Below are 288,358 nucleotides of genomic sequence, written 5' to 3' on the forward strand. Positions count from 1 at the left end.
TAGAAAGGAGTCATAGAACAATTGTAGAATATCTCAGACACTTTGTAACAGGAGATCAAAGTTCATGGGACAAATGGTTGCCGTATGCAATTTTTGTGTTCAACACTACACCACACAGCAGCACAGGTTATACGCCATTCGAGTTAATTTACGGAAGAAAGGTTAACATACCAGGAGTACTGCAGCAAGAAACACCGCAGGTAAGTTACGATTATGATTCGTATGTCAATAAGTTAAGAGCAAGAATGCAGGAAGCCCACAGAGTGGCTAGGGATTCTATTATAAGGAGTAAGGTGATCAGTAAAGGACAGTATGATCTGAAGCAAAACCCAAAAGAATTCAATGTAGGGGACAAGGTGTTATTACACGACGAATCAGTGAGACGTGGTAGATCTCGGAAACTAGATTCGCAATGGAGAGGTCCATTTGAAGTGTTAAAAGTGGAAGGTCCTAACGTAGTTATAAGAGTTAAGAGAAATAAGGAAACAAAAGTACATGCCAACAGGCTGAAGCAGTTCTTTTAAATGTCAGGTATGGCACTCAAGTGGCAAGTTGTGCAACTCACCATAGTGATAACAACATACAGCTTTGTTGCATCAGGATACGAAACGAACGATTTCAAAGTGACCCCAATACCAAGTTCATCAAGACTTTATTACGATAACGTAGGACAAGTAGAAATATACAGTACCACATGGAGAATAGTCACATATGTTAACTTAAATGTAATAACAGAAAGATTTCAGAAAGCAGAGAGGTACGGTAAGGCAGCGGTACAGAGGTGCCGTGACACATTGAAACAATTAAATGTAGGATTAATAGAATGTAGAGTACTAGATCAACAAGTTACACATCACGTGGAAAAGACTACAGGTCTGCAGCAACTCGTACAGCAACTCACAAAACACGAAAACAGAAGAAAGAGGGGAGTATTCAACTTCGTCGGACAGGTAAGTAAGATACTGTTCGGGACGTTGGACGAAGCGGACACAGCGTACTATAAAGAAAGAATAGACGCTATTGAGAGGAACTCTGAAGGGTTGCTGAGGTTAACTAAGGAACAGGTGGCAGTGGTAAGGGCCACATTAGTGGGAGTAAACAGAACAGTATATACACTAGAATCAAATGAACACATTCTAAGGACAGGCATGTAGAGACTTGAAAGGTTCATGAAATAATACGTGAAGGAAACATATATGGGTTTCAAACGAGTAGCATCTTTTGCCACTGTAACGGAACAAGTATTACAATTAGCGGCAGTGTTTGGCCAAATCGAAGAGGAATACGAGCAGATGATAAATGCCATTGTAAATGCTCAAAAGGGAATACTGCAGCCTCACATCATTAATCCAGTGCAAATTGTGAAGTATCTAAGTCTAATACGAGACGAATTAAAGGACGTGAAGTTTCCTGTTCCTCTCGCGGAGTCATCAGGCTACCTCTTGTTAAGAATAATTGATTTAGATGTTTTCATTTCCGGTAGCATACTAGGGTACGTAATTAATATTCCTTTAATAGATAATAATAATTATAATCTGTACAGAGTTCTCCCATTACCAAAGGAGATCCCAGATATGAAAGGAAGGTACGTATACATAGAGCCAGAGAAAGAATTTCTACTGATAGATGAATCCAAAAGGCAGTACGCGAAACTTTCTGCGGATGATCTAAAATGTAAAGAACTGAGTAAGAACAGAAGACTGTGCAGACAGTCATTCGCATTGCTATCGACATTCGACCATGAGGAATGCGAAGCCAAATTATTACAACCAGTAGGAGAAATTCCGGAAGATTGTGTGCGAAAAATAGTCGCACTGGATTAGAGCCTTTGGACCCATCTAAACAGTAACGAATGGCTATATGTAGCTCCTAAGGAAGAAGGACTGACAGTATTATGTGGAAAGGAACCCCCGAAGGACTTATTAATGAAAGGGGTAGGAAAGATAAGTTTTTATAGTAAATGTGAAGGATATGGAACGAGAGTGTTCATACAAACAGATAGAGTAATTCGTAGTAACGTAACAAAGAAAGATATAATACATCAAATTAATTTAGAATTTGACTGTTGTGTTGTAAACGAAGAAAAGAAAAATGTCTCAATGCTAACGTTAGATTTACCCTTGGAGCACGTAGTAACACAATTAGACGACTTGAAAGTCGCGGGGAAAAGACTGGATGATGTCCAGCGAATGGCAGAAAGGCAGGAGGAAGAACTAAAACATTCCAGATATTTTACACATTACTCAATAACTATATACGTAGCTATAGCGATAGTCACTTTTATTGTAATAATATGTTGTTGTAAACATTGTAGATGCTGTACAGAATGCTTCAAAAGTTTATGGAAGTACTTTGACGATAATAACTGTTGTGGTAAAGTACATATGTATAAGAAACACCATAGTAAATCAATACCTAGAGACTAGCTTAAGCAGAAGGCAAGCTAATAAAGAAACTGAAGATGTGGGAATAACCAAGAAGAGTCAGTTCTGTTCAGAAACAGGCGTTAAGTAAAATCAAAAGATAAAAACATATTAAAAGTGTCTTATAAAAAGGTGTAATCAATTTTAGTGTTTCGTCCATGTTTTATGAAACTGTACGTACTTGTAATTACCAAAGTTGAATGAAAATGGTATTTTGTAGCAATGCTTTTAAAAATGTACCTTGATAAACGTATGTTTGTTAATTGTAACTGTATCAATGATTTGAAAAAAAAAATGTGTACCTTGATAAATGTATTTTGCCTAACAAAGAAGTTAATGGAATTAAGTGCACCGAATGTATATGAAAGAAAAAGAAAACATATGAAGTGTTGATGTAACAAAAGAAAATGTAAGCAAATAAAATGAATCACAATTGACGCTACTCTGAGGAGTAACGCCAATTTCCGTGGCGGGGGAGGTGTTGTAACCGCAGGAACAAGCCAAGTCTAATTGCAGTACCTTGAGAATAGTACGTAGGAAGAAGTTAAAGTTGTAGCGCTGGACGGCAGGCGTGGCCGAGGGGTCAGCCGAGGCGAGAGTCAAACTGCTGGGCAGCGGCGCTTGATAAGAAAGCAAACAGCCAGCAGATACAAACGAAGGTCTGTGTAGGGACTCATGATAAGCAATCAATTAAGAAGTATCAACAGTAAGCATTCCTGGCTAGAGAGAGAGGTCTGGGAGTGGAGAGAGAAAGAAAGAGGGCCCTTGATGGGGACAGCGCTACGTCATAAGCAGCCAATGAAGGGCTCAGGACGCAGTGCGTGACCATATGGGAGAGGCGCCTCTATCCCTCCACTCAGCCTCTGAAGAACAATAGCAACAACAATGTTTTAACTATACCAAATAAGGACAAGTTGCCTTCGACGCTACGTCATGCCAAGCGCTGGCGGGGTCGAAGGGGAAACGCTAACAAAACCCGAGAGCACGCGGCTCTGGGGTCTTGTCGGGTCTTGTCTGGTCGGGTCGAGTAGTTAGAGCGCGATAGCAGCAGCCGACTTGGGCTGAGGGACGGGCTGTAGGCAGCCGGAGATGGTCGCTGGAGGGCGTTAGGGCGTAGCCGCGGGACTCTAACGTAGGGTGCTAGAAATATTGCACAACTTCTAGTAGGCAGTCGGAACGGTGGAGTCAGTCACCGTCTCTGTGTTAGACTTGGCCTTCCTGTGAATGCAACCACCGCGCAGTTAGGATGAGCTGTATTCATTCAGAATAAACTGCAATTTGTTAAAGTTATCAAGACTTTAATTCTACCCGCTTCCTAGCCTTGTACCTTCACACCAGGGATTTCTACATCTTAGCCAGATCAAAAAGTCTCCCTCTCACTAAGGTCAACCGGCTAAATCCCATCCACGAACCGTGTCGCTCAATCCCTCGCAATACCCACGCTTGGGACGCGACAACCCCATGTGGATTGATCTGGTGAAACAAGCGATTTATGGTTACGAATTTTGCCATATGCCATTATAGGAAATGTATTACGCCTTTAAAAACTATCCTTTCCTCCATTCTCCACCTAATTTACAATAGACTTCAGACGTGAAATCCTGAACATCACAGTTATGTGCATTGTCAGAAGACACTACTACATGTCGAGACCACAGATCCAGCATGACAAAAATATAGGATATCAACGGTAGGTCAGGAGAACGAAAGCATAGATAAGTTGAATTATATACTACTTCTGTATCACAAATGACTTAACTTCATTACCAAACAATGATACCTGAAAGGCATTAAAGACACAGAAGGTGTCAAATGTAGTTTCACAGCAATGGTTTGTGAAAGGTAATGTGTAATTATGCCCCATTCTATATGAAGTTAAGAGACAAACAATTTTCAAACAACAGTAGCATCATGACTGTCATATGGACAAATAAGAATTACATACGGTTCTGCAAAGAAGGGTATATGCATTGATTGTTGTAATTAAATTGCGATGAACTAGCTACTCTTGTCACTGTGACAGTTACTCCAAAAACAGGCATGCCATTCAAAATGTTTCAAATGGCTCTGAGCACTATGGGAGCATCTGAGGTCATCAGTCCCCTAGAACTGCTGTGGACATCAGTCCTCTAGAACTTAGAACTACTTAAACCTAACTAACATAAGGACATCACACACAACCCTGCCCGAGGCAAGATTCGAGCCTGCGACCATAGCAGTCGCGCGGTTCCATACTGAAGCGCCTAGAACCGCTCGGTCACATCGGCCAGCTGTTCTACATTACTCGTCGCCATTGTGCAAAAGCGGACCTCAGATATTATCTACATCCTCCATTGAATAAAATGTGGCATTCATCAGTACAAAATCACATTTATCAAGCAGTTCCTGGCTGATGCACCTGGCACCACACCAATTTCAGCCTTGCTCACTCCTTCAAGAAAAAATATGAATAATGAAGTCTTTTCCCAATGTGGCTGCCACCAATGTTATCAGTTACAATCATTAATTAAATACTCACTAAGCCACAATTTTGTGCATCTGTCCCTCTAGTGATGTGTTTTACCTGCCAGTTAGGCTGTGTTATTTTGATGACGTGAATGCGAACGCATCTGATGCCTACCATTCCGTTTATGGGAAGATTTAGAATGCTTCATGCAATCTGTTCAGATTCTCTGTGCTTCCCCATCTCTCACTAACCAAGAGAGCAGTGGATATGCATACATTACTGATACAGGTTTCTTTTGCGACCCTTTCATATCCACTGATACGTACCACATTGTGCACTCACATGTAGTACACTATAAGTAACTATACAATTGGATACATCACAGCGCCTTACACACCTACAAAGTTAACGTACTACTTGTCAGCACTGCACCCCTGAGAAAAACTTTAAATGCTTCGACTCTTTTAACTCATTTACTTAACTCACGTATCAACAGGCGTTTCTGCTCATTTCACATTCCTTTACCATATTTAGCTTTGACACACTTTTATAGCAGCAGAATAAAATTCTATGGCTTCATGACACAAATCTTGTTGGAAGCAGCACACTCTTTTCGATTCCCACCACTTGTAACTTCATTACACCTTGATAGCCTGATGAGATGACGAAAAACGTCTGATTCATCTAGAAACGAGCTCCTGCCATTCCTTTAGCTTCCCTTTATGATTAAGTTGCAGTAACTGTAGTGCATGATGTCACCTCTTTTCCTGTTAACGTATTTCTGTTTCCCAGTTCATATTGTCATGTTCTGCGAACTGTTTTTATCACCTAATTTAACCAGTTAGGTCCCTCAACAGTCACAAGACTACAGTCCTAGCCATCATGAGTTTGGACAGTTAATCATGATTCCCTTCCTAGTTCACCTCCCACTCTCATTGCACCACCCATTATATTTTAATGCATTACAATTGTAAATGTAACCAATACTCTCAATTTTAATTTCGTTACAGATAACTGAAGCTGGTTTGGCCATTTTCCTAACAGCTAAGCCCTCTATTCTTTCTCATAGCTCACCAAGGTAGTTATCACTACAGGGTACGTCTACTGGCTCCCATTTTGACATCCTTGTCCTAAATCTAACATTTCCATATTCATGCCAGTTTACATAATGGACGCTTCGAAAATGTGGTTTCATTCTCATTAATTTTCAGAAAAGTGGTGATAGACACTCACATTTATTTTCTCAACAAAGTATAGAATTAGCACACAACAGTGAATCATTCACATTAGCCAACTGTTGACCTAATTCTGCAACATGCCAGGCTATAACGTCTTCTGTTCTTTCTAAAAGCATGCCAAAAACAACTGGCTGTGAATTCAGTCCCCTCAAAATTCAGCACTGCTCAACATACTTCATCAGTATTTTTTCTAAAGAATAATGATCTTTTAAACTTTTGCAAAGTTTCAAGACATCTAGCACCTGTGAACACTCTATAAATACTGCCGATCAATCATCTTGATTGCGAAGCCGTCGAACCTCGGTACCCTGTTGCTATTGCCTCTACACGAGTGCCATCTCTTGCAGCATGCAAGCAGAAACGACCAGACAATGTGTACTACCAACTCTGTCTTTTCACAGATTTAATTCTCCTTCACTGCATTACAAACGCTGTTCATCCTGTGAACAAACAGTTACAGTACCACTACGCATTGCTATGCAAGTTTGGTTTAATAGAAGTGCAGCTGTGCTGAAAACAAATTTGGTACCCCTGATCAGACTGATGATGATCGCTGTGATAAAGCTCCCCAGCGAGCTTCGTTCTTTGTTACGCAGTATCATGAAATCCTAGTATCCTGGGATGTGCAGCTCAATCACATTGAAGACAACTTTTGGTTACCAACTGACAAATCCATAATATAGCCGCTGTGCTAATACTGAAAAACGAAGAACTTAAAAACGCGATCCAGCGTGACTTAATAACTGCACACAGGGAACTGTGCAAACTGACTGCTACTTTGGAAGGGACCAAAGCCTTACAGATCTTGTTGTATAACACCCACGCAACACTTGCATGTTAACACTGTGCACACTACCATTCAGTCAAGACTGCAACAGAGCCTCAGCCCTGACTTAGTGCCAGCTGAAACCTTCCAGCAAACCATAACTAATAATTCATTTCATGCATCAGTACACATGCAAATGATCTACTCCATCTAGGAATCAACCTTGCTGTATTATTGCATTGCTGCTATTGTACAACTGTCATGATCTACAGATGTTTTAAATGTGCAGATATCCCTGCCCATAACTTGCACCAGTCGCAAATTTGAGTGTTATCACCTTCTCTTTCTCTGTCGCCTGTTTGGCTGCCTATGAACGCATTGTGTTGCAAACGGGCATCCTGATTGTTTCCAAGGGTTGTCCATCACACTGCCATGTAGTTCGAGTTTCAACTGTGCATTCACACTAATTATTACAAGCCTCGTACCTTATTACTCTACATTAGTGCATTGTGAAATTGCATTGCTTTTAGGGAAAACTACAGAATTCCCTTGCTCTCACATTGTTGTTGCAATGCACAAATCTTTATTTATGCCCACTGGGAACAGATTACTGTATTTGGTAGCACAGTGAACTATAGTAGCAGTTCTCTGCTGTGACCATGCATTTACACTCCAGACTTCTCGAGTTTCTCTAACGATAGACTTTTATTCAATGTTCTTATTATGATGTATCACACCCACCATTAGGTTATTTGCTCATTTAACTTACACAGAATAGCATTTAAATTTTTCTTCTAATTTTCCTCAAACACCTTTTGTGCTGGCACCCAATCGACAGCCTGCCTACACTATCAAAAAAATCAAAGACTCACCTTCTGCAAACCTTTGATGAATACTAGCTTGGGAAAATTGCAAGTTACCATTGACCACGGCATTGCACACATCACTGAGTGGAGTAAGCTGGAATTCCTACATAGAGTGGTTGCCCCGGTGTCATGTATCTTCCAGCCACTGTAGTTGTCCTCAGAATGGTTATATGGATCATATGTAATCCAGGCTAATGTGAACTATTCAGATCACCAAACCAGTGGTGCACAAGCAGCAGCTGTTGGGTAATTTTATACGTAAGTGGATTTTGGATCCTGGCGCAATTCAGTCACGACTCTCGTTTATGACTAAGCATTAGGAGATGGGATGCTAATATGTATTAGATTGTTTCCATTGTATTATTTTGTTATTTTGCGTATTTTGCAACATGGGCGAGCATTAAATTCCACTTAGTTAAGGACCAAACCAATGATATAGGATTTAATAACCAATATCAATTAAGTTAGTTAGTTATTGAGTTAGTTACGTGTTCCATTGATCAATAGCATGGAAAAACCATTATGATGTGGAACGTGTCAAATGCACAAGAAATGCGCACAGGAAACAAGTTGTTTTTTTTGTTTACATTATAGTGTTTACATTACCTAAATATTTCTATTATCTACAACATTCCCTTAAATGGCACAAAATGCATATATTACATCTCCACATTTATTTACTCATATTCAAGAATTCATCTATGGTATAGAAGGAGTTGTCAAGGAGTTATGATTTCAATTTGCTTTTGAAACTATTACTGCTGTCTGTCAGACATTTATTTCATCTGGTAATTTATCGAAAACTTTTATAGCAGCATATTTTACCCCTTTCTGTGCCAAAAATAGGTTAAGTAAAGGATAGTGTAGGTCTTTCTTTTTTCTGGTATTGTAATCATGAATGTCACTGTTGATTTTAAACTGGTCCATGTTGTTGAGAAAAAATTTCGTTACTGAGTAAATGTACTGTGAAGCAGTTGTAAGAATTCCTAACCTTTTAAACAGATGCCTACAAGATGTGTGACTAGGAACCCCACACATTACTTTAACTACTTTCTTTTGACCAATGAATACCTTTTGCCTAAGTGTTGAGTTGCCCCAGAATATTATTCTGTATGACATCAGAGAGTGCAAGTATGCAAAGTATGTTAGTTTACTAATTTCTACATCCTCAAAATTGGTAACTATTCTGATTGCAAAAGTTGCTGAACCTAGTCGCTTTAGGAGATCCAAAACACGAATTTTCCAATTAAGATTATCATCTATATGTACACCCAAAAACTTAGTATGCTCTACCCTGGCTACAGACTTCTTTTGATGTGTTATGTTTATTGAAGGAATTATACTTTTTGCAGCAGAAAATTGGATTATATTTTCATAGTTCAGAGGAAACCCATTCACAGAATACCAATTAATAACTTTTCAAAAGACCTTATTTGTATCATTTTCTATTGGACTTTCCTTTACTGGATTAATATTTATGCTTGTATCACCAGCAAACAGTGTCAGTTCAACATCTTGCTTCACATAAGAAGGGAGGTCATTCACATATATCAAGAACAGGAGGAGACCCATGATCAAACCTTGTGGAACACCTAATGTAATTTCATTCCAGTTAGATGAAGTGGCAAACTCCTTCCAATCACTAGAAGCATACAGGGAGACTTTTTGCTTCCTGTTCTGTAGATATGACTCAAACCACTCATATGCTTTTCCATTTATACCATAGAATTGTAATTTCTCTAACATAATGTCATGGTTCACACAATCAAATGCTTTGGATAAGTCACAGAATATTCCTACTGGTGACATTTTACTATTTAAACACTCTATTATGTAGACAGTGAAATTGCATATTGCTGTCTCAGTGGAACAGCATTTCTGAAATCCAAACTGTGATTTACTAAGTATCCCATCACTGTTGACATAGCTAATCACTCTTGAGTACATTACTTTCTCAAACTTTTTTGAAAATGCTGTAAGCTAGGATACTGGCCGGTAATTATTGGTATCTGTGGTTTCCCCTTTATGTAGAGAGGCCTGACAATGGATATATTTTAACCTGTCTGGAAAAATTCCCTGAGTCAGTGATGCATTACATATGTGACTCAAAATATCAGCTGTAATTGCTCCAAATTGTTTTGATGTCGTCTACTCTTAAAGAACATTTATTTTTCAATGATTTCATAAGTATCCTTATTTCACAAGAGTTTGTTAGATGAAATCTAATCTGACTAAAATTTTTGAAAACTGACTCTTCCATGTGCTGCCTGGCTTTTTCTTTTGAACTATTCTCACCAATTTTTTCTCCTACGCTTAAGAAGTGATTGTTAAATACATTGGCTACCTGTGTAATGTTGGTTAAGATGGTCTCATTCTCTTTATCAGCAATACTACCTACCCCACTGGTTAGTTTTCCTGTCTCCCTTCTAACAACATTCCATATTGATTTGATTTTATTGCTGGAGTTGTTAATTTGTTCTCTAACATATATATTTCTTGATTTCCTTACAACTATTCTCAGTGTGTTACAATAATTGTTATAGTGTAAAACTACTTCTTGCTGTCTCATACAGTTTTCTTTTTCTTTCTGAAGACACATTAATACCTACAATACTCCAAGGTTTCTTTAAAAATATTGTGGTGTTACATTTAGTAATTTTCTTTGGAAAACAATGTTCAAAAAGGGATATAAATTTATTAGGAAATATGCTGCATTTATCATTAGCATTTGGATCATTATATATATCTTCCCAGTTTACATTTCCTAAAGTTTCTCTGAAGTGATCTATAGATACCGGGTTGGGCACCCTCACACTTTTACTTAATGGTTTCTGAAGTGTACACCCTGTTATGTTTTGTAAGTTAATCAGTTGTGCATCATGGTCAGATAATCCATTAACCACAGGGAAAGCATGTATTTGTTCTACATCCTCTTGCTGTACAAATACATTATCTATTAGAGTACTACTGTCTTGAGCTATACGTGTAGGGATACTGATTACTGATTCTAAGTTATATGTTGTTAACAACACTTCTAGTTCACTTTTCCAATCAGAATTGCTTAGAAAAGTTAACACTGAAATCACCCCAGAGTAATAACTTCTTCTTTTTGTCTGACAGACAGCATAATAGGGAGTCAAACTTTTTTATGAATAGCTCCCAATCTCCTAGTGGAAACCTGTACACTGTTGCTAATATCAACATTATCTAGCTGAAGTTAACATGCACAAACCTCAAAGTGCTGATCAACCCAAAATTTGCTCACTTCAACAGTTCTGTATTTATACCCTTGTTTTATAAAAATGGCAACTCCTCCTTTATCCATACTAGATCTACAAGTGTAAGATGCTAAATGATACCCATTTATACTGACATTTTCCATCCCCACAGTTACATGGTGCTCATACAGACAAAGTATATCAATCTCATTCTTATTTTCGAGATCATCTAAATACATTATCAGCTCACCTACTTTTTTTTATTCCTCTGATATTTTGGTGAAGTTGATATCATCCTTAGCTTTATCCTTGTTTGCTGTGCATGAAGTTTCTTTTCTTCTATTTTCCTTGGTTGTTGTCTGTCTGGAAATTGACTTTAACCTAAAAAAACCTGTCTGCCTTGGTCGCAATAACCACAGGGATCACCCCTTGTGTGTCTGTGGCCCCCCTTACAGTATCTGCTAATAGAGAAGCTAATTTATCTTCCCCCTTCCTAATAAGGTGCAGGCCATGTGTAGTGTAGCCCCACCTGCCAATAGCATCAACTGGACCAACACTCATGTGAGACTTTGCCGGTGTCTGGAGCATCCTGTTCAGTTCTGTGTTAACATGCGATACCCAGGGCTGATCATAGCACTGAAATACCTCCAAAAACCCAACTTTCATGTGCCCAGTTTCTGTTCCTATTTCATCCAGATCACTCCTAATACTATACCCTGGATTCATAGCCAGGCTGCTTACTGTTCCCCCAACTATAATTACCTGATTTTCCTTCTCAAAGTCCTTGCATAGCTGACATAAGTTTTCTGTCACCTGGCTAAGGCTAGCACTTGGTTTCACAAAACTTATGACCTGGTACTCTGTCCCTAATTTCTCCTGTAGCTGTTGGCCCACACCCCTCCCATGACTGCTACCTATAAGCAGAATTTTTCTTTTCCTATTCTGGTTTGATCCCGACCTGTCTTTTTTCTTTAAGCTAATATTCTGCTTCAACCTACATTCAACTAAATCTGGATGAGGCCCTTCCTCCACTACTTCAGATAGCAAGCCAAGCTGATTTCCTAACTGAATTTTATAAGTTTTATCAACTGTTTCCCTTCTTCGTCCTTTGCTTGCTACCTTTTACCAGCGCCCAGAGTCCTTTTCCTCCCTTAGCTTAAATAATTCCAAATTCGCGATTTCTAATTCAGCCTTAAGGGCACAAATCTTTGCCACCAGTTCCACGATTTTTCTATCCTTTCTATGTAACCTACACTGCCATGGAAGAGCCTCATTATCTATCCTTGTTTCCTCTCCGCTACACTCTCCCCAATGAAACCACAACCTACAGTCTATACAGAACACTCACTCTTTCAAATTTCTACGGCAACCACCACACTTGTCACAAATGGTTTGATAGTAAAACGTGACACAAAAGCAGAAAATAACTTCAACAGCACAATAGGTTTTAACCTGTCCTAGTATGTAACTAAACACTAATGTAAACAAACTTATAAACTTGGCTCAGAAACTTTTAATCAACCACACAAATTCTGGATGAGAGACACGAATTAATTTAACTTTGAAGAGTTAAGTCTAGTCAAAAACAAATATCTACACTCATACAAAATTTACGCCAAAATATGTAAACAACAACGCAACTGCCGGCCTTTACAAAATATTTCCTTTTCGATGTAATTACGTTTAGAAAAGCAAAACCTTCAATACATAGATTAGATACGAAGTAAATGCACTAGTCTAAAATGTAACATTAACTAAATTAGCTCTTATTTCAATATTAATCGCTTAACTTAGTGAGAGCTTCATACACGCACATCTGCCTGGCTACAGGGTTGTCAACCTAAGTACATGAAATAAGATTTAATAAAACAATGAAAGTGTTACAGTTGTCTTAATGAGATTAGTTTATTATGGATATATAATCAGTTTGTAATGTATCCTTCAATAACTTTGTAATTTTAACTTTTATACTACAAACTGCAGATATTATAGGAAAAGTAATAACTCTTATTAATATTATTGAGCTAGACCTCCTTTTGTATGGAAATAACCATCCAACCTTCGATGATGCACCCATCTGATGCAATGTTACAGCCTTTCATGATCTGCGAGCCTAGACCTTCACAACTGGTAACAACATTTGCTGGCCCCAATGCTGTCATTCTGAACCACAATATTCCATCACTGTCCACTGGCATCACCATTGCACCAGCTTAGCCACTGCCCAGCTGATGTATCTTGGCAGCCCTCATGCTGTCCCTGCTGGCTCAGTACATGGTCAGCACACCTGTTGCCTCAGCACCACCACACCACTGTATCAGTGCACCATTTCAGTTAGCTGCGTATATTTCTACAATAGCCAAAATTATTTCTACAATAGCCAAAATTGGCCAATTCGAACTCTAAATTATTGTACTATTATTTGTCACTTCTTAAACACTTTTAGTTTTCTATTCATGTCCACGTTTTTTACTGCATTTTGGAAATTATTTGTTTCCCCTATTAGAATGTTGCATCCTTTAGCAAGAGCCACCGGTCCAAAGGAGCATTTTCCAACATCAAACTACTACTTTTGTAATTTTGAAATAATTAGCCTGCTGCTATGGAGGGGGAGTGAAGTGTGTGTGTGGTAGATTGATACACCGAGTGGGGAACACTTTATAAAATACGTTTCACTTCAGAGCTGTGGCTATTCAGGGGCTAGTTCTGTATAGGTTACCACTGTATATGCCTTGTTCACATTCATACAATTCTGACAGAGGATACTGATGAGGAGACACTTCCGAGAAGCATCCTTAGTGAGGGAAACCTAGAAAACCATCCAGCACCCAATGAGACCGCTGTTAATGGTCACATGGGGCCATAGGCCATATCGGGGATAAATTTGGCTCACTATTGGCAACCAGCTTTCAGTCTGTTCAGAGGTGTGCTTCTATTCAATTCTCCAGCACTATGCCCATCAGTCTGTTAGTGGCCTTACAAGTAAAGTTCTCATGTAAATACCAGTTAGTTGTTTTAAAGTACTCCTCATTGTTGTTTATTTTAAACAATATGCTTGATTACCCTTACTCCTGCATCCACAACCTACAACTGATTTGTCCTTGACAATTCTTATACAACAGTTTATTCTGTAGTGATTAGCTTATTATTTTAATAGGTGCAGTTACACTCTTTAATTTATGGGTATGTACAGTGTTTATGGAGACTCAGTTCTTTGGATGGTTTTCCACACAACCACTGAATATGTTTAATTTCTGCTTACATCTCATGTACCAGAGAAACACCATTTGACCCATCTTTAGCTGACGCCTATAGATATTCAGTCCATATTGTGTACCTTTTTTTAACATGTTAATACAAATTTTACTGTTTCTTAGAGATTCATATTATGTATAGTCGCCACACTTTGTAGTACATTTTCAGATTCATTGGAATATAAGGCTATTGTCCAGAAACCCGGTTTTTCTTTCCTTTTATTGGAAAATAATATTTAATACAAATGTATGCGGATGTTGTCTATTATGAATAACCCATACAGCAGTTGTGGATGTACTATCATGGGAAAGATGAAATACAATGTAATCATATCACTACAAAGTGTCACAGCTGAAGTGTAGCAACACAGAAGTGCCAAACACTTAATTATAACTATAGAACAATGCCAATCACTTAATTATAACTATCTCCCATTGTTACACATATGATGAAACATACTAAACCACTTTCAACAATAACAAATAGGTAGGAAATCAAAATTAAAAACAATCGTTCTGAAATTGAAACTGAAGCATAACTACAATTTTCCAAAAACCTCATGTATATTTACTACAAATTAAGAAAAATACCCACAATGGAAACATCTTTGAATATAACACAAGAAATATTTAATGCTCACGTTCTGAGCTCTCCCAAGTGTTGTTCTTGTGTATAAAAAGAAACTGGAATCAAATCATAACACCTAATGTTTGTTTACCTATTTCTTTTTTTTTGTAGAACTTACGCTGTTGGATAACACTTACCTATATTATTCCTGAATTATGTACAGAGCTTTGTGAAACAAAAATATTTCACAAAAAATATAGCTATTGTGCACTAGTGTAAATGGCAACCAAGCATGATGAATTTCTTAGATTACATATTTCCGCATCTGACCCATTTACATGAAGATGCACTGATGGGCAAAAATGTCATGAACACTGTTCATGAGGAGAATGAATGCCACGTTGTATGCACATGATGCAGTAAGCAGATTACAAGTATATAAGCAGACCAGAGATTTACACTTTCTGTTCTATCAGTAAGGTGAGCTGCAAACATGTAAATTTAATGATGTAAATGACTTTAGCAAAGGGCAAGTTAAAGTGGCATAGCAGTTGGGAACTAGAACCTCAAAAGTGGTGAAGTTGGTACAATGGATCTATGCTGCTGTTGTGAACATCTGAGGAAAGTGGCTGAAAGGTAATAAGTCCATAACATTATGATAAGATGTAATACATCTATACTTCTTCACAAAGTATGGAGGTCAGAAGCTTGCCTGCTCTGTAAAGCTGGAGATGTGGCAATATGTGGCATATCTGATGACAGAAATCAACGCTGGGACAGCCATACACGTTTTGGAACCCACAGTTCAATGTATATTGCTGAATGTGTGGCTCTGGAACATGGTCACTGTATGTTTCCATACCGATCCACCAAAATGTTCACTTGCAACTGCAGTGTGCAAGGGATCATTGAGGCTGGAGTGAAGGTCAATTCAAATGTAACTGTCAGGATGGGTGACATTGCCTGTTACACCAGGTCAGTTGCACATCCAGATATGCTATCATCTAAATGAATGGCACCAGAGGGCCCATTATGCTATGGGGCAGTCACTTTGGCTCCTGTGGGACACCTGTTAGCAACAGAAGGCATCATGACAGTTGCAGACTACATGACATTTATTGCAACTGCATGCATTCCTTCATTCCTGGTGTGCTCTCCCATAGTGGAGGCATCTTTCAGCAAGATAATTGTCCATGTCACATGTGCATGGTCTGAGTAGCATGGTAACTAACACTGATGTCTTGACCATACCATTTAGCTAATCTGAACGTGTGGAATACAACTGGTGCAACATACACCCAGAAGCATGTAAATGATGTGTCAAGTCCATATCATGTAGAATTGTCAAAGTACTGTATTCCAAAGGTGGCCAAACATGCTATTAAGCAGGTTATTATATTTGTTGTTATGTTTACTAATGCAGGATTAGTACCAACAGAACATAAATGTACACACTATTAATGACACACCAAGTCTCTTAAGAAAATATATCTGAGTAAAATAATTGTTATAATCATGTTTCTCCAGTATTGAGTTTACTAGCCTCAATGAAGCAAGTGCCATGAATATATTTTTACTGTCACTGTTTCTAAAATACAGTTACAAGTACTACATGATGACTTTGTTTGGAATATTAAGCAGCAAGTCGTCACACTTCGTTGGCCTTATACTGAATATTGCAAGATACTTATGATTACTGACAAATGTGAGGATTTATCACAATTCACAATCTTCATGTCGCAAGATCAATGGGAAAAAGCAGCAGTGCTAATGACAAAAACACATTTGATTCATGTTTCTTGAGTATTTGGTAATACCATTTCTTGACATATGAAGCTACAGATATGAATTTTTTGTCACATTATCTGATAGCACTCTATAGTACACATCATTACAAGTTTTTTCACAATTCTACCAGATTTTAAAGTTATTTCGCCGAATGTACAATTTATTGTCCCCTGGTACATACATTATTTTATAGGCCTTGAGGGCACCAACCACGAAAACCTATTTGCGTAAACTAACACATTCTTACATTTTCTTTCTGATATGAAGTAATGCATGTGTCTTGAGAGTATCCAAGTAAGTGAAACTTTTGTCACAGATACCACATTTGTGAGGTCCATTTCCAGTGTGTTCAAATGCATGTGTCTTGAGATCACCTGATGTAGCAAAAGATTCCCCACAGATCTCACATTTGTGAGGTTTCTTTCCAGTGTGAATTAATACGTGTTTCTTGAGATCACCTAACACAGTAAAAGATTTCCCACAAGTCTCACATTTGTGAGGTTTCTTTCCAGCGTGAATTAATAAATGTTTGTTAAGAATGCCTAATACAGTAAAAGATTTCCCACAAATCTCACATTTGTGAGGTTTCTTTCCAGAGTGAATTAATACATGTCTGTTGAGATCACCTAACATAGTAAAAGATTTCCCACAAGTCTCGCACATGTAGGTTATCTTTCCAGTGTGAATTAATACATGTTTCTTGAGATGGCTTGACATAGTGAAAGATTTCCCACAAATCACACATTTGTGCGGTTTCTTTCCAGTGTGAGTTAATGAATGTTTCTGGAGAGAGCCTGACGCAGCAAAAGATTTCCCACAAATCTCACATTTGTGAGGTTTCTTTCCAGTGTGAATTAATGAATGTTTCTTGAGATTACGCAACATAGTAAAAGATTTCCCACAAATCTCACATTTGTGAGGTTTCTTTCCAGTGTGAATTAATACATGGTTCTTGAGATCGTATGGCCAACAAAAAGATTTCCCACAAATCTCACATAGGTGAGGTTTCTTTCCAGTGTGAATAAATAAGTGTTTGTTAAGACTGCTTAATATAGTAAAAGATTTCCCACAAATCTCACATAGGTGAGGTTTCTCTCCAGTGTGAATTAATGCGTGTTCGTTAAGATTGCCTAATATAGAAAAAGATTTCCCACAAGTCTCGCATTTGCGAGGTTCATTTCCAGTGTGAATTAATGAATGTCTCTTGAGAGAGCCTGACGCAGCAAATGATTTCCCACAAATCTCACATTTGTGTGGTTCCTTTTCAGTGTGAATTAAAACATGATTCTTGAGATAGCCTGATGCAGCAAAAGATTTCCCACAAATCTCACATTTGTGAGGTATCTTTCCAGTGTGAATTAATGAATGTTGTTTGAGAGTACTTAACTTAGTAAAAGATTTCCCACAAATCTCACATTTGTGAGGTTTATTTCCAGTGTGAATTAATTTATGTTTCTTGAGATCACCTAACACAGTAAAAGATTTCCCACAACTCTCGCAAATGTATGGTTTCTTCCTAGTGTGAATTAATGTGTGAGCCTTTAGATAACGTGACTGGGCAAACCATCTCTCACAAATATCACATTTGTGAGGTTTATTTCCAGTGTGAATCAATGTGTGTTTCTTGAAGTCACCTATCCTAGTAAAAGATTTCCCACAAATCTCGCACATGTAAGGCTTCTTCCTAGTGTGAATTAATGTGTGAGCCTTTAGATAACGTGACTGGGTAAACCATTTCTCACAAATATCACATTTGTGAGGTTTATTTCCAGTGTGAATCAATGTGTGTTTCTTGAAGTCACCTATCATAGTAAAAGATTTCCCACAAATCTCGCACATGTAAGGTTTCTTCCTAGTGTGAATTAATGTGTGAGCCTTTAGATACCGTGAGTGGGCAAACCATTTCTCACAAATATCACATTTGTGAAGTCTTTTCTCAGTATGAATGGAAACATGTCCGTTGAGATCACCATACCTAGCAAACAATTTGCCACAAATACCACATCTGTGAGTTCTGTTTGCAGTAAGTAGATCAGCCTGGGCACTGACATTAACAGCTATAGACAAAGTTCCATAATTACTTGTTTTCTCTCTATCATTTGTCATATGTGTGTTACATATGTCATTAGAGGGCTTCTTTGAATCTTTCCAAGTTTCCTTACATGAAGACTGGTCATTGTATTCTGTGACAGAAACTTCTGCCTCGCTATCCAACGAGGTAGTGGTTTGATGCTCATCACTATGTCCATATTTTTCATGACTGTCAGCAGTTAAAACTCGACAATTCTCACTCATTCTCATATGCTTTTTCAAGCCAACATTACTGTGAAATACCTCACCACACCACTTACAAACATACAAAGGTGGTTGCGTTCCATCAATGTGCATAAACACATGCATTATGAGTCTGTATTTTGAAGAAAAGCTCTGTTGGCAGAAATTACAGCTATATACATGTAATTCCTTTCCCCTAGTACTACAGTCATATTGGGTGGCAACTGAGCATTCCTTATCAATAGTCAGATCTTCTGTATTGGTACTGAACCCATGTGTTGACTTCTCCATGCCTATCACCAACTCATCCTGGACCAGTCTATGGTGACAAGTTTCTTCACATGATATGCTGCAACTCCCACCAGTACTCTGAGTAAATCTGAGGAGTGAGGAGGATAATGTTAAAATATTGAGATATACAACAAAGAAAAAATATTTGAGTGACCATAAATCCAGTACTATAAGCCACAAGTCATAAAAGTGCATACGAATTGGAATATTCAGTAACTGTTACCGATTTAAAATTATAATATTCCACCAGAAGTAAAGAACTGATGAGGTAAAAGTGGTTTAAAACGATAATAACCAGAGGAAATTCAATAATGATTATTCTGAGTCACTGCCGATTTGATCTGAAATTCTTAGATTAGAACTAAAATACTTCACTTTCATGTGTTACTTCTTAAAATACAGTGATACAAGTAAATAGTCTACAACAATTTATGAAATGTATCAAAAATGAATCAATTACATGTTTTAATTCAAAATTTTTAAGTTCAAGGTATTTCAGATTTATTTAAGAGAAATAATTTCTAAATGTTCCTCTTCGATTATGTTAGCTCTGTAAGTGCATTCTCCTTGTTTTGCCAACACTTTCACCTCTACGAATGGTAAATTTATTTCACCTGGTAAACAATTTTTTTGTTTGATTCCAAATAAATCAATTACTAGTGCAAGCATCAATATTTTCATTAGTTATCTACAATGGATGTTGATCAGCTGAACCATGACTGTTCATGAACAAGAATCAATGTGACATCAATCAAGGGAATAAATTTCCATACTGATGAATGAATGTGAATGACACACTTGCAGATGGTTTTAATCTAAAACTGTTTTTGGCACTGCAACTTATATGAAGCCTTCCACGAATGGAAATATTGTCTGAACAGATGGAAATGGTTGCAAATTTTCCAGTACACTTGGAGTGAGCCTTCTTGAAAATTTTTACATTTTCCCAACATCTGGTCTCCTGGCATTGCAGAACACCGTTGACTGAAGGACGCACACATAAATGGTCACATCAACACCCATTAAATACTGAAGGGTAGCACTACATACTGAGTGGCGGTGATAACAGCTGATGCATGAGCTGCACCTGTAGTATCTGGGTTTCATTATTATACCTGCAGTTAAACCCTTTCTCACAGAAAAGAACTGTAATGTTTTTCAGGTCCCCAGTATGTACATAGGTAGATATGAAAGATTACAAACTACTGAAGGTGTGCAGGCTCCAGAGTTTTCTCTTGTTCTGACTGTACCTTTTCACTTTTTTCCATTGTGTTGAGTATATAGTTTTGTTTGGCATGGTATCTGGTAAATTTCGAGTGTTTTTGAACAATTAATTGGATCACACGACTTTTTTAAATGTAACTGGTATCATGGTGTCTCAGATTCTAGAAGTTGACAACTGAATCACTAAATATTGTAACTCTTATAACTCAATAATTTACAACTTGTATTTTCATACACATGTAAGTGAAGTAACTGAACACCAATAATGATAAAACACATCAGAAAAATATGCAAATAAGATTTCAAACAAATACCTTTCTGTTTGTCAAAGTACTAGAAATAAAACTTACAATTAAAATTTTACAATATGCCAGTCAACCATAAACCAACCAGAATAAGAAACAGAATTTCTGGAAAGCTTTAGCAATAAATAAATTTTGAGGTTTTTATTTATCAATTGTTTTAGAGACCACCATGTAAGCTTTGTGTAGATACTGGGTGCTTCTGTCATATCCCTAATCTTCACTGCAGAGCATTTCGTGTGGCAGGTACATTGATAAAGTATTCATCTACATCTACACGATTACTCTGCTATTCACAATAAAGTGCCTCGCAGATGGTTCAATGAAGCACTTTCAAACTCACTGTCTACCATTCCACTGTAGAACGGCGCGCAGGAAAAACGAGCACTTAAATTTATCAGTGCGAGCCCTGATTTCTCTTATTTTATCGTGATGATCATTTCTCCCTATGTAAGTGGGTGCCAACAGAATGTTTTCCCAATCGGAGGAGAAAACTGGTGATTGAAATTTCATGAGAAGATCCTGTCACAACGAAAAACGCCTTTGTTTTCGTGATTGCCACTCCAATTCACATACCATGTCTCTGACACTATGTCCCCTATTTCGCTATAATACAGAACGAGCTGCCATTTTTTTTACTTTTTCAGTGTCATCTGTCAGTCCCACCTGACGCAGATCCCACACCACACAGCAATACTCCAGAAAAGGGTGGACAAGCGTGGTGTAAGCAGTCTCTTTAGTAGGCCTGTTGCACCTTCTAAGTGTTTTGGCAATGAATTGCAGTCTTTGGTTTGCTCTGTTGTTGTTATATTCAGTCCTGAAACTGGTTTGATGCAGCTCTCCATGATACTCTATCCTGTGCAAGCTTCATCATCTCCCAGTACCTACTGCAACCTACATCCTTCTGAATCTGCTAGTGTATTCATCTCTTGGTCTCCCTCTACGATTTTTACCCTCCACGCAGCCCTCCAATGCTAAATTTGTGATCCCTTGATGCCTCAGAACATGTCCTACCAACCGGTCCCTTCTTCTCGTCAAGTTGTGCCACAAACTCCTCTTCTCCCCAATTCTAGTCAATACCTCCTCATTAGTTACGTGATCTACCCAACTTATCTTCAGCATTCTTGTGTAGCACCACTTTTCGAAAGCTTCTATTCTCTTTTTGTCCAAACTATTTATCCTCCATATTTCACTTCCATACATGGCTACATTCCATACAAATACTTTCAGAAACGACTTCCTGACAGTTAAATCTATACTCGATGTTCATACATTTCTCTTCTTCAGAAACGCTTTCCCTGTCACTGCCAGTCTACATTTTACATCCTATCTACTTCGTCCATCGTCAGTTATTTTTCCCCCCAAATAGCAAAACTCACCTACTACTTTAAATGGCTCATTAGCTAATCTAATTCCCTCAGCATCACCCGACTACATTCCATTATCCTAGTTTTGCTTTTGATGATGTTCATCTTATATCCTCCTTTCAAGACACTGTCCATTCTGTTCAGCTGCTCTTCCCAGTCCTTTGCTGTCTCCGACAGAATTACAATGTCATCGGCGAACCTGAAAATTTTTATTTCTTCTCCATGGATTTTAATATTTACTCCGAATTTTTATTTTGTTTCCTTTACTGCTCGCTCAATATACAGATTAAATAACATCGGGGAGAGGCTACAACCCTGTCTCACTCCATTCCCAACCACTGCTTCCCTTTCATGACCCTCAACTCTTGTAACTGCCATCTGATTTCTGTACAAAATGTAAATAGTCTTCAACTGCCTGTATTTTACCCCTGCCACCTTTAGAATTTGAAAGAGAGTATTCCAGTCAACATTGTCAAAAGCTTTCTCTAAGTCTACAAATGCTAGAAACATAGGTTTGCCTTTTCTTAATCTTTCTTCTAAGATAAGTCGTAGAGTCAGTATTCCTCACGTGTTCCAATATTTCTACAGAATCCAAACTGATCTTCTCAGAGGCCGACCTGTACCAGTTTTTCCATTCATCTATAAAGAATTCGCGTTAGTATTTTGCAGCTGTGACTTATTAAACTAATAGTTCGGTAATTTTCACATCTGTCAACACCTGCTTTCTTAGGGCTTGGAATTATTATATTCTTCTTGAAGTCTGAAGGTATTTCGCCTGTTTCATACATCTTGCTCACCAGATGGTAGAGTTTTGTCAGGACTGGCTCTTCCAAGGCCATCAGTAGTTCTAATGGAATGTTGTCCACTCCCGGGGCCTTGTTTCAACTCAGGTCTCTCAGTGCTCTGTCAAACTCTTTATGCAGTATCGTATCTCCCATTTCATCATCATCTAAATCCTCTTCCATTTCCATAATATTGTCCTCAAGCACATCGCCTTTGTATAGACCCTCTATACAAGGTGTTACAAAAAGGTATGGCCAAACTTTCAGGAAACATTTCTCTCACACAAATAAAGGAAAAGTGTTACGTGGACATGACCGAAAACGCATAATTTCCATGTTAGAGCTCATTTTAGTTTCGTCAGTATGTACTGTAGTTCCTCGATTCACCACCAGTTGGCCCAATTGAAGGAAGGTAATGTTGAATTTGGTGCTTGTGTTGACATGCGACTCATTGCTCTACAGTACTAGCATCGAGCATATCAGTACGTAGCATTAACAGGTTAGTGTTCATCACGAACGTGGATTTGCAGTCAGTGCAATGTTTACAAATGTGGAGTTCGCAGATGCCCATTTGATGTATGGATTAGGACGGGGCAATAGCCGTGGCGTGGTACGTTTGTATCGATACAGTTTTCCAGAACGAAGGTGTCCCGACAGGAAGACGTTCGAAGCAATGGATCAGCGTCTGAGGGAGCACGGAACATTCCAGCCTATGAATCGCGACTGGGGAAGACCTAGAATGACGAGGAGAATGGATGAGGCAATTCTTTGTGCGGTTGACGATAACTCTAATGTCAGCATCAGAGACGTTGCTGCTGTGCAAGGTAACGTTGACCACATCACTGAATGGAGAGCGCTATGGTAGAACCAGTTGTTTCGGTACCATGTACAGCGTGTGCAGGCACTATCAGCAGCTGATTGGCCTCCACGGGTACACTTCTGCGAATGGTTCATCCAGCAATGTGTGAATCCTCATTTCAGTCCAAATGTTCTCTTTACGGATGAGGCTTCATTTCAACGTGATCAAATTGTAAATTTTCACAATCAACATGTGTGGGCTGACGAGAAACCGCACGCAATTGTGAAATCACTTCATCAACACACATTTTCTGTGAACATTTGGGCAGGCATTGTTGGTGATGTCTTGATTGGGCCCCATGTTCTTCCACCTACGCTCAATGGAGTACGTTATCATGATTTCATACGGGATATTCTACCTGTGCTGCTAGAACATGTACCTTTACAAGTATGACACAAGATGTGGTTCATGTACGATGGAGCTCTTGCACATTTCAGTAGAAGTGTTTGTACACTTCTCAACAACAGATTCGGTGAGCGATGGATTGGTAGAGGCAGACCAATTCCATGGCTTCCACGCTCTCCTGACCTCAACCCTCTTGACTTTCATTTATGGGGGCATTTGAAAGCTCTTCTCTACGCAACCCTAGTACCAAATGTAGAGACTCTTCATGCTCGTATTGTGGATGGCTGTGTTACAATACGCCATTCTCCAGGGATGCATCAGCGCATCAGGGATTCCATGTGACGGAGGGTGGATGCATGTATCCTCGCTAACTGAGGACATTTTGAACATTTCCTGTAAAAAAGTGTTTGAAGTCACGCTGGTATGTTCTGTTGCTGTGTGTTTCCATTCCATGATTAATGTGATTTGAAGAGAAGTAATAAAATGAGCTCTAACATGGAAAGCGTTTCCGGACATATGTCCACATAACACATTTTCTTTCTTTGTTTGTGTGAGGAATGTTTCCTGAAAGTTTGGACGTACCTTTTTGGAACACCCTGTATACTCCTTCCACCTTTCTGCTTTCCCTTATTTGCTTACGACTGGGTTTCCATCTGAGCTCTTTATATTCATGCAAGTGGCTCTCTTTTCTCCGAAGGTCTCTCTAATTTTCCTGTAGGCAGTAATTATCTTACCCCTCATGAGATGACCCTTTACAGCCATACATTTGTCCCTGATTAGCTATTTTGCACTTCCTGTCAATCTCATTTTTGAGACGTTTGTATTCCTTTTTGCCTGCTTCATTTACTGCATTTTAATATTTTCTCCTTTCATCAATTACACTCAATATTTCTTCTGTTACCCAAGGATTTCTACTTGCCCTCGTCTTTTTACCTACTTGATCCTCAGCTGCCTTCACTATTTCATTCCTCAAAGCTACCTATTCTTCTTCTACTGTATTTCTTTCCCCCATTCGTGACAATTGTTCCCTTATCCTCTCCCTGAAACTCTGTACGACCTCCGATTTAGTCTGTTTATCCAGGTCCCATCTCCTTAAATTCCCATTGCAGTTTCTTCAGTTTTAATATACAGTTCATAACCAATAGATTGTGGTCAGAGTCCACATCTGCCCCTGGAAATGTCTTACAATTTAAAACCTGGTTCATAAGTCTCTGTCTTACCATTATATAATCTATCTGATCCCTTCTAGTATCTCCAGGATTCTTCCATGTGTACAACCTTCTTTTATGATTCTTTAACTAAGTGTTAGCTATGATTAAGTTATGCTCTGTGCAAAATTCTACCAGACGGCTTCCTATTTCATTTCTTACCCCCTATCCATATTCACCTACTATGTTTCCTTCTCTCCCTTTTTCTCTACCCACAATATTATCTATGCGATCGTTCGAATTTAGGTTATTTATAATCCGTAAGTATTTAGTTGAATTTACAGCCTTCAATTTTGTGTGACTTATCGTTTAATCGTAATTTAGCACACTTCTTTTAGGACTCATGTGAATAACTTCATCCTTTTCCTTATTCAGGGTCAGTTGCCACTTTTTGCACCATACAGATATCTTATCTAAATCATTTTGTAAGTCATTTTTATCATGTGATGACTTTACAAGACGGTAAATGACAGAATCATCTGCAAACAATTTAAGACGGCTACCCAGATTGTCTCCTATGTTGTTAATATAGATCAGGATTATAGTATTTGAGAGTTGTAGCATCGCGTTTTAGTACCTGAATAGTGTAATTTCGCTTAGTCTCCTTCCGCCGCCGAGCAGTGTCAGCAGTGCGCAAGTAGCAGCATTACTGCATTTACTAGGCAATCTTGTATTTTAATAACCATTTAAATTTTATCGATTTGTTTGCGCTCTCTGTAGATTAGTTCAGACGTTCTTTGCAAAACAGTTTTTAGCATGGATAGGGACTGCAACTGCTGTGTTCGGATGGAGGCTGAGTTGGCATCCCTTCGCTCCCAGCTTCAAGCAGTGTTGGCTTCGGTCACACAGCTTGAGGCTGTTGCCAATGGGCATCACTGTGGGGTTCCGGATGGGGGTTTGTCGGGGACGGCCAGCTCGTCCCACGCATCCCCTGATCGGACTACGACTGTGGTTGCCCGGGATACTGCCCGCATTGAGGCTGATCCCTCACCTGTGGTAGAGTGGGAGGTCGTCTCAAGGTGTGGCAGGGGGCGAAAGACATTCCGGAGGGCTGAACGGAAAGCCTCTCCAGTTTGTCTGACGAACCGGTTTCAGGCTCTGTCTCAGGCTGATACTGATCTTCGGCCTGACATGGCTGCTTGTCCTGTTCCAGAGGTTGCCCCTCAGTCTGCAAGATCCGGGCAGTCGCAGAGGGTGGGCTTACTGGTAGTTGGGAGCTCCAACGTCAGGCACGTAATGGGGCCCCTTAGGGAAATGGCAGCAAGAGAGGGGAAGAAAACCAATGTGCACTCCGTGTGCATACCGGGGGGGGAGTCATTCCAGATGTGGAAAGGGTCCTTCCGGATGCCATGAAGGGTACAGGGTGCACCCATCTGCAGGTGGTCGCTCATGTCGGCACCAATGATGTGTGTCGCTATGGATCGGAGGAAATCCTCTCTGGCTTCCAGCGGCTATCTGATTTGGTGAAGACTGCCAGTCTCGCTAGCGGGATGAAAGCAGAGCTCACCATCTGCAGCATCGTCGACAGGACTGACTGCGGACCTTTGGTACAGAGCCGAGTGGAGGGTCTGAATCAGAGGCTGAGACGGTTCTGCGACCGTGTGGGCTGCAGATTCCTCGACTTGCGCCATAGGGTGGTGGGGTTTCGGGTTCCGCTGGATAGGTCAGGAGTCCACTACACGCAACATGCGGCTACACGGGTAGCAGGGGTTGTGTGGCGTGGGCTGGGCGGTTTTTTAGGTTAGATGGCCTTGGACAAGTACAGAAAGGGCAACAGCCTCAACGGGTGCGGGGCAAAGTCAGGACATGCGGGGACCAAGCAGCAATCGGTATTGTAATTGTCAACTGTCGAAGCTGCGTTGGTAAAGTACCGGAACTTCAAGCGCTGATAGAAAGCACCGAAGCTGAAATCGTTATAGGTACAGAAAGCTGGCTTAAGCCAGAGATAAATTCTGCCGAAATTTTTACAAAGGTACAGACGGTGTTTAGAAAGGATAGATTGCATGCAACCGGTGGTGGAGTGTTCGTCGCTGTTAGTAGTAGTTTATCCTGTAGTGAAGTAGAAGTGGATAGTTCCTGTGAATTATTATGGGTGGAGGTTACACTAAACAACCGAACTAGGTTAATAATTGGCTCCTTTTACCGACCTCCCGACTCAGCAGCATTAGTGGCAGAACAACTGAGAGAAAATTTGGAATACATTTCACATAAATTTTCTCAGCATGTTATAGTCTTAGGTGGAGATTTCAATTTACCAGATATAGACTGGGACACTCAGATGTTTAGGACGGGTGGTAGGGACAGAGCATCGAGTGGCATTATACTGGGTGCACTATCCGAAAATTACCTCGAGCAATTAAATAGAGAACCGACTCGTGGAGATAACATCTTGGACCTACTGATAACAAACAGACCCGAACTTTTCGACTCTGTATGTACAGAACAGGGAATCAGTGATCATAAGGCCGTAACAGCATCCCTGAATATGGAAGTTAATAGGAATATAAAAAAGGGAGGAAGGTTTATCTGTTTAGCAAGAGTAATAGAAGACAGATTTCAGATTACCTAACAGATCAAAACGAAAATTTCTGTTCCGACACTGACAATGTTGAGTGTTTATGGAAAAAGTTCAAGGCAATCGTAAAATGCGTTTTAGACAGGTACGTGCCGAGTAAAACTGTGAGGGACGGGAAAAACCCACCGTGGTACAACAACAAAGTTAGGAAACTACTGCGAAAGCAAAGAGAGCTCCACTCCAAGTTTAAACGCAGCCAAAACCTCTCAGACAAACAGAAGCTAAATGATGTCAAAGTTAGCGTAAGGAGGGCTATGCGTGAAGCGTTCATTGAATTCGAAAGTGAAATTCTATGTACCGACTTGACAGAAAATCCTAGGAAGTTCTGCTCTTACGTTAAATCAGTAAGTGGCTCGAAACAGCATACCCAGACACTACGGGATGCTGATGGCATTGAAACAGAGGATGACACGCGTAAAGCTGAAATACTAAACACCTTTTTCCAAAGATGTTTCACAGAGGAAGACCGCACTGCAGTTCCTTCTCTAAATCCTCGCACAAACGAAAAAATGGCTGACATCGAAATAAGTGTCCAAGGAATAGAAAAGCAACTGGAATCACTCAATAGAGGAAAGTCCACTGGACCTGACGGGATACCAATTTGATTCTACACAGAGTACGCGAAAGAACTTGCCCCCCTTCTAACAGCCGTGTACCGCAAGTCTCTAGAGGAACGGAGGGTTCCAAATGATTGGAAAAGAGCACAGATAGTCCCAGTCTTCAAGAAGGGTCGTCGAGCAGATGCGCAAAACTATAGACCTATATCTCTGACGTCGATCTCTTGTAGAATTTTAGAACATGTTTTTTGCTCGCGTATCATGTCATTTCTGGAAACCCAGAATCTACTTTGTAGGAATCAACATGGATTCCGGAAACAGCGATCGTGTGAGACCCAACTCGCCTTATTTGTTCACGAGACCCAGAAAATATTAGATGCAGGCTCCCAGGTAGATGCTATTTTTCTTGACTTCCGGAAGGCGTTCGATACAGTTCCGCACTGTCGCCTGATAAACAAAGTAAGAGCCTACGGAATATCAGATCAGCTGTGTGGCTGGATTGAAGAGTTTTTAGCAAACAGAACACAGCATGTTGTCATCAATGGAGAGACGTCTACAGACATTAAAGTAACCTCTGGCGTGCCACAGGGGAGTGTTATGGGCCCATTGCTTTTCACAATATATAATGACTTAGTAGATAGTGTCGGAAGTTCCATGCGGCTTTTCGCGGATGATGCTGTAGTATACAGAGAAGTTGCAGCATTAGAAAATTGTAGCGAAATGCAGGAAGATCTGCAGCGGATAGGCACTTGGTGCAGGGAGTGGCAACTGACCCTTAACATAGACAAATGTAATGTATTGCGAATACATAGAAAGAAGGATCCTTTATTGTATGATTATATGATAGCGGAACAAACACTGGTAGCAGTTACTTCTGTAAAATATCTGGGAGTATGCGTGCGGAACGATTTGAAGTGGAATGATCATATAAAACTAATTGTTGGTAAGGCGGGTACCAGGTTGAGATTCATTGGGAGAGTGCTTAGAAAATGTAGTCCATCAACAAAGGAGGTGGCTTACAAAACACTCGTTCGACCTATACTTGAGTATTGCTCATCAGTGTGGGATCCGTACCAGATCGGTCTGACGGAGGAGATAGAGAAGATCCAAAGAAGAGCGGCGCGTTTCGTCACAGGGTTATTTGGTAACCGTGATAGCGTTACGGAGATGTTTAATAAACTCAAGTGGCAGACTCTGCAAGAGAGGCGCTCTGCATCGCGGTGTAGCTTGCTCGCCAGGTTTCGAGAGGGTGCGTTTCTGGATGAGGTATCGAATATATTGCTTCCCCCTACTTATACCTCCCGAGGAGATCACGAATGTAAAATTAGAGAGATTAGAGCGCGCACGGAGGCTTTCAGACAGTCGTTCTTCCCGCGAACCATACGTGACTGGAAGAGGAAAGGGAGGTAATGACAGTGGCACGTAAAGTGCCCTCCGCCACACACCGTTGGGTGGCTTGCGGAGTATCAATGTAGATGTAGATGTAGAATGTTTGAATACAGTATATGTTCCAAAACCCTATTGCAAATCGACGTTAGTGATATAGGCCTGTAATTTAGCGAATTACTCCTACTTCCCTTTTTGGGTATTTGTGTGACTTGAGCAATTTTCCAGTCTTTAGGTAAGGATCTTTCGGTGAGCAAGTTGTCGTATATTATTGCTAAATATGGAGCTATTTTATCAGCATACTCTGAGAGGAACCTGACTGGTATACAGTCTGGACCAGAGGCTTTGCCATTATTAAGTGATTTAAGCTGCTTTGTTACTCCGAGGATATCTACTTCTATGTTTCTCATCTTGGCAGTTGTTCTTGATTGGAATTCAGGAATATTTACTTCGTCTTCTTTGGTGAAGGCGTTTCGGAAAACCGTGTTTAATAAATCTGCTTTAGTGGCACTATCTTCAGTGACTTCACCGTTGTTATCGCACAGTGAAGGTATTGAATGTTGCCACTGGTGTGCCTTATGTATGACCAGAATCTCTTTTGGTTTTCTGCCAGATTTCGAGACAGAATTTCGTTCTGGAAATTATCAAAAGAATCTCGCATTGAAGTACGCGCCATATTTCGAAGTTCTGTAAAACTTTGCCAATCTTGAGGATTTTGCGCTCTTTTAAATTTGGCATGCTTTTTTCGTTGCTTCTGCAACAACGATCTGACCCACCTAGTGTACCATGGGGGATGAGTGCCATCACTTATTAATTTATGTGGTATGTATCTCTCAATTGCTGTCAATATTATCTCTTTGAAAACATACCACAACTTTTCTACACTTACATGATCAGATCGGAAGGAGTGAAGACTGTCTCTTAAGAGGGCGTTAAGAGCATTCTTATCAGCTTTTTAAAATAGATATACTTTGCGTTTCTTTTTGATGGTTGCAGTGATGATGGAAGTGCACATGTATTTTATCAACACACATACTACAGCCTGGACAGTATCACTGCTGATGGTTTACACCACATTTGTTAAAAATTTTGGGATGATAGCTGTAACCTTCCTTTGTTCTCTCAATTTTCCAACCAAAGGGCTGTCATTATGAACAAAAACAGTTTCTTACATTCGATTTATCTACGCCAGTACTCCTCTACCCAACAACTAGTTGGTTTGGCAGATCAATGGGACTTCGCAACCTTTACTCAGTCTTTTGGCCGAGGCTGGTTGCAAAGTGCCATTACATATTATACAGGCTAGTATTACGATGGGGTCGCCATTCCTAAAGTCCCTCCCCCCGTTCCAGGACATAATTAGTGAATTAGTGTTCAAATGGTTCAAATGGTTCTGAGCATTATGGGACTTAACATCTGAGGTCATCAGTCCCCTAGAACTTAGAACTACTTAAACCTAACTAACCTAACGACATCACACACATCCATGCCCGAGGCAGGATTCGAACCTGCGACCGTAGCGGTCACGCGGTTCCAAACTGAAGCGCTTAGAACCGCACGGCCACACCGGCCGGCTAGTGAATTAGTGTACCCCAACTGTTTCCATCCAGTGTAATCCATGGGAAAATGCGAATGTCTGCAATCTGTGTAACTGAAGTGGAATGTGGGGACCAGCCTGCTATTCACCTAGCAGGGTGTAGAAAACCACCTAAAAACCACATCCAGGATGGCTGGCACACTGGCCCTTCGTCGGTAATCTGCCATGTGGATTCGATCCGGGGTCAGCACGCCTACTGGAATCCAGGAAGCAGTATGTTAGTGCTCTCGGCTACCCTGGTGGGTCGTTTCTTACATCACCGTAAAACTATTACATCTGGTTCCACCTACTAAGGAGGGAAGGAGGGAGGTAGGGAAGGAGGTAGGGAGGGAGGGAGGGGGAGAGAGAGAGAGAGAGAGAGAGAGAGAGAGAGAGAGAGAGAGAGAGAGAGAGAGAGAGAGAGATATCCTGTGAGAACGCTAGCGTTTACTGCAGAATTTGAGGCATCTGCTGCATGATTAGCTGTAGCTAAAAGCAACTTAACAACCGCTATGGCAATCTGCTGCACCACCCAATTCACTTATTTCTTCAAATTCCTTGATTGTATTCTTCAACACATTTATTGACATGGGGCCTCTTCACAGCCATTTATTTCAATGATATTCCTGCAATGCAGTGCTGCTGTTCTGATAAAACAGCTGTACCACCTGTGCATGGCATTTCTTCTCAATAGGCACTTAATTTCATACGAAAGAGATACCTTCTTGACTGGGTGTATATATAAACAAGAAAAAATTTCCAGATTTCCCAGCTAGAAACGCGCTTCCTAAGGTGAAAAACTTTTTACTGGGTGGAAGTACATTTTTCCATGTTAAAAGATGGTATCGTTTCCATAGGAGCTGTAAACCTTATCAATACATTGAATGGTTATGGATTTATAAGCCTGTATAGAATTTTCTGGCAGTTTATGAATCTCAACCTACCTGGAGATACGGGCTGGGAAGATACATGGGAGACGGAGAGAGGAAGGGAGGGTGGGAGAGTTAGAGAGAAAACAGGAAAGGAACTAGTGCCTGAGGTGCACAGGATGGAAAGGGGTTATGGGAGGGGAGGGGAGAAGGAGAGGGATGAGAGGACCCTGTGCTTCTGCTACTTGTAGATATAGCAGCTCCTGTTCGAAGTGCCCTTGGCTCTGCATGCACAGGACCAAGATTTCAGTACAGTTCAAATGCATATTCACTGTTATGAGCATAAGCATCCAGCCATGAACACCTCCACTGCCATGGCCAGTGCTCCATCAACTATCAAGCAGCACACTTTGCCCCGTGCACCTCACACCTCTGAGCCCATTATGTCATATGACGTTACTGCAATTAACATGTATGAAGTGTTGCATATGTTCGAATTGTTTAAAATGCCTGTCCATACAAGAAACGTTTAAAAACTGGTCTACCTGTAACTTGTAAGGGGTCCGTAGGCCCTTACTATAAGTTTGCACTCGGCACAGGTCGATAGGGCGAACAATCGATTGAGTCGTGTTGCGAGAACGAGTGTGGAGTTGAGTCAGTCCCATGTTGTGGGCAGAGGTGTCGAGGCCAGTTGTTGTAATGCAAGGCTTTAACGACAAAGGGAGTTACCATCGCCGCGGTTTAACCCCTTTGTGCTAGAATAATACCGGGAAAGTGAAAAAGTACTATTATGCAAGTGATTAGTGATATTCTAGTGCCCATATTTTGGTTTCGCGTCTACCGCGCCAGCATCTCTTTGGATTGCAGTGATGGATTAACATGTGACAATAATGAGAAATGAAGAGGCCTGTGCTGAGATTAGCCGTATTTAGATATGTATGACGAAGGCAGTGGCTGTCTCCTCCTTTTGTGTTTTTGAGACAAATATAGGTTCGTGATTAGTGAAACTGTGTTGGTGTTTTTCTTGTTACCAGACATTTCATTATGACAGCATTTGAGAAGGACGAACTGGAAAGTAACAACTTACGTAGCAGTCAATTCCGACTGCCAGCCCCATTAGGTACACGGTCACATTAATAATAATTATTGGGCTGCTATTCGATCAGATCAGGTCGGGTCGAAATAAATCGGAGGTGTTACACCTTGGCGACTCTGACAGGACGTTGTTCAGTTTTCGGACGAATTGTAAAGAACAATAGGCAATTTTATCTTGCTTAACGCGAGGAAATACTTTTTTCAATTTCGGATCAAGGCAGAGTATAAACTTTAAAATCGCGACAAGAAACAGTGCATTTTGAACAATACGAAGTAATAGCATCTTACGATTGTGAATAAACTGTTTTTTCGCCATATTAAATACGAGTAATAGTGTCGATAAACTGTGTTATAATGTGCAAAAGCGTAAATCCGCGCGAAAAACTGTGAAAAGTGAACACCAAAGAAAGACACGTGTGAACATTACAACAGCAAAACGAGTCAAGAATTCGTCACGAAAGCTTTAAAGAAGTGTTTAATAGTAATATTATGACTGAAATTGCTTTTTGAATGATGAAAATCGAGTAACTTCATGTCGACCCATAAACTGTTATGCAGGCGACAATATATGTGGCGAAGCAATTGTTGAGTGACGTCACGCAGACCCGTGTAGCAGCTGCGCCAAAGAGCTTCGATCCGCGAGGTGATTTCACACGTCATCCCAACTACCTGTGCAAGGAGTAGGTCAGGTGCAGACACACTACACTGACAGCGATCAGCGCGACCTCGAGACACCGAGCGCTGACCCGGCATCTAGCGGCCGAACTACAAACTACGCCCGCCTGCAGCGCCACGGAGCAGCCAACTGAGAACTACGACAACTCGCCACAGATCTTCAGCGTGACTTCACGCGGCTCCGGCGGCAGTACAGCGCCACGCCCTCTTCAAACGTCAAAACATCGTGACTCGTGGTAACGTCAGTTGGTGAGTGAAGACGACTGGTTAGCATAACATTAAATTGCAGTGTACTGTCTTCACGATAAATAAACAGTTTTAAACTGTGTTTCACCTTAGGAGAAGTCCCCAATTACAGTAATTTCCGAAAAGTTTTCGAAACATACTCTGAAATATAGCATACTTATTGATGCATGCTGTGCTGTCTAAATGGTGATTATACAGATATGCTCATTGTTTTTGGGGATTTTACATTTATAGATTTAATGAATGGTGTGATTTATCTTATTTAAAACATTTTACATAAATTGTGTATGTGAAAATTGATATTTGAAATTATTAGGTTTTGAGAGTCGTTATGTTCAGTATTCATACGTATTGTACCAATTTTGGGATTAACTGAAGATACGGCAGTTACTGTTTGATTAGTTTTGTGGTAATTAGGAGTGTTTTGGGTTACTAGAGGTTATTTTATATTACTTGCCTGTGCATTAAAAATAAACCAAACATGTCTACCGAAGATAAACAGGAGGTTTGTGAGGCAGCAGTTGAAAGGAAAGGGACAGGACAGGAAGACAGAGATGATTCAGGAATCAGTGATTGTGGATTGTCATTAGAAAGCCCATTAGCACATTCAACTAGTAATCCCGAGACACCGGGACAAACGACGAGAGGTAAGCCAGTTTCAGAGGATGCAGATATACGGTCGATGTTAGCAGAGTTGTTAAAGGAGGCCAAGACAACAAGAGAAATGGTAGAAGAATTCAGAGAATCATTAAAGGAAGATTTACAAGAATTCAGAGAATCATTAAAGGAAGATTTCCAAGAAACTAGAAAAAGTTTTGAAATACTCCGAAAATCATTTAAGGAAGATTTACAAGAAACCAAAGGAAACTCTAACACAAGAGCTCAAAACATCGCGAATGAAGATGGAATATAATCTGAAGAAGGAAATGCAGGAGTTACAAGAACAGCTGAAGATGGACATCAACGAGAGACAGAGTAAGCTATAGAAGAGCATAGACCAAGTCCAGGGAGATGTGGAGAAGATGGAAGGAAAGTTAACAAAAAAGATAGAAGACGATATTGAAGAAACTAAAGACGAATTGGAAGAAAGGACCACCGAAGTGGAAACAAATTGCAGTCACCGAATCACCGAGGTGACGCAGAGGCAGAAACAATGCAATGATGCGGTTAAGGGGATAGGAGATAGGCAAAACCAACTGGCTGTCAATCTGAGAAATGCCATAGCCGTGCAACGAGAAGAGGATAACGAGAGGGTTGCAATGGAAGGTGAGGCCTTCACTTGGGGAGTCAGGAAGAAGAAAGGGACTACTAGTTTTGATCAGTTTGAAGGGGAATTCTTGAAGAAATACTGGTGCAAAAGTCATCAGTGTGCAGCAATTGAGGACCTACTACACCGCAAGTCACTTAATACATGGAGAGGAGCGTTGAGAGAATTTGCCGAACATTTGTGGGAATTGAACGAGACCTTGGAACAACCCCTGAGTGATGATATGATATCTGCAATAAAAAGAAGATTGAACCGGAAAATGCAAGAAACTGTATCCGGGAGCCCAATTAAAGATAGGGAGGCCTTGATGGAGATACTGGAACAGTTGCAATCTGTTCGATCATAGGAACACAATCAAGCTAATGATCAAAACCGAGAGGGAAGTAATGACCAAAGGAATCATTTTAATAATTCGTCTGATTATAGAGGAAGAGGTGGAGGCCACAGGTATAGGAACCATGGTGGTGAACGGCAATGGAGAAATGATTGGAGAAGGAGTGAAGAACCAAGAGATCATGAGAGAGGAAGGGATAGGCGAATGAATGACACAGTGCATATAGAAGAGGCGGAGAGACCGGAAAACTGAATGACACTCCAGATGAGGTCTGGTCAAGAGTGAGAGCTACAAGGACCAGAATAGACCTACTAAGACATGTTTAGAACATTTAGTTGTTAAACGGACATTTGAAAAAGGGGAATGTTTATTTGCATTGTATTTTCTGATGTATTATAACTAGAACTTCATATTTCATATCGATGATTACCTGAGAATGGGTGTAAAACCTGTAACAACTAATTTGTAATATAATAATTCATATGTCATGTGTATACGTAATAATTTTTGATTGTATGTTGTGTGTGGCATTCAATATGGACTATAGAGGATTATTGCTGCTTGATAAAAAAATTGTGATTTGGACAATGCCATGTTTGTGAGATGTAATAACCTTTTGTAGAATATTATTGTGGAGGCAGCCCACTACTGGAGTCGAGGGATTATTTGCTGAATTGTAATTTCATTAACTATTTACACTGTGTGTTTTGTTCAGATGTAATGATATCTAATTTTCCTTGCCAATTCTTTTACGCCCGAGGCTCCAAAGAAGCTATCGAGGGCGGGGACGTAAGGGGTCCGTAGGCCCTTACTATAAGTTTGCACTCGGCACAGGTCGATAGGGCGAACAATCGATTGTGTCGTGTTGCGAGAGCGAGTGTGGAGTTGAGTCAGTCCCATGTTGCGGGCAGAGGTGTGTGGAGGCCAGTTGTTGTAATGCAAGGCTTTAACGACAAAGGGAGTTGCTATCGCCGCGGTTTAATCCCTTTGTGCTAGAATAATACCGGGAAAGTGAAGAAGTATTATTACGCAAGTGATTAGTGATATTCTAGCGCCGATATTTTGGTTTCGCGTCTACCGCGCCGGCATCTCTTTGGATTGCAATGTTGGATTGCAGTGATGGATTAACGTGTGACGATAATGAGAAATGAAGAGGCCTGTGCTGAGATTAGCCGTATTTAGATATGTATGACGAAGGCAGTGGCTGTCTCCTCCTTTTGTGCTTTTGAGACGAATATAGGTTCGTGATTAGTGAAACTGTCTTGGTGTTTTTCTTGTTACCAGACATTTCATTATGACAGCATTTGAGAAGGACGAACTGGAAAGTAACAACTTCCGTAGCAGTCAATTCCCACTGCCAGCCCCATTAGATACATGGTCACATTAATAATAATTATTGGGCTGCTATTCGATCAGATCAGTTCGGGTCGAAATAAATCGGAGGTGTTACAAACTCTCATTATGTTTTGTTACTATTGTCTCAGTAGGAGGTTCTACTTTCTTTTTGAAACATCTATGCACAGCACTCTCTCAGCATTTGCATCTTGACAATGACTGATTAAGACGTCGACTGTACATATTAAAAACAAAAAAGAAATCTCACTGCTAAGCATTCGATTTTCTATATTCAGTTAATTAACTTTTTGTCCATGGTACACTGTAACGTGAGTGCTGGTGATGAAGATATTGACACAATTTGCTGTTGTTGCTAAGGTATTCCAGAAAATGTAATGAGAACAGTGTCAGTAAATATGTGTAGAGCAAGTGGCTCTGAGACAATTATCAGCCACACCACCTAAACGTCCTAAGCCCACAAGCATATATATATATAATATGACGATGATGCCTGATGATCTATATCTACATGATAACTCTGCAATTCACGATTAAGATCCTGGCAGATGGGCATCGAACCATAATTTTTAATTTACTTCTCTACCATTCCACTCTCATTGTGAGCAGGGTTACATATTTCCATGTGAGCTCTGATTTATCGTAATTTACTATGATGATAATTTCTCCCTACATAGATGGGCGCCAACAAAATATTATCAAACTCTGACGACAAAATTCGTGTTTGAAATTTCACGAAAATCTCTGGCTCTAGCGAAAAACGCCTTTGTTCTAATTACCGCCATCCCATTTCATGTATCGTATCCATAGCACTCTCTCCCTGATTTCGTGATAATACAAAAACAGCTGCTATCCTTTAAATTTCTTTGATGTCCCACACCACACTGCAATACTCCACAAGAGGACAGACAAGCACAGTGTAAGCAGTTTCTTTAGTAGACTTGTTACATTTTCCAAGTTGTCTGCCAAAAAACCAATCTTTGGTTTGCTTCCTCCAGAGCATTATCTATATGAATGTTATGATTTAATTTACTCATAAGTGTAATCCCTGTGTATTTAGTTGAGTTCACAGCTTTTAGGTTTGTATGATTTATCGTGGTAACGAAATTTAGCACATTTTTTTCAATACTCATGTGGTTTACTTCATACTTTCCATTATTTACAGTCAAATGTCATTTTTCACATCCTAAAGACATCTTTATCACTTCACAATTCGTTTTGGTCATCTGATGACTTTACAATAAGGTAAATGACAGCATAATCTGCAAACAATCAAAGAGAGCTTCTCAGATTGTCTCTTAGATCGTGTACATAGATCAGGTACAAGAAAGGGCCTATAACACTTACTTGGGAAACGTCAGATATTACTTCGATGACTTTCTGTCAGGTATTACGAACTGTTACCTTCCTGGTACAAAATCACGAGTAAGTGCAAACAACTAGGATGATACTCCAGGGGCACACAACGTAATCGGAAATCACTTGTGAGGAACAGAGTCAAAAGCTTTCTGTAAAACAAAAAATATGGAATCAATGTAATGTCATCTGCCCAAATCAGTCATTACTTTGCGAGAATAAAGAGCTTGTTGTGTTTCACAAGAATTATGTTCTCCGAATATGTGTTAGTTATTTGTCCATAAATGATATCTTGAAGGTCATTCACAATGTTCAAACAGATTATATTTTCCAAAATCCTACTGCAAAGTGACGACAGTGGTATGGGTGGGCATTTCATCGGACTACTCCCATTTCCTTTCTTGGGTTCCGGTCTAGTTTGTGCTACTTTCCTGTCTTTGGGTACTGATCTTTCTGCAGTTGAAGAGTTGCATATGACTGCTAAGTATGGAGCTATTGTATCAGCATATTCTGAAAGGAACCTGGTTGGTGTACAGTCTGCCCCAGGGGCATTGCCTTTCTTAACGTGGGTGGTATACAGTCTGCCCCAGAGGCATTGCCTTTCTTAAGTGTTAAGCTACTCCAACACATTTAGGATACCCACTTCTAAGTTACTCATATAGGCAGTTATTCTTAATTAGAATTCTGGAATACTTTGCTTTTCCTGTGAAGGAATTGATAAAATCCGTCTTCAGTAACTCGCTTTAGTAGCACTGTCGTCAATAACTTTACCATTGTTATCGTGCAGTGAAGGTATTAATGCACCTTGTCAATTGTATACTTTACATACAACCAGAATTTCTTTGGGTTTTCTGCCAGATTTCGACACAGAGTGTCGTTCTGGAAACTATTAAAAGCCTCTCTCATTGAAGTTTGCACTAAATTTCGAGCTTCTGTAAAACTTCGCCAACCCTGTGGATTTTGCATTCTTTTAAATTTGGCATGCGTATTTCATTGCTTCTGAAACACTGGTCTGACCTGTTGTGTGTCAGTACCACTTATTAATTTATTTGATATGTATCTCTCAGTTATTACTTATTTTACTTTAAACCACATCTGGACTATGCTTAGAAAGACTTATCTGAAGGAGTGGAAACTCTCTCTTTGGGATGTGTCAAGTGAATTTTTATCTGCTTTTTCAAGGGCATGTATTATGCGTTTATTTTGGAGAGTTTTGATGTTACAGTATTCACTCTTGTGAACTTTTCATGGCTCAACAACATTGTGGTCACTAATCCCTGTACATGTTACGCTCCCTGTTTGGCCATGGTTATTAAGATGTCAAAGATGTTTTCTCAACCATTTACACTTTCAGTGCGTTTCTGAACTCACTCTGCAAAATAATTTTCAGACACACCATTCAGTTGGGTTTTCGAGGACGTTTTATGCCTACCACTGACATTGTATTTTCGCCAATATATCGAGGGTAGACGAAAGTCCCCACCAACTCTAATTCTACGAGTGGCATACCTATTTCAAATGACAAGTTTTCTTTGAACTGTTCAGCATGTTTCATCCAAGTCAGAGCATTGGTGAAGGGAACTTATTAATTTATTCCAGTTCGTAGGTGTGAGCTCCACCCGTACTTATCATACTGTATAGGCTTTCACAGTCAGCATCCCCATTAGTCAAAACTTATGGCCTGAGAGGCCATGGTCAATCTGTAAAACTACTACTTCCTGACGTTTCGTTACCAACTGCGGGTAGCAGTGAGTCAATGACTGGCTGCCAGGCTATGGAGGTCCCAACATTGCCTGTCCATGATTTATTTGGCTGTGAGCACTATGGGACTTAACATCTCAGGTCATCAGTGCGCTAGAACTTAGAACTACGTAAACCTAACTAACCTAAGGACATCACACACATCCATGCCCAAGGCAGGATTCGAACCTGCGACCATAGCGGTCGCGCGGTTCCAGACTGAAGCGCCTTCCAGTATGATAATGAGTTTCACGAACAAACAGACGGCGTGGCCATGGGCAGCCCTCTGAGTCCAGCTGTTGCTAATCTTTTCATGGCATTTTTTGAACAGTAAGCCCTCGTTCTTTTCTAATGCAACTACGACAATTTACAGCTACGATACTTACTGTGTTGTATCTACCCTCTTTCGGTGTTCTACTTGCAGCCTTTGAAACTGAAGCACTTTCTGCACTTACCAAAGACCCTCTAATTTAAAAAAAAAGCCCAGTCCCCTCTACACATCCGCATACTCGTGGAACTGCTTCCTTTGTGTAGTTGACTCTTGGGCCATTTAGCTGAATCCGTAAATCCACCACCTTCTGACGCTGGTTGGGGAATCTGCAACCTACACAGCTGCAGAACTGTCTGGGACTCTGATTCAGACTTCACTCCACTCTGTATAAAAAAACCACCTTCAGTTCTGCCCATGATGCTGGTGAGCTCTGCCTTCATCTCGCACACAAGACTGGCAGTCATTACTAGCCAGTCACCTGAAACCTGAGAGAACCTCTTCCAATCCAATGTGGCACATATTGTTAGCACCAACGTGAGCCACCACCTACTGCTGGCTATTCCATGTCTTTCATGGCATCCAGAAGCACCCATTTCTTATCTGTAAAGACTCCTCCCAGTATGCACATTGGATTCCTTCCCCTCGTTTCTCTAAATGGTGCCATTACACACCTAACAATGGAGCTTCCAATAACCAGTAATACTACCCTCTGTCCTGTCTTGCACACTGAGAGGCTTTCTCTGGAACATGGCAAGCGACTTCATCTGGCTCATGGATTTCATCAGCCATAGACAGAAATCAAATTGTTCATCAGACAAACTGAGCAGGCTCTCCGATCAGCAACATGGAAATTCTTTCACTGCCACCCACACACTGGAATGACTTCCCACTCGACCACAAATGAGAGGTTCAAATGGCTCTGGGCACTATGGGACTTAACATCTATGGTCATCAGTCCCCTAGAACTTAGAACTACTGAAACCTAACTAACCTAAGGACAACACACAACACCCAGTCATCACGAGGCAGAGAAAATCCCTGACCCCGCCGGGAATCGAACCCGCGAATCCCGGCGCGGGAAGCGAGAATGCTATCACACGACCACGAGCTGCGGACCAAGTGAGAGGTCAATCTCAGTATAGGCAGTACCCAAGGTGACCGCAGCAGTGAACCAATTGGTGGACAACACTACCTGGAGCTGTGAGCGAAGAATCACCAACTTCATTCACATCTGAACACAGCAATTACTATATCTGTCCATACCAGAGTTGGCATGGTAAATGAACAGACACATACAAAGTATAGGAGTTGAAGGTAAGGAACACAGACAATATTTAAAATAAGTCGCTTCTTATGAAAACATGTCAGCTCTCAGTACTCTGATGTACTACTGCTGCTACTATGAGAGCTTCTACTGGATTGGGCGATCTAAGCGCTGCAAGTAACACAAAACAAAGGAGTGATGCAATTCAGCCAGTGGTTCTATGGACCACACAGTTAATAAGCTTATAAATGTGCCTGATAAATACACACATGTGCACAAAATACGGGATTTGAAGCAAAATAACAATAATAATACCATTACAACTATAATAGTAGTAGATGTCGCCAAAATATACTTACAGCAATTGATAAATAATTCGCTCACTTGTGACAAACATCAAAGGATAAGGATGTCAAGTCATACATCAAAAGTCCCCATTGTGAGCCAATTTAAGTATTAATGCTGACGAACAGAGAAAATGAGCAAATAAGCTTCTAACAAACACTATATGCTTTCCTTGCAGCAAAGGTGAAGTCGTTGCAGCAGCAGGCATCTGGTGTCAACATAATGCTGTTCAATCAAACCGACTGTTTGAATACCAGTGGGTGCAAGCATGTTACTGTCAGTGTAATATCGAATAGGGAGTTCTAGTATGTGGAATTTCTTGAAAACCATCGATTTAGTGATGAAAAAGTAATATTCGCTTTGCATCAATGACACTGACAATGCAATGTCTCAAAGCAGATGTCAGCCTTGTTCCACAGAAAGTTTGTTCTTCCCTGATGTTACCAGGTGATCATACCATCTCTGTAGGGGATGGAGTTGGTACAGTTAAAATATTTAACAACAGAGGGAGCACAGATCTACAGGAGCTGATTTTTAACATTTTAATGAAATGCGGTACAGGATGAGCTAGAGTGTTGGCAAAGATGGCAGTCACATATACTACAAGTAATTTACAGTCGATAGCTTGCCAAAATCTCCACTCATTGGAAACTACCATAGCACGACTCGATGCATCCCGTGCATTGATGGAAGTGGAAATGTATGAATCATCATTACCAAATGTGGGCACTGAATTACGATCTAATTTAAGTTTGTTTATATAACCAGCTGTAAGCAAGAGTTTATAAAAACCCTCCATTTCAAAGTAAATAAACAGTTACCACTATAACCAAGTGGACGAAACGGTCTCACCACAAGGGTTTTTAAATGACTGGTCCTGCAGTGATGAAGGTAGAAACCTGAAGAACGAGACGAATGGACCATTACTTCCTGATATTAGAGGTGCTTTGGTTATTGGGGTTTCATGCAGTGGAAAATAATTACTTTTTACACTGTTGACATATCCTGTGGGAGTCCACTTAGAGCATGTATATATTTTTCAAAAATTCTGTTTCAATCAAAATATCAGCTACTGCAGGAGATTTTGCATGGAGTTAAGGTACTAACATACTAAACTGCCAGCAAAAGCAGTGATATTCCACCACCTGAAAACGTAAAACCAAACAGCATATTCATTTTTGGCCACATCTCTGTGGAAAATCAGGATATCCGCCGACATTTCTGCTTAGCACGCCACATGGAAGTGAATATAATTTATTTGAGTGAGACATACTTAAGCATACCAAAGCTGTTGGTCTGGGATACACCAACCTTATAACAATCGAACAGGACAATCTGAATTTAAAGCATATTTTCCAAGTACATGTAGGAACTGACATGGCACTCAATGAATTCGTTATATGCGAGGATTGCTGGAGTAACTCTCAGTATAGCTTGCTGGTTACAGATCGAACTACTAAACTGAATGAGAGTCAAAACTTCAAAATGATTCTTCAAAAAGGCAATGCACCAAAACGCACCTGTCAGTATATTGTACACTATGTACAAATTTACACGTGTTGCACATTCATTCAGAGGATACAAAGCACGTGCGTTCGACAAAAAAATGGAGGTAATCAACACTAAAGTAATGGAACTGAATGTCTTGTCAAGGAAGGTGCTATGAATGGTGAGGTGTTGATTGCTCAAATTCAGCAATATGACCTGTGTGTCAACGAGAAAATTGAAGGAGTCAATGTAAAACCAACGCATATGTGGAACAAGAATGTGATAGCTAAGGCACTTCACGCCCATCACCACCGACTGTCTCAGAATATACGTAAGTTGTAAACTGTCTCAAAAATGGATGAGTATGCAGCAGCATGTTGTCAAAGGAGTGTAATGTTAAAAACTGGGGTGTGGAAGACAATTTGACAGAAGTTACTTTCGTGAAAGTTAGGTCAACTGCAACGAGACCAGTGTCCCTCAGCAACATTTCAGCCAGTAACTGTCAGGCTGAAAGAGCTGTCATGCACTATGGATGAAACCAGAAACAGGAGGAGGAGTGCCGAGTTAAGAAAGAACATATGAGGTCATCAGGGCAAAACCGTATTTGTTAGGTAAGCACTCAATATGTTTAAGCAAGAAGGCAATAAGAATTGGGAACAAGAAATCTGAAAGATTGCCTAGGCTGTTACAGTTAATAATTTTGAAAATGTCGACTGTTAAAAATATACCCTTAAACTATAAAAACACGTGGTCCAATATCACATATGACCAACGCACGTAAAACCCCAAAAGGATGAATGGAAGTCTCATAGAGCGACAAATACAGGATTTTAATTGAACCAGCATTAGCAGCTCCACCTAGTGCTGGTAAAATAGTCGAAGTTCAGCCTGAAACACTAAACAGTCTACATCTAGAATATATAAATTATGGTAACTAAATGGAATCATAGATCGATTACGACTGTTTACAGCTTTAGCTGGTGAAGAGATTGCAGATCACATGAACAAAATATTATCGATCTTACCTGGGCTACGAAAATTATGCATCGTCGAGTAAGTGTGGAGAGAGTTGTTCATGAGCTTCACAGACCTGCATGCAGAATATATCTGATAATACGAGGAATGGATTATGCATGGCAGACTGATCTCTTGGATATGCAAAACTACTTACAATCAAATAATGGCGTCAAGTACGTTCTCGCAGTCACAGACACATTCCAATTTCGCTTGGGCCTTACCTTTGAATGTAAAGACAGGGAAGGAGGTTTGAGAGGTTTCTGAACAGTTGTTGCAGACAGGACTAAATCGACTGTCCATCAACCTTGAAGACGTATGATGGAAGTGAATTTTACGATAGACATTTCAAAGCAGAATTCGAATTAAGTGGGATAAACCACTACTCAACATTCTCATATTTGGAAACTAGTATTGCCAAATGGTTGAACTGGACCATCAAAAATGGAATGTGGAAGCAATTTAATCTTCAATGTATGTGCAAATGGCTGAACATACAGCCAAAAATCATCGACGAGTATAATCGCATTATTCACCACAGAATTAAGAGCAAACCTATTGAAGTCACAAAGGAATTACAGGAAAGCTTTGAACCCATTATGTTCCTCATAGAGCAGGTCATATGATGTCAAAGGAACAGGGCATTGATGAAATGGCTTAGTTTCTCATCAAAGCTCAACAGCTGAGTGAACACCCACAATTTGTTATGTAATTCGAAAAGCAAAGCTGAAACCATGCAGTAGTGTGACATGAGTGCTACGAAACGTATCAACAAAGTTGGAGGTGGTATTCTCGAGAATCTGCCATCAGAAGTGTATATCTCTGGATACAATTTCTGTGGAGCTGGAACAAAACTAAAATAGCACCTAGCTTATGGTGATAAGGGCTTTAATGCATTGGACAATGTATACAAAGTGCACATGATGTGTTAAAACGCCCACGTTCCTACAAATATCAAAGACATCTGGTGGAATAATTCTGTTTCTGATACCTGCATTTGCTGGGCTGTCAGCTACTGGTTTCATTAGCTAGGAGAGCTGATATAATTCAAGCAGTACAGAACGCCCGAAAAAGCGAAAAGTAATTACAAGCAGCTGAAAGGCATATTATGACCATGGAGGCCATTGCTATAGGTAAAGGCCTATATTTACATGGCTTTAGTTGTACATAAAGGCCCACAGCAATGATACTGGAAAAAAGGATTAATAACACAGATCTGGTTAAACTCGTCAGCAAACTTAAAATCACGAGATTTTACAGCGTGCTTATAAAGGATACATTGCCTAAGACAATGTGGAAATCCAAGAAACATGGAACTGTCAATTTAGATGTTGTTTGGGGTGTGGAGCTCTTGGTGATTTAAGGCCACCTGAAGAACTGTGTTGTCACTTCACCAATAGGAACCAGCTGATGTACAATGTTCGACGCTACCATGACTTCAGTTCATACCTCTGAGGATATTTCTGCATGATATTTTTCCTGAAAAATGCATAAAAACAAGCAGTATGCAAGACTCCACGTCATTTGAATCTGCGATGAAATTATGTTCACTCTAATCCTAATTGGCTTAAATTGAAAGCAAACTACTTTCCTCCCATATATGTGCAGGGGGTAGCGATGTACAGCATTGACTGGCTGGAAACATACGAAAGCATAGCTAACGTCACTGAATTAATAATAAATTGCATCTAGAGAATTGGGAAGTTGTGTCAATGCCTCTTGGCACTTGCAACACTGACAATTCATATGTATACTTGAAACGTTTTGTTAAGGGATTTGAGGTATGAGGTGAAGGCAAACGTTAATATGTTTAAATCAAAGATAGAAACAAAACACATTGCGGACTTCAGTCACAAATATTTAATAGGATGGCTACTAGGTTTCTCAGAGGGACAAGTGATGGTGCATAATACTGATAAAATTTTTGAGTTATCAACTGGTGAACCAACTGCCAGTCAGTACAATTCGTGTAGAGTGTAATATTGTAATGAATTTTGTACCTCGACGACAGATTAGTCCATATTATTTATGCATTTTTTCCTATAGTGAGTCTTGCTTATAAAAGTGTAGAAAATGACGTCCACAATGAATATGGGCTGCTACATGAAGCCAAGGTGGCATGACCCATACTAGAAGATAAGGGAGTCATGGAATAAGAGGGAATAAGATGAGTGGTCAGGCGTCAAAGAGAAACGGCATGCCTATCCACTGAGGAGGACATCATGCCAGTATAACTAGTTGCTCAGCATCTTCTGCATAGACTCTCTACCGGGCTCGTGTAAAAGCCACCAGTGGTGAAACATATTCCATGATGGTGGAGTGTGTTAAGACAGCAAATGATGAACAGAAGTGCAGATGAGTGAACTAAACACCCACAGTCTAGTTATGAATGGACATGGGATTTAAAAAAAAATGGAGGAGGGTGGTCTGATCCGCTCCCCTGGAAGTACCACTTAGGAGATGTAGGACACTGAGGAACTGGGTACCATGTACAGCCAGGTAAGAATACATGGGAGGACCAAGGAAGTTTCCTATCAGATATTAGCAACAGGATTTTTCTAGTTTCAATGAATGGAAGAACGAAAGGTGCAAGATGTAAAGATGGTGTAAGAAACTCATTACGCAGCCAAATATTCATACAAAAGGTTTTGGCAGTGGAAAAGTGAAAGCCACTGTCCATGCTTCACGAGAAAAGAAGATAGGAACGACGCTGAAGACGCCACACATGGAGACACGTTTGTGTGGAACTGTAACAGAGTGTAAAATCCTTGGCGAAAAGGGAGCTGAGACACCTGTTGGGTGATTCCATAATATGGTTGCTTGGGATAGCAAAGACAATGATACCCAGGACGAGCATTCAGGCAACCCGTTTTCGTGGATAAATGTGTGTGACAAGTCAAACCATATAAACCTTGAGACAACTTTGTCTGGAAATACGGAAGCGTCCGATCCCGCCCGTCTGCTTTGACCCATGACGTCACAAATATGGCATTAGATCCCTCCTGGGATCTAATGCCATGAATTTTCCATTGGAGAAGTCATAATGGGGATTGGGGAAGAGGGAACAAATGAAGATTAGTCACCTTGGTGGCTGCTGAGAGCAAGCCTTCAAAAATCCACTGTTACAGGGGGAAGAGGCTGAAGAATCCTGTTCCATGAGTTCTACAAACATATTGGCACTCTCCCTGGGTCAGTCTGAATTCCACGGCAAAAAATCGGTAGGCAGTGGGCACCAGCAAAATGGAGGTCAGCCAGGTAAGGGTACATATGCCAACACCACTGAAGTGGATCTCCAAGTCAGGGAAGGAGAAGACCATTTGTTTTTGTTAGAGTTCTTAGAACTTTCTAGTTGACGGATGAAGAGTATGTTTTTAGCTGTAGAAAGTCTTTGAAGGAGTATGGCTTTTGTCCTTTCAGCCTGACAGTTGTGTAGCACGTGATTCCGCCACCAAATGTAAAGATCTGATTGCTTGTTGCATAGCTGTAGTAGGAGACAGGGATGCTATTGTGACCTGTGTGATTTCACTACTGCAACACCGACTTGAAGTTGGAAGTCTTGGTGGGCATATCCTCCATTACGCACGGCATAGCAAAAATGGTACTGTAAATGCCAGATGGTAAAACGCACAGATTTTGACTAGCTAACAATTTCAAGTGACAGGGTGGGGTTTAATGGCCTTCAATCAGATCTCCTGGATGCTTGCTCATTAAGACACTTGGGACATTCACGGGATTACAATTGATACAGCAGAGAGGAGGCGAACAGCTGCCCTCGTGAGCATCTCTGCCAAAAGTAACACACTTGGCCATGTTTTGACTGGATACACAATTTATTATAATGTTGACACTTGTAGGAACGCATCTGGTTTGGAATGTATGGTTGGACTGTGATTACTTCACAGCCTCCCTTAATCTTTGAGGCAAAAACTACTCGAGCAAATGGTAGAAAATGAGTGCATGTGGGTCCGCAGCTCATGGTCATGCAGTAGTGTTCTCGCTTCCTGCGCCCGGGTTCCCGGGTTCGATCCCGGCGGGGTCAGGGATTTTCTCTGCCTGGTGATGACTGGGTGTTGTGTGCTGCCCTTAGGTTAGTTATGTTTAAGTAGTTGTAAGTTCTAGGGGACTGATGACCATAGACGTTAAGTCCCATAGTGCTCAGAGACATTTGAACCATTTTTTGTTTGTTTTTGAGTGCATGTGGGCATTAAGTTTGCATCCATCTTTATCATAAATGAGAAAAATTTCACAGAGCCTCCAACTGCAACACCTTCCAGAATAAGGCATGCATTAACTGTAGCAAAGAAATGACCCTCTTCAGTATGTGACACCATGAGGAACCAAGGTGCATTTGGGAGGGCCTTCAAATCTATAGCCTCATTTTGTTTATGTTTAGTAGACACACGCTAAGATGGTGATTGATACATTGCAAAAGAATCCCCCATGACTGTCAACATCTCCAATGGCATGCTCTTTCCAACTGGGAACCCCCTCAGAGGGGGAGTCACCCACCGTAAATGATTGTTCGCACCTCAGGTCACACCCCCCAAACTCCTGACAGAGGGACCAATTGGCATTTGGGAAGGTAACAGCTCAGTCACTCACCCTTCTGGGCCTGATCTGTATCAGAGGGTACATGAGAACCCTACCCGTTGATCTGGAGCTGCCAATTATGCATTACCTTGACACCTGTAATGTGTCTAATGAATGGGACAGCCTTCAGGAACACACCAGGATGAAGGAGAAACAAAGAGAATGAGGATTCACCAGTTAAGTCTTCACAGCCTTACTGAAAGTGGCACCAGCTACTTATGTTTCTTCTTGATGGTGGCCTGTAAACCACTACAAGCTTGTGCATTACCTGAGCACCACTGTGGCACCGAATTGAGAGAGGTGTTCAACACTATATTCATTAATCTGAAAGGCTGGGAATCAGCTCCAATTTTTGGATATATAGCCATTCACCCTTTCTTCTAGCTTGTTCTACTGCAGTATGATATTAGCTTGTGCCCATCAAGATGAATCTGTTGAATTTAAGTGATTTCATGTGACATTCTGCATTAAACACAATACAGCTGCTGATATGCCACCTGAACTTTTATTTTCCTGTATGGATATCAGACATTTGCTCTATTTATCTAGGAATAGTCACATAACGGTTGTTGCAAAGAATAGTATTAATGAATCATTACAGTAGTGCATTTTATAACTGAAGTACTCTCACAATTGATAAACAAAAATTTATATTTCTGAAAAAGTTCTGCAGTGAATTATGAAAACTTACCTTGCGCTATCAGATGCACATCTTATTGAGGTTTCCACCTGAAATATTTGAAGAAATGGCCAGTGATTTACAACTAATGAGACAGTAAATACATAGAATTCTATTAACGCCCACCAACATGTGTTTGGTCCACAAAATGCTGCAAGTTAGGCTTGAAAATATCATTTAAGAGGACATGATAAACTGTTGCAGTTAATGAAACAGAAAGTTAGTAAGAATTCATTCTCCATTTTCTCACTGTCTTCAGTACTGTAAATAACTACACAAGCCAGTAATTTGGTTGTAGCCATACTTCCTACTAGATACTTCACAAAGGAAAGTGACCAATAACATCTTTAATCTGTTATGCACTTACACTTTGTGTAAAGTTTTCTTTCACTTTTTTTCTGTTATGAAAACTGCCATGCACTGACAGATGAATCCATCATCGTAAGTGACACATTTGGACCTTTATGCTCTGGGCAGCCCAGACCAACTTGCAGAGGTGAGGAGTGACTCCTAAACCCAACCTTAAGTTCACACCCAGAACTACATACAGGCTTGGACCATTAAATATACAAACATTAATAAATATTGGCAAACTCAAAATAGTTTCACACATTGTAAATGGACAAGTTGAAATTGGCATTACAAAATATCACATTCACAGATGAAGAAATACCACAATCAGAGAACTGTAGATTCTTCACAGAGAACACAGGGAAGAAATTCACGAAACTACTACAGAACTAGGCTCTGCATTCATAAATGGCAATTATGTTGCAAACGGTACCAAATTTTTTGGGAGGACAACGGTTCAATCCCACACCCGACCATCCGGATTTAGGTTTTCCATGATTTCTCTAAATCACTCCAGGCAAATGCCAGGATGGTTCCTTTGAAAGAGCAAGGCCGACTTCCTTCCCCATCCTTTCCTAATCCAATTAGACCAATGACCTCATTGTTTTGCCTCTTCCCCCAAACAATCCAAAATCCAAATTTTTCATTACCTCCAGAAGTCTCTCTCCCTGCAATAATTCAATATTTAGGTGAGAGGTACACAATAATTAATGCACATGCACCAATAGATCAGGATAACAATGCCGAAGGCAAAACAGTCCTCAGAACAATGTTGAGAAGCATCTGATGAAGTTCCAGAGGAAAACATACAGATTTTATTTAATTTTTATCCTCAGACTGGCACAGAATGGAGATGAGATCATTATCTGCCCAAACTGCTATTAAATGAATTTATTCACAACTGGAATTTTGACTGTTATGCCATTCTCAAGTGACAGCTTACTATGAACTAAGTCAGTGTTATTAAATGTCATGACTAGTGCTTGGGGAGTGGATATTAAGATGTGCAGTATGACATGACTTTGATAGAAATTAATACATAAAGTACTACCAATTTCTAGGCTTACAGATTACAAAGACTCCCATCTTGTAAAGAAAATGGATTTTGTAAACATGGTTAACACAAAAGTATTAACTCAAAAGGAATTATAAAGGATTCAGACATCACACTGAGCTACCACTTGAGAATTGTACAACTGCCAAATTAATTTTGAATAAGTACATTCCATATCAGCCCTGGTAGAAAATGTTTTCATTTATGAATGTCTGCCTGACTAGATGTAAGAAAAAAGGAAAACTGCAAAGAAAAAGACATTTAGCATACACCACTAAAAAGATACGAGGACAACAATAATATGATTTGAGAATATCAGACAGCTTGTGTGCCAGTAACAAAGCACAATTCCGAAAAGATGATGAATTCCAGAGTCAGACATAGATATCTGTTGAAATTGACCATTACCACTGAATAACAAAAGTAAGATTCCTGGCCTAGAATAACTGATAACCATGTTCACATAAGATTCAATGAAATTCCATCAAAAGTTCAAGGAGACAACAGCAGAATTCTAAAATACAAGATATATCAGAGATGGCTTAGGACAGGATGGTCCTGTGAAGGCCAAATTGATAGAGGACTAAAGGAGCAAAATACAATTGGAATACATCTGTAACATTTTAGAAGGCCTATGACTACAAAGCAAGAATGCTTTATTTAAAAATTCTTAAAGAATCTGAAATACAGAAGACAACACGGGTCTTCTTAAAAGAACTACAGCCTCATTTGAGATAAGAACAGACTATAGCCAAGGCAATGTACTAACTCCATTCTTCTTTCAGACTATACTACAAAAGTGAATATTGAACAGATGGAGCTGTTCTCAGAATCTACTACCAGAAGTTGAATACTACTTGGTTAGGAAATTGATAATTTCAAAATTGTTTGTTCAACTTTTGTAGATAATTTAGCAATGCTGACAATGTAGAGAAACCACAGAACAGAGAGAAAGAAAAACAGTGGGAAAAGCATGACTAGTCGTCTCCTCTGATAAGCAGCAGTGAAGCAGTAATGGGTAACTACAGGACTGCAACATCCCTATCAAATACGAAGTGTGGGAGGGTCAGGGGAAGACAAATTTAAGGATCTACGAGAATTCATGTAGCCAAATGGTGGGGAAAATGGAACCACAAGAGGAAGACTATAAAACATGGACTCTGCATTTCAGTTAACAGAAGATGTTTATAGTAAAAATTCATTCTCCAAAATTGCGGAACCTCCAACTTGCAAAGTAGTCATTTGGCCAAAATACACATCTGTATCACACAGAATACACATCTGTATCACAAATACTAATTTTAGAATCAACAAAAGATAGTGAAAATTACGAAAAAGATATTAGGAAACAGAATACCACCACAAACATTTAAATTCAGAAACAATACAGAAGTATAGATAAATATGTAGGAAAATAACTGGAGACAAAATTTGGCATACAAGGTTAATAAGTCTTAGCACACTGAAAAGAAAAACTCTGTAACAGTACTAAAACCATTAAAAAATCTCAATGCCTTACAAGAGTGCACAAAGACCTACAAGAAACTTGTCTAAATTAGCAAGATATTTAAAACCAAACCAAATACAGAAACAGGATTGAGTTGGTAAATTCTCCACAAAATAACAGTTCCAAAAAGACAAGATAGAAATTGAACGTCAGGTGAGTGGAAAGAAAAATGTGTACAGAAGAAGGAGTAGCATAAATAAAACCTTAGCTGGCCTGTAATTGATCAGGAAAAAAAAATTGTTCCATATTTGTAGTACCTTCTCAGTAAAGCATAGCAATCATATATGTGCTGCAAACAAGTTGCAGCAAGCAGCTCAAAGAGTCTCTGCAAATATGCAGATAACAGTATTTGGAGTGTTTTGTTAGGCTACAGCAGTGATCAGAAATATTTTGCAGTGGTGTTGTTATGCTGTCAGTACTGCTTGCATGCAGTCACAAAAGAGCAATGAAATTCAAGTGTCACTCCATCAAGGGCTGCACACTGCTGTGGTTACATATCTAGTGAACAAATACGATCATACAACAACAATGTACGTATGTATTCCTTTAGCTCGAAAGTTTGTAGCTTGCCTTGATGGTATGGTATCCAGTAACTACTATGACTGAGGTATTCACTCAGTGATTGTTTACTTGCAGAGAACTAGAAGTATAGCAAAACAGAACACTCGCTTGATGTGAGACAAGCTGTTTCGCATGTCTTCAAGATTGGGAGTACTTCTAGGGACTATGGCATATTACAACCACAAACAAGGGTGCACAGTCAATAGCAAAAATATGAAACAACAGTAACCAATAAGCCAAGGTCAGGTCATCCCTGAAGAGAGAGGAGGAAGGACAGAATGATTTGTATGCAATCAGCTGGTGTTCCAAGAGAAACATCTCAACAAAACTTGTGAATCCCTGTAACATGTTCGTTGCACGGGTGCATGTCTTTTGCCAATTGAATCCAATGTTACTAGACAGAAATAGATTTCCTGCAGCATTGAATATATGGCCATTTTTAAGGCAACCGGGAATTTTGACTGGAACACTGGACTTGTTATATTAAATTTGAGTGTAACACACCTCAATTTTGGAGGCAGTTTTTTGAAGAAACAAATGAACTTTATAAACTGCAATATATGGTATCAAGTCTTTGTAAGCACCACTGGAAATTAATTTGAACAAATAATGAAGGTAACTGAAAATCTGTCATGCATTCAAACTTTCAAATATTATACATGAGATAGTAATGTGAATCTACCATCAAATGCACAGGATTGATTGACACTGAACATTTCCCATTTAACACTGAAACATGAAAATCTATACATTTAATATTTTGCTCTGGTGAACTATGTTCCTTCTAAGTCAAGAGAAATGCCCTTAACCTACTATCCATTGGGGTTACTTTCCTGTGAGAAAAGGCTGACATCTGTGAGGCAGTATTAAAATTAACATTCATGTAACTTTTGCATTTGAATCTTTAAGAAATTTTAGGACTTTCCCAAGGTCAGTGCTATGATGGCAAGTAGAATTTTTGTCACACATTTAAACATAATCATAAACTCATTGACAAACAAAAGATGAATGCGGCCAAAATTAGTGAAGGGCAGCAATAAACAAAGGATGCAACAAATCAAATATTCTAACTCTGTTGACTGATCTCTCAAAAAATCAGATGCATAGCCAACTGCTAATTTGTCACTTTCCAGCTATAAAATATTATTCACAAATATTATATAGAAAAACAGTAAAATTGAATTCAACAGTACTATTTCAAACTGTGCAGCCCAACTTCAGGAGTTAAATACAGCCCTGTATAGTTTTTCATTAATTAATTTTATAAACACTGATTACAATAATGCTAAATAGTACTACATGTAAGCCAAAACTGCCACAAGCATAAACAATACATCAAACTGTACAGTGAATACATAGTTTGACTGGAACTCAACTGGATCCAGGGTATCTACAATTTGATTAGAACTGCTCAATTAATTTGACCAGAGTTAAATGTACTCCACAATTCCATACACCAAAAGACAGCATATTTTACACTACACCCTTATCATTATCAAATGTGTATTAGATATGTTTTTGACAAATTAACTATTACGCAGTGTGATCAAGATGTGTCAAGTTCAATTGGTTGTAATTCAAACTTGGTAAGTGCTACGTAGTAACCTAAAGCACCATGTAAATGAGCAGGAAATTACAATCTTACCTGATATGACACGTTTGTTTGTATAGAAATATTTCCTTGTATTTAATTACTGTAACAGTTGCATATGATGGCAATTTATCATGATTTCACTGATAATTAATGTAATATTTATCTCAGAATGTTTCTTAAGGTTCTAAAGTGACCAGCATGGGAAGGTGCTTATCTCAAGCCAGGCTTCACAAAATCCTCACCAGAGTACCAACGAATCCAGGAGGTTAATTGAGGAAGGACGATGGGGAAAATACAGAGACAGCACATGAGACACTGGAACTGCTCCTCAAAACTCATTTTCCTCAATATGTTCTGGCGGATAACATAGAGCAGAATGCGGCCCCTGAAAGACAATGGTTCTCAGGCACTCAAAGAGAGGACTGGGAATCAGCTAAGGAGTGTGTCAATTTCAGTAAAATCCAATGGGCGGTGGCAACATTCTAATTGGTCAAGTCACCTGGTCCAGATGGAATCTTTCCAGCTCTCTTAAAACAAATAGGAGACAATCTTATGAGAGTCCTCTGCACGTTATTCCAGGTTAGCCTAGCAGTGGGAGTCATTCCCAATGCCTGGAGGGCAGTGAAGGTTGTCTTTATTCCAAAGCCAGGGAGAATTGATCATACGAAGGCCAAGGATATGAGACCAATCAGTCGAGTTAATGTACATGCTGGGGAGAGGAGGCTAACTAGGGCTCCTCTACATTCAAACTAACACACATAACCAGGTAAATCAAGTGAGACAGCTCTCCAACTATTTGTTGGGAGGGTGGAGAAAGCACTTTCCTTTCGAGAAACAGCCCTCTGCATCTTCCTGGGCGTCAAGGGGGCTTTTAGTAACACAACCTTTGATTCCATGGTTAGGTCAACAGAGGTGCATGACCTAGTGACCACTATATGTAGGTGGACTAGGGCCATGCTTAGTGGAAGGAGGGTAGAGGCCACATGATGAATGAAAAAATAGTAATTAACACCACTAGAGGTTGTCCACAAGGAGTTTTGTCCACTTTATTGTGGAATCTACTGGAGAACGAACTCATTGAGGAACTAAATTACAGACAATGCTTTTGCCACGGATACGCAGATGACCTTGTCATAGTAATACCTGGCAAATTTGCTGACAAGGTTAGGAATATGGCACAAGGTGCACTGGACATTGTGCAAGACTGGTACATTACATAGGACCTAAACGTTAATCCTAACAAGACTGTTGTGGTACCAATCACGAAGGAGGACATCTAAAGCTTTTTGATGAAACACTATCTGTGAAGGGGATAGTGAAATATCTAGAGATAATCTTAGATGAGAAACTAACATGGACCCTTCACATTAAGAGCATCTGCTCCAAGGCGAATTGTACTCTAGTGAGTACCAGAAGGCCTTGTGGCAAAAACTGGGGCCTAAGATCCTGATGTATGCACTGGACACACACAACAGTGGTTAGACTTAGGATCTCCTATGGGGCCGTAGTGTCGCGGAAGAATGTACAACAGCAGGCTGCAGCTAAGGAGCTTGCTAAGGTGCACAAACTGGCCTGCTTTGCCACAACAGGCAGAATTAGTAGCACACCAACCACTGGGATGTAAGTCATGCTGGACATGGCTCCACTACATCTTTGGGTTAAGATGAAGGCAGCAGCTGGTGCATACACACTCAAAACTGGTAAAAACTGGATCACATTGGATATCCAGACACACACACTAAAATATAGGAATGGCTTGAGAAATGCCGCCTGACTGTATAACAACTCCCAACTGCTTCAACAAGCCTTACAATACAATAATTGGAAGCAGGGAGCAGTGGGAAAACAGTTTGACACCATGCACAGGACACTGTCTGGTTCACTGATGGGTCAAAATCAGACCAAGGCGCTGGGGGTGGGGTGTACAGGGTTCAGCCAAAACTGGAGTGCATCATCTCTCTAGGAAAACTGGCCTTGGTATTCCAAGCTGAAATTACTGCAATCAAGGCGTGTGTGGAGGAGAATATATATAGGTGCTACAAGGACCATAGCATCTACATCTATTCAGACAGCAAGGTAGCCCTCAAATTATTGGGAGCTCCTGCAGCACAATACATTATTATTGCAGAATGTCACAGGGCTTTGGTGGAGTTAGCGGATTCAATAGCGGAAACTTAATATGGGTCCTTGGTCACTCAGGGATCAGTGACAATAAAGAAGCTGACAGGTTGGCCAGGATGGAGGCAAAGACTCCATTCAGTGGACCGGTACCTGTTCTGATAATCACCAATGCTATGATCAAATGAACTATGGAACTGGCTTAGAAGAAGCACATAGAATACTAGAACAAGGTCTATAAGCAAAAACATAGTAAGGTAACGATGCCAAAGTTGTGCTTTAAAAGACGCTCTGTAACCCTGGGCTCGAAGAGGAAAGAGATTAAACTCATGTTTGGACTGATGACCAGTCATGGGAATTTAAAAAAAAACACCTACATACAATGGGTATAATGGAAGAAGACTATAAATGTAGCATCTGTGATGAGAGTGAAGAAACTGCATCACACCTAATCTTCCAATGCATGACATTGGAGAGCAAAGAGACAGAATTTTCAGTGCAACTAGAAGTGAAGAAATTGTGTCTAACAAATAATGGGTAGAGAGACTCCTTGCACTATCTAAGGGCACTAGTTGGCTTTACTAGATATACAGCGAGCAATACTGCACAATAAACTGTTTCAGTGCCAGGTTAGAACAAAGCTGTCTTAGCTTCTCTGCCAAAATCAAATTAAATCCATCATCCTTAGTGAATTTATGTTCAGGTATTTTTGACAAATTCACTATTATGCAGTGTGATCAAGATGGGTCCAGTTCAACTGGTTGTACTTCGAATTTGGTATGTGCTACACAGTACCTTAAAGCACTATGTAGATGAGCAGGAAATTATGATATCATCTGATATGACAAACTCGTTTCTATAGTAATATTTCCTTGTATTGACTTATTTTGACAGTTGCATATGATGGCTGTTTATCATGTCTTCATTGATATTTAATGTTAATATTTATCTTAGAATGTTTGGTAAGCTTCCAAAGTGACCAGTATGGGAAGGTGTTTATTTCAAGTTGATTCGTTTCAAAAAGAACAATGTACTTTCAATCACTTATTTTAATTAAGTTTTGTAAGATGTTTTGAAAATGACTAGCATGGTATGGTTTCTTGAGGTTTTAAATAAACAGTGCTGCTGTGCCTCATAGTCTTTGGTAATGTATGTGTGTTTCTCACATAGTCTGGGCCAATGAACTGTTACTGTTAAGTCTGCATAGCTTTTGACAGTAGTTGAACCGAAGTCTCTGGGTAGCCAACCAGTTGTGTCATTTCAGCTCTCTAAAATTGTATGGATGATAAAATTTTGAGCAATAAATGAGGATTTTGGCATTTTCTCATTACATTAAATTGTTGTATGTTTTTGTGACTAACAAACTTTCACTTTGCGCAACTGATAGTTCTGTTTTGTACTGAACTTTGATTGACAGCGACACAGCATCACTGATGATTACACCCAGCTGGACTTAGTTCCGATTTCACATTAGCTTATGTAACTGGGGAATCTGTCAAATATTCACAATTATTAACATAATTGAACTGCATTATCTTCAATCTGAAGTGTTCACCCTTGCTATGTGATCCTATATAATTAAATTTAATGATTTTAAGGATGGCCATTTCTATTTTTGTGTCTTACATTGACAGTACACCATTCAACTTAACTTTGTCACTGTGTTCACATGTCCTTATTTACTTGTCACTGCATTTAAATTCGTTTAAACAACTTGTTTAAGTATACATTAACTATTACAATATATGCCTAACTTCATACTTTTAGATGTTGCTTGACTGACAGGCAGCTGGTGGTTTTAACAGGGTAGATACTCAGTGGTAGATGGCCTTGACCCATGCATGGGACTGTAGAGAGACATTCTGAAATCAGATCTGTTCACTACCCAGAAACTCAGTACATCATAGGACCAATTTCAAAGCATTAACATTACACATCTTGATTCAATTTTCACAGTAAGCAATCAGCACACAGTGTCAGTAGCTGGACTGAAATCACTATCAGTTGCCCTATTGGCACACAAACTGAAGATAACAGACACAAGGCCAAATATTCAATTTTCTCTTTCAAATCTATTTCATTGTGGAATATCATAATGGAGTTCCTCCTTTCAGTACCGGCATAAACATCATAATGACAGATTCTGAGATGATCAATTTTTGTTGATTTTATACTGTGTACTCACTTAATAGAGAAAAGGCACCCGGGCAATATGAGATAGCTGTACAATACCACTCATATTACACTAAACTTGTTCCTTCTCTAACAGCAGCATATCAAACATCTCTGAGCCAATGGAAGTTTCCTAGTGGCTGGAAGAAGGTACCAATCAATCATATTCTCAATTAGTGTCACCTGATAGATGCACATAATCATAGCAAAATGAAGCATGTGCATGAATAATGCTGTATGGTATATTTCCAAGTTTTTAGGAAATCGACAAAAACCGTTAATAAAAATGTAATAGCAGATATTTATTGTTTGCAGATGCAGACTGTTGAAAATCGTTGGTTGTGCTTTTTAAAATTGCACTAAGGATAGGTTTTAGAAAATACATAACTATTAAAATGGAAAAACAGTGTATAGTAACTGATATACAGCATTGCTGTATATCACACTCTACTAGAACTATAAGGTTGCCTAGAGTCTCAAAGTATTAAATAAAAAAATTACATCAAGATACAAACTAATATTTATAGTAAACTGATTGCTTTGGTCTTAAATAAGTAATAGAACATGAGTTTGTTATGAAGTTGAGCCCAAACCTGGCACATTACACTCAGTTGGCACACTGAATGTTTTCATAAAATGCCTGGATTTTGATTCCCTGTATTTCGTCACATCCAATAGATTGCCTTTCTTCTCCTTACAAGTTTCAGTACCCCATTGTAGAGCAACCAAAAACCAAAATGCAACAGAATTTCTTCTACTTCATGTTCAAAAACATGTTTCACAATACAATATCTTTCACATGGATGAAACCGCTTAGGCCTTGAGGATCATCGCTGCATAGCTTCAACCAAAGCACAGCAGTAATTTTCAAAGTAGGTGGCATTTTCAGAACCAGCTCAACAGATCCGATGCCCTTGTCTTCCATCATCTCATGTATGGTCAACTTCGAAGGTTCTACAGTGGCCTAAGCAATGGCATGCTTCCATTCTAAAGGAGCCATAACTTTTGACACTTTCTTTCCTCAATCACTGCAAAGTTCCTGTCACAAGGCAGGAAATTATCACTCTAACATAAAAACTTTTTATGTATTTCTACACAGTACTTGCAGTTGACCAGATAGAAATAAAGTGCTAAAATTCTCCAGTTATCGTTCTGCCCAACATGGTGGTCAGACCATATAATTAGTTTGTGTCCCATACCTTTTTCAAGCATCACAAATTTAATCAGACAGGAAACTATTTTGGCTGAACCACACCTTGCACGAGATCCATCTCCTAAATTTACCGTGTTAGTTAAGTACCAAAGTCATGAACCATGAAATTATACGACGGCAACTGTCTCTGGCAGAATACCATGGAATGTGCCAATTTATGACAAAGTACAACGTGTTGTACGTCCAGCATGTAACATATATATTGTTCCTTTGTAGTCATTTCTGTGTTATTTTTTAGCAGTTTGTATGCTCAGTCTGCTTTTGCATGACAACTGACTAAGTTCTATGTTGTGAATTTGTATCTCATCTGAAGCTCTGATCATAAAGAATCATTAATTTCTGCACAGATTGAGATTGTGGTACAGACATTCTTTCGAAGATTTATTCTTACTTCGAGAAACTCAAACTGAGTTCTTGAATCAGGGACCTGTCATCATTTGATATGGCATGTGGCCTACACAAATATTTTCCTCAACCATCTTCAGGAGTGGTCACTCCACTTTCCAGTTTATGTTGAAGAGAGAGTTATCATTGCTGGGTGATGCAAAATACGAGTATGTCAAGCAATGTTTTTTGACACACTTCTTTTGACTGGACTTCATATTTGAAAGCAGCTTGTTTCAATGAAGTACTGTCTGTCTTACCTTCCTTTCGTCTGCCTGGCACACCTATTTACGTAGAGTTTATCGAGTAAATTGCCTTTTCATTGTGCATCAAGGCATATTATTCTCTGTACAGCCTTAACTTAATTTACATATTTATGTCCTAGAATCCTCCTTTTGAACACACTTCTGTGTTGCACACACGGTCCTGAACCATGCTGTCAATACTACTACCCAATATTCAACTGAATTATCATACTCCACATTCTCTTTCAATAATATAGCAGTGTGTTTTCTACTTTTTCATCACTGATAAAGACAGAACTGCAGTTAGTTTTATTCATGGTCTTAGAATTGTGGGACTAATTTCAATGTTGGATCAACAACAATGGAAAATCCGGGAAGGAATGTAACAATATTATAAAGAGCAAACTTGATTGGTTGGTTGGTTTTGAGTATAAAGGGACCAAACTACAGGGTCATCAGACCCTTTTTTCCTGACGGAAACAAGGCTCAAGGGACAAAAACACTCAGCAGCACACCTAAAAAGAAAATGAATGGAATGAACAAAAAATGGGGAAAACATACGCCACAAAGAAAAGCAGAAGAAGGTATTAAAACCATAGAGCATATAGTCTGGGCTGGCTGATCACAATAATAAATGAGGATGAGCCAGCCACTCTGCAACACATTAAAACGTCCACCTCAAAAAGACAAGGCGAGAAGAGCACATGTAGGGAAAAGATGACAACGAAGACAAACAAATGCAAAGAAAGTGCGAGAGAGTTACAATGGAGGGAGGGTGGCGACCTCAGAGAGAAGGCTAAATGCCCACCCTTGGATTGTATGACGAAACCCCCTCACAAATAAAACCTAAAATTAAATCTGCGGTTTGAAACATTGTTACCCAACACCGAAGGTGGGGTTCTAGGAAGGTTAAAAGTCTGCCGTAGAGTGGTTAAAAGTCAGCAGTCCAGCAAGATGTTGATGACAATCATATGTGAGCCACAGTGACACCAACGTGGGTCCTCACAACAGAGGAAGTAGCCATGTGTTAGCCATGTATGGCTGGCATTTGTTTGGTTTGTTTTGTTTTGGAGGAGGAGACCAGACAGCAAGGTCATCAGTCTCATAGGATTAGGGAAGGAAGTCGGCCGTGCCCTTTCAAAGGAACCATCCCAGCATTTGCCTGGAGCGATTTAGGGCATGTATGGCCAATGCGGAGCCAGCAGAGAACCACAGAGTCCCTGCGACAGGCTTGCATGGAGTCTTTTACACATTTGTAGTCTCCTTAAGGGCGCAGAGTTTGTTGTGCATACTGAGATTATGCCATTCGGTCTCCCAAACCTGAAAAACCTTGTGGTGTAATAGTGATCACAGGTCAGTTACAGGGATGCCGACCTCCATAAGTGGTTTCCGTTTACCCCGTTTGGCCAGCCTGTTGGAAAGTTCACCTCCTGGGGTTCCAATGTGGCCTGGGGTTCACACAAACAAAACGGAATGACTGGACCATTCCAGGGCATAGATGGATTCTTGGATGGTCGCTACCAAACGATGGTGCAGGTAGCACTGGTCGATAGCTTGTAGGCTGCTCAAGGAGTCAGCACAGAGACGAAACGACTTGCTACAGCACATTGGATGTGCTCAAGAGCACGAGAAATGGCTGCTAACCTTGCAGTCCAAACAGTCCGAGTAAACCACTTCACGGTTCCGGTACTTGTCAAGAAGCGAGAGGAAGTGACAGCCGAGAGCTGCAGAGTTAACTCATCCATTAGCACCCTGTGAATGGTCCAGGCAAAGCTTCAGCTTCGGTGTACACCATGGAGGTGTACACGAATGGACCTTGAGCATAGGTGGTAAAAGCAAGGACTCCAGACAGACAAGATCAGTTGCGAACTGCAGTCATAAGCCCTGACCTGGGCCTCCGATGCAGGAGATGAAATACCGTGTATGGGATAAGGAGATGGTAATGTGGATGCTCTGGAGAACTATGAATGTGTGCAACATATCTGGCGAGCAGTTGTGCATGTCTAACCTTCAATGGAGGGACTCCGACCTGGTCACTGGACTCGTCCTGAAACCTCCTGTTACCTGTCAACCGGGTAGAGTAAACATATCGCTGAGGGCGCCACCAAACAATAAACCAGTTTCCCATAGTCAAGACGAGATTGAACAAGGGCTCTATAGAGCTGCAGCAGCTTAGTGCGATCTGCACCCCAGTTGGTGTTGCTCAGGCACCAGAGGGCATTGAAGTGCTGCCAGCAGTTCCACTTCAGCTGACCAAGATGAGAAAGCCACGTCAATCACGTGTTGAAATCCAGTCTAAGAATCGATATGTCTCCATTACAGTGAGTGGATCATCCTTAAGGTAAAGTTCTGGCTCCGGATGAATGGTACGACACCGACAGAAGGGCATGACACACAACTTCGCAGCTGAAAACCAGAACCTGTGGGCTATACCCCATGACTGCACCTTGCGAATGGTTCCCTGTAGGCACTGCTCAGCAACACCAGTACTGGAGGGGCTGCATGAAATGCATAAGTCATCTGCGTACAGAGAAGGCGAGACCGATGGCCTGACAGTTGCTGCAAGGCAGTTAATGGCCACTAAAATAGATATACACTCAATACAGAGCCCTGCAGGACCCCATTCTCCTGAATGTGGGGCAAACTACGGGAGGCAGCAACTTGGACACGGACAGTACAGATCGATAGGGGATTTTGCATAAAAATCTGGCATGGGCTCTGGAAACCCCACTCATATAATGTGGCAATGATATGATTTCGCCAGGTTGTGTCTTAAGCTTTTCATAAATCAAAAAAGACGGCAACCAGGTGTTAGCGTCTGGAAAAGGCTGTTCAGATGGCAGACTCAAGGGAAACTAGATTATCAATGGTAGAGTGACCCTGGCGGAAACTGCCCTGGCATGGAGCCAGTAGGCCACATGACTCCAGGACCCAACAACTGTCGACTTACCATACATTCTAACAGCTTAAAAAGAACGTTGGTGAGGCTGATGGGCCAATAGCTATCCACATCAAGTGGGTTTTTACGGGTTTGAGCACTGGGATAATGGTGCTCTCCCACCATTGCGATGGAAAGATGCCATCACACCAGATCCAGTTGAAGATGATAACGAGATGGCACTTTTAGTCAAACAATAGATGTTTGATCATCTGACTGTGGATCTGTGGAGCTGTGTCAGGGCAATGTGCAAGGGCGCTGAGGAATCCCACTCTGTAAATCGAGCATTATAGGGTTCAATGTGACATTCAGTGAAATAGAGTGCTTTCCTTTCCATCTGCCATTTGAGGGTGCAGAGGCTCAACCGTAGTGCTCAGCAATTGCCTTTGTGTCGGTAGATAACACACAACTGATGTTAGTGCCAGTAACACTTGTCGTGGTCTGGTACGCACATACATGTCCGATCCTCTTCCAGACTTAGGAAGGTGACGTATGGCACCAATGGTCGAGACGTACCTCTCCCAACATGCCCGTTTCCGTCTTTTTATAAGCTGGAGAATGCGAACATGAGCCCTTCCAAAGCTATTAACTGTGCTAGGGAAGAGTGTCACTTACGTCACTGTAGAGCTTGTCGATGCTCTTTAATGGCCTCAACGATTTCTGGCGACCACCAAGGTTTTCGCTGGAGCACTATAAAGAACAAGGGATCGTTAATTCTGTCAAAGAAATGACTGTTCTAGTGACCTGCTCAACTACCACATTGATGGTACCATGTGATGGAGTTTCAATGGGGACAGCAGAGGTGAAAGCTTCCAGTCTGCATTGTGTAAAGACCATCTTGGTAGACATCTGGGGGGGAATGGTGCTGGGGGAGTGACAGGAAGATGGGGAAGTGGTCACTACCACACAAGGCATCATTGGCTCTCCAGTGGACAGATGGGAGAAGTCCTGGGATGCAGAGGGATGAAGCAATGGCCGAGTAAGTGCCATGAGCCACACTGAAACGTGTAGGGGCCCCTAGTATTTAAGAGGCAGAGGTCGAGTTTCGACATCTCTAACTTGACCAGTAAGCATAGTGCCACCCCACAAGGGGTTATGGACGATAAAATCTCCCATAAGTAGGAAAGGTTTAGGGAGTTGATGAATCAGTGCAGCCACTGCTTTCAGGGGTACTGCACCATCCGGATGATGATATATGTTGCAGGCAGTTATTTCCTGCTTTGTCCTTATCCTGACAGAAACAGTTTCAAGAGTGGTTTGAAGGGGCACAGGTTAACTGCATACTGAGTTCAGGTTGGTTGGTTGGTTTGGGGAAGGAGACCAGACTGCGAGGTCATCGGTCTCATCGGATTAGGGAAGGACGGAGAAGGAAGTCGGCCGTGCCCTTTGAAAGGAACCATCCCGGCATTTGCCTGGAGCGATTTAGGGAAATCACGGAAAACCTAAATCAGGTACTGAGTTCAGGCCATAGACAAAAACTCCACCTGACGCACTATTATAGTTGCTACAGTTCTTGTAATACCCCCTATAGCCATGAAGGGCAGGGGTCCGCATTGCCAGGAACCAGATTTCCTGGAGGGCAATGCAGAAAGCAGGTGTAAACCTAAACATTTGCTGTAGCTCAGTCGGGTGGTGGAAAAAGCCGCTGCTGTTCCACTGGAGGATGAGGTTATTGTGAGGCTGGGAAGGCATGAAGCATGCAAGGAGGCAGGTTACACATCAGCATCATCTGCTACCACCGATTGAGTATTTGTATCCATTCCTGTTGTGGATGAGGCATCAAGTGAGATCCAGGTCGTCAGTAGATGCTGAGATCTCCACCTCATCCACAGGTGTTGAGGCCACCTGAGGGTTCTTTCTCTTAGCAGACTTTTTTTTCTTTTTTTTTTTTTTGTTTGCCCTCTCAATTCTCTTTAGGGGCTTGCTGAGAGGACTTCTCTGAAGTAGCTTCAGGCATGGAGGAAGACCGTGCAGCTCTTTGACCAGCAGCTTTTGGCTCCTTTAGCCACTGGCGAGTGTCCGCTGTAGCATTAGTGGAGACCTTGGGAGAGAGAGTCCCAAGCGACCGCTTCCACACGAGATGAGCCAGAGGAGGCTGTTGCTTCTCTGGCTGGTGGGTGGGGACTGATGTCCCCTGCATTTGGGGAGGAGGGGGGGCTTGCTCCTAAACTAGGTACTTGTGATGGCGATGGTAATGTAGCTGCAGCATATGTCGACGTCAACCATATGGGTTGTAATCGTTCAAATTTACATTTAGCTTCTTGGTAAGTCAATCTGTCCAGGGTCTTGTACTTCCATGATTTTCCACTCCTTTTGGAGTGATCAGTGAGGGTCCTCAGTATATTTTACAGAGTATAAGATGCTGCAGGCTATAGGGTACACATTCATACTTAAGCACTTTTTAAAAAGTAACATTTTTTCAATTTGTAATATTAGATTGCAAAGCCAGGCTAACAACAATTCTGTGTATAGAACTGCACTGACCTAAAGACCCCTGAATATCAAAATTGAACTTCTCCTTCATAACGACTGTCTTCTTCATATAAGAGATGGTCTTCACTGCCCACCAGAGCATTACCTATGCAGTACTTCTTGAAAGATTTGACCAAAATGTCTTCTCTTACAGTAGACAACAACTTTTTTCCAGTGACACACAGATGTGATTGTAGGTCCTTTCAATGCTCTCTCTGGTGTAAGTCCTTGTTGGGTTTCGTCTGTAACATGTCAACTGAATTTGGTCAGAAAATACGCCAGAGCAGAAGTGAGCTGCAACAGTGCCAGCTGCAGGTGGGTGGGAGTATTACATGCTGCAAAGCAATACACAACCAACTGGTGTTGTGAAGCTGAGTCAGTTGGGCGTGATACAGCAACAGCCAACGCTGGAGTGCATTAGCAGAAGGTCAGGAGCCTTTCCTCACCTGCCACCAGTCGTGTTTAAAATATTTGCCTGAAGCCCTAAATGAACATAGTCTGGAACGAATAAACATTCAGCTATTTGTGTACTAAATGATTCTTGTCTCAATATCAGAGCGAACAACACCCACAAGCCTGTGACACCCAGAGTGACATCCTAGAATGCACTATGGGGTCTGCCGTTTGACCACTACACAGGGAAGCCTGCTGTGAGGCACAAGGGAGCTGGCTGCTCACTGGAGGAAGTTTACGGCCATCATCAGCTGCATCGCTGTTGCAGCCAGAGTGACTGCTGACAGCAACACTGAGTGACCCCATATTCAGCCTTGCTCCTTGACCTGTCAGCAATGACAGATGTCTACTATTTCACTTAAGAGGCAACTGGGAGCCTCTACCTAGCTGTTCCTGATTTTCTACAGCTGAGGGCTGGAAAAAAGAAAGTAATTAAACATATCTACAGTCGCCCTGACACCTCATTTCACCCTCCACATGTGACAATCCAAGGGTCATGCAACATTGATGTCAGAACTTTGCCATCACTTCTTTTAGCAATGTTTGAACTTACACCCTATGTTACAGTGAAGTAAAGAAAAAGAAAATCCTTATATTTTGGTCATAGAAAAGCCATCTGACAGTCATGAATTTTATAACGTAGATTTTATTGCGAATAGAGAACCAGTGGATTTTTCTACTCTTAGAGGTAATGGAAGGTATGACTAGTTAGTGACTGTTAGATGTGCACAGTGTAACCTCAAGGGTCATAAGTGCAATGTATGAAATCACTTCTAGGAAAATGTTACACATGTAATCATTTGGGCCATACGGCTAGGCAGTGCTGGGAGACAATATGGCTCATAATTACATGTAAGAATTAAGTTAATGTATTTTGTCTTCTTGTATTGTGAATGTTAGTTCTCGAAGTGAGTGTTGTCAAGGACACAGCTTGAATAGAACCAGAGACACAATATGTACCACAATCAGAAGTAGTATGCATATTGTTCGAGAAGGTAACAGAATTACCAGCAGAAAATAAGGAACTTTGTGGGTTGACAGGATCACGATCATTCAACACAGTGTAAATTTGTCAGACAAAAGTTTAATTGGTCCTTGTCCTGGTAAAACAACCGACAATGAGCATGTCTTCACCTTCAATATCTAGCTAAGATGCACGGTTGGTCTAATGAAGTATTATTGACTGTTACAAAACTGATACTAACAAAGGAAGTAAAAACATGTTTAGGGTACACAGGGGCTGTGAAGGGAGCCACAATATTCGTAGAATTTAAAGAAGGGTTAATTCTAAGATATATGGATCAAAATAGTGCCAGACACTATAGGGAACAATTCACAGCAATAACTAAGAGAAATAAAGAAACTGTGGAAGAATTTGCAGATAGGATAAGGAAAATCAATGGACATACTTGTGCATTGGGGCAGGATGCTGAAGTTAATGACATTATTTTGCAAGAAGCATAGCAGAGGGTCTTCAAAGCTTTTTTAAGAGGGCTGCATGCAGAAATGTCAGAATGTGTGTGGACAGGGTGTCTGACAGATTTGCGCACAGCAGTGCGGTAACTACAGTGTGTGAGGAGATCAATTTGTCTACTGGAATACAGGGCAAATGGACACTGTTTGCAGCTAATATAGAACATTTCAAGTTTGGACAAACAGGCCATGTAAGGACGAAGTGTTGCCAGCCTCAGGGTGATGTGAATAAAGAAAGAAGAAGTAACAGTTTTAAAAGTAGAGGAGCAGGTAGAAATAAGGTATTGAACACTAGCTGGGACCCCTGGTCCATCTATGGTCTTCCCAGTAAGACTAGATACAAAATTGTATGCAGATGTGGATGCCATAAGATCTGTATGGGATAAGAAGAATAGGAACAAAAATGATTCCATGATATCATTGGACACAGGGGAGAATGTTTCAGTCATCAGTAGTGATCCGGTGAAATGTACGCAATTGGACCCACCACAGTACAGACTGCATGGAGTGGGAATAAAGACATCATCACACCATTAGGACTGTGGACACAGGCATCCACTTGAATATGGCTTAATTTAAACAATGACTAGAGATTGTGTCACATTCAATTGAGGGGTACAACATGATACTGGATTAGATTTCCTTATCAACATTGTGCCATACTCAACTTCCAGCTACATAGGGTGGAACATGGCAGAAAAATGCTTCAGTTAGGTTAAGTCATGATAGAGAGGTGGCAAGAAGAGTCTATTGTGAAAGATGAACCAATTAAACCATGAAAACTATAGTAAGACTCGATTCGCATGATTATGTATCTAAGGGTACTAGGAAATTTCTTTGGGTCAGTGTCGAGTCCAGCTTGCCGGCAGGAATTTTGTGTGTGATGGAACCATTAGAAGAGAATTAAGTATTAGATCAGGTGGGTCGTTTATTTAACAGACATATCATGCCCATACCTGTTTCTACGTACCATTTCAGCACAGAGGGCACATGATTAACACACCAGTTGTTGATCTCCAATATGAATATCTTGCAGGAAGAAGAATGGAACATATGGGGTGTCAGCCACAGAGAATTGCCAGACATCACTGAAACTGTATGAGGAGCAAAAGTGAAGCATCTAGATGGAAGCAAGAGCAAACAGATGACAAAACTACTTTTGGAATTCAATGGTTTATTTTTTCCAAAAGGACCATTATCAGGTACGCATATTGCACAACACTGCATACCATTATGAAATGAGTCATCAGTCTACCACAAACCATACAGAAGAGCTACCAACTTTCACCCAATTTTGAAGTTGTAAATCGATCAACAGCTGAAAGATGGAATACTTGAAGAATGTGATGTTGACAGTGGGCACGAATATTTGTGCCAAAAATATAGGTTTGGTTTGATTACAGACACCTAAATGAGAAAACCATAATGGATGCCTACCGTTTCCCAAACATCACAGAAACTATGGATCATTTAGAGCCATCCTAATATTTTTCAACAATGGATTTGCAGAGTGAGTATCACCAGATAGAGCCTGTATCACGGGACTGACACAAAACAGCATTTCTGGAACCATGGGGACACTACCAAATCAGAAGGATGCCATCCTCATTAAAAAATGCACCTGTATAACATTTCAGAGATTGTTCGACACAATTCTCAGAAGTTTGAAACCATGGAAATGCTGTATATTTTGATGGAATAATCGTCTATGGAAGTGACAGCAGACAGTATATGCAGTGCTTAAGGGAAGTATTCCTAAGGTTAAAAGCAGTGAAGTTAACAGTGAGTACAAAAAAGTGTGACTTTTTGATGGAATAGATAGCATACCTAGGACACATCAAAAGATGGATGTAACACAGACCAAAATTAGAGCTGTATGGGAATTTCCCGTACCACAATCTGTAAAAGAGTTGCAGTCACTCTGGACTTGTGAACTATTACCATCAGTTCGTAAAAGGGTGTGTGGATACTGCCAAAAGGTTGACAATTGTTAGAAGAAGGGTACTAAATTTGTTTGGTCAGAACAGTGGCAGCATGCTTTTGAGGAGCTAAAAGATGCTTAAACATTGAGTCCAATTGTAGCATTTCCAGATTTTAATACAGAATTTGTTTTATTATGTGATGCGTAAACTCATGCACCAGCCTGTCTCTTGTCAGAAGAGGTAGAATGTGTAGAACATCCAGTAGCTTACGCTCAAGGCAACTGAATTCTGAAGAATGAAATTATTCCACAATGGAGAATGGGAAGTTAACATTATTTATGGACTTTCATACTTCAAATTTTATCTGCACAGTAAAACATTCAGAGTAATAACAGATCATATGGTATTAAAATAGTTGTTGGGGTTAAAGAATCCTTCCAAATAGGTTGAAATGATGGGCAGCAAGGCTAAGCGAATTTGATTTTGAACTTATTCATAAAACTGAGAAGAAGCATGGGAATGCAGATAGCTGAAGTAGAAAACCAGCAGTATTACATATTACTCAGAATATCGAAGAACTACAAATCCAAGTAGAAGTCTTAGAGAGGGAAGTAGTTATTAAAATGGTTGCAGTCCGTAGAAGATAGTGTTCCAGCTAGGGGTAAATTTCTTGCAAGAAGGGAAGTATTTAAAGGGTCTAAGGACAGTACAAAAGGAACTATCGCCGAAGTTGAGGTTGGTTTCAGAACCTGAGCACAAAGGCTTGCCCTTTAATTTGGAGTAGCCACAGCATCATTGAGAACTGATGGAATAAAAGTTTCTATTTCCATTTCTGTAACAGTAGCAGGGAAACAAGAACATCATGAGTGCTACATAATTCATGCATAACTCGTCACAAGGGGAACACTGAAGAAATTTGTAAGAGTAAAAACTCAGTGACTGTCATTAACTGCAAAAGATGAAGGAAGATATGTAGAAATGGAGGAAGCAAAGTTACAAAAATGCCACCGAGAGAAAATCATATTCTGTCTGCGTATGGTAATATGAGTGGGGCAGGATTCCTGTGCAGTGAAATTGATAATGGGAGAAAGAAGGAAAGAGAATACAATTAAAATGTGGTCCAGCCAGAATTGTACTTTCAGCATGTCGAGGCACATGGGCTTTGTCAAGATGGTAGTAGCAGCTAGTTGTTACAAGAAGTGGAGGGGTACATCAGCAACGAGGGTAGAATGAAAGGTGAATGCTTTCTTATTAAATGGAACAGCGTCCAAAGTAATGGGGCCTACTTTCTGCCTGTCCATCATGATTGCAGGGATAACTCACTTGAGCATTTCCCAGCCACATTTGTACTGGCCAGAAGAGCCCATGGAAGTGCCACCTGCCGCAAACCACCCAGCTTAAATCAAACTCTAGGGCCAGAACTAATGTAATCTGTAAACACACTTCTGAACTGGCAGGAGGGACCAATCTCCCTGGAAACGTTATTGCAACATGTAAATTCATATTGTGAAAATCAGCACCAGAATGAGACAACACTCACCACTGTCATACCAACCACTGCAGCGGCACTTATTCCGCTGAGCCCGGAGTACTTCTGGTACACAAAAGACAAAGAACACGACTGAGTTCGGACTCAGCCATAGTTCAGGTTCCACTGCGTTGGATAACCCAAGCATAAAAGCAGCAGAATGCACAGTGACATAGTATGAAGAATAATCGATTTATTTTCGCTTTTAAGTGAGACGTATAGAGTTGGAAAAAATTGTGCAAGAAGCACAGTAATGAAATTAGTACCATGGTGTTTGAGTCAAGGTGCAGGGCAAGGGGCCCTATGGAAATTTATGAGATTCAGTGAAAGGGTTAAGGTAACTAATTGTTAGAACAATACATAAGTGGCGAAATAAGGCCGTAAATACTTGTCGCCAGTAACTCTGTTTTAATGGGTAGTATAGTTTGGTCAATCCGAGAGACAGAGTCTTGATAAAAAGGTCAATGTAGCGTATTGACCATAATTGGTCAAAAAATATGCTAGAGCAGAAGAACAGCCAACTGCACATGGGTGACAGTGTTATGCATTGAAAAGCAAAACATGGCCAACTTGCTTTGCAAAGCAGAGCCAGCTGGGCATAGTATAGCAACAGCCAATGCTGCAACATGCTAGTGGAAAGACGGAAGTTTTTCATCACTTGCCACCAGATTAGTATTCTAATACATGCCTTAAACACTAAACAAACAATCTGAAGTGTAGAAGTACTAAGCAGTTCGTATGATACTTGTCCCACTATCACAGCCAACACCACACACCTGTGACACCCACAGTGACATCCTGGAATGCAGTATGGAGTCCACCATTCAAACACAAGACAGGGCAGGCTGCCCTTAGTCACAAGCAAGCTGCCTGCTCACTCTTGACATTGCCTTCTATGAAGATGTGTCAGAGGTAGACATACAGCAGGTCTCCAACAATAAAGGCCACTCTGCCAAAGCCATCTGCACACAGTTTACCTTGATACAACACATCCAGCGGATGCTGCAGGCTTATTTGCCAGCTACCGTGCAGTACAAAGGCAGTCTGTTGTGACCTTACAGCAAAATAACAGTCCTCTCTTCAGAAGTCACATGTGGTCAACCCTGCCCTGGACTTTGGGATACAGTTTCAGTCTCTATGAACTGTCATTACATCCAAGAAACAACAGCACAATTCACACTAAGCCATCAGGCCACATCAATTTTTGACTGTCCTGCTTCCTTTCTTTCTATGGCCCTCCAATGCCAAGTCTAGTAGGCATTTTCTCTGTGTCAAACTGCACTGTCTGTAGCTGTGTACATGGTGATTGTGAATGTGAGGTTACCCAACAAACACTACCTCATTTCATACGTCCCCTGACATCATTGGCAAAGTTGTCAGTTGACCGGAATGCCATCTTCCATGCAGAACACGATCATATGGACATCTGGTTACAGTTTGTAGGATTGTATTGTGAATGAAACACGGGATGGGGAAGTAGTAGTTTGTTGCTTTAATTCTGGATATAAGATTAGTTTAGGCCATTTTGCATTCAGTCCTAAATTGGCACATGTAGTCTTACTCATTTTTTCAGTTCTTCCTTACTGGCAAGCCAATCATGAATGGCTCTTTCTGTTGGAGGAGGACCAAAATGCCACTCAGCTGCTCTGTTTCCATATTGGTCTGCATATGTTGTTATCTTCAATTTATAGCCCACATCATATGAAACCCCTATTTTTTCATTAATAAACTACTAAAGAAAATACTCTTCTGTTATCAATAATACAAATCACTTTCAGTTCAAGTTCACTGGCACTGTAGACTGCTGTGATACATCATAGGCTTGACAGTGTTCTAGGTTTGTGATGGCGGGGCAGGAGGGGGACAGTGTTAACAAGCTTGTTAAGCTCTACAGCTCACGTTCATTGCATCGGTGCACTGCTGCTGCCAGTTGAATCGTGTTGCCAGATAGTTATAGGTTTCCCACAGCATTGAATATATGGCCTTCTTTAAGCCTTGCAGGAATTTTAAAACAAACACAGGACATTTTAAAATTAATTTTGAGTATAAGACACACCCGAATGATGTAAGAATTTTTTTTAAGAAAAAAGTGTGTGGTAGTCCATAAAACATTGTATGCTTTTGTTCTGTATAAAATATAAAGTCAAATTGTTGATGTTTCCTTGTGAGTAACACACTTTAGGTCTCAGTGACCTGCCCTTCTTTCCTAACCTTCCTGTATCTGTTACTAACTCTTTCCAGATGAAGGAAATAATAATTCCAAAAGCTAGGGAAGTTCCTTGTACCTTTGTGTGCATGTATTGTCAGTACTAGCTATTTCAACTCCTGAAGTTAAGTGAAGACCAGCCATTTTGTCTGACAAATTTGTAGTTTTGAGCCAATCCAAAATGTGAACACGAGAGTAAAATATAATTTTCTGAACCTTATCTGTGTTTTTGCATCAAGGTTTATCTGTAGTATCTATTTTCCTGTCTGAAGAGCAAAAATGTAAAAAATTTCCCACATCTTTTTTTTGAAAGTTACAAGTAGAGGTTACAATGAAATGAAGAATCTTCACATTACATACCTGATGTACTGATCAGTATGACAATTCCTGTGTGCTGATTTGAACTGCGTAGACCATGTTACAAAATACATTTTGTTTGGCTACAGTGTTAGAGGCATTTTAAGTTTAAATTCATCATGTTTGCTGCGAGATATGGAACTAAAAATACTGATTAAGTTGTGATATCCAAAGAAGAATTTAACATCAAGGATTCTTACTACACAGAAGGTAGGTCAGGAAGAATGTTTAAATTTTTTGTTAGGTAACTTTAACCTAAACAATTTAAAAAAGATGTGCTGTAAAGCAAAGAATTTATGGCGGAATTATTTTGTGGATGAAACAATAAAAGTTTCATTTACTGAATAATTTACATAGTAATACATCTGTATATGAAGGCTGGTGCATTATTACACATTATTATTACTAGCTTTCTGTTAAAGATAATGGATAGTAAATTTGAGAGAGAGAGAGAAATTTTGCAAAACTGTAAGCAAATCAATTACAATTGGTTCAGTGTAGAGAAAAAGACAAGCAAATATCACAAGACTTCAGAAGAAAGGGAAGAGAACAACTTCGCAAATGTCTAGATTTAAAATAAAGGTAAAGAGGAAAAAGAGTTGTGAAGAGTATGTACAAGCAATGTAAATGCACAACCACTCATGTCACTGGAGTGTAATCATCAGAACCCTATTTACGTTCATACTAATCCCCATAAACTTTAGGAAAAGCAGTGAAAAGATTGAAATAACTACATACAGAGAGCCCAACATGGAAATATGCAGTAACAAACAAATTAATTGTTCCAGTGGAACAACTTCCATTATGTTTAAGCACACATTAACAACACAAACTGGATAACAAGGTTTCAGAAAAAAAAGAAGCAAACAGTTGATTTTTTTTACAACAGGGATGACAATCTGTCAAGCACCTGACAGATTATTTAAAGATCAGAAGACAAAGATGCACAGAGTTTTGGAAAAAGTATTACATGGTATTTTCAGCTCAGGGAGCTTATAAGCAATTTTAGACAGATACAGAAATAGGACAAATAAAAAATACTTTCATTTATTACACATTTTGTTCGTTTTGAATACACCTCAATGTATGTATGAAGGTATCATGCCAACTCTTATTATCTGGTGAATGCACTGAAAAGAGCATTTTTTTTATGAGGTAAGGAGTTACTGGAACATGTAGTCTACCGATAATTCATTTGTACTATGAACTCATGCATAAAGTGTAAAAACTGTAACTCCTAAACTTCACTCCACATTAAAGAATGAAGTTGACTGACAAACAAGTAAAATGGAAAAAAATGGATTGATGTTGACAGGCAACAAAAATATGCAGAAGTTAATGGTAGCATCACTGACGTAGTGTCAGAAATTTATAAGGAAATTTTATATTTAATATTTCACTGCTTCATAGAAAACTCACAATCTGCTGAATTGGGGATATGTGCAAAATGGATTTCTCAAATCTGGAAATCTACAGACTGACTTTGTAGATAGTGTGTCTGTGATTAACGAAGACCAAAGTCAAAATGCTCATTCATAACATGAATTAGTACAGGCTTTGCAGGTTGTGCCTGGATGCTGCAGGAACATTTTATCATGCCATCATCACTAATGAGATCTAACACATGAAACAGTTTCTGTTGCTGTGTTCTCATATAAATAATACCTGATGTAAATAAGAAGATTTAACATGTAACAAAATTTGACAATTCGTTGAGATGGCTGTGCTTCTTCTATATTTGAAAAAAAAAAAAAAAAGGTACACATTATCCAGTTTGTGTTCAAAAGTATTTAAGCTGGAAATGGACTGTTATTCTTTGCTGCGTGACATGGTAAAGTCGTCATGGATGCTATTTGTGGTACAATGAGGAGAGGAGTGTGGAACCAGATGAAACACAGAAAATGGTATGCTGGCTGAGCTACAGATTTTTATAAATGGCACAAACTCAGATTCAAGTAAAAACCATATTTTATGGTACTGGAAGATGGTTTCTGGACAACTGAGTGAGTGTAACTCGCATTAAGGTCAAACGTTTTTGCTCATATTCAAAACTATTATTATTTTTTACCTTAAGCTATCATAATATTGTTGTCACAACAACCATGAAGCTTGAAAAAACCAAACATCTTCTCGTAACTAACAATGCAACCCATCAAAGATGTGCTTGGTATTCAGAGATGGAAAATGATTCTTGTGGGGATCAAATGCTGCAGACGAAGACACTATAGCAACAGATGCTGTCAAGAATGTGCATATTGATCTGATAAATCCTGGACTGTTTGTCATTGTAGAAATTTTAAATGAGAGAGGTATAAAACAATTTCTATGGCATCTCTGAAAATGCAGAACCTATGGTAATGTTTTTGAAACCCATTCCAAAGGCTACAATTTTTTCACAAAATACAAAAGTGACAACACTTTTTTTAGAACTGAACAAATTTGAACATTAATAAATTAACCACTGATCATTTAAAAAGCATCAGATATTACTTATGTCTTTATAATTGGGGCTTATGACTGTGTTGCAAGATGAATTTTTTTTATCTTTTTTTTTTTCTAAGAAGAAAATGTAATATAATGAAAAACCGAAAGACTCACGTATTTAAATCGTATGATTTATGTATAGTTTTAGTTTTTTTGAATATCAAAAATTGCATTATGACTAATGCTATTTGTGTGAGCTATGTATAGAATCTATGGTGTCCCAAATGCAATTAGTTTTTGACTTTTATCTTCAAGATCTCAAGTTTTAGATTCAATTATTGCATGCCTAATTTAACATATTCCTTATGTATTTGGATTTTAAAGGAAGGGCGCAATTCAAATAATTTCTGATTTAAACATAATTTCAAGAAATTCTTTCAGAAGCTATCTTTAATTCCTCACGGCCAATTGTGTGAACCCATTATCAATCATTTAGAAAAGGAACTGTTACTATAACAATGAATGAAACTCACTTTTTAAACATGTGATTGCCCAAGAGAAAACTTGGAATTGCTCTTTCCTCAGCTGAATTGTACTTTCGATTCAACTACCATTTAATGAGTAACTATACTGTTGTATTCCATTAAGAAATAATTGCATCTCTATCCACTGCAACTACCAGGCCTACTGATCATACAACAAAATCAAATTATTTCCAACATCAATTGGTGGATATTTAGTAGTTCAGTTATTTCTACAATGAAGTAAACACATTTAGTTGATAACCTACAAAATATTTCAATGCACCCTAAGGGTTGTTCATTAAAATTATTTTAACCGATACTTCACAACAAGAGTAATTAGCTTTTATGTTGGTTAACTGTCACAACACAGCTGACCCAAACACTACTCCTCAAATATTATGAGAATCAATAGTGGACAGATTACATTAACCTCTCAACAGAGCCACATCATTTTACGACAAGAAATTAAGAATGTTCTGCCATTTACTCAGCCATAACCTTACTTGTAGATCAGAATCGTTTTGAGAAAATATTAAATTCTTTATAAACTTGACAACTAAAGACAATATGATTCATCATTGAAGACTTAGCACAAATCCATTGAGTTAACTGTGTTGCAAAAGATATGTACAATACCAATCCGTGTTTGCAACATCTGTATTCAGACACTGGGCTTAACAGACCACGTTTTGTTTTGAACATTATACATACTGGTTAGACAGTGATGAAAGGAAACACAGTTTACCAATAAAATGAAAAAAGGTAAGGCATATGTACCCATTTCCAGCAATTATTTGGTTGGTATATGGTTCATGGCATATTTCCCTAATTTTAATACATAACAGATACAAATAAGACAGGCTTAAATAATCAACGAAATGTTCTCCTTCACTATTTACAGCAGTCCCCCAATGCTGGGATGACTTTTTCATTCTGTAACTGTACAAGGCACATAGAAGTGGAGAAAACTTATTGGCATCACAGTAAAGCATTAATCTTCCTTTACTCAGGGAAACTACAAGTGTTGTCATGTTAAATGAATTACACTTACAAGAACTGAATCTTAGCTTAGCAACAATAAACTGGGTCATAGTGATAAATGATACCTTGGGAGGAAAACTGAATACATAATCGGGAAACAATACATATGATGTCCCACAGGGCTGACCTACACAAATGTTGTGCTAAAGCAACTGGAGATGCCTTCAAAATCTGCAATGCTTGCCGATAATTAGTACACTGATAATGGCCAAACACATTCATACTAGAAACAGCCAGGAGAATAATGGAACATGCTTGCAACTGGTTTACAGGCAACAGCACAAAAATTCAACCTTTATACTTACAAAAACATACATCATGCAATTCCAAATTCAAATGACTTACAGATACAAGGAGATATCGCCGGCCGAAGTGGCCGTGCGGTTTAAGGCGCTGCAGTCTGGAACCGCAAGGCCGCTACGGTCGCAGGTTCGAATCCTGCCTCGGGCATGGATGTTTGTGATGTCCTTAGGTTAGTTAGGTTTAACTAGTTCTAAGTTCTAGGGGACTAATGACCTCAGCAGTTGAGTCCCATAGTGCTCAGAGCCATTTTGAACAAGGAGATATCAATGACAGACACTGGATGAGGTTCCAAGAGTTAAGTTCTTAGGCATTCAGATCGATAATAAATTAAGGAGGCACCAGCATGAGAATGAGATAACCAAAAAGCTCATCTCTCTCTGCCCTGCAATTAATGAATGTTCCTCCAGAGTGTCTACATGCAGAAATGCTTCCCAGCACGCTTTCTCTCAGTCCTAGCCTATAGGATAATCTTATAGGACATGGCAGCAATGAACAAATTAGTATTTATCCTATACAAGCTTGTAGTAGGAATGTGATGTGAACACTTTGCATCTACATGTCACTATGGAACTCCCTATTGCCTTTCACATTAAATAACATTAATATTTTATTTATTTCTATTTGGCTTTCCCAGAAGATAATTCCAAAAACAAGTGAAAACTCCAAAAGATGCCATTGAAATTGCCTGTAGGTGAGTAATGCTGAGGGGATCAACTTGACAATTTTACCAATTTGTGAACCCCATTTCAATTGAAACCCAAGCAGACACCAAGGAATTGGATGCAGTATGTTTCATTTAGTGTGTGACCAGTAGTGTCTACTTCTTCTAGTAGTAGGCCATTTCTGACTGCTTTTCCATCTTATAAAATGAGTCTTCAAGGGATGACTTGAACTGGTAGCTGCAACATTAATAAGGGTAAAGTGCTGTGCAATATGGGCAGGAAGTTTGTTGGTAGTGATCGGGAGTTATTACTACACATAAGTAATGTGATGAACAGTTTGATGAGATTATCACTGAACTGAATCTGAAGAGGAGCAAATTCTGTAACAAATTGAAGAAAGCTGACAATGTTAGAAAACACATAGATGGTCAAAAAACCGAATAGATGGGAAATTATCAGAAATATAATTTTTCATACGAATGGTATACCACTGCATTGGAACCAGCATTGATGAGCTAAAGGTTCTGCAGACCTGACCATGAAATTTGCTTCATCTCACAGTATGGTATCTTTTTTATTGGTGGGTGTTTGTGGCAGGCTCCACCTATGTGTACCAATAACACTGGATGAACTGTGATGCTACATGGGAACAGCATTGAGTTTCCTAAACTGACATGCTTGCAAATGCATGGATCAAGTCTATTGTCTGGATGCTTAAATGCGTAGAAAAGGATTTTGATATTTGTGATCAGTAAATGACGAATCTGGTCCTAAGCATAGCTGTGAAAAGTACCTTAATGTTTTATGTGCACACACACACACACACACACACACACACACACACACACACACACACACAAAATGTGAGCAACATTAAAATCATATGGTTCCTTTGGAAAGAAAGGCTTTGCAGGCATGTATAAAAATAAAAATTTGACCCCAATTCTGTACCTTTGTAATAAATAAAGTTATAGTCTTGTGAAATCTGATGATTTTAAACATCCTTGAGGAATTGCTTATACAGGTATAACTTATTTCAGTGAAATATGATGATCTTAATTTGTCTTGATGGGTTGCACCTATTATTGAATGTTTCACAATGTTTTTCAGAAAATTAAATTTGCTTTCAACACTGTAATCTCTGCCCTGGCTAGAGATATGGTGTGAATGTTATTCATTTATTCATTCTTTAATTTACTCATTGCATTCCATAAATGAAGACATGGATGGATGAGGGACGAGCAACACTGCAAATCTTAAGGCAGAAGCTCCCACAGGGATTTATCTCTGTGAAGTGTAGTGACAACAAGCTGTTTGTGACTAGTGCTAATCTACTCGCACGGCTAATTAAGGGAACTAGTAATAGGTTATTTTGTATGTATGTATATGTACATTTACTACTATGAAAAATATCATTGTTGCTCCTACTACATTGGTCAGCTACTTATTTTACCTAGAATTTCCACATACATCTATACTCCGCTATCCACTTAATGGCACATCGCAAAGGGTACCCCATAACCCTGCTGGTGATTTCCGTTCCCATTCCACTCACAAATATGAGTGAAAAAGACTATATATGTGCCTCTCAATCAGCCCTGACTTCTCAAATTTCACCTTCATAGTCCTTATGTGCTGTGTATGTTGGAAACAGCAAACTCGTTCACCAGTCAGCTTCAAATGGCAGTTCTCTAAATTTTCTCAATAGTGTTTCTAGAAAGAACATCACCTTCCCTCTGGGAATTCTCATTTGAGTTCCTGAAGGATCTCTGTTACACTCGTGTGTTGTTTGAATCTACCAGTAACAGATGTAGCAGCCTGGCACTGAACTGCTTCTCCAACAAAGTATTAATTTGCTATCTTGCTAGCTTGCTCTAGCTTCTCATGCAATTACCTAATAAAATTCCCAATTCCACAATTACTACAGAATCTTGCTGGCCATGTGCCAGTATCAAAATGGTCAGCCCTATTTTTCTGCATCATTATTAAGCTCTTGCATTTTATGCTCCCGAGACCACAAAGGTTGCATGTCGGCTCTAGCTGACAGAGCTAAGATATTTACTGCACAACTGCATGTACTACTCAGCATCACTGTTATGGTCACACATCTTATTCATAGATTTCTCAGGTGTCTACCACTGTTTAATCTAAGTTACGTATTTTCAAAGTCGGTTGGTTGGTTTGTGGGATTAAAGGGACCAGACTGCTATGGTCATCGGTCCCTTTTTCCAAATACTAAAAACACCCACAGAGAATAAAAACGATTAACAGAATAGATCACAGACGACACAGAACAAGAGAAACTTAGACAAAGACCAGACAAAAATGACTAAAATCACACAGAGTGTGGCGGTGGTTGGCCGACCATAGAAATAAAGAAGGAAAAGCCAACCACTTAGAAACACATTAAAAAATCAGTTTAAACTCATAGGCCAAAGGCCAGAATCAACACAAAACAATAAAATAAAACAGAAACACTCAGATTAAATGATAAAAACCCCCTGCCCGAATAAAACGTAAAACTAAGTCAGCCATAGCAGAGTCATTTGTTAAAAGGGCAGGGAGCATGTCAGGCAGTGCGAACGACAGCCTGAGCACAGCTAAAAGTGGACAGTCCAATAAAATGTGGACCACTGTCAAAACGGAGCCACAGCGACATGAAGGTGGGTCCTCACGTCGCAATAAGTGGCTGTGCGTCATCCACGTGTGCCCAATGCGCAGCCGGCAGAGACAACAGACTCCTTGTGAGAGACCCACAAGGAGGAGCTCCACACACCGGTAGCCTCCTTGATGGCCCGAAGTTTGTTTCGTGAAGGCAGGGCGCGCCATTCAGTGTCCAAAAGGGCCAGAATTTTGCTGCGTAGGAACGCTCGCAAATCTGTCTCCGGGAGGCCAATGTCCAGAGATGGTGTTCTCGTGGCCTCTTTCGCCAGGCGGTCAACATTTTCATTTCCGGGTATCCCAACATGGCCCGGGGTCCAAACACAGACCACAGAGCGGCCGTAATGCGCAAGAGTGTGCAGGGACTCCTGGATAGCCATCACCAGACGAGAACGAGGAAAACACTGGTCGAGAGCTCGTAAACCGCTCAGGGAATCGCTACAGATCACGAAGGACTCACCTGAGCAGGAGCGGATATACTCTAGGGTACGAAAGATGGCGACCAGCTCAGCAGTGTAAACGCTGCAGCCAGCCGTCAATGAACATTGTTCGGAATGGTCCCCTAGAGTAAGCGCATAACCGACACGACCAGCAACCATCGAGCCGTCAGTGTACGCAATGCCAGCGCCCCGATACATTGCAAGGAGGGAAAGAAAGCAGCAGCAGAAGCCCTCCGGAGGGACTGAGTCCTTCAGGCCCTGGGCCAAGTCGAGCCGAAGGCAAGGGCGAGGAACACACCATGGGGGTGTACGCAAAGTGGTCCGAAAAGGAGGTGGAACAGTGAAAACCCTAAGCCTGGAGAGAAGCTCTTTGACGCGGACCGCGATCATACAACCTGACCGGGGCCGACGTTCTGGCAGATGGACGACCGATTGCAGGAACAGGAGACAGTAGTGCGGATGCCCGGGCATGCTAAAAACACGGGCAGCATAAGCGGCCAGCAAACATTGGCGCCGTAACCACAGTGGAGGGACACCTGCCTCCACTAGTATGCTGTCCACAGGGCTGGTACGGAAGGCACCAGTGGCAAGGCGTATCACACTGTGTAGTATTGGGTCCAGCACCCCCAGCACAGATGGGGATGCTGAGCCATAAGCCAGGCTCCCATAATCCAGACGAGACTGGATTAACGCCTGGTAGAGCCGTAACAGGGTAGATCAGTCGGCGCCCCAGTTGGTGTGGCTCAAGCATCTCAGAGCATTTAGATGCCTCCAACACGCTTGTTTAAGCTGCCGAATATGAGACAGCCAAGTCAACCGAGCATCAAAAACTACCCCCAAAAACCTGTGGGTCTCCACCACAGCAAGGAGTTCATCGGCAAGATAAAGCCACGGCTCAGGATGGACTGTTCGGCGCCGGCAGAAATGCATAACACGGGTCTTGGCAGCCGAAAACTGAAAGCCATGCGCTACAGCCCAAGACTGCGCCTTGCGGATATCACCCTGTAGCTGACGTTCAACAGCTGCAATGCCAGTAGAGCTGTAGTAAAGGCAGAAGTCGTCAGCATAGAGGGAAGCGGAGACAGAATTTCCCACCGCTGCAGCAAGCCCGTTTATTGCGATTAAAAACAGGCAGACACTGAGGACAGATCCCTGTGGTCCCCCGTTCTCCTGGACTCGGGAGGAACTACGAGAGGCCACGACTTGCACGCGGAAGGTACGATACGACAGAAAATTGCGGATAAAGATCGGCAGAGGGCCACGAAGACCCCATCCATGAAGCGTAGATAGGATGTGACGGCACCATGTCGTATCGTACGCCTTCCGCATGTCGAAAAAGACAGCGACCAGGTGCTGACGGCGAGCAAAGGCAGTACGGATGGCCGACTCCAGGCTCACCAGATTGTCGGCGGCGCAGCGGCCTTTACGGAACCCATGCTGAGATGGAGCCAGAAGGCCCCGTGACTCCAGTACCCAGTTCAACTGCCGGCTCACCATCCGTTCAAGCAACTTGCAAAGAACGTTGGTGAGGCTAATGGGATGGTAGCTGTCCACCTCCAAAGGGTTCTTCACAGGTTTCAGAATGGGGATAACAATACTTTCCTGCCATTGCGACAGAAACTCACCCTCGACCCAAATGCGGTTGTAAAGGTCGAGGAGGCGTCGCGTGCAGTCCACTGAAAGGTGTTTCAGCATCTGACAGTGGATGCGATCTGGCCCAGGAGCGGTATCAGGGCAAGCGGCAAGGGCACTGTGAAATTCCCACTCACTGAATGGAGCATTGTAGGATTCATAATGGTGGATATGAAAAGAAAGGCTCCGACGTTCCATCCGCTCTTTAATGGAGCGGAAGGCCAGTGGGTAATTGGAAGAAGCGGAACTAAGAGCAAAATGCTCTGCCAAGCTGTTGGCAATTTCGTCGAAGTCTGTACAAACTGCTCCATTCAGTGAGAGCGCAGGGATGCTGACAGGGGTCCGATAGCCGTAGAGGCGGCAGATCTTGGCCCAGACCTGCGATGGAGAGACATGGAGGCCAATGGCGGACACATACCGCTCCCAGCACTCCTGCTTGCTTTGGCGGATAAGGCGGCGGGCCCACGCACGCAGCCGTTTGAAGGTGATGAGTTTTTCAATGCAGAAATGTAGGGGTGTCGCTTGTGATGCTGTAGCGCCCGCTGGCGATCTTTAATCGCCTCAGCGATCTCAGGCGACCACCAAGGCACAGTCTGCCGCCGAGAGGTCCCAGAAGAACTGGGAATGGCTGATTCGGCGGCAGTAACAATGCTGTTGGTGACTGAGTGAACCACCGCATCAATGTCGTCACTAGAGAGAGGCTCAATAGCGGCAGTGGAGGAGAACAAGTCCCAGTCAGCCTTATTCATAGCCCATCTGCAAGGGCGCAGAGAAGACTGACGCTGTGGCAGTGACAGAAAGATCGGAAAGTGGTCATTACCACACAGGTCGTCATGCACTCTCCATTGGACAGACGGTAAGAGGCTAGGGCTGCAGATCGAAAGGTCGATGGCGGAGTACGTGCCATTCGCAATGCTAAAGTGTGTGGAGGAACCATCATTTAAAAGCGAAAGATCGAGCTGTGCTAATAAATGCTCAATGGTGGCACCTCAACCTGTCGCCACTGACCCACCCCACAGAGGGTTATGGGCGTTGAAGTCGCCCAGTAATAAGAAAGGTGGCGGCAATTGGGCTATCAGAGCAGCCAGGACATGCTGCGTGACAGCACCATCCAGTGGAAGGTAAAGACTGCAGACAGTAACAGCCTGTGGCGTCCACACCCGAACAGCTACAGCCTCTAAAGCTGTTTGTATGGGTACAAACTCGCTGTGAAAACAGTTAAGGACATATATGCAGACGCCACCAGACACCCTTTCATAAGCTGCCCGGTTCTTATAATAACCCCAATAGCCACGGAGGGTGGGGGTTCGCACTGCTGGAAACCAAGTTTCCTGAATAGCAATGCAGAAGAAAGGGTGATGGCTGATAAGTTGTCTGAGCTCAGCTAGATGGTGGAAGAAACCGCTGCAGTTCCACTGGAGAATGATATTGTCCATAGATGGGAAAGGCGTGAAGGGACTGGGGAGGCAGATTACGCCTCCTGGGCCCCTGCTGCTACTGAGTCACCACCTGTATAACAGCCGTCCATTGCGTCCGAGTGACTGGTGAGATCCAGGTCCTCAGCAGACGCCAGAATCTCCACCTCATCTTTGGACACAGAGTTGGAAGGTGGCGGTGGGGCAGGTGCCACCGCAATGTCAGGATGCTTGGGAGCCTTTTTCTTGGACTGCTCTGCGCACTGTGCCTTCGGTGGTTCTGGCTGGGAGGGCCTCACTGGGTCAGTCTCAGGGACTGAAGACGACCGTGACGCCCTACGACCAGCAACCGTTGGTTGTTTGAGATACTTGCTGGTGTCTGCTTTGGCACTGGGCAAAGCCTGGGATGGGAGGGCCCCAAGGGACCCCTTCCGGGCGAGAGGAGCCGAAGAAAGCTCACGCTTCTCCAGCTGGGAAGGGGAAACAGATGTCCCCGATGGTTGGGGTGGTGTTGCTCCTGAAGTAGATGGAGCAGGAGCAACAGGGAGTGAAGTGCCCCCCACAACCAAGGGAGCCGGTGAATTCTGACAGAGCTGAGGTCGAACTGTAGGTGACGACAAGATAGAGGTTCGAACTGGTGTTGCAGCAGTGGCATAGGTGGATGTCATGGGCACAGGATGTAGCCGCTCATATTTCCGCCTTGCCTCGGTGTAGGTCAGGCGGTCCAGGGTCTTATATTCCATTATCTTCCTTTCCTTCTGGAAGATCCTACAGTCCGGTGAGCAGGGGGAATGGTGTTCTCCGCAGTTAACACAGATGAGAGGCAGAGCACATGTAGTATTGGGATGCGAAGGACGTCCACAATCTTGACATGTGATGCCGGAAGTACAGCGAGATGACATGTGGCCAAACTTCCAGCATTTAAAACACCGCATCGGAGGAAGGATATATGGCTAACACATCACAACGGTAAACTATCACCTTGACCTTTTCGGGTAAAATATCACCTTCGAAGGCCAAGATGAAGACACTGATGGCTACCTGATTATCCCTCGGACCCCGATGGACGCGCCGGATGAAGTGAACACCTCGTTGTTCTAGGTTGGCACGTAGTTCATCGGCGGACTGCAGAAGAAGATCCCTGTGGAATATAATACCCTGACCATGTTGAGACTCTTATGCGGCGTGATGCTAACGGAAACATCCCCCAACTTGTCACAATTGAGCAACCTCCGTGACTGGGCAGAGGATGCTGTTTTGATGAGTACTGAACCAGAGCGCATTTTGGACAAGCCCTCCACCTCCCTGAACTTGTCCTCTAAATGCTCCACAAAAAACTGGGGGTTGGTTGACATAAACGATTCCCCATCAACTCGCGTACACACGAGGTACCGGGCTGAATATTCTCCACTGCCTTCTTTAGCCATACGTTCCTCCCATGGAGTGGCCAGGGAGGGAAATGATCTTGGTTCGTATTCCTTGCTGTTGAGGTTAGACCTCGATCGCTTAGAGACTGCTGGTGGAGGCCCACCGGCGAGAGATGATGTACCACGCTTCATTGCGGGTCATCCGCCCTGATGCCACCCACTCCAACCATGGGCTCTCCCCACGGGCGCCACCCAGCCACAGCAAAGACCACTTGGCAGGATGGTCTTTGCCGGGAGTCCCGATGCCCCAGAGGGATATGCATCTACTCCTCGGCATACGTGGGGAGGTAGCAGCTCAGGCATCAGCAGTGCGATCCCTGTGTAGTCAGGGGGCTACCACCAAGAGGGTACATAACGACCCCACCACAACGGACTGGCTACCGTGCTGGATGTCGGGTGTCGAAATATTCATGTACATCACGAGGGCAAAGATGGAAGTGCACAATGGAGGGAATGTATGCTATCCGGAACACACTCCAGCGGATGTGGCCGGAAGCTCGATTGAAATCCAACTCCATCACAATATCGGGTGTGCCAGATCTTAGGGCAAGATGGATTGAAGATGCACCACATAAGGCGTCCTTCCCCAAATGGTACGCACTAACAGAAAATTTGGAAAGGAAGTGGTCAAACCCCTTAGGGGACCATCATATTAAAGGCCAAAACAGATGAGACTCCTTTTAGTCGCCTGTTACGACAGGCAGGAATACCGCGGGCCTATTCTAACCCCCGAACCCGCAGGGGGAATTTTCAAAGTAACAAGTGGGGTACAACATCAGTGATTTCAGTGCCAACCACATGACATGGTATTCCAGACCACACAATCAGCAACACACTGTTCTTCACACTTGCTATGGGAGCAGCACTCCATGCAGTGGACACTATCCCTGAACCTCTGGCCATGGTGCCATGGAGACATCTTGTTTGACCTGTGATCTCTTGGGCTGCATATGAAGGCCAGTATGGCCTTTTGTATTTTCATGGTAAGTGGTCACCAACTACAATCCAGCCACTTTGACAACTACAGCTATGCCCTAGGACACCCTACAGATCACTGTTTTAACCAAACTCCTCATATGCAGATCCCTGACTACTATGTGCAGCATTCTCATTTCTGTAAAACCCTTCTTGTGGAACAATACTACTACTGTTTCACTTACTGTCCTGTCTACTTGTGATGCCAACGCATCCCTTTCATTTGTTTAAAATGGGATAACATGAGTCCCTGTGACATTTAAGTCTTGGCCTGTTACCTGTGAATCAGCTACACTCCTTTATATACTCTCTGAGCTGTCCTTAGCATGATAGTTTGGATCCCAGACCTGTATGCTTGTATAACCACCACACATTCCAGTGTCGGAAGAAGCTAACATTTCAGTGCCTGAAAAATCCTTTAAACCTTCAGAAACTTTGTCTATGAACAATCAAACCAAGGGTGAGCCAGTACCTAACCTTCGCAAATGTGTGTTGAATGTTCCCCAATATTTGTCTAATTTCATTCTTGTGACATGTTTATCAATGTGAGCTTCTCCTTCCCTTAGCAAGGTCATAAAGCATATTTAAAAAAATTATCTTTCTTCTTCAGATCTGCCAGGACTCGCATGGCGAGGCCATACATAACTTCAGCTATGTACAATCATTCACTAAAAGCTATAAGAGTTTTTTTATTAATGAAAATCTTATAATTACTGATATGAATATAATAGAGGGAAACATTCCACGTGGGAAAAATATAACTAAAAACGAAGATGATGTGACTTACCGACGAAAGTGCTGGCAGGTCGATAGACACACAAACAAACACAAACGTACACACAAAATTCAAGCTTTCGCAACAAACTGTTGCCTCATCAGGAAAGAGGGAAGGAGAGGGAAAGACAAAAGGATGTGCATCCTTTTGTCCCCCCCCCTCCCCCCGACGAGGCAACAGTCCGCCGCGAAAGCCCAAATCTTGTGTGCATGCCTGTGCCCGCCCGCGTGTCCATCGACCCGCCAGCGCCCCCGTTCGGCAAGTCACATCATCCCTGCTTCCAGACATACATATATATTGTTTGTTGCGAGGGCTTGAGTTTTGTGTGTGTTGTGTGTTTACACACACACACACACACACACACACACACACACACACACAAAAGGACGGGTATACACTCGCGCACACACATGCATATCCATCCACACATATACAGACACAAGCAGACATATTTAAAGACAGAGTTTGGGCAGAGATGTCAGTCGAGGCAGAAGTGCAGAGGCAAAGATGTTGTTGAATGACAGGTGAGGTATGTGTGGCGGCAACTTGAAATTAGCGGAGATTGAGGCCTGGTGGATAACAGGAAGAGAGGATATGTTGAAGAGCAAGTTCCCATCTCCGGAGTTCGGATAGGTTGGTGTTAGTGTGAAGTATCCAGATAACCCGGACGGTGTAACACTGTGCCAAGATGTGCTGGCCGTGCACCAAGGCATGTTTAGCCACAGGGTGATCCTCATTACCAACAAACACTGTCTGCCTGTGTCCATTCATGCGAATGGACAGTTTGTTGCTGGTCATTCCCACATAGAATGCATCACAGTGTAGGCAGGTCAGTTGGTAAATCACGTGGGTGCTTTCACACGTGGCTCTGCGTTTGATCGTGTACACCTTCGGGGTTACAGGACTGGAGTAGGTGGTGGTGGGAGGGTGCATGGGACAGGTTTTACACCGGGGGCAGTTACAAGGATAGGAACCAGAGGGTAGGGAAGGTGGTTTGGGGATTTCATAGGGATGAACTAACAGGTTACGAAGGTTAGGTGGACGGCGGAAAGACACTCTTGGTGGAGTGGGGAGGATTTCATGAAGGATGGATCTCATTTCAGGGCAGGATTTGAGGAAGTCGTATCCCTGCTGGAGAGCCACATTCAGAGTCTGATCCAGTCCTGGAAAGTATCCTGTCACAAGTGGGGCACTTTTGGGGTTCTTCTGTGGTGGGTTTGATGTGGACGGATGTGTGAAGCTGGCCATTGGACAGGTGGAGGTCAACGTCAAGGAAAGTGGCGTGGAATTTGGAGTAGGACCAGGTGAATCTGATGGAGCCTCCTGGTCATTCCCACATAGAATGCATCACAGTGTAGGCAGGTCAGTTGGTAAATCACGTGGGTGCTTTCACACGTGAATATATATATATATATATATATATATATATATATATGGCGGGTCGATGGACGCGCGGGCGGGCACAGGCATGCACACAAGATTCGGGCTTTCGCGGCGGACTTGCCTCATCGGGGGGGAGGGGGGGGGGACGAAAGGATGCACATTCTTTCGTCTTTCCCTCTCCTTCCCTCTTTCCTGATGAGGCAACAGTTTGTTGGGAAAGCTTGAATTTTGTGTGTATGTTTGTGTTTGTTTGTGTGTCTATCGACCTGCCAGCGGTTTCGTCGATAAGTCACATCATCTTTGTTTTTTGAAAATTTTATAAGTAATACAACAGGTACCACAGAAGCTGCCACAATATGTACAGGTTGTGGCCAACATATTGGGGCTGATCTAGAACCCACAAATTTCATCTCTGTTTTTCAAATCCCAAAAAAATTTTAGGGCAAACTCAAGAATAACTATGATTCACACAAAAGATAAGAACAGCCAGTGTTCTTTTGAATTCTATTTATCAGAAGTTGTTGAAAGTAGGAATATTTCTCAAATTATCTACACTATTAGAACTTACACTTCATCTAAATGTGAATTTCGCGACCATCACAGACAACCATTATACAGTGAAGTTGATAACAACAAGGGCTACTGAGAACAGGATTATACCAGCCACTAGTCCCCTTCCACTTCTATTGAAAACAGTCAGAATGTAAGAGGTGATATGAAAGTCTAGTGCAGGAGTACAAGAATACTCTACAATTACGAACAGCAACAAATTCCAGAGAACTGACAATCTGTGACAATTCCACTGCAATGCATCTTTTACTCTACACACATAACAAAAGACTTGAATACATGCAATATATCAAAGATGTAAATACTTACAGTATTCTCAGTTATATTTAATTCAGGATCCTCCTTGATAAAATCAGTGGACAAAGATATTCCCAATGGATCTTCAACAGACTGAAAGAAGAACACAAATCTGTGAGTTATAACAGCTTGCTTTCTTCTGTGTGTATATGACAGCTCTCAATATTCTTTTCTCATTAGTATCATCCAACTTTGAAGAGATTCTTATCAATTGGGAAGAGTGTGTGTCAGAATGCATTCAAATCAGTTCTATTGCCCCTGATTTTGCTATCAGCCATTGTGCAGTACTTATTTGGCATACTTTCACTTTCTATTCCTGTCACATAATCCACTCTGATTTCAGAGGCACTATGGCCTACTCTATCGGATGGTTGTACTCCCATATACAAATTTGATATACGTGTGTGGCAACATTTCAAAATTAAACTCAGATAATATAAAGATGCAAATAATCTTCCAACAGTAAACCCATAAACATGAGGAATTTTTGGTCATTAATCAAATGAATGTGGCATTCCACACATTATCATCAAAATTACCCAAATTTAATGTTATTTACACAGCTTCTTGCCATATCATGATGTATTTTCAGTGCCTGCTCTTTAGGGAACAATGCAAATTTATGTCATGTGTACTGGAGGAAAATCATAAGGAATTCCACAGCAGGATTTCCGTAATGATGTAAATACTACAGTGAATAGTGACTGGGAACTCTAGAATATACACCCATCACATGTCATAGTTCCACATATGTTACAGCATTGTGACACAGAGGTGTAACAAGATTAACAATTACTTCCAAGAGGAAGTCTTCCTTGCTCCGTTTACACCAAATACGTACTTAAGGCATTCATTACATAGAATCACAGTAAAAAATTAATGCAACAGTAATGGTTCATAAACATATGCTTGTTACAAGTGCTGTTAAAATACTATTGGTAATACCCTACAAATAAAATATCTAACTAGAGTTTCTTACTACACTTCCTGGACAATACAGTACTTGTGTGAAAACTTACATTATGCTCAGATCCAGCAGCACGGTGTTTCAGTTCGGGGTCTTGCTTTACGCAAACACTAGGGTCGGCAGCCTTTAATGGGTCTTCAAGAAACTGAAAAACCAAGAAAGTGACGTATCAGGGCATCTGTCTCTTGTTCCTACATGACACTGTCATACAGGGGGAGAGAGGGGGACGAGACAGGACGGTGGTGGTGGGGAGGGCGGAACGGGAGACAGGGTGTGGAGGGGGTGGGAGACTGGGCGTGGGGGGGTGGGTAGTGGGAGACGGGGCGTGGAGGGGGTAGTGGGAGGGGCGCGGGGAGGCGGGGCGCGGGGAGGCGGGGCGCGGGGAGGCGGGGCGCGGGGAGGCGGGGCGCGGGGAGGCGGGGCGCGGGGAGACGGGGCGCGGGGAGACGGGGCGCGGGGAGACGGGGGCGCGGGGAGACGGGGGCGCGGGGAGACGGGGGCGCGGGGAGACGGGGGCGCGGGGAGACGGGGGCGCGGGGAGACGGGGCGCGGGGAGACGGGGCGCGGGGAGACGGGGCGCGGGGAGACGGGGCGCGGGGAGACGGGGCGCGGGGAGACGGGGCGCGGGGAGACGGGGCGCGGGGAGACGGGGCGCGGGGAGACGGGGCGCGGGGAGACGGGGCGCGGGGGCAGGGAGCAGGGAGACAGAGCGTGGGGGCAGGGAGACAGGGTGGGCAGGAGAGAGGGTGGGGGTAGAGAAGGGGGAGAAAAGGGGAGTTTCTTATCATCTATTTACACTAAGTGACATGCGTATAACATATCCAGTCAGCAAAATCTTACATGAGCATATCTTGGGCGTTGGGCAATGGCAAAAGCAAAATTAGATTCGACGTTCATCATAATGCGATCATAATGATGATGCTATGACATATTGGAAAGTAACTTTTTATTCCAACACTGGACCATGTTACGACTGGCATGAGAGAGCGTTTTGCTGAAGAAGATATTTATCATTTTAAATTCAACATCCTTTTTCCATCACAATTACTGGAACATGATGCTAATGATCTTGCGCACAAACTAAATCAGTGCTTAACCGAACTATTGTATTTTGAAGACTCACACTTTGTGATTAAAAAGAGACTAATGGGACAGTCTCTTCAATACAAGCAACGAGCATAAATGCTCTTAATGATTGCGTTTTTGTTATGCAAGCATTGTTTCTCTATCCTGTATCTGACTATCCTACTTTGCTCACGCTGTACAAAATATTTGTCTACCTGCATCTATTGCTGCAGTAGAAAGAAGTTTTTCAACACTGCGGTGTACAAAGACATGGCTGAGGTCAACCGTGAAGGAGGATTGACTTAATGGCTTAGCTCTGTTGGACACTCACCCTGACATTGCTTGTCATGCTGACAATGTAATTAACCAATTTGTCAGGAAGAGTAGGTGCATAGAATTCATCATTTAAAGTACAGAACCACAACTATAACTTTTTTATATCATGTATATGTGTATAACCAGTTTAAATAAAACTTTCTTACACTTTCCATATGACTTGATTAGCTTTTATTACAGTAAAAGTAAAGGCAGCTCAAGGTATCTTTAGTGAGCCATCCTTGAGGTTTTTCTGTATCTGCCACTGTCTCATATGAGATATGGTGTAAGTTCTATTGGCCAGCTGTGAACTGAGGCTCGTGTGCAACAACAAAATCTGTTGGTTGGGCTCGGAGGACATCCTAGGCTCACTTTTTGGCTGTTGGCTGAAGAGGCAATGAACATTTGTAAGTGAGGCAAGAGAACATCTTTGTAGAGTCAAGCTGTGGATGAACTACTATCACCTAATTTTGAGCAGAGTTTAAGTCTCAGATCAGACCTTCCATTAGTTTTGTGACCTCCACTACATACTCTCTGGAAAATGGTAGGGTCCCTATGTAGCAACAATGAGTAAGTGACAGAGATGTAATCTCACATTTACAAAACTGTAATGCATAGATTCGTGCAGTCTATTACAGAGTTGTCTTTTGTTTGTTTTGAATGGCCAGCAACTGCTTGTCTCAGGGGCTCAAACTGCAGTATGTGACACCAGCATAGCACAGTAGGGGATGCATAATTACCTACTGAAAGGTAAGCATATTTTATTCAAACCAGTAGAAAATACAAGGTATCGGTAGTCAATCACTTAATGCTCCCAGTATGCACTGTTGCCCCTTTCAGATGCATTGATGAAGCTGCACAATGAGTGAGTGTTAACCATAATGGGGGCCCCTTTCAGATGCATTGATGAAGCTGCACAATGAGTGAGTGTTAACCATAATGGCACAGTGAGAGGAGGAATATCACACTGGCTGAATGTTTGTCCCCATTGTTGTGGGTTGATCCCAGCAAGCAAAATTATACCATATTGTGACAATTGTTTTTACCACGAAATGATCACAAACAGGGAATGCTGATATTACACATTCATGTCCACAACGCTGGACAAATGAATTGCAGTATGGAAAACATGTTCAGATTGTTCGAACAGGATGTGATGATACATCGACATATCCGAAAGAATGGACACCACATATATAATTAAGGTGATGTCAGCCAATGATCCTTTCAGTGTTGATGCACACCACACTACCTCTTACAGGAACCAGTGAGACACCATGTGTAAGGAGGATCATGAGCATGAGCACTGCATCAGTGGTGAGTAAGTTCAGAATTTGAGTCTAACAGGAAGCATGCTAGAGTAGACCATGCAGATGTGATGACCACTGTGTCCAGATGGCATAGTCGTCACTGCAACTGCCCAGTCCACATGAGACTTGGGTTCAATTCCTGGTCCAGCACAAATTTTCAACCATCCCCATTGATGTAAATTAATGCCCACAGACAACTAATGTCTCTACCTCCTTTGTCCCCAAGTCATTGTGGCTGCAGGATCAAAAAGCTGTCTGTCCCCTTGTACATGTCCAAAAGAACAGACAACACATGCATATTTGACATGTTAAGATTAGATATGAATAAAAATTTATTTTCCAGTGATAGTGATTCCTTCCATTTATGTTTAACCAAAAATATGTAACTTTTCTTCGGGGCAAACTTTCATGACCTACTTTAGTCAACAATCCCTGCTCCTTGAATGTAGCATTATTGAGCAGCCACATTCTGCCTGAAATAACACCCATAGCACTCAAAATCAATTAGCATGTATGCATTAGGTTACCGTTACTTGAAACAAAGGTGAAGCCCGTACATTATTTGACTGCTAACAATACCCTGATTTAATCAGGGTTGTTTCAGAATCAAGTTACATATGAAGGGCTTATTTCAATAGTGGTACAAGTCCATTTTTGTTCATCTTGAGATACAGAGTCCTAAAGTTAAATGAGTGCTGCAAAATCTGCAGTTGAGATACCACAAATATATTCAAGCATATGGCTTCTTGCTAGACACGAACCTTTCTTTCTCTTTGTTTGGATCATTAATTTCAGAAGCATTATAGGCAGATAAGTGGAGGTAATGGACTTGTACCACTATTGAAATAAGCCCTTCATATGTAGCTCTCTCTCTCTCTCTCTCTCTCTCTCTCTCTCTCTCTCTCTCTCTCTCTCTCTCTCCCTCTCTCTCCCTCTCTCGTTTTATGATTACATTCCTTCCATGCTTTTGTAGTAAAGAGGTGCAATCCCATATTTTAGTAACTTTAAAGTGTATTCATGGTCTGTTGCACAGATCTTAATTCTTTTGAATGAAAAGCTACACAATGCAATAATGCATTAGCCTCCACTGGTGAAACATCAGAATAATAGCAAGCTACATATATAGCTTTCTCTGTGTGTTTTACTGTTAATTCTTCAATAGTAGTATTGGAATGGATATAATGTGTGCACACTGTGTGCAGATGGAGGAGCTGGCCTCAGTTCACCAACAGCTGAAGATGCGTTTTGCCATATTCAGCAGCATTCAGGCTGCTGCCTATTGTAGTAGTGGGGGCCGAGAATCTGGCTCATCACATAGGATGCCTAAGGTGTCACCTATTTTGCCCACTGGCTCTGTTGTCAAGACACCTTGTGGTGTACCCAATGTGGCTGAGTTGTGCTCCCCAAATGGTGAGGGATGGGTCATAACAGTTAGCGCTGTTTGAGGCAGAGAGTGATGTGGAGGCTGCCTCACCCATTGACCCTGTGAGTGGACTGGCAGGTGTTCATTCATCAGGGTCCAGACAGGCCCAAGTGGAGAGAAGTTTTCTAGTTTATCAGGACCTCCAACGTCAAACGCATTATGGAGCTCCTTAGGGAAATGGCATCCAGACTGGAAATGAATCCTATGTGTACTGAATATGTCTGCCATGGAGCCTCATCTGAGATGTGGAAAATGTCCTGCCTGTGGCTACGAAACACACAGGGTGTGGCTGTCTACAAGTTGTGGCTGATGTTGGTGCCAATGATACCCATCGTTTGGGTTCTGAGGCCACCTTCAGTTTACATTGAGAGGTAGCAGAAATGGCGAAGAGCCCTTGTGTCACACATGAGTGCATGCAGCGCACACAGTTTGTATCAGCATTCCCAGAATTGATTCAAGTCCTTTGGTTTGGCGTGAGTGGAGGGTCTCAACAAAAGGCTTCATCGATTCTCTGACTGCCCAAACTGCAGACTGCTGGAAATGCATTATGAGGTGGAGAATTGTAGAAATACTTGATGGGTCAGTGGTGCACTACACAAAGCAAGCGTTTTTTGGGCTAGGCAGTTGTTTGAGGTCCTCTGATGAATGCATGCTAGTCAGACTGCATACAAAGTAAAGACCATACTACCATCAACATGTTAACAGCAGATTCTTGATGTATTTGTAGTTCCTAAATGTAATGCCCTCCAAGAAAGCTGTTATGTTCAAAATACGTTTGGACCAAAGCTGACTGAAACATTGAGCAGAAACCCTTGAAATATTTAGCAAGCCATGGAGTGTGCACTGAAGAGACAGATGACACACCTGTGGGATGGTAGCATCAGAAGAGTGGAGGGGAGACGAAGGGCAAGAATGAATATGGGTGAAATTTGTGCAATAAATGAACGCGCATGCTATTGGGGGTAACCCCCGAACAGTAGTGAAAGTAGGATTTTCAGACTCAATAATATTATTATATTGCCAACATATATAACTATACTCAAAATACTTTTTGCCACAAATAAGTAGGCAGTTATGCAAACATTCATTTTCATTCCATATGTTTTGTGGATTAGCTATGACTGTTGGACACCATCACAAGAGAAGGTACTTGTATAGTTTACAATGTGGTAATGGCAGGTACATCACACCTATCCATTTGTACCATTCAGTTCTAATGTATCTTACTGTTTTCACGTAATTTAAGGCATAAAGTAATGACTAACTGCATAGCAGAAGTAGTAAGTCATTGAAAGGCACATCAACTTTGCTAGCTTTCCCACAGATACTGCTTCAGAACTATGGTCTCATTTTACAGGCTGACTACATTGTGGCAGCACTGTGGAGAAGCAGACTCAATAGTTTCACATGACCAGAAATAATGGGATCCATTTCCATTCTTGCAGATGAATTGATTTTTTTTTTCAAGAGCCGTCATACAGGATCACAAAATCATTCAAGAAGATTTTTGCACCAACTAGGTATGTCTGTAGTTTTGCACATATTTCCTGTGACTTTTCTTACAAGCTGGAATGACCTTTGCCTGTTTCTACACATGTGCAAACCACTGTTCCATAAATGAACAATTCGGATGGCAGAAAGGTGTCAGTTCAGCACCGTTTTTTGTGTAACTGAATCTGCTAACTACACTTTATGGTCATGTGACCTCTGGTGTGTTCATCATCTACTTTTGGAGTGCATTCCATATGGAATTATAAGGATTATAGCTCTGGACTTTACTGCAAAATGCTTCTGCCTTTTTCTAGTACTTGGTGGCTCAATGGGTAATTGTGACACTGCAAATCCAAAGGTCCTTGATCATTGAACAGCAGGTACTTTGTAACTAGTTGGGTAAATTAGTTCAGATGTGGAAAGAGGGTAACAGCACATGGTAGTCAGTAGGACTGTGTGTAGTAGAGAACTCCGGTGTTTAAAACCTCCAGGCTGATGACAGCTTTACCTCTAGTTTGTATTTATGTTTACCTTTCTGTCATGTATTCTCTTCATGATACAAGCAGATGACTGATCCTTGGCTCTGTCACATACGCCAGTTAACAACTTATTAGCCTTACAAACGGGCTTACCAAACTTATAAAGCTTGAGAATGCATTTCACATGGAATCTGCTGTGCATGTACGTTTGCATTAAAACTGTGCAAGCCACCAAGCGGTGCATTGTGGATGGCATCTATTACCACAGGTTGGGTGGTTGGTTGGTTTTTGGGGAAGGAGACCAGACAGCGTGGTCATCGGTCTCATCGGATTAGGGAAGGATTGGGAAGGAAGTCGGCCGTGCCCTTTCAGAGGAACCATCCCGGCATTTGCCTGGAGTGATTTAGGGAAATCACGGAAAACCTAAATCAGGATGGCCGGACGTGGGATTGAACCGTCGTATTACCACAGCAACAACGATTACTACTACTAGGCACTTCTATGGTGTTCTATATATAGTGTCCCTTACAAGTGAACCACAGTTTTCAAAATACAAAAAAAGTTGATTATTCCCCGTCCTACTACCATCCTTATGTGCTTGTTCCACTTTATTTCACTTCGCAATGTTATGGTTGAAATGGCTCTGAGCACTATGGGACTTAACTTCTGAGGTCATCAGTCCCCTAGAACTTAGAACTACTTAAACCTAACTAACCCAAGGGCATCACACACATCCATGCCCAAGGCAGTATTCAAACCTGCAACTGTAGCAGTCACACGGCTCCAGACTGTAGCGCCTAGAACCGCTCAGCCATTCCGACCGGCCCCTGCAATGTTATACCTAAACATTTCATTGACCAGACTGTCAATCTGTAGAGTACTGATGTTGTATACAACATTATGGGATTGTTTTTCCTACTCATCTGCAGTTACTTGAATATTTCTGCATCTGCCATTCATCACACCACATAAAAAGTTTGTCCAAGTCATTTTGTATCCTCGTAGTCACTTAGTGATGATCCTTCCCCACACACAATGCCATTAGCAAACAGGCACAGAATGCTGCTCATCAGATCATTTCATATACAGATATGGCACCATTCTCTGAGATCAAAGTACTGGCCTCTGTTACTTGGGAGGTATTTGCACCATTCATATATCGGGGAACCTATTCCATATGCTCATACCTCTATTTACAGTATGCAGTGGTGCACTGTTCAAATGCTTTCTGGAAATATAGGAATGTGGAATCTAGCCTGTTGCCCTTCATCCATGGTTCACAGTATGTAATTTGATAGAAGACCAAGATGAGTATTGCACAAAATCAATGCTGATTTGTGGATAAAAACTTTTCTGTCTTAAAGAAATTAATTTTATTTGAACTGAGGATATGTTCAGGAACTCTGGAGCAAATAATCATTATGATATTGTTCTGAATTTTGCAGGTACATTCTTTTACCATTCTTATATACAGAAGCCACCTGAACTTTTTCCCAGCTGCCTGAGTCTTTGCACTAGGCGAGAGATTTGCAATAAATGCAAGCTAAGTGTGAGGAAAATGCTGTAGAGTACTCTCTGGACATATGATTTGTGATCCTGTTTGGACATGGCAACTATTATGTTTTCAACTCTTCCAGTTGCTTCTCTACTCCAGGGATCCTATTACTATGTTCCTAATACAGGAGTCTGTGTGACAGTGAAACAACAATATGTATGATCCTCCTGCACAAACTTGATAACTAAATACAGAGAGGGGTTAGTGACCACCTTCTGCTTTCCTCCAAAGCCACACCAGACTGGTCAATGACTGCCTGGATAGAAGTCTTTGACCAGAAATGTCTCATGTTCTCTGTAAAATCTGTTGCTCATGTATGATGGTGGTAGTTGTATGCTTCACGCATAGATCTTTTTACAGACAGAAGAATTTCCATTAGCACTTGCCTGTCACCACTGTGCATACTTTTTTGAACTGAGAGTACAACAGTCTGCTTCCTCAGTGTTTCCCCAATTCTGACATTAAACCACAGTGGGTCTTTCCTGTCTGTAATCCAGTTACTCACCACATACTTATTCAGCGTGTGATTTACAGTCCATTTAGTGTTTGTCCATCTTCCTCTATGTAAATCATATTGGAAGTAAATGACATTCTCATTGTTTAAATGGGATGCTAACAACTACTTACCTACTCTTTCTAGCAAATCTATTCACCTAGCCCTCTTAAAGGATTCATTAACTTCATTTACCATCCAGAAAGAGATTTTTCACTCTGCAGCGGAGTGTGCGCTGATATAAAACTTCCTGGCAGATTAAAACTGTGTGCCGGACCGAGACTCGAACTCAGGACCTTTGCCTTTCGCGGGCAAGTGCTCTACCATCTGAACTACCCAAGCACCACTCACGCCCCGTCCTCACAGCTTTACTTCTGCCAGTACTTCGTCTCCTACCTTCCAAGCTTTACAGAAGCTCTCCTGCAAACCTTGCAGAAGTAAAGCTGTGAGGACGGGGTGTGAGTCGTGCTTGGGTAGCTCAGATGGTAGAGTACTTGCCCGTGAAAGGCAAAGGTCCCGAGTTCAAGTCTCAGTCCGGCACACAGTTTTAATCTGCCAGGAAGTTTCATTTACCACTGTCGCTGTGCTGGCATCATGATCACTAGCCCCTCTCTGTACTAATACCATCTGTAAGGACAAGCCTGTTTATAGTTGCAGTATTTCAACTATTTCAATTTCGTGTGGGCTGTTATACTAGCAGCTTGCGACAGCTTTCAGAAAACTGTTCTAAAGTACTTCACAAGACTGCCTGTCCATACCACTTGCAATGTATGCACAGACATCTTAGTCTCTACTCAGTAGGTTAGGATCACCTACTTTTTCTGTACTACTTTGTGTAGATATTCCTTCAATGATTCTGTAACTGTCACAGCAGTATCACATGGCGAATAAAAACATCCAATGCTGGAGTTCACATACACAGAACCATTAAGGGAACTACTCATTAAAACAGGAAATCATAGCTTGAGTCTTGGGACTTGGTACCAATTTTCATATAACTTCATCAATGCTATCTCATTTAATTTTTATTTGCACTTATAATGTAAAGAAGCAATTCTACAAACTCACAAGCTAAACTACTTCACCTGCTCATATATAATGTTTAAATCCATATGGGTAAAGTGTAACAAAATATTCTATTTTACCGGTTTCCTCGTTTCCAACCTGGAGCATACTGTAATACTGTAACCCTTGTTATCTTTACCCTAAAGTAAAAACAGGACTGCTAAAGTGAATACACACACAATTGATTACCATCTCATTATTTTCACCACAGCTAAACAAGATTACTTCCATGTAGTCATGTTGTTGTTGTTGTTGTGGTCTTCAGTCCTGAGACTGGTTTGATGCAGCTCTCCATGCTACTCTATCCTGTGCAAGCTTTTTCATCTCCCAGTACCTACTGCAACCTACATCCTTCTGAATCTGCTTAGTGTATTCATCTCTTGGTCTCCCTCTACGATTGTAGTCATATAAATTCTAAAATTACCTCTTTATTCACACTCTCCTCCAACTCTTCTTTTACATTCATGCTGCATGGATAATCTTGGGCCTGTGGCAAAAATAACAAACTGTAATAAGTACTTTTAAGCAGTCACAGTCCTCCCATATTATATAAAATGTATCACACAGATAAACCCCAACCATCACACTACTTTATAACTAAACAGTAGTTATTGTTAAGTGTTCTCTTTTGAGTTCAAAATTCTGAGTGACGATTTCACTATGGTATACTTCAATGGGAGGTAGCAAAAAATTGTAAGACTGATTAATGACAACGCCTTTGAAAATTCATTATGATCTTTCATTTCAGCCTTCTCCCTATGCTATTGTTTTCAATCATATTTCTAGCTTCATTATCTACATATGCATATAATGGCAGTGTAATGAAGTAAAATAACACAGCTACTACCTGAAACAATGACTTCAATGTTGTCCATAAAATCAATGTTGTTCATATTAAATTACAATACAGTTTACACCAACCGTGTGGGGGAGCAGAAACTGGACTGTCAAGTGCCACATCACTCATACACTTTTATGATCAGAATAATAAAATGTCTAGAACAGTTACATCAAAACCTTGTTGCACTGAATGCTTATTTATGATAAAATTATTAAACGCACACACCCTACGTTGGCACACTACTTAATACTATTCTAACTTCATGAATTCCTTTTGGCGGGACAAGCACGTTTCTAACAGAACAAAAAGAGAGAGTAGGCTATAGGCTACACCAGTCCTATTCTGTAGATCTGAACTATGGGTTTTACTTGCTGACCTCAAAAGAAGACAAAGTTCTGGAAAGATTATTTATGGAACAGCACCAGCATATCAAGACTGAAAAACGCATAATGTCAAAGGAAGTGCTGGAATGAAAACAAATGAAACAGTGATAGCATAGGAAGAAAATCATTAAATTGATATTGGGATCTGTTGAGGATGTTGGATAATTAGCAGCCAAAGAATAATTTTTTATTGGAAATCATCGTACTGATAGAAACAAAGTAGACCACTTAACTTTCAGAAAGAGTATATCGACAAAATAATGAAGCAAAATGATGTACGCAAAGAAGATGCCTTGAAGAGAGAGGCTGGGCAAAAGATAGAAAGAATACAGCAACATCTTATTAATTGATCTTTGTATTAATTAACTGCCTACAATAATACCAATATATTAGTACATATAATGATCATTATGATTTTATTATTATTACTATCTGAGGCATGGCGGGCTACCTCTTTGAATTCCCATCCTGCATCTGGTGATGTCACTTCTTTGGCTTGGAGCTTCGGGCGCCATGGGGCACGATAAGAGCCACGCAGGGTACGTCGACAGTATTTGCCATTCAGCCACAATTGACAGAATGGAGTGACTAATAGCCCTTCAAACGTTCTGTAAAGTTAATAATTGCAGGCACAGGTTTTAATGAAAGACAGTACATTGGTGTGGTCTTGGCTATCTGTATTTGCTATCTGTATTTGCTATTTGTTCTTCTCTGTGGAAGTCACATTATGCAACAAGCTTTCTCATCTGAAAAACTGCCCGATTTCAGTTGTGTTGCATGACTTAATACCTTGTGGAATTGCCTTGGAAGGGGTTAGGGCAGTGTCTAGCAACTAGACAAGCTTGTTATTGCTATTCAATTCCCCATGTTTAGCAGTGGATTTGATGATTTGGTATTCCTGAATACTGTTTTAAGCATGACCATGTTTAGCCTTAGACCGAGTTATTGATGAGAATCATCTGACAAGTCCATTGATCTACCAAACTATCATGGCCGTGCAGTTGTATTAAGTGAGAATGACAGTGGAATTTAGATGCTCCTTAGTCTGCTCCAGTTTTCTACTGTTGTGGCACACTTTGATTGTTTTGGACTTGGACTCAGGGCACGCTTATCATGCTGTGGCTGTTAACATTGCCTCTGTATATCAGCCTCAGGGAATTCACTACTGCCAGCTACCGATAGGCTGCCTTCACTCAAGTTGCGTAAATCATTTTCGAAATTTGTACTGAAATTTTGTACATTTTGATTTTTGGGGGTTTGTTGGTTCGAGTGCCTTTGCTGTACATACTGTCGAGCACTGTTAGAATGGTCACATGCTGATCATCTCTATGTGAATCACACGTCACATTCAGATGTCATCCAGACTTGTGAAAATATAGCCTGTTGGTAAGTAATAGGCACATTTGACGCTCAGAGACTGGAACAAGCAAAAGTGTGTAAAACCATCAAGTGTTACTGAGCTCTGAATGTTTTTCGTGTTCGTTCACTGGCCATTTGTGAGGTGGAGAGTGAAAGAAATTTATTCCATCTCAGGGTGAGTTACTGCTTACCAGATTTAATTGTTCAAGTGTTTGTTATTTTAAAGTTGTCATGAAGTGAGCTTTTCTCACCTGTTATTTATTTACTGCTACAAGTAGGTTCTGACTACTAATTACTGGTTCTCCTTTTTAAAGGGTGTTCTTGAGCTGCTATGCATGCACATTCACATACTGAATCACTTAGGGATTTTCTACAGTATGCCTTAATAGAATTTTCACTGTGTCTGAAGCCAGTTACATCGATCTGTGCACGCTCATTCTCTTTTTAATTACTTAACTGCTCACTGGTGCAAGATTTAGAAACTTGCTCTGTCTGTCTGCCTGAAGGTAGCTCTAGAAATCAGTGCACCTGTTTACTTTATTAAATTATCGAGATGCACTTGGAGGTGTATTTTAAGAATTTCCTTTTTCTAGGGGTCCCGAGGCAGCTATAAATTGCTCTGTCTTCCAGTATAGCTATTCAGTTTTAACCTTTGAGATGAGTTATGCTTCTGTGTTGTCTTAAAGAGCCATCTGTTTCCAGATAATTATTTGTTGAAGCATTTTCTCATTTGTGGTTTGTGAAGATGGAAATTTTGAATCTAAAATCTAAGAACTGGTGTCAGACACAGCTTTAGTCAACTATTGCTTTATTTAAATTGTAACTAAACTAAGGTGTGTAATGTCTTAAATTTGAAAGTTCGGATTGGTGTTTGTAATCCTGCTAATGTATCTGACTAGTTATTTTTCTTAAATAAAAACATTTTAATAAACAATGGAGACTCATGTGAACCCCAATCCATCCAGTCCTTCCACTTAATTTCCCCTTTTCCGCTGGATGTTTGGTTGGTAACAGACGATGGTTATCTTCCTGGAAGTAAAGAGGGAAGGTGTCATACTGTCATTCACCACGAGGTGTGTGTTTGCAGGTATCCACTGCGGAACATGGGGTCCCACAACTGTCCCAGTTTGTCCTCATTCAAAAATCAACAGTTTATCTACGAATTAAAAGTTTGTCAGCTTCCATGTAAGGGCGGTGTGCCCAACTTGTGGACGACCCCTTGGTGATTAGTACCAACTGCACCATGGAGGTATATGTTGCACTAGCCGCCTGAGCACTTGCCATGACAATCTTGTGTCAGAATGTAGTGTGTTTAGAAAGTAGTCAGCCCCATCATAAGCAAATACATATAATTCAGGCACAACTGATCCATTGGGATAATCACTTGTGGGGTATTGCACAATGTAATCTCTATTCTGAGCAGATTACATTAGCTCTGCAGTTACAGGGACAGCTGCCTTTATTTAGACAAATTAGGAGCAATAGGTGGTGAACAAGATTCTCCCACCGACATATAACTGCTGGAAGTAGTAGGAATGCTACGGACACCTTTAAGGACCTCAGGAGAATTCATTTGGGAAATTACCATACCAAATAATGTTACTGCTGCAAGCTATAATGGAACTTTCAATGTAGAATTTAAAGACAGGTAAAATCCATCATATGGATCATGATCAAATTTATGTTTCATGCTGACACTTTGGCCATCACTGACAATGTTGTTGTTCAGATGCTGTACGCCCTGTGTTAAGCCATGTTTTCAATCGAATTTTACATGAAAGTGCAACATCAAGGGAGTTGTAAAAATCAATTATTGGCCTGAAATTGTCACCTCATATTAAGAGGCTACTCAGGCATCAACATTTTTGGCTATTGCAGTTTCCTCATGAACCTTTTCCTAGGTTCATAGATGAATGCATATGGCCATTCCATACCTGGAATAGCAAGTCACAGAGATACAAATACTCAATAATATATTACAGAAAATGTGGCCACAGGACTGTTCATGGATTACCTTCGCTAATAAATGCACATCTTTTACTGAATTAGAGGCTTCGGTGTCTGCTATTGAAGTCTGAGTTTCGCAGACCAGCAGTGATGGGGGTTTAAGTGCCATTATCAGGATGGGGATTGAGATTCCTAGTAATTTAAAAGGGGACCACCCATACGGAAAAAGTGTAGGATGTGTTTCCAGTGTAACAAAGAGTGGCATTTTGTATGGCGATGTCTGGTGACATGGAAGGAGAATCAAACAGCCGACATCACACAGAATGGAAGAGGCACGGTAGTGTTCTACTGCCTAAGGGCTGGATCTGTGCCAAGTCCGAGGTACGGGAACCCCTGCCTTATTTTTGGGTACAACTTAACCAGGAACGAACGTGCACCCTCCTCAACTCTGGTAGTTCAGTTTCTCATTTAGATTATCTGTGGCGTTTGAAGTTCCGCCATACCTGTCAATTGCCTTGTTTGCATCCGTCCTCACAATGTTGAGCTCTCACTGGGCACATGTTGCCTCTGGTTGGCAAAACTGAGTATTGGAAAATTTTCTTGGCCGGTGAAGTGGATAGTAACTAAAAATCTTTCAGTGAACTTAATTTTACAGTGTGTTTTTGTAAGTGGTAGTGGGTTTGTGCTAGTTTGTCAAGGCAGGGTTGTTTATTTTAAATTTAACCCAGCTGAAACATTCACATTGAGCTCCTGTCAGGTTGCCACAGGAATTCATAGTGTGTTACCGCAATGTTTGCCATTTCAGCTCAGTCACCTTCATCCAGTAGAGGTGATGCTGGTACTGGAAGTTTTTGATCGGTTACCGCAGATGTTAACTAACAGATTGGACATCACCGATAAAATCCAGTACAAGATTTGCCTTACAGATGACATTCCAGAGAGGTTTTCTCCATCAAAGATGAAATGTATATGTGCTTTGATTAATAATGTGTTGTTCAATGGGGTCATCAGGCCCTTAACTTCAGCCTATGCTTCTACCATATTCTCAATATCTATGGGCAGCAGTGGGGTGTTTCATCGTGTTGTGGGTTATCGTGCAGTTAATGAGAATGTAGTTTTGGAATCTGTGCCACTTCCCAATCTGCATAATTCTTTTACTTGGTTCAGTCAGGCTCAGTATTTTGCTGTCCTGGATCTCAATCTCGCATATTATCAGATCATGTTAACAGAGGATTTCAAGTATATTACTGCCTGCTGTACAGATTGGAACCTCCACAATTTTAACAGGGTGCCCTTTGGTTTTCCAACGGGAGTTACCATTATGTCTTGCCTTCTAGATTGTGTTTTTGGTGATTTCACATTCAAGTGTGTCTCTAATTACCTAGATGGCATGGTTGTTTACAGTTCTAGTCTGTCTGAAAACCTGCAACATCTTGAGGCAGTTCTGGTTTACCAGAGGGAGGTGGGACTTACTGTGAAGCCATCTAAAATGACACTGGCACATAGGTTTCATCCTTGGGACATCTTAGTTTCACTGATTGGATTGAAATTGACCAGGAGCATACTAGTGATTTGCGAAAATTTCCAGCTCCTAGAAATAAGAAAGCTGTGGCACGGTTCACACACATGACAAATTTTTTCGAAAGTCTGTGCCGAATTTTATTAAATTAGTGGGGTGCCTTAACGATTTAAGAAATTTCATATGGGATGAAAGTCATCCAGGATCTTCTGAAGCCATTAAGGTGGTGTTTAGTAACCCACTTGTATTAGACATACCAAATTTTGAGGTCGTGTTCTTCTTGCAGACAGACACCTAATTCTTCTGGAGTAGAAAGTGGTAGCTGTCCTCCTACAGGAACAGAATGGCAGGGGAGGTGTTGCATGTTGATGCCCTATAGCAATGCTCCTTGGGAACTTTCACCTGCAGAGATGAAATATTCTATGTACGAATGGGAAGCCTTGGCGGTTATGTTGGCCCTTAAGAAATTCAGATTTTATTTTGAACACCAGGAATTTTGTTTAGAGGCTGACAATCAAGCTCTTAGCTAGGTTTTGGCTCATTATTTCCATAATACCCTCTTAGGCATTTATAAAACTGTTGTCAAGATCAGACGACACATCACCTGGTCCTCCCTGTATAAGCAAGCCTGGAGGTTGGTGGGGTCAAGATCACTCAACATGTCACCTGGTCCTCCCTGAATAAGGCTGTCCAGAGGTTGGTGGAGGAGTGAGAGAGCCGTAAGGGAGCTGAGCCCAACTTGAATTCCCTCAAGTGGCTTTTAGAGCCTACCTGTTAGGAATGCCTGATGGATTAACTTTGTATAGATTATATAGGTCCACTTCATCAAGTGTGTGTGTGTGTGTGTGTGTGTGTGTGTGTGTGTGTGTGTGTGTGTGTGTGTGTGTATTAGGCACCTAGTAGTTATCATGGATGACTTTTCTCGTTTTTTTGACACATTCCGAGCAGAGAAATGACATTCCTGACAGCTGGCCAGCATTTGTTATGAATTTTTTCTGTTTCCAGGCCACCGAGGATGCTTGATAGCTTCTGTTTCCCAGCTATTTGTGAGGTTCTGCTTTCACAATGGAATTAAAGATGTGACCACAAATCCTTTTACCAGCATACTTTGCTGACCAGGTGAACTGCAAGTTGAAGGCTGTGCTTATCTTTCACAACAAGGCTCAGACAATGTGGCTCAATTTTATCTCTAACACTGCACAACCCAAGTCCCTGGAGGCTGCTCCAGTATCCCTTATGTTAGCACATCCAGTCAATTTTCCTCTTGTCAACCTGTAGTCAATCAATGATTTGCTTCAAGAACAAGTCACCCTAGCAGTAACACAGCACAACTGGAGCCAGGCTAGACATAATACCAAAATTGCCTGTCACAGGTTATCCATCTGTTACAGTCAGGGGCTAAACGGTTCATTGGAAAGGCTGGGGACACAGTGTTAGTCCGAAACCCTAATATTGCTGAAAAGGGGGAGTTAGGGTTCGATAGCAAGCTAGCTCCTCAGTTGTTGGGACCCTGTTAGATTGTCAGGGTGGTGAGTTCGGCAAACCTCCTGGTTCTGAATTTATGGACAAGTAAAGCCTCACACATGCACATTACTCATATCAAGGAGAGGCATATGTAAAGGGCTCCTTAATGGTGGGGACGGGGGATTTTGGTTTGGTGGAGGAGGCTGAACCACGGTGGGCTCCCTCTTCGAATTTGTGCCCCATGTGCCTGGCAGATGTCACTTCTCACAGCTCAGAGCTCATGGCACCAGTGGGCATTGTGGAGCAACAATGGGTGTAGAAGAACAGCAGTGGATTTCACGGGCAGTCGGTGTCTTGAAGCTGGACTGGAGGGTGAGTCATGCAGGGCTCGTGGGCAGCATGTACTGTTTAGCCGAAGTTTATGTGGCAGTATCATTCTACCATCACAATCATTACAATAAAACAACCTTCTTTCAATAATGGTAACTGCCATAGGCTGATCAGCCCAAGATTATCATCACCCATCTAAAAGCTGGTATGTACACCTCTGGCACAGACAACAGTAGGGAGACATAGTGGCACAGAAGCAATGAGGCCTTCATAGATCACTGGAGGAAGTTGGAACCATATTTATACAATCAGGCCACTTCATTCCCATAAATTCTGGAAGGGGGGATGATCTCTGACATTATGTTAAATCACATCCCAGATCTGTTCAACTAGGTTCAGGGCTGGCGAGTTGGGTTGCCACCACATCAATTGGAACTCACCACTGTGTTCCTGAAACCACTCGATCACACTCATGGCCTTGTGAAATGGTGCATTGTTTTCATGAAAAATGCCACACTCAATGCAAATACTTTCAGAAAAGACTTCCTGACACTTAAACATTTACTCAATGGGAAACGTGATCGTCACAAAGGAGTGGACCTAACATGAACCATGGACCGTGGCACTGGTAGCGAGGCTTGCGTGCCTCAGCAATACAGATAGTCGTTCCGTAGATGCAACCTCAACGGAGGGGTATCTGTTGTGGGGCCAGACAAACATGTGGTCCCTTAAGAGGGGCAGCAGTCTTTTCAGTAGTTGCAGGGGCGACAGTCAGGATGAATGACTGATCTGGTCTTGTAACATTAACCAAAACAGCCTTGCTGTGCTGGTACTGTAAACGGATGAAAGCAAGGGGAAACTATAGCCGTAATTTTTCACGAGGGGATGCAACTTTACTGTCCATTAAATGATGATGGTGTCCTCTTGGGTAAAATATTCCGGAAGTCAAATAGTCCCCCATTCAGATCTCCAGGATGACATCGTTATCAGGAGACAGAAAACTTATGTTCTACAAATTGGAACATGGAATGTCAGACCCTTTAATCAGGCAGGCAGGTTAGAAAATTTAAAAAGGGAAATGGATAGGGTAAAGATAAATATGGTGGGAATTGGTTAAGTTTGATGGCATGAGGAATAAGACTTCTGGTCAGATGAATACAGGATTATAAATACAAAATCATATAGGGGTAATGGAGGAGTAGGTTTAAAAATGAATAAAAAACAGGAGTGCGGGTAAGCTACTATGAACAGCATAGTGAATGCAGTATTGTAGCCAAGATAGACACAAAGCCCACACTTACCACAGTAGTACAAGTTCATATGCCAACTAGGTCCCCAGATGATGAAGAGATTAAAGAAATGTATGATGAGATAAAATAAATTATTGAGATAACGAAGGGAGACAAAAATTTAATAGACATAGGGGATTGGAATTCAATAGTAGGAAAAGGAAGAGAAGGAAAAGGAGGAAGTGAATATGGAATGTGGGTAAGGAATGAAAGAGGAAGCCGTCTGGTAGAATTTTGCACAGAGCACAACTTCATCATACACTATGTGCTGAAAAGCATCGGGCCACCCCCAAAAACTTACTTTTTCATATTTGGTGCATTGTGCCGCCACCTACTCCATATCAGAGACCTCAGTAGCCATTATACATCGTGAGAGAGCAAAATAGGGCGCTCCGCGGAGCTCATTGACTTTGAATGTGGTCAGGTGATAGGGTGTCATTGGTGTCACATGTCTGTATGCGAGCTTTCCACACTCCTGAACATTCCTACGTCCACTGTTTCTGATGAGATAGTGAAGTGGAAGCATGAAGGGACACATGCAGCACAAAAGCATACAGGCCAATCTTGTCTGCTGACTGAAAGATACCGCCGACATTTGGAGAAGGTTGTAATGTGTAATAAGCAGATATCTATCCAGACCTGAAAGAACTGCAAAAAGGTAGGAAAAGTTAGAGGTGGGATCTGGATAAAGTGAAAGGATCAGAGGTTGTAGAGAGTTTCAGAAAGCACTACGGAACCATTGACAAGGACATGGGTAAGAGATACAGCAGAAGATGAAGGGTAGCTTTGAGAGATTACTAGTGAAAGTAGCAGAGGATCAAGTAGGTAAAAAGACGAGGCTAGTAGAAATCCTTGGGTAACAGAGGAGATACTGAATTTAATAGATGAATGGTGAAAATATAAAAATGCAGTAAATGAAGCAGGCTGAAAGGAACACAAACGTCTCAAAAATGAGATCGACAGGAAGTGCAAAATGGCTCAGCAGGGATGGTAACAGGACAAATTTTAGGATGTAGAGGCATATATGACTAGGGGTAAGGCAAACACTGCCTACTGGAATACTGAAGAGACCTATAGAGGGTCTATACAAGGGCGATGCACTTGCGGGCAATATTTTGAAAATGGAAGAGAACGTAGATGAGGATGAAATGGGAGATACGATACTGCGTGAAGAATTTGACAGTACTGAAAGACATAAGTTGCAGCAAGGCCCTGGGAGGAGACAACATCCACTAAAACTACTGACAGCCTTGGGACAGCCAACCTTGGAAAAACTCTGCCATCTGGTCAGAAAAATGTATGAGACAGGCAAAATACCCCCAGACTTCAAGAAGAATATAATAATTGCAATTCCAAAGAAAGCAAATGTTGACAGGCATGAAAATTACCGATCTATCAGTTTAATAAGTCATGGCTGTAGAATACTAACATGAATTTTGTACAGTCGAATGGAAAAACTGGTAGGTGCTGACCTCAGGGAAGATTAGTTTCGATTCCGTAGAAACGTTGGAACACGTGAGGCAATACTGACCCTATGATTTATCTTAGATGATAGATGAAGGAAAGGCAAACCTACATTTCTAGTATTTGTAAACTTAAAGAAAGCTTTCGACAATGTTGACTGGCATACTCTCTTTCAATTCTGAAGGTGGCAGTCGTCAAATGCAGGGAGTGAAAGGCTATTTACAATTTGTACAGAAACCAGATGGCAGTTATAAAAGGGGAGGAGCGAAAGGGAAGCAGTGGTTGGGAAGGGAGTGAGACAGGGTTTTAGCCTATCCCTGGTGTTGCTCAGTCTGCATATTGAGCAAGCAATAAAGGGAACAAATGAAAATTTTTGAGTAGGAATTAAAATCCAGGGAGGAGAAATAAAAACTTTGAGGTTAGCCAGTGACATTGTAATTCTGTCAGAGACAGTAAAGGGCCTGGAAGATCAGTTGAACAGAATGGACAGCACATTCAAAGAGGGATATAAGACGAACATCAACAAAAGCAAAACAAGGATAATGGAATGTAGTCGAATTAAATTGGGTGATGATGACAGAATTACATTATGAAATAAGACAATTAAGGTAATAGATAAGTTTTGCTATTTGGGGAGCAAAATAACTGACGAAGGTTGAAGTAGAGAGAATATAAGATTTAGTCTGGCAGTGCCAAGGACAGCATTTCTGAAGAAGAGAAATTTGTTCACATTGAGTATACATTTAAGTGTCAGGAAGTCTTTTCAGAAAGTATTTGCATTGAGTGTATCCATGTATGGAAGTGAAACATGGACGATAAATAGTTTAGACAAGAAGAGAACAGAAGCTTTCGAAATGTGGTGCTACAGAAGAATGCTGAAGATTAGATGGGTAGATTATGTGACTAATGAGGAGATACTGAATAGAATTGGGGAGAAGAGGAATTTGTGGCACAACTTAACTATAGGGTGGCGTACAAAATGTGTTACCAATTGTTTCTTTTACAATTTACACCACACATTAGATACTCCGCTGGGATCTCTACAGCAGTACCAGCAGAGCTTGGAAAAACAAATGAGTTATGAAATGACATTTAATTCACGATACTGCCACTAGGAGACTAGTAACCAGCAATGGCTGACAATGGAAGACTGACAACACAGCAACGATCGGCAATTGTGTTACTTTTTCATGAAACGAAAAGCCTTGTTGTGACTCAGAGGTGTTTTCGACAACAGTTTAACACACAATGGGTCCCTTGGAAGAAGACCATTCACGGGTTGTACGATACACTTGTACAGGAAGGAACAGTATTGGATCCGAAGCGACCTCGGCCTAAGCCTGTTTGTTCACCAGAGAATATTTAAGCAGTACGAGTTGCTGTACAGAGAAGTCCCGGGAAATTGTGTAGAAAGGCAGCAGTGCAACTGGGAATACCCAGTCGCTCCATTCAATGCATTCTTAAAAGTGGCCTCCACATGTACCCATACAAGATGACCTGTGCACAGAAGCTCACTGAAGAACACAAGCAGCAGAGACTACTGTTTGCTCAGTGGGTGGAGGATAGGGAAGAAACTCTCAACAACGTTTGGTTTTCAGATGAGGCGCATTTTCATTTAGATGGTGTGGTTAACAAACAAAATGTACACTTTTGGGCCACTGAAAACCCACAAGTGCTTCATGAATGACATTATGCTCCGAAGATTACAGCGTGGGAAGCAATTTCCAGTCACGGACTTACTGGACCCTTTTTCTTTGAAGAAACTGAACAGCGAACGTTATTTGAGCATGCTTCGCAATAGATTCATTCCACAGCTTCTTGCAACTGCCTTACCCTTCAACACACAGTGATTCACGCAAGATGGAGCAAGGCCACATACTGCAGACACTGTGTTGGAGTTTTTACACAAGCATTTCGACATGCGGATCATTTCCCTCAGGTTTCCAGGTTGCTTCAATGATGGACAAAATTGGCCCCCCAATAGTCCAGACCTCAATCCATGTGACTCTTTTCTTTGGGGGTACCTAAAGGAAAAAAATTTCCTGAAATGTCCACGTGATTTAATGGAGCTCAGAAGACTTATTCTTTAAGCTTTCAGTGAAATTAGGGAAGACGTGCTGTAGGGTACTCTCTAACTTCAGCGTTCCTTTGAAGAAAGTTAGGAAACAAAATGGTGGGCATATTGAGCATGTACTGAGTTAGAACAAATCTCCATGGACGGCTCTTCACTATAGCATATGTTCCTTTCGGATTGTATTGACAATAAAGTTTATATTCAAAAACAAAATGATAACACGTTTCGTGCGCCACCCTATAGAAGAAGGGACTGGTTGGTAGGACAGGTTCTGAGCCATCAAGGGATCATCGATTTAGTATTGGAGGGAAGGGTGGAGGATGAAAATAAGAGGGAGACCAAGACATGAATACACTAAACAGATTCAGGAGGATGTGGGTTGCAGTAGTTACTCGGGGATGAAGAAGCTTGCACAGGATAGAGTGGCATGGAGAGCTGCATCAATCCAGTCTTGCCACTGAAGAGCACAACAACAACAGAAGGGGTGGATGTGCTTTGCAACCAGTTTACAATACTTCTTTTGTGACACAGTGCCTCACACGAGCTCCACTGGACCCATGGGTGCCTATGTGGTTGTTTCCCAGAGTATAAAGGAGGCCCCTACAGTACAGGAGTCAAGAGGCTGTTCCCCTTGTGGGTGACGGAAATGCACCCTCCCAAAGGCACGATGAAGGTATCAGGATTCATCAGACCATGCAGTGCTCGGCCATTGTGCCAACATCCAGCGTCAATAGTTACATACCTATTTCAGTTGTTGTCGATGTCATGGTGTGGGTCACCAGCGGCACAAACTCATCATTAGAAGTGTTTGGAGCATTGTGCATTCAGACACAATTGTACTCTGCCCAGCATTAATGTCTGATGTTAGTTACACCACAGTTTGTTGCCTGTCTTGTTTTACCAGTCTGCCTAGCCTATGATGTCTACCATCTGTGATGAGGAGTACTGGCCCAACGCCATAATGTCTGGCCATGGTCTCACCTTTGTTTTGCCATGTGTTGAAGACAACTGCCATAGTACTACTTCAACACCCGGCAAGCTGTGCAGCTTTCAAAACGCTCATACCAAGCCTTCAGTCCATCAAAATTTGCTCTTGGTCAAACTCAGATTGTGCGCATTTCCTATTTTACAACAAAACAAGATGCTCACTGATACTCCATGCAACGTGTGTGTGTCTGACTAGAAGACAAGGTGAGATGCTATTGCCTGGATGAGTTTATACTGACAGTAGATCAGTGATCATAATGTTTTGGCTGCTGTGTATATGGATTTAGTATTATGACTTCCAAGTGGATGCTGGGCAATGCCAAGGGAACCATTCTGCAACATTTGAGGCAACTGTAAAATGCATGAATTTATTACGAGGGTGTGCCAGAAAATAATGCCTCCAAAATTTTGATTCTGTTCTTAATATCAGTTCTCACGCATATGACACTGTTGATGTTACCACTTTGCTGACACAGTATGCAGCACCCTCATGATGAACAGTTCTGAACTGCAGTGTGTGTGTGTGTGTGTGTGTGTGTGTGTGTGTGTGTGATTTAACTGTGTCAGCATGTGAGAAAACCCTCAGACAACAGAGCACCAATTCAAATAGTTCATCCACATGTTGAGCACCCTCTCCTTCAGCATGACAATGCCAGACCATACACAACTTTTTTTTTTTTTTTTGCACCTGCAACAGTCTGACGCCTTTGATTCATTATTATTGATCATCCTCCATACTGACCCGGTTTGAATCAATGAATTTTCAACTGTTTGCAAAACTTAAAGAACACTTTCAGGGACTCAACTTTGATAGTGATGAATCAGTGTAAGCGTAGGTGAGGCTGTGGGTCTGCCAACGAAGTCAAGCATTCTACAGTGACGACACCAACAACCTGGTGTCTCACTGGGAGAAAGGTGTTCAGTGCCACGGTGACTATGTTTGAAATAAATATACAAACATGAAGAATAAATATGTTGAATATTAAGTTTGTTTTAATTAAAATGCTTCAATAATTTCCGAATAGAAATTTTGTGTCATTACTTTCCAGCATGTGCTCATGCCCAAAATATACACCAATTAAAAATTAACATTTAATTAATTTGGCAAAGAAGGTGGCTTTCAACTGATACAATGTTAAGGTCATAGGGAAGTTCAGTTCATCGACTAACACAGCACACAGAGTATGAGAAGACTTCTTGTAGGTAAAAAGTTACGTTATGGGCACCATTTGGATGTTTTGGTTAACATTAAGCTGTGCTACTGATCAATTTGTTGCCATATCCTTTACTTGGCTTTCACATTTCTAGACTTTGTCAGCTCACAGCCACACTGCCACTTTTGAACATAGGCTAAGCCTTGAGATGCACTATGAATCAGACTCCCACTACAACCAATGTTACAAGGGGGGAGTGGGTCTAGAACCACATTTTAACCTTGTAGCCTTTGAATAGTTCTCCAGTTTAGGTCCAAAGTCAATGGATCTTCAAACTGCTTTTCATTTACATGATGTGTGCTGTGCATACATATCATCCTGAATGCCAAACCATCATTACATCAGGGTTCAAAGCCAAAGCCTGAACTGTGTTGGGTCTAACCACTCTTTTACTGTATTTAATAAAATTTAGTATATTTATTTTCCTATCATTTCCTCATAGTGATTGTTTAGGATTACTGTTGTGATAATGCTTGTCAAATGAATTGCAAGCTGTTCACATAGTTTGTATAATCTGTAATGAAGTACTCACATATATTCAAATGCAAATGCTGCATTAATGCTATCCCAGTACTTCTGCAGTTGCACTCAAGATGGATGTTGAAACAGATTTTTTCAGCACAGATAGTTCACGAGTAGTTTGCGTGATTGTGTCAGTGCGCTCAATTCTCATTTGCAGGATAAAAATACTAGTGGCACCAAGTGAATTTGTTTGGTGATGATAGGTGAATACCCTACAACCGGTTGCACTACATTAGATTTCAAGTGACATGTATATGTAAGATTATTTACACCAGTAACTGTAACATTGTGACAGTTTCACAAACAATATGAGTAACAATTTGCAGCAAATGCAGAAAGTGGTTATGAACAAACCTGTCAATATTTAATGTGTAGCCCCATGGCTTCATCAAAACTTTGCTGCCAACATACAAATTCATTCTGCTGTGTAACAATTTATGCTTCCATGTGATATTTGTCTGAAATTTAACTTTACTGCTGAGAGTTCTACTTACATATGGTTCACATATTCAAAGTAAACAAAATGTACTTCTCAGATTAGTGACCATGCAAGTGTCACTTCAAAACTATTTATAAATAATTTATTTTACATTATCAGTAAATAAATTACAATTCTCATTCCATACCACAATACACTTCAACAATGCATTAACTGCAGCCATACCATTTATAAATTTAATGGCACTGCTAAGGTTCACTACAGTCATAATTATTCTTAAGTTGCACATTAAGGTTGTCATTCAAACAAGTGTATCAGAGCAGAATATACCCACTTTATGGCAACCAGTTTATCAGTATAATTGGGTTGTGCATTAAAAAAGTTTTCCATGTTTACTAAACATTAAATTGAAACTCTTGCTCAATTCTATGTGAGGTTTAATACAAGGCTTATTTCAATGCACTGTGCAAAATGTCATCAGTTTAGTAAACCGAATTATTCATGTTTCCAGCTGTATGACATCAATTGTATGTATTCACGCATCACACTGCACACAGAAATTAATGAAAGCCTGTTAAGAAATACAAGTAAGCCACTTACTATGAAGTGTAACTCAGTTTCTACTTCATCAGTTTCATCTTTCTTTATCCACTTAGTTGGCTCCTGGTCCATCGCTTCAGTTCTACAGTCTGTAAAGAAAAAGCAATCAGATAAGAAAAGTTTTTGGCCCACTCAGTTTCTGTTTTTACCATGAGGTATAGCTCAAAGGCAGTATTGTCACTCATATATTGCGTGCAGTAAATGGGTGATTACACAGGAAACAGATGCAAAGTGGCTGGGGAAAAGTGTGTTCATTGATATAAACTCATTCATGAGAACAATCATAAAATAACACGCAATGGAAACTGAGCATTTAAATTTGTTACTGCTTATTTGTAACACTGGCTCATGGATACCATCCTGTTGTGACAATTATGGAAGATGTGTAATTTTGTGTGCATGCATTAACTTCAGCATTACAAACAATTACAGCAGTCAATAGATTGCAGCGATATTACTTAATAACATCAAATATTTCATTCTATACTTGGTTCATTGTGTTAATTTCAGTGTGATAGGGGCACGAAGAAAGTCCGGACATACGGATTGTTTATCAGTGAATATGCATTTTCAACGTAGGCATTACCTTGAAACTTACTTCATCTGTATTCATTCACGGATGTATGCTCAATTTACAGGAAGCGTCATCATTTTAGAGTCTTTACCTGCTATTAAAGGAAACCAATACCTGCACTGTAGACTGCACATTGCAATGCGGAAGTTCTCATTCTTGATTACCATCAAGATTAAACATTGGTTACCATTTTCTAACAAAACTGATTTACTGAAACGACTTCATACTAACTGTAAATATGATGAATGATCTATCGAGTTCTGATGACATGTAATGCTTTACGTTAGGCAGATTATAGTTAATCTGTACCTTGTATCTCGCCAGTTCGTAAATGATGTTGCAGTACTCTTATACAGAACTCCATTAAAACCCACACACTACAACAAACTGGTATTTACATATGATTACACGAATACTAACGACACGAATAATCAAAGCACAGTGAAAACTGACAAAATGCAAGAGAATTGCAGCATTTCCTTTCATGCGAACATACTCAAACCATGAAATGATGTAGTAACTTTGGGCACTTTAAAAAATGCTTACGTTAGCCCTAAGATCTGGAGCCGCTTTATGTCTACATCACAACACAGAAAATTATCATCACAATCATTATTACTACTAAGTAAGTCAAAATAACCGTACTAACATGGACAACCTTTGAATTTCACTGTCCGCCTTTTCTCGTTAGCCACGAAGTATTTGAGGACATTACTTCGTAGACAAACTGCTCGTGACAGCACGTCACACACTCAGCCGTTTCTTTTACGAAGATACACGTAGCGATTTTAACGGTCAGGCCAAAAACAAGCACTAACAACTCAGGTATTTAGTTGTTATGAACATAACCTGAAAAATTACAACATTCACACACCGTCACCAAGCACACTATAGGTGATGTGATCACAATTAAATACAGAATAAAATCTCATCCTTATGTACCCATTACAAATTAAAACATAAAAAAGACAGCAGCCTCAAACAGCAGAGTCATCACAAGATATTCGCGAACTAGTACACTCATCAAACTCAACTGTTACTGTGATAGAAATTAAGTACCATGTTAATTTACTTCCGAAACACATTTCTTCACTTATTCTTATTTGCAGTTTATAAACGCTTATAAATTACCTGGAGAATATCACACGCAAATTTCCACAACACCACGAGGTTGCTGCTGACTACACAGTACACGAAGGGTGACAGTATCGCAGAACCAGCAGATGCATTCAAAACCAGCGTGAATCTTGTCGCTCGTGTGGCCAACAGCAGAATTTTACGTCTTTTTCAGTGAGTGTTACGAGATATGAAATGTTTTTTCCGTATTTTCTATAGTATTTACGAGCATTAGTGTGAAATAGACTTGATAAATTGAAGGTTTCAGTTTTTATTTGCGTTTGAATAGGAAAAGCGAAGGACAGCTTCGCGTGTACGCAAACGTTTGTTTACATTCTTAAATTACATTGTTAAATGCGCGGGATCATCAATTAAGTAGTGCACAATGCTCAGTATTTACGTTTATTAGTGTCATTTAGACTCGATACATTGACGATAGCAGTTTTTATACATTTTATTAGGTCATTTTTCGCGTGTACGTGAACCTTTGTTTACATTATAAATACGAGGGTTAAACAGTTTAAGTTAGTGTTGGATGCTTAGTATTCACGCTTATTAGTGTCATTTAGGCTCGTTACATTGAAGGTAGCAGTTTTTATACATTTTATTAGGAAAAGTGATACTGACGGTGAACTCTAACGCCACTTGCATACGTTTGACTAGCGCAACCTGTGAGCGTTAACAGTTAAGTAGACGTAAAATACGTGGTAAATTAGTGTTACACTAAAATGTCTGAGTAAATCAATGTTACAATAAAACTTCTGAACCATTCTTACATACGGTTTAGTTAGCAGAAAGCTAATACTCTCCTCGCCGTCTGCTTATTTTCCTTAGCTTGTTGTGGGCATTAGTGATCGTGTACTGTGAGCCTATGGGTTCCTATAAAGTAGAACTCGTATTTGTGATTTTCATTCTGAACTCTTATTGTTAGCTAAAGGTTTTGTTTTGTACCTGCATCTGTCAGTGTACAATACTCAGTATTTACGTTTATTTGTGTCATTTCGACTCGATACATTGAATGTAGCCGTTTTTATAGTTTTATTAGGTCATTTTCGCGTGTACGTAAACGTTTGTTTACACTTTAAATGCGAGGGATAACCAGTAGATGTAGTTTACCGCTGGTTACTGTTCAACATTCATAAATAACATTCACTATATAGCCCCTAGCAGTATACTGTAGGTCACTGTTTTTTCCTGTAGTATCCACTTGATAGCCCTAGCAGCAAAATAAGCACCAGATCTAGCTTCTATCATAAATTTTTATTGTTTTTCATTGTTGAGTGTCCTTCCTGCCACCTAGTGTGTAGTTGTTAACCTTGTGTGGCAGTAGGTTTCCTTAAGTTTCTAATAGTAAATCACATATTAGCTAGATGGATAGGGACTGTGTCTGTTGTGTGCGGATGCAGGAGGAGTTAGCCACAGTCCAAATGCAGCTGGAAGCTTTGTTGGCCACAGTCAACTGGCTCCAGAGTGCCACCTTGAGGTGCAGTGGGGATGGGGTACCTGGGGCAGCCTTTTCTGTACTAGATGTGCGGGCAGGGGGGCGGGGGAGAGGTGTCACAGCTCTCTGTCTCTGATCCGACCTACACTAGTAACATAAAACTGTTTATTTGCTGCCATTAATCATCAATGAGGAAAGAAGTCAACAAACCTAACTCAAAAACTTCATAAAAAGACTGAAAGCATTGCAAAAACACACACATGGAAAAATATCCTAAATGTAAAACCAAAATGAACTCCCAACACTGAAAAGATAGTCAACAAAAATGTAATAAAGGAGAAATTTTTAAAAAGAAAATCTGAAACTAAATATAATGTGTCATTTCTTATTAATGTGCTCTATTTATATGTATACAGTCAATTGAATAAAGTTGAAAAAAGGTTCAAGTCATGGCTGTGATACAAATTTTAATTAATTTCTTCAGCTTCTACAATTATTAAAGATAAAGCTGAGACTCATACACCTCAAGGAAACTTTAAAACCAGCAGTTCATGAAATGAAAGAAAATGATCTGTTTTATGCCCAATTGTGCAATAAAATCTTCAAAGAAATGTAAATCCAAGTGTATGAAATATCTTTATTGATTTATGAATATTTCAATACCATAAACAGAGGATCATTTATAATTTTTGTCTGTCTGATGCAGTGTATGCGGTACTTTCACTCCTGTGCACTTCACACGTGTAAAAGAGACATCAAGGGACTCCAAACCTCCTGTTTGTGTATTAGTCAGTACAGTATCTTCTCTGAAAAATAACGTGAAGAATGACAGAGAGCTTGGATCATTCCATGGCTGATTGATGTGTCCTCAGGACAAGTCTTCAAATGCGTGATTAAGTGGACTAAAATGATTTTTTTTTGTCAAATTTGTCACCACCCTTTCTTCCTCGGACAGACTATCAATTACATCTTGTAGACACAAGACTACATGTTACACTTGTTGAGGTACATGACTTCAAGACTGTCATGGTCAGAATCTGTGGAGGAGTTACCACTTGTATCAACATCGAATAATTCATCCCCACTGTCATGCTTCATATCTTCATAATTTCTTCCTCAATAGAAGGGAACAACAACATATTCAATAGAAGGGCTGAAGATAAAAACATTTGGATCAACAGAGGCGTCCGATCCCACCCGTCGGCTTTGATCCGTGACGTACGGATGTTGTGGTGTGTGACGTCATGACGGTGCGGAGTTTTGTTTATGAGTGTGTTGTGTTTGTAACTGTCGTCTTGTTGCAGTTGGAGGTGTCCTCAAGTGGTGTGTGCATGGTCCGCGTATTATGTGGTGTATTGGGTTCATTTGGTTATCACTGCTTGAAGTGTGCATTTATCGGTCATGACTGTTATAGAAGAACAGAAATTGGTTTCAGTGAGTTAAGAATTAAGTTTGTGTTGTGTTTATGTTGTTGTGGTGTCATTTGCTGTTTGTTGAGTGGTAAGTCATTTAATTTAATTTGTGGCTTCTTTTGTTTGGTATGGATATGTCTTCTAAGTTTAATAGGGTTAAGGTTGAGGGAGGGGGGCTGGTTTGTTTTGGATGTGTTTTTGTTTGTTTGTTTGGCAGAGGTGGGGGGATTGGGGTTGCTGACCTAGTATGTAGCGCTGGAACTTTTTTGTGGTAAGTAGCCATTTTTTTGGATCTATTGTTTGCATGTTATGATGATTGGTGGGGTATTTGTGTGTTGTTGGGTCAGTGTTATTTACTGCATGTGTTGGTGGTTGGTGTTTCGTTATCAGCACGTGTGGTTGATTTATGTATCTTAGGGGTAGTACTTTATTTCAATTTTTTTGGTATTGTCAGTTGTATTTGAGTTATATAGGTCAAGGGAAGTGTCCGATTCCAATGACTCGTCGTAGCTACGTGTTTTGGTATTGTGAGCTGCTGTTGACCTATAGAGGTCAAGTGAAGTGTCCGATTCCCATTTTTGATGGTATGTGTAGTCGCAGTGTTGCAATTTTTCTAGATGTCAATTTTTCTTTTGTGGTATCGGTAATTGTGGTTGAGCTATGTAGATGAAGGGAAGTGACAGATTCCTGTGAATATTGTGAATGTAGTGGAATTGGGGAAATTTTGATTGGTTTTATGTTGTCTCGTGTGTGTGTGTGTGTGTGTGTGTGTGTGTGTGTGTGTGTGTGTTTAGTTTGTCCCCACCCAAAAACCCCCAATTTCCCGCACAGTAAGATGAAGTAAAATTGAATGCAGTGAAATAATATTGTAGTAGACACAGTACTACTACTACTACTACCAACTTAGTAGCCAGAACTGTGAGAAACTGCTAAAAAATAGGTTCAAAGCTCTATTATGCACTTAAATTCATGAACAGTACACAGCTGCCTGTGAAGTTGCACATTTATACTTGTCATTAGTGGTCAGGGGGCAGCAGGATGGCTTAAGTTAACTCATCAATAGTGCTCAAGGAAAACCCACAAGCTGTGCTTAAACTCATCAAAAGTACCTGGTGACCGGCAGAACATGAAGACAGTACTCAACAACAACAGTTAAAGGACTAAGGACAGATAAGACAGCGGTTGGCCAAGAAATTTATTTGGAGGGTAGGCCCTGAAATTGTCATTTTGTATATAGCTCAGTTGGTCAGTTTCATACTGCATCATGCCCAAAAACAAGTGTGTCCATTCATAGTAGTGAATCATATTAAAAAAAAACTGTGTTATTAAAAACCAAGTTAAGGAAAAAGTGTAGTGTCCTACGATTTCGAACCGAGCATCACAAGAAGTGAACCAAGTATGGCTTATCCCTGGACAATAAGAATAACAATAAAGATGATGATGATGATGATGTAGTATTCCACATTCATATTAAAGGAAATAATTTTCAACAGACAAAACATCATGCTGCGTTAACTGAAGCCTGTGTCATTCGAAGGAATTAATTAATTCATTGTATATGTGCTATGCCAATCAACGATATCAATTCATTTTGAAATGTGAATTGACCACCTAGTATTTGTTAATGAGCAACTTAGGTGTCAACCACTGAACAATGCAACTAGCTGATAGTAATAATTTGAATCTAAGCTTGCTTGCTAAAGAGACTTGATTTTGTAACCCCAAATACAGACTCACATAAGTGCCAAGAGCGGACATTATCAACAAGTATTGACTGCAATAGCAGACAGTTCTGTGTCGCCTCGCTTTCACGTAGTGAAGAATTCTGCCTCAGCATAGAAGAAGGACATTACAGTTTCGCTGATCTTGGAAGTGCCAGTAGGTAGCAGTAGGAAGTTTGACAGCCAGAAACCACACTTTTGAGAGTAGTTGTTCGCTGATGAGACTTGTGTTCTGGAATAAGTTCATCAGTCTGTTTCCATTTGATCTTGCAATTTCTCTTATTTTGTGTAGAGCTGATTGCCAGTTTTTGGCTGCCATTTTCACTGGCATTTGTGTGTCTCAAGTACCATGTGCTCCCTTTGTTAAGTTTGTGGTTTCCGATAAATACGAGTGGAGTTTTGTGTGGATTTATTTTGGGCCTTGCCACTTTTTCAACATTTTGGAGGGCTCTTGTATTCTTGGAAAGTCTGTCTTGTCTTTATGAAGGATCCTATGTTGTCAGTGTAAGCTTTACATTTCACTGTAGTGCCGGTCAACTTGATTCCGGTAATGGTGTTGGTTTTCCGCTGCAGGGGATCCAGGGCCATTGCAAATAATGGTACTGAGAGTGGGCAGCCTTGTCTCACCAACCTCTGAACTTCCATCAGTTTTGTGTTACGGCCGTTTATTTATGGCCTGGAGGTGGTGCTCTTAAGTATATTCATTATTATTCAGATGAAAGAGTATCCAGGCATAGTTTTTCTAGAATCTTGTAAAGATAGCCGTGGTTCACTCTAGTGAAGGCCTTATCAAAGTCCATCGGCACAATCACAGCGTCGAATTTGTTTACTGCTGTAATGCCTATGACTTCTCTATATTCGGCTAAAGCCTCATAGGTGGCCCCTCTGGGCATGGCACATGTCTGGTGAGGGTGTATCATTTTCTCCATCAGCACTTTTAATTTGTCTGCCATGCATTGTGCTACTATATTGTAGTCAGTGTGATATGTCTGTAATCCTCTATTTTTCACAATGCTGCTTTCTTCAGCATTAAGATAGTGTGTTACTTTTTGAAATCTTCTGGTATTTTCTGACCACCAATCACATCATTTATGACTGATGAAGATGTCCCTGACGATATCCCAGTACATTAGGTAGAATTAAATGGGAATCCCATGTGTCCTGGCGATTTTCCAGCTGTGCGGGATTTAACGGTGGTATGGAAATCATCTTTTTCCATACTTCTTTCCAGGTTCAATTTGTCTTTGTCCGTCAGAATGATGTGCAAGATCTATAGGAGAACAGTTGGCTGAGGTATTTATGTACCTGCTCCAGGATTTCTGGTGTTGCTGTTGTGTTGTGTGCACCAGAAAGTACATCTGTTGAAGAGTCTCAATCTAAGATAAAACATGCTGTACCCTGTTTACATAGAAAACATCAACCCAGTCACATATGTTGTCTGATACCCATATCACCATACTTTTGATAATAAACATTGATGCAGTATTAAATAGAATTATTTTTATAAATCAGGAAATATTCCCTCTACCTTATTCCTTCAATCTTTGTCTTTGAGGATGGTATGTGGAGTAAAACAAATAAATAATTACAAAAGAAGTGTAGGGGGGTGTTGTGTGATGGAGGTTTTCAGAATTCGTGCTTGTTGGTTTGGAGGAGGTCATTCTGCTTGAAATAACTGTAAATATTTGTAGAGGTGTTATACCTCAACAGCATCTGAGTGTTGGTCCATAGGTTCAAGTGATTGCCACAGTATATCTCTTTTTTATTTTTAAAACCAGTTTTAATATAATATTTGAGTTTCCTGTAATTCCTGTAGTACTTTTAATTTTCTTATTTGCTACAAAGGCTACACTTGTATCTGTAATAAAACATACAGGATGATTTTAATTCCATTTGGTCTGGTTTTTTTCAATGCTTCTGATAACCTTTCTACATATTATTTGGTCTTAATTAACTCCTCTTGCAACTCCACTAACCTAGATCGTGATCCCAGAGTTCTGCAGTTTATTGTCACTGTTTAAGAAGTTGTAGAGACATTTGTGTTTCTAAGGTCCAAGTGATCAAATGCAGAAGTAGCTGTATGTGCCCTGTGGTCTGAGGCTATTGCCTGAGTTTCCGAAGTACAGTTTTACATATTCAGCATTACCCATTCTGTATAAGAGTATAACTCTTGATTCTTTAGATACTTTGGAAAGTTGAGGCGAAATTGACGTAAGGTAGCACTTATACTGTGCATGCTTTTAGTGATGACATAGCATCACGCTCAAATCTTAACGACTTTTTTTCCATTTATGGACTTCTTTTTTACGTTCTGCTCTGTTGTGGTTAATATAAAATTAGTACCAGACCTAAAATTTTGGCAGAGTTAAGTCTCTTCTTGGAAAGTTTTGTATTGAAATTTCAACGCAAGCGAGAAAAAGTTTATTTTCTACCAGTTATAAATTTTCTCTAGATTATTTATTACTGTACCATAAACCTTGTTATAATGTTGTATTTTTTATCTTATCTTGTGTCCTGTCTTACATTTGTAACTTATTTTACATATACTCCTCTACTTCATTGTGTGCAGTAGTCTGTTACATAATATCTTACTTATTGATAGTAGTAGTTCCTTTTACCCTATTACTAATTGTTTCACCTCTCCATTCATTTGTTATTTCAAAATAACTTCTTTCTTTTATAATCCCATGTTAAGGGTTTCAGTCTTACATGCTTACAGATTTGTTTTGTTATATTACTGATTAACAGAAAATTACTTCTGAAATGTTCACTTTCTATACAGAATGATTCATATTTTGTGTACATGGTTTGAGTTACACTAAAACAAACAGAGTAGTGTCAGAAATTTGACCCCATATTATTTCTACAGTAATTGAAGAAAGGTAGATGAAATATCTCATGTATAAAATTTACTCTGTGAGCTATTGATTGATACTATTTTTGGAGATAGCAATATTATGTAGATCAAACTATGGAGTGACATATGTACCAGGCACATCAATGCTGCCCCTAATGCATTGTGTGCGGGCTGCGGTGCCAGTGATGAAAATGAAGTAGCGAGGCATGTCATTATTGAGAAATAGCATCTCATATTAAATGGCAGTCTATTAGGTAGATTGTCATGATGGTTTTTCAGTCTAGTAGGCAACCTGATAAGAAAACTATGAATAATAATGCTGGAAAAATCAAAATGGTTATTATACAGGGTGTTACAACAAGGTACGGCCAAACTTTCAGGAAATATTCCTCACACACAAAGGAAGAAAATATGTTATGTGGACATGTGTCCTGAAACGCTTAATTTCCATGTTAGAGCTCATTTTATTACTTCTCTTCAAATCACATTAATCATGGAATGGAAACACACAGCAACAGAACGTACCAGCATGACTTCAAACACTTTGTTACAGGAAATGTTCAAAATGTCCTCCATTAGCGAGGATACATGCATCCATCCTCCGTCGCACGGAATCCCTGATGCGCTGATTCGCTGATGCAGCCCTGGAGAATGGCGTATTCTATCACAGCCACCCACAATACGAGCACAAAGAGTCTCTACATTTGGTACCGGGGTTGCGTAGACAAGAGCTGTCAAATGCCCCCATAAATGAAAGTCAAGAGGGTTGAGGTCAGGAGAGCGTGGAGGCCATGGAATTGGTCCGCCTCTACCAATGCATCGGTCACCGAATCTGTTGTTAAGAACCGTACGAACACTTCGACTGAAATGTGCAGGAGCTCCAGCGTGCATGAACCACATGTGTCGTACTTGTAAAGGCACATGTTGTAGCAGCACAGGTAGAGTATCCCATATGAAATCATGGCGGTGAATTGAGGAAGTACAGTACATACTGACGAAACTAAAATGAGCTCAAACATGGAAATTAAGCGTTTCCGGACTCATGTCCACATAACATCTTTTCTTTATGTGTGTGTGAGGAATGTTTCCTAAAAGTTTGGCCGTACCTTTTTGTAACACCCTGTATAACCTGCTCTCCTATTATAAGGCCTTATCATGATTATGGTGATAGTTTTCTGCTTCATACAAAAGGTGAAAAAGGAAAGGATTAAAAGGAAAAAAGATAAAAACGAGTCATTCCATGTCAGATAAACACAGAAAAGTGCAGTTTTCGACCTGACCTATTTCAATATTCATGAAATTTGGTGTGTTCATTGCTTATGACAAGAGAATGAAAAATAACAAATTACAGAATTTTAGCACAAGTAAGACAGGAGTAATGGCCACTTGAAGCTTTAAAAATGTGCTGATAATTCGACAAGTACTGCTGACAAAAACAGCTGAAATTTCCATTCTAATAAAGACACAAGAGTGAACCAGGTAATTTTAGAAAGGTCTTGAAACAAGCTTTTCAATGATATGTGAGATTGCCTTAGTTGAAGAATGTACACAATTAACGCCAGTGACCTTGACCTTTGACCTTGAATATTGAAAAACATGCCACCTATGAAACTGATGAAATAATATATTTTCTTCTTCATGTTACACTGTACAACAGTAAAAAGTCAAGTTGGGGTGATAATGGGTTTATGAGGTATTAATTAATACATACAGGAATGTGTTGTTCATGCAAAATAAATTGTGTTCAGAGTCTGACAATATGACACAAATCACTGAAAAACATGTTTATTGTTAAAAAGGTGGTGGTCTAACAATGCACTGGAAGGTAACGTTGTAGGTGGGCCATTAACAACCTAACAAATATTGGATGGTAGCGTGCCTGCAACGTGTACACAGATAGTTGCTGCAATAGGTCTTGTGTGTTGAAATTATACAAATCCACCTGGAGATGAAGTTTGAGATCATCATGTATTGCTGTAACCCATTCAGAAAAGATGGACACAGCAGATGTAAGAAAAATCTATGTAAAGTGCAAATGCGGATGATTAGTGGCATAATGACAGATTACAAAATACGTGGTAAATGTAGAAAAAAATTAACTCAGGTACAAGGGTGGGTGGCCGACGCAGCTACATTGAAACACGTGGAAACCACAAACCTGTATTGCTCCTCAGATGAGTCACACATCTGCAGCCCCAAAAGTTGCTTTAGATGCATTAAATGATAGTTTGTTATCTCTTGGCAAATCCCCAGTGAAAAAGAACAGACTGGAAAAGAAAACATATGTGCAGAAAAACATTGAGCAAGTTCTGAGTTATTGCAAAGTAAATACATACCTAGTGTGGAAAAAATGCAGATTATGAAACAAATGTTGAATCTGAAATGGTAACGGAATTGAAAGAGAAATTCAGTACCAGCACCGCAGACAGTGAGAAGATGCAGATGCTGACACATCTTCTGAAAAGTTGGAGCTTTTGAAGGATTGAAAATGAATTTGGATCCTCTAACTATTTAGTGAGAAAAGCAAAACAAATGTGGTATCTTAGAGAATCCCAAGCCAAGACCTACATGTGTCTTAAGTGAACAACAGACATAATAAGCCACTATTTGCCTGGGAAGAAGGATTTTGCTTCTGTTAATGAGCAGGGTTTTAGGGTTCATACACAAAAATGACTAGTGTTGGGAAACCTGCATTAACTGTATCAGGCATTCAAAGATGAAAACCCAGGACTGAAGATAGGACTATTGAAATTCTGCCAGTTGTGACCCAAGAACTGTGTTTTGGCTGGTGCAGGCAGAGTACCATAGCTGGTAGATGCGCAGACAATGGGGCAAGTGTGGGGAGATCAGTGGTGGTGGGGCTCTGGGCAGGCACTGTAGGGTAAATACTGAGTGCTGGAGGGGAAGTGCTATTCTAAACTGAAGCCTACACTCACATGTTTTGTAAATATTAAGAGAGGCCCCTCATGCCCACATTTGCATGGTGCCTGTTCAAAAAGATTTGTCACCTCTTCTGTGGTTAGTATCCAAAAAGAATTCCACCGAAAATACAATGATTAATTTTCTCCTTGTTTGTTAACCATTTGTAACTTTCAGAGAAGTGTCATGAATGGGGAATTTTGAGGAAAACCTACACATTTCTCTTGTTGCCATGTTAAAATATGCTTCTTTTGCCAAAACTCATCAGAGTTTACACAGTCTAACCTCACTAACGTGTTATGCAGATGCAGTTGTGAGAGAATCCTTACACAGTGGTTCATTAAATTTATCAACAGAGGAACTGGTGAGCATTTTATGAAAAAGCACATCCACAGTATGAAATAAACATTTAATGAGTTCATTTATGTTGTTCCAAAGCCCATACCATTTCTTGCTTCAACAGCTGTTGATGGCTCTTAAAAATAACATTCCCTCACTGGAAATGTCTGTAGTTAGTGGAACAATATGGTAGATAATGAAGAATTACATAATAACCGTTTGGCAAAATACTCTCCTGTTTGTGTACTGTCGATTGTCAAACTCTCATTTTGATATCTCAAACCATTTATGAAATATGAGGAATGTTCTGGATATCACCTTAGCTTTATTGCTGGCACTGTGAGACCACAAATGAGTATGCTACATTAGATCAATTTTCTCGAGATTGGTGACAATTACAGACCTCCAACAAGTTTGAAGAAAATTTCAATATGTTAGCTAAATTTCAATGCACAGCAACATATTATGTAACGTGCACCAATCACAAAGTCATAGCGACACCAATTTTTCATTGCAAACTTTTTCGAATTTCATGCTGTGTCTTACTTCCACGTAAATATCATAACAATTATGATGAGTAATGAAATGTTGGGCACCTCATAATGAACCTGACATATAAAGCTGCAAGCTGTAAAATTATTTTAAAAAAATTGCAGGGCATGTGCCTCGATTATGTCATCACCGACCGGCTGAAAGATCGACGTAGATTGAAAGTTCTTCCAGTAACTGACTGCTAAGAGCTTGACCTAAGGCTTGTATAAATACTGAAACAAATATATTTAGCCCAAATGGTAATACTTTAAACTGAAAGTTTATTCCATCATACAAAAATGCTGCGTATGGTTTTGAATTGTCATTTAATCTCATCTGCCAATTGCCAAATCCATCAAACTAAAGTACTTCGCTTCCTCAAAATGTACTAATATTTCATTGATATACACTGATATATCTCCTTATGTCTATGGAAAGTACATGCATGTAGCATGAGGTGAACCCTGTCTGTAACCTTTCGTACTATCAGTAAAGCATTGTTGAAGGCACTTATGCTACATTTTATATCATTATTTGTCATCTTATTAATATCTTCTTGTGCTTAAGGTTTTAAATGTATCAGTACTGGTTAGGATTTGCAGAAAAATAGTCCTTTACTCTTAAATTTAAAATTACATGTATGATTGCCTATGACCCCTAGTTTGTTGGAAACATTTTCTCATGGGTACGTAAAACATGGTACAATGCTTCCTTTTACATATTAGTTAATAAATCGGACTCGTATACAATTTTTATGAATGTAGGTGATGTTTATTGTAGCTGATTAACATTTTCTTTCTCCACTACTTTTGTATTATTTACTAAACGGATGTGATTTAACCTCACATATTTAGTACTTGCTAAGGTGGTGATGTAAATTGTATTCTGTAATGGTGATTGTCCACATTGCACTTCATTGATGATGCATAGAAATCTAAAATCGCTTTGTACTTCTTCAATCAATCTGCTCCATATAACACCTGAATATTTATAATAAGTCCACTAATAAAATTCATGGAAATGTAAATGGTCCAATTTTGATAGTTGCTCTTGTTTCCCTTTTAATTAATTTACTCTTTATACCTTTCTCTCTGATAATGTATACTCCAGTTAATGGTAGTATTGGGAAAAAATCTTTCTCTGTACTTAAAGATTTTAATTCTTGGGTCAATCCATATCAAGTGGTCCAGCGTTGGTAGCTTGACCATCTCAGAAGAAACTGATATTCAGTTGGTGAATTCCCTCATGTTTGGTGGACTCTAAATTTTTTATCCAGAGAAAGAAAACTGGCGTTCTACGGATCGGAGCGTTGGATGTCAGATCCCTTAATCGGGCAGGTAGGTTAGAAAATTTAAAAAGGGAAATGGATAGGTTAAAGTTAGATATAGTGGGAATTAGTGAAGTTCGGTGGCAGGAGGAACAAGACTTTTGGTCGGGTGAATACAGGGTTATAAATACAAAATCAAATAGGGGTAATGCAGGAGCAGGTTTAATAATGAATAAAAAAGTATGAGTCCGGGTTAGCTACTTCAAACAGCATACTGAACGCATTATTGTGGCCAAGATAGACACGAAACCCACGCCCACTACAGTAGTACAAGTTTATATGCCAACTAGCTCTGCAGATGATGAAGAAATAGGTTAAATGTATGATGAGATAAAAGAAATTATCCAGGTAGTGAAGGGAGACGAAAATTTAATAGTCATGGGTGACTGGAATTCATCAGTAGGAAAAGGGAGAGAAGGAAACATAGTAGGTGAATATAGATTGGGGGGGAGAAATGAAAGAGGAAGCCGCCTTGTAGAATTTTGCACAGAACATAACTTAATCATAACTAACACTTGGTTCAAGAATCATAAAAGAAGGTTGTATACCTGGAAGAATCCAGGAGATACTAAAAGGTATCAGATAGATTATATAATGGTAAGACAGAGATTTAGGAACCAGGTTTTAAATTGTAAGACATTTCCAGGGGCAGATGTGGATTCTGACCACAATCTATTGGTTATGAACTGCAGATTGAAACTGAAGAAACTGCAAAATGGTGGGAATTTAAGGAGATGGGACCTGGATAAACTGACAGTACCAGAGGTTGTAGAGAGTTTCAGGGAGAGCATAAGGGAACAATTGACAGGAATGGGGGAAAGTAATACAGTAGAAGAAGAATGGGTAGCTCTGAGGGATGAAGTAGTGAAGGCAGCAGACGATCAAGTAGGTAAAAAGATGAGGGCTAATAGAAATCCTTGGGTAACAGAAGAAATATTGAATTTAATTGATGAAAGGAGAAAATATAAAAATGCAGTAAATGAAGCAGGCAAAAAGGAATACAAACGTCTCAAAAATGAGATCGACAGGAAGTGCAAAACGGCTAAGCAGGGATTGCCAGAGGATAAATGTAAGGATGTAGAGGCTTGTCTCACTAAGGGTAAGATAAATACTGCCTACAGGAAAGTTAAAAAGACCTTTGGAGAAAAGAGAACCACTTGTATGAATATCAAGAGCTCAGATGGCAACCCAGTTCTAAGCAAACAAGGGAAGGCAGAAAGGTGGAAGGAGTATATAGAGGGTTTATTTAAGGGCAATATACTTGAGGACAATATTGTGGAAATGGAAGAGGATGTAGATGAAGACGAAATGGGAGATAAGATACTGTGTGAAGAGTTTGACAGAGCACTGAAAGACCTGAGTCGAAACAAGGCCCCGGGAGTAGACAACATTCCATTAGAACTACTGATGGCCTTGGGAGAACCAGTCATGACAAAACTCTACCATCTGGTGAGCAAGATGTATGAGACAGGCGAAATACCCTCAGATTTCAAGAAGAATGTAATAATTCCAGTCCCAAAGAAAGCAGGTGTTGACAGATGTGAAAATTACCGAACTATCAGTTTAATAAGTCACAGCTGCAAAATACTAATGTGAATTCTATACAGACGAATGGAAAAACTGGTAGAAGCAGACCTCGGGGAAGGTCAGTTTGGATTCCGTAGAAATGTTGGAACACGTGAGGCAATACTAACCTTACGAGTTATCTTAGAAGAAAGATTAAGAAAAGGCAAACCTACGTTTCTAACATTTGTAGACTTAGAAAAAGCTTTTGACAATGTTAACTGGAATACTGTCTTTCAAATTCTGAAGGTGGCAGGGGTAAAATACAGGGAGCGAAAGGCTATTTACAATTTGTACAGAAACCAGATGGCAGTTATAAGACTCGAAGGGCATGAAAGTGAAGCAGTGGTTGGGAAAGGAGTGAGACAGGGTTGTAGCCTCTCCCCGATGTTATTCAATCTATATATTGAGCAAGCAGTAAAGGAAACAAAAGAAAAATTAGGAGTAGGTATTAAAATTCATGGAGAAGAAGTAAAAACTTTGAGGTTCGCCGATGACATTGTAATTCTGTCAGAGACTGCAAAGGACTTGGAAGATCTGTTGAACGGAATGGACAGTGTCTTGAAAGGAGGATATAAGATGAACATCAACAAAAGCAAAATGAGGATAATGGAATGCAGTCAAATTAAATCGGGTGATGCTGAGGGAATTAGATTAGGAAATGAGACACTTAAAGTAGTAAAGGAGTTTTGCTATTTAGGGAGTAAAATAACTGATGATGGTCGAAGTAGAGAAGATGTAAAATGTAGACTGGCAATGATAAGGAAATCGTTTCTGAAGAAGAAAAATTTGTTAACGTCAAGTATAGATTTAAGTGTCAGGAAGTGGTTTCTGAAAGTATTCGTATGGAGTGTAGCCATGTATGGAAGTGAAACATGGATGATAACTAGTTTGGACAAGAAGAGAATAGAAGCTTTCGAAATGTGGTGCTACAGAAGAATGCTGAAGATAAGGTGGGTAGATCACGTAACTAATGAGGAGGTATTGAATAGGATTGGGGAGAAGCGAAGTTTGTGGCACAACTTGACTAGAAGAAGGGATCGGTTGGTAGGACATGTTTTGAGGCATCAAGGAATCACAAATTTAGCATTGGAGGGCAGCGTGGAGGGTACAAATCGTAGAGGGAGACCAAGAGATGAATACACTAAGCAGATTCAGAAGAATGTAGGTTGCAGTAAGTACTGGGAGATGATGAAGCTTGCACAGGATAGAGTAGCGTGGAGAGCTGCATCAAACCAGTCTCAGGACTGAAGACCACAACAACAAAAAATTTTTAAAAATTTGTTTTCATGTAGAAAGAGCATTCATTTTGTTTCGGGCAGCAACCATTCTTTTGCATTTAGAAGCATCATGTTTTTTTTAAAAAATTATATAGTAAGCAGTTGCTCCAGACCTTTCAAATAAGCATGTAATTCAACATACACTGGATTATAAATTAAAGCCATGGTCATCTAACTAAATGTATTTCTTAATATATTTTTAATGGGTCAGATTTATTGGTTGCAAATTAAAAAAAAACTAAATTTTTGAACAGTATTTCTCCAAAGAAGGAGTAATTTGTTGGTCTTAATATTTTTGGTGCTATACTACATAGTGTAGTTACTTTTAATGGAGTGTCAATTGTGAGAAGCTTACACTTAAAAAAGTTCACTATCTAAAAAAAAAAAAAAATTGAATTTGTTCATCCTCTGGCCAGCAGTATTTTTGTTGGGGGACCATTTAAAAATCTGAAAATTACACACTTAATAGACCTTTATGATGTAGAACTTCAGTATAAATTTCAACCTTGGGACTCAATGGGAAGCTACTAAAAAAAATTACCAGTATGAGTTGGAAAGACTTTTCTTATTGTCGGCAGTATCTGGACTAACAGATAAAGTATATCAGTTACATAATTTAAGCATATCTATGATTACTTTTTTTTAAAAAAAATGAGCCAGCTAATTACATTGATCTTGTTCTCACCTTTTTGTTTTTACTACATTGTTCATTGAACAACAGATAAGTTTCCTCACTCAGTTTTGGCATTAGGTTAAAAGTTCAGCCAGGTGCAGTTGTAAATTCCAAGGGAGACATGTTCTTCAGTACATTTTTAACAGGTGTCCAGGCAAGATCCTTTTCAACTTTATTAAACACGATCCTTTGTCCTGGTAGGTGTAAAATGAAACATGCACATACTGGTTTTTACAATCAGTATTAACAACTTCGCCAATCCATCATTTTTCACCATAAAACCATGCCACTATGTCCTTATTTTTAAGTGTCAGTGGTATATCTTTTCCACACTGTGGGAGTTCACTATCAGGGAAAGTTGATGTGATCTTACACTTCAGCAAGTTGTTTGACTGAAATATGAAACAATGAAAAGATCAGGTGCCTTTAATCTTCTGAGAAGTTTTGAATCTTTCCTCCAAGATATTGGTGTAGAGTTCTTGTATTTCCTCACATTTTAAAAACATTGGTAAATCTTTCACCTCTGCTTTACATAATTTAAACATTTCTTGAGGTGTCAAGATTTGGTTCTCTTAGGTCTACGGAAGACTAGATTTTGTGACCGCTTGTTTTGTTGCACCCCCGACTCAATCACATGCATTTTTCCTGAAGCATAATGCAAAAATGTGCCGTTCTGCATCAAATCCATGTCCTTCTCCTGCAAAGGAGATGTTAATAATTCTTTTGTTTTGTTTTTATATTGACTTGCAGCACAGTCAGAGAAGTAGATCAGTTTGTTTATGGAAGTTCTGTCCTGTTTTATCTAGTTTGTTAATTGCAGTTGAAAAGCATGCACTGCTGTAGCATTGTGCTCAGGGTAGTCACTTATGACACAAAAACTGTGATTTTATTTTGACCTTTATAATAGAATACAAATGGATGAATTGTGGGTTCTTTGTTTATCCAGTTGTACTCTTGTACTTCATCTTAAACAATAAAGGAATTGTTTTGTGAAAAGTCGGCAAGAGCTAAGCACTCAGCTGCCAAGGTTTGCCTTTTGTCTTTCAGAAATTTGTCCTCAACTTTGGCAATAAAATGGTGTCAAGGAAAGCTTGTTTGCCTGGACAGTCTTGACATTTTCCCATGATCATACAATTGTAACAGTTAATATTGCTGTTTTGAATCACATTCACACTTTTACTTATAAAGTACTTTATTAAAATATACATATGTTCACTTTACACACGAAGACTATCTATTGCGCCTCATCACTCACGCATATATACACAAACATAGCTGTCACCACAATCGATATTTCTCGAACATACTCGATATAACTTATTCTAGAACGATGTTCTGGAACTTTCTCATGTCCGATATAAATGTATTACATAATTCCAACACACCTCCTTACATTTATATCGCGATGTTTAACATATTTCTAATTTTAATGAATTTTTCTTTACATAACGACTTTGTGAATATATCTGCAACATTTTCATTTGAATCTACTTTAACAATATCAATGAGTCCCTGTAAATAATACTCATTCACAAAATGGTAATGCACTTCTATGCATTTTGAATTGTTTGTAAAATTACCAAACTTCGCTATATTTAATGCTCCTGAATTATCTTCATATATGACAATAGGTTTTTCAAATTAAACATTAAAAATGTCTAAAATATCATGTACAAGTTTCACCTCGCTTACAGCTTCAGACAATGCTACATATTCTGCGAAAGTTGAAGCCTTTGTAACACTCGCTTGTTTTCTTGACTTCCAAAATACAACGTTACCAAATAATCTAATTACGTAACCAGAAGTTGACTTTCTATCCACACTATCACCTGCCCAATCTGAATCCACAAAACAATCTAATATCTCAGCACTTTCATTCCTACAATAGTTTAATTTCAAATCTTTAGTTAAATATAAATATTTCAAAATTCTCAAAGCATATTTAAAATGAGTACTACTGTAACAACTTTGGAATCTGCTCCAGTAATTCACACTATAGCTAATATCTGGTCTAGTACCCGAACTTACGTACAAGAGTGCACCTATCAAGTTTCTATATCTAACGTCATTACAATCTTCATACGCTGGTTCTAACTTTAAATTTACTTCCAATGGAGTTTTGTACAAGATCGAATCTTCAATTTTATATTTCGCAGCCAACGAATCAATATATTTTTCTTGACTCAAACTCATAACTCTTGTTTCACAATCATAATTAATATCGATGCCAAGATATCTTTTTACCTCACCTAAATCTTTCATATTAAATCGTTTTGACAATAAGTTCTTAATCTTAACAATTTTTTCTTTTCTCACACAGCAAATGAGCAAATCGTCGACAAAAATAATCAAATAAATCAAGACATCTCCATCTCGCAATACATAAAGACAATAATCATATTTATTCCTTTTAAAACCTAAACTTCTTAAAAACTCGTCAAGACAATTGTACCAAGCTCGTGAGCTTTCTCGCAAACCATACAATGCTTTATACAATTTACAGACTCTATCCGTACCATCATCATATCCTCTTGGCTGCTTTACATAAACTCCAGATAAAACTTTACAATTTAGAAACGCAGTCTCTACGTCCATTTGTTCTATAACCAAACCTTCTTGACAACAGTATGACAACAAAATCTTTAATGTTTGCATATTGGTTACTGGAGAATAAATATCCTCAACAACTTCTTTTTGTTGAAACCCCCTGACAACTAATCTTGCTTTGTAAACACTTTCTGATTTCTTTGTGAAAACCCACTTTACATCAATGGCTTCTTTATCAACTGGTTTATCTACTAATTCCCATGTTTTGTTTTTGTTCAAACAATCAATTTCCTTATTCATCGCTTTTTCCCAATAATTTGATTCGGCGCTGTTAATCGCCTCCTCAAAGCTTTCCGGACTATTTGCACTGCAAAAGTTTACATAAATAAAATTGCTGTAAACATAATCATTTAATATTTTTGATTTTCTTTCTCTAGATGATCTCCTCAACTCAAGTACTTTCTCTGGTTCATGATTATCAGAAAGCTTTTCATTTTTCTCAATTTCCTTCTGTTTTTCTATTAGTTTAGTTTCATTTTCTATACTTTCGTGTTCAGAATCACTAGAATATTCACTTACTGAATCATAATCTTTAAACCCAATACATTTAACACCACTTTCAACAATGTCCATATGTCGAGAAACAACTATCTTATTATTTATTAGCACTCTGTAACCTACTTCACAATAACCCATTAAAACCTCCAAATCGGCTTTCCTATCCCATTTCGACTTCCTCAGTTGCTCAGGTACTCTTACAAAAACTCTACTCCCATACAACTTCAAATGATTAACATTAGGTCTTTTCCCCAGTAATATCTCATAAGGAGTTTTCTTTTCAATTGTGTTAGCTAAAATTCTGTTTTTGAGGTACGCTGCTGCACTAACCACTTCAGGCCAAAATCTTGTGTCTACTCGCGCTTCGGCTAGCAGACACCGAGACATGTCCATGATGGATCTGTTATACCTTTCAGCAGTACCATTAAGCTCATGCACATAAGGTGGTCAAGCATTCAATACAATTCCTTTTTGTCTCACAAATTCATAGACATTTTCATTTAAATATTCCTTCCCATTGTCACATCTTATCTTTTTAACAGTTTTCCCAGTGAGATTCTCAACTTCATTAATATACTCTACAAAACAATTGTATACTTGATATTTAGATTTTATGGTGTAAACACGAGCTGCCTTACTGTAATCATCAACGAAAGAAAGAAAATATCTTTCCCCATGCATTCCAGTAGTTGAGTGAGGCCCATTTAGATCTGTGTGAACAATTTCTAAGATTTCTTTTGCTTTGGTTCTATTATTTTTAAAAGGAACATTATGCATTTTGTTTTCGATACAAATTTTACATTTCATAAATTCTGATTCTAGTTCTGAAGGAACCCCATCTAACAATTGATGTTTACATAAAGTATTTAGATAATTGAAATTAACATGTCCCAAAATGTGGTGCCATTTTTCCTTTGTTGTCATATTATTGTCTTTACTCATAACATTAACATTAACTTCTCCTTTATTAATAGTACTACTCATTTTATACAACCGACTCTCTTTCCATGCAATCGCAATCAATCCATTAGCTTTATCAAAAATTTTAGCATTATTCCCTACCGATACAATTTTGTGATTATCTGTAATTTTGGCATAACTGATCAAGTTTTTGTCTATGTCTTTTACAAAGAAAACATCTCTCATATTAATTGGAACCATTTGATCATAGACAGGAAAATTACTAATTACATTACCAACTTTAGTAGCTTGCAAAATTTTTCCATCAGCAATTTTTACATTTATAGGTTGTTTTAAAGTTATACTCTTAGAAAAATATTCCTCATTATTAATAACATGATCAGTACAGCCACTGTCTAATAACCAATTGATTTGAATTTGATTGTTGTTACTTGACTCTACTGTTCTATTTTGACCTATCATAGAATTAACCTCTGTTATAAAACTACTCTTACCATGATCACTCTGATGGTAACCGTGCTTGCTGTGATGGCGACCGCTGCTAAAACCATGCTGCTCTCCTCGACCACGTTGCCTGCTGCCATAACCTCCACGCTGCATGTTGCCGTAATTTCCACGCTGTACATTGCTATAGCCTCCACGCTGCATATTTCCATTACCTCTGTCGCTACTTTGAAAATGTACTCCACGATGCCATGTGCATCTGTTACTTGTTCTTCCCTGGTTACAATCACGTTTGAAGTGACCTGCTTTGCCGCGTCGATAACATACTTGCTCCTGATTTCTTGAATTCAATTTTCTTTCTGTGTGAAATGCATTTGATTTTACTTCTTCATTTCCAGTTTTTGCATTCAATAATTGAATCTTACTTTTAACGTATTCAACTGTCTGGTCCTCTTCCTTCAAGACGTCCACTAAGTCCCCAATATAGCTCATTGACTCTGGTAACGTTCGCAGCATATAATTTAACTTCTCCTTTTCCGTTACTTTAGCGCCTGCAGATTTCAGCTCATTTACAGTTTTTTCAAATGCACTGAAAAATGTCCCCGTATCACTGTAATCACTTAACCTCAATTTGTCCAACTTGTTTCAGCATAATATTTGAAGGGCTGTAGACTCTTTCGAATATAATTCATCAAATTTCTTCATGATCTCGAAAGCACTTTCTCTGTCACTCACGAATTCTAGTTGCTTATTTGTGATTGCACCATAAATATAGTTGATAGCCTTCAAGTCCTCTTCATCCCACGTTTTGTTGTCTGAGCTCACTTTTGCCCTCGTAGTCACTGTATGGCATTTCTTCATTTTTAGGTACATGATTATCCGCTGCTTCCAGTTCCCATAGTCCTCGCCATCAAATACAGGAATAGTTATATCAGCCATGTCGAACTTTCTGAATAACACGCGACGGCCACAATATAATATTTAACTTCTACTTTTCTTTTCATTAACCACGCTCTGCTACCATGTTTTGAATCACGTTCACACTTTTACTTATAAAATACTTTATTAAAATATACATATGTTCACTTTACAAAAGACACACGAAGACTATCTATTGCGCCTCATCACTCGCACATATATACACAAACATAGCTGTCACCACAATCGATGCTTCTCGAACATCCTCGATATAACTTATTCTAGAATGATGTTCTGGAACTTTCTCATATCCGATATAAATGTATTACATAATTCCAACAATTGCAAATGAGAACTTCCAAAAAGTCTTTATGGTCAACTCTTTAAGATTAGCGCTATCTATCATGAAATTAGCATTCTGATGATACAAACAAATTCAAACATTATGGTTATTAGATATTGACTCTAATTAGTCCTCTGTGAGATTATAAAGTTGACCTTTTAATCAAATACGCAATACACCATATTGCCAGGAACACACATTTTTAGAGACCATTGATTCAACGGTGTACATAACGAAGATCAAGGAGAAAACATAAACTACCATACATATAACACATCAAAGAGTAAAATATGAATGTTCCCAACACCCCCACAAGTTCTCGAGATGTCAATTCGTGAACTCTGAAAGTTTACCTTTAGGCAGTGCCTTTGTCAAAAAATCAGCTTTCTGCTTATCGGTACTTACAGGTTTCAACTGAATTTTCCTGTTTTAATTAAATGACGAGTATAGTGGTGCCTCATGTCAATGTGTTTTGTTCGAGCGTGATGCACACCATTGTGACTCAGTGCAATGGCACCTCTATTGTCACAGCATACACTTAACTGCTTTTTCACTGTGCGAAACACACAATTCACGAAGCAATCCTTGAAGTTATACCGATTCTTTCGCTGCTGCTGATAGAGCCATATACTCAGCTTCTGTAGTTGATAGAGCGATGGTTTGTTGTCGTTTTGAAGTCCAGGAAACTGCTGTCGCATCACACAAACCTTCAGTTTCAGTTGTTCCACTTTTTCGGGAAGTTATTCCTACATTGACTGTGCCTTTAATATATTGCATAATTCGTTTGACCGCTTCCCAGAGGATTTTCCAATAATTAGAATTGAATCTACTTAGAACCCGCACAGCATATACAATGTCCAGTCTTGTGCTTTGATCTAAATACAGTAGTGATACTATGGCTTGCTGATAAAGAATGCGATGTAACACAAGGTTTTCCTCATCTGTCAATTTAGTTTCACATTTTTGCAGCTTTGAGCCAGGTTCAAATGGATATGCAACCAGATTACAATGTTCCATACCAAATTTCTTGAGTATGTTTGCTGCATATTTGCTTTGATCAATACTAATCGTCCCATGTTTCCTGTTACATTATATTTTCATGCCAAGACACCAACTAAGTTCATCAAGATCTCTCACCTTAAACTGATTCATTAGTCCTTTCTTCAAGTCTTTCTTCCACCTATTATTTCTATTGGAGAAAATGATCAAGTCGTTTACATAAACAGCTATAATGAGTATATTTTGTTTCTCAATTCTGAAGTAAATGCAAGAATCATATTCTGACTTCTTTAGGTTCATGTTGTGTAATGTCACATCTAATTTCATATTCCAAACGCGTGACGCCTGTTTTAGACCATAAATTGCCTTCTTCAGCTTGCAAACCTTCATCTCCTCCCCCTTCTTTACGTAGCCTTCAGGTTGACGAATGTGAACTACTTCATCGAGATCGCCATATAGGAACGCAGTTTGAACATCCATATGTTCAATGTCAAGATCAAATTCAGCTGATAAAGCTAACAGGATGCGAAGTGAAGAATGACGAACAACAGGCGAGAATGTTTCTTCAAAGTCTATTCCTTGTATTTGGGAATAACCTTTCGCTACAAAACGAGCCTTATAACGTTCAAATTCGCCATTTGACGTTTCTTTCACCTTGAACACCCATTTCGAATTAATTTCCTTCCTGCCTGGTGGTAAATCAGTCAAAGTCCATGTTTCATTTTCAAGTAAAGATTTATATTCATTATCTAAGGCTTCCTTTCATTTTTCACAGTCACCACAATTCATTGCTTCTTCATACGAATTAGGTTCAGAAATACAAGGAAGACAAGCAAAATCATCATTAAAATATTTAGTATTTGATTTTCTTTCACGTGGTGATTTTCTAATTTCTGGTTGCATTTCTGGCTATGCAACTTCCGTGCGACTATGTACGTTGCTATTTACTGTTTTCTCAGTTTCACTTTGTGTTAATTCAAGATAAACTGCATTTCTGTCAACGATTGTGTCAGTTCAGTTGCCCTTCAGTGATGTTAGTTGCTGGCGCTAGTTGATGACTGTCTATACGATTATCGTCAATTGGGTTACTGTTTGGATTACTGTTTCTACAAGTGCACTTTGAGTTTTCGATGAATTGCACGTCACAGTCTTTCACAATTGTCTTTGGTGAATTTGGATCAGTCAGACGATATGCTTTAGAATCTTTGCAATATCCAACAGAGATAAGTTCCTTAGATTTGTCTTCTAATTTCGTCCTTTTTTTCTTTTAGTATATGTACAAATGATCGACGTCCAAAGATTCGTAAATGACTCAAATTTATCCGACGACACCACTCCATAATTCCTCAGGAGTGACATTCTTAACAGCTTTTGTTGGAGATCGATTCTTCAAATAAATTGCTATGTTTACAGGTTCAGCCCAAAATTGTCTACTTAGACCTGCATCTGTTAACATTGATCTTGCTTTTTCAATTATTGTCCGATTTAAGTGTTCTGCAACACCATTCTGTTCTGGCGTGAAAGGAGTTGTTGTTTCATGTTGAATTCCATTCGTCTTTAAAAATAACTTCATGCGCCGATTGACAAACTCTTTTTCATTGTCTGTTCGAAGTTTTTTTGATTTTTCGACCAGTTTCATTTTCTACTCGTGCTTTGAATTCGATGAATGTGTCACTGTTGTTGATTTTAACATATAACCAAAAGATTTTCTTGACAGATCATCCGCAAAAGTGAGAAGATATCCTGATCCTCCCCACTATGCCATGCTCATTGGTTCACAAACATCAGAATGCACAATGTCAAGTAGATCTTTTACTCTTCTACCTGATGTTTTAGGAAAAGGTTGTTACCTTTTATGCAGGGAATGTACGGATCTAAATTGACGTTAGATCAGTTCAGTCCATCATCCATTTTTTTTTTAATAAATGCATGCTTACACGATTCAAATGTCCCAATCTTCCATGCCACAATTCATAACTGTCAATTTCTACATCATTTGCGTAATGGTGCTCTTCATACCATTTATTTGAGTTGCTGTTGCTACTGGTGCTCGAGAAACTATTACATCACTTATATTGTATACACCGCACTGTGCATTGTCAAACAATACACACAATACACGTCTTGTCATCTGACTAACTGACAGTAGGTTGTATGCAAGGCTTGGAACATACGCAACATCATTAACAGTTATCTGTTTATTCTTGTCGTCACAAGTAACTCGAAAATGAACATCGCCTTCTCCAATAGCCTGAAGATTGCTATTATCTGCTACTGTCACTTTAGCAGCTGTGGTCGATTGGAAAGTGTTGAACGAGTTTCTTTGATCCATCATGTGTCGTGAATACCCGAATCCACATACCAGGCATCACTATGATACAAAGATGCAGTTAGAGCCATTAACACAGTTTCGTTTTCAGTACTCACTGCATTCGCAGAATTTGATAATTTATTTGGTTTCTTCTTTGTTCTACACCCATTTGCCTTGTGGCCAGGTTTCTGACAATAACGCTTAAAAGGCTTGATATTTCGAACATCACGTTCGATATTCGTCTTCTGGTGTTTAATGTTCTGCTTACTAGCTACCAGCGCCGAATCTGTGGTCTCATTTGTGGATGCAGTTTGACGTTTCGTCGATTCTTGAATTAATCGCAGACTTACTAAATCACTAGTAATCTTGACACCCGAATTCTCGATTGCCATAATGAAGGGTTGGAAATCTGCTGGGAGTCCACTTAGCGTAATTGCAGCTACGAAATCATCCTCCATTTTCTTACCAAATATCAATGCTTCGAATTTGTTGAGAAAGTGACGTAATTTTCGACAAATACGCCTCCATATTTTTCTCAGAAGCTAATCGTACATTCATTGAGCATTGTAATAGCCCAATATAACTAGATAAACTCCTATTTTCAAATGCAAATTGTAAATTTTGCCATGCTTCTTTAGCAGTCGTTGCTCCACAAAGTTTTGGATATACAGATGAATTTACAGATAAACATAATTTTGATAATACTTTCTGTACATTCCTCTCATCATCCTCAGTGCCAGCAATTGTTTCCCATAGTTCCTCATGTTTCAGGTATATTTCCAACGTGAATTTCCAGTCGTTGTAGTTTGTCATACTGGTCAACTTTTCAAAATTGAACAGTGATTGTCCACCCAAAGCCATCTTGTATGCATTCAGATAGTTAAACAAATAAATCTTGAAAGTTTCTAAGCAAAAAAAATACGATAGCAACCTTGATTTATCAGTCTATTCCTTTGGTATGAAAAGTTCACTAATCTCTTCTGGGCCCGTAACCTATTAGATATTGACTCTAATTAGTCCTCTGTGAGATTATAAAGTTGACCTTTTAATCAAATACGCAATACACCATATTGCCAGGAACACACATTTTTAGAGACCATTTATTCAACATCGTACATAACTAAGATCAAGGAGAAAACATAAACTACCATACATATAACACATCAAAGAGTAAAATATGAATGTTCCCAACAATGGGTGCCAGATGCCCCTCCAACAATACATCATTTTGATCTCAACTCAATATTTCGACCTTCCAATTTTAATTTCAGGATGTTCTTTTTTGAGTTCAGTGAATAGTTAATTTAAATTACACAATATCAACGTTTTTTTATATCTGAACCTTAGTACCATTTTCTTTCACAGAAACAACCTTTTTTGCCATCCATCAAACAGTTGTTGTTGCTTCATTCATAAAATGTAATAGCGTTTTCAGTCGTGTTTTCATCTATGGAATTAGATGCATTTTTATTTTGTAATGCAGGTAAAATTCTGTGTTCTTTTATTAACTGCCATGTTAATTTAACCAATTATTTTTACACATTAAATTCATTACTAACTTTTGCTCGACTCCAAGAATTTTGTCGTGAACTGATAATCTTAACTTTATCCTCTTTGTCTGAAATACAATTCTTAGTTTTTAGCTTTTCTGTCAAATCATCATATTTGATCAGAGAATTCTTAGAACTTCAATCTGGTTTAGTGCAACTTTTCTTTTGAAATCAAACTTCCAAATTCTTTGTGACAGTAATGGCCACATTCTCAGTTTTTGCATTCAAAACGAAAGGTCTTTTTTCTAATTTTACTAGCAAGCAATACATATAGGATTTCACAATCTCAATCCGTTTTTATAGTCTATGATAAGTCACAAAATTCTTTATCTACACCATCACCATCCCTTTCTTTGTTAATAACAAATATCTTAGAATAACATGTTGGACATAATGACTTCCCTGGTATTATATTGATAAAACAGATTTAAAAAGAAAAAAAAAAATATCTGATGTTATTTCTCACAGACCTATTGTTACGATTCTTAAAAGGGTCCAAGCTAGAGTGGTCAAAAAGGTGATTTATGTAAATATTTAATTTCATGGTACTTGCAGGTTGAGTTAACCTCTGAGCCAATTCGTAAGTAAAGTGACACTTTTTCTTCATCACTATAATCTTCAGTTAATGTAATGTCTTTAGGAAACAATCCATACACACCTTTATGCCAAGCTTGATGAATATGAACACCAATAGAACACTGAGACTCCACTGGTAAATGCCACACTTCAAGAGCTCATTGTTAACTAAGTTGAGTAAACAGATGATGGTCAAAGGGGAAGACAATGCACAGACTTGTACAGGCTCATCTGTGAGCTTGTACAGACTTTCAGATGCTGTCACCTAGCCTGGTGAAACTGTCTGCAAAGGATTGGGTGAAACTGTCTGCAGAGGATTGATTCAACAAGTAATCATTTATTTTAATTTTATGTGTTATTCTTATGTGTAAATTATTTAATTGATCTATTTTATTCCATTAGTTCTGATATTGCAGATCTTAAGAAACATATTTTTGACTCTTCATGTTCAATTTTATTCCCCATTCCATAAGTTTCCATTCAATCTCAAAGTTGAAATTTGTACTGAAGTTTGATATCATGAAGATCTATCAAGTGTGTAATTTACAGATTTTTATCTGGTCCCGTAGCAAAAATATTGCTGGCCAAAGAATGAAAAAATTCAAAATCCTTTTTTTTTTAATAGTGTATGTTTTATGTGTAAGCTTCTCACCATTGATACTCTATAAAAAGTAACAGTAATGTGTAATGTAATAGCAAAAAAATATTAAGGCTGATAAATTCCTCCTTTAGAGGAATACTGTTAAAAAAATTGAGGTTTTTCATTTGTGACCAGTAGCTTTGAGATATTAAAAATTAAGGAATACATTATGCTAGGTGATCACAGTTTTAATTTATAGTCCAGTGTGTGCTTAATTAAATGCTTCTTGTTTGTAAGGTCTGGGGCAACTCATTACAAAATAATTTTAAAAATCCTATAACGCATGTTAATGCAAAAAGCCACTTACAGTGTGAAACAAAAATGGCCACAGTTTCAAATTGATAAAAAATAAAAAGAAATTAAAATTTTTTTGAGCCGACTGAACATTAGGGAACTCACACAGTAAATATCAAGTTTTTGAGATGGTCGAGCAACCAATTATTTTTTTCCTAGACCGCTTGGTATGGAATGACCCCGTAAGGTGCCATTCAGTAAACCTTTTTGTTCATGCCCCAAGAATTGTTGTATTGTTTTGGGTCTAATAATTTTAGTATCAATTTCTCTTGAGTGCTTGGAGACCAGTACTTAGATTTAATACTCTCCTGAAAATCATTCCACGACTTACTCCTCTGAATGTGTGTTACCCCTTCTGCTGAATTTCCCACTAAGTACTCTAGTGTGAAGTCTACCTTTTTCAAGTCATCCCCCTTATTAGGTAGTGAACATCAGAATACACCTAAGAAATACATTAGTTGAACAAAGCCCCCTCCTCCGACCATCACCCCCAGATTGCGGTTTAAATTTGGGAAATATGTTTTCACAAATTCATACTATTTCCTAGCTGTAAATCTTCAAAAAATTCTTTCAGTACTGCCAGACTTTGATGAAATTTTCTAATTTCTAGAGCTAATTTAGTTTCCTCTAACACATCCCAAATCTTTTCAGATTCATTTTTGTGATCAGTACTGCTTTCCATAAAAGTGGTTTTGCTCTAGTGGATTACACCTCACATTCAACAAACATTTGCGATCTTTTCTCTAAGCCGGTTAAGGTAGACTGAGGACTCGACTGTTTCATGTTGCAAGACTCTACGTGCTCTTTCATATTTGAAATATCAGTTTGTACTGTATGAAAATGTGTATTTCCATCTGTGAAATAATGACAAAACTCATTACACGCAATATTGTGCACTCATGATGGCAAGTTTTCCTCTAGTACGTTAACTTTATATTCTAAGTAATCATTCTGTTATTTTGTTTTGACAATTTAGACACAAAGTCAGATTTAATTTTGTCTCCCAGTTTTTAATGGTCTTGTCTTCTAATACTTCACTGTTATCATCTAGTAACTTTTTGAAATTTTGTACTTATTCTTTTTTATTATTACTCCTGTAATTTATGACATTCCTCCTGTGATCTCAGTCACAGATGTGTAGTCATGTGTAACACAGCAAATAGGAGAAGTAATTGGTCACTTCTCACAGGATTAAGGTGAGAAGTTATGTTGTGTCGAATGTGTTGGCAATAACCAGCAACCACAGTGCCAACATATGCTCGGTGGCTACCGGTGCAATGAATATTGCACTGGGCATGTTCGACATGTAGTCTCATAGTCGACGGATGTGCTGAGATGGTAGATGTTTTGTCCATCAGCAGTAAATAAGTCAGGCTGTCTTCTCTGTCACACTCACCAAATTTTCTTCTAAATCATAGTTGTGTTATATCTGTGTTGCATATCTGTAATGCATCCGTGCTGTTGTTATTCGTGGCTGCCAGTTTTCTACCCTCTATTGAAGTATTTTGTTCACGAATGATGTTATTGTGAACTTTTCAATAATAATTCCTCAGTATCCTTCATTAATTGTCAAAATATTTAGCCAGTGTAATGTGTCATGTAATGTAACTTTGTTAATTCTCAGTTGCCACGGGCAACAAATGTTGTCTTCTCAATATTTCTTGAAAATTGGTATACTTTCTTGCGAAACTTGGAATATTTCCAGCATAACAGTTTCATCTCCCCTCATGGTTACCAAGTAAAGTGTAAAATCTGAGAAATGGCTGTGGTAAAAGCTGTGGGTATGCATTACATAGCTTGAGTATTCCTTGAACACCATTTTAAATTGTTGTCTGTTACTTCATACGTCTCTTCTTGATGAATTATTGTCTTGCTAATTCATTCTAGCGGTCTGGATCCTTCAGGTCATGGCCATGCTCAAACATCCAATTCTTTTAGGCTTTGTTCCATCTTGCAGGGAACACTAAGTGGAAGATAGCAATATCTGCTCTGAGCCACAAAATGACTTAAAATGAACTCTCATTTCAACTCTTCTATAGTTTAAAGTGCATTACTTCTTATTAACAGCCACTCAAATAGGCTATGTGGTAACAGACATCAGTCATTAGAACACTGCAGACTTAAAAAGGCTGTACAGACAATCAGTGGTACAGTAAAAACTAATTCATTTGGCATAATGATGAAACTTGTGTTTTCGGTATGGCGTGTGTTCCAGGTAGTCTGTGACAACTTCAACTGGAGGCATCATAACATTTGCGCCCAGCTGATAGGTGCTGTGTGTTCACTGCCAATGTCTGTGCCAAAACAGAGCAGCGCAGAGAGTCTGTAATTTCGCATTACACATTATTTGTGCCTATTTCATCTATTGTGATCATCTTTTGCTCGGCTGATTCTTCATAGTTGACCAGGATACTTGCTAAAACATTCTGATACACTACGAATTGTAGCTGGGAATGTTAGTGTTAAACATAAGTGTTCGTGTACTTCAGACTTCAGTTGCTGCCCATGTACCTGTCTATGCTTCTATCTTGAAACTGAATGTCAGAGTGCCGTGGCACATTTACCTTCATCTATGAGTAGCATTTAATAGATTTGAACATCCCGTCTATCTAGATGTAGAATTGAATTTGCGTGGGTTACCATCCATGTCCAGCTGATTTTGTTGTGGAGTGTTGTAGCAGACTATTACAGAGTTCAATGATTTGATGGTCCTTCAATACAACATGACATATTGACTTTTATTGTAAATGTTTTGGAAATGTGAACAGCAACCCCTGCATCAATATATTTTTGAGTCCCACGTACATCTTTTCCACCTGACAACACCACCCAGCATACTTCAGTAGGATTATGCCCAGCCACGTGTGACAAGGAATGCAGAAAACCTCTTTGAATAATGTCATATACACAGTGTACTTGACTGCACTTTCACATGACATGTTAACCGGAAAATGTGTCCTGGATATGTTTTGGTTAGCAACTTGTTTGTCATGGATACTTGATTGACCACTGTAGACTATTTGTAGACTCTCATAGAAACTGTATGGAGAGAGAGTCCCCATAACATGTCCAGTGTCTCCTTGATTGTGTTCCGCAGCACTTGTATTTTCTGATTTCAGTGTGCAGGGTCTTCACAATCCTCAAAGCCAGAGATAATATTCGGTGCTGTGATTGTAGTCATTTGTGTAGTAGCGTACATAATTGGTGGTAGAAAATGCAAGCACATGTGACTTTCTTAGAGTTGCAATTTTCACAATTGTTAGTGCAGATGATTTGTGCGCAACAGTTCTTTAATTAAGTAGTGATTCTTAAGGTACCAAATCTTGTTTAGTACATTTTCTATGTATCCATAAAATTAGTTTATTAATCATATCAGTTGTTCTGAATTATCCCTATTTTTCTAGTAGACAATTCTTAAAACCTTTATTGAAATTTTCACTTTTTTGTGGTTTTTTCTTTTGAGATAAATTCTGCTCTGATGTTCTGAGAATTGTGCACTGCAAGAGAATGCACGTTAACAAATTGGTACTACTTTGATTCTGTAAAAGATTAATGATGATGATGTTTGGTTTGTTGGGCGTTCAACTCCGCGGTCATCAGTGCCCGTACAAAGTCCCAATTTTTACACAGTCCAGATTTTTACACAATCCATTGTAGCTACTGTCACAAATGATGATGATGATGATGATGATGATGATACTGATACTGATACCACAAACACCCAGTCCCCGGGAAGAGAAAAATCCCCAACCCCACCGGGAATCAAACCTGGGATCCCGTGTAAAACATTAATGAAAATGAGCCAATAATACGTGTGAACTTCACTCTTGCTCATGGCATTGTTTTGTGATTCATTATATTTTCAGCATTAGAAAGGAATGCTGGTATGTAATTTATTACAATTTATTTAATACTGGCTGTGTAATTAGAAGTAAATCTTGTATCACACAATGCACTGTATGCTTATTCATTCATTTCAGTACCTGCTCCTGATGAACGATTGCCACCTAGAAAAAGCCATAATGGTTTCCACTAAGGTTAGCCCCTAAGATACACACTACAATGCAAGACTCAAGTCTTCTGTAGCATCTGCTTCCCCATCAACATCACTTTGTTCACAACAGTCTAAATGCAGTAACTATAGCTATGCTGCAAGTTTATACAAAAGTGTTATAAGTAACGGTATTTTATACAATGACTCAAGAGGTCTGCATGGTTCTTCTGAATTACACAGTTCTGTAAAGAAGTTTGGTGAAACTATGTGGCTTGAGTATTTAAATACTGCCATTGAGGTAAGTGCTTTTGTATATAGCTTTATTTTGTGATTTAGAAAAAATTATTTCTGTATTTCTGCATAGTGGCCAGACATTCATGTCACTAGCATTGTTCAGAAGAGAAGGTTGTTACATATTTTGCTACTACACCTTCTTTATTTGTGAATTATTTTCAACATTCTACAAGTACTGCTAGGACATTTATGCATATGGTATTGAACAATATTGTAGTTGTCAATCCTTGTAAAGTTTGGCGGTATTATTCGTCCTTGATGCATAGTGAACTACATTGCAAGATCTGATTTAGGTGTGCAGTTTATAGTTAAAAGGGTAACATGAAACTTTTCTCAAACAATTGAAAACATTGGTCTGGACTAGGAGTTCATTCCAGGTACCTGTCTGTTATGGACAGATCTTCTCCAATTGTACCATATAAGTAGGGCCTTAGGATTGATTCAAAATGCCAGCTTACTACAAAGACCTATCCATTCATTTCCAACAAATACCTGAATTGGAAATGCACTGTTTACAAAACGTGATTCTGGTTCAGGTCTGCACTCTTTAGTAACTTGGAGCAAATATTTGTATCAGTATACACTTAGCATCAAATGCTGTCTCTAGACTATCTGCTTAGGCCATTAGCAAGTACTCTAACATTTTATTAGAGTTTAACATAAATTGTGTATGTTGGCCTCTTTGCTCGTGGACCACTGAACCCAGTAAAAGGAAAATATAAGGATCTTCTTAATTGATGATTTTTATTTGCCTTGTGCATCATATTGCAGGTTTATCAAATTGTTAATGGGTGTGGTGTAAAGTCATGCACCAATTTTTACTTAATTTTGAGGTTGTATAAGTGCTATTATGGACTATGAAAAATACATGGAAGTTACAGGTTGTGAGCTGACTACTTTCTGTAACTGTCCATTCCAATTTATACATAATTCTTAATCAAGATTTGAATTAATATGTCATACATAGGTGTGGAGTCATCTATCTTATCCGTAAAACAATTTATATGACTGGATGCTAGCTTTTACAAGGATGGTCACTAATCACTTACTTAGTTGTAAACACACTGTGAAATGAGCAACACGTTCTAGTGAAAAGTATGAACATTTATACTTAAGGTCTTTGTGTACCTAGGGAATAAAAACAGTGGTTCTGGCAAGCACAAAGAGTTCTTCTCGTGTGTAATCATAAAATTTGTCATTTTGTTGCACTTTGAAGCAAAATATTTGTGAACTGTAATGAATAATAAAAAAACAAAAATACAAAATATGTGCAGTGGTTCCTCATCCTTGTTACATTCCTTTTTGTGTGTGTGTGTGTGTGTGTGTGTGTGTGTGTGTGTTTGTGTGTGTGTTTGTGTTTGTGTGTGTTTGTGAGTTTGTGTGTTTGTTTGTTAAATTTAATGAACAAATTCTAAAAATAACTTAAAACAATATCAAATGAACAAATAAGCATAATAATAACAGACTGTTGTTTGAAACACAAATAAACAGTTTACAAGACAGATACCAAATAATAATACAGGGTGTACATAAAGTCTGGGAACACTTTCAATTATGAAAGTTTTCATTTTACAAACATTTGATATGTGAACCATGAGTGACCCGGCAGAAGTCAATATGGTAATCAAATTCTTGCCATACCTGTCCCAGCATGACATCGTTGACTGTGGCAGTCGCTTCTCGTATTCTCTCCCGGTGCTTTGCTACATCACATGGTAGAGGCGGTACATAAACCAGATGTGTACCCACAGAAAAATATCACACGGAGTGAGATCTGGTGATTGGGGGAGGCCATTTCATAAAATAGCTGTCCTCTTCTGTAGCACAGCCGATCCATTGATGCGGCCGCTCCGTGCTCAGGTACCCACGAACTTCACGATGAAAATGGGGTGGAATTTATTGTGCCAGTGGTAAATAGCCTTCCTTGTTGGTAGCTTCTTACTGTAATTGGTTCTAAAGATCTTTGAACAGCAGTAGCCCACCTGTTTTCATCGAACTCCGACAGACAGAAAGCTCGCTCTGCACCTGAACTGGCCATGTTTGCGACTAGCACTGACTATCAGCAAAATTACCAAACTATGCTGTGGCCGTATACATGAAAAAAAAGAAGAAAGAAGTTGGGGTTTCTCTTAAAAGTAATATGTGTATGATATCTGTACAATGGTTGGTTCTAATGCTATACCTAATTGAAAGTGTTCGCAAACTATATGTACACCATGTAGTTTAATTGAAGAAAACAATCCTAGGTGAAATTACAAGATGGCTGGTCGAGCAGTTCTAGGTGCTATAGTCTGGAACCACGCGACCACTATGGTCGCAGGTTCGAATCCTGCCTCGGGCATGGATGTTTGAGATGTCCTTAGGTTAGTTAGGTTTAAGTAGTTCTAAATTCTAGGGGACTGATGACCTCAGAAGTTAAATCCCATAGTGCTCAGAGCAATTTTGAAATTACAAGATGACAGTTTGTGGCAGCAGAAAAATAAATCTTTATTAACTTCAGGGTGTTGTTTATCCATCTATTGAATTGATCAGTAAATGGTAGATATTATTGTTTTTATGGTCGCCTATGATGTGAAGTAATTGTGATTTGGACCTGCTGATCAGATCCAAATAAATGTGCTTCTGTCCTTCTTAGTGGACTTCATTTCCTTTGCAGTGTCTTAAGTGCTAGAAGGTGAGAGAGAGATGGAATCTGTGACCAAGAAAATTAAAGCTCCTTTGTACATTGAAGATAGCTCCCCTAAGATATGTTTAACACAATAATATTACTATTGTTTGAGTTATAGATCCTTGTCTCATTAGACTGCACAACAAAAATACATTTTGACAAAGCAAAATGTCAGATTGAGAAATAATATCAGAATGACAGTTTAAACACACATTTGTTTTTGCTCATATATTGTCTCTATGGTTATTGTGAGCACCATTCTTTAATGGTCGCAACACATCTCAAAGTTTGACTTCTAAGAAATAATGGCCCACATCAGGTGGAGACACTGAACTTGTCATCCCATCTTGCAGATATGTTGCGCCCATATACCCCATATTACCTGCAAATATTAATAAACTGTTTCTCCCAAAATTCATTGTCTGAAACTTAAGTATTTTTTTTAATGAAATATCTCAATCATATTTCATATATTAGGACAGAGAGTGTAACTCATCATTTTCCCTAAAATGATGTGTTATATCTCAACTTTTCCACTCCACCTCACACAATGTGTTGGAATTGCCATGAAACATGATAAGCTGGAGTGGCTGTGTGTGTTCTGCTACATAACTTCGGGTGTGAAACAGCAGTATAGAGTCACGCTGAGTATCACAATAGCAAGCAGTGTGGAAGTCACTACTGGGTCTGTTATGTTAAATAAAATATTCGGCTGGTGGAATCCATAATACATGTGGCAGCTCTATCTAGTGACTTGTTGCTGCTCCTGTGTCATCAACTATTTTAAGGACTAGAACATTTCATTGTTGCTAGTATCTGGAAAAAGTGATGAGACAGGATGTGTACTGAGAGATAAGCTAATTTTTGGAATGGATGACAGGAATGTTTCGATAGCGACATTTCAAATTTCTTTCATTTGTGCTGAAAACAGAAATTCATGTCCCAGAGTATTGCAACAGGATGCTTTGAATAGAAGTCTACTACTATTCAGTGTTACTTGGTACTTGTGGAGAGTGAAATTCCGATTAGAGAACACAAGTGAAACCAGAACGACATAGGGGTTGGCATATATCTAGTTGATACTTATGAAGTGGAACCAACGTTTGGTTAATTCAACTATCAATCTGGGACCATTCAAGTTTGTTGTGTAAGAGACAAACTGTCTTCAGTATGTTCCAAGAAGAAATGGAATCTACATAAGGTGCTGAATTGTGCCACTCAAGTGTAAGTAAAGATACTACACTGTATCATCAATGTCTACTTGGAGGCCAGGTGTATGGAGCAGTGCTGGATTGTGCTTCTTGGGCCGAGGTTTAACAATAGGTGTTTTGGTTCACGGAGAGTGGGATCTTATTTTTGCAGACCTTTCCTAACAACACGTTAGTCTTATCCATGATACTGGCTTTTACAATCTCCACTTGTGTGGTAATGCAGATTTTCAAATTTCATAAATTTTAATGCAACTTCACCACACCAGACAACCTAGACAATTATGTAGTGGCAGTGTCTCTACGTAGTGAAATAATGCAAACATGTGACAAAACCATTTAGTTGTAGATGCAGGTAATGAAATATAGAAGAATAAATGAGTGAAACGGGGCTGAAGAGGCCACGAGGCAAAAACACAGAGCAGAATCATCAGTCTCCTACTTAAGATAAAAATTGTTTTTAATCCCTAGACTGTAAATTGATGGGGTAACAGAATGTAAATTATACCAAAATCTGTTCTAAACATTTCTGAGATTTGCTGGATCCACTACAGTAGATGCTATATATCTTTATACTTGGTCAAGCAATCAAACTGAGCTATAATCTTCTGATCTGTAATTCAGCGTTGACAGGCAATGTAAAATACAGTATCTGTAATGGTCTAGTGCAGGGTCATGTAAATTTCTTAGTTCTGCCCAATTTCATGGCAGTTTGTCATAACATCCCATGATCTCCTAATGGGTATATCAGCATCCTAGCATCTTTTCAATTATGGAGCTGTCTCCATGTTCAGCTGCATTGTTCTGCTGAATTCTCTTCAAAATAAATGTTAATCTTTTAGCAAGTCTTGAAAGATGAATGCATTTTGTGATGATAAACAACCTCAAAGGGAATCGACATTGGTTTCATGTACTCGGGTGTTGTATGATGAAATTACATATGGTAATAGACAATCCCAGTCTGAGGGCAAGCTAATCATGTTATAAGGTAGGATTTTAGGTACTGCTTTATGAATGTGTTCAACCCTGCCATTACTCTTAGGATGAAATGACGTAGCTCTGAACTTATTTATTTTAAACAGTCAAGATAACTGTATGATAAGATTGGCCATAACGTTTGTCCCTCAGTCTGCTATAATGGCCTCTGGACTTCTAGATTGTAGTGCAAAATAAGTTACCAGTGCTCTCACAACCATCTCAGCGGCCATGTCTCCAGTGGGTCACACAATAAGATGATGAGAGAAACGGTCAGCGACAGATAAAATGTATGTTACTTTTTACTGTTAAGGCAAATGGTCCTGCAATATAGAGTGCTAAGACTTTGAAAGGTCCAGCTACCTCAGATATAGTTTGAAGAGGTACATTTGGTTTTTGTTCTTGCACTCTCTGCAAAAAGACAATTTTGAACTAAATATCCTAATGTATTTATTTATTTCTTTATTTTCGTTTTATTTTGACCACCAATAATGGCCTGCCCTGTGTGCCTGCATGGCACTTTCCCCATTACGATGTGTCTGTATACACTCATGACTTTGTCGCAGTATATACAGGGCTATTACAAATGATTGAGGCGATTTCATAAATTCACTGTAGCTCCATTCATTGACATATGGTCACGACACACTACAGATACGTAGAAAAACTCATAAAGTTTTGTTCGGCTGAAGTCGTAATTCAGGTTTCTGCCGCCAGAGCGCTCGAGAGCGCAGTGAGACAAAATGGCGACAGGAGCCAAGAAAGCGTATGTCGTGCTTGAAATGCACTCACATCAGTCAGTCATAACAGTCCAACAACACTTCAGGACGAAGTTCAACAAAGATCCACCAACTGCTAACTCCATTCGGCTATGGTATGCGCAGTTTAAAGTTTCTGGATGCTTCTGTAAGGGGAAATCAACGGGTCGGCCTGCAGTGAGCGAAGAAACGGTTGAACGCGTGTGGGCAAGTTTCACGCGTAGCCCGCGGAAGTCGACGAATAAAGCAAGCAGGGAGCTAAACGTACCACAGCCGACGGTTTGGAAAATCTTACGGAAAAGGCTAAAGCAGAAGCCTTACCATTTACAATTGCTACAAGCCTTGACACCCAATGACAAAGTCAAATGCTTTGAATTTTCGGCGTGGTTGCAACAGCTCATGGAAGAGGATGCGTTGAGTGTGAAACTTGTTTTCAGTGATGAAGCAACATTTTTTCTTAATGGTGAAGTGGACAGACACAATGTGCAAATCTGGGCGGTAGAGAATCCTCACGCATTCGTGCAGCAAATTCGCAATTCACCAAACGTTAACGTGTTCTGTGCAATCTCACGGTTTAAAGTTTACGGCCCATTTTTCTTCTGCGAAAAAAAACGTTACAGGACACATGTATCTGGACATATTCTTTGATATTCATAATGCCCACAGGGTACAACAAAAGCTGTCTTTTTCTCCATCTTTAATAGCTACATGAATCTGATAGTAGCTGGAGCATGGTGAAGAATTTGCATTTGACAAGATGATTGAAAATATGATCAATCCTTGCAAAAAATGCTGCAAGCTTTTCCTCTGTAACTGGTTTTGTTGGGGACTACCACTGTAACAAGCGTACATAAACAAGGTGTATACGACCCGGGACAACTGTTTTTTTTTTTTAGAATTCCAGGCATTTTTCATTGTTTTCAGTTAATTTTTTGTAATTTTGACTGGTAAGAACCGATACTCTAACAAAAGATATTACTGTACCGCACTACTGCAGAATAATACTTCAACAATAAAAGATAAACGAGAGAAAAAGAACGAAAATTACTTAAATTGCAAAGGAAATGCGCCATATACAACGACAACACACCGTGCTCGTGCAAGTGTCTGCCAAATGCAAGCTGTGTCAAAGTCTTTAGGAAGACTATGCAATGCATCATAAAAACAAATTGCCTGCGATGAGCATGAAGTCACAACAGTTTACATTAGATTCGTTTTAGCAGTTACGAGTGGGCTCATGCGCGTGGGCAGTTGAGTTGCTTTTGAGTAGCAGATTCTCCTGATTCTGGCTACAGGAATGTGGATTGGCTGTGCAAGTAGCCGCATCAAGCAGCTAGATGCTACCGGGAAAATTCGTATTCTTGAGGAAAAAAACTTGTATCACAAAGTGCCTAGCATGCAGCGCATGTTTGTCTATTGATTATTCATATGATTTTGAAATGCATTCCTATTGGATTTTGAATATTTTTGAACACATTTTAAGTTGATTTCTGACTGAATCATAAGTTGATTTTTGAATGCATGCATAGTGTATGTGATGTCTCATCGCATCTAGAAATAAACTTCCCGTAGATGGGACAGGGCTATACGAGCTGAGCGGACTAAAGCCAAACGGATGAATGCCAATTGCTGTCTGATTATGTGGTTGATTGGGTTTGTGAATGATCAGTGTTGTTATAATTACTAGCGAAATCCATAGAGTCAGACTACCAGAGTAGAAATAAACAACGCTCAGGAATAACAGGTGAGAAAGATTATGTATTATCTTCTCTGTGTATCCAAGGAAATGAAATTTTGACAGAAAATTTTTGGCCATATTGCTACACTAGTAAGGACCAGTAGTACAGTTCTCGTCTAGCAGCCACTTAAGTTCTATTCTGGAAGTGACGTGGAAAACGTGTTGCACAAAAACGTAAAACGCCTAACTGAAAAACAATTGCAGGATAACCTAACCTGTGATTCTGGCAGGGTTAGTGAAGTTAATCAGTGAACAAATTTTGACAATGGCACGAATAGCTACAGAATTGGTGGTGGCAAGATTGTTTGTGGAACAAGGAAGGACAAGAAACAGGGACAAATTATGGGAGAATAAAACGATCCCAAATTTATATAAAAATTTCGTAATACTACTTTTCGGTTTGTGTGTTCGTGCTACTTAACAGTGATGTTGCTGTTGGCTGACTACATCACGTGTCCTATGCTCTGAATATCGGCTGGCGAGATCATGTGACATGAACTATGACTGGCTTACAAAAGCGCATCCCAATCTTGATTTCAATGATTTGGAAAGTAACATGTGGTGTTTGGTGGAATTCTAATGTATACTTTTGTAATACGAAAATACGCAGCATGCATGTTGCTGCACATGAAAGATATTTCCAAATCTTGTCTTTTTCCCTGAGTTTCGTTTTCTATAGTGCCAGGAAATTCTATGCTCATGTATAAAACCATAACCATTCAAAGGATTGATAAGAGAAAATATACTGTCACTTAACATGGAGAAAGCTTGTTTTCACCTGGGAGAAAGTGTATTTTTATCCGTGAAAAATCCGGGAATTTTTTTTTCCTTGTCCGCATATACACCCTGATAAAAGTCCAGGAGCGCTTTCAGTTATTTATTGCACAAGAACAAAACATTGTACAGATATCATACGTATGTCATTTTGAAGAGAAACCCTGAAAGTTCATTTTTCATGTGTACCGTGCAATGGTTCTTTCGCGTTCTCGTCAATATGGTACCAGAACGTTTAAGTTCTACCACTGTAAAGATGGAAGATCCATGATTAGGAATGTCAGAACTGTGTAGTAAGTAGTGACAGGCACACTCCAAACCATCGACTCTCAGAGAGTGATTTTAACTGTGTTCAACCTAATGGTAAATTATCAAACTATTTTTCTCCGAATCATACAGTTTGTGGGAATAGCAGTGAGAATAATTACTTTTGGAAACCTTTTATCAGACAAACCCTCTTATAACAATAAACTGTTTTGCTTAATAAATTGGCCACCAGCCCAAATCGGGCACAGTGTCCACACAAAAAGATGAAGTCAATTTTCGACACTGAATAAATAACTACTTTCACTTACTATGTAACTGAAACACAACCACTTAATTTCCATTTACTTGGGTCACTTGGCAGTAAGTACTATTAATCCCACTTTCTGTTACTTATGGAATTTATCACTGTACTTCAGTAATTATTTAAAGAAGACACACACATCCCCCCCATGAACCATGGACCTTGCCGTTGGTGGGGAGGCTTGCGTGCCTCAGCGATACAGATAGCCGTACCGTAGGTGCAACCACAACGGAGGGGTATCTGTTGAGAGGCCAGACAAACGTGTGGTTCCTGAAGAGGGGCAGCAGTCTTTTCAGTAGTTGCAAGGGCAACAGTCTGGATGAGTGACTGATCTGGCCTTGTAACAATAACCAAAACGGCCTTGCTGTGCTGGTACTGCGAACGGCTGAAAGCAAGGGGAAACTACAGCCGTAATTTTTCCCGAGGGCATGCAGCTTTACTGTATGATTACATGATGATGGCGTCCTCTTGGGTAAAATATTCCGGAGGTAAAATAGTCCCCCATTCGGATCTCCGGGCGGGGACTACTCAAGAGGATGTCGTTATCAGGAGAAAGAAAACTGGCGATCTACGGATCGGAGCGTGGAATGTCAGATCCCTTAATCAGGCAGGTAGGTTAGAAAATTTAAAAAGGGAAATGGATAGGTTGAAGTTAGATATAGTGGGAATTAGTGAAGTTCGGTGGCAGGAGGAACAAGACTTCTGGTCAGGTGACTACAGGGTTATAAACACAAAATCAAATAGGGGTAATACAGGAGTAGGTTTAATAATGAATAGGAATGCGGGTAAGCTACTACAAACAGCATAGTGAACGCATTATTGTGGCCAAGATAGATACGAAGTCCACACCTACTACAGTAGTACAAGTTTATATGCCAACTAGCTCTGCAGATGACGAAGAAATTGAAGAAATGTATGATGAAATAAAAGAAATTATTCAGATTGTGAAGGGAGACGAAAATTTAAAAGTCATGGGTGACTGGAATTCGAGTGTAGGAAAAGGGAGAGAAGGAAACATAGTAGGTGAATATGGATTGGGGGACAGAAATGAAAGAGGAAGCCGCCTTGTAGAATTTTGCACAGAGCACAACATAATCATAACTAACACTTGGTTTAAGAATCATGAAAGAAGGTTGTATACATGGAAGAACCCTGGAGATACTAAAAGGTATCAGATAGATTATATAATGGTAAGACAGAGATTTAGGAACCAGGTTTTAAATTGTAAGACATTTCCAGGGGCAGATGTGGACTCTGACCACAATCTACTGGTTATGACCTGTAGATTAAAACTGAAGAAACTGCAAAAAGGTGGGAATGTAAGGAGATGGGACCTGGATAAACTAAAAGAACCAGAGGTTGTACAGAGATTCAGGGAGAGCATAAGGGAGCAATTGACAGGAATGGGGGAAATAAATACAGTAGAAGAAGAATGGGTAGCTTTGAGGGATGAAGTAGTGAAGGCAGCAGAGGATCAAGTAGGTAAAAAGACGAGGGCTAGTAGAAATCCTTGGGTAACAGAAGAAATACTGAATTTAATTGATGAAAGGAGAAAATATAAAAATGCAGTAAGTGAAACAGGCAAAAAGGAATACAAACGTCTCAAAAATGAGATCGACAGGAAGTGCAAAATGGCTAAGCAGGGATGGCTAGAGGACAAATGTATGGATGTAGAGGCCTATCTCACTAGGGGTAAGATAGATACCGCCTACAGGAAAATTAAAGAGACCTTTGGAGATAAGAGAACGACTTGTATGAATATCAAGAGCTCAGATGGAAACCCAGTTCTAAGCAAAGAAGGGAAAGCAGAAAGGTGGAAGGAGTATATAGAGGGTCTATACAAGGGCGATGTACTTGAGGACAATATTATGGAAATGGAAGAGGATGTAGATGAAGATGAAATGGGAGATATGATACTGCGTGAAGAGTTTGACAGAGCACTGAAAGACCTGAGTCAAAACAAGGCCCCCGGAGTAGACAATATTTCATTGGAACTACTGACGGCCGTGGGAGAGCCAGTCCTGACAAAACTCTACCATCTGGTGAGCAAGATGTTTGAAACAGGCGAAATACCCTCAGACTTCAAGAAGAATATAATAATTCCAATACCAAAGAAAGCAGGTGATGACAGATGTGAAAATTACCGAACTATCAGCTTAATAAGTCACAGCAAAATACTAACACGAATTCTTTACAGACGAATGGAAAAACTAGTAGAAGCCAACCTCGGGGAAGATCAGTTTGGATTCCGTAGAAACACTGGAACACGTGAAGCAATACTGACCTTACGACTTATCTTAGAAGAAAGATTAAGGAAAGGCAAACCTACGTTTCTAGCATTTGTAGACTTAGAGAAAGCTTTTGACAATGTTGACTGGAATACTCTCTTTCAAATTCTAAAGGTGGCAGGGGTAAAATACAGGGAGCGAAAGGCTATTTACAATTTGTACAGAAACCAGATGGCAGTTATAAGAGTCGAGGGACATGAAAGGGAAGCAGTGGTTGGGAAGGGAGTAAGACAGGGTTGTAGCCTCTCCCCGATGTTGTTCAATCTGTATATTGAGCAAGCAGTAAAGGAAACAAAAGAAAAATTAGGAGTAGGTATTAAAATTCATGGAGAAGAAATAAAAACTTTGAGGTTCGCCAATGACATTGTAATTCTGTCAGAGACAGCAAAGGACTTGGAAGAGTAGTTGAATGGAATGGACAGTGTCTTCAAAGGACGATATAAGATGAACATCAACAAAAGCAAAACAAGGATAATGGAATGTAGTCTAATTAAGTCGGGTGATGCTGAGGGAATTAGATTAGGAAATGAGGCACTTAAAGTAGTAAAGGAGTTTTGCTATTTGGGGAGCAAAATAACTGATGATGGTCGAAGTAGAGAGGATATAAAATGTAGGCTGGCAATGGCAAGGAAAGCGTTTATGAAGAAGAGAAATTTGTTAACATCCAGTATTGATTTAAGTGTCAGGAAGTCATTTCTGAAAGTATTCGTATGGAGTGTAGCCATGTATGGAAGTGAAACATGGACGATAAATAGTTTGGACAAGAAGAGAATAGAAGCTTTCGAAATGTGGTGCTACAGAAGAATGCTGAAGATTAGATGGGTAGATCACATAACTAATGAGGAAGTATTGAATAGGATTGGGGAGAAGAGATGTTTGTGGCACAACTTGACCAGAAGAAGGGATCGGTTGGTAGGACATGTTCTGAGGCATCAAGGGATCACCAATTTAGTATTGGAGGGCAGCGTGGAGGGTACAAATCGTAGAGGGAGACCAAGAGATGAATACACTAAGCAGATTCAGAAGGATGTAGGTTGCAGTAGGTACTGGGAGATGAAGAAGCTTGCACAGGATAGAGTAGCATGGAGAGCTGCGTCAAACCAGTCTCAGGTCTGAAGACCACAACAACAACAACGACACACACATGTTTCAACAAGGATACAAAAAAAATATTAAACTTATAGCTATTATTCCTATGACCAAAACTATTATTTAACACGACTAGATTTCATTTCTTTACGACTTTTATTTGTTAACATTTAACTAACACCAATATTTGTCTGGCTTTCTTTGACATGGAGAAGCAGCACGAACAAGTACTGTTAAGATTGTTGCAGTTAAACAATTATGTTACCTTACTTTAAAAAATGCTATTGAAAACTTATCCTCATGGTCACGCAAAGCGGTGGTTCTTAAACCGATATGTGCAAACTTTAGTATTTAATAATAATTTTCAGAATTTACTACCAAAGCAGTACTATTGCCAGTAATTTACTATTATTCAAGCTTCAATAAACATCAGAATACTCGGAATAGATTCGTTTAGGTAAGGACCCTAATGAGGTAAATGAAATTTCCGGAATGAGATTTTCACTCTGCAGCGGAGTGTGTGCTGATATGAAACTTCTTGGCAGATTAAACCTGTGTGCACCGACCGAGACTCGAACTTGGGACCTTTGCCTTTCACGGGCAAGTGCTCTACCATCTGAGCTACAGAAGCGTGACTCACGCCCAGCCCCCACAGCTTTACTTCTGCCAGTATCTCGTCTCCTACCTTCCAAACTTTACAGAAGCTCTTCTGCGAACCTTGCAGAACTAGCGCTCCTGAAAGAAAGGATATTGCGGAGACATGGCTTAGCCACAGCCGGGGGGATGTTTCCAGAATGAGATTTTCACTCTGCAGCGGAGTGTGTGCTGATATGAAACTTCCTGGCAGATTAAAACTGTGTGCACCGACCGAGACTCGAACTCGGGACCTTTGCCTTTCGCAGGCAAGTGCTCTACCATCTGAGCTACCGAAGCACGACTCACGCCCCGCCCCCACAGCTTGACTTCTGGCAGTATCTGCACACAGTTTTAATCGGCCAGGAAGTTTCATATCAGCGCACACTCCACTGCAGAGTGAAAATCTCGTTCTGGAAACATCCCCCAGGCTGTGGCTAAGCCATGTCTCTACAGTATCCTTCCTTTCAGGAGTGCTAGTTCTGCAAGGTTCGCAGAAGAGCTTCTGTAAAGTTTGGAAGGTAGGAGACGAGATACTGGCAGAAGTAAAGCTGTGGGGGCCAGGCGTGAGTCGTGCTTCGGTAGCTCAGATGGTAGAGCACTTGCCCGCGAAAGGCAAAGGTCCCGAGTTCGAGTCTCGGTTGGTGCACACAGTTTTAATCTGCCAGGAAGTTTCGTAAATGAAATTGAAAAATTATGGTTAAACACAAAGGTACATTTAACACTTACATTCAACTGATTGAAGAAGGATGGTTCATACTGTGATACACTTCTAAATAAAGTACTTTGCCTGTTACTAATGTCGAAGGTGGCATGAGGTGGTGCTGCATAATAACATTGCACAGGTACGGCTCTTGATGTACATAGCTCTATCTTCCTCTTGGTGGCTACGGTAAAATAGCAAATTTCTGAGCTATTAATTTATTGCTGTACTGCGCCATCATGTAGAACACGTCTGAGCGTGTTCACCACTTGCAGGGCAGCTACCGACAGTGTGTGTCACTTGCACGCCAATTCTCACTCGTGTGCCCCACCACCTTTCCCATTCCACCACAGAATGGAGTTCCGTTCTACCTATGATCCCTACACATTTTCATTTTACACTTCTGCTTACAAAAACCCTAAGTATGAACCATCTACAATTGCGTGACAGCACATACATACAAAATTGACATAATTAATTACAGTTGTACGTGAAATATTACATAATTATTTACAAAATATGTTTTAATATATTTATTCCACCTACATCAAAGAGGTTATTTTTAACAGATAAACTACACTTAACAAAAGCTTACTCTCGTTATAGTATTTGTTTAATTTTTCAAAATTATTACGGAACAAAAAATTTAAAATATACAGATTAATGGCAGTATTATATTTACAATAGCATTACAACTGCCACAGCGTATTTTGGTAATTTGCCGATAGTTGGTGCTAGTCACAAGCATGGTGAGTTGAGGTACGTTGTAGTTTGACAAATGGGAAAGTGAACAGGCATAAATGTCGAATATGGGATTCAAAGCATCCACACAAATGCATTGAATTTGAGCGTGATTCCCCAAAGGTAAATATTTTTTGTGCCTTGTCACGTCGAAAACTGTACAGGCCATTCTTCTTTGTCGAAAGCACTGTCACTGGGTATTCCTACTTGGACATGTTTCAGCAGAATGGGGCTCCACCCCATTTCCATCTTGAAGTTTGTGGGTACCTGAACATTGGTGGATTGGCCGTGCTACAAAAGGGGACAGCTGTTCCATGAAATGGCCATCCTGATCACCAGACCTCACTCCATGTGAGTCTTTTCTGTGGGAATACATTAAAGATCTGATGTATGTACCACCTCTACCACGTGATACAGCAGAAGTCCGGGAGAGAATACGGGAAGCGACTGCCACAGTCGACGATGCCACGCTAGGATGGGTATGGCAAGGTATCAATTACCATACTGACATATGCTGGGTCTCTCATGGTTTGCATATCAAATGTTTGTAAAAAACAAAAACTTTCACAGTCTCTCTTCAAAGTGCAATATGTATGAGACCTGTACAATGTTTAGTTCTTTTGCAATAAATAATGACTGAAAGTGTTCCCGGACTTTATGTACACCCTGTATGTGACAACCAGGAACTGAAAGAAGGTTTAATTACTCCAGCTTTTAGTAAATCTGAGGCATTTTTTCTACTGCAGGCTGCAAGTGATAAGATACGCAATATGGTTTCCAGGCTATTGGCTTGGTATCATATGTAGGAATCTTGTGGTACATTAAGAAGTTTGACAGAAGTTGTTTCTTTTCTTCAGATGAAGTTGCAAAGTCAGCTAGAATGGGGTACAGTTGACAGTGAGTATATCTAACAAACAAAACATTTATTTGTATGCCTGTATTGATGAGGAAGGTAGAAGTTCTGCTGTTCATTTATCTTGCAAACTTGAGCAATTCCTATCTCTCTTACCAGATTGGCTTTGCAGAAGGGGAGCAAGGAGCAGTGGCAGAACTGCTCCCATTCACATTTTGCGTATTCACATGCCTTCGAGCACCTCGTTGACCTACTTGGTTAGCTGACCAGTGCTGTAGAGATGGATAGTTTTCTCTCCCCTTGTCTGATTTTTCTAAAACAAGCACATGCTGGTGCCAAACACTAAGGAGCCGTGTAACTTTTTGTCATTTGCAACGTGTGCAGCACACTTCGGCAACGAATGCACATCAAGTGGGCTTTATCCCGGTGGATGATTAGACGAATTGTTGCACCTCCTTTGTGAGTTTTATAGCCTAACTTAGTGTACTCAGTGTACTTCACCTTGTCACGTACCTGTGGGGTCAATCCTGCGAATGAGTGAATCTGCACAGCAAGTTTCTGATTTCCTGAGTGGTATCTCATTCCTTTCATTACTTTCTGTTAGTAAATATGTACGACAAGACACAACTCTTATTCGGTCAGAAAATCACTCGAAATCCTCTCCAGAATTTTATTATTTGATGGAAAAATTGTCCTTATAGTAGCTGACAGTATTTATTTCTGTACATATCTTCAACGCATTCTGCAAGGATGTCAAATGCCTTGGTATTTCTCAGCCCTTCCTTGAATCTACATAAGCGTGAGCCACTCCTTGCAACTTCATGCTGGTACTCCTATGAACTTTTCATCACTCGATGGGGACAGTTTCCCTGTATCCATTACATTTTGTACTACTGTGTCAACGTTTACACCTAGTTTAGAACCGCCTATGGGAACACAGAAGTAGGGAAGTTAGGCTAGCTCCAGGCACAGTGCTGTTTCGCGCACACACACACACACACACACACACACACACACACAACACACACACACACACACACACACACACACACACACACACACACACAAAAAATTTGATCACAGACCTCGATGATGTCAGTGGCAGCATTGGTCCAGAGGCCTTTCCCCCTACAAGTGAAGCTTGAGGCCTTTCCCCCTACAAGTGAAGCTTGCACATTTAATATGTAGTAATTGGATAGATAAAAAAATCCAGTCACCAAGTGATGGCAGGAGAAAGGTTTTACTTATGCAAGCTTTTGAAGCCAGTGGCCCCTCCTTCCAGCATAAAGATTGAACGGGTAGGGAGAGGGGTGAAGGGAAGGGAACTTGAGACGTCTAGGGAAAGGGGTGGGGTTCTGAAAAGTCACCCAGAATGCAAGGTCAGGGGAGACTTAACAGATGGGATGATTAGGAAAGACACCAACCATTGCTTGGTGAATGGATTTTTTAGCTATACAATTACAGTATATTGTCAGAAATCGTATATTTTGATTGTTACAATTAAATTGTTCATTGACAATAGATTGGGCAGCAATGCAGTGGCGATACCCGGTGTCGAGGTGGCATCGGGACATCATAATCATGATGTGGCCTCGTGCGACCACGATAGAGGAGGCAGACGAGGTTGAATTTCCTTACCTAATGGCAGTGATGGCAGCGTGGCATTAGGCCTGGGTAGACTGTGGTGGGCAGCTTGGGCTGACTGTGTGAAGCACTTGTCTGTTGCACTGCAGCATGGAGCCGTACTGTCCTGCATGGTGGTTTCATACATCTGTTCACGGCTTGGTAATTTGTATGGGGCACCTCAAAGCTGAAAGTTGGTCAAATTTGGCATCTCACTTCAGATGGCAGTTCTTACACCCACTTGGGGGTGTAGTCAGGATTGGATAATGATGCGGACTTGTAATTAATATACATACTCATGTTGGGAAAAGGAAACCGTATCAGTTTATTTGCTCATAGGGATTACATTGTGAGAATTGTCAGGAGGACAACAGAAGGTAGTTCCAGAACCATCATGGGGCAGAAGGGAAAATGCCAAGGTAAAGAAACTGAGCCATTTAGTGTTTGCTATAGGTGGCGGTTTGGAACATAAGAGAGAGATGTTCTTCAGCTCTGATAGCAGTCAGTGTCTAAAGTCAAGTGATCCTGTGGCATGATTTGGTTGGTAGGTAGGTCGGTCTTTACAGTGATCATTTATCCTAGTCCATCATTAACTGGTCCATTGTTGTATCAGCAGCAAGGCGACAGACTGAATGGGAGCCCATTTGTAAAATGAAGTAATAGTAATTTCTTGCTTACGGAGACTGGAGTAGCACCTTGCAAACAAACTACTTTCCAATAACAGTTTTAGCCACGGATGTGACATTTCCTGAGCCTTTTACACAACTATTGTGTAAAAACGGGTGGTTGTGAGACTTTAATATGGTGCATCATTTAAACTATATATTTTCAAATTACAAGAGTATAAATATGAAAAACACTGAATGTGACACTTAAGTTTTGTGAATATGTAAATTAACATGGCATCTGGTATCCTTTAACATAACATAGATTGCAGCCTAGTTAGGCGATACATGTTATTTGTCCATAAAAATATGTCTGATCTCTTCATTTAAAAATATTATTTAGCTAGTTAATATATAAAGAACTCCCCACTGTGTGTACTTCGTGGTGTAATATTTGCAGAAATGACAAAAGAATTGTCGGCTTAGGACATCATCAAAGTGTGACAGATATGGAACATCTTCTCGTGCTACGAAGGGGTTATTTACTTATTGGGGTTGTGGCTTGGCAGTGTTTTGGAAGGCAGAGAGGAAGAGGCACTGTCTGCAATATCAACACCCAGAATAAGCTTAACAAGGCTGAGGGGCAATGTCACTCTCTTCTGTGGTGTTATGAGATTCAATTTGATAATGTTGTTCTCGTTAATGAGATCTGTTTACTCAATGTATATGAATGTCACATAAGAGTAACAAAATACAAAAGAGTTGTTTAAAAGGCAGTTATGTTATTTTGTGGCTTGAAGACTAGAGCTGTCTTACGGCCCTCAATCCTCTGCAAATGGAAGCAAAGTCACATGACAAGACATGGTGGCAGTGCATAGCAGGTCCTTAACATGGAGAAACTACAAGAAGGTAACTGACTTGAGGTAAATGTTTATGAGTAGCATCAGGGTGACAGATCATTGAAATGTAATGTGTCTTCTCAGCTCAGTACAGCCATCCCTCTCTTTTTCACTGTTAAATTTCACTACCAACAGTTCGTGCTTTGACCACAAGTTTCATTCACAAAGTAGTAAAAATAATATGGAATAACTATTAAAATAAATTTGAGGGTTACCCAAAAAGTGAGGCACTACATTTTTTTCCTTCAGTCATTATTTATTGAACACAACGATAAATACACAAAAGAAAGAATGTTGTTTACTCTACATTCCCTATACTTCCATACAATTGCTGCCCTGTTCTATGGCCTTCATCAATCAAGATACAAGGGCGTGTGTACCCTGTCAGTGCCACTCCTTGTTCTGGTATTGAAGCCATTTCTCCACTGTAAGAATCACATCTTTGTCATCCTCAAAATGTCATCTACAAATGTGATGCTTTAATGAGACAAGCAAATGGAAGTTGGAGGTGCGCTAGGTCAGGGCTGTAGGATGGATGAGATAATACTGTCCAACCCTGCTTAATGATGGTTCTGAAGTCCTCAAACTTGTGTTATCATATAGAATCAGTCAATCACCTGGGTTATTATGGTGACAAAATCATTGGAAGCCCTTTTTGGGTTTGGTTAATGTGTTCACATCTGCTTCAGAAATATTGGTACTGTGTCTTGGCATCACATCAAAGAGTGAGAAGATTTAGTTTCCTCATGAGATAGTGCGTAACCCATTGTGCACAAACTTCTGAGTAATTAAGACTATGGACAATTGCATCCACACTTTCCTTCCTGAGTGACAGCTTCATTGCCAAGTTCCAAGTTGTTCTGCATTGGTCTTTGTGAATGAGCACATCAGCAAGCTGTGCCTGGTCAAGTTTGAAAGCCACGAATGGCCTCCCTGAATGAAGCAAATCCTGGAACCCTGCCGAACCAATGTCTCCTAATGGCCTCACTCTCTTTGCCCAGTGACTAACAGAACTTCTGTCTATTGCAGATGCTCCATAAACAGGATGCAAACAATTGGGAATATTCTCGAAGGTTCTATTCTTTACTGTGAGAAGTTCAATGACAACACGCTGCTTGTAGCTTACATCATATAGAGACACCATTTCAAAACATTGCTACAGGTATGCAACCTGTCAGAATAAATGGGAAATTTGTGTGTGCAATTTGGAAACTTCAAATAATGTATATCTTAACTGTCACATTCATACAATTTTTGCTGATTGAGAAAAAATGTGGTACATTATTTTCCGGGCAATCTTCGTACTTTCAGTTAGCATGACACCCTCTGTTCGCTGCTGTGTACGGTGGCGAGAACCTAACCAATTGGGTGCAAATTTGATTTACGTACTAGCTAAAGAGCTATGTGCTATATTTCATGTTGTGTTTGTGTCCTGCAAAAACATCCAATTTAACTGATGCTCCACTTTACAGATCTCACCAAACTGTCTCATTGTTGGTACAGTTTGTTACGCAAAAATATTGAGAACTCTGATGTCAGTGGATGAAACAGTACCTATATTCCAAGTTACAATTGAAGACTGCTTCATTATTATGAGAAATACAAATTTTTGATGCTAAAACCAGCCAGCTTTTGTTAAATATGAATGGAACGAATGCTTCAGGGCGAGGTGAAGAAAACCGAGAAAGGCACTATGTTGCACCTTCATATTAGGCTAACAACTCTTATGGTGACAGATCTGTATATTTAGTCTTATTCACAGTCCTGGGCTCTTATTTCTTGTGTGATGATGATGAATTATGTTCGTGCTGACACAGCAAATAGTTTATGTGTGCATAGGATGGCAGGTCTCAGTTGTGAAATATTCTGAAGGGGTAGTAATACCTTTATAATTTGATGGGAAGCAACTTCCCATGCAAGCAGGATATGTGGACATTGTCAGATGTCTGGTATTGTGCTGAAGACATTTGGTCCTCACAAGGGGAAGGTCTCGGAATGGCCAACCAATTTGAGTCATATTTGGCAGGGTGCTTGTATAAACCTAAAACAGAGGACTAAGATATTTTGGCTCAAGAAGCTCCCCCATCCTTATATTTGAGGAAACCACTCCTAAAGTTCATGACATGCGATTGATTCAAATTTGACAAAATCAATAGGTAATTGAAAACTGAGAGTTTTCATCATGTGGGGGGGGGGGGGGGGGGTGGAGGTTGCTGCATATGCCCATTTCGTAGAATCGAAGAAAGAAACTGAATATGCCTATGGTAAACACTGTTCAAAGAACTGCCACTGATGTAGCAATCAAGGCATGTGGCTGAGGAGAAGAGAACATTTTCTGCAGTTTTTTCATTAGTATTTTTGCTGTATTGCATCTAGTAGGAATAGGAAAGTCAAAAGGTAATCAGTGAAAAATAATAACAAGGTAGGAAAATAAATTTCTTTAATGAGTTGGATTAGAAAGAATTATAATTTTAATCCTGGTTGCCCAACAAAGGCTCTTTCACTCACTGTTACATGCCTTCACTTACCTTTGAACATCTACATGGGTGGTGCTTGTCATATAAATATTTGAAGCAAATATGCTTGTGGCACCAAGAACATGTAATGAAAGCAGCTTTCGCACAACTACATCATTCATTCTGAAGATTTGGCAGAAAACTGACTTGGCTTACATTTAAAAATATTTTGTTTTTGGTAATTACACTGAAGTGCCAAGGAAACTGGTATAGGCACGTGTATTAAAATACAGAGAGATGTAAACAGACAGAATATGGCACTGCGGTCATCAATGCCTGTATAAGATAACAAGTGTCTGCCGCAGTTGTTAGCTCAGTTACTGCTGCTGCAATGGCAGATTATCAAGACTTAAATGAGTTGGAACGTGTTGCTATAGTCGGTGCATGAGCGAAGGGACACAGTATCTCTGAGGTAGTGATGAAGCGAGGTTTTTCCATTTGACCATTCCACAAGTGTACCTTGAATATCAGGAATCTGGTAAAACATCAGGTCTCTGACATCGCTGTGGATGGAAAAAATTTCTGCAAGAAAATGACCAATGACGACTGAAGAGAATTGTTCAATGTGACATAAGTGCAACCTTTCCTCAGATTGCCATACATTTCAGTACTGGGCTATCAACAAGTATCAGCATGCAAATCATTCAACGATACATCATCAATATGGACTTTTGGAGCTGAGGCCCACTCGTGTACCCTTGATGACTGCATGACACAAAGCTTTATGCCTCATGTGGATCCGTCAACACCGACATTGGACTGTTGATGACTGGAAACATGTTGCCTGGTCGGATGAGTCTCATTTCAAATTGTATCAAGTGTATAGATGTGTATGGGTATGGAACTGACTTCATGAGTCCATGGACACTGCTTGTCAGCAGGGGACTTGTTCAAGCTGGTGGAGGCTCTGTAATGGTGTGGGATGTGTGCAGTTGGACTGCACACATCCTTGGAACAGAACGGTAGCAGTGTACCTGTCAGTATGACTTTTGTTTACACTTTAGGTGGCGAGCGTTGGCACGTTTGTATTATGTCCTCGATATTTCAGGATGGCGTACCAGCTGCGTTCCGCTTTGGGATTCAGAAGAAGCGTGTATGAAGCTGCTACCAGTGGTAATCAACAAGCCGAAACTGTCGAACATAACTCAACTTCTGATACACCGCACCATGGGTCTGGGGAAGAATCTACGCAACATCAATTTGACATCTATATACGACTCTGATAAGTAACACTTATGTAACTATCCTTTCTAGATTACCTGTATCCATTCACGGCCATTGTGCATTCTGAAGAACTTGGGCAATTCCAGCAGGACAATGTGACATCCCACACATCCAGAATTGCTACAGAGTGACTCCAGAAACACTTCACTGGTCACCAAACTCACTAGACATGAACATTATTGAGTGTATCTGGGATGCCTTGCAATGTGCTGTTCAGATGATGTCTCCACACCCTTGTGTTCTTACTGATTTATGGACAGCCCTGCAGGATTCATGTGGTGTCAGTTCCCTCTAGCACTATTTCAGACATCACTCAAGTCCATGCCATGCCATGTCATGTTGCAGCACTTCTGCGTGCTTGTGGGTCCCTACATGATGTTAGGCAGGTGTACCAGTTTCTTTGGATCTCCAGTGTAATTCTAATGCACATCACGCATGCAACATCACCTAAAATATTGGTGCTGAAAATTGATCATGAATTATGCTATGAATTGTTGTGGAATGTGGATAGTTGTGAAATTCCTGCTGGATTTCCGGATGTACATTGCAGTTTTGAAACCTCCAAATAAAGTTCTGTACCACGGCTCATTGTAAACTAGCATAGCATATTCAGCTGTCTATGGACCCTCGTGACATTTGTTTTCATATGAGGCTTCAAATTATAATTTTTCACCAATCCAAGTTGTTTGAGAAATTTATTTACCTCCTTGTTATTATTCCTTAATAACTGCCATATTAACCCTCCTATTGTTACTAATTTCAAGAAGGAAAAGAAAGATGACAAAAAATCCAGCAGAATGCATTTCAGAATTGGACACAGGTTCTCTGCTCCCCAGCCAGATGCCTTGATTGTTGCATCAGCAGTACTTTCATTGAATAGCATTTACTTTATGGGTACATAAGTGGCAGTTGTAATAGTTTCTTTCGCAAATCCCTAGGAAAAAAGTTTGCTTCTGGACACCACCTATGATGATTAAAAGTGTTCCATTTTCAATTGTATATTGATCTGGTCAGTTTTGAATCAAATTCACATCATGAACAGTAGGGATGGTGTTCTCAAAACCGATCTTCATTTTATGTTGTATAGAAGCAGGCTGCCAAATATGAGCTGAATTGGTTAACTGCATTTGTGGCCTTCTCCTTGCCCATGTTAAAAATTTACACTTTAGGCTGCTATTTTTGCATTGTTGTGAAGTACTGATCAACTGGTGGTAAAAGATTTCAAAGAAACCATTGAAGCTATAATAGTGCTTTAATTTGAAAACCTTTTCACAGTGTATGGTTTCTTTAATTGATTACATTTAATGGGTTTCATGTAAATGATTTCCTTTTTCTTCTGTGATGCCATATGTAATGTAGTTAAGAGGTATATTTTCGTTTTCATAGTGCTGGAACAGTGATATAAGCCATTTGATACTTCAAAAATAAGCTATTGGAAAGTAATACCAAACTCCTCAAAAACACCATCAAAATTGGCAGAAAGTAATACCAGAGTTGACAGAAAACAGCAACAAATAGGCAAAAATAACTCTGAAATTGGCCATAAAATAAAATGGATTTTTCCTGTCTCTGCTTACTGTTTGTTAGACAGACAGACAGACATTATTTCCACAACATAATACTTATTTCTTTGAGAGTGTGTTCTTAGCAGTTGTATACCATTACTTACACCTGATTCTCTTATCTTGAATGTGCTGCCATACAGTGTATGTTCAAGTACAGCGTGTACATAAAATCGAGGAACATTTTCAATTATTTATCGCACAAGAACTAAACATTGTACAGATGCCATACATACTGCATTTCGAAGAGAAACTTTTCGAAATTTTGTTTTTTTCTACAAACATTTGATATGCGAACCATGAGTGATCAGGTAGATGACAATACGGTAATCGAATTCTTGCCTTACCCATCCCAGCATGGCATCGTCGACTGTGGCAGTCACTTCCCGTATTCACTCCCAGAGCTCTGCTACATCATATGGTAGAGGTATTACATATACAAAATAGTCACACAGAGTGAGATCTGGTGATCAGGAGGGCCATTTCATGAAACAGATTTCCCCTTCTGTAGCATGGCTGAGCTATCGATGTGACAGCTCCGTGTTCAGGTACCCACGAACTTCACGATGAAAATGGGGTGGAGCCTCATCCTGCTGAAAGATGAACAGAGAGTCCAATCTCATTTGAGGCATCAGCCATTTCTGCAACATGTGCAAGTAGGAATTTCCAGTGACAGTGCTCTTGGCGAAGAAGAATGGCCCATATAATTTTTGATGTGACAAGACAAAAAACGTTTACCTTTGCAGTACAGATTCAGATTCTTTGTTCACCATTGACCACCTGAGGTGGAATAGGCAATTTAAATGGATATCATATAACATTTTCCTTGAATAGTACCTTAAAGCTAAATGAGCTTTGCAAATATTGCCCATAGATCATAACATACACCATAACATAAGATAAATACATTCAGTGACATCACATAATGAAATCCTTAAAAATTAATGTTGATTGATGTTATATTCATAAATTCTGTTACATTGTAAAAAGGATTGATTATTAACCAATTTAGTAGCTTGCTCTTGAAGCTACTTATGTGATCTGACTGAGAAGAAAATAGAAGTTTGTTAAATATTTTTAGACTATTGATTCGATGGGAATTCCCTGTTCTTGTCAGCTGGTGCCTAAGTATGTCTAATTTTGTTTTGCCTCTGGTATTATGATGGTGCATGTTTTCTCCCATTTCAAAATCTGCTATATTGTTTTTTGCATACAATTCTGAGGCGTATATATAAAGATTAATAACGGTTAATATTCTCAGCTGAATAAACAGTGGTCGGCAGTGCTCTGATCTACCAGAATTGCTCATTGGCCTTATCACTTTCTTCTGAATTTTTAGAACTTCAGTGATGTGAAGAGAGAGTCCCCATATCAGCAGTCCATACTCTATCTGTGACTGAAAGAGTCCAAAATAAATAACTCTTAAATATTCTTTTGTCACCAGGCTCCTCAGTTTCCACATTAAATACGTAACTCGAGACAATTTTGTGCAGGTGTGGTTGATGTGTGTTTCCCACATTAACTTAAAGTCTACATGAATTCCTAGAATTTTAACTGCTTTCACCTATACCTCTTTTGACAATCCCAGTATAATCTGTTGGTTTTTATAAGGATTGCAAAGCAGTGTATTTGGTGAGAACCATTTTTGTGCTGCTTCCAGGCCATCTTGCATCATATCTTGCAGAACTGATATGTTCTTGTGCTGAGCAAGCAAGGTTGCGGCATGAGCATAACCAAATAACAGTAGTGGGGATACAATGAGGTAAATCATTGACTGCAGTTATAAAAAAGAAGGGCCTAAGGACAGAACCTGTCTTAACTTCTAGCAATTGTGAGTCTCTGTTTCTGACATAGGCAAACTGCTTCCAATTTTTAGGTATGGTTCAATTACTGCCAATGCAGAATCTTGTATGCCATAGAATTTGAGTTTAGCAATTAGGATATCATGAGAAATCCAGTCTAATGCCGTACTTAAAACACATAAAAGAAGTGAGGCTTTATTTTTATTCTCAAAGGTTGTTATTACTTCATTCACAATTGAAAGAACAGCAGTGGTGGTATTTTTTCCCTTGCGGAAGCCAAATTGACTATTAGAGAGTAAGTTATGCGACTCAAAGTAGTGGTTCAGTTGGTTATAAGTAAGAGATTCAAGTATTTTCAAGAAAATGGGAACTATTGAAACTGGTCGGTAATTTTTGAGATCATTTTTGTCCCCTTTTTTATACACTGGGATAACTTTCGATATTTTTAGAGTTGTAGGATAGACTCCAAACTTTTGACACCTATTAAACAGAAAGGCCAATGGTTCACTAATTATATGCACTGTTTTTTTAATTATGTAATTGGACAACCAAGAGCAGTCCATGCTCTTGGAGTTTGAGAACTTTGCCACTACCTTTGTAATCTCAGTGGGTGCGACTGTCCTCCATTTAAATGTATTGTTTGCAGGTTGTTGTTGCTTAAGTAGATCACTTGCATTAGTGGTTGTTGTTTCAATTTTGTTCTTAATATAACTTACAGAGTCCATGAAAAAATGATTAACTTTATCCAGGTCAAGAGCTATGCGATGTTCATCATTCCTGCAATGCTCTTGTGCAACAGCATTCCATGCAGCTTTGCACTTATTAGCAGCTCCTTCAATGTATCTTTCGTATGCTGTTCTTTTTGCCATTCTAAGCTTAGCTCTGTAGGTTCTCTTACATTCAAGGTATGCTTTGTACAAATATCTTTCTGCTCCGTTCCATCTTTATGAGAATTTTTATACATGTGGTACAACGATAACATATTTTCCCTCATATTGGTAAGTTTATCTGTGTACCACTTAATGTTTTTCTTTATAGGTTGGCTTTTAAGATTGATTTTTATAAGAGGAGAACAAGAATACCACAAATCTAATTAATTTTTAATGAAGTTCTTAAAAGCAGTTTCAGTTTTATTTACTCCCACTTGACAGTTATATTTACAGTCCCACTTAATATATCCGAGTTTCTGAATGAACTGGTTTACTACTTCTTCCTTCTGCCCTTTAACCCACATTACCTTTTCCTTAGCATTGGCACCTGTGTTTGGGGAATACACTCAAATTCAGTGCATTTGTGTGGATGCTTCATACCGTAGATTCGACAGTTGTGCCTGTTCACTTTCACAGTACTGTGAAAAGTGACTTGGTTGCTAAAAATGAAGTGTTCAACAATGCCATACCCACCCCATTCACTTGTTACAACTGTGAACAAATCTCAGAATGATTGTCTTTGTCGTTGCCATTGAGGTTCTGCACTAGCTCCAATTTTAATGGTTTCATAGACAGCTTCTGTAGCAGAACTTTCCACACTGTCATTGGAGTCATTTCCAGTTCACAGGGTGCACGATGCGCTGATTTCCTAGGATTCCTTATGAATATCTCTTGTAAGTGCTCCACATTCACTGCACTCACACTAGGATGTCCGCTTCTCTTCGCCAGGCACAAGCTACCTGTCATAACGAATTTGTTGTGGCAGTGGTACATGGCCTTTCTTGTTGTTGGCTTCTTACCGTACTTGGTTCTAAACATAGGGGGGGGGGGGGGGGATTTTTCAGTGTTTCTCTTCGAAATGACATATGTGTGATATCTGTACAGTGTTTGGTTTCTGTGCAATAAATAATTGAATCTGTTCCTAGACTTTATGTACACCCTGTATTTTGAAATCTCCTGTGTTGGCAACCATATAAGTGTTATATCAAATATTGATAGAAACTGCTTACCAAGCATCAAGGAAGACATTAACACAGACGAGGAAAACCTAGTCATGGAAAACATAATTTTTTTTTTTTTAAACTGGGGTTATATTAATCTGCCAAAAGAGAAGAAAGTAACAATGTTATGAAAAGGATAGTTACCACTCACTATAAAGCAGAGATGCTAAGTCATAGATAGGCACAACTAAAAGCCTGTCACAAACAAGAAGGTTTGGCCAGTAAGGCCTTACTGGCCGGAAGCTTCTTATTTGTGACAGTCTTTCTGTTGTGCCTATCTGTGACTCAACATCTCTACCATACGGTGAGTGGTGACTTTTATTTCCATAATATTGTTATATTCCATCCTGGATTTTCCTTATTTGAAAAGAGAAGACAGGATGGATGAAACAATGCATATTGAGATTAAATGGCCGGCCGCGGTGGTCGTGCGGTTCTAGGCGCTCCAGTCTGGAGCCGCGCTGCTGCTACGGTCGCAGGTTCGAATCCTGCCTCGGGCATGGATGTGTGTGATGTCCTTAGGTTAGTTAGGTTTAATTAGTTCTAAGTTCTAGGGGACTGATGACCACAGCAGTTGAGTCCCATAGTGCTCAGAGCCATTTGAACCATTGAGATTAAATAGAAAAAGTTCTCAAGAGTTCCTGGAGCAAGGAGGAGGTGAACAACTCAGTAAGAGCACTTGTTTTTCCTTTCATTCTTTCCATTTAATTTCAGTTACTATTCCTGCTTCTGTACTTTCTGCATTGGAAAGAACCTGAAAAATGGCGCTGTTATACTTCACTGTGTATGCCAGTATCTACAGCTGCTTGTTAAACAAAACTTATATCTAATGCTATTTGACTGCAATTCTGTGTGGGGTGTAATTTTTGCTAGCAGAAAATTATATAATACCAGTGATACACTATGGCCGACCACTACTTATATTTAGGAGGTGAAATTGCCAGTGCTGCTGATTGTCACACACAAAATGAGGAAGGGAGATATCTCATAACTTTGTTTGTTCCCCAAGGAGGAAAGATTAATAGCTTGGGGATGATTGGAAGAGGTCCCTCAGACATCAGGAAACTAATGAATTTGATTTTTTCCCACCCCATACACTTACAAGTGTCCATTAGCAGTACATGAAATTCCACCTTCTAAAGGTAAGTACTGCCCACCCCATCTGTCTCTTTGTAATTTTATACACAGTTCAGTTACATTAATGTGAGCACTGCCTATGTTTTATATCAACATGCAGTAACCACTCACAGATGGCAGATGCCAGCATTAGCATTGGAGTATATATAAAGTGGGTCGAGGGGTGATGCAGAAAAGAGTGCATATGTTGTCGTAATGCTGAAACAGAGCTATTTATCGGACATCATTGGTTTTTGGGCCAAGTATAGAAGCATTTCCAAAAAGGCTAAGATTGTAAACTATTTACATGCCACCGTGGTGAAAGTATACCGTGCATGGCGAATTAGTGCCATCCAAAACCGGAATGCATGCAACTGTGGTGCAAAGATATGTGTGGGTGAATGAATATGCAACTATTGAGCAACTGACCAGCCAGATGAACCAAGGGGCTACCAACCGTGTCTCCTCAATGACCGTTCAACAAATGTTGATGCATATGGGCCTCTGCAGCAATGGTTTGGTTCATGCACGTATTCTGGTTGCTGTCCATCATCGAGAAAGGCAGGAATTTGCATGCCACTGAGTGGCAAAAGATGGCCTTTTCAAATGAATCGTGTTTTATGCTCCATCAGACAGACGGCTTTTGGCATGTATGGCACTGCAACAATTGTTGAAGGGTTCGGGCCGGTAGAGGGGGTTTATGGTGTTGTGAATATTTTTGTGGTCTTCCCTGGGTGATTTCATCGTTCTGGAAAGCACAGTGGTTCAACACAAGTAAGCATCAATCCTTGGGGACCACATCCACTCATACGTGCAATTTATTTTCCCTTGGCAAGATAGCGTCTACCAGCAGAACAATGGAGTATGTCACACACTTCATAGTGTAAGTGTGTGGTACCACGAGCACCAGAGGGAGTTCACTGTGCTCATGCTCCCCTGCCTCCCCCTACCCCCTCCCTGCCCCCCTCCTCTACCCTAAGGTTGAATTCAAAACCCGGTTGAGAATATGCGGTGACTACTTTGATACTGTTTTTGCCACAAATCTTTGGCCCTCGGCTGTGAAACATAGCACACTTGGCCACGATAGTGGAACTGGAGTGGGTCCACATTCCTGTTGGTACCTTCTGGAACCTCACTGACACTCTCCATGCATGTCCTCACTGTGAAAGATGGCTATTTGGGCTTTTGACAGGTGGTTACAGGTAGTTTTGGACCAAGCAGCTTCCTCAAGTTAATTTTACTGTAGATAGAATACTTGAGCAAATTCCTGTGGTTTTGTTCACAACAATTTTCTTTCTTGTTTTGTTCTAGTGGCCGATTGAAGGATTTGTTGAGAAGTACAAGAGAATGAAAGACAGGGCAGCTCTTTTGAAAGGCAGTTTACATAAGGTAAGGTGGCATAAAACATCTTTTTAAACCCAAGAACATGATAATGAAAACCTATCATCATTATGGGAAATACGGAAGTGTCCGACTCCCCCCCGTCTGCTTTGACCCATGACGTCACAAATACGGCGGAAACAAAAACACACACACACTTTCCACAAGAAGCCTAATGACACTAACGGGACAAGCGCGGCAAATGAGGTGTTTTGGGTGGGGGGCAAACTAAATATAAACAAATTTAGACGCCTTGTGTAGCTACAACATGTGAGTGAAGACAGCCATGCATGAATACCCACCCACCTCCCCAGAGGTCGTAACCCCTGCAACCCATAGAAGATAAAGATGCTTCAGTAGCTGATTAGTGTTTTTTGTCTTTTTTTAAAAAAAATCTCACGGGATAGAACGAACAGATCAGAAAGATAAATATAATAAACTAAAACAGAAATTGGAGGAAACAGATAATTAAAATACGTAATAAGTGTTTTTAAATTAAAAAAAAAAAAATCTCACGAGATAGAATGAACAGATCAGAAAAGTAAATAAAATAAGATAAAACAGAACTGGAGACAGCCACACTCAAACGAAACTCCGCGCCGTCATGACGTCACACACGACAACACCCATACGTCACGGGTCAAAGCCGACGCGTGGGATCGCACGCTTCTGTCGACCCCCATTATGCATTACAGTGTGCTATTATACTCCAAAATATGCAAGGTACATCCAAAAAGTTCGATGAATGGTCTCAGAAAATAAAGAAAATGTGAGTTACAAAGTAATCACCATTAGCTACAACACATTTGTGACACTAATTGCAAAGCTATTGAAAGCTGTTCATAAACACTTCTTGTGGGATAGTTTTAAGTAACATGGTCATGCGTTGTTGGATTTATCGCATCATAACAGGAGGTGAGACCGGGTGCTACCAGTACGATCCGGAGACTGAGCGACAGACATTTCCCTCACCTCCCTCAGATAGAAATTCATGATAGATCAAGACTTTGCTTTTGAAAAAAGCAATTGACATCCTTTAATCTTGGATTTTGACAGAAGACTCATTTTGAGAGGTGGGGAAGACAACAAACATTGTGCCACGGACTGTCACTCGGTCTCAGGATCTTATTGGTAGCACCAGGTCTCATCACCTGCTATGCCACAGATATGCAACGGTGTGTGACCACAGTGCTTTGAGCGATTGCACAAGAAAATTTGTTGACAGTTTCCAACAGCTTTACAACTGATGTCAGAAGTATGTTGTAGCTAACAGTGGTTACTTTGAAGGCCAAGACTTATTTGGTGCAGTTCTTCTTGTTTTTCTTTTCTGTACAGACCTTTTTGTTTTCGTATAACTGCTGCAATCTACATCCATTTGGCTCTGCGCACTGTTGCCAAAAATTGTTCTGCCTTTATAATGTTACCCTGCCCCCTCCCCTCCAACTTCCCTCCATTACAAAATTGAAATGTTTCTCTGATGATCTCCTCCTTAGTATTCACCAACTGGGATATCCAAAAGGGAAAGCATTTCTCCTCCAGAATATTATCTCCAAGGGGATGCCATTATCAAGCCGTATAGTATAGGTGGATAATAGTAATGTGTTGTGTTGATTGTAGCAAAATTGGGAGTTGCACATGCTCCTAATTTAGAAAATTAAAAGTATGTGCTCTGCAACACTTGCCATCACAATAATTCCTAATATGAATGAAATATTTTCATTTACTTATGGATTTGTGAATGTTTTCTAAGGCAGTTAATGGGCAATGAAAAATGTCTACACCCAAAATGAGATTATTAAAGAGTTACATGTGTCTCGTTCTACCGTATCTTCCTTCACCGTCGGCGTTGTCGTGGTTACCGTGAGACACCGTTATACCAAGAGGAATGGCGCGTCGATCTTAGAGCATGAGATATGATGACCTTAAGCCATTGACAACACACAACAGTCTTGGTAGCACCTGTTTCCAGAATAGCTGCAGTAGTTAAGATCTACGAACTATCCCCTGTTGACCAGGTCCCCAAAACTTAACTCGTAACGAGATCCCTTCAAAGCAAATTGTCATAACGATCGTCTATAAAGGCTTCGTACAACGAGAATAAATGTTACGGTTTATGGAATAATAACAGATATGACCAAACTGTCTTGTCTCTTCTGCTTAATTTAACATAACTTCGTTCACAGTTTCATTTCGCATTCACCACTCATTCACCGAAACCCTTTGATGAACAGTTTTGGTTGCTTAACCCCAACAGTCAATGATAATGATACAGGTTTTCTCCTTTTTATAAATTGAAGCCCAATCACCATGATATAATAAAAAAAAACCGGTCTCAATACCGCGTCCCTCGTGAGATGCGAATAGACTTATCCCGGAATTGACCGCCCTGTAGGTGTACTCAATTTAATGACCACACTTCACTGTCCGCTATTTCACGTTACTGAATGTCCATTTGTTAGTCTGATTATACACTGTAGCTATTTAAAATTCGCCCCTATATTTTTCACAACGCACAATTAGCACTTCGTTACTTGTTTTTTTTTTCTAAGAGTAAACGGGAAAAAAAAGACGCCGTATCATCGGCTTAGTCGATATAAAGCAAAACACCTTAATATGCCCAATTTTACCTCTTCTTATAGGATCGGCTACCTTACTCATTAATTTATTACATATTATTTCCAATAACGCTAAACAGGTATCGTCGTTATATTTTAATTGTATTCAAAAGCATGTTACTACTATTATGACCGACCAAATCGTAACAAATCGCGCGGCGTGCGTTTTTAACAATAACTTTACGCTATTCAAGTTCTGTTACAGCTGTCTTGACTCATAATGTTACACGGCCCCCCAGACTGTGATGTCTTGAAGAGGGTTCCAGACAGAACAGGCTTTTTTTTTGTGTACTGTGACAGGAGAGGGTATTTGTTTCGGCGAATACACTCACTCTCAGATTCACTCAACAAGTCAGTACATACATTCTACAATATTTAAGTTGAGTTAATGGGCCTAGACAAAATGCCCTTAACTAAATTCCACATTTGTTTATAGGTCGTCTTAGAAACACTTCGCACTAATCACTTCATATTCACAGCACATGTTTTTTCTTGGATGAAGCCCTCAGTTCTTCAACCGACTGTGCAAGGCAGGGATCACAGCTGGGTTCGACGATTGGCATCCTAGGCCAAAACCCTTATCAGGCCACTTGTTTAACCAGAGAGGATTTGGTCCTTTTCTTTTCCTCTTAATTCCACTTTTAAATCATCCATCCTCGCAGTTCGGTGAGAGGATAAATCGTATTTCAGCGTCGTCATTGTTGCTGATACCAAGAAGGTATCTCATGGAAATCGTCGGTACATTCTTTAATTTTCTTTGTAAATTAGTATAAGTACATATTTATCCATTGGTACTTTTATTTAGTCCACTGAGTGTAGTCTTGGTATCATTCAGTGTTTCTTGAATCTATATTTTGCTCATTATTGATAATACTTCTTCAGGTCTATGTGAGGGAACAAGCCTTTAATTACATCAGTATCACAATCTGCCAGGAGGTAGCTCCCTTCATGAGGTATTTTCATTATTTTATATGGACCTGTATATAAATATTGCCATTTCTTATTCAGTCTTTTCCTGGTTGATGCTTTTGGGTGATTTCTCAATAAAATTTCTTCACCTACATCATATGTGACTACTTTCTTCACATTTTTATCAAAACAGGTTTTTCTCAGTTGTGCTTGATGCTTCAGGTTTTCGTAGACCTTCTTCACCATATCTCCTTTCTTGGTAATCTTTTGTTCTATCGCAGGTAATTCCTTCATCCATTCTGGCACAATAGTTTCTCCAAATACTATTTGGTTACATGAATAACCTGTCGATAAGTGTGGTAAGTCATTATACACTTTCTCAAATTCGTAAATCCAATCGATCCATTTATAATGTTGTTTGGGTATGTACGTCCGTAAAAATCCGTTCAACTCTCGGAAGATTCTTTCAACCGGATTTCCACAAGGGTAAAATCTTGAGATGTAAATGTGCTGGATTCCTTGTTCTTTCATAGTGTCTCTCCATACTTTGCTTGTATAATAAGCAGCGTTGTCTGTCAAGATCATTATAGGTTTGCCAAGCTCAGTTATATAGTTGTTGATAAATTTGCATAACATGGGTCGAACGTGGAGATTTTTCAAAGGATATAATTTCACATATTTTGAAAAGAGATCATAGAAAGCCAATACATATTTGAACCATTCACGTGTCACGGGACATGGCCCACAGACATCACATGACACCAACATTAAAGGTTGTTGTGGGATGATAGGATGTAATTCTATCTTCCGACAATAGTTTATGGGTTTCGCCTTCTGACATATTTTGCACTTCTTAATAATATTTGTAGCTATACGTCCCAAATTTGGATGCTAGCAGTATTGTGCTATTTTGGCTGTACACTTAGCGGAACCAAAATGACCCCAATTCAACTGAGTGTACCATACTGGTGATTCTAAATATTTATTTGGAACACAAACTTTCCAAACATCTTCTTCATCCTTCCTCCGATACAATATTCCGGATTTTAATTGATACTGTTCTTGAGAGTGACTTAGCGTTTTGCTTTCAACAGCATGCCTAATGGCTTTCCACAACTTATCATCTTCTTGCAGTTGTGGAAGACTTCGAGATAGCTGTGAAATCTGCCTCTCACAATATTGCCTTGATAAATTCATGACTTTAAAGTCAATAGTCCGTTCTTCACACTCGTCGTCATTCTTTCTTTTCGGTAGTCTTGAAAGAGCATCGGCTATGATGTTGTCTTTCCCTCTGATGTATTTGAGCGTAATATCATATTCTTGCAGTAGCAAGGCCCACCGGGTTAAACGTGAATGGAACATGCTTCCTGTTAAAATAAAAGATAAAGCTTTGTGGTCGCAGAATACAATGATCTTCTTTCCATATACAAAATAGCGAAACTTTCTAAGGGACCAGACCACGGCCAGTACTTCCAATTCAGTAGTACAATATGCACGTTCACAGCTAGAGAGTGTTCTGCTGGCAAACCCAATTATCTTGATGGTACTGATATCTTCTGGATTTTCCATCTGGAAAAGAGTGGCCCCCAATCCTGTTTCAGAACCATCCGCAGCAATATAAAAATCTTGATCAAGTCTCGGATGATGTAACAGTGGAGCATTAGTCAAAGCATTGGGGATGTTATCAAAAGCTTGTGTGCATTCGGAATTCCACTCCCACATGACATTTTTTCTTAACAGCCGTAACAAACAGTCTTGGCTTCCTAACTGATTGGGTAAAAATCGTCGAAAAAATGAAACTAAGCCGATAAATGACTTTAATTCTGTTCTATTCTTTGGATAAGCACATCTGTTAATCGCATCCATCTTTTCAGGATTTGGTTTTATCCCTTCAGGAGTGATTATATGTCCAAGAAATTTCAATTGGTTATGAGCAAACTTGGATTTCCTCAAATTTACTGTAACTCCGTATTCCAAAAATTTCGCAAAATCTCTTCTTGATAAGTCCAAATGTTCCTCCCAAGTTTCAGAAGCAATTAGCAAATCATCCACATATAAAGTAACTTCATTCAAAAGGTCTCTGCCCAGTACGGTATCTAACGCCGATATGAAAACACCACCGCTTAATTTCAACCCAAATGGCATGACAGTAAACTGGTAACTTCGGCCCAGAAAAACGAATGCAGTATATTTTCTAGATTCTTTCGATATTCTAGTTTGCCAATATGAACTACGCATATCCAAAGAGGTTAAGAAGTGGGCACCATAAAACTTTTGTACTAACTCTTCTAGGTTCTCCGGTCACGTTCGTACAGGTATAATGATCTTATTGATCTCTCTGGCATCCAACACCAATCTGATGTCACCATTGGGTTTAATTACCGCCACAAGAGGGTTACAATATTCAGAATCTGAGGGCTCAGTAATACCCCATTCTAACATTTTATTGATTTCCTTTCTGACTACTTCTTTCTTTGTCCATGGGATAGAATAGGAAGTACGACAAAAGGGTTTATGTGCATACGTCTTTATATGGTATTCAAAGTCTTTTATTATACCCGGACGTTTACTAAAAATTGACTGATATGCTTCCAACAAGTAGTACAGTTCATCCCTTTGGATAACAGATAAATATTCTGATTCTAACACCTTTTCCTGCAATGACATTTTATCCATCATTTCTTCAGAACATTCAATAAGGCATATATCATACACATTTTCATCATCAGTACTGACATATTTTACCATTAGATTCATACACAATTGATTTGGAATTACTCGGCCCTTTCTCAGGGTGGTTGTCAAAACATTACCATTGGAATTAAATATACATTCACCTTTCTCTAAATTAATGATTGCACCGGTCTCACATAAAAAATCCAAACCCCAGATACGTGGTACTGTCATTTTACGAACAACCAGGAATGTACTTTCTATTTGAGCCCCCTGTATTGTAACGTCAACACGTACCTGTTTCACAACTTTTTGCATTTTTGCGCTGAACGCGCCAGACACGGTACATCCTGTGATAGGAAAAGTGGGCATTTTTACCCCTCGGCTTATCTGTTTTAAACAGTCCAACGTCTTGACACTAATAGTTGCTCCAGTATCAATTAATATTTCAACATCAACATTATTTATACTTGTTGGAATTATTTCCTGTAAAATTTGTCCACATTTATTAGAAACTTCAGGTTTTTCTTCAATTAACTCATTCCTTATATCCTGATCATTATTGTACCTTAATACTCTCACTTCAAATTGATGCCTGCCTACCTTCTCCTTTCCAGTCATCCTAGGAAGGCATTTGGTGACTGGTATTAGTTTAATCTATCTTGTTGAGTCATCGGTGGGGATTCATGAACTTCCACAATCCGTACAGTATGATCCGAGTTATGGTATTCACCCCGTCGCACATTGGAGGCTCCTTCACCCACTGGCATAACTCCTTGTGCTGGATGAGGACTCGAGGCATTTGTTCCATCCTGCCGATGAACATTATGCTTCGAATTATCTTCCCAAGGTTGAATACAATTGGGTTCATCACTTGGGTATCTGTTACTCTTATTAATATCACTACTATGCACATTCGCGTCACCATATCGAGGTTTACCTCTAGCACAGTAAGTATCCCTTCTATATTTATTATAATCATTGTTTTTATTGCAACCATAGGATGAAGATTGTCCACGCTCCTGTGATGCGGGCTTTGACCTGGTTTTCGGTATTATTATTATCATATGTTAAATTATTATTATAATTATTCGTATTACTATGAGTGTGAGTCGACATTTGATTACTACTCATTTGTCTTGCGTCTTCCATAATCATATCTATAGAGTCAATCACCGACAAGAATTGTTCTACATCGTGGTCAGGAACATTTATTAACTTTTCACGTATATTTATGGGCAACCTTCCCTTCAAAATTCTGATCACTTCCTTGTGAGAAATTGGATCACTCCAATAACGTGTCTTATTTATGTACTTTTCAAAATATTGCCTTAAAGTACTCCTTTTACTGTTAAAATACTCAGGTTGGTAAACCTCTTTTCTTAATTTCTCTTGTTTACTCGACGACCAGTATTTAGCCAAAAAAAGTTGTTCAAACTCAGCGCAAGTATGGCAACTTTCACTTACTTCGGCGGCCCATAATGCGGCTTCTCCGGTAATTTTGGATACTATAAATTGAAGTCGGTCGTGTTCTGACCAGCTACGCGGAAATATTCTTTTGAAATTATTAATAAAGATTTTCGGATGCAGGTTGTTCTTTTCAGTGGACAATGTTGGGAATTGTCTACTTTTAAAAATGCTGTTCTCCACCTTTAAAGAAGACAAATATCATCGCTGACCAAAAGAATCATCATCTTTACCAACCGAATCATCAACTTCCCAATGCAAATTTTCACCACAATTGTACTTCGTATTATCACATGTTCGGTTGTTTTTCGACCTATTCTCTGAACGTTCATCCTCTGCCAACAAATTTTGTGATGACTTTCGTTCTAACTCCGCCAATTTATGATTGGTTTTCTTTTGCCATTTAGGTAATTCATCAACTATTTTCTCTTTTATTTTCTGAATTTCGCTAGTGAAGAGCTTAATTAATTCATCATTTCTACTTAGGTGCTCATTGATGTTTTCCTTTGGCTGGGATCCAATAGTAGTCTTAATCTTGTCTACAATTTCATTTCCTTTTATTTCTATCCATTCAGTTAGATCTTCGTCAAGTCTTTTAGTTTGATGTACTAAATACTTGTCAATCCCTTTACGAGCATCAGACTCAAACTCGACTACTTGTTTCGAAAGCTCTTCTACCTGTGCGCTAGCATGGAAACAGCTGCTTTCACACTTAACCATCCTATTGGACAGGCCATAATAACTCCTCGAAACTACCTTATATTTCTTTTCTACGTCATGAAGTTTTCCCATTAAATTATTATATTGCCTTTCTAAGGTGTTAGAAAACTCTACATCTAGTTCTCCAAATTTCACATTTAATTGAGTCTCCCAGTCCGCCTTTAGTTCTTTATAGTATTTTCCAGTTTATAATCAAAGGTGTTCAGTTTGCTTTTCAAAGAATCCATTTTAACTTCTAATGAACCAAATTTGGCCTCAAATTTTTCATTCAACTTTTGATTGTCCTCTTTTAATTGCTTATTATCCTTTTCTAGTGAACCAAGTCTTCCATTCATTACACCCATTTGAGTATTTATTGATACCAGCATATCAAACATTTTTTGATTAATATTTCCATTTTGAGGATCAACTTGCTGATCTACTTCCGAAACCTCAAGATCTTTATGTTCTCCCACGCTGCTTACCTTACTTATCATTGTATTTGAATCTCTTAACGGCTCTAAATCAATAACTGTATTATTATCTATACATGTCTCCTGTCCCACATTGAGCTCATGGGATGCATCATCCCTATCCTCTTCACTTTCCTCTCTCTCTCTACTCATTACTCTACTCAACTGCACATTATCATGTATTCTTTTCGTTCGTTTTGACACAATTATTCACTACCAAGACATACACTTATTTTCACTATGTATTTATATATATTTATCTACTGAAATCATAAGTCTCAACTTCCTTTTTTTCTTTTATAATTATACAGTTATTTTAATCATACCTGGTAGTATCGCTCACTTTTAGCGATTATTGAAGAATGCTTCTTTCATTGGACAGACTCACTGGCTGCTACAATATTTCCCAACTCTAGGGTTCGTGAATCCGGATGACACTCAACTCGATGCAGCAATCCTCGTCGATCGAGCCGCACGTTGTGGCGCCACTTCTACCGTATCTTCCTTCGCCGTCAGCGTTGTCGTGGTTACCGTGACACACCGTTATACCAAGAGGAAAGGCGTGTCGATCTTAGAGCATGATATATGATGACCTTAAGCCATTGACAACACACAACGGTCACGGTAGCACCTGATTCCAGAATAGCTTCAGTAGTTAAGATCTACGAACTATCCCCTGTTGACCAGGTCCCCAAAACTTAACTCGTAACGAGATCCCTTCAAAGCTAATTATCATAACGATCGTCTATAAAGGTTTCGTAGAACGAGAATAAATGTTACGGTTTATGGAATAATAACAGATACGACCAAACTGTCTTGTCTCTTCTGCTTAATTTAACATAACTTCGTTCACAGTTTCATTTCGCATTCACCACTCATTCACCGAAACCCTTTGATGAACAGTTTTGGTTGCTTAACCCCAACAGTCAATGATAATGATACAGGTTTTCTCCTTTTTATAAATTGAAGCCCGCTCACCGTGATATAATAAAAAAAACCGGTCTCAATACCGCGTCCCTCGTGAGATGCGAATAGACTTATCCCAGAATTGACCGCCCTGTAGGTGTAGTCAATTTAATGACCACACTTCACTGTCCGCTATTTCGCGTTACTGAATGTCCATTTGTTAGTCTGATTATACACTGTAGCTATTTAAAATTCGCCCCTATATTTTTCACAACGCACAATTAGCACTTCGTTACTTGTTTTTTTTTCTTTCTATAAACGGAAAAAAAAGACGCCGTATCATCGGCTTAGTCAATATAAAGCAAAACACCTTAATATGCCCAATTTTACCTCTTCTTATAGGATCGGCTACCTTACTCATTAATTTATTACATATTATTTCCAATAACTCTAAACAGGCATCACCGTTATATTTTAATTGTATTCAAAAGCATGTTACTACTATTATGACCGACCAAATCGTAACAAATCGCGCGGCGTGCATTTTTAACAATAACTTTACGCTATTCAAGTTCTGTTACAGCTGTCTTGACTCGTAATGTTACATCGTCACTTGAGAAATCTCCTGTCTTAGCCTTTTTAAGAAAGTGGGGACATTGACCACAACCAAACATTCTCTCTCTTCAATCATAACTTTCTCACAATCAAATGTACCACAACCATAATATAAGAAGAAAATGTGACCCACATTATGATCTGATGAATTTTTCTGTAGTACAGAAATGTGTGAAATAGAACTAGCACTGAAATCTTTTAACTTGCTTGGAAGTAATAAAGATTCCTAAGAGATAATAACACGTTATTTGAAAGTAAGAAGAAGAAAATTTTGTGTAATAATCGTGTTATTGTCCTGCTTAATTTTTAAGGCAGAAAAATTTGGAATGTAGTCTGATTTGTTCAAGTTACGTCTTTCTGGTTTTGTTTGTACATGATTAATAATGCATTCTGTGTTATATAATTCATAAAAAAGTTCTTCAAATTTGAGAAATCCAATGCAATGTTTATGTAATCAGGGAACAGTGTTATATGATTTGTAATAAAGTCTAATTTTATATTTATTTTTGATTGACGTGTATTTAATACTAAATTAAATTTTTTTAGAGAGTCCACCCCCGGATACACAAAAGAGATATGTGACGGTGCGCGCGCACGCACACACACACACACACACACACACACACACACACACACACACACACACACACACACACACACACACCACAAACGCAACTATCATCTCTGCATGCTAAGACTGATATGTTTATTTCTGGATCTTCAAACTAATCTCACCACTTCTCTTCACCATCATTGTATTTTCCTGCTCCTGCCTGCACCACACATATATTCTCACATATTCATTGACATAAGTTGCAAGATCCCTTGCCTTTTGATATGCTGAACTGTAAAGTGTCACACAGCATAACAGGAAGGGAGAGACAGTGCTGTCAACATACTATATGTTTACAACTCTATGTCTACACCGTAAAACAAGGAAGGAAAAGAGCAATTCACAAGAATCACAGCCAGTAAAAACATTGCTCCTGATGTGCACATTTTTGTATGACATGATGTGGAGTTGTAAATGGATCTAGTAACTGATCTGCAATTTTATTTGTCCCTCCTACAGCGTTTTAAGCTTTTCACAACTGACACTTGCATTTCTACACACATGTCAAAGTAGTATTAGTGAATGGAGATAATACCAACAAGAGTTGAGATGCCACAGTTCGAATGTATTAGACTTTTCTGAGGGATGTTCAGTGAGTCACTAAGGAGCTGAAAATTGCATCTCCAGACGAGGATAAGACAAAAACTGAAAGCATATTTGTTTATCAGTATTAACATGATTTTATGTCTATATGAGAAATATGTTGTGTATTAATGTAGTTTTTGTAGCTGCACTAAGATCCATATAATTTTTCCTAATGTTTCAAACTGTCAAACATTTAAGTAAAAAAAAAAAAAAACCACTAACCATATGGTCTAGTAGTAACAGCATTTCTGTGTTGATGGGCTGGACTAGTGTGATCCTGTTTTATACCCTTTGTTACGAAGTACAAGATGCCACTGAGGTCAACCATTCTCGTACCGGCTGTGTGACAGTGTTCACCCATCGGCCCTGCCAGGTGCCAGGAAAGTGACTACTGTTTGGTGGTTGTAACACTGAGTGTTTTCTTGAGAGGTGAAGATTTCATTCTTTTTGTCACCTCTACTAGTTTCAAAACTGTGGTAGACATAACAATTAAAATATTATTTTAAATGTAAGATGAATGTAAGCTAGCTGTCACGTCATTCCTGCTTTCTGTTTATAGTCCCCGTACATTAATACCAACAACTAAAAATGTTGACAGTAAATAGTGAACCTTTACTGCTGCAGGTAAGTGATAAAAAAATTAAAGTTTTTATCAAAATAATTAATGATAATTATATGATAGAATGTTCAGATGTAATACAAACACATATGATGATCTGAAGCAACAACTCCGAGCACAGTTTGTGAACAGTTAACAATATAGATCAACAAAAGGAAAAGTCAGTTGTTCATGTCCTGTCCTTATCATTCTTATGTTACATTTTCACATATTGCTCACTGTGTGTATGCTACTACAAAGAAAAATGCATTTATGACCTTAATGTGCTGAATAGAAAGCAAGTACTACAAAGATATTATTGTGATCATGTATTATTTAGAATCTTGAAAAAATCTGATTAGAAAGAAAGGAAACAGAACTGTGTAGCACAAAAGGAATTGCTTGAAGCCATCTGCTCACAAATGGCTAATGACTTTCATTTACTATTTTTTGATAATGACACAGAAACTAAATTTTGTTTGTGACACAGTTTCCAGTTGCTGTGACAACCATCTGGGGACATTGCTTAGCTGCAACTTTGTATTCTGCATTTACTCTCTCATTGACAGAAGATTGCACTATTAGTGAACACCAGTTCTGTGGAAAGTTGTCCTGTAATGTATGCCAAAATAAATACTATAATTGATTTTGAGTATCTATTCCTTGAAGTCAAATTGATGACCACTCTCAGATCTTTAATAAATGTTTATTACCGGTAAAAAAAAAACCACAATCTGAAACAGTAGTGTGACAGTGTTGATGTAAACACAGAGCATTTCATCAGTTGAAGAGTGACGTATTAACATAACCACAGTATTCCTGGTGCTTACAGTTTGATACATCCAGTTTCCAGGACTGTAACCCATGTACACTGTCTTTCATAATGTTGACACAATTACACAACCCATATGCTGCCTACTGAATGTTTCCAAAAAGTTAAAGGTAATGCATGTCACTGCAAAGACTGTAGAAAAAGAAAAGAAAGATGTTAATGAAGATGATAGATGGACTGACTTTTGATAATATGAATGCAGATAGGTTAATCATGTGAGAGATTGCCACTGACTGACTACTTTGGGTAGGATTGGTCTTATAAAGGGTGGTGTAAAGATTTTTGCTGCATTCGGAATCTTGTAATTATTTGAAAATGACTAGGTTAAGTTTTACTACTTTGGATGGGCTGTATACTCAGACCAAAATTGGGTTTATGAAATATGTTGTGGATTATTACATTAGAAAAATCCATGCAACCACTTTATTCATCCATGTTAGGAACATCCCAGCTAAAAGTTTGGCAGTCATATTTAATTGTATAATGCCTTATGTTAATTTTATTAAGTTTTTAATTAATTACTTTACATATTAATAAAGGATGCCATTCAGTCCACAAAAATAATGTCTATTACACAGGTGTACTTCAGAAGTAAACAGATATTATGACACAAAAGATAATAGTGTGCCTGGTTCCAAACTTTAAGTACGTATATATTTTAATTGAATTATTTTCCAGTGAATCAAAATATCTTCTCACAGAGAGTGGAATGAGTGCTTTTCCGTGAGTGGTGTCACTGCTTCAGATTATTCTGCTCAGCTCATTCTAAATTTCCTATCTCGTATAATAGTGAAGTTTTCAGTTGATAACTTTCAATTAGTACAGCACCATGCACCACAGCATCATCAGCAAACAACCCCAGATTGCTGCCCATCCTGTCCTCTAAATCATTTATCTGTATATAGAGAACAACAGTGATCTTATCACACATACCTGGAGCACTCCTGATGATACCATTGTCCCTGATACTGGGTTCTATTACTTAAGAAGTCTTCGAGCGATTCACATATCTGTGAACTTATTCCATATGCTTGTACCTTCGTTCAGAGCCTGCAGTGGGGCACCATGTCAAATGTGTTCCAGAAATCTATGGACTCTGCCTGTTGCCCTTAATATGTAGTTCACAGTGTATCATGTGAGAAATGGTTGATCTGAGTTTCACACGAGCAATGCTCTCTCAAGCTGATTTGTGGACATAATCTTCTCAGTCTCAAGAAAATTTATTATATTCATACTGGGAATATGTTCAAGGATTCTGCAACAAACTGAAGTTACTGATATTTGTCTGTAATTTTGCAGGCGTGTTCCTTTGCCCTTCTAGAACTTGGGACTTTGTGCTGGACGAGAGATTCGCAATAAATGCAAGCTAAATAAGGGATAATGCTGTGGAGTATTCTTTGTAAAACGAAATTGGGAGTTCATCCGGACCTAGTTCCTTATTTGCTTTTAAATCTTTCAGCTGTTTCTCTGTGCCAGGAGCCTGTCCGATGGTCATATGACTGTATATTTGTATGATTTTGCTGCGTGAATGATTTCTTGGATATGAAATTTAAAACTTTGGCTTTCGTTTTGCTGTCTTCAACTGACTGTTCAACAAGGGACTGAGTAGAAGCATAAGACGCACTTTGGGATTTTACATAGGACCAGAATTTTCTCAGGTTCTCTGCAAGATTTTTTGCTAAGGTATCACGGTGGTAGTCGTCGTATGCTTTGCGCATAGATCTTTTTGTAAACATACGAATCTCTATTAACCTTTTGTTGTTGTCATTTTTGCAGTCTCTTTCGAACTGAGGGTGCTATAACCTCTGCTTCCTCAGCATCTTCCAAATTTCATTATTAAACCATGGAGAGGCTTTTCCATCCTTTATCCACTTACAAGGTGCATAACTCTCCAGACCTTGATTTACAATCTGTTTAAACTTTACCTGTAACTCCTCTACTTGCATCTTACTGGAACTAAGTGATGTTAATTCACTGGCAAAGTGAGATGCTAACAACTGCTTATTTACTCTTATCTACAAGAAACACTCTCCTAGCCTTCTTACTTGATGTAATATCTTTCATAACCATCATTAATTGCTAGTTATGATTGCTAATCCACATTTCTATACTGATATTGTCAGTAAGATCTGGCATGTTTGTAGCTACAAGATCTAAGATATTTCCATTGTGTATGGGCTGCCAAGCTAACTGCTCAAAAGAGTTTTCAGAAAATGTTTTCAAAATTATTTTGGCCGTTTGTCTGTCAGTATCCTCTGCAATGAATCCATAGATATACCAGTCTATACTCAATAGGTGAAAGTCACCTCCAACTAGTATTGCATGGTCTGGGAATTTATGCACAACTGACTGTGGTCTTTCTTTGAAGATTTAAGAACTGTCACAGTGGAATCGGGTCGCCACTAAAAACATCCATCTGTTATACAGGACCAGATAACTTCAGTCATATTCCACTTCAACCTCAATAGAGGTAGTATTTTTGTCAGCTGCAGTGAACACTCCCCATGCCTTGGAGTGTAATCTGTCTTTACGACATATGTTCCCTGACTTTCTAAATCTCTCAGATCTTTCCACTTTAGGTTTCAGTGAGCTGTTGGTCTCAAGAATACTTTGAGCATGAGAGCTTTCCTGTAGGGCAGGAAATTCAAGAAATTTTGTTATGAATTCTTTGACAGTTTACTGATAAAATTTTGACAGTCGAAGTTTCTTTAGACCTAAAGTGGTCTGACATCCTTTGCTGCGTATTGACTGGGGAGTGTTCTTCAGAGTACTTCAAACTACTGTCTAGTCTAAAAAAACCCCATGTGCACTTCATAAGCACTTTGCTACCTGAGTAGCTGCTTCCTTCATGTAGTCCACCCCCTGACCTGACAAAGGGAGTCTTACAAATCCCCACCAGATAATGCAAGTCTAGAAATCTGCAGTCAAGACAATCACAGAATCAACGAAGCCTTTGGTTGAGACCCTCCACTCGGCTCCAAACCAAAGGACCCAATCACCCCTGGGAACAATGCTGCAAATTGCGAGCTCTGCCTGCACCCCACACCAAGGCTAGCAGTCTTCACCACCACCACTTCCTCCTCCTCCTCCTCCTCCTCCTCCTCCTCCTCCTCCTCCCCCCTTCCTCCCCCCCCCCTTGTCACCTATATGAACTGAGGATGGCGACAGAAATCATTGGTGCCGATGTGAGCCACAACTTGCAGACTACTGCACCCTGCATGCTCGATAGCTGCAGGCAGAGCTGCCTCCACATCTTGGATGAGGCTCACCGAGACACTACCGAATGCACATTGTCTTTCTTTCCAGCCCTGAACAGTGTCTGTCTAAGGGGCTCCACAACGCACCTAATTTTAGAGTTCCCAATAACTAGTAAACCCCTCCTCCTGTAGGCCTGCCCATATCCTACTGAAGCAGCAGCCGCATATTTACTTAAAGGGCGAATGGGTGAGGCCAAGCGACCAGTCTCCTCATTGGCTCTCCGCCTTGACTGATGCTAATGCATTACCTCCCTATACTCACCCTGCGGTGAGGCTGGAATCCACCGCATCATGTACATAAGGAGGTGCCTGCTTAGCAGAGCCCATGGGCAGAACAAGTGACACCTGAGGTGTCCCATACAACACGCCAGATTCTCCACTACCACTGTACCCTGAGGCAGCAGTCTGAAGGTGACCGATTGTAGCCAGAAGCACCTCAAGCTGTTCGCGGACCACAGCCAACTCCTCGTGCATCCACATACAGGATGCACACACCCTAATCATCCTAGTAAGACCAACTGAGAAGCAAACTATAAAAGCAGATAGAATCCCAGGTACACAACTTGTTACCCTCCTGATGTGTCACAAATGGGTATTAATGCATTAATTAGCTAGCTGTTCAGTGAGCAATTCTGCGCTACAGGCTGAAGGACTTTTTTTTCTTACAAAAATGTGAAATTAAACCTTTTAAATAGAGCAGCATATGCTAAATTTAGTAAATGTACTACAAGGAAAAGAAGGAAATTCGTGAAGACCTAACTTATTGCTCTGTACGATGACTGGTATGTTGTTGTATTAATAATAAATGAAAAAAGGAAATGAGATGACAACTGGCTTTTATTCATCTTATATTGAAATTAAGATTTTAATTGTTAAAAATCAGATAGTGTTGAAACTAGCGAGGGCAAAAATAACAATGAAACCTTCACTTTCAAGGAAATGTCAGTGTTCTGCCACAGTAACAGTTGTGACCTTCATAGCACCCAACAGACCTGGTGGGCAGAGACTGGTATGCAACCAGTCCAAAAATTATTGGCGTCATTGGCCTCCAGTGCATTAAAATGCTCTGGGAAAAATAAAACTTCAGATCAGTTACTAAATCAGTTAGTGAATTCCACATTATGTCACACATAAATACATCCATCCTGAGGAATATTTTTACTGCCATGATGCTTGTAGATGACTATTTTTATTCTTTGTTTTATGGTAGAAGAAAATGAACCTTTCTGTTAAGCCACTGATTTTAATTGAAATTAGTCTTATGTTAACTCCTAATTCAGGTCAGTTGGTATCTCACTTTTTGTTTGCTATAGGGTACAGTATGGACCCGTGTGAATTGGTAGTACATTGGCAGCACTGTGTCTTCTTACCTTTTATGCTGTGTGACAGGCTTTACAGTGCATCATAACGAAAAGGCAAGATACTGACCATGCCCAACCCATTTACAACTGCTGCCTGCTTCACTCATACCTACATACCAACATGCATCTCACACTGTTATTGTATTATTATTTATTTCTATTCCTGTCTTCATGTTAATCTCATCCTGTTTTCTTATTGGTCTTATTTACATCTTGATGTCTTACTACTGTGCTTCATATAGCTTTATCCTTCCTTCGCTATACTTAATCTGGTTTTGTCTTTTTCCAGTTTTCAGAATATTCCCATATGTTTTAATGCTCTGTTACTATTTTTTCTCCACAATCGATTTTTGTTCCTTCCATCTGTGTAAATACAGAAAAGTTTCCCTACCCCTATACCGAACCCACTCCCACATAACTGTTTCTGTGTTGCTGCTTAGTTTGTGGAATTGCTCCAAAATAGCTTTCCACAGTGATTCTATGTTATAATTCTGTCATTCCACAGCCCTCACCAACTCAGCCCTACACAATATATAACTGAGTCCTAAACATTTTGTCACTACCTCATCACTGCCTGCAAAATATTTCCACTCTGCTGTACCAATTACCACATCACATTGCCAAATTTGAAACCCACGTACTGCAGGAACAAGAGCAGCGTGCACAGTGCCACCTTAAAAACTGTAAAGTCTATTCACTTTGTGCACTTATATTGGACTACCACAATCCAGCACCACTACAAAAACCTCTGTCAAACCTCCTTTACATCAGTTAATAGATGCCTGACCCCATCTTGCAGAACTACATATGCTACAATCTCACAAGCTCCCGACCACCATCCTACCGAACCCAGGGCCTAAACAGTCCTGTAACACAGTAGTGAACCTGTCCTCCAAAAGCCTCATTTCAAAGGGGCTTATCTTTTGCCACATTCACAAATTCGGTCGTTCTGAGCTTGTTAAAGACCTCCTCCCTAAAGTGGAAACACTTTTTTGCTACCAACTCAAAACTAGTACTGAACCCAGCCTTACTTGGTATACTCTTCCATCTAACTGTGATCCTACAATACATCCCTCCCCTCCACCTTCACTCCCCCCACCTCACTTCCTGGATCATCCTGTAACCTCAATTCTTGTCTCACCATCATTCCTCCGAACTCACATATGCAGAGAGAAGCACAGTCTGGTGCTTAAAAACTGATTCCCACCTTAAAATCACTTCTAACGGAATACATTTCTGAATAAATAAAGAATATTGTTTGTGACTGCAGCGCACTTTCTGCTCCATCTGTACAGTCCTTGTTAGGGTGTGGAGTACATGAACAGTTTGAAAATTGGCTCATTCCATTTCAAGTGTAACGGGAGCCTCTGCTGGACCATTTGTGAATGTAATGAAATTTTATCAGAAGGTTCCACAATGTCTTGAATGGATATGTACTAATATTCAGCTCCATATCTCCTTTGGTTCATTTCTACAGCCTCTTGTGAACAGGGTTCCCGAGTTTGCACCACCTACACACGTGCCAAAGTGTGAACTTTAGATAACTTTTGTGAAAGGTACTTTCAGTTTACAAGCTGATGCTTTTGTACACTTAAACAAGTTTTTGTGCTGGATTAGAAGATATTATCATTGACATTTTTAAATGCAAACTGTAAGAGCCGTAAGACTACAAAAATGACAGAAAATTCATTGTGTGACTTTGAGAGCCCATCTTTAACCAGTCACAATTCACAATTTAATCAACAGATTTGGCCGACAACTATGCTGTCTTCTTGTGCTTTTTGTTTGATAGCCTTGGGCCTTTCCTGTCAAATTATATGCTCCTGCCAATTTGGTGTAAATGTTTTTGGTGCCAAATTTGTGTAGTTTTTGGAGTCTGTATCTCAACTGTATGTTCTTTAATCTTTATAATCTTTCTGTATCTAAAAAGAGAAGCCTTTCAACTTCAGAGGCACTGTAGTTTAATTTTTGACTCTTGCCTGCTTATGACTGAAAAAAAAATTTGCTCACAGTTATTACTTTTCATACACATTTTTATGCTCAAACGTGATATTAATGAATAAACAGAAAGAAAAATCAGTGAAACCTTTTTTCTGTCCATAAAAATACAAGTGTAGTTATGTACGAATCAACTTCAAGCAATAAGCAGCAATAAAACAAATGAAAATTCAGAATGTTAGAACTCTAAACACAGCTGGAATAATTCTTTTTCACATCAGAATGAATAAATTGCTATTACTGTCTTGTTCATATTCAGAGTAAATATATTGGATTCCTGATGTTTTGGTGTTTTTATGACTTTTAGACATGGAATTGGTCTTCTCAAAATTTTGTGAACTCAGGCCAAAGTAGTGCTGCTGGTACCAGAGTTGTTGTAATTTAACCTTACCCAAAAAGATTGCGTTTTTAAACCCATTGTAAAAAAAAAATCAAAAAAACCCAACTATATCTAATATGAAAATTCAATTAACATACAAAATGTTACATAGTTAGCCTTACACGAACTAAAGAGAGCCATCATATTTACTGAAGGCAAATATGTAGTGTCACAAGAATTTATTTTATTAATATTGTGTTTTAACTTTTCTTGCAATATAAGAAATGCAACTAAAATAACATTTACACTCCCAGCAAAAAGAAACTAATTTGATGTAGAATTGTCATGAGAGTAAAGTACAATTAACTACTTTTTGGAAGCATGCAGAAATTTGTAGATCTTCACTAATTTCTCAGTTCTTTTGTCTCCTAAATTTTTTATTAATTTTGCCCAAATGAACTGGCAGATGGACAAGATTCTTTCAGGTGCATTGCTGGCAGGGCATGAAAAGAGACACTAATAAAGTAGTTGTAAGAATGGGTTATTGTTTTGAATAGCGTAGTAATAGGAATTTATATTGAATTGTTTAATCATCAATCTGAAAAGAAAGCAATAAAATCCAATTTCAACTACTTTTCTTTCATTTTTTAAACCCATTTTTATTTTCTCCCTAATCCTGGCTGGTACACTCAGTTCATGTATGTGTAATACATAAAAATGGCCAACTGGTGTTGGCTGCAGCAGCTATCAAGGATGGTAACTATGAGGAATTAATCAAGAAAACTGTGTGCCATTTGGAATCAAAGAATGCATGCTGCAATATTGTGAACCATGTCCTGCGTAACCTGACCTAGAATCTTATTCAGTACATGTTTTTAAAAGCATATGACCCAGAAGAAATTATACAGTACAAACAGGGGTTTATATTAATAAGAAAGTTGTAGAGAAGCATCAATCAACTGTTGAAGAGTTCATAGAGAAACTGGTTCTTTAAAAAAGAAAAGAAATAAAAAAAAGTCATGGTCTGACAAGCCACCACTCTCTCTCTCTCTCTCTCTCTCTTTCTCTCTCTTTCTCTCTCTCTCTCTCTCTCTCTCTCTCTCTCTCTCTCTCTCTCTCTACCTCTCTACCGCTCTACCGCTCCCCCTGCTGTCTCCCTCCCCCCCCCCTCTCCCAAATTGACATCTGGGTATACCGTGTATGCCTCATATCACTGACTTTTCATTTTTGTTGAGTGCTGGAAACTCTACAGCAGGCTGCTTCTGTGCACCCTACTAAATGAGAAAAATTTCTTCTTTTGTAAATGACAAATATTGTAATGCTTTTTACACACAAGAAAGACTTCAAATAATTCTGTCTGCTTGATAATCACATTTTGACAACATTTGCAATGAACAGAGTTACAGATTAGAACACACCCTACTCTCATGTTTCTTTTGTTCCATGATTTTTTTAAGCACTGTCAAGAATGTCTTCTTCCAAGGAGCCAGTCACAACTCTGAGGTGGGAATCTGCTGCACAGGGAAAACATAAAGTACAGCAAGTGGCCTAATGATCTTCATACCAGTTAGTAATCTATTTGAGACCAGTAAATGCTACTCGAGCTACTGTTTGTACGAAATCTGAAGATACTTGCAATATCTGTAGGGTATATAAGAATCCCAGAATGTGACAAGCAGTTGTTTGTCTATCCTAGTACTTTGTTTTTATATTCTTCTTTACAGTGTCAATATTGTAGAGGCCTCCTTTTCCATTCAAGAGGGTTTTGATTAGTTATTGGTGCAATCTCTTCCTTGCATAGTTTGTTAATCTGTACCCAATATTCTGAGTTCCACTTTTCTTGTTACTTGGTGTTTTTAAATAACAGATAAATAAATAAGTAGTGTGGCTATAATTAATACCAGTGTAAATAAAATCCTTATATACTCTTATTAACTAAATAATACTACACCAGGCCATGTGAGAGACATTGTGTCAGTAGTGTTTTATGATGCTCTCCAGATGAAATACTAGCACCACCTCCTAGGTTGAGAGTGTAAATAAATCTTAAATCTTCTCCATCTAAATTTAATTCTTGCGATAGTTCTGGTGAAAGGCAATCGCTTTCATAAAATTTCCATTTACTTAATTTATCTCTGGTTTTATTAAGTCCATCCCAGAGCTTACATAGTTCCTCTTCTGTTTTTCCTAAATCAACTGTGAACCATAGTGTACTGCCTGATAAATCTGTTGTTTCTTGTACCTTTTGAGTAATTAATTCACTTACTCATGCCTCCAAAGTTCTGAAAGTGGACCTGGTAAAGCTGTTATGTCCAAATTTTTACCCTGCTCTAACACATGTAACCACATTTGCGTGTCTTAAGAATTGTTCGTTTACTTTTGTAAACATTTGTTTAGTTAATTCTTTCATATATGTTTTACATTCTGACCTACCTCCTTTAATTGTTCAAAACCAGCATTTCTTACAAGATCACATAGTTCGTTTATCTTAGTACTTAACTACTCTTGTAAAGTGGGTAAAATGTTAGCAAGTTAGTTATTTTTGTATTTATCTCCTTTTTTTTACCTCTTCGTGAGATTCCTGAATATGCTGTTGGAGGCTACCATTTGTGATATTTGTGATATCTACTTTTGCACTTAAATCCTCAGTCGGTCTTCTACCATTTGTTGCCTAAACTTTATTAATGTAAAAACGCTAATGAGTTGTCTGTTGACTCGGTATTCTAAGCCCAATAACACTCAACTTTTTGGCCAGCCACTGACTTCAAATTTCTCACAACACATAGTACCACTTGAAGGCCCATTATTTTGATTCAAATACAGCTCACTTACGACTTTCAGTGGCACTAGGCACGGCGAACTGCCAGTGCGAAGTGGGACCGTCATGGTGGGAAGGCTACAATAGAAATTGCTGCAGCAGTGGCCAACTCTGGTGTTTGATATGCCACCAATGTAACTGCAGTTAACTGGCGTGTGATGACAAGGAACTGAAGACTAGAAAACAGCCACCGGCTCGAATTCTCGATCTTCTGGATTGTAGACATGTATTTTATTCTGTGTTGTAATTATTGTTGAGTAACTTAATATTCTTGTATTGACAACTAAATTCCTTCTGTTCTTTCTGTATCACTGAGAAGTCTATAAAGTTTTCTCATCAACAGCTCAATTCTTCATAAACTTTTCTTGAATAAAGTATTATTAATGATTGCTGCATTGAGTAATCTTCACAGTTGACCACATTTTCATGGACAGTGTCCTTTTCTACTGGAACTCATTATGACAAAAATACTAATTTCTTTCAAGTATCTTAACAAATTTTTGCAGATTCACCATTCTGTGAGGCATTCACCACAAACGAAATTTTTCCTGGGTACCTACATGACAATTTTCTCTGATGAGGGCCGTACATTAGCTACTATTGTCAAAACACCTTTTGCTCATTACCTGCATAAACTGCCCCCCCCCCCCCCATCTCCCCCCATCTCACCGCCCCATCTCCAAATCAGTGTACAGCTGTACCCTGTATGCCTTGTATTTCTGACTGTGTTTCCTTTTTGGCATGCTGCTGAGTGCTGAAGACTCAACAACAGACTACTACTGTGCACACTACTACATGAGAGAATTTTCTTCTTCTGTAAACCACATATATTATTATAGCTTTTTACACACAGGAAAGATATCAAGCTGTTCTGTTTGCTTGGCTAGTGTATTTCAACATCATTTGCAACAAACCAAGTTACAGTCCATAGCATTTCTTGGTTCTGTGTATGTCTGATGCATTGTCACATGTGTCTTCATCCTAGGAGCCTGGCACATATCTGAAGCAGGGATCTGCTGCACAGAGAAAACATTAAGAACAGCAAGTGTGGCCAAATGGAAGCCACTTCCAGTGTTGCTTTGTCCAGTAGCAACATAGTCTACCTTACCATTCAGTCAATATACACATGCAGAAAAACCCAGTGGTCAACGTGAATGTTCCACTATCCAAACTACTTTAAATAAATGTGCTCCAGTAGTTGATGGTCATCATTCATCAGTCCTAAATACCCTGTGCAATACATTACTTTAACAAAGTGATAGATTACACTGTAGTCTGGATCTATTTAAATTCAAGGACAACATTTCAAGCATCATCTTGTCTTACATTACAGAGAAAGAAATTAAAGAAATTGAATTTGATCAAGAAAGGTTTGCTGAAGTCCACAGAGTTGCTAGGATAAGAGAAAATCAACAGTTCAAGCTCATTGTTATAAACAATATTAGGGGAAACAGAGGTTAGAATGATTTTGTAGTATTCAAAGTCAAAGCATTTAAAGTCGGTGAAGAAATTCCTGCACTTATCAGCTTTTTGCATCCCAGTGGCCACGTCCGTTCCTTCCATTGTCCATCTACCTAAGGTACTTAATGGATTCTGGATCATCACATATTTAAAATCAAAAGCACCATCAATAGCATCAGGAAGGCAATATACTTGTTCAGAATCTAAATAAGATGGCATTTGCAATTAATTTAGTCTGAAGTACAAAGACATTATTCCAGTCATACAGTGTGTTTAAAGTTCTGTCTCTCTGGATTTTCATTTGTTTTATTGCTGCTTATTGCTTGAAGTTGATTGTACATAACTACACTTGTATTTTTGTGGCTTAAAAGCTGTTTTCTCTCATTTTACTTTCTATTTACTCATTAATGCTGCATTTGAGCATATACACTCTTTATGAAAACCTACAACTTTGAACAAGGTTTTACAGCTGTAAGCAGACAAGGGTCAGCTGCTGAAGCTGAAAGACTGCTGGACAGGTCCAGAAAAACAGGGACACTTCATTGAAAATATATTTATTGAAATATAAGTTTCAAAACTGGGCAAATTAATTCTGAAAGTACATATTTTATATTGTAATTAGCCCTTTACAAAACATTCATTGTAGAACACACAAATTTGACCATCTGTTATTTTCTTTTCTCTGCTGAACAAAACACTAGAACAGTGTATCATTGCAACCCTGTTTGTAGTCCAGTGGGCCATTCTTGAGAGCACAAGACAGATTCTTAAAAACCAAGTCAAAAAGAAGTATATTTGTGCATTGGAAGTTCATTTGATATGAGTATTGTTTCAAAATTAATTAATTTTAATTTCAATATGAATTGTCCCGACCGTAACACAGAACATCATTAAGTTGTACATGAGAATACTGTGTAAGCAAGCTAGTTTGCGTGTAGGATTCAGCTGGTAAAATTAAAGTATGTTAAGAATAACATTTGCATTTTATGGGTGGGACTTTACGCGCTGTATTCTCTCCAATGTTTGAAACTTTGTCAGAAAATGGGTTAAGAAGAATATTGTTTTAGAATGAAGGTACATGTTTTGGGCACTTATTTTGCCAAATAACATAATAATAGATATTTTTAACTAAATTTCAAATTACAATACATAGCAGTAATGGCATCAAAGACTGGAGTCCAAAAGTTCAGAGAAAAGTTGAAGAACAATGAGGACGCATGTCAGCTACATTTAGCAAACAAAAAGAAGAATAATAAGAAAAGAAACCAAATGATAAGAAAAGCGGTGAATGACAATCTAGCACTTCATAAATTAGAGAAAACAAAAGAGAGAACAAAAACAATGTTTTAGAATGAGGAAGAAAGAACAGTCCGGTAACTCATTAGTTCAACCGTACAAGCCAGCAAGTCCACTAGGAGAGGCAGTCAGTGGACAAAGAAGCATTGCCTAAGAGCCCCAATAAAAGAAGTGCTGTGGTGAAGAATCTGTTATCACAGTAACCAGAAACTGAAGGTGCTTCTTCTTCTTCCAGAACGGAAATACCACTGCATGGGCATAAAATTTGTACTAAAGGACTTATTTCAAAAGTCCAAAATTTTTTCTGAAGAAATCTTTCAGGAAAGAGAGATTGTTTGGTTCATAGAGATATAATTACCAAAAAAAGTATAAGATGCAGCAGTGAATAATGTTGACAACAGTAATGGAAGCATATGAACTATTAAAATCTGAATTTCCACATTTTACAGCTTTGGTGAAAAAACATAATTTTTTGAGCCTATACCCACTAATGTTTTACTGACATCTAAAATGCCACATAATATCTGTACCTGAAGGTACCTTGCAAATATGTAGTTTCTTATTAAATGTTTAAGTGATAAATTTCCAAATTTCCCAAATACTATCAAAGCATTGGTTTGCAGTACAGGCAAAGAAAAGAGAGTGGCACAAAATTCTATTAATTGTAAGTTATAGCCAGTGATCCCAGGCTAATTAATCTTATAGATGACAGTGACATGTATGAGGAAGTGTGTTGGAAGCAATAGAAAGAACGAGAGGTGTGTGTTTTGGTTGTTAGTGAAAGTGGTAGCATACGAGATGTGCTGCAGGAAGAGTTTCAGTGTACAAACTACAAGGAACCTTGCTCATTATGCCAGCCACTGCATGAAGTCAACTGGAATGATTTATGCTCCCAAGGAAAGAATTGCAGAAAATGTTGAAATGCATTAGTTTTATTTATTATTTTGCAGACAATTTAGTATGTATATCTGAAAACTGTATTTGTTAGAATTAAAAGAGTTATTTTATTGCTTAAAACAGTAACATGACTTCAAAAACTTAAGATTCCTAAATGTAAAACACAAAAATCCTAGTACAAACTAGGACAAATGTCCAACCTGAAATGTTGGAATTGTTCTGCACTTTGCAGGGACAGCAAGACAAAAAAGATCAAAGAATATACAGCTGAGATATAGACCTCCATAATTATCCAAAATTTGGCACCCAAAATATTTTCATTAAACTGGCAAGTGCATATATTTTCTTTGAGAGGAACTGAGGCTATTGCAGAAAGGCACAAGAAGACAGCATGGTTGTGCATCATATTACCAATTCTTGGCCGAATCCGCCCATTAAATTTTGAATTATGGCTGATTAAAGAGGGACTCTCATAGATGCAAAGTGAATTTTCTACTATTTTTGAAGTTTTACAGCTGTCAACACATGTACAGAGTCTGCCAGAAAAATCTATACACTCTTTTGTCAGGCTCTATCGTGACATCAATATTGTTGTTCCATTTGAGTTATGAGTGTGTTGTAGTATATTCTTTGGCTCAACAGATGTTAGCACATTCATCTCAGTATTGATAAAACGAGATGGCTGGAACACACATGACATTCGACCAATGAAGATTTATTGTGAAATTGTTTTTTAACTTTGAAGTGCAACATCAGTGGAGGTGGTAGTTGGAAACTGAACCACCAACCCACCTAGCAATTAAAAGCATCATTGTCAAGTTTTAAATGCATGGAACAAATTGTGCTATTCACAAAGGAAGATCAGGAAGACAGCATACAGCTACAAGTCCTGCTTCGTTGGCGTTTGTTAATTCTCCACAGAAGTCTGCTACGCAATGTGCACGTGAAGTGGGGGTTAGCAGTACAAGTGTACATTGAATTCTGAAAGTTGCAAAATGGAAAGTTGACACTCCACACTTACTGCACATGATTAATGATGATGATCCTGATCACTGAATGCAATTTTTTGAAACTTATCAGCAGTTGGTAACTGATGATGAACAATTTGTGATGAAGGTAGTATGGAGTGATGTGCCACAATTTAAACTTAAGGGAACCATGAATCGGCATAACAGTGTGTACTGGGCACCAGAAAATCTGCATGTTTAAGTGGATAAAGCAGTCAATCTACTAGGGGTTCGTGTGCGGTGTGGACTATCATCTAGGATCTTTGTAGGACCCTTTTTCTTTGATGCTACTGTCACTGGTGAAGTGTACCTGGAAATGTTATGGACATCAATTTTGCCAGATATACGTGCACTTTATAGAGCTGATGAAGAGGTCTTCTACCAACAGGATGGTGCACCACCTAGCCGCATGAGCTTTCCTGGATGACAATTTTCCGGGGGATTGTATTGGATGAAGAGGCCCATTAAGTTCCCTCCACGGTCATCAGATCTAACACCTATGGACTTTTACTTGTGGGGAACTGTGAAAGATAACATCTATCAAAGGAAGCCACACATGCTGGAGGTACTTTGCCAGGAGATTACAGCAACATGTGCAGCAATCTCCACTGCAACATTGACTGATGTAGTTGCAGCGACTGCTCGTCATTCTGTTATGTGCATAGCCGCCAACGGTGAACATTTTGAACATGTACACTAACCATGGTTCCTTAAAGTGTGTATACATTTTTCTGGCCAACTCTGTATTTAAAGATGTAATTAGTTATTGTTGTGGTCTTCAGTCCTGAGACTGGTTTGATGCAGCTCTCCATGTAATTAGTAATGTATTCTTATTCAGCACAAAATATTGTTTAGTGTAGAAAAGCAGAATCTTATAAGCTAAGAGCACCTTTCATGAATGTTATCCAGTTAACGTTCTGGCATGCATGTTGGTTGTGGAAACTGAGACCCCTGTCTATGAGAAGCTGAAGAACTGGAACGAAAAGAAATATCAAGCTGAAACTTTGTACATGTTCATCCAAGACATCGTTGAACCTACTCCAAAAAAGACATTAGATTCAGAAATGGTCAAGTGAGGACCATCTGTAAATCTGATACATTTGAAATGGAATGACCCTAGTGCTTGATTAATGTCCTGTCACAGGATCCTACACCATCTCTTCAAATTCTACTCTGTAAACAAATCTTTGTTGAGAACATTTGCCGACTGTCTGTGGCATGAATAATCCAATTTCTTGTAATTTTCTGTCTGTGATGATAATTTTTTTCCAGTTGACAAGATATGTACTATGAATCTTTTCTTGCTACATTTGTATGTCTTTCTGGGCACTGCATGCTGCAACATCATACATTAAATGCACGTCTTTAGTTTGTTGTAATGAGAAATGTTATACCTTTTACAATCAGTCAACTCCTCTGTGAACAGAGTGTAGACAATAGTGTATTATTTTTCAAGATAGTGTTACGGTTGTCAGTTTGAAGGCAGTTGCTTTACTACTAAGCATAAGCAGTTTACACACATTTACTTCAAAAATGTTGTACATTCAAGACCTTATACTACCTGAAATACACACTTCCAACCATTTGTTTCTTTTCTCAAAATACTCATTTTAGTGTCCTTTACTGTTGGTATTATTTTGACCCAAAGGGATTGTGACATCCTGTATTAAAGAACCACATATTATACCAAATACATGACAAAATAATAAAACCAAAGAAATGTCATTGGTGCCAACATGTATATGTAAAACATCGTCATCTTTCTTGTGTGTTGAACTAATATAAAGTTCTAGGGTTTCCAGATGCGACAGTTCGATGAGTGTCGCTACCATCGTCTTATGGTAAAGTGTTGAAATGTCATCTTGCTTGATCTTATACAGGTACTGCAGCGAGTTGAGTTGTCCTTGCCCTTGACCCAGCACAGATTGGAGCAGATGAGGGAGTGTACTTGAATCCCAGCACGTTCAGTCAGATACCAACTAGCACATTGTACAGATATCTCTCAGCTCTGAGTGCTCACAGTGTGTTATGGCCAGTAACAGGTCCAAAGCAGAACTTTGTTAATAGCCACCATCTCTGTTTCTGAGGCCGTTATTAGCCCTAAATTTGATGGATTCCTTTATCATGCTGTCCCAAACTACATTGCATTACAAAGCACTCTTGCTCATTCAGAATACAACATGCAGCTTTCTTCCAAACTGTGCTCAGTGACTGCCAATTTGTCTCTCTGCCCCAGAGCTGATGTGCTCCAGGCAGTACTGCTGAATACGACATTGTGTCTGCTCCGTGTAACATGGCCTACGCTCACACTGAATGCTTTAGATGTCATATGTGCACATCCCCAGATGAAGAAGATGGTGATTATCTTTGAAAACTTGAGTTTTAACTCTTGTTTGTCCTGCTCTGGAAACCTAGAAGATTTTATTAGTATATCCCAGTTGTTCTGGAACACATTTCACACACACTTATATAACTAGTACTGATAATAACAAACTGCTGGTACATAAAGGGCAGGCTCTATTAAAGGGATCCAGTAGGCTACAAAGCGTGGTGATACTTTTGGAGTGGTATTCTAAGTGAATTTCTAATCAATCGTGGGCTGGTTTGAAAATAGTTTTTCCTTGTTTCTTTGTGTTCTGACATACTTTACATCCATTAGGACCTCCTCACTATTGATCTATACATTGAACAGTGTATCTAAGGCAATCTAATCTAGTGAAGTGAAGAACAAGCATATTTTTTTGAATGGGTTTGTACCAGCTGGAAATGAATGTGTCAGCTTGTGACGTTTGCCTACTTTATTTCTTCACTGATGGTCCTCAGTGTTGACATACTGTGTTGTGATACTGGCTGAGAAATGGGCGGTGGAATTTCACCACTGACTACTGTAAATAATGTAGCCGACAGGTGCACAGTTGCATTCCCAGTTCTTTACTTTCACTGTTCACAACCCCACAATATACACAGTTAATATGGCCAGTGCGCTATTGTTTAACTTTCGATAAGCCTCGTTAATAGTTCTCAGGCAAGCATCATCATACTGTTACCATAGTTTACTGTCGAACATCTATTAGCAGTAGAAAACTGATCACACAGTTATTGCAGAATAATATGCTACATATTGAATAAACACTGTCATTGTTTTAACACATGACCTATTACACATATTTCACAGTTAATAATCCCTCTTGTTTAGCACACTTTGGTAGCTTACCAGTAGCACAAATAATTCTTATTCCAGAAATGTGCATCACCACTATACCCTTTGTGTTCTTAATAGCTTCAAAAAATGCCTGTGAGATGCCTTTCAAATCGCTACCATTGTCCAGTAAACACTTACCATCACTTGCTTTTGTTACAGGGTGCCACACTTCCTTTTTACTTACCATTTGATCTTCGTCATACAACAAATCCTCATTAATCCTTTGCCTGGAAAGACTATAATCCAGATCACCAAATTAATTACCAGACACAGTCAAATGACAAATAGCATGGTTCTCTTCCTCATTACCACTCTCAAATTCCAACTCTTCATTACACCTAACATTATCTTCCTTTATTCTTTCTTTACATAACACATTGTCATCATTATCTATTATAAATTTAAATACCTCATCCTTGTCACTACTGAATTCGTCACTGCTATCATCATTACAGCTACTGTCAGAATCAGACCCACTGTCACTTTCATTGTCATCAAATATTTGGCGTATTAGTTGATTATTGTTTCCAGTATTAGACCATAAAGCAATACACCTGAATTCCTTATGTTCTCTTAAAAATTTACCATCTGTCTGGACACTTTGGACATTCTGGGCAATAGCAACACACTGTGTTTCATCACTTGATTTTATTAAAGTACATTCCTCCTCTACTTTTATGGGATAAATATTGCTACCCACAGCATCATTCAACATCTCACTAGAATTAGAAATTACACTCATCTTACTACTATCATTTACATTACCCTTACATGTGATTACAGCACATTTATGTACACATGGTTCTTCATCACTACCTGCTCTAGTGCGAGCCAATACTGCAGCATTATCTAGTTTAAATGGTTTGATCCAGAATTAAAATAATCTGCTCCATTTCTTTTACTTGAATTTCTCCTACTATTTCTGTGTCCATTCTGGCTATCTGCCACCCAACCATTCCTTGAATTTCTACTGTAATTAGTCCTGTTCATCATATTAACCTGAAATTCTCTCCCTAATCGATTATTGTCATCAAAATTCCTCCTACGATCTTCCATTGAGGGCTTCACCCTCTCCACTTTATCAATATGACTCAGATATCACTAATATTACCTGTAGGGGCAGGTACGAGCAATTCTCTAACTTTCTGAGGCAACTTACTTTCTAAACCCACTAGCTAGCTCTTTGTCCAAATATTTCATTTTTTTTATCCAAAGCTGACAGAATCCTTTCATAGTACCCTTCCTACAGGCAAATCTCTCTCCTCCACAAAATTCACTCAAAATTCTCTGCTGCTTCTCTTTGGACCAATATTCATCTAGAATTGGTTTTTCAAAGCTGTGCCGTGAAGGCATGATCTGTATCGCTTATATGCTCAGATGTTATTGAATTTAGCATCTGTTAAAATTCAGGAGTAAGTTAAAAACCCATAATTTTTTGTTTTCTCCAAAAAAAATTCCTGCCCCGAGATACAGGCCTCCGAAGATGAGACTGCGAACACCATTTTGAATATGCGAATTTAGGAAAAAATTTTGAAACACTTTATCTCTGTAACTGTTCTAGATATTTTAAGAGTTTTTTTTAATTTAAAAGATAATTGCTTTATGATTACAATGAAATCCTCCATTTGGACATATCTGCCAAAGTTCTTTTACTGTCGCCTTTTGAATTTTATTTTTTTAATAATTTTCGGATTTTTTTTTTCCAAAAATGCTAATCCAGAAAAGTTAGATTTTTTTGGTTGATTAGTACTATGTAGTACTCTCTGTAAAGGATAGCTTCCACTTTTAAGTTGGACAGGTTTTATTTAAAAAAATCATTTTTTTTTCAACTTTCATGGGTAACATATGACTCCACTGAAGTTGTTTCTTACTAATTTCTTTGTTACAATGTTTATTTCTATTGTATTTATTGCAGTTATTTTTTATCACTTTCTTTTTTGCATTTACTTCTTTTCACTTTCATTGTTGAAGATATTTCTTACACTTGGTGGTAGTTTCTTGTCAGTTTCTTTGTTGTGGGTGTTCATTGCAGGTTTCTGTATTGTAGTTGTTTAGTGCTAATTTGTTTACTGAAGAGGCATCTAAGAAATCTGAGACCATCCAGTGCGTTCTGTGTTTTCATGAGGAATTTGCCAGTTGTCACAGTTGCAGCGTGTTTTTTGAAATTGACTGTTTGAAATGTCTTCCGACTGGGGCCACAGGAGAGTGAAGTGTGCTGACTATTTGGATATTCATAAAAGAGTGAAATATAAGACAAACAGAAAAAGCAGACTTTGTTCAGGTTGGGAATAAGGGTTCTCATTTGAAGACTCTGTTTCAAAGTAAAGATGTTTCCAGCAATGACTTTTTGTGTTCTAAATGTTTTGACAGAATAACAACAATGATAGTATCTGAACAATGTGAAGCCTCCCATGGTGCAGATGATGCAAATTTTGCATCAGTAAAGGAGAAATAAAATACCCTGAGTCAGTCAACTACAGAGGTAGATGTTTGTCCTGTTAAGAAACCGTGGTCAGTGAAGTCGAATCAGCAGCTCTATGCATCAAGAAAGTGCAGAAAAATTACTAAAGCTATGGATGAATACACTACAGCAAAACTGACCATACTCTCAAAAGTAGAAATTCAGAAGAAAATGAATCAAAGCCCTCTTACACCTCTAGCCAGGAATTTTCACAAATATCAATTCAGCTGTTGTATACTGTGCATCCTACAGTGAAAAGGCGCAAGTTTTAACTATTATTCCAGAGACATTTTTAAAGAAAACAATTTTGAACCACTTTCCATCAGTATCAAAGTACATGGTAGACAAATCAAAAAATGTGAAGTCTGTAAAAGGAATCTTTGGAAGACCAGATCCCTATTATGGTCATCCTGTAGAAGCAGCTCAGATTCTTATAGTGCAGTCATTTTATCTGGAAGATAAATGGGACTCTTCTTGTCAGAGTGCCAACAAAAAAGACACTATAACACTAACAGGTGAAGGTCAAAAATTTGTGAAAGTGTAGAGGTACATGACTTACAGTATTAAAGAAACTTTTGCAATTTATAAGAGCAACAATACAACTTCACATATCGGAAGATCAAAATTTTAGCACTACGATGTAAGTGGGTAGTTCCAACCCACCTAGAGATGTCTATTTATGTGTGTACGGCATGAATTTTGAACTTTGTGTGGTAACTTTGAAGAACTTACTGGATCACATGACATATGACGTCTCTGTTAGGTGTGTGAACTCATTAGTAGTCTGTAACATAAAACAGGGGTACCATTGGTGTAATGACCAGGTTTCAATTTTTACAGGAGTGACATTTTCAAAACAAGACCACAAGTTTTACAGTTATAAGTGATGACACAGGACGTGACTCAGCACATGCTCTGCTAGCAGTGCACAAAATTCTTCAACTGCAAACAGAGAAGATTGTTATTATTTCTGATGGTGCTCCTAATCATTTTAAAAATCATTACCAGCTGTTTGAATTGAGTTAGTCACTTGTGCCAACTGATTGGGTACACAGTGCTACTGGTCTCGGGAAAGGGTCTTGTGATGTAGGAGGCCCGATGAAGCACCATGCTACAAAACATAATCTTTCCATTCCAAATATAGCTGCAATACAGAATGCTAAGGATTTTATGGGAGTTGTGAAATCTTACACATCCGCAGCCCTCATTCTTTTGTCCAAAGAGGAAATCAAGGAATTCTGTGAGCAGAAAAAAGAAGAATGGTCCAAAAAAATTACTCCTGTGAAAGAAATTCAGAAGACACATTTTTGGACTCACTTTAAAGAGCAAGAAAGAAGACATTTCATTCATTCAGCCAACACCTCAGAAACAGTAGGATAATATTCAGGTTCACAACCTGAGAAGGGGGATGTTTGTGGCATGTGTGTGTGACTGGGATTGCAGAGATTTATAGACACTAGTTATGAGTTAAACGAAGTTGTAGTGAAATTTATGCTACCACATGGACCAGTTGCTGGATGTAAGTGTCCAGCTGAAGGACAGCAACAATGCCATCAGTGCTCACCTTCTGTTCACGATGTTCTCAAGTGCTCCAGTTCCTGTTGGTTCAACAGGAAGGCATCACTCTATATTAAAGGAAGATACTGAAGCACTGGAACACATATTTAGTTCATTAACTGGCTAATTTCGATACAAAACAGAGTACACATAAGTTATATAAACTGAAACTTTTAAGTCTTTGGACCTTTCACATATGTTTTGGAATCATTTAAAATGCTTGAAAAATGTGTCTCTTACTCATCTTTCAAACTACTAAAATTTTGTTAAATAAGGGTAGTTTTTGATTTTTATGAGCCTGTTATGTGATAATGTGATAATAAAACATGCTTTATGTATGGCAAAAATTTCAATTGTTTGTGAAACCTGTTCAACTGAAAAGTGGAGGCTCCCCTTTTCAGGGAATGTAAAATAATATGGTACTAATCAACAGAAAAAAATCAAAATTTTACAGATTGGAATTTCTGAAAAAAAATCCATAAATTAAATAAAAAAAGTTCAGAATGCTATAGTAAAAGAACTTTGTCAGATAAGTCCAAATGGAGGGTTTCTTTGTAATCATAAAGCAATTAGCTTTCAAATAAAAAAAATCAATAAAATATCTAGAGATGTTCCAGCATTTTAAAATTTTATCAAAAATTCACATCTTCAAAATGGTATGCACAGTGTCATTTTTGGAGGGCTGTGTCTTGGAGCAGAAATATAAACTAAATTCAATAACATCTGAAAGTACAACTATCAGCTACCTGAGCTGCTCACCTGTGAGCTACCCCTTTAAAAAAATCTCTCACAAATGACATTTTCTCCTTTTGATTGCATGTTTCAAGCAAATTATTAAATTTTCTAATGAGATCCTATGGATGCACTTGAACATATGATTCAAAACTATTAAATTTGTTACAACCAACAAATGAAGTTCTGTTTGGGACACTACATATTCTATACTTTAGATTTTGTATTTCTTCCATCTTTTTTTCCATATCAGCCAATTTGGAATCTACATTATTATTTACTTTTACCAGTTTTTCCTCTACCACTACTGCACACTTGGTTTCCACTTCTGTTTCTAAATCATTTTTAATCTGATTGATTTGGTTCAAGTTTAACCCTGTTTTCAGCACAAAATTTCCTGGCTGCTTTGACTTCATCTTTACGCTGTTTTTCGGAAGCCTGCACCCTCCTACTATAGTCATCACAAAGCTTCTTTCTGTCTTCTACACATTTACTACTCATTAATGTTAATTTCTCATTAGTGTTATGTGCTACTTTCTTTATCTTTTCATCACACTCGTTAGCTACTGCCTCAACCTTCTTATTTAATTCTGAAAGATTAGAGCTGACTACCTTAATCTCCTTTTTAATTTATTTCTCCAATTCATCCTTGAAGCTAACCATGTCAGTTCTAATGCTATGAGTTCTCTTTTCCACCTTAATAATGTCTTCTTTCGTACACATACTACTCATAATTCCTTTTAACATTGATTCCAATTTTTCGTCTGCCTTAACCTGTTGCCCTCGCTGACTTTCAGTACTCCCCCTTAACCTTAATGATTTCATCCACTTCAGTACTGTTTTCATCCATTTCACTTCCATCACCATACAGTGTACATGACGCTTTTATTGTTTCATCTACAATAGGGCTTTCGTCCCCATCATTCAAAGTTACATGCATGTCATTTTTTACAGAACCAGTTCCCTGTTGTCCCTTCTCTCTCATCACACTGTCTTGTTCGTTAAGGCCACTCATTATGCATAATTTAATATAAAATGACTTTTTTTTATGAAATTAACTTATTCTTATTCACTCGTCTTCTGCTGCTGCTGCTGCAGTTGCAGCAGCAGTAATCATCATCTCGATTCATCGTCTGCACAGCTGCGTCTATGTGCGTGCTGATTTGCTGCTCCTGTACTCAATGGCTGCTTCCATAGAACCCACTAGCTGATTGGCTGCTGTCATACTGTGGCCATGAAACCGATTCGCTGATTTGCTGTTGCCCTTCCTTCGTTATAATCACTGTATTGTAAACTGTTCTTGAGTTAGTGTTCATAGTTCGTGAGTCCTAGTTTATTGTGCCCAATTACGATAATCATCACCCAGAAGGGAACCATACATGATGTTCACCTGCTTTATTTGTTTGTTGATGGTCCTTGGTGTCAACATATTGCGTTGTGTTACTGAATGAAAAATGGGGAGTGAAATTTCAACACTGACTACTGTAAATAATGTAGCCAACAGGTGCACAGTTGCGTTCCTAGTTCTTTACTTTCACTGTTCACGATCTGCCAATAAACACAGTTAATATGGCCAGTGCACTATTGTTTAGCTTTTGATGAACCTCATTAATAGTATTCAGGCAAACATCAGCATACTGCTACTGTAGTTTACTGTTGAACACCTATGAGCAGTAAAAACCTGATCACACAGTTATTGCAGAATAATATGCTACATATTGAATAAACACTGTCATTGTTTTAACACATGACCTATTACACGTATTTCACTGTTACGTTGATGCATTGTTGTTGACCTGACCAGCACAGGTTTCTCGTCTGAAAATCGCCCGTGAACTGATTGTCTCGGGACCAAAAATTGGGCCTTTATACATCATCTCAGTAATAGGCACTGAAATGACACATTGTTCAGTGTTTAAGTTGCAGAAGTTACAATTAAAACATAAATAATTAAATTAAGTGAATACATTGAAAAATTGGTTCTTTTTAACAGTTTGTTCTACACAGGGGTTAAGCCGAATTATTTGTTTAAATGATGAAATTAACAGATATAGATATAGAAACAATACTTTTTACAAACCTGTTAATTACTTTGGAATTAATGAAGGGCTGGATTTGTTAATATATTTTCAAATAGAGCCAAATAAATACTTCAAGAATCCTAGTGATTCTTTTTCCAAATGTTTATGATTAGTACAGAATTTATATTTGTTTGTAAGTGAGCAATAGAATCTAAGCCACAAAACGATTACGGATTTCATCCTATAACAGAAGATGTTAACAATAAATTGTCAAAATAAATTAGAAAATCAATTACAGACATAAAACGGAGCACAAATTTAGATCTGGTGCTATATTCTTTAAAACTGAGGACCAACCTTTCTCTTTTATGAAATTGCAGATTATACTTACATATTTTGATGGTAATTAGTCAAAAATTTAAAAAAAAGAATTTAAGGAGGCAGTTAACAAAACAAGAGGAAGTAAGAAGATCCCAGCTTGCTTTGTCATAAGCTTGCATTTTGACAGTGTAAGAAGACTACTGCATCTCACAGGATGATTAAATAAATTTCAGACATTGTAATACCTTAAAGCTGTTTGTATACTTTTCATTTGTTACACAGCAATTAATGTTCCTTTGAATACTCCTCATTGAAGCATTGAGCCTAGATTGAATTGCTTATTTCTTACATGTGTACATGCTGAAGCTTATGTATGATTTATATCCTCAACAGATAGTTTGTTCAAATATTTACACTATGTGATCAAATCACATGTTGAAACCTGCATTCTTCCCTTAGGTGAGAATGGTCTCTTCTACATTTCACAATGATCTTGGTACTTCCTTAAGCAGGAAAGTGTATGAAATTGGTCCATAATTTGAAGAGTCACCCTTATGGTGGCTTTGAAGGTACTGAAGATTCATTGGATAAACAAGTCAGTCACCTTTGTTCTAATAGCTTACAATACTTCCTGAAGTCTTGCTCAGTGCACACAAAATAACCTAGACCATAGCTGCTGTGCAGATGGCGTGGTTGGGGAGGACAACAGTAGTTATGGAGACTTTGTTGTGGACAACCACAGCATGTTGGGGGAGGTGCAGATCAACAGCTGAAGCATCTGCACAACTGTATTTCTTCCATAGCTTGTCAGCTACAAGTACTGAGTCTGTGAATGATAATATCAACTGGTTATGCAAGTATGACCAATGGTTTGACAAATGTAGATGTTAAGATTAAGTACTGCCTCACTAGAATACTGAAGAAGAACAAACCACATAAACAGAGGATCATTCAAAGTGAAAAAAGGTGGACTGTGTGCCACCAGAAGGAAATCTTCTAAAACAAAAAAATGTCATAATGGCCAACACCACTTAATATGGTACTGTCAGTGTAAAATAAAGAAAATGACACACATGGGGATTGTGTGCCATCCTCCTGATAACAATTTCAGCAGGCATTACCTAAAAATATAACGTTCATTTTCTTCTTCTTCTGGTTTTTCCGAAGTAGTGAAGCCTGAGGAAGTACTTTCAGTTATTATATGAGCATGGTGTCAATTGTTTTGGACATTTCTGGAAGAACTCACACCACACTGAATCTGCAGCTATGACAGCAATTGTAGTTGGAGGGAGAGGAAGGCAGAGAAAGGGAAGGGACTAATGATAGTAGCTGCATCGAGACTTTACACAGTCAGCAGCGATGAGTGAAAATGCGTGCTGTAGAGGGACTCAAACCCATGATCTTCTGGTTACTAGGCAGTCACATTAACCGCAATGCCACCTGGACACAGTGTTTATTGCAAAAACGCAGACTATCTCATCGTGCTCCCCAGCAGACTCTCACTGCTACCCAGTGGCACCTATCAGCAGTCCCTGTCCATGTCGTACTTTCTCGCTGATTTTATATTCACACTGGAGGTTGAATGTAAGTGTACATCCACACTGAAGGTAGGGAATTAATTACCTATTGAGGTGAATCAATAGTATGAATGCATGGTAAAACTTGCTCACAATTAACTCACCATGTAAAAAGAAATTGGTCAAATCTAGAACATAGAACTATTCACACATATTTTATTCAGCATAACTAATACAAACTTTTCTTCATATCATTGTCAACTCTCTGCCAGGAGAAGAACTTTGTTTTCTTTCCTTCATTATGGGCTACTTAACCAACCACAGTTTGTATTTCAAGATGGCTTTCATACTGAGGTAGTTTTCAGTCAGCAGTTGGTTCCCACTCTTTGTTGCACGTATCCTGCAGATGCGTGCTGTTTCATTTAGTTTCAACACAATAGATAGCTAAATTTTTACCCAGTGAACTCAGTTGTGTAACAGTCCATCCCACAGAAATCAGCTGAAGACAGCAACATTCTCTGTTGCCAAAATAACTGGTGATCTGAGGCTTCTCAACACCTCAATATTGGGTTTTTAAAATGTTGTCTACATCTTGCTTATGTCTTTCATTCTTGCAGTCTGTAAATATAATACTGAATACTTTTTCTGTAATACTGTATTGTATAAGTTGGGCAAGCCCAGATAAACCTATTGTTTACATTTGACTGCACAAAAATTAATTGTCCTCTAAGAATTCTAAGTCTGGCGGTCTGCACAATCTGGCAACACTATAGTATGTGTATGTGTCTGGAGGAAATGTTGTCTTCCACTCGAGTTGTTTCAGTGTTTTTTCTGGTAGTAAATGTCGCGCAATGTATTTGCATAGTTGAGAGTTTAAGTCCTCTCATTCTTTTATTTTTTAACCACATTTCGGCTGTGTACTTAATGTATCAGTCTGATGGAAACTCGGAGATAATTTGCTTCACTTTCTAATCTTCTGTGCAAGAGCTCATGGCTGCATCAAGATCGGAATAGATTATAGTCGAGAGTTTTCTTTCTATACAGCAGCAACCAGCCATCTGCCACTGGTCTCTTGATGCCAGCCACCATCTGACCAGCTGAGCTCATTGGGACGTATTTTTGGTACCTTGCTGCTCTCGCATTTAAATTGTTTCTTTGTGTAGTTTGATTCTCCGCATGAAATAACTTTGATAAATGGGGTGGACACCATGCATTTACACATGTGTAGGTTATTGTGAATATATTTATCAGTTGCCATTTTCTTATTTGAACTTCCAATGTTTGATGTGTAGTTATGAGCTGGATTGTGTGTAGTTGAATCTTATGAATATTGTTTAAGTGTTATGAAATAGATGCAAGAGGAAAGGGTCTAACACTTCAGACATATTTTTCATTTTGGGGTTAACTGACAGGTGAAAGAGCCTCCATATTTGCCATGTCTTTTATAACAGCATCTTCTCAATGTTGATAGCTATGGCATAGGGAAGCTCTATGAGTGAACTGATGACACTGAAACCAAAATGCGGTAATAGACACCAGTTTGATTTTTGTTGCTGTTAATTGTGGCATGTTGTGCTTCTGCTATTGACTTCTTAACTTTGGCAGTTGAATGCTAATGTTGCACGAAAGTTAAATGGTAACAGTTCATCACATATATCAATTATTGAAACTTCATGAATGTGGAAATTAATTCATACCAGAATGAAAGAAACAAGAAAATCCTTTTCTGATGTGGTTTTCCTAATATCACTCGTTCCACACTTCACACAAATGCTTCAAGGTGCATTCACCCCTCTGTTAAACCCACGGCAAACAGTATGTCACATGTATTAGATATCTTCCTCATGCTACTTAGTTTATAATGCATAAACAATGTTAAAAAGATCAAATTATGAAAAATCCAATTCATAACTGCAAGTCAAATACTAGAATTTTAAATTAGAAAATGACAGTTGATAAATACACTCATACCTTTTGTGTAGCTCCATGTTCACTTGGTTTACTAAAGTTATTTACTGCAGAAAATCCAACTATGCTAATAAATAATTTCATGCTTATCAGTGTGAGAGCATAAATGTGCTCCAAACACAGATGCACCACATTCATCTGTTCGGACTACAACCAGTGTCAGATGCCTGGTGGTGAGCAGTTGGGTTGCAGTGGTTATGTAGGGTGAGGAAACGTTTAAGCATAAACTGTTGTGATCTTGATGGCTCTTTTGTTATTACTGTTTGGTTAGAAAGTGAAGCAGATTACCTTTGAGGTTTCATCAGGTTCACACTATTATCAGGCAGTCAAACTGCAGTTAAAAAATAAAGGAATGAATAGACTGGAGCATACAACTTTGCATCTACATTGCATGACATTTACCACTAGACCACGAGTGGTACAGCACTCTAACAACTCAAGCGAAAGACAACGTCTACATCTTACAGTGTCTGCATCCTGTGTTGTCAAATCATGCAAATGACAAGGCTTAGAATTCTGAGGGGTGGGGAACTTTTTGTGCTGTCAAGTGTATGTGTTCAGTTGTTTCATTTAATGTGGTCTGGTAGTTGCTTCACATACTCATTTGATATGACTTTTTGTTAATGGTAACTAAATTACCTGAGAGCTTGCATAGTTACAAATATTATTGATTGATCAATGGAAGGTCCAGGATGTAAGAACAATAATATAGAGGATAGAGTTCTACTCGTAACATAGAAGAGTCATTGATTTGCAGGCCAGCACAATGAAATGGGCACTGGAAGTATGTACAATCTTCGACAAAGTCCTTCCTCAGAAGTAGAACACACTCTCTCTCTCTCTCTCTCTCTCTCTCTCTCTCTCTCTCTCTCACACACACACACACACACACACACACACACACACACACACACACACACGGCTACTGTCTGTGGCTATTAAGGCCAGACTGGGACTGTGTTTGACATGAGCAACAACTGCTGAAGTGAGTGACAGGTAAAAGGAGGTGGCACAAGTTGAGGAGTGGGAAGGATAGTAGGGTAGGGGTTGGGGAAGAAGTGAACCAACTGTGAGCTACTACCTGTATTCTGCAATGGTCTAACTTCTGTATCAATATTTTGTGATCAACACAACTGAACACCGTAGTTGATTATAAAAAGATGGCTAGTGCTCGAAACCATTTGTTTAATCGATCCAGTACCTCACACCTCACAGAGAAAAGAGAATATAGCATTTTCAGTTGTTAAACCACTTCTAAAACTGATCTGGACATTTGATAGCAAATTATGTGAAATAAAATGATCAATTATCCTTACATACGCAGCCTTTTCAATAACTTAAGCAAACACTGTTGGCATAGAAATAGGTCTGAAATTGGTCATATTATCCCTTTCTCCCCTTTTATAAGGTAGCTTTTTCATGCAAACCGATAGCTTGTTAGTGGTCATGCCTACATAGAATGTGCCACAGATGTTACCGCTTATTTGGTAGATCGTATGGCTGTTTCCACAGGTGGCTCTGTCTTTGATCAAATAGGAGATGTCAGTGATAGGACTGGAGTTGATATGGCTTCTGGGTCTGTTGCACAGATATAAGCCTTGAGGCAAGGTGCTAGGAGCAAGAGAGGAGTAGCGATGGATAAGAGTATTGTCTAGGACTGGTGGGCAACAAGATATCATTATGGGAGGGTTGGGGAAGACAGTAGTGAGGATATTTCAGGACAGGTCGGGAGACAGTCAAAACTGAAATGACAAATATCCTCCCCATCCCTCCCACAGTGGTATTCCACCACCCACCCAACATATGAAATATACTTGTCCATCCCTAGTCTGCCCCAGTTCCCAACTCCTTGGTACATGCCTCATATCTATACAATAGACTCAGATGCAAGACCTGTCTGATACATCCTTCTGTTACCACCTACTACAATCATATCACTGACCTCTCTTACCCCATCCAAGGCAGGACCATCTGTGTAAGCAGCTGTGAGATCTACAAACTTAGTTACAACCACTGTGCCGCATTCTACATGGGCATGACTACTAACAGGCTAACAAGCAGGGAAATCTTCCTACAATATATCCATTGTTCATGAATCCCCGCTCGCCTCCACCTTCCATTCTTCCTCCTGCCTACCCCCTTCCCAGCTCATACTGCAATACCTATCTTGCCAATGCACCTATAAGTTCTTTCCCTCTTCTGTACTTCTGTACCCTCCCTTTCCTCCTCCCCATTTCCACACTCTTCCAGCACAGTCTCTTGATGCTGCTTCTAGCAACCCACTTGGATAGTCTCACAGGCAGCACCAGCATCAACCCCCATCCGTAACCTGATACTCCACCCTCTCCCTTCCACAACCTAGGTCTTCATACACCGCCCCATCCGAGCAGATTACTGTTTCATCAGACGCAGATGCAGTCACAGTCGCAGTTGAACTCTAGTGCTCTGAGGCAGTGGTCATGTGTGTGCGAGCTATGCTAGGGTGAATATATATATATATATATATGTGTGTGTGTGTGTGTGTGTGTGTGTGTGTGTGTGTGTGTGTGTTTTTTAATGCAGAAGGACTTTGTCTGAAAGCTGTAATATTTTAGCAGGCTTCTCATTTTGCCTCTCTGTGGCTCAACACAGCTTCTATGTGCTGAATAGCAATATATTCTTCCCATATTAATGTTATTCATTGTTTGTAAAAAATGTAACTCAATGCTGCCTTGATGAATAGCAATATAGCCTTCCCATGTTATTCATTGTTCATATAAAATGTAACTAAGTCTGACACATTATCCTGAAGCATTTGGAAGTTACATCTTAGCCCTTAGATGTTATTTTCTTCCTGTTTATCAAACAGTTTCCTGCCTCTTGACCCACTCCCGAATCTTGTAACATAGCACCAAGACAAAATTTACCCCATTGCTTTTGTGGTTGCAATTGTGGTGTTTTCTGTAAAAAGAGGTACACAGTTTCTGTAGGAGCTGATGTTCCACATACCAAATTGTTTGATCACAAATACCAGATTATTTTATCACTACTTTCAAAAACCATCCTATGCTGATTGGCACAAGGAAAATCGCTTTTATTGAGATAGCTCGTTGTTAATGGTTTCCAAAACAGGACGGCTGCTAGGATAGTAATTTTGTTGCTTCATGTGGCTATTCATACGTCAATGTGTGTGCCATTGTGATTGATTTAGACTAATTTTGCTTAGAAGGCAAACAATTTGCTATAAAAGAGACTTACTTATTTTGCAATTTAATTGTAGCTATGTTTTTTTTTTTTTTTTTTTTTTTTGCGCATTCCCCACAGTTGTAGCAGAAAGCCTTCGTGCTTCATACTATCACCTGTTCAGCAGTTTAGTATCTGGTTGGAACTTGGAAGAACACCATCTGTTTTTTATGAAGCTCTTAGTCCTATACAGGTTGCAGTCAGTATCCGAGGGATGTCATAGTTAAAAAAAGAGTTCTGTAAATAGCATGTTTATGTAGCCGCCCTGAGTGTACAAGATAAAAGTAAAGGAGTGTGTTAGTAAATAGACCACTTTTTGTCTGAATGTTTTGAGAAGAAGAAGACATAACACATATTTTTTTTCAATCTGTTGTATTCCGGTAAGAAAATTCATTTATACAAAATATTGTGTGCTAGTGAAAAAGTGTGTGTGTGTGTGGGTGGGGGGGGGGGGGGCACTGCACTGAAAACATTGTAAAATAATGCTCCAGTATTGTTTATTCATATGTGTTATCTCCAGTGCTATTTCAAAAACATTTTCCCATGAAAGTGGCATAACATTTAGCACCCCCCCCCCCCCCCTCCTCACCTTGTATCACCCCTCTTCCTTTCACTCCTTGCCTCGTACATTACTTACCATAGCTTGGTAAGACCTTTAAAAATAAATCTAAATCTACTGAGGGTAGAAACTGATTATTTTTGCTACTTATTATGAGACACCTTGTTTACAAATTTTGCATGACCAGCACCAACAGTGCTGCAAGTGGCCACTTGAGTCACTTTGGCCGTAAACCAACTCTGATTACCTCAGTACAATTATTCCATCCATTTAGTGCAGCAAAGAAAAGAGACTTGGTTGTGCAACCAACTCCACGAGTAAGAAATGATCACTGTATAAATAAAACTTAGATCAATGATATACTTTATGCAATAATTAAGACTTATCTTTCCTCTATTTCCAGAAAGTGATGACCTTTGAAAGATGGAGGTGTGTTTTAACAGATGAACTTGATCTCTGCATTCAGGGATCTGTGGAGAACAAGTAAGCATGTTTGAAATTTCACTTGTTTCTGACATGTTGCTTACAATGACTGCCTTTTGTCACATTCAAAATGTAGATTACATTGATATTTAACTGATTTCACATTTCTCTTTTTTGTGATTAAGTAGTATATGACTTGTCATCAGGTCCTTTGAAGCTGAAAACTCACCTTAGTACATGTAGGCCGCCTGCTGTGGTCGAGCGGCTCTAGGCGCTTCAGTCCGGAACCACGCAGCTGCTATGGTCGCAGGTTTGAATCCTGCCTCAGGCATGGATGTGTGTGATGTCCTTAGGTTAGTTAGGTTTAAGTAGTTCTAAGTCTAGGGGTCTGATGACCTCAGATGTCAAGTCCCATAATGCTTAGAGCCATTTGAACCATTTTTGAACATGCAGTTAGCTGTTCATTGTGAAGTAAATTTGCAGATTTGTTCCACAAAATTGAACCATTTAGTTACGTAAAAGGCTTCAGTAAGGTCACAAAATATACCAGCGGGATTATTTTGGTTGTTTTTAGTTCTGCGAGGTTTTCATTCATAAGGGTATATGGTGGCTGCTAGATGTGAAACTCAAAAGTATTTAGCAAATTTTGTTTGAGTTAAGGACTGTTTATGAATATGGCTCAAGGTTAATTGTATCAACTGTTATAACCTTTAATCACTAATAAATTGCGTGGATATACAAACGTAGAAACAATAGCTCGTTACATGCTACCAATTCCGTATTGGTCATTCGACTGCCGTGCCGTGACATGTGGCCGGCGCCGTTCGTAGCTAGGTGGCGCTCCCACACTCAGCCGAGTTGCAAAGTGCCTCTACCGCCGTTTGCGCTTACTGACGTGGCGGCCCTGTTAAATGTCGTGGCACTGTCACAACACTTTTTCACCCCTTGAAAAAAAAAAAAAAAAACACTCACTTCCTGGGAGACACGGACAGCGTGGAGACACCCATGGCCTCTTGGGAGGCCCCAAGAAGATCCCACGGAGAAACACGAGAGTACGGTCGAAAATGTCCAGGACGGAAACCCGTGCGTGGAACGTGCCTCCTGGACGAGATGAAGGGTGAAGACTCCGGAGCAGCATCCATAAGTGTCGTGGACCTGGGGGTGTGCTCCAGCGAGATGGGTCCTGGAGAAGGCGGCATCGCGACTGGGGCCGGTTCCGGCGTACTCGGAATCGGTAGCGACGTCGGCTGCAGCAACACGCACGGGAGATCGGCAGCAGCAACAGGACTGACTTCTCGGGCTGGTGGAGGCGAAGGAAGGGGCGCTGACACCGGCGTGGCCACCACTCGTGGGCACATCTGGTCGTAATGGCGAACAACCATGACGTCATCTGTACGTATTTCACAAAGCCGGCGGCCGCGAAGAGCTTTGACCACCCCTGGAATCCATTTAGGGCGAGATCCATACCCTTGTGCCCACACGTCGGCGCCCACCGAGTATTTTCCCGCACGAGGGGACACAGTACAAGGCATGACAGGGTGAAGCAGGTGCAGTAGAGTGCGCGGTTGGCGGCCATGTAAGAGTTCAGCAGGGCTGCGATCACCCAGAGGCGTGAAGCGATAAGAACTCAGAAAATGCAACAGAGCGTCATCTGTGGAAAAATCACTGAGGAATTTTTTCATCTGGCTTTTGAAAGTGCGAACAAGGCACTTGATCTCCCCATTCGATTGCGGATGGATGGGCGGTGCTGTAACATGATGAATCCCGTGTCCAGTACAAAAATCACGGAAGGCCTGCGAAGAGAACTGAGGGCCATGGTCCGTGACGATCTTGGATGGAAGACCTTCTAGGGCAAAGATTTTGGTCAAATCCAGCGTCGTTGCCACAGTGGTGGGCGACGGACATCGAACAACAAATGGAAACTTCAAGAAGGCGTCAATCAACAGCAGCCAATAAGTGCCGAGGAAAGGGCCGGCAAAGTCAGCATGCACCCGTTCCCATGGCTGCGCAAGGTCAGGCCACAGAGAGGACATTGTACGGGGTGCAGCCAGTTGTTGAGCACACTGACCACACGCAGCAACCACGTGGGCGATGTCCGAATCAATACCGGGCCAATAAACGTACTTGCGGGCCAGGGACTTAGTCCGAGAAATCCCCCAATGGCCTTCATGCAACAGTTTGAGAACATCTTTGCGAAGAGAGGTTGGCATCACGACCCGTGGAGATGCGCCATCCGTGGCCAGAAGAACAACACCATCATGAACAGACAGACGAAGGCGCAAGGCATGGTAGTTGCGAAGGGGATCTGATGCCCGGCCCTTGGTCCTGTCCGGCTAACCCCGTTGAATAAAACCGATCACCTGACGCAAGTCCAGGTCCTGTGCAGTAGCCGACGCGACCTGCGAACCTGTAAGTGGAAAACCCTCGACTGCACGACGCTCTGCCTCATCAATGTGGAAACAGAGTAGTTCATCTCGATCGAAAACCGGGTCGGGGCCCATCGTCAAACGCGACTACGCGTCAGCGATGACGTGCTGGGCAGTGGGGCGATAGTGAATCTCATAGTGAAAACGAGACAAGTATAAGGCCCAACGTTGCAGGTGGTGAGCTGCCTTATCCGGAAGCGACGCTGACGGGCTGAACAGAGAGACCAGTGGCTTGTGGTCGGTGATGAGGTGAAACTTAGAACCATACAAAAAAACGCTGACCTTTTTTAGAGCATAAACGATAGCGAGCACCACCTTTTCGATTTGAGAATAACGCCATTGCGCATCGTTGAGGGTCTTGGAAGCATAGGCGATGGGTTGTTCCGACCCATCCTCATACCGATGGGTGAGAACAGCCCCTAGGCCATACTGGGACGCGTCAGTCGCCAGAACCAAGTGCTAACCCGGACGGAATGTGGCAAGACAAGGCGCCGACTGCAAATGAGCCTTCAGGCAGACAAAAGCCTGCTCACACTCGTTGGACCAACAGAAAGGAACTTTTTTGCGTAACAGCTGATGCAGAGGATGAGCTACCGCCGCCGCGGATGGAATGAATTTGTGATAATAAGCAATCTTGCCTAGAAACGCCTGAAGTTCTTTTACCGTAGACGGCTGGGGTAGAGCGGTAATGGCCGCAACATGCTGACGTAGAGGACGTATACCTTCACGAGACAAGTGGAAACCAAGATACACAATGGAGGGTTGGAAGAACTGTGACTTGTCCAGATTGCACTTCAACCCAGCCAAATGCAGAACCCGAAACAGTGAACGCAAATTGCGAAGGTGCTCCTCAGTGGAGGGCCCCGTGACAACAATGTCATACAGATAGTTTATGCAGCTGGCAACGGAAGCCGTGAGCTGTTCCAAAAACCGCTGAAAAATGGCCGGCGCGCTAGCGACGCCAAACGGTAACTGCTGGTACTGATACAACCCAGAAGGAGTGTTGATGATGAGAAATTCCTTGGAAGACGCATCCAACGGCAACTGATGGTACGCCTCCGATAAGTCAAGTTTGGAAAAGAACTGGCCCCCAGCGAGCTTGGTAAATAACTCCTCAGGACGGGGAAGAGGATAAGTGTCAATGAGGCTCTGAGCATTGACAGTGGCTTTAAAATCACCACACAATCGCAGACTCCTGTTTGGTTTAGAAACCATCACGATTGGCGATGCCCATTCGCTGGAGGTAACAGGAAGGAGAATCCCTGAAGCTGTTAACCTGTCTATCTCAGCCTTGACAGGTGCACGCAATGCCACCGGAATAGGGCAAGGTGTAGGTTTAAGAGTAATGTAGGCTTCAAAATCCTTGGCATGACCCAGACCAGCAGAGAACATGGACGAGAATTCAGAACACAATCCATCCAGCTGTTGATATGGAATATCCTCAGATATGAGGTGCACATCATCATCAATGGAGAACCCGAACAACTGGAAAGCATCATAACCGAACAGGTTTTCAGTGCCCACATGATCCACCACATAAAACGTGAGGGGCCTAACAACAGACTTGTAGGCAGTGGAAGCATCAAACGGGCCAACGATAGGAATTTTCTGTTTATTATAAGTTCTCAGATTTCGCGTAACTGGAGACAAGGGAAGGGAGCCCAACTCCAAATACGTGCGAGAATTAATGAGAGTTACTGCAGAGCCAGTGTCCACTTGCATGCGAATGTCTTTATCCAGAACACGAACAGTAACAAACAACTTATTTGTTTGAGAAAGCACATAGTTAACATCCATGTTCGATGCCTCATCCTCGTCGACAGGAACTTTAGGGGACTGACACACAGAAGCAATGTGGCCTTTTTTCCTACATGAATTACATGTGGCCCAACGTTTTGGACACGCAGCCCTGTCATACTGTACGAAACAACGTGGACAAGAAAGAAGTGCGGAACGAACCTGCTTCTGTGGTTGCTGTTTTTGCTGCGAGGGTGGCGGCCCAACGCGACGTTGTTGACGCAACTGAACCGCCGCCACATTGTCTGTCTCCTGGGAAACGAGCAAATTGTACAAGTCGAAAGTGGTCTGTATAGCGCCTACATCACACCATACATCTATTTGCGCACCAGCAGTGTGAGACACTTCAAAAGATTGAGCGATGCTTAGAACTTCCGACAACGACGGATTTGGCAGTGGTAAGGCACGTTGTCGAACTTCTTTATCAGGAGCAAGCTGTAGAATAGCATCCCTAACCACTGAATCAGCATAAGACTCATGATGAGTGTCCGTGACAAACTGACATTTCCTACTCAGACCGTGTAGCTCCGCCGCCCAAGCCCGGTAAGATCGATGGGGCTGTTTACGGCACCGGTAGAACGCCACACAGGCGGCAGTGATGTGGGTGTTTTTTCGGTAATAGTTAGACAATAAGTCACACATTTCTTGAAAGGACAGAGAGGCAGGTTCCCGCAGTGGGGCCAACTGAGATAGCAGCTGATAGATCCGTGGGGAAATCCAAGATAGAAATAACAACTTACACATAGGAGCGTCGACAACACCGAAAGCCAAGAAGTGTTGCCGCAAACACTTCTCATAATCCTCCCAGTCTTCAGCGGCCTCATCTTAAGGACGGAACGGAGGCAGAGAAGAGGAAGACAGATGATGAGTAAGCGACATCGAAAATGCCTGAATAGCGGCTATCAGCTGTGTTTGTTGTTCAATGAGCACTTGCATAAGCTGTTCCACGTCTGCCCCGACACGAACACACGAATCCACAATGCAGGAACAAAAATATCCTATCCTCGTCGCCAAAAAGTCTTATAACCTTTAATCACTAATAAATTGCGTGGATATACAAACGTAGAAACAATAGCTGGTTACATGCTGCCAATTCCGTATCGGTCATTCGACTGCCGTGCCATGACATGCGGCCGGCGCCGTTTGTAGCTAGGTGGCGCTCCCGCGCTCAACCGAGTTGCGAAGCGCCTCTATCGCCGTTTGTGCGTACTGATGTGGCGGCACTGTTAAATGTCGTGGCACTGTCACAACATCAACCTTTCACAAGATTTTACTAATCTGCTAGAAACACTGTCATAGAAAAATATTGCTGCTTTTAGCAACTTGATGGTATTTTTAATTCCGTTTGGTCTTGCATATTTGATATTAACAACGTTTGGTGATGTAAAAAGTATTGAATTATCAATTTCATGGCTGAAATGCCACAATTATTAAAATATTTCTGGCTATTATTCTTTGGTTTTTCCTGATTTCTTTGATGACTTGTAGCATATAAGTTCTTGTATTCCATTTGGAACTAATTAAAGAATGGAAACTCCAGGTAAGAATATGAACAATTTAGGAAAAGGTAGATTGCTACTCACTGTAAAGGAGACACGTTAAGTTGCAGACAGGCATAATTAATATGCAAGCTAATGTGTCTTCTTTATGGTAAGTAGCAATTTGTTTTTTTCTGCAGTGGTGATATTCAGCATTAATTGTTTGTAGAATGCAAAGGTTACAATATTTACACTGTAACCAAAGGAGTAAGCGACCGTTTTCTTGAAAGTGAAAGTGCTTTGCAAACAAACCACTTCTGTTACTTTTGGTTCTTCTTGGAACACTCAAACAGCTTATTGTTGTTCAGTTTTCAACTCTTGTACCAAAGTCATAATAAAGTTTTAAAATGATGACACTGCCACCATCTGCCTGTGTGTTTTTTTTTTATTATTTCCCAAATTTAGGCTTTTGAGCCATTACCAAATGCAACTGGGAAAAATATTAGTACATGTTAGCCATTTCGGGCTGCCTGGTTTATCTTTACAGGTCTCAATGAAATGTTTTGTTAGTGATATGTTTGTCAGACATGCTTGACATGTACTGATCTCTTTCCCAGTTGCAATTAATAATGGCACAAAAAAAGAAATAATAAAAAAGAACATGTAGGCAAATGAAGATAGTGTTACTGTTAGTGTTACGTGTCATTTAGAATTGAAAATGCCAATGTACATCTCTTAGGCTCTGCAAGAGATGAAAATGTCCATGTGAATAAAGAGAAAAGTTTTAAATTAAGGGAGAATGATTGAGAGCTGTAGACTGCCGCTAGGCTTTCTGTTTGTGCAGAGCTGCCCGTCTGGTGGAAGTGGATAGTCAGCGCATGTCTCCATCTGCTGTAGTGGGCGTATGTTGTTCTGTGCAGCCACAAGTTGGAAAGTGTCATGAGAAATGTTCATGGAGAAGACATAAGACTTGAATTAAAAATGTAAAAATGTATCTTTGATATCTTCTCCAGTTGGTCTTGTTGTTCTTGTTGTTGATCTTGCTATGGAACAAGTACTTGAGGTGGAGGCAAATATTTAAAATGAGGTCTGCAAGACTGGATGATGTTATATGACCAAGTTGTATTCTTAACAGATGAGAGAATATATGTCTTAAGTGGAAAGAGGTGCTAGATCAGAATTGACCTCTCTTTCAGTGTATTTCTTAAATTGTCGAAGTAGGGGTCCCCATCAAGGCACAAAGAAGAAGAGAAGCTGGAAGTGAATAGCAGGACCAGCTGTGGATTCTGTAATAAATAATATAGGTGACTATATATTCAGAGAAGTTTTGTTGTGTGAGCATATATGGAATTCAAGGAGTAAAGAAACTTCTATAGCCCTTGTGTGAACCTCCCTGTGTGTGAACATGATACTCACACATCCAGTCTGAGGACAAACTAAGACCCAAACCAACTTGCATATGTTGACAATATAGGCCAGGAGAAAAGAAATATGGTAGTAGGAGAATGGAAAATCAAAAAAGAACATCAATTTAAGAATGATTTTCCTTTTATATTCAAGGAGAAGTACAGTTGCCAAGGGCAACTGACATCAACAATGGAACATCTAGCTGTAGACATGTAGTATAAACAGATAAGAAGAATTGGTAAAGAAATAGGGGAGAACAAATTACCAAGAATTTGGGAAGTAAAAGAAGGGTGCTAATAAAGGTTAAACAGAAGAGCACAGTTGATCACAGTAACACAAGTCCATTGCTAAGGATTGTAAATGTGTGACAAAAGAAAAAGGTCTACAATCCTTACACAGTTGGTGTTACGATAAGGAAGATGTTGTGGTGAGTTCCGTGAAGAAGAATGGTGACAGGATGGCAGTCCACAAACATTGTGTCTGCCTCTCGACTCAGCATGCAGCCTACGGCACAACACAGTTTTTGGTTGCCAGCCACGCTACAACAGCCTGTGACAGCTGCTTGATGGGATGTGTCTGCAGCACACCAGCACACAACTCATCACCAGCACACAGTTCTTATCTTAGGGTGGGCTGTGGTTAATATATTTTAAGGTAAATTTGTTTGTTTTGGTGAATAGAGTAAAGAAATTAATTGTTGATGTTTGCTACACATTAAATGAAGTGACTTTGTGCAGGGAGTACTGTAATGGAAAAGTGATATTAAATTTGGTAAATAGCAGATACAGTGTGTCTGTAAAGTCATAGTGCAGTTTTAATTGGTCACAGAAATGTAGTGAAATGAGGTAGAAATGTGATACGAGATGAAAGTGAACGACGAACTTTCCAAGTGTGCATACATGTGTGGTGCAGTTCTATGTGGTTTCCATTTTTTGCACCACATACATCTAAATGATATATTCTAGCTCTTACCATACGTGTATGGGCATCTGGTGTAACAGCGCGAATAGCATCTGCGATTCTGTGATTAATGTTGTTGATACATTCACTGTACACACGTTGCTTCACATAACCCCAAAAGTAAAATTCTAATGATATTAGCTCCAGGATCATGGTGGTCATGAGTTAAAACCACCCCTTCCTATTCATTGTGGGGGAAAATTCTGTATCCAAGAATTTGCGATCATTGTTGATGTAGTGTGGAGGAGCGCCATTATGTTCAAACACGATACCTTCTGGAAATTGTGGCACTGCCACTGCATTCAATGCAACATGTCAAGGTAGTTGTTGACATCATAGTCTGCTCCACGTAGAAAAATTGGTCTAAAACTTACGCATCAGGGCACACCATTTGTTGACATTGTGTTCAGCGTAGGCACAAGGATTTTCTGAAGCCCATATTCTGATGAACAGTGATGAATATGACAGACATGGAATGTGCCTCATTGCTGTACACAATCTTCTTCATAAATTGTTCATCATAACTGATCTCATCAAGCATTCTGTAATTAACTTCAATCGTTTGGACCTATCAGTCAGTTTGATACTGTGCAACAACCACAATTTGTAACCCTAAAAAGATGATCTTTTTATTTCAGACCTTATGAACTGACCTTTTTTTAAGGTCTAATTACCAATGCAAGACACACCAGATTTTTTGGTTCTCATTAGTTAGCTAACTTGTACAGCTTCTACGGACTCAGGGCGTAGTGAATGACTATCAGAACATGGTTCATCAACAAACTGCCAGTCTCCTTTAACTGGGTATCCCACCAATTAATGGTTTTTTATAAGTGGTGTCTCTTTGTTGTACATGTGATGATATTCAAGTTGAACATCGTTCACGGATTCAGATTAAGCAAGCTACGAAGTACGCTAGACTTTTCTTTGTATCATCAACATCTCGACTGACATGGCCTGATCAGCTGCTGCTGGTAACCTGTTTGTTGGGTTGCTTTATGACTTACATACACACACATCATTGAACATCATACTACAGAAACTCTTTGCTATACTGTCCAGTGTAGTGCAAGTTCCAATCTTTCATTTGGCTTCTGTTAGCCACAACAAGCATTCATAACTGCACCATGACTTTACAGACCCACAGAAAGTGAATTACTAGAAAAATAACCCCTGATGGACAGGGAATGAAGATAGCAGTTTTTCTTTTGAAGTTGTAATAGTAAAACATAATATTATGGCTCAAGGCAATCACCTTAATAGTGAAATGCTTCAAAAACAAGAGAGTACAACTAAGCCAGAAAATAGTAATGCAAAATTAGTAGAAGAGCTAAAGAAATAGATTCGAGAAACTTGTGAGGTTCTGAAATCATACCTTGAGATGAGGCTAGGTAATAAATTAGGTGCAAAACTGTCAGCATTAAAAGAGGAGATACACACTGAAATTTTATGGCAGTGTGATTTGGTGAGGTGTGAAATGCATGGTCATATTAAAGAATTACACATCATTGGAGAGCATTTATGTGATTTGACTGAGAAGGTTTGCAAATATGTAAAGGATCCAATCTCAGAGGCACAAGGCCACATCAAATTATTAGAACAGTGGTGTGAAAATGGTGAACCAATTTGTTCATGAGATACACTTACCAGTTTGGAGGAAAAAGTTGAAGAATTACTAGAACAGAAATTTTGAGAAAAGGCAAAGAACTTGGATAATATCAAACTTTCTGGGGAATGAGGCTACTTGACACAACATGGAACTCAAATGATTGTGGGATGTGTTAGCAAAAACCACAATAGAAAGAAAATTAGTGCCTGAGAAAATCCTGTGCCACTAGTACATTATTGGAAGTATTTCAATTAGATAGTATTTTATCCACTTTTGGCTAGAGAACACCACATCTGGTTTCATAAATTACACTTTGGGAGAAATACTTCAACCGGCCACAAGATTTTTTTAAAATTGTGCCAGCACTAATTTCAGGCCTAAGCCCATCATCAGGTGTGTAGTATTGACTTCTTTAGAAGTTTTACATTTGTGTCCTAAAATAGAACACAGTTTTTGTGATTGCTTAATTTATAAAAGGTTTTGCATTTGTGTTCTAAAATATTTCAAAGTTTATCTAAAAACAAAGATGATGTGACTTACCGAACGAAAATGCTGGCAGGTCGATAGACACACAAACAAACACAAACATACACACAAAATTGAAGCTTTCGCAACAAACTGTTACCTCATCAGGAAAGAGGGGAAGGAGAGGGAAAGACGAAAGGATGTGGGTTTTAAGGGAGAGGGTAAGGAGTCATTCCAATCCCGGGAGCGGAAAGACTTACCTTAGGGGGAAAAAAGGACAGGTATACACTCGCGCGCACACACACACACACACACACACACATATCCATCCACACATATCCATCCACACATATCCATCCACACATATCCATCCACACATATCCATCCACACATATACAGACACAAGCAGACATATTTAAAGACAAAGAGTTTGGGCAGAGATGTCAGTCGAGGCGGAAGTGAAGAGGCAAAGATGATGTTGAATGACAGGTGAGGTATGAGTGGCGGCAACTTGAAATTAGCGGAGATTGAGGCCTGGTGGGTGACAGGAAGAGAGGGTATATTGAAGAGCAAGTTCCCATCTCCGGAGTTCGGATAGGTTGGTGTTGTTGGGAAGTATCCAGATAACCCGGACGGTGTAACACTGTGCCAAGATGTGCTGGCCGTGCACCAAGGCATGTTTAGCCACAGGGTGATCCTCATTACCAACAAACACTGTCTGCCAGTGTCCATTCATGCGAATGGACAGTTTGTTGCTGGTCATTCCCACATAGAATGCATCACAGTGTAGGCAGGTCAGTTGGTAAATCACGTGGGTGCTTTCACATGTGGCTCTGCCTTTGATCGTGTACACCTTCTGGGTTACAGGACTGGAGTAGGTGGTGGTGGGAGGGTGCATGGGACAGGTTTTACACCGGGGGCGGTTACAAGGATAGGAGCCAGAGGGTAGGGAAGGTGGTTTGGGGATTTCATAGGGATGAACTAACAGGTTACGAAGGTTAGGTGGATGGTGGAAAGACACTCTTGGTGGAGTGGGGAGGATTGCACGAAGGATGGATCTCATTTCAGGGCAGGATTTGAGGAAGTCGTATCCCTGCTGGAAAGCCACATTCAGAGTCTGGTCCAGTCCCGGAAAGTATCCTGTCACAAGTGGGGCACTTTTGTGGTTCTTCTGTGGGGGATTCTGGGTTCGAGGGGATGAGGAAGTGGCTCTGGTTATTTGCTTCTGTACCAGGTCGGGAGGGTAGTTGCGAGATGCGAAAGCTGTTTTCAGGTTGTTGGTGTAATGGTTCAGGGATTCCGGACTGGAGCAGATTTGTTTGCCACGAAGACCTAGGCTGTAGGGAAGGGACCGTTTGATGTGGAATGGGTGGCAGCTGTCATAATGCAGGTACTGTTGCTTGTTGGTGGGTTTGATGTGGATTGACATGTGAAGCTGGCCATTGGACAGATGGAGGTCAACGTCAAGGAAAGTGGCATGGGACTTGGAGTAGGACCAGGTGAATCTGATGGAACCAAAGGAGTTGAGGTTGGAGATGAAATTCTGAAGTTCTTCTTCACTGTGAGTCCAGATCATGAAGATGTCATCAATAAATATGTACCAAACTTTGGGTTGGCAGGCCTGGGTAACCAAGAAGGCATCCTCTACGCGACCCATGAATAGGTTGGCGTATGAGGGGGGCATCCTGGTACCCATGGCTGTTCCCTTTAATTGTTGGTATGTCTGGCCTTCGAAAGTGAAGAAGTTGTGGGTCAGGATGAAGCTGGCTAAGGTGATGAGGAAAGAGGTTTTAGGTAGGGTGGCAGGTGATCGGCATGAAAGGAAGTGCTCCATCGTAGCAAGGCCCTGGACGTGCGGAATATTTGTGTGTAAGGAAGTGGCATCAATGGTAACAAGGATGGTTTCCGGGGGTAACGGACTGGGTAAGGATTCCAGGCATTGGAGAAAGTGGTTGGTGTCTTTGATGAAGGATGGGAGACTGCCTGTAATGGGTTGAAGGTGTTGATCTACGTAGGCAGAGATGCGTTCTGTGGGGGCTTGGTAACCAGCTGCAATGGGGCGGCCGGGATGATTGGGTTTGTGGATTTTAGGAAGAAGGTAGAAGGTAGGGGTGCAGGGTGTCGGTGGGGTCAGGAGGTTGATGGAGTCAGGTGAAAGATTTTGCAGATGGCCTAAGGTTCTGAGGATTCCTTGAAGCTCCGCCTGGACATTGGGAATGGGGTTACCTTGGCAAACTTTGTATGTGGTGTTGTCTGAAAGCTGACGCAGTCCCTCAGCCACATACTCCCGACGATCAAGTACCACGGTCGTGGAACCCTTGTCCGCCGGAAGAATGACGATAGATCGGTCAGCCTTCAGATCACGGATAGCCTGGGCTTCAGCAGTGGTGATGTTGGGAGTAGGATTAAGTTTTTTTAAGAAGGATTGGGATGCAAGGCTGGAAGTCAGAAATTCCTGGAAGGTTTGGAGAGGGTGATTTTGAGAAAGAGGAGGTGGGTCCCGCTGCGACGGAGGACGGAACTGTTCCAGGCAGGGTTCAATTTGGATGGTGTCTTGGGGAGTTGGATCATTAGGAGTAGGATTAGGATCATTTTTCTTCGTGGCAAAGTGATATTTCCAGCAGAGAGTACGAGTGTAGGACAGTAAATCTTTGACGAGGGCTGTTTGGTTGAATCTGGGAGTGGGGCTGAAGGTGAGGCCTTTGGATAGGACAGAGGTTTTGGATTGGGGGAGAGGTTTGGAGGAAAGGTTAACTACTTAATTAGGGTGTAGTGATTCCAGGTTGTGTTGATTGGAATTTTGAGGTTTTGGAGGGAGTGGAGCTGGAAGTGGGAGATTGAGTAGATGGGAGAGACTGGGTTGGTGTGCAATGAGAGGAGGTTGAGGTTTGCTGGATAGGTTGTGAAGTTGCATAAATTTACATGTATATATGTTCTATATATTGTGTTTACTTCATGAAGAGCTCTCTGTTACATATTATAAGGTAGAGGTTTGATTTTCTTTTACATTTCATGTTGGTCAATGAACTAAAGACAAGATGGTGGATACATTTGTTTACATCAGCATTGTTCAACGTGGATTGTAAAAGAGTGATCAGACCTTCATCTTATAACATGTAAAGTACATTTAATAAAACTAGAAACAGCCGACCAGTTGCAATGGATAAAGAATTCTTTACCTAGGTTTCGACAAATATAAATTTGTCTTCTTCAGAAGGTGGCCTAAGGACAATGAACATCATAGCTTACATTAGAAAAGTATGAAACTTAAGTCAAGAATAGATTTTAACACAAATTAGGGAGCTCTTGCATTACAGAAACTGGTACTTACAATTATACATTAGTAAGGACTAATGTACCATCCCCGTTTTTACAAATGTCGGCATAGATTCATTTGTCAAAATTGAAATGTGGCCCTAGAATTAGGGTTTGTCACGTAAATATAAATTAGTACATGGATCTTGCAGAGCTTCCAACCGACTAAGTGTAATATGCGAGCATAGTTGCTCTGCGACCAGGGCAGGTGGCGCTCACGGTGCGTACCATGTGCCAATTGACGTACAAAGGCAACTTGTAAATTATCAGTATTAATAACATCCTTAGATAAAATAACAATAAAAAGAAAGAAGGCATTTAACACTCCCTTTATAACAGTATGGGAGCATTGGTACAATTAATGTAGTTATACATCAAAAAGGCATGTGGTGCTCACGCCAAGAGAATTATGCACAGTGGCATATGCAGCCAAAATATAAAAATTACATTACTATATTAGTGAAGCCCACAAAAGGTATATGTGTCAGAACTTTAAAATTGACAATAATGGCTCTTAAGACAGAATTAGGAATCCTGGTATACAATACAGTTAATACACATTTGCAGGGAACCAACGTTTTAAAGCCAGACAAAATCACATAAGGGCCGATGTAGTGGCAACCATACATTGTGAGAAAACCACATTATATAAGGGGTAGTGAGATTAAAGCATTGAAGGTGCATCATAGCTTCCTGAGGAGATAGACCACTAAGGCTACCAGCATTAATGTTATACCATAAACAGTACAGGTTTAAAGCCGTCAAAAAATTGTCTACAAGCAAGGTTCAACTGGTTGTTCAGTATATTACCGTCCTTGAGCTCTAGATGTTTGAAAATTTGTAACTCTTCCCACAGATCTAATCTACGCCCTTTGACTTCTCTGTGTAGGATAACAGTGTCTTCTAACTGTTTAGGCGTATGACCGGCTATCAAGAGGTGTTCAGCAAAAGAAGAGCTATGTATATTCGCTCATTTTTTACCTAATAGGTGTTCTTTATATCTTGTTTTCACAGTTCTGCCTGTTTGACCAATATAATATGAAGGACAGTTATTACAGGTTAGTTTGTAAACACCTGAATTGGAAAACCAATCACTGCCAATCTCTACTGAATGTACAAGATTTCTTTTTAAACTGTTATCTGTAGAGAAGGAGACGTTACATTTATATTTTTTCCTTAGAAGACATTTTATCCTATACAATATATTACCCAAGAAAAGAATGGAAATAAATTTTTTAGCTTCTTTGCTATCAGTGGGAAGGTTGTTGCTCGAAGTCGAACAGTTTTGGAAAGTTTTCTTACTGAACAAGTAATCGATCATATGCTGATTGTACCCATTATTAGCCACAATCACTTTGTTTAAAATACTAAAGTACAATTTATGGAACATATATAAGTAATCACAATAATCACAATAACTTGGTTATCTTTAAGATGCATATGTAAAACCTTTTGTAAAGTATGCAATCACAGAAACATTGTTATACTTCAGGTCACAAATGTAAAACTTCCAAAAAAGTCAATGCTACTCCCACAGTATAATTTACGAAAACAGCTGCGGTGTTTTCTCACCAAGGTGGATAAAATAATTTTGTTACTATGCCACCAGGTAAGGAGAACTGAGCATAATTTGTGAAAAGTGCAAGCTTCAGCTAATGAAAGTAATACTTACTGTAGCATTTAACAAAAAGTGTCTTGCTGAAAGAGTCATTCCAAAATATATCAAAGTGAACGTCAAGAACATCAGTAAAACTGTGTATCTAGCAAATGTAAAGTGTGAACTGTGTTGGCTACATAGTGAAATGAGAGCTCAGTACAAACAGAAAGAGCTTCTGAACAGACAGATATATGTGCTTCATTTAGAATGAAATAACTTGCTGTTTCCTGTGCATTTCATATGCATTGTACATGAAACTGATGTTTTCGTTAGGACAAAACATCATATCATACCGCAAAGACATAAGAGAAAATTAAAAGCCCCAATTTCAAGCAAGAAGTCGTACAAAAACCCATCATCTGATGAAGATTGTTTCTTTGATAGAGTTATCAATTTCAGAACTATTAGTTTCATTAATTTTGAAATAAATCTGCTAATCAAGGCCCCAAAACATAACATTACAACTAAAACAAGTAAAAATTAGCATTGAAGAAGCAATTATTGAAACCAAAATTGCATGTTAGATAGCTAAGGTAAATAGTTGCAGTAAAAATGCAGTAGATAATGAAATAAAGAAGTTAATCCAGGAACACACAGACACAAACAAGACGCAATGCAAATTTTCACAAGACTCGACTGATACCAGAAAAATAAATAAAAAAACTCAGTGAGAACAAAGCTCTGCAATGATAACGTATGAAGACGATTACATAAACAAACACTAGATTTTTTCAGAAACGTGACATAAAAGAAATTAATACTGAGCAAAATCTTAAATTATTGAAAAATCTGAATGCACAATAATGTACCCTCCAGCCTCAGGACTTTGATCACAATCATAGATTCACAAAGAACATTCACATTCTTTGATATAGTTAGCTTGTTTACAAAAGTACCGGCAAAAGAAACAATCTCAGTAATTAAAAATAACATGATTAAACGTAAAAAAGATCAGTATACCAGAAATTTATGATCTAGTCAAACTTATAATCTTAGTGGTGTCTCAAAACTAGTTCAGCTTTAATAACAATTTCTATGAACAAGAAGATGGCCTTGCAATAGGCAGGTGCCTAGCTAGTCTGCTAGCCAATATTTGCATAAATCATTTAGAAACATCTTTTTCAATGCCAATATGACAATAAAGAAAAAAGTCATATATTACAGACACTATGTGGATGACACACTTATCTTGTTTGATAGAATGATAGAGGAAATTGATCAGTTTTCAAAAGAGGTTAACAAATCCCACCAAAACCTAAAATTTACTGTTGAGCGTGAAACTGATAATGGCATAAATTTCTTGGATAAAAAATTATTAAATACAATGGTAAATATAAGTTTAAAATATATAGAAAACCCACTACATTGGTTACCACAACAGCAGCTAATCGTGTCACCCTGAGCAACTTAAAATGGTGTATTATAGGGTAACACTCAACAGAATGGGAAAAAAAATCCATTTGTACACTGGAGATAAACTACAAGAACTAAAAACGATCAAACTAATCACCCATAATGATGGTTACAGCTCTGACACTATCACTAAACTTTACAACAGAATTAAAAAGAAATACAGGGACAAAAATAGCTCTAACTCCAAATAAAACAGCAATTTAGCTCAAATACCTCCACAGAATTCTGTGAAATATATCTGCTTTCCATTCATTGGTAAAGCATCATATCATATTGCGAACTTATTCCATGCAATAAAATATCAAAATTAGTTTTTCCACAAACAATAAAATGAAAGACAAAATTGTTCACAACTTAAATTTAAAAACTGAAGTACAGCATAGGTCTGGCATTTATAAACTAAATTGTTCTCTGTGCTCCAACTTTAACATTAGCCAAACTGGTAAGAGGTTTCATGTATAATACTGTGAACACATAGATGCTCTTAGGCTCAACAACCTAAATAAGTCAACTTTTGCTAGTCACATGGCCCAATGTGGAAACACAGAAAAAAAGCATCAAAGACAACTTAGTGTTATTTCCTGTACTAGAACGGAAATGAAAGAAATCCAGTATATCTCCAAAATTTCATACAGCTCCTATAATTTGAAATGATAGCAATAATAATTAATTGGCAGAGAGAAAATTCTTCATTGGCCATTACCAGCATCTTTGAAACCTTAATAATTAAATGTATTACTGTATGGAATTATCTGTACCATTAAAAGTACCTTTGCAGTAGCTCTAGAACTGTGCCATATCTGTTCACATATCTCAGTCTTTGGCACACTATATCAGCTGCCGATGTAAACAAATGTGTTTGCCATCATGTATTTAGCTCACTTCATTGATCAACATTGACTGTAAAAGAAAATCAAACTACTGTCTTATAGTATGTAAAGGAGGGCTTTTTGTGAAGTAAGTGTATAGAGCATATATGAGCATAAAACTGTTTAATCATAAAAACTTTGATATATTTTAGGAAACAAATGTAAAGCCTTTTGTAAACAGTGCAACACAAATACCTTGTTATAATTTAGGACACAAATGTAAAACTTGCAAAGAAGTCAGTGCTGCCATCTGATGATAGGCTTAGCTCTGTAACTAGCAATGGTTTAATAAAATCATTTAAAAATATTTGAGGCTGGTTGCAGTATTTCCTACAGTGTAATTAGGAAGTAACTTGAATATGTGGAAACATTTTGCGAAATTTAAACCTGGTGGCAGTGTAAACTCGTGTTAAGAAAAAAACGGAACACCTTGAATGACTAGAGATAGGACATTCATATTCACAGGACATGTATATTAGTATGTTCTGCAGACATGATTAGCATTTGTATCATGTCGGCCCGCGGGTTGAAGGTAAACATCAATATCATGGCACACCACCACCTGCTGATAAAATGTGCATGTGGCTTAAACATGCTAGACCTCAGTGGTGTATGGAATGATGTTACTGGGTACAGGAATAGCATCAGATAGTGTTTTCGGATGAATCCATGTTCTGTTTGTTTGAAGATGATGGCCACATTTTGGTTCACTGCAGACAGGGAGTGGCATCACACTGACTACATTTGCAAAAGACACACAGCACCAAATTTAGGCAAGCATCAAATGATGGAGAAGCACAATGTGGGGTGCTATTGGGTACAACTACAAATCACACTTGCTCTTAGTCCACGGCACTGTGACCAGTGTGACCCATGCAAATGGCTTCCTGTGACTCATAGCTTTGCCGTTTCTGAATAACACCCCAGATTCCATTTTTCAGCAAGATGTTGCTGCACGAACTTGTACCTTTTTGGTGTCAGCCTTTTGCCATGGCCCACCAGATCTCGAGACTTTGCCACCAATCGAAAATGTGTGGGATGTGGTGAAATGACGGGTGCAGTGCTGTGACCCAGTGTCGACCACCACAGATGAACTTTGGAACCATGTCGATGGAGCATGGATGGCTATACAACAAGACTCCATTCACATCATATATGCATCGATGCCATCATGCGTGGAATGCGTTATCAGTGCCCATGGCAGACCCTGTGCCTGCTAGGCAACAGGAGACATGCTGAAACGAGGTGACTGAAATGCTAATCATTTCTGCAGAACATACTAATGTACATGCCTGTGAATATCAATGTCCTATCTCTAGTCATTCAGGCTGTTCTGCTTTTTTCTGACATGAGTGTACATTCTACTTATTTCTTGATAGTGTTTTCTAGGACCCCACAACAAAAGTAGGAGGATTGTAAGAACATTGATTCTGCATTGACTTACTTGGTAGGGGATGCAACAGAGTGAGGAAATGGACACTCAGAGGAGTTTACATCTCGGATTTTTTTTTTTTTTTCAGGAAATATTTAAATGAAAATATACAGGAAAAACTAACATTAGAATTACTGGACCTAAAATATTATAACAGTTCATGGGGAAATTTTAAAAAGTATACAGAGTGTCACCTTATCCGATCGAAGTCTGTAGACTACCCACTCGAGAATGTAGTGAAGATACTACTTACATGTTTAATTTACTACGTACCTAAAGAAATTTTGTGTACAGGTGGTTAACGGTAAATGAATTACTCTCTTTTATAGGAGGTTTAGATACCATGAACAATGAAAAAAGAAACCAAAATCCAGAAGAGACAAATCACGGCAATAGTAGACCTAATTCAGAATTTCAGGGAAAGAAAAAGGCAAACTTTTGTCAGGTAACAAATTATCTTTGGGTAAACATAAACAACTGAATAACAGGCTGAGAAATGCAAATACAGAAACACTTAGTAAAACTAAAAGGCATGATGATAAAACAATATTTCGATGATATACACAGTCATGATCCACATTCTTTGAGGAAGATGGGCAGTGTCCTGGTCAAAAAGCCAAAACCCAGGATGTATGAGGATTGGAACTTTAATAATTGCAACTACACTCTTGGAAATTGAAATAAGAACACTGTGAATTCATTGTCCCAGGAAGTGGAAACTTTATTGACACATTCCTGGGGTTAGATACATCACATGATCACACTGACAGAACCACAGGCATATAGACACAGGCAACAGAGCATGCACAATGTCGGCACTAGTACAGTGTATATCCACCTTTCGCAGCAATGCAGGCTGATATTCTCCCATGGAGACGATCGTAGAGATGCTGGATGTAGTCCTGTGGAACAGCTTGCCATGCCATTTCCACCTGGCGCCTCAGTTGGACCAGCGTTCGTGCTGGACGTGCAGACCGCGTGAGACGACGCTTCATCCAGTCCCAAACATGCTCAATGGGGGACAGATCCGGAGATCTTGCTGGCCAGGGTAGTTGACTTACACCTTCTAGAGCATGTTGGGTGGCACGGGATACATGCGGACTTGCATTGTCCTGTTGGAACAGCAAGTTCCCTTGCCGGTCTAGGAATGGTAGAATGATGGGTTCGATGACAGTTTGGATGTACCGTGCACTATTCAGTGTCCCCTCGACGATCACCAGCGGTGTACGGCCAGTGTAGGAGATCGCTCCCCACACCATGATGCCAGGTGTTGGCCCTGTGTGCCTCGGTCGTATGCAGTCCTGATTGTGGCGCTCACCTGCACGGCGCCAAACATGCATACGACCATCATTGGCACCAAGGCAGAAGCGACTCTCATCGCTGAAGACGACACGTCTCCATTCGTCCCTCCATTCACGCCTGTCACGACACCACTGGAGGCGGGCTGCACGATGTTGGGGCGTGAGCGGAAGACGGCCTAACGGTGTGCGGGACCGTAGCCCAGCTTCATGGAGACGGTTGTGAATGGTCCTCGCCGATACCCCAGGAGCAACAGTGTCCCTAATTTGCTGGGAAGTGGCGGTGCGGTCCCCTACGGCACTGCGTAGGATCCTACGGTCTTGGCGTGCATCGGTGCGTCGCTGCGGTCCGGTCCCAGGTCGACGGGCACGTGCACCTTCCGCCGACCACTGGCGACAACATCGATGTACTGTGGAGACCTCACGCCCCACGTGTTGAGCAATTCGGCGGTACGTCCACCCGGCCTCCCGCATGCCCACTATACGCCCTCGCTCAAAGTCCGTCAACTGCGCATACAGTTCACGTCCACGATGTCGCGGCATGCTACCAGTGTTAAAGACTGCGATGGAGCTCCGTATGCCACGGCAAACTGGCTGACACTGACGGCGGCGGTGCACAAATGCTGCGCAGCTAGCGCCATTCAACGGCCAACACCGCGGTTCCTGGTGTGTCCGCTGTGCCGTGCGTGTGATCATTGCTTGTACAGCCCTCTCGCAGTGTCCGGAGCAAGTATGGTGGGTCTGACACACCGGTGTCAATGTGTTCTTTTTTCCATTTCCAGGAGTGTATTTATTTACAGCTTATACAAAATAGATATGTGTTTCAAAGTTTTACTGGCCTGCAAAGTAGTCACCAGCATTGTGTATAACCCATTGCCAGTGATGTGGAAGTTATATAATACTCCTAGCAGTGCCAGTTGTGATGACAGTTTGAGCAGAGTGGTCTGCTGCCCAACGAATTTGTGGCAGTTCTGAAGTGAATTCCGTGAAGTGTTTCTTTCAGTTTAGAAATCAAGTTGAACTCACGAGGGCTTAAGTCAGAGGAGTGCAGTAGGTGGTATAGTCCTTACCAGCCCCATCAGTCAAACAAATCAGTAACAGCTTGCACTGTACATGCTTGAGCATTGTCCTACAAAATGATGGTCAGGTCCTGCAGAAAGTGTCCTCACTTCTATTACTAAGCTGGTCGTAGGTTGTGTTCAAAAAATGAACAGCATAGAGACAGAGGTGATGACACTTTCTGCAGGACGAGACCATCATTTTGTAGGACAATGCTCAAGCACTTTCATTGTAACCTGTTACTGATTTGTTTGACTGATAGGTCTGCTAAGGGCTATACCACCTCTGACCTAAGCCCTCGTGAATTCAACTCGATTTCTAAACTGAAGGAAACACTTCACGACATTCGCTTCAGAACTGCTACAAATTTGTTGGGCAATAGACCATGCTGCTCAAACTGTCATCACAACTGGCACTGCTAAGAGTATGCTACCACTTCCACATCGCTGGCAGTGGGTTATATAGAATGCTGGTGACCACTTTGAAGGTCAGTAAAACTTGGCAACACGTATCTATTTTGTACGAGCTGTAAATAAATAGTTGCCACTATTAAAGTTCCAACCCACATATCTATGTAAGATCAGGCACATACATAGAAAAATTAGTTGTATTTACCGAAACTTACCAGTAAAGAAATGGTTACTGGAGGAGGAACAGAAAGATAATGGCGAAATTAATAAACGCCTGTTGAAGGATTATTCATTAATCATTTGAGCTATTGAAACATAGAATAGTATATCCTATACTTGCAGTAACTGGAGTATATGTTATTGGTGTTACAGGGGCTAAAGCCAAACAAATCAAACAAGAAGTAGGACTGCCTCTAAGAATACTGGTAAACAAGTTTCCATTTATGCAAACATGTTTAGTAGTACCTAATGTTATTAACATGCAAATGTTGTTTGGGATCAACTGGGTAGTTACATATAATGTAAGCTTAGAACCTGCAACTAAGAAATTGACATGTAGCTATAACAACATGGTTTATGAAATACCATTTAAAAATAGGAACATAGTAGACATGGAAGATAATGCAATATGCTTCATTTCTACAAGAAAAACAGTAAGTTTGGAGGATCCAATGAGTCCTAAAGGTGTGATAAAGGCACAGATTAAGTTTAAAGCTTGTGAGTGATGTATTGAACCAGTCACAATAGGAAGATCTGTACAATATATTATTAAAATATGAGAAGATATTTTGAGATAAACCAGGCGTACTTGGAGATTACGTTTGTAGTTTCAAGATAAAGGATGAAACACTTTCTTCTTCTTCTTCTTCTTCTTCTTTTTCAACTGTGTTCAATACCTTTAAGCATACGTCCCACTGTACAAGAGGAGATTGACAAAAGGATTAATGATGGTATTATAGAACCACTACTTTTGGTGCACAAGGCCACTGGTGGAGTATGTTTGTGGCTCTGTGCTTGCATTTTAAATATGCATATATAAACCAAGAGAGAGAGACCTATTAGTATAAATGAAATCTTAGCTAAGTTTGAGCAAGCCAAAGACTTTAGCTAAATGGATCTGACTGCTGGATTGTGGCAGGTGGAAGTGGATGAGGAATCTAAGAAATTGCAGCTTTTTTATGTGGGGGTAAGTCATTTCAGTTTAAAGTACTGCCATTTGGATTGAGCATCTCAGTATTTGGGCTTTAGATGCTGACTTGGGAAAGGAGTTACTACAACACTTAATCATTTATGTAAATAATGTACTTTTAGTATCTGAAATGTGAGAAGATATTGTGATTTATTAACAAAAACTTTGGAAATGTTTTTTGTGAAAGGTATTACATTCAAGCTTTCAGAATAATACTTTGATAGGGAAGAGCTAAAATTTTTAGGACATGAGCAATTAAAGATTGCTCAGAATGTAAGAATGCAAAGAAACTGAGGTCCTTTTTTGGCTTGGCAGAGTTCTACTTTTATTTTTTTATTTTCTATTTATTGTAATTTTTTGCATGGAGACACCAACTGGTGTCTTTTGCAAACATCATAGCATTTCTTTTACAAGTTTAGTACAGTCATATATACATATGTGATTTCATATACATGATACAAATGGACCATTGTACTTAATAAGGCACAATATTCGGTGTTAAATTGTACCTATTACAAATATTCAGATTTTACACAACTATATATATAGTTGTGTCTGTATGTGTGGATGGATATGTGCATGTGTGCGAGTGTATACCTGCCCTTTTTTCCCCCTAAGGTAAGTCTTTCCGCTCCTGGGATTGGAATGACTCCTTACCCTCTCCCTTAAAACCCACTTCCTTTCGTCTTCCCCTCTCCTTCCCTCTTTCCTGATGAGGCAACAGTTTGTTGCAAAAGCTTGAATTTTGTGTGTATGTTTGTGTTTGTTTGTGTGTCTATCGACCTGCCAGCACTTTCGTTCGGTAAGTCACCTCATCTTTGTTTTTATATATAATTTTTCCCACGTGGAATGTTTCCTTCTATATATATATATATATATATATATATATATATATATATATATATACACTCTTTGTCTTTAAATATGTCTGCTTGTGTCTGTATATGTGTGGATGGATATGTGTGTGTGTGTGCAAGTGTATACCCGTCCTTTTTCCCCCCTAAGGTAAGTCTTTGTGCTCCCGGGATTGGAATGACTCCTTACCCTCGCCCTTAAAACCCACATCCTTTCGTCTTTCCCTCTCCTTCCCTCTTTCCTAATGAGGCTACAGTTTGTTGCGAAAGCTTGAATTTTGTGTGTATGTTTGTGTTTGTTTGTGTGTCTATCGACCTGCCAGCGCTTTCGTTTGGTAAGGCACATCATCTTTGTCTATATATCTAAAAACAAAGATGATGTGGCTTACCAAACGAAAGGTCCATGAATAAGAACAAATTGAGTAGTTTTACCAACTCCTATTATTTCGTTCTTTTTACCCTTCGCAGACATATTTAAATATGTCTACTTGTGTCTGTATATGTGTGGATGGATATGTGAGTGTGTGCAAGTGTATACCCGTCCTTTTTTCCCCCTAAGGTAAGTCTTTCCGCTCCCAGGATTGGAATGACTCCTTACCCTCTCCCTTAAAACCCACTTCCTTTCGTCTTTCCCTCTCCTTCACTCTTTCCTGATGAGGCAACAGTTTGTTGCGAAAGCTTGAATTTTGTGTGTATGTTTGTGTTTGTTTGTGTGTCTGTCGACCTGCCAGCACTTTCATTTGGTAAGTCACATCATCTTTGTTTTTAGATATATTTTTCCCATATGGAATGTTTCCCTCTATTAATTCATCTTTGTTTTTATATATATATATATATATATATATATATATATATATATATATATATATATATATATATACACAATAATTTTTTTAGTTTAATATTAATATTCACTTAAAGAATATAAACACTTGTCAATCAAGAAATATTTCAGTTTCACTTTGAATATGTTCCCTTTGTGGCACCTTATAGAGCTCGGTAATCTGTTTTACCATATTTGACCACTAATGCATGGACTATGGTCTGTTGTTTTTAATTTTGTTCTTTGTCTGTAGTAGCAGTCTTTATTTCTTGTATTATAGGCATGCATATCAGAGCACTTTGTTGCTTTGTTTTGATGTGTCACAAAAAATATAATTAATTTGTAAAGATACAATGAGTAGACTGTGAGGTATTTATGATGAACAAAGATTTCCCTGCATGAATCTCTATACCCTAATCCATGGAAAATTCTGATTGCTCTTTTCTGTTGGGTTAATATTCTGTTCATATGTATGTCGGCAGCACAACCCCATATCTCTATCTCGTAATTAATCTGTGCAAAAATGGTTCCATAATAAATTGTTTTTAATGTCTGATGTGGGACTACTTTTGATAACTGGCTGATTAGATGTAATGACCTGCTGATTTTATAGCATAAACATTTGATATGGTTTACCCATCTTAGATTTTCATCTAGGTGAATACCTAGAAATCTGCAGCCTTCTGTGTCCACCACTTCAATTCCAGCTATGTTACTGACAGAGGTTTGGTGTGAGTTTGTAAGTTTAAATGGCAATAACTGAGATTTACTGATATTAACTTTCAAACCTTGATCTTGGAAATAAGTAGTTATTTGACGTAGTCCCTCAGTTGCTACCAACTTTAACTCATCATTTTGTTTACCAAGAAATAACAGTGAGGTATCGTCTGCATAGGTTACCAATTGGGAGTTGCTCTATATCTTTTATGTACACTAGGAAAAGGAAAGGGCCCAAAATTGAGCCCTGAGGTACACCTTGTGTGACTGTCTCATATTTGAACTGGAAATTAATGATCTGATTATTGATTTTGTAAGCCAGCTTTGTACACTGTTGTTGTTGTTGTTGTTGTTGTTGTTGTCTTCAGTCCTGAGACTGGTTTGATGGAGCTCTCCATGCTACTCTATCCCGTGCAAGCTTCTTCATCTCCCAGTACTTACTGCAACCTGCATCCTTCTGAATCTGCTTAGTGTAGTCATCTCTTGGTCTCCCTCTACGATTTTTACCCTCCACACTGCCCTCCAATGCTAAATTTGTGATCCCTTGATGCCTCAGAACATGTCCTACCAACCGGTCCCTTCTTCTTGTCAAGTTGAGCTACAAACTCCTCTTCTCCCCAATTCTATTCAATACCTCCTCATTAGTTATGTGATCTACCCATCTTATCTTCAGCATTCTTCTGTAGCACCACATTTCAAAAGCTTCTATTCTCTTCTTGTACAAACTATTTATTATCCATGTTTCACTTCCATACATGGCTACACTCCATGCAAATACTTTCAGAAACAACTTCCTGACACTTAAATCTGTACTCAATGTTAACAAATTTCTCTTCTTCAGAAACGCTTTCCTTGCCATTGCCAGTCTACATTTTATATCCTCTCTACTTAAACCATCATCAGTTATTTTGCTCCCAAAATAGCAAAACTTCTTTATTACTTTAAGTGTCTCATTTCCCAATCTAATTCCCTCAGCATCACCCGACTTAATTCGACTACATTCCATTATCGTCGTTATGCTTTTGTTGATGTTCATCTTATACCCTCCTTTCAAGACACTGTCCATTCCATTTAACTGCTCTTCCAAGTCCTTTGCTGTCTCTGACAGAATTACAATGTCATCGGCGAACCTCAACGTTTTTATTGCTTCTCCATGGACTTTAATACCTACTCCGAATTTTGCTGCTTGTGGTTAAATAAATATGTAGCCAGCAATTGCATGGATGCAACATTTACATTGTATGACTCGAGTTTACTTAAAAGTAACTCATGGTTTACCGAGTCAAAGGGTTTAGTAAGGTTTAGACATATGCCAGCTGTTTGCATTCCTTGATCAAGAGCACCATACGTTTTGTAAAGAAATTCCATAATTGCTGTGATAGTACTATGATCTTTTTGGAATCCATGTTGTCTCTGTTAGGAACTTATTTTTCAAGAAATAGTCACTAAGTTGTGTCAGCAGCACAACTTCAAATACTTTGCTGAAGACAGGTATTAATGAAATGGGCCTGAAATTTGAAACCTCTTTCTTTGATCCTTTTTTATGCACTGGTTTACCTGTGCTCCATTTCAATATATTTGGAAATGTATGTTCTCTAATACTGCAGTTCACCAGGTTGGTGATTATTTTAACTAATTCCTTATTACATTTTTTAATCACGATACTACTCAAACCATCCCATCCAGATGAGAACTTATTCTTTAGGTTATTTATTATCCTGCCTATTTCTTTTTCACTTACTCGTTTGAATTCAAAAGGTGGCTTTTCAAAGGGGCAGAGCTTTACCTCACTACTCACAATTGTGTTATTAACTGGACTAACAGCTGCAGATATAAAGTATTTATTGAAAACATTACAGACTTTATTAGGATCTTTAATTGTGTTTCCTTCATGTCTTATATTTACAATTTCAGTTTCTGGCTTCGGCGTGGCTTTGTGAAATTGATTTACAATTCTCCATGAGGTCTTGGCTATATTGTCTGATTGAGCTATTTCACTGCTGTACATCTGTTTTCTTAGATCTGAAAGCTCTTTCTTAAAGATTTTCTTGGCTTCATTGTACTTGGCCTTAAAAACCTGCAGGTTTGTTGACTTGTGTAACACATCCAGGTCCAGGATGTTTTGCCTGAGTTTTATCATATCTGCTGGAAGTATCAGTCTGTTGGTTTTTGCACTTTGGTTATGGGTGAACACACTTTGTATTTTCTTAACGGGGCAGCATCTGTCAAAGTGTCTTAGCACAGTATCATAGAATTTGGCCCAGTTGTTGTCAGATCCTTCAGTCTGGTAAACCAGATCCCAGTCTTCTATAGCTAATTTATTTCTTAGGGCAAGGATGTTACCCTCTTTTAGGATTCTTTTATTTTCGATAACTTTTGTCATTTTTTGGATGCTTGTGTTTACATACTCTACAAGCTGGCATTTGTGGTCAGAGTAGTGAAAATCCGTATTCCAGCATGTAACACTGTCTTTAATATGTTTACATAGTATATCTAAAAACAAAGACGATGAGACTTACCAAACAAAAGTGCTGGCAGGTCGATAGACACACAAACAAACACAAACATACACACAAAATTCAAGCTTTCGCAACAAACTGTTGCTTCATCAAGAAAGAGGGAAGGAGAGGGAAAGACGAAAGGATGTGGATTTTAAGGGAGAGGGTAAGGAGTCATTCCAGTCCTGGGACTGGAAAGACTTACCTTAGGGGGAAAAAAGGACAGGTATACACACACACACACACACACACACACACACACACACACACACACACACACACACACACACACACACACAAATATCCATCCGCACATAACCGGACACAAGCAGACATTTGTAAAGGCAAAGAGTATGGGCAGAGATGTCAGTCAAAGCGGAAGTAAAGAGGCAAAGTTGTTGTTGAAACACAGGTGAGGTATGAGTGGCAGCAACTTCAAATTAGCGGAGGTTGAGGCCTGGCAGGTAACGAGAAGAGAGGATATACTGAAGGGCGAGTTCCCATCTCTGGAGTTCTGACAGGTTGGTGTTAGTGGGAAGTATCCAGATAACCCGGATGGTGTAACACTGTGCCAAGTTGTGCTGGCCGTGCACCAAGGCATGTTTAGCCACAGGGTGATCCTCATTACCAACAAACACTGTCTGTCTGTGTCCATTCATGCGAATGGACAGTTTGTTGCTGGTCATTCCCACATAGAAAGCTTCACAGTGTAGGCAGGTCAGTTGGTAAATCACATGCGTGCTTTCACACGTGGCTCTGCCTTTGATCGTGTACACATTCAGTGTTACAGGACTGGACTAGGTGCTGGTGGGAGGGTGCATGGGACAGGTTTTACACTGGGGGCGGTTACAAGGGTAGGGAAGGTGGTTTGGGGATTTCATAGGGATGAACTAACAGGTTACGAAGGTTAGGTGGATGGTGGAAAGACACTCTTGGTGGAGTGGGGAGGATTTCATGAAGGATGGATCTCATTTCAGGGCAGGATTTGAGGAAGTGGTATCCCTGCTGGAGAGCCACATTCAGAGTCTGATCCAGTCCCGAAAACTATCCTGTCACAAGTGGGGCACTTTTGGGGTTCTTCTGTGGGAGGTTCTGGGTTTGAAGGGATGAGGAAGTAGCTCTGGTTATTTGCTTCTGTACCAGGTCGGGAGGGTAGTTGCGGGATGCAAAAGCTGTTTTCAGGATGTTGGTGTAATGGTTCAGGGATTCCGCACTGGAGCAGATTCGTTTGCAATGAAGACCTAGGCTGTAGGGAAGGGACCGTTTGATGTGGAATGGGTGGCAGCTGTCGTAATGGAGGTACTGTTGGTTGTTGGTGGGTTTGATGTGGATGGACGAGTGAAGCTGGGCATTGGACAGATGGAGGTCAACGTCAAGGAAACTGGCATGGGATTTGGAGTAGGACCAGGTGAATCTGATGGAACCAAAAGAGTTGAGGTTGGAGAGGAAATTCTGGAGTTCTTCTTCACTGTGAGTCCATATCATGAAGATGTCATCAATAAATCTGTACCAAACTTTGGGTTGGCAGGCCTGGGTAACCAAGAAGGCTTCTTCTAAGCGACCCATGAATAGGTTGGCGTACGAGGGGGCCATCCTGGTACCCATGGCTGTTCCCGTTAATTGTTGGTATGTCTGGACTTCAAAAGTGAAGAAGTTGTGGGTCAGGATGTAGCTGGCTAAGGTAATGATGAGAGAGGTTTTAGGTAGGGTGGCAGGTGATCGGCGTGAAAGGAAGTGCTCCATCGCAGCGAGGCCCTGGACGTGCGGAATATTTGTGTATAAGGAAGTGACATCAATGGTTACAAGGATGGTTTACGGGGTAATAGATTGGGTAAGGATTCCAGGTGTTCGAGAAAGTGGTTGGTGTCTTTGATGAAGGATGCGAGACTGCATGCAATGGGTTGAAGGTGTTGATCTACGTAGGCAGAGATATGTTCTGTGGGGGATTGGAAACCAGCTACAGTGGGGCGGCTGGGATGATTGGGTTTGTGAATTTTAGGAAGAAGGTAGAAGGTAGGGGTGTGGGGAGTCGGTGGGGTCAGGAGGTTGATGGACTCAGGTGAAAGGTTTCGTAGGGGGCCTAAGGTTCTGAGGATTCCTTGAAGCACCGCCTGGACATCAGGAATGGTATTACCTTGGCAAACTTTGTATGTGGTGTTGTCTGAAAGCTGATGCAGTCCCTCAGCCACATACTCCCGACGATCAAGTACCACGGTCGTGGAACCCTTGTCCGCTGGAAGAATGACAATGGATTGGTCAGCCTTCAGATCACGGATAGCTTGGGCTTCAGCAGTGGTGATGTTGGGAGTAGGATTAAGGTTTTTTAAGAAGGATTGAGAAGCAAGGCTGGAAGTCAGAAATTCCTGGAAGGTTTGGAGAGGGTGATTTTGAGGAAGAGGAGGTGGGTCCCGCTGTGACGGAGGACTGAACTGTTCCAGGCAGGGATCAATATGGATAGTGTCTTGGGGAGTTGGATCATTAGGAATAGGATTAGGGTCATTTTTCTTTGTGGCAAAGTGATATTTCCAGCAGAGAGTACGAGTGTAGGACAATAAATCTTTGACAAGGGCTGTTTGGTTGAATCTGGGAGTGGGGCTGAAGGTGAGGCCTTTGGATAGGACAGAGGTTTCGGATTGGGAGAGAGGTTTGGAGGAAAGGTTAACTACTGAATTGGGGTGTTGTGGTTCAAGATTGCGTTGATTGGAATTTTGAGGTTTTGGAGGGAGTGGAGCTGGAAGTGGGAGATTGAGTAGATGGGAGAGACTGGGTTTGTGTGCAATGAGAGGAGGTTGAGGTTTGCTGGATAGGTTGTGAAGGGTGAGTGAGTTGCCTTTCCGGAGGTGGGAAGCCAGGAGATTGGATAATTTTTTGAGGTGGATGGTGGCATGCTGTTCTAATTTGCAGTTGGCCTGCCACCCTACCTAAAACCTCTTTCCTCATTACCTTAGCCAGCTTCATTCTGACCTCCAACTTCTTCACTTTTGAAGGGCAGACATACCAACAATTAAAGGTAACAGCCATGGGTACCAGGATGGCCCCCTCGTATGCCAACCTATTCATGGGTTGCTTAGAGGATGCCTTCTTGGTTACCCAAGCCTGCAAACCCAATGTTTGGTACAGATTTATTGATGACATTTTCATGATCTTGACTTACATTGAAGAAGAACTCCAGAATTTCCTCTCCAACCTCAACTCATTTGGTTCCAACAGATTCACCTGGTACTACTCTAAATCCCATGCCACTTTCCTTGATGTTGACCTCCATCTGTCCAATGGCCAGCTTCACACGTCCATCCACATCAAACCCACCAACAAGCAACAGTACCTGCATTATGACAGCTGCCACCCATTCCACATCAAACGGTCCCTTCCCTACAGCCTAGGTCTTCGTGGCAAACGAATCTGCTCCAGTCCGGAATCCCTAAACCATTACACCAACAACCTGAAATCCCACAACTACCCTGCCGACCTGGTACGGAAGCAAATAACCAGAGCCACTTCCTCGTCCCCTCAAACCCAGAACCTCCCACAGAAGAATCACAAAAGTGCCCCACTTGTGACAGGATACTTTCTGGGACTGGATCAGACTCTGAATGTGGCGCTCCAGCAGGGATACCACTTCCTCAAATCCTGCCCTGAAATGAGATCCATCCTTCATGCAATCCTCCCCACTCCACTAAGAGTGTCTTTCTGCTGTCCACCTAACCTTCGTAACCTCTTAGTTCATCCCTATGAAATCCCCAAACCACCTTCCCTACCTTCTGGCTCCTACCCTTGTAACTGCCCCCGGTGTAAAACCTGTCCCATGTACCCTCCCACCACCACCTAGTCCGGTCCTGTAACCCGGAAGGTGTACACGATCAAAGGCAGAGCCACGTGTGAAAGCACCCACGTGATTTACCAAATGACCTGCCTACACTGTGAAGCTTCTATGTGGGAATGGCCAGCAACAAACTGTCCATTCGTATGAATGGACACAGGCAGACAGTGTTTGTTGGTAATGAGGATCACCCTGTGGCTAAACATGCCTTGACTGACATCTCTGCCCATACTGTTTGCCTTTGCAAATGTCTGCTTGTGTCTGTGTCTGTGCGGATGGATATGTGTGTGTGTGCGTGAGTGTATACCTGTCCTTTTTTCCCCCTAAGGTAAGTCTTTCCGCTCCCGGTATTGGAATGACTTCTTACCCTCTCCCTTAAAACCCACATCCTTTCGTCTTTCCCTCTCTTTCCCTTTTTCCTGATGAAGCAACCATTTTTTGCGAAAGTTTGAATTTTGTGTGTATGTATATAAGGCCTAATATCCTCCATTACAGCAAGTGGTAAGGAATGCTTGTGGTTCTATTGTATGCCTGTAGCATTGCTCAAGCAATATTTGCACCACGATTCTTCCTCTTTTGGACACAAACCAAGCTGTTTCATCTGTTGATACTCCGTGAAACCATGTTGCCTGAGCAGCTCGTCTCATGTTCTCCAAATCTCCTACATTATTGCTAGTCTATAATATTGAGTCAAAGAATCTGTTTCACTTTGTGTAAGATGACCTGGTCCACCAATGTGTTTTCCGTCTGACAGTTTCTTTCCACTGAAGTCTTTACATAATTTTCTCAGCCGAGCTCCCACTCTTTTTTGTACATGCCCAACACATTCCATCTTTTCTATCATAGTGTTCCCATATGGTATGTCATTAACAACAGTAGTGTGTCCTTCACAGTTGCCATTCCCAAGATAGCCAACATACCTCACAACATGACTGACCTCTGATCTTCTAAAAATGTTTAGAACTCCTTTCGTTTTACTTGTTTCCGCTACTGTCATCAAAGTTCTGTACACAAATGTATGTGCCAATAAATTTACGTGAACAACCCTGGCAGTGCTCTGTTAGACATTCATAATCTAGAATCTTACCCGTTTCAATAAATGTGCCAGTTACAACCCCATTCGGAGAAGTATTACCTCTCTTTTGCCAAGATCCATTAAATGCTGCTACAATGTCTGTATTTTCAGACAAGGCTACTTCTTATTCTGCTGCTCTTTTTATTGAATGTAGACTTACACCACATCAAGCATTATGTATTAATTTATTGTATCTGTCAAGCCTCATTGCAGGTGGAGGCAAATCCGTCACTGTACAAAAAGTCTGGGCAGCTCTCTTTCTCCTTCCAATACATGGCATTGCATAAGCAAGCTGAATATTTCCAGAACGAGATTTTCACTCTGCAGCGGAGTGTGCCCTGATATGAAACTTCCTGGCAGATTAAAACTGTGTGCCCGACCGAGACTCAAACTCGGGACCTTTGCCTTTCGTGGGCAAGTTCTCTACCATCTGAGCTACCGAAGCACGACTCACGCCCGGTCATCACAGGTTTACTTCTGCCAGTATCTCGTCTCCTACCTTCCAAACTTTACAGAAGCTCCTCTGCGAACCTTGCAGAACTAGCACTCCTGAAAGAAAGGATACTGCGGAGACATGGCTTAGCCACAGCCGGAGGCTCCGCAGTATCCTTTCTTTCAGGTGTGCTAGTTCTGCAAGGTTCGCAGGAGAGCTTCTGTAAAGTTTGGAAGGTAGGAGACGAGATACTGGCAGAAGTAAAGCTGTGATGACTGGGCGTGAGTCGTGCTTTGGTAGCTCAGATGGTAGAGCACTTGTCCACGGAAGGCAAAGGTCCCGAGTTCGAGTCTCGGTCGGGCACACAGTTTTAATCTGCTAGGAAGTTTCAAGCTGAATATTTACTCTGTAATGTTGACTATCAGTTACTGGCGATGTCATAGTATCACTGTGCATCTTACACGAGTTACAGGCAATCACTAACAATTTGAAAGACCCTTCCTTGCTGAATTGTCCTCAGAAACGTCAGTACTCTCTTCACAATTGCAGTACTTACATTTCACAGCACTCTTCAAAAGTCTTGGCAGGTTATTTGGGTTCACAATAACATTTCCGTCATTATTGCTGCTTACAATACTATTAGGATTGTTCTTATTACTTTCAGAAAGTGAAAGTTTACGTCTAGAAGCACTGCCTGTAGACACAGTTTCCGTGGGTGACTTTTGAAGTAACTGAGGTGTATTTTGGTTGTGTTTGGAACAGGTTGCCGCAAAAATTTCATTTTAGGCTGAATTTCTTTACTGTCGCCATTTGTAGCGCACACACACACACACACACACACACACACACACACACACACACACACACACACAAAATAACTATAAAACCACCAATGTAAACATTCGAACCATAGCCTTCTAGACATGCCTGTACTTTGGTTCTGGGAGTCAGTGCCTTCTAGAATACACGTGTGTTAACGATCCCCAGCTAATGATGCAAAAAAACGGAACAAAATAATGCATCACGTATTCTGATGCACTTCAAACTGGCAGATGGGGATGACCACTGTGCAACATCACGTTCAACCGCAATTTAAGAACGAACGTAAAATGATAATGCCCATAAACTACACATTTTTGAAACCAGCATGAAATGCTCTTTTCTATAGACCAAGAATTTTTTTTTTTTTCAAATTTTTTGTCATTTTCACGAGCATGTCCCCTTAAGAACATAAGTAAGAAAGTCTTAACAGTTATCAGAACTTGTGAACTGTGCCAGATAATGAAGGATGACAATCAATTGGTGAAGTGTAACTTGTATCTTAGGTGGGGAGGATTGCATGCCTCAGTGATACATATAGTCGTACCGTAGGTGCAACCACAATGGAGGGGTATCTGTTGAGAGGCTAGACAAGCATGTGGTTCCCGAAGAGGGAGAGCGGCCTTTTCAGTAGTTGCAGGGGCAACAGTCTGGATGATTGACTGATCTGGCTTTGTGACATTAACCAAAATGGCCTTGCTGTGCTGGTATTGCAAAAGGCTGAAAGCAAGGGGAAACTACAGCCGTAATTTTTCCTGAGGGCATGCAGCTTTATTGTATGGTTAAATGATGATGGCGTCCTCTTGTGTAAAATATTCTGGAGGTGAAATAGTCTCCCATTTGGATCTCCGGGCTGGGACTACTCAGGAGGACATCGTTATCAGGAGAAACAAAACTGGTGTTCTATGGATCAGAGTGTGGAATGTCAGATCCCTTAATCGGATAGGTGGGTTACAAAATTTAAAAAGGAAAATGGATAGGTTAAACTTAGAAATAAAGGGTATTCATGAAGTACAGTGGCAGGAGGAACAAGACTTCTGGTCAAGTGAATACAGGGTTATAAATATAAAATCAAATAGGGGTAATGCAGGAGCCAGTTAAATAATGAGTAAAAAAATAGGAGCATGGGTAAGCTACTACAAACAGCATAGTGAACGCATTATTGTAACCAAGACAGACACGAAGCCCACACCTACCTCACTAGTACAAGTTTATATGCCCACTAGCTCCGCAGATGACGATGAGATTGAAGAAATGTATGACAAGATAAAAGAGATTATTCAGATAGTGAAGGGAGATAAAAATTTAATAGTCATGAGGGACTGGAATTCGATAGTTGCAAAAGAAAGAAAAGGAAAAGTAGTAGGTGAATATGGAATGGGACTAAGGAATGGAATGAAAGAGGAAACTGCCTGGTAGGGTTTTGCACAGAGCGTAACTTAATCATAGCTAACACTTGGTTTAAGAATCATAAAAGAAGGTTATATACATGGAAGAGGCGTGGAGACACTGGAAGGTTTCAGGTAGATTATATAATGGTAAGACAGAGATATAGGAACCAGGTTTTAAATTGAAAGACATTTCTAGGTGCAGATGTGGACTCTGACCACAATCTATTGGTTATTAACTGTAGATTAAAACTGAAGAAACTGCAAAAGGTCGGAATTTAAGGAGATGGAACCTGGATAAATTGAAAGAACCAAGAGTTGTTGAGAGTTTTGGAGAGAGTATTAGGGAATGAATGACAAGAACGGGGGAAAGAAATACAGTGGAAGAAGACTGGGTAGCTCTGAGGGATGAAGTAGTGCAGGCAGCAGAGGATCAAGTAGGTAAAAATATGAGGGCTAGTAGAAATCCTATTGTAACAGAAGAGATATTGAATTTAATTGATGAAAGGAGAAAACAAAAATGCAGTAAATGAAGAAAGCAAAAAGGAATACAAATATCTCCAAAATGAGATTGACAGGAAGTTCAAAATCGCTAAGCAGAGATGGCTAAAGGACAGATGTAAGGATGTAGAGGCATACATCACTAGGAGTAACATAGATACTGCCTACAAGGAAATTGGAGAAAAGAGTACCACCTGTATGAATATCAAGAGCTCAGGTGGAAAATCAGTTCTAAGCAAAGGAGGGAAACAGAAAGGTGGAAGGAATATATAGAGGGTCTATACAAGGGCGATTTACTTGATGACAATATTATGGAAATGGAAGAGGATGTAGATGAAGATGAAATGGGAGATATGACACTGTGTGAATAGTTTGACAGAGCACTGAAAGACCTAAGTCAAAACAAAGCCCCGGGGGTAGACAACATTCGATCAGAACAACTGATGGCCTTGGGAGAGCCAGCCCTGACAAAACTGTACCAGCTGGAGAGCAAGATGTATGAGATAGGTGAAATAACCTCAGACTTCAAGAAGAATATAATAATTCAAATCCCAAAGAAAGCAGGTGTTTACAGATCTGAAAATTACTGAACTATCAGTTTAATAAGTCACAGCTGCAAAATAATAACACAAATTCCTTACAGACGAGTGTAAAAACTGGTAGAAGCAGATCTTGGGGAAGATCAATTTGGATTCTGTAGAAATGTTGGAACACGTGAGGCAATACTGACCCTACCAGTTACCCTAGAGAGGGTTGTAGCCTATCCCTGATGTTATTCAATCTGTATATTGAGCAAGCAGTAAAGGAAACAAAAGAAAATTTTGGCGTAGGAATTAAAATCCATGGATAAGAAATAAAAACTTTGAGGTTAGCCGATGACATCATAATTCTGTCAGAGACAGTAAAAGACCTGGAAGAGCAGTTGAATGCAACACACATTGTCTTGAAAGGAGGATATAAAGATTAACCTCAACAAAAGCAAAATGACGATAATGGAATGTAGTCGAATTAAATAAGGTAATGCTGAGGAAATTAGATTGGGAAATGATTAGCTTAAAGTAGTAAATGATTTTTGTTATTTGTGGAGAAAAATAACTGACGATGGTCGAAGTAGATAGGATTTAAAATGTAGACAGGCAATGGCAAGCAAAACGTTTCTGGAGAAGAGAAATTTGTTAATATCGTGTATAGATTTAAGTGTCTGGTAGTCTTTTTTGAATGTATTTGTATGGAGTGTAGCCATGTATGCAAGTGAAATCTGGGTGATAAATAGTTTAGACAAAAAGAGAATAGAAGCTTCTAAATGTGGTGCTACAGAAGAATACTGAAGATTAGATGGGTAGATCATGTAACTAATGAGGAGGCACTGAATAGAATTGGGGAGAAGAGGAATTTGTGGTGTAAGTTGACTAGAAGGAGGGATCAGTTGGTAGGGCATGTTCTGAGCCATCAAGGGATCACCAATTTAATTTAGTACTGGGGTGCAATTAGGCGGGTAAAAATGGTAGAGGGAGACCACATGATTAATACATTAAACAGATTCAGAAGGATGTAGGTTGCATTAGATACTTAGAGATGAAGCAGCTTGCACAGGATAGAGTAGCATGGAGACCACAAAACAACAACAACATATAAAGATTCTCCAGATCTCTTAGGTCTTCATTATGCGTAGGAAACTTAAGAGTCCATCTGTGCAAGCCATGTTAGCAAAGCCTCTGCTACTGCAGTTTGCAACCACGAGAGGAAATTGAGAAATGTGAAGGTGTGACTTGATTGAGCTATACGTGACACCACATATACACCTAGTGGAAATGACATATAACTTGTATTTCCACCCATGACAGTGCTGCCATCCCGTGTGGTGCTGGAGGATTATCAGCTGTTTCTGTAATTCTGTCCACTCCCACTTCTGTTTAAATATCTTTATTCTGCATCTTTTTTGGAAAGACACTTCCTTAGAAATTTTTAATTACTAATATAAAACTGTTGTAATTGTAATCTCATTTTAAAGATGTTAAGGGCAATCAGAGTAAAATTGTTTTCTTGCTAACAAAAATGTTTCCCACATCATATTAGTACTACTTGCAGCTTATAACTTGGCATCTGTCGACCATTTTGTGCAAATGTGACTTAGACATTAGTACCAGTGGCATTTCAAATGTAAAAACGCATGCAAGAGGAAAGAGACATTCAACATTGGTTGATTCATTATTTTCAAGGCAACAAAACAAGTTGTCTGGAGGTATAGTACAAACAGTGCCAGCTCAGTCACAAGTTTCTTCTGAAAGGAATTTAAATGGCAGTGACAAATTACAATTACTTGCTCTTACTACAATACCTAGAACTTCAGTTGAAGAGGTTTCCAAAACAAACTCATTGAGACATTTTTTAGTTATTGATGAGATAGTAAAATCTGAGATTATATGGTCTATGAATAAAGTCATGTCTCATTCTTCAGTGAGAAGTTCTGTAAACACAACAGACATATTCCAAATTATGTTTTCTGGCAGCATGATTACAGAAAAATTACAATTACGCAAGTGTAGGTTGTCACATATAATTACTTGTGTACGTGGCCCTCATTTCCTGAAACTCCTACCTAACAAAGTCAGGGAGGTTTGATTCTTTTGTGTGTCAAATGACAAGAGTTTAAGCGAGGTTGTGCAAAAGGCACAGACGGATTTGGTGGTTTGTTTCAGGGATGAACAATATCGATCTCTATCCACAAGATATGTAACATCTGTGTTTTTAAATTTTGCCACACCTTCTGATTTACAGTCAGGTTTCCTGGAGGATCTGAATGGTTCGAATTTGTCACCTAAGAATATAATCCAAATTTCTGTGGATGGACCAGATGTGAACTTAAATATGTTGCATGATTTTCAAGCATTTCTGTTAAATGAAGAAGATAATCAAACACACAATGTTTCATTGTTGCAATTGCTCACCTCATGTAGTGAATGAAGCTTTGAAAACTGCTCATAATGAAAGTGGCTGGAATGTTCTTGAATTTCTTAGGGTGGTTCTGTACTTTATGAAGTATTTTCCTTCAAGGAGGACAACCTTCTCAAATATTACATGGTTTTCCAAGCTCCCTTTCAAATTTTGTTCTCTAAGATGGGTTGGAAATGTTGTAAGTCATGAAGAGAGCACTTAAACAACATATTCCACTTTTGAAGAAGTAAGTTGCTGAGCTACACAAAAGACCACCTGAAAGGGGAAAGTATAGCATTGCTTCTTGGTTCATAAAGAAAACTATTATGGAAATGGTGATATTGACAAAAGTCTTATATCCTCTTTTCGCATGCGCATTCTTTGTGAAAAGAGGACCTAAAAAATTAGAAGAAATGTGAATAAGAAAAGAAAGAATGATTACCAAACAAGTGAAAGCAAGCTGAAATCAAAGAATTTGAAACGAAAGGAGCAATTATGTTGAGCAAAGCACCAGAGATTTTGGCAGAAATACAAAATGTAATGAAGTGTCATATTCGTTTTATTATGATGTATTTTTAGAGTTTGTTCCCTTTAATCAGTTTTAATCAGTAACTAATAATGTATCTGTATTTGTAAAAACAGAATTTGTAATTTTTATTTGATATTTCCTGTTGCCTTTAAATCAAAATACAATATTTAATATTTTAAAAATGTTTTATTTCTAATCTGTCAATTTTTGATGTAATCTGTCCCAAATTCCTCTCTGATTTATACTTCTAAAAGTAATTAATTATAGATATTCTAAGAATTGTCAATATATACCTCTGTAAAAAAAGGACACTCTGTAGCCAAATGTAGTGAAAAAGTAAACTTGAGAAAGATTTGACTTGAAAAATCTGGAAAATACCTTAATTTTGAAAATGACTAATTATTAGTTTGGGTTTCACGGATAATGTTTACTAATTTTGCTATCACTTCAAATTCTGTGATATTTTTATCCTGTGTTACTCTATCTACAGGGTCAGATGTTTTGTAAGTCAGCAAATTAAAGTATATAGTTTTGTGCATAAAATGCTGTGAGAAATTATTGATCTTATATCTAGAGTAGATTTCTGATTTAATCTTCCCTTTCTGAAGTCACCCTGATATTCTGGGAATTCTTTAGATAAATGTTCTCTTAATTTTGTTTCAAAAGTTTATTTACAGTTTCATAATAGAATAGATGAAATCAATATTTCTCTGTAGTTATCAACACCTTATTTATTTATATTTTTTTAAATGAAGGGTTTGGATTAGAGCTATTTGCCATTTTTCTACATGTTTGTCAGTTTCCAGATATTCTCAGAGAACAACTGTTAAAATTTGATAATATTTGATTTTGATAATTTCAGTGTTTCTGCTGTTATTGAGTATTGAGAACATACTTTGTTTTAATATGTTTAAGGATATCTTGAATCTACTTCTGTTGATATGGAATTTTCAAACTTTTTTGTGTTGTTGGAAGTTCTAATTCAGGTACAACAACTGAACAGTTCAAAAGTTAATCAACTAAATTTGCTAAGATCACAGAAATGGCCTGAATTTTTGCATAAAGTGTCATGCTCTCCTTTTCTGTAGTTAAATGGTCCATCTTGCAATGAATTACATTTTTTTCAAAAGAAGTGTTATTCTGTACCTCAAATGCACTAAGTTGCAGTAAGTGATAACTTTTGAGTGATACTTAATGACTGTGTGGATACAAGCTAGACATACACTATCTGGCCAGAAGTACCAGAACACTTCTATGTAACGTGGAATTGACCACTAGATGTCACAAGAGGCGGAACAATGAGTATAAAAGGAGGCAAGGAGTATCTCGCTGTCAGTAGAGAAGGATTAACAGTCAGGAGAGCTTAATATCGCAACTTTGACATGCACAACTGATTGGTTGTCAGTTGAGTAACAAATCCATCAGCAACATTTCAACCCTTCTAAAGCTCTGCCCAAGTCAGCTGTTGGTGATGTGATTGTGAAATGTAAATGTAAAGGAACATCTCAGTAAACCGATCCAGGTAGACCTCATGTTGAGATGGATAGGGACAATTGACCATTGCGGGAGGGAGACTGTAAAAAATTACATGAAGTCTGTGAAGGGAATCACTTGGGGATTTCAAATTGTTAGCAGTGGAGCTATCACAGTGACTGTTTGTATGGAGCTCAAAAGAAATGGTGTGCCATGGTTGAACAGCTCCTCACAAGCATCAAATTTCTATGGTCAGTGTTAAGCGACACCTGAGGTGGTGTGAAGGCCAAAATCACTGGACACTGGATGATTGGGAATAAGTGATTTGGAATGATGAATCACAAAATACCCTGTGGCAGTTTGATGGAAAGGTTTGGGTTTGGTATTTGGTAAATTCTGGAGAACTTTAGGCACCATACTGTGTAGGCCCGACAGTGAATTACGAAGGCAGTGGTGTTACATTATGGAGGTATTTCTTGTGGTTTGGGTATGGTTACCTTATTGTGCTTACAAAATGCTAATTGTGGATGGTTATAAACACATTTTACTGCATTGTATACTGCGTACAGTAGAGGAACAGTTTGCATATAATGATCCCCCCTCCTCTCCCTCTCTCTCTCTCTTTTTAAATCCATCTTTTATTCTACATGTTTGAAAGTTTTACAGTGTGTAGATACATCCTTTAGGAACAATATTTTCATTTCTCCACATAATTTCCATCCCTCTTGACTGCCTTACGCTGTTTTGGAACCAGCGCTTGTATACCCGCACAGTAAAATTATGGACCAACCTGTTGGAGCCACTGTTTGGCAGCGTGCACAAGGCAGTCATCATCTTCAAACCTTGTTCCGTGAAGAGAGTCTTTCAGTTTCCCAAAGAGATGATAGTCACATGGAGCCAGGTCAGGACTGTAAGGTGGGTGTTTCAGTGTTGTCTGTCCGAGTTTTGTGATCATGGAGTGTGTGCAGTACGAGGCCTGCCACTGCGAGGATAATCCTCAATATTGCCGTGCCCGCTTTCATCACTTAACCTGCTTGCCCACCGACTAACTGTGATCAACAGCAGAATCTCCATACACCTTTTTCAACCTCTTGTGTATGTTTCCCACTGTCTCGTTTTCACAGCACAGGAATTCTATGACAGCATGTTGCTTCTGACAAACGTCAAGTGTAGCAGCCACCTTGAAGACATGCTGTGAGGGCGCCACTCACAGGAACAGGTTGAACTAAGTTTGAAAACAAGTGGGAAGGGTGTATCTACACACTGTAAAACTTTCACACATGCAGAATGAAAACTGTATTTTTACAAAATAGTGTACATTTGTTTTGGAGTGACCCTCATAGAATGAGGAGGGATGGTTTTGTTGACTCTGGGAAAAATACTTGGGCAAACATGACAATGTCTAACAGCACATCCCATGTTAAATGTTGTGATGAAAACAGATGCAGAAAGCTACATTTCATTGCTGACACCAATGTAATCTCTGGTCCTAGTGGGCACCACTAAACTTGTTATATTTGTGCAATCCTGTTACTTCTTTGACAGTCAGTTGCTTTCTTGATGAAGATAATGAGATTATCGTCTAAATCTTTGATGTTTAGAGAATTAGTGATAAGAACAGTTTGTGCAACAAATCTCATGGCAGAAATACATACTGTTTGCCACTTTTATAGGCCCCACATATAGTGTGAGGTCCTGCAGATATGTTTGCAAATATGTTTTGTGAAATAATAAAAGTGGAGTACCTTTTGACTTGTAAAATTACTATTCACTAATGCAAGATCCCTGCTCTTGTGACATTTAACAAGCAGAAAATACGGTTAACTTTGTTTGGATAAAATACTGCTGCTAAACTAGATCAGTGATTTGCAAAATATGAGGAATTTTAAAAATAACTTTCATGTAATGGTGTGTTAATTGTTGGTTTTGTAATTGATATCTATACACAGTTAATTTTATACTTGTTGCAATATGCATTCAATCATTTTGTTGTTTATCTTCTTTATCTTTATAGGAGTGGTATTGTTCAGACTGAACCAATAATTAAATGAATGGATTCCCATACTGTGGCCAGTCGAAATTCTTTATGCAAATTGAAAAATTTCATTGATGAAGACTGTGATATGTCCTGGCATATATTTACTACACTGTTATGGAGAAAATAGTTTATTTTCTAAATATTTGCTACAAACTGAATCTGTTTGAATTGTTCCAAGGGACACATTTTCTACTATTTAGAGTGTGAATGGCTTATAAATGCAGGTGGTACATTATATCTCAATCTTTATGTATAAAAGGCAACGTCATTACTGACTGACTCCTCATTGCCCCAAACCGCTAAGGATAATTATCTGAAATTTGAAAGAGGTATGGGACTTATGCTGTACGAATTGTTTAAGTAGGGATTTTTCGATATTCCAACCGTAAAAGGGGTGAAATGGGGGATGAAGGGTTTTATTTTTGAAATGTCATTATAAGTCAGTTCTGAAGCTAGGCCTACAAAAATTGGTATTTTGTTTCATGGTCAGAAACAAAGAAATATGCTTCATCATTTTTGGAAAATTAACCCTGTGGGGGTGAAATAGTATGTGAAAGTTTTTTTGAAAGTGTACCATTATTAAGGAACTATTGAAGTATTTTTAAAGCTACATCTATGAACATTGGCATTTTGACTTCTCGGGTACAAATAAAAGAAATATTTGTTTCATTGTTGAACCTCTATGGGGTGAAAAAGCAGATGATATTTTTTATGGACATATTTTATTATGAAAGAATTTTCAAAGCTAAATCTGTGAATATTTAAATTTGGCTTCTTAGTTGGAAATTTTAAAATAGTGTTTAGCTGTATTTGGAAGTTCAACCCCTATAGGGTGAAACAGGGGATGAAAGTTTTTCTGGAAATATTTCACTGTACAAGTGTTTTTGAAGCTAAATGCACGAAAATTTTTATTAAGTTTCTCTGTTAGAAATAAAAGATATGCAAATCACTGTGTTTGGAAATTCAGCCCCTAAGGCGGTGAAATATGGGGGGAAGGGGGTGGGGACATTTATGAAAATATTTCATTGCAATAGCATTTTTAAAGGTAAATCTTTGAAATTTAGTGTTTGGTTTTTTGCTTAGGGATTAAAAATACATGTTTCACGTTTCTGGAAATTAAGCCCATAAGGAGATTAAATAAGGTCAGACAGATTCACCGATTTATCATTGCCTACCCAAACTGCTAAGGACAGAAACTTGAAGTTTGGAGAGGGTGTGGATTTTACACTGTACGCATCATTTAAGAAGGGATTGTTTGAAATTCCACTCCTAAGGGGGTGAAACTGGGGATAAAAGGCTTTTTGAAAATATGTTGCTGTGAAGGTAATTTTGAAGCTAGAACTGCGAAAATTGGTATTTGGTTTCTTTCAGGAAATAAAAATATGTGTTTCAGCATTTTTGTAAATTCAACAACTAAGGGGGTATAATAGTGGGTGAAAAGCTTTTGAAAATTAAATAATTACTAAAGAACTGCTAAAGGATTTTTAAGGCTTTATCTATAACAATTGGTATTTGACTTCTCAGTTAAAAATAATAATAATAGTAATAAAAATAATAATAATATAGGTTTCAGTGTTTCTGAAAATTCAGCGTCATAGACAGTACAATTGGGTCAAAAATTTTTAAGAAAATATTTCATTACATTAAAAAGATATTAAAGCTAAATTTACGAAAATTGGTATTTCACTTTTTGGTTAGATATAAAGAAATATTTGTTAGGGAATGAAAGTTGCTATAGAAATATAAATAAATGCTATAGAAATATAAATAAATGAAAACTTTGGACTCTAGCTACCAGAATTGCTTTTTGGGCAGAAGTACATTCAGAAAAGGCCACGCTTATGAGGCGTTAATTAGTGTGAAAAGTGTACAAGCTGTTGCAATTTGTGAACAACATAAAAATTTGATCTCTGCAGGCCATACAGTCTACACGAGTGAAGCAGTGGGCACTAACTGGAACAGGAAAGGAATGATGTACAGATGCAGGAGTTAATACGAAGTTTCACAATTTTCGACAGAACAGCCATTGGAGGATGTACATTTCATTAAACAAAGGAGAGTCCAAGTTGCGATATCAGCAGTTATGAAAAGGACAGATTGCTACTCAATATGTTATCTTTATGGTGAGTAGCACTCTTATCCTTTTCATTAAATTGAGTGTTTCATTTGTAAAACTGAATTACCATTTGCCATGGATGTCATGATGTGAGTGTGATGATCTTGCTTTGTTGCCATGCTACTATATACTGAGTCCAACATGTATTGTATAATGCACTGTTCTATAAAGGATATTACGGGTGGCAAGTTTTGTGTTGCATTTATTTTCTTAGAAAACTTTTGTCATGAATGAACAATCTTTCTGCAGATGTTCCCTGACCAACTAAATAACCAGTAGATTTCTGTTGTTGGTGATGTGTGATATTGCTTGTAATCCTGTTTAGTCATAGTTCAAGTTGATAGTGTAGCATCACAGTCCATGGGGGCATGTGGTTTAAACAAATAGTTGTAATGTTTGCATTTACGATGTTAGTGTTTGCCTACATATGTGGAAAGAAATGAGATGTAATAATAAATCTGAGCAGTATTTCTGCAGTCACTCTCTTAACTTTTGGCAGCCGTGTAATGTGAATTTTAAGTTCAATGACAACAACAAGGAATTTCTTGTAATGGTGATAAATGGGTATTTGCTCACAAAGTCAATGGAGCATGTTTTAAATCTTGAAGTCGTCACAACCAGAGTGCAAGTAATTTACTAGTATGTGGAAAAGATGTGGAGAGAAAATTTTGCTTTCTAATTGCAATGAAAGCCATTTGTCCTTTCCTTTTTTGTGCATGTTAAGTAGGATTTCATGAATTGTTATTCATGAAATCCTACTTAGAATATCAATGGCTGCTATTGCAACAGTGACAGCAATATTTCATTTTTCTTTCCGCATTTTTTCCACCTACTAGCAATTTTATTGCGTTATGTTTGTGACTATTTCAAGATTTAAAACACACTCTATTAATCTTATAAGCAAATACCCATTGATGACCATTATCAGAAATTTCTTATTGTAGTCACTGAACTAAAAATTCACAATACAGTGGCTGCCAAAAGTTAATAGAGTGTTTGCAGAAACATGGCTTGGGTTTATTATTACGTCTCATTTCTTTTTTCATGTGTTGGCCAACTCTTAACATTGTAAATGCAAACATTACAACTGTTTGTTTCCACCCATCTGGACTGTGATGCCACACTATCAACTTGTACTATGACTTGACAGGATTACAAGCAGTATTATACATTGGCAACAATAGAAATATATTGGCTATGTAATGAGTCAGGAAACATCTGCAGGAAGATTATTTCATCCACGACAAAAGTTTTCTGAGAGAATGATTGCAACACAAAACTTGTCGGCTGTCATATACATTACAGGACACTACATTATACAATACATGCTGGACTCAGTATATAGTAGTATGCCAACAAAGCATCCACAGTAAATGGTAATTCACTTTTACAACTTAAACACTGATTTTAATGAAAGGTGTAAGAGTGTTACTCACCATAAAGATGACACATTGAGTAGCAATGTATCCTTTTCATAGTTTTTGGTATTCTCACCTGGACTCGCCATTGTTCAATTTAATGAAAATCATACTCTCCAATGTTCTTTTCAGTGAAAAATGTGAATTTCTTCTACTAAGCAGTCCTGAAAGATTTAAAATACAAAAAATTCTGGATAAATTGGAATTTTTAATGTGTGACAAAGAAAGAGCACCACCCATATTTCTCAAAATGAAGAGCACCAATGGATGCACCTAACAGTTAGCCACACTCAAGGAACTTGCATCACTTTGATTTGATGAAGTGTTTAAGTTGTCAAATTATCACCATTAAATGTACATGTTTCATTATGTGTAGAGTTCTGACATTGCCCCCCAGTCTTACAGGGCTGAGGTGACAGAACTCCACACCACGATCTAATTCACAAATGTCAGTTTGTTACCAATTCTCATCACGATTCCTATGCCGGTTCTATGGATAATGGCACAATCATTTGGTTGCCTCATGAAAAGGAGGTGTGTCAGTGCGCACTACAACCTGAAAACCCATCTTTGAGTGAAGTGTTAAATATTGTTCAATCTTTCAAGGTACAAGGGTTGGAACTTAAATGGGGGCAACTATTTATTCACAACCGATACAAAAGAGTTACACATTAGCACCTGTTACTGTCCTTCAAACAGTCACCAACATTGTGTAGAACCCGTTGCCAGGGATGTGGAAGGCATAGTATACCATTAGCAGAGCGTGTTCTGCTGATGGTGTGAATGGAGTGGTCTACTGCCTGTCATACTCTGGAACAGTTCTGAAGTGAATGCCACAAAGTGGTTCCTTCATCTTTGGAATCAAATCAAAGTCACAAGTTTTGTGTCAGCTCCCAAACCCAAGGTCCTCAGTGGTACTTTTGGGCCAGCCACAACAAATTGTATGAAGCGTAACTAGTGACCAGGATGTAGCTATGTCTGTTGGCCGAAAAATAATTAATGACAAGAATTGCGCCAGCTAAAATGAAGAGATAACTTATCTTTATTTCTGACGAAACGTGCACCAGCAATACAAGTCCAAGTAATATCCAAGAGTAATCCGTGTACTGAGCCTAGTCGAATACAATAGCAAATATCACACTGCAATGGCTCCGCTATAAACTCCATGAAAGGCTAGCAATAGACAATCGACACTAGACTGTCCGTCTCGTGGCCAGTGCTCCTCCTTATATGCAAAAGGCAGAGGGCGGTGTGGACCCGAGCTCAGCCATGGCGCGACCTCTTCCGCCGGCGGTAACGCCATGAGACGCCGACGGCTGAGACAGGAAATGTGGCCAGCGATGTCATGGTCAAGATGTGCGTGCGCGAGTTGGTTGGTTGGTTGTTTGGGTCCATGGATACAACAACAAGGACTTATGTCCAGGAAGTATGGTGGATCGTACAGTACTTCCCAGTCCCATCAATTGAACAGAGCAGCCACAGCTTTTGCCGTATGTGCCCATACATTGTCTTGCAAAATGATGGGTGGGTTGCCCAGAAAGTGTCGCTGCTTCTTTCACAAAGCTAGTCACAGGAGATGCTTCAAAAATGAACAGTAATGCTGCGCATTGACGGCCTGCCATGGAATAACATAATGCATTATGCTAACGCCATCACAGTTGTACACAAGAATCGCCATAACTTTCACGATACTGGGCTCTGATGCACTTTCGACTTTCGCTGTGACCTGTAATGATACCATTCGCTGGATTGTTGTTTCAGTTTTGGCTCATACGATGTGGCCCATGTCTCATCCAGTGTTATGATATGGTGTAAAAAAGCGTCACCTTCACACTCATAGTGCTCCAAGTGCATCTGAGCTGTGTCTTAATGCATCCATTTCTGCATTTCCATCAAGTCATGTTGAACCCATCATGCTGCAATTTTTCACATGCAAAGGCATTCCTTCAGGATGCAAAGCACAGTCGTATGTGCTAATCCGGTTTCATGGGCGAGCCCATGAATCGTATGGCACCAATCACTGTCCACTAACACGGCAACAGCATGCACTTCTTCTTCAGAGATGCTAGGACGACCTACCCGATGCATGTCTGCCACAGTTTGCCGACCTGCATTGAAGGCTTTTACCCAATGTGCAACTGTTCTGTATGGCAATGCCGATTCCCCACATGCCTCTTGAGGACCTTGATGACACTGTTGTACTGTACAACCTCTGGCACATTCAATCTTGATCCAACTCCATTATCCTGTTTCGAAAACATAGTGGTACCATTACATTAGACTGCTCACTCAGAAGTGACTGTGTGTCTCTTGATTGTGCGCATGCCAGTGACGTTGTACAGACGAGTCCATTTGGTTGAAGGTAAGGTAGGTATGTCAACAACGTGTGCTATCAGTGACAATAGTAGATTCCATTGCATAGTGATTCCACAGCAGTGTTGCCACTTTTTAAGTTCCAACCTACGTATCTTGTGCTGCTAGTTATCAGATTGAGACTCAGTGGGACATCGCTGTGGTGGCTCCTGTTCCTGGTTGTTGGGTGCTGGTCAGTTCTCAGGGAGGATGATGTGACAGCTGTACAAATGCAGCCTCCATGCCACACTGGACAGTGACATGCCAAACAACCACCACAGCAATGGCAGCACCTCGTTCTCCTATCTCGCACTTTTTTTTGTGCGACATGGTAAGGCCATTTTCCTTAAGCACTTGCTGACTTGGCAACAAGTGAATGAAAAAAGGGCATCTAGTGTCTGTGTATGATTCCTAGCCCCCTCCTGTGGAGATGAAGGTGGATGTTAATTGTGTCTCCAGTGTGGTCTCCAGTTACTTGACATTTGGCAACCAAAAACGAGCAGTACATTCCACGTTTGGGCTATTTATGGCTCCCACTATGTATTGTCTGTGATTTGTTCCTCGATTTTTGGTAGTGGATGCTGGTACTGCACATTTGTTTGGTCTAGATGCTTTCAGTACCTTTGATTTTTCCATTTCACATAAGGTGTACCTTGTTTCTGAACATGTTCCGTACTGGCAGTTAGATTCTCTGTGTTCTGAATACTTGTCTCTCTTCACAAGAACCTTTGTTATCAGTGGATACCGACCTGGGAGCGTGTGTTCACGCTTTTGAAATCTACATAACATTTGGAATCTCTGTTTCAAGAGCCAACTGAATGATGGTGCCAAGGACCATACAATTGATATAGGAATTGTGATGATAATTGGTAACAAACACATTTGTGACCTAGACCGTGGCATGGAGTTGAGGTGCAGTGGCAGAACACTATATGCACTACAATGACATTTTGGCTATGGACACCTCCATTACAGACTTCTTACACTTCAAGGTGAGGATGGTTCCGAATGTCCGATAGCTAATTTGCCATAAATATTCAACTTCTCTCAGCAGTGCAACTCCTGAGTTGAGAAGGAAGCACTTGCACTCTATGCACTCAGAAAGTTTCATATTGTGTTGTATGGGTCTAAGTTCTTCCTCTTCACTGACGACAAGCCCTCGGTTTCATTGTTTAACCCTTCTGCTTTGTTGCCCAACAAAGCAGCACATTGCCTCCAGTGGTGGGTCTCATTTCTGAGTCACTAAGAGTATGAAATTCATTTTTGGCCTACTGTGCAACAAACTGACACCGATGCGCTGTTTTGCCTTCCACGGGGTCTAGGTCCTATTTTTTATTAGGGTGAACTCCTTTGTTTTCACTTTGTTGTTGAGGTGCAATGTACAGTGAAAGGATGTCCTATTACAAGCTCCTGGATTGCAGCTGTAGGCACTGCTGATACGGTCTTGCATCAAGTTGTTCACCTCATAAGCACAGCTGGCCGGAAAGGCCTCTGGGCACGACTTCTGATTCTTTACGTAACTCTTTTGCCTGATGTCACAACCTTTCAGTGTTTGATGATTGTGTCTTAGTCACAGTTGGGTTGTTGCCTACGGTTGTGATTCTGGCTGCCTTACAGCAGAATGTGCTTCAGCTCCTACATTGGGGACATTGAGGGTTCTTGGGTACCAGGTTATTGTGTTTTGACGGGGAATCGATGCTGACATTGTACATCTTGATGCTACACAATAGACAGCACTGTGAGTGACACTCTCTTTGTTGTCTGTGCTGCAGAGTATGTGAGAATGTGTCCATATTGATTTCATGAGACCCATCCTAAATTTTTCCAGGTTTTTGCTTGTCCATGCTTTTTATAAATTTCCATATGTTATTCACTGCCCTCAGACATCAGCCGCAGCTATGATTCAGGCTGTCTCGAAAGTGCTTGACAGGTGATAGTCCACAGTGTGGTGTAATGGTGAGCTGATGTCTTGTCCACACATTTCAATGTACAAATGAAAAAGTACCTCATGGTGGCCTCCTACATAGACAAGACCTTGAGATGCTTCTCAAGTTCCTACAGGGATTGGATTCCAACCGAGGTGGTCCGTGGTTTGCCAGGAATGCACCCTACTGCATCTGCTCATGCCACTCAGCCAAAGCCCGAAGGCACAGCTCTCTCTGTGCTATACTACTGGCTCCACGGACTGGGCTTTGGTGTTTGGCCACAGACCAAAAAGGATTCTGGCCACAGTCCACATCTGCCGAGGCCACTGCCACTATATTGTGCACACCAGTGGCAGGCTGACAGTGTGGCACCACTACCAGTACTGCTTAACAGTACCTGCTGCCTCTGCCATCAGCACCTGTCCTAGCCTCATAGAGCATCCCTGGTGTAGGGGTGAACCCACCCTCCATGTGGAGGTTGCCACCTCCTGCTTTTTCTCCAGGCTCCAGCTGCCCTGATGCCTGCTGCCTGGCCTTTCCGCAGTGCTTTACTGCCATTGGTTCCAGCAGGGCCAGTGCCTTCAGGCCCTTTGACACTGGTGCCCCCTAATGAGATGCCAGCACCTTCACCGTAGGCACAGTTCCATCGTGTCGAGAACTGGACATTGAGATGCTACCGATATCTGTGTTACCGTTCCTCTCTTATGGGACTTCACAAGGGAGCAGACGCCACATGTGTCCGCAGCCGTACCATTTCAGCACCTGTACTCACTGATTCCAGCGCTGAATCTCCTTGTATGCCACACTCATCGTTTATGGTGTCCGTCACAGAGGCCGTGGATATTTTGAGAGTTGCCCTCATGTCCACATCATTGAAATGTTCTCTCCCCATGGAGGAGGGCTGCTAGAACTCTGGATATGGTACTTGGGTACATGCTGTGGCACCAGGCCCCTAGCACACTATACTTTGAATATTCCATCAATGGCATCTGCGTGGACTGGTCACCAGAGGCCGTCTGCAGTGGGCCGTGTGACTTGCGCACATGCCGTGGCATCTGCCGCATCATATACTGGAGCCTTTCTCTTTATAAGCAAATTGCAGCAGGCACTTGTTTTCATATTGTGTTCATACTTGCCATCAGCAGCTGCTTATATCAGTATGTTGCTTGTTTCTATGTTTGTGTCTATGTTATAAGCTGTTGTTCACTTCTAGGCAGAAGGATAATGAACTTTGGTTAGTGATGTTGTTTGTCTCTTCCAGTATGATACAAGAATAGTAGTAGTAGTAGTAGTAGTAGTAGTAGTAGCAGCAGCAGCAGCAGCAGCAGCGGGCTATGGAATGTCTGTTACACTTTGAGGAAGGCTGTTGCATGGTGTTACTTGTATTGGATATTTGGATGCAAGTCATAATACTGATAAGCAGGTCTGTGTTACTATATCACCAGTTTAAATGTACACCTGTTCTTACACCTGCAAAGACTGGTCTAAAAGTAGTGTCTTTCATGGCATTTTGTGTGTGTGTAAGATGATCACTGCAAGCAAGTGCCATAAACAGTAGCTACCTGTCCCACCCAAACTGACTGCCGCTGCGAAACTTGGTTACCACTGTTCGTAGAGACTACTCTGTTTGCAGGGCACACGCATGGGCATTGTGCAATACCTCCACTGGTGACGGACTGGCCATCACTTGGTAATAGTATGCCCTTAAGCAATATCATCACATTACGCCTTGTAAGAGCAATAACTAAAATACAGCGAAAATGACTCTGGGATTTTCATTACTGTATTGGGCATATTATTGTTTCCTTATTTGAATTGTAGTGATGGAAATATGTTGTTTTGTAATAGTGTTTTATAAATGACTAGTACAGTTAGTAAACTGTGGGCCATAATGAAACATTTTAAAAAAACGAAAGAGTGTAATATACTCTGTTTATATTTCCACAGCTGATGCAGCAAATTAGGTACAAATGCTTTGACAAAGTTTCATCATTTTATAATTAATAACTGTGATCAGCTTTAATCAACTTCAGATGTGGAATGTTGATAAAAATTTAACATTATATTGCTTAACACTTTCTGGGTGACAGCTGGACGTGATTTGAGCAGTTTGTGTGCCTGCATTTCTGCTTTGCTGAATTTTACGACAACAGCCCATATGTATGTAAAAAAATATCAAAAACCCAGTCAGCTGGAAATTTGTCTCCAATTTATTTTATAGGCTACTGGTTTCAGTGATATGACATGATTGTCAGGCCCCTCTGTACTAGATATTGGGTGGGATTTGCCAATGACAAACATGTATGTGACACCTGAAAATAACCAGTCTTCACTCAGTTTATGCACACGTGACATTAGCATATGATTATGTGTCAAACACAAATTGTTTGTGTAATTCTGATGGAGATTGGCTTTCTGTGGTTTCTCCAACCTATGCAACACATTCTTAGGTTTATGGATAAAACTGGAACACAAAGCTCTTTTAATGAAATCAAATCACAGATTCCACTTTACAAATGTGTAGATTCTCTGTGTGTCTCTCGTTTCTCCTCGCCCCACCCTCTCTATTCTCCTGACTCACAAAATATGTAAACTGGGACTCAACAATAACATTTGAATTAATAGCTCTGTTGATGGTTGGAACCAGTACTTCATGATAGGACTCTCTGAATATCATAAGAATAAACCTGATGGAAATATTACATTATATATACTTCCATATGTGCTAGAATCTCATGGGATTGTATTTCACATGCAGTGGAAGCCAAGCTGTCTCGAGTACAGTGAAGTACAATAAGAAGTGTATGTTTTATGCTCATTCATTCATTGCCATGTCCGGTCAGCATTTCCAAAAAACCACGGCTGTGACAGCTTTGTCATTTCCTTCCTAAATATCCTGTACTGTGCACAGGTTGCCCAGGAGGAGGCTTGGCTCTTCTTCAGCACCGCAGTTGCAAAAGGTGTCTGCGCTCACTGGAAGGGTTCCCCATTTCTTCAGGTTGGTCTTGCATCAGGGAATGCCCACTCTTAGTTGGTTGAGGGACCTCCATACAGGATATTGTAGGTTTGCACCAGGAGCTAGTTCTTTTGGTGATACCTCTACAGGCAGTGAGCTCTTCCATGTTGCAAGATGAATTGCCTCTGGTGCTTCCTCCAGTGGCACAGTCCTAGGAATGAAACTCTTGCAAGATTTAAAGCATGATCTTGCTGCCTGATGACCGTACATAGGATGTCGGTGGTCATTTCCTGCTGTGTTCTCTCATTGTCTGCAGCAGCGACCCTCCAGATGTTGGGTGGGGCTATTCCAACAATCGGATACAATTTAAGCACTGTTGTTGGTTTCAAGTATCCTGAGATGATCCTTGCAGTATCATTGACCGCAATATCGACTTGCTCAGCATGAGCTGAAGCCTTCCACACAGGAGCAGCATACTCGACAGCTGATACACAGAGCACAAGTGCAGAAGCCCTTAGGAGGTGCAGGCAGGTTGGCTCACCAGCTGCTGCCAATCAGCTTCTTAAGTATCCCATTGCGAGCAAAGACTTCTTGTTCCACATTTAGACACTGCTGCCTGTACGTTAGAGCCCTTTCCAGTGTGACAGCTAGATAGACTGGTGTTGGGCAATGTTTCAGTTGCTCCTCACCATGTGATGTTCACCTTTTGCTGCGCTTTGCTGTTTCATAAGTGGAAGACGCTCACTTGAGTTTTACTGGGATTGGGCTTCAGGTGCTTGTCATCATAGTACTTGGAGAGTTCATCCATTGCTAGAGACAGTTTTCCCTCTACTTATTTAAAGGTTATCCACTGAACAGCTACTGCTGTTTTATAGTCATAGATGATGAGCCTAGTACTCGCTGGTAGTTGCTGAGCATTTGTGTAGATATTGTACAGTGCTGGAGCATGCACACTGCCTTGGGGAAGACCGTTCTTCTGCGTTCACCATCTACTCCTCTTACCCTGTAATGAAACTTGGAATATTCTGTTCTGGAGTAAGGCACTAATAAGGGATGTTAGTTGGTAGTCCTTAGTAGGGTCATACTCTTTCCTTAACAGTTTCCTATGATTCACAGTGTGATATGCAGCTGTTAGATCAACAAAAGCGACTTCAGTAATCTCACAACTCTCAAAACCATCCTCGATGTGCTGGGTTAGATTCGAGATTTGACTACTGCATGATTTGCCAGCATGAAAGCCTACTTGTTGTGAGATAGACTTCACTTTGAGGGTGGCACTGATTTGGTTAAGTACCAGCCATTCTAATATCTTGAAGGTGTGTTTTATGCTGTATCACTCGCACACTGACTCAACGATAATACAGGACAACAGTTTTACCAGCACATTAAACTTGGACAGCACTGGCCAGTTAGCTGGCCCAAGTAACCAGCAGTGATGTGAACATTGGCAGTTATGATGTAAAAACAGATGAGCAGACAAAAAATATGGCTTTGAGTGTCATTTAATTTTTGAATAGAATGAAATAATACACAGCAAAACTCTGACAGTATGCTTCTTACAAGACAATATGGAAAACATAACATAATGTTGACAGTAGCTAACATAGTGATGTACAACTTAAACACAGGACAATTTTTCTGCACCAGCTATGTGTAATGTAATAGTGTATTGCAGGGATTTCACCATATAGTTAAAATAGTGTACAGTTTAGGAACTGTTATTAGCTATGTTGATAACAAGGCATTCAACAAGAGAAACCATGAAGCCATTCAAGCATCACTTTTTCCCCTCCATTTTTTGTGAATGCTTTTCTGCATCCTGCCAGCATTCAGCATTGACATATGACAAAGCTTCGTACATTTATTCCAGTACATCTGGGAGCTTAAATTTCATGTTATTTCTCACAAAATAAGCTTTAACTCAATTCTGTTTAGATTGCAGTGGTATGGTGGCAGCTATAAAAATGCAGCAGTTGTATGATATGCACAGTGTCATGGAAACTATTGTTTTCCATATTTATAACAAAGCTTATCACTCTGGCTTGTTGAGATCACATGTGTAATGTAAAATGGTGGATCTAATCCCAATAAAGAGAATTTGATTTTTCATTTTTGTCCCAAAAATTTATTTTTAGTGTGTTCTTAATTTAAAAACTCTTTAATAGCAAGTTTTATGCAAAATATCGATAATTACAGTTTTATATTTGCAATGAAAACTGGAATATGTGTAGTTAGAAACAAGAAGAAAAGAAGGGAAATGATGATTAGATGAGTGTTAAATAGCATACATTTGATGAATTTTATATTTAAATGATCTAGGAGAATTCTATATTTAATTAATCTATGTAATCAAATTGAATTGGGGGCGGGGGGTCAGTGAAAAGAGAAAGACTAGAGCAAGCTTCAAACCAGTGATCAATGCAACATCCAGCCACAATTCTTTAAGGCTAGTGATTCAGCCATGCAGTTCATTCACAAATATGCCTTAACTTCTGTAAATAAAATCCCTCAGAAAACTTAAAAGCCAATTTCCTCTCTGATCTTGTGAAAAGTGTTAAAAACAACCAGTTTTTGGCCACTTTTTAAAGGTGTTCTGTTTGTCTAGTTTAGTATGGAGCAGGAAATTGCATGAGGAATTTTCACTGTATATACAAACATCAAAAAAAGTTTTGCATCACCCCAATTGCCAGAACTCCTGAAGATAGATGTTGACTGTGGATATTGTACCACAGACACAGTCCCTTCACTATTCAGAGATGTCACTAAACCTGCTCAAAGATGTAAACAACTGTGCATGAGCAGCGCCTATTAGATGGAGGGGGTCCGACAGCCCATCAGTTCCAATCATTCCACCAGGAATGAGGTACATGAATCGTGTTGTTTGTAGTTCAGCCATACCTAGACAGTCAATAACACGGTTCGAGCACATCCAAATTGTTACTGTGTGCCAAGAAGGGCTCTCAACAAGGGAAGTGTCCAGGCATCTCGGAATGAACCACAGTGATGTTGATCTAACATGGAGAAGATACAGAGATAATTGTCAATGACATGCCTCGCTCAGGCCACCCAAGGGCTACTGCTGCAGTGGATGACCACTTTTATGGCTTGGAGGAACCCTGACAGCAACACCTCCATGTCGAATAATGCCTTTCTTGCACCCACAGGATGTCATGTTACAACTCAAACTGTGTGCCATAGGCTGCATGATGTGTAACTTCACTCTCAACGTCCATGGCAATGTCCATTTTTGCAACCATGACACCATGCATTGCGGTACAGCATGCCGAATGGACCGCTGAGGATTGTCGTTACGTTCTTTTCACCATTGAGTGTTGCATATGCTTTCAGCGAGACAACTGTTGGAGACCTGTTTTGAGGCAATCCGATCAGGTTGAATGCCTTAGACATACTGTCCAGCAAGTTCAGCAAGGTATAGATCCCTGAAGTTTTGGGGTGGCATTATGTGTGGCCGACGTACTCCGCTGGTGATCACGGAAGACGCCATAATGACTGTATGATACGTGAATGCCATCCTCCAACCCATAGTGCAACCGTATTAGCAGCTTTTTGGCTAGGAATTCATCTTCATGGATGACAATTTACACCCCTATTGTGCACATCTTGTGAATGACTTCCTTCAGGATAATGACACTGCTCGACTAGAGTGGTCAGCATGTTCTTCAGACATGAATGCTATTGAACAAGACGTGGGATTTATGGACAACATGACCCACCAACTACTCTGAGGGATCTATGCTGAATCGCTGTTGAGGAGAGGGACAATCTGTACCAACAGTGCCTTGATGAACTTGTGGATAGTATGCAATGACGAATACAGGCATGCATCAATGCAAGAGGACATGCTACTGGCTGTTAGAGGTACCAATGTGTACAGCAGTCAGGACCACCACCTCTGAAGGTCTCACTGTATGATGATGCAACAAGCAACGTGTGGTTTTCATGAGCAATAAAAAGGGCGGGAATGATGTTAATGTTGATCTCTATTCCAATTTTCTGTGCTGGTTCCATAACTCTCAGAACCAAGGTGATGTAAAACTTTTATTGATGTGTGTATTAACAGCACAACAATTAGAGTACAACTAGTGTGTACAGAGACTGTGGTGGTACACAATTTTTGCAATAAAAACTACAGAGCTGAGTTGTATTTAAGAAATATGAGGGTGGCATGCATGCAAATTTCTCAGAATCATTACGAGAGGTCACCGCTAGCCCAACGAGTTGTTTACATGATATTCATTGTACTGTTGCATGTAAACACATGCCACATCAGTGCTTTTGGAAGAGAGCTGTGGCAGTAATGTGGCTTTGTTGTTGTTCCCACGTAGTGATTTGTTAAGATAGAAAAAAATCAAGATTTAAGTAGTGATTAAGTATTTCATAAAGAAAGGTATGAAAGGAAACAACATTCATGCTGATTTCCAGAATACAGGGTGGGGGGCAGGGAGGTGGGTGGGGGGCAGCCTCTGCTCCTTCATATTAAACTGTGGACAAATGAATTTAAATTTTGTCAGGAGAGCTTAGATGATGATCTGGGCAGTGGTCATCCAAGATGTGTCACTACTCCAGAAATCATTCCAAAAGTGCACAAAATGGTCATCGAGGATCCGCGATTGAAAGTGTGTGAAATTGCTCGTGCTTGCCAAATGTCATCTGAAAGGGTATATCACATTTTAGTTGAATAATTAGAAATGGAAAAATTATCTGCAAGATGGGTGCTGCGACTCTTGATGCTGGATCAAAAATGCGTGAGAATAGACATATTGGAAGAATGTTTGGCCTGTTTTAGCAGAAATGAAAAAGATTTCTTGCACTGGTTTGTGGCCACAGATGAAACTCTGGTGCACTACTATACCCCAGAGACAAAACAGCAGTCAAAGCAGTGAAAACATGTTGATTCTCCACCGCCAAAGAAAGCAAATACTATTGCTTCACCGGGAAGGAGAATTCTGTTTGTAGATTATCTACCCACTGGGCAAAAAATTACTGGAGAATACTATGCTAACCTCCTGGGCAAATTGCAATAAGAGTTTTGCAAAAAAGTCTAGGTTTAGTAAGGGAAAGTCATCTTCCATCAAGACAATGTGCGCCCACACACGTGCCATTGCCAGGGCAAAATCACATGAACTGAGGTATGAATTGTTGCCACACCTGCCTTATTCACCTGATATTGCTTCATCAGACTTCCATCTCTTCCCAAAAGTGAAAATTTTTCTTGGAGCACGAAGTTTCTCTTCAAATGAAGACCTGATAGCCAGAGTTGACATCTATTTTGCAGGCCTGAGAGGGGATCAAGGCACTGGAGCATTGTTGGACCAAGTGCATTAATCTACAAGGAGAGTACATTGAAAAATAAAAATAGGTTTGGTGATATAAGTACTGTTTTCTTTTCTGTTCCAAGAACTTTTCAAGCCATCCTTGTATGTTGATGGCTGTTAATACAATAGAAGATCTTGAAGTTTCATTTAGAGTAACCTAGGAATAAGATATCTAATACATAAGTAGGACCTGCTTCCAAGAGAGTGAGAACACCAGTGTACATGTTCTATGGTTGCGGACTAATCATCGCATTTGTATTTGTTTGCATCAAGTTTGTTCATATGATGAACAAAGTGTAGCACAAAGTAAATATGTATGCTGTGGTCCATGTTCTCTTTGCCTTCTCCTATTTTATCTTGATAATTGAGCAAAGACTTTAGATACATCATCTATTTGTGTTAATTTGTCAATCTGTTTGTTCCTGTTTCAGCAGTTGGCAAAGGAAAAGAAATTGAAATAGTCTGCTGTGTATACTTTTCTAGAATAGAGTATACAGTAGTAAGTCACCACTATTAGTGCAGTATCAGCTGAAGAGTGCCAGAAAAGTACTTTTGTCTTGTGTTTTCTAATCCTGCACAAAAGTGGAATTTCTCATACAATGACCATTGAAAATTCGAACTGAACATTTATGCCAGAGCCTCAAATGTAGGCACTAAGCATAGCCCCCCACCCAACATTCTTTTCATAACAGCTAGAAATAATCATGCATACATTAAACAGTGTTGTATGGAGTTTATAAAATGGAAATGTATAGAGATAGCTCTGTCCTCAAGAACCTATCAGAATAGAAACTTGATGGCTTGTAGGGTCATACCTTTTGCAGATCTCTGGAAGATTTACTTAAGATATTATTGAAAATGAAGCAGGTATGTATTTCTCCGGTAACAACATCAATGACTTAACATTCAGTTAATTTTGTCTGCCATTAGTTCTGGCTTGAGCTGTTACAGAAACTTAAGGTGCCACTTCAAAGATTATAACAATGGGGAGGTCATTATTCAGTGGATTGAAACAAACCACTTACAACTGATTGACAGTGTCAAACTCCCTGTGTCATTTAAAAATCCGAGATGTTGAAAAGATTACAACTTGGAGCATAAAATATGTTGCACATCTATGTCAAACAACCAAAACAGGAAAAATATTTTTCAAGTAATGTACATGTTCATCTGCAAATGTCAGATTTTCATGCAGGTATAAAATCCAAAAAGCAAAGCAGAAGATGTTCCAGAGCATAATAGATAACATAGTACTGAAATAACACCAGCAACAAAGTTCTAAGACAGTCCATTCCAAGAGGCTGTAGGTGCAATTAGCTCAAGGGTTTATCATGAGAAATGGAACACAAGCTATAAAGATATGTATAACTATTTAAAGCTAACCCCTTTGTGCATACAGGTAGTACTAGCTAACTGTTAATCAACTCAGTACAGATTGCCAAAACAGCAAGTTGTATTAGAAAGGCAATGGAAGAACTGTAAATGGGAAGAGCAATTGAATCTTTGAGATGTCTCAACTGCAACACTTCATACTCTACAGGAGGATGTTCCTACCACTGCCAGCCAAATAGCCAGGCTCTCCTGGAAAACAGCACACCTAGGCTGAAATCCTCCAAATTATACTTCAAAATACATAGGAACAATGAAGAAGAAGAAGAAGAAATACTAATACTTGGAACTCATTCAGTGCAGAAGAGCCAAACAGGGCACTTAACAGGAGCAAAGTGAAGAAGGCTCAAACACTTATATGATATTCTAGTACAACAAATTAAGTGTTTTGGAGCTAAAATATAACAATGGGTGCTAGAACTCGTTGTAAATTGCTTCATCTTCAACCAACACTAATAGCAATCTTAAAACAAGGAAAGCCAGTTAATAATCCTGGAAGCTCCTGACTCCCCCCCCCCCCCCCCTCAGCCCCACTCCCTCTGCTGCCTCACATCTGTAAAATCTATGAGAGAATTCTCCAGGCACAAAAGCACCATGTAACCCTCGAAATTGTGATGAAATCCAACCAACCAACTAATGTAAGTATTCCTGCCCTGACTGCCCCAAGCCTCAAGAGCCTCTTGTTAGCAACTTTTAATCAAACTGATGGTACCTAGCTCTGAACTAAACTAGTCTAACTGGTAAGCTCTTTTTGTGATATTCTTATTTGCCTTTTTTCTGTTTGCTTTAAGCTTTTCATGCAGAAGTGTTGTATTCCCACAACTTATACTGTTTTTAATTTGTAATAATCCTTTATGTTTGATTTCAGTGAAAGAAATTGTCAGAATTTTTGCCATTAGTACATTAATCAGGTTTTTTATATAAAAATATCTGAAAAACATTCATTGACATTTCCATTTTGGCTTCTGTTCCAGATTTACCACACTTAATTAAAAACAGATTTGCGTGTTGACTCCCTAAAGACTGGGAACTGTTAAGAAGAAAGTGGATCATTGCCTATTCCTCTCAAATAACACTAAGGGGACTACTATATTTTGTATTTTGGGGGTGGGTGGATGGGTGAGGGGGATATCAACATAACCTATATCAAAGGACCTCACAATGTTAATCTATTAATTGTAAAATGTAAATATGTTTAAACAGTTCATTTATATACATAAAATTAGTGATTAATGACATACATCCAACCCAAGATACTTCAAACCTCATTTAAAGTAGTGTTCCATCACACACCCAACCTCCTCAGCATTATAGTCCATTCCTGTACCACTCTCAATCCCAATCACATCCCGGTGGGAGGCTCAGGTGCAAGAGCTGCCCAGTCCCTCACCCAGCACTTCCTATTGTTGACCTGTAACAGGCTTATTGTATC

At 39.7% G+C, this 288,358-nt stretch overlaps 2 protein-coding genes, 1 long non-coding RNA gene and 2 other non-coding genes across 5 annotated transcripts; 2 read left to right on the forward strand and 3 right to left on the reverse strand.

Moving 5' to 3' along the window:
* Positions 1-16,387: 16,387 nt before the first annotated feature.
* On the reverse strand, positions 16,388-17,878 carry LOC126427185 (zinc finger protein 708-like; the record flags this gene model as incomplete). The annotated part of the gene is made up of 1 exon (XM_050089409.1): positions 16,388-17,878. A coding segment is annotated over one exon (1,068 nt), but the record flags the coding sequence as incomplete, so codon positions are not given.
* Positions 17,879-19,028: 1,150 nt separating this feature from the next.
* LOC126427227 (uncharacterized) lies at positions 19,029-119,369 on the reverse strand. The gene is made up of 6 exons (XM_050089466.1): positions 119,277-119,369; positions 117,572-117,660; positions 101,564-101,626; positions 91,996-92,088; positions 90,989-91,069; positions 19,029-19,220 (listed from the first exon to the last, which is right to left on the reverse strand). The coding sequence occupies exons 2-6, from the start codon at positions 117,641-117,643 to the stop codon at positions 19,179-19,181; spliced, it is 351 nt and encodes a 116-aa protein (XP_049945423.1). The 5' UTR covers positions 117,644-117,660; positions 119,277-119,369; the 3' UTR covers positions 19,029-19,178.
* Positions 119,355-226,750, forward strand: LOC126427229 (uncharacterized). The gene is made up of 3 exons (XR_007576600.1): positions 119,355-119,435; positions 181,298-181,375; positions 226,729-226,750. It is a non-coding gene; the product is annotated as an uncharacterized LOC126427229 (long non-coding RNA).
* On the reverse strand, positions 164,639-164,712 carry Trnas-cga (transfer RNA serine (anticodon CGA)). The gene has a single exon. It is a non-coding gene; the product is annotated as a tRNA-Ser (tRNA).
* On the forward strand, positions 164,988-165,061 carry Trnas-cga (transfer RNA serine (anticodon CGA)). Its single transcript has one exon. It is a non-coding gene; the product is annotated as a tRNA-Ser (tRNA).
* Positions 226,751-288,358: the final 61,608 nt, after the last annotated feature.

The sequence above is a fragment of the Schistocerca serialis genome, chromosome 11, assembly GCF_023864345.2.
Source record: "Schistocerca serialis cubense isolate TAMUIC-IGC-003099 chromosome 11, iqSchSeri2.2, whole genome shotgun sequence".
NCBI classification, from domain to species: Eukaryota; Metazoa; Arthropoda; class Insecta; order Orthoptera; family Acrididae; genus Schistocerca; species Schistocerca serialis.

Excerpts from the sequence above, each read along its gene's own strand:
- LOC126427227 (XM_050089466.1), bottom strand. The coding sequence starts at position 117,643 with ATGGACCAGGAGCCAACTAAGTGGATAAAGAAAGATGAAACTGATGAA. Across the intron at positions 101,627-117,571 it reads AAACTGAGTTACACTTCATA|GCCCAAGATTATCCATGCAG; the intron begins GTAAGTGGCTTA and ends TTTTTGCCACAG. Across the intron at positions 19,221-90,988 it reads TAAATATAACTGAGAATACT|ATTTACTCAGAGTACTGGTG; the intron begins GTAAGTATTTAC and ends CTCACTCCTCAG.